A 280,208-nucleotide genomic window follows, 5' to 3' on the forward strand; every position below is an offset into this window, starting at 1 on the left:
GGGCAATGCTGCGTGTGCTCTGGGTGATGGTGCTTGGGGATCGGCGCCAAATCATATTAATAAGCCTCGCGTTAAAGGAAGTAGGTGCAGGCTAACCAACATATGCAGCAAGTAGATTAATGGGATTTGTCATTGCATGGGGTTTTGCTAATGGCTTTTGGGACAGAGCTCTCTGCCTCTTGCTGTCTCGGAATCAAGGCTGGAGAATATTTTTAGTTGAGATTCAGCGATGCGGCGGCTGGAAAACCCTCGTGTGTTTGTGCTGCCCAGGCTTTGCTCATAAATAGGGAACTGTGCACAAGGACCGGGGCAGGTGCGGTGCTGGGAGCCGTGGAGGAGCTGTTCTGCAGCGTGCGGGTGGCGGAGATCCCATAACGGTGCCTGGGGCCATGACTGGAAGGAGGGAACAGCTGGGGTGGGAGCAGAACAGGGCTGTCAGTACGGGACTGCTAATAAAGCACAAATAATAAGGAGCACTCAAACAATGTTCGCTAATCTTCGGCTTTGCTGGGATTTCTGGGGGTTGGGAGCAAGCATAACGGACCGCTTTGAGTCTAAAAATGGAAGCTCCCCATTTCCAGAAGCATTACTCTCATCAAAGGCAACTTAACTGGCCCGCGGCTTTTTAATGAGTTTTAATTGTGATTCAATGCAGCATTAATCTGGAGCTTTACTACTGCCCGGCTGCGGCCAGCAGGCTCGCTCGCTGTAATTCATACCATGCAGAATGCGACGCAGGGTCACCCCCACCCCCCTTCCTTTTCATGGAAATTTTATCAAATGATGAATAGTTCAATTCATTATCCAGCTAGCAGAGAGCTCAAAGTAGTCAGATCCTGGATTCCTATCTCCCAAGTCAGTGTGTAATTACCGAAATCTGGCAGCAGGCAAAACCTACGTGACGAGGCCAGCTGCTAGAGTCCCCCACAAATCTGTGAATCGAATCTTTCACCGTCTGGAAGGGAACCAGCTCGGAGCTCGGCTCCCAGAAATCTTTCTCTCCTTTGTTCCTCACCAAGCCGTTAGCAAAGCCACTTGGGCCCGCTCTGCAGGGCCTCGAGCATTGCTGGGACCCAGCAGCAAAACCTCGGGCAGAGGGCGGAGCGGCCCTGACACCACTTGTATTGCAGAAAATGGGGAATTAGGGCAAAACCCTGCAGGCCTGAGCCTGGATTTGGGCCCTGCTGTGGAAGACAGGTGATGAGCAGAGCAGGGACCATGCTGGAGGACAGGGACAGGCTCATCCCCGGGACATGAGGCCCCAGGCTGCCCTGTAGTGTGGTCCCAGCCTCATCCCAGCCACAGCCACGAGGATGTGGCTTTCTCCCCCTTCACGTGGCGGTTTTCCCCTGACACCCCCCTGTCCTGGTCCCTTCTCTGAGCTGTCGGGCCCTATGGAAACCCCTTCAACCCACTCTGCTGTGGCTGTTGACCCTGCAGGGGACAGGGGGACAGCAGCGCTGGGCATTGCGGAGTGAATGCGGTTTGGATTTGCTGATTTGGGTTTACACGCCTGGTGGTGCCCGGGGTGTTTGCGGAGTTGCCCATGCCAGGCAATCCGTATGGTTTTAGCTCTGTAGCAGGGGCAGAAGGCAATATTTAAACCAGCTTCTGCCATGGGGAATGGCTGCAGGCTCCAGCCCCGTGCTTCGCAGCGATTGCACTGCTGGTGGGAAACTGGGAGGGGGCCGGGGGCGGCGGGTGCTGCTCTAACGGGGCTGTCCCTTTCCTGCAGGGCCCAGGAGCCTCTCCCTGAGCCCCGAGCCAGAAGCTGGGTGTCAGGAGGTGCCCGGCGAGCCCGCGGAGCAGAGCTCAGGTGAGGAGCCCTCGCTGTGCCCGCGCCGAGCCAGGCCCCGGGGGGGCATTGAGGATGGAAACAGCTCGATTTTGTTAAAAAGGTCCTGCTGAGGGCTTGTTCCTGCCCGAACAAGGAGGCTCCGTGTGGTTCCCGTGGCTGGTTCCCCCCCCAGAGCCGTGCACAAGGCCGGGTCTGTGAGCAGCGCGCTTGCCCCCGGCGCGAGCTGGCAGCAGGGGGGCCACGGGACACGGCCTTGGTGCCTCCCACGTCCCTGCCCTGGCGCTGGCACTTCCCAGCTGGCCAGGAAATTTCTGAGGCCTGAAATATTTAGAAGATAGCGTTTGTTTGCCTTTCTTTCTTTCTTTCTTTCTTTTTTTTTTTTTTTATCCTTTTCTCTTCTGGAAAACTTTTGGCCCCTCGCTGGGACAAACTTCCAACAAACTCTTGCAGCCTTACAAGCTGTCCAGGACCACGGCACAAATGCCCGGGGACACAGGGGGAGCCAGGGGGCTGTGTGGGGAACCCTTCGGTGTCCTCAGGCAGGAAATACCACGTGGCAGCGACGTGCCCGACCTGCTCGCTGCCGCGGCATCTTCCTGCTTTAGAAAACCATCATTTCCCTTCATGAATAAGTTTCTGTGGTTCATTTCCCATACAAAGCTGGGGCTTAGCAAGGACTTTTTCAGGCTGCTGCATATGTAGAAATGTCAGTGCTCCTGTGGTCCTTTTTCCACCCCAGTCCTTTAACATCTTCCCAGGTGGTTTCTCACCTGCACGGCCCAGCAGCCGCCCTTCTCCCCCTTTTCCCCAGTTATTTCATACCCATCCGTGTGATGTTTCACCTCTTTATAATAAAAATCTGGTGAGTTTAGGGGGGTTGGATTTATGGCATCCTCCCATCGGAGGCTTTCTCTTGGCACATTGGTAGCCCCACTTACTCTTCCTAAATCTGGCTGGGAAGCCTGTTGTGACTGCGTCCCTGCCTCAGTCTTCCTGGGGACGTGTGGCACGGTTTGCTGATGCCGATGTGAGGTCTGCTTTGTTACCCGCTCATCTAAACACATGAAAAAGAGATTTCAGACTCCCCAAGTTTCTTTAAAAGCTCTCAAGCTGAGAACGAGCGTGCAATATTCTTGCCCAAAGGAAATACTGTTCCAAGGAGCTGCAAGCTCTGCAAAAGGAGGGCGAAATCCCATGCTCAGCGCGGGTGACCTGGGGCAGCTCCGGGGGCCCAGAGGTGCTGGCCCGGGAGCTCAGCCCCCCCCCCCGGCCCTTTGTTCTCCATCAAAATGTTTCCGCTGGCTTTGCAGGGTGGGAAGGAGTTGGGAAACAGAGTGGGAGGAAAAGCGGGCTTGTTTACATGATTTATCGGCGAGCATGAGCCTTGCATTTCTTCTCAGCACGTGGGCCCGGGAGACGCGGCGAGGTTTGTTTTGCCTCCCCCAGAAAGCTTCCTGGGGGAAAAACAGCCCCAAACGGGGCCCCTGCTGATAGGGAAGCAGCTGCAGCCGCTGCCTTGAGCCCCGGCACCGAGCTTTTTGTGGTCTGGGATGTGGGGGGGACCGCCTGAAGTGCCCCGAGCTTTGCAGCCCCATTGCCACCAGGATGCTTTGGGGCTGACCCTGTTGCACGGAGTGTCCCTTTGTCTTGTCCCCCTCCCATGGCATCCTTGGGCTCACGCCTGTGATGTGGGGACCTCAGGGGAGATGGGGTGCCAAGAGCACCAGAGGGGCTTGATCCAGGATTGAGTGCACAGCACCAAACATCATCCAGCCCCGAGGAGGGACGGGGACAGGGAGTGACAGCCCGGCTGGGGGGGTCTGGCCTCGCCTGGGGCTTGTTTCCCCCAGCGTGGGGGGCAGAGGGGCTCTTCCCCTGCAGCCAGTGGGCTCTGGGAAGGAGAAATCTTTGACAAGTTGAACTCAGGGGAAAACCCAGGCACTTCCTTCCAGACTGGAAAAACCTCAGCTGGCAGATACTGCCTCAGAAATGGTCATCTGTCTTTTGTCCTTTGTTTAGACCCCGTTAATGGGATAAATCCTTAATATTTGTCAGATGGGCCTCCCCAGCCTCTCCTCTGCCTGCCTGTTGCACCAGTACTGATACCATCGCAGCACCTAGAAATGGGATGCGCGGATGCTGATGTGTGTGGGGATGTACACGGGGATGCTGACGTGCACGGGAACTCGGTACCCGTGGTGCCAGCCTGCCTGGGAATGAGGCAGCCAGGCCACATCAGCGCTGGCACTCGTGCTTTGCAAGGCAATTCCATCCATAACCTCATCTTTGGCTACAGCAAATGCAAAACCCTGCAATAAGGGCACTGCAAATTCAGCACCAAACCCCATTTTTATTTATTTATTTTAATGCAACATTAAGCCAAGGCGTGCCCTGTGGATACAGCTGCTGCTGCAAGCCTGTTTTATAGGAGACTGCTCTTTCTCGAGGCGCTGTTCGGTGCATTTATTCCGGTGTTTCTCGGAGCCCCCAGGTGTTTCCTGAGGCTGGACGCAGAGCTGAATCCCCCCAGCTGCTCCCTGCTGCTCCAGGTGCTCGTGCTGTCAGCCAGATGGGTCCATGAGGAGGAAACAAGGATCTCTGCTGGCTCCTGTAGGATTTGGGGTCCCCAAAGTGTCACGAGTGGGTCGGTGGGCTGTCCCCTGCTCCATGGACTGTGTATGTGTGGGGACAGGGAAAATGGTGCCTGTCCTCAGTGGGATAAACATGCACGAGCCTGTGGCTGGCTGGGACAGCTTCTTCCCAAGGAGGAGACTCTTTCCTTGAACATTTATTACTAATTTGGGATGCAAATAACGGCGTGGTGGGGGCTCGGTGGGATCCTGCTGCCAGGGGCTGCTCCGAGGGGCGAGCAGTGAGCTGTGGCCACCAGCCCGTGCTGGCCTTCCCGCAACCCGCCTCGTCAGCGCCTTCATCCAAAGGTCAAGTGCTTCTTGTGCTGAGCACTCCCAGCGCAAATCCTAGGACCAAGACCTTTGAAATTGTGCAATTTTAGAAATTTGCTTCGCGGCAGCACGCTAACCAGCTTTTCCCTTGGTGAGACCTGCCTTTTGTGGCGCCAGCTGCACCGGATTTTTGCATACACCCCAAAACGTTCCTCTTTTTGCATTTTCCCCGTTAAGGGGCATGTCCTGGCGCAGGGCTCGTGGCCGGGGCTGGCGGTGCTCCGGGGGTATGGGGCACGAGCAGCTGGGTCTGTAGCGGGGTTTTTGGGGAGGTTCACAAGCACCTTGACGGGCTGTGAGTCAGGGAGTGCACCTACCGGCTGCCACGTGCACGTGGCAGGGATGGAAACTCTTTGTGCTGGAATCGCTTTGTTCTCCAAGGGAGCGTAGGCGGCACCGTGCGCTTCTCCTCAAAGGTGGCGGGGGGCTGCCGGCCCCGGGGGGGTCAGCACAGCACCAGCGCTGGTGGGGCTGGGCACGAATTGCCCGAGAGCATCCCCCCGGGGGCGGAGGGGCCGGATCCTGCCACATGCTGGACCCCTGTGCAGGGTGGCTTCACCTCTGGGTGAGCAGCCTGGGGGGGTCTGGGATGCTCGCTGACACCCAAAGCCCCCCCGGCTCTGCCCCCAGGGGCGGGCAGGGTTTGTGTGTTTGCTTGTCTGCGCCCCCCCGGGGCCGGTGAATTGAATGTTTTTGCTTTCCCTCTCTGCACAGAGCTCTTGTCGAGTCAATGAGAGACCTCCACAAGTCTAGCGTGCTGGGAAGCAAGCACGGCAGCCTGGTGAGTGTCCCGCGCGGGGCATTTGGATAAGGCTGTGATGGATGCAGCGGGGCCAAACCGAGCCCTGGGCCCTCGGCACAAAAGAGAAATCATTTAATTTACACCCGAGGCTCGGCATTGCTCAGCCCGGCTGATTTTACACCGCATAGGGGCTGCAGTCGTGCCTCGGTCCAAGCGTGGCTCTGCGATGATCCCGAGCCCGGATTTTGGGCCGTGGTGGGGCAGCCCCGCGGACGCGTGCTGCTCTCGGTGGCGGAGGTGTTACTGCAGCGAGGAACGGGATGTGCCTAAACCTTAAATCTCGCTGAGCCTCGTTAGCATGAAAGCCATTAATGTGAACAAAAGCTGCTCTCAAGGTTGAATTGAGCAGCATCGGAGCACTGAAGAGATTAAAACCAGCGTTTGTTTGGCTCTAATCTAACGTGCATGGAACAATCAGCGTTTGATGACTAATTTTGGCAATGCCGGGGATCTTATCGAAATAGTGCTGCTTAATTTCAAGCTTTTCCTTAGGGAACGGATTCCAGCACCACAGATCCCACCTGTACGCTTTGCCCTCATGCTGCTCGGGCACCCAGCAGGTCCCATCCTCCAGGTCCGGAGGAGCCTGGGCCGGCACCTGCCCTGCCCTGATCCACATCCTGCCCAGGCTCCTCCTGCTTGTGCATTTCCCCCTCCCCAAAGGGTAAAAATACCGTTTTTTATTTTTTTTTTTATTTTTCCATTTGCCACCACTAATTTATTGGTCTTGGGTCTTGGGGGCCACAGCAGGGTTGTGCCCAACCCACAGGGTCTAGGGGGACGATGGCTGTGTCCAGAAAGGCACATGCTGATGTGCTTGGGCGCTGACACAGCGTCTTTCCCCTCCAAATTAAGCCCCGATGAGCAGTTTTGCTATTTCCTTCCCTGCTCCCCACATGCGAGCAGTGAGGAGTGTCCCCGGGCAGGGGACGGGGACCCGGCAGCTGCGTGCTGCCTGGAAATGAAGCCATCTCCAGAAAGCAGCTCTTTACTTGCCTGGTAACACTTCATTGCTGCAGCGGCCGATCGATACTCCAAATGTCAAACCCCAGCTCCGCCGACCTTCCCGATGGAAAACAACCCTGCCCTGTGACTGCCAGGGACGTGCAGGCAGCGGGTCCGCGCTGCCTGGGAGAGCAGGGGGGGAAGGCAGCCCCCGGGGAGCCCTCTCCTGCCAGAGCTCTCCCCAGTAGCTGGGTGAGAGGCGAGCCCCAGTTTGCTCTCCTGCCCCTGGGGAACACGGTGGGGACACAGGAGCACCAGGAGGAGGCGCGGAAAGTGGGACTAATGGGCTTTTGGAAAGGCACCGTCTCCTGGAGCGCCACAAAGCCCCTCGTGAAAGCCCCAGGTACTCTAGGCACAAGGTGGTTGCCAGGCTTTCTTTTTCCCAGCACAATTCCTTCATGCGACGATTTTCTTGGGGACTGAAAAGGTTTTCCTCGGGAGCTGAAAGCAGCGCTCTCCCTTCAAAAACCTCTCCGAGCGCACACAGACGCTACGTGCCGTTGCAAAAACCCTCGTGGCTGCTCGGAGCCCCCCGGCCCCTTCCCACCCACAGCAGCCAGAGGGAAGGGGCTCGGGGGGCATCGCCACGGCCCCCGCTCCCTGCAGGTGAAAGCAGAACTTCATTTCCCTGAAAGCTCCCATCACGGAGGCCGATTAAGCAGTACTATATAAAGGAAGCGGAGATTTTTAAGGGATTACAGCACCCTTTGCTGGGTGGCTGCCTATTGCAGTGTCAGGGGCTCTTTGCGCAAGCTCTCCTTCCCCGGCTGCTGTTGCCAGGACTCCCGATGCTTGAAAAGATGCATTTAAAAATAAACACATTGAGACAAGAGCTGTGTCCTGCTGCTGCTGGTAGGCAAAGGCTGGAGCTGCCAGGAGATCAGAAATGCGGCCAAGCAGGGGCTGGGCTTTTGCTGCTTGTTTCCTTTCCCCAGGCGAGCCGCAGTTGCCGTTCCCAGGGTGACCGAGGGGTTTTGTGCGCCGCCAGCCGCGGCGCCCACGGCTTGGATCCACTCTGCCAGCTGACGTGGGGCTGGAGGGGGCACCCCTGGCACATCACCTCCAGAACGGCTTTTCATCCTAGAGAAAAGCCTGGAAAACAGGGGGAAAAAAATAGTTCTTTGTGTGTTGGTTTTTCTTTTTCTTTTTCTTTTTTTTTTTTTTTTCTTTTCAATGCAACTGCTTCTGAAGCCGCCCTCTTCCATCAAACTGGAGGAGGGCCTGAGACCAGCACCCGAATAAATGCCCATTTCCCACCCTGGCATTCGCCCCCCTGCAGCCGCAGGATTTCTCTGGGCTTTGCACCCCGGGGAGCCCCCTGCGCCCCTCGCCCCCCGGGCAGCTGCAGCCATCCCTTGCTCCCCTGCCAGCCCTGTGGTACGTGGTACCACTCCTGGGATAGATGTGGGGAGGAGAAGCAGGGCAGCTCCCTAAATCCTCAATGCGAGGACCAGACGATGCTGTCCGAGAGGAAAACCTGCCTGTCCTTCACCAGAGCCACGTGCTGGCAGGGGCTGCAGCCACCGACAGCTCCCCGGTGTCCGTGCCCTCATCCAGCACCGCCCTGTATGGAAAATCTCTCCCTAACCGACCTACATTTCATGCTCCCGTTCATCTGCTGCACGTATCTGCTGTTGCTGTGGGGCAGTGTCAGGGTGAGGAACTCATGGGAGCCTGCAGAGGTGCCAGGGAATGTTGTAGGCTTCCCCTGAGGCTGCGAACGTGGGGCTCTCTGACTGCACTATTGCCCTGGGTGTCTTTCCTGACCCTCTGCTTTTCCTCTGCTTTTGAAGAACAGCACAAAAGCGATGCACTGACAAATGCCCTGAAACAAGCCAGCTCTCCTCTGGTTTTCTTCTAAAGGTGCATCTTCAATGACATCCTTTTTGCTAGAGGAAGGATGTGCGGAACAGTTTCCCTTGGCGCAGCAAGGAGCCACCTCTTTGCTGGGCACCGTGAGCAAAAACCTCCCCAAATCTGCTCCAGCCCGGCCTGGGCAGCCTCCCTCGGGAGGCAGAGCTGGGATGGAGGCTGCCCTCACTGCAGCTCCGTGGCTGCAGGGAAAGAACTGAGTTGGCCTGGCACAAACGCCCCGCGCTGCGGATGCCGTGCCCTGACTCCGAAAAGGCTCCGTGTCGCTGCTTGGAGCTCCCCAGCATGCCTATTTTCTGCTCTAGCTCCTGCTGTGAAAGAGGTTTCCCCCTTCCAGTGAGGGATTTGGGGACACGCTCTTCCCCTCAAGCACTTAAACAAGTAAAACATTGCAGCCATCCCAAAAACGCTGGGGCAGAGAGGAGAATTTCTCTGCTGCTGCCTGTTCCGTGAGGTTCAGTGTTGATGCTGAACGTTGTGGTTGGGGAGGTGATTTATTTTATTGCCGTGCTTCAAAGTGCTGTATAGCGTTCTCATTTTTCTTGTAAGCTCTGCTCAACCTAAAACAAGGGAGGAGTTTTGCAATTACAGGAAGAGTCAGAGTCCAAGAATAACGCAGGGCTGCAGTGAGCACTGGAAGCGCATCAGTCTGATTCTGGGGGATGGATGGAAATGGCTCCGATAAATCGATAGTTTTGGTTTTTTAATGTCTCCAAGCCATTGAGAGTGAGGTGATGGAAAAATAAAACGCCATTAGCATCAGCAGAAAGTAGAGAAGTACTCAGAGAGCAAGTTTCATAATAAAACATGCCTCGTAGGGTGGTTGATGTTGCCGCTCGCTCGGCGCTGCGCGGTGACGGGAGCTGCTTGCTTGTGGCCGGAGCTGAGCAGGAGCCGACCGGGGGCTCTGGGGCTGCCTGCGGCTTACAGCGAGCACGCAGGTGGATGGCCGGGGTTTGCTGCACGTGGGAGCTAAATTTAGCAGGGCTTTTCTGGTTCCCAGCATCCTCCGTCGCCTGGAGAGCAGCCGGCAGCAGCGCTCCCATCGGCTGCCTGAAATGAGATCAAGCAAGGGCTTAAATTCAGGGGGAAGGAAGCAAATGCCGTGTTTCAATCTAAGTTTTGAGGGAATTTCCCCATCCCCTGGCACATGGGGGGCTCTGCGCATTGATGCCAGAGTGTCCATGTTGTGGCCACCTCTCCCCATGCCCCAGGGGACACGAGGTGCTTCGCTCCCCGCAGGCACGATCCTGAGCAAAGCCCCCGGGAGGAAGCAGAAGGCAGCGGGGCCGGGGGGCTGCGGCGTGGGACAGCAGCGTGGCTGCAAGGTTTTTCCAGCGTTTCCTCTCCCCTTTGTCTCCACCGAGCTGAATTCCTTCGGGGCAGGGGCTGCTTTCCTCCCCGGCTGGATTGCACAGCCCATGGGACAGGAGATTGTCCTCCTGCCGGCTAGAAACCTGCACTTGTTTGCAGCCGTTTTCCGTAGTAAAATGGCGTTTCTGGTGAAATCACAAATTTTGACTTCCCCACTTGCAAACTCTCAGCATCCCGTGCTTGCAGCGTGAGCTGTGTGACCAAAAGCCCTCGGTGGGCTGTGCTTGTGCCCTGCAGCATCCACGAAATGCACAGGCCTGCAGGCAGGGGCCTCACGGAGAAGGTCTGAATGTGTGTCCTGGGGAAAAACAAACGGAGGAATAAATATTGGAATGAAATGGGAGAATAAAGCAGGTGCCTGCGTGAAGACTCGGAGTTTTCATCCGTCCAGAACTGACGCATCGCTCACAAAAATATCCAAATGGGACGACACAATGGGAAGCCAGCTCTTTTTGCTCAGCCAGAATTTTTTTCCATTTTATTTCTGCAGGAAAATCCTCTTGCATGGCTGCGTGCTCCCTGGGGAAGGGGTTCAGGGACCCCCCAAAGGGCAGATCCCACCAGTGCCAGGAGCACCCTCGCAGACCAAGGCCAGAGGCAGCTTCCCCTGGATGCTCTCTCCCATCCATCCACGTCCCCAAATCAGCAGCGGGGGGGACCTCGGGATCTCCCCCGTGGCACCAGGAGCTATTCCTGCCCCGGGAAAGCCTTGCCGGCTGCCAGAACAATAAATCTGCAGGAAATGGGGGCTCTGGGCAGCCCCCAGACGTTTCCCGAGATTCTGCTGGCGTTTCCGGGCTGCCTGCGGCCCCGGGGCTGCTGGCCGCTGTTTGCAGGAAATGCTCACGGAGGGCAAAGGAAAGAAACTGGGGAATCTCTCCAGCCAAACCCGCACTCGAGCCTATTGCTTCCTTCCGCTGCGGCGGGGGTGGGATGGAGGCTTGCCCAGTTTTTGGTGAAAGAACAAAGGGAAGAGAGAAATGGAGAAATGCTGAAATCCCCAAAGCAGCACCGCTGCCGGGGCGGGCGGCGTGGAGGGCGCATCCACAGCTCGCCTGCAGGGCCCTGTGTTAGGGGTGAGGGATTTCTGCAGGCTCCTCGGAGCTCGTTTGCTGTGATGCTTCGTTTGGCAGCGACTGATTAGGCTCCGTTTCTGAATGCACGAAATATCAGGGGCCCCTTTTTCCACGTGGGGCATCCTCCTGCGTGGGGATACCCTGCAAGTCATCTGAGAATCAGCTCAGTGTGGAAGTATGGAAAGAACGGCCCTTCTGGTAAATTTGGGGCTTTTTTAAAAATAGGTCTGGAGCAGAGCGGCATGGGCAGCAGGAATGGGAGCAAAGCTTCACCCAGGGACAGGGGAGCAAACTGAGAGCTTAAAAAAATATTAAAAGATATTTTCGTGCTTTTTTAACTTCATAAATGAGTTAATTTCGTAATGAAAACTGGTCTGTGCAGCAAAAGGAAAATGCAAAAAGCAGTGAAACTCTTGAAAGAAGCAGCCTGGGTTGTGGTCGGGGCTTTTTCTTGCCCTGCCTCGCTCTGACCGCTCGGGTAGGTTTGGCAAAGCTTCGCAGCGCTTTGTTGGACGTGAGTCTGCATTTTTCAGAGCAGAATTGTTTCCATGCAAAAAAAGTCTCTCTGCTCCCATTTTGGGTTAAATCCTCAAGGATCCGCGTCCTCTTTTCTTGTGACCCAAGGACAGCCTCTGATGCAGGGGGTGCAAACCCGGCACCCTGGGCAGAGCAGGGTCCGTGCACCCACCTCCCCCTGGTGCCTTTGCACAAGGAGAAGGGCTGAGATGCGGCCCCAGCACGGCCTCCGAAGGATGCTGCCGGTGTGTGAGCTGCTGGGGGGGCTGCAAAATGTGGCCGTGCTCCCAGAGTGATGCCTGGGTGCGGGGCCAAGGCAAAGCACCGGGGCTCAGGGCTGGGCTCTGCCCAGCAGGATGCGGCCCTGCTGGCGGGCAGCTTGCTGCAGCAGGGCGCAGGATGCAGCGAGGGACGTCGGCACAGCGGGGCTCTGCTGCTGAGGTCGGTGCTGAATCCCTCGTGTGGCTGGCCCTGCGATGCACGGGACAGGCAGGCAGAGATTTGCTGCTCAGGACTGTGACCAGTGCCCCGGACCAGGAGCTGAGCCTGCTGATGAGCTGCTCGTAGGAGTCAAGGATGGAAATGGCACAGTTTGCAGTCCTCTTTCCTCCCGGGGAGACGCTGCAGATGATGTGCCTGTGGCCTTGGGTTTGGAGGAGTCGCTGGGTTCCTGGGCATCAGAGCAGCCCGCGGGGATGCTTCCCTGGTGGTGCCCCTCGCTGAGAGCTGCTCTCAGCAGCTGGCCCAGCGCTCGAGTGCGCATTGCACGCTTTTGTCAATGGCTGTGAAGACAGGAGCTGCGCCGAGTCCTCCAGCAGGCAATTAGCAGGGTTTGGACAGAGCCGAGTACTTGTGTTGCTCTGAGGTGGCCTGGACGCTTGTGCTCTTCTGCACACTCAACGTGCATTAAATCTTCATAGGTTTTATCCGTGACACTAATGCTGCCATGAGGACTGTTCAAAAAATAAAAATAAAAAAGGACTGAAAATGATGAAAACAGCCTTCCTTTTACTTAGAAAAAGCAAAGCAGGCAGTACAAGCAGTAGTGCCCTCGTTTCTGTGCATGCACGGAGGGCTCGGCTTGCTGCGGGGAAGCAGGAGGGGTTGGTGCAGCCCCCGTGAGCAGCGCCCTGCTGCAAGGGGAGACCTGTGCAAAAAGAGCCGGGCCAGCTGGACGCAGTGCTACCGCGATCTGATGCTCGCTCCCTGTCTGAGTGCTCTTATTCTGCACCGGTGCATGCTTTCATGTGGCTCAGACTAATCCATTTCCAAGTCATCGCATTAAAAGCCTTAATTCCTTTGTCATATGCGCATGAAGTAGTGGTGCTGCGTGTTCTAGATAAGCAGTGCATGCTGAAAGGGCCATCGGCTTAAATTTTGCAACAGCACGGAGGCTTTTAATGCCTTCTCTGGGTTGCATCTTGCACCGGGGACACCTCTGGTATCTTTTCGGGGGGAGGGGGTTGTACTTGCAGATCTGCCCTGCCACGCTTCCTCAGGCAGGAGCTGTCCTGTGTCCGGGGCTGCCCTGAACAGGCTGGGGGTGGAAAATCCCTGGGGACGGCCAAGGGGGGACGTGCTGGCGGTGGGTGAGCGGGATGCTGAGCGTGCTCTTTGCCCCGCAGATGTCATGGCGCCCGCAGTACCGCAGCTCCAAGTTCCGCAACGTCTACGGGAAGGTGGCGAGCCGGGAGCACTGCTTTGACGGCATCCCCATCACCAAGAACGTCCACGACAACCACTTCTGCGCCGTCAACGCCCGCTTCCTCGCCATCGTCACCGAGAGCGCCGGCGGCGGCTCCTTCCTCGTCATCCCGCTCGAGCAGGTGAGTGGCGCGGTCCCCGCTCAGAGCGCCCCAGGCACTCCCTGCGGCGTGGCGTGGCCCCCTCTGCTCTCCCTTAGCGGGGTGTCCTCGTGCTGGGGAGCTGGCTTGGGGAGTTGGGTTTATATTTTTTAGGAAGAAATTGCAACATTTGGATTCCACGACGTTTGCAGGGCAACAAATTTTCCAACTGGAAATATTCTGTTCTGTTCTATCCCATCCCATCCCATCCCATCCCACCCTACCCTACACATATCCATATCCATATTTATATCCATATCCATATTTATATCCATTTCCATATCCATATCCATATTTATATCCATATCCTATCCTATCCTATCCTATCCTATCCCATCCCATCCCATCCCATCCCATCCCATCCCATCCCATTCTTTCTGGTTCCGAAAGGCTTCTCCTGTTTTTGGCCTCTCCATGAGCACGTGCCCGCAGGCCGATGGCAGGCTGGGTGCTGGGCACGTCCCCACCTGACCTCGTGCAGCAGCAGAGGCCACACAGGTTTTCCACCCCCGTGTTTCACCAGCATGGCTTCCAAAAAGCCGGGGGGTCCCTGGGAGCCCCCGTCCTGCCCAGCAGGTCGCAGGTCCCTGCCCTGTACGTGAGCTGGGCCCCGTGGGCTCACCCATCAGATGTGGTGCTGCGGGCAGCCTGGGAGTGAGCGCACAGCTCTGCACCCAGATTTTCCACTGCAAAATCCCCGTCCCAGCCCCTTTAAGGCCAGGCTGTGCCCGCCGTGGTCCAGATGAGCTCTGCATCCTCGGCTGGCACAGCACAGCTCAGCACAGCTCAGCTCAGCACAGCTCAGTACAGCTCGGCACAGCTCGGCACAGCCTGCGGCTGCCCGGGTCCCGGCTGTGACTCATCTGCAGCAGCTCCAGAAGATAAGGAGGAACAAAACCACACCCGATCCGTCTCTTTCATTTCCATGTCCTCTCATGTGCTCTCTGTCCTGCCTCAGGGCTGGGGCGGCGGAACGCCTGGCCCCAGGGACGTCACCGGCCCCAAAGCCTTTCTAGCAGGGCTTTTGCTCCGTGCGCTGCAGCAGTGCCACCTCGAGCAGAATTTATTTTTAGGACTTCATCACCAAGCCGCAGCCCCTCACGAGCAGCTGATGTTTGGGAGCCACGTCCCGTGCCGTGCTGGGGGTTGGTTTGCAGCTGCACCAGCCCGGAGCACTGCACACAGGCACCGAGCACACTTCAGTGCTATTAATGCTCTTTGGAGCACGTACTCCTTCCCCTGCAGCATCGGGCTTTCTCTTCCCCACGAAGGCTTCCCTCAGCCCTTTGCAGGAGTGTCCACACGGATCTGGGCATCTCTCCTTGATGCAGCTTTAACCCCCCCCCGAAACAATTCAGCTAGCTCTGCAGAAGCCGCCCTGTCAGGAGCGGCCGCTTCTCCCCACGTAAAGTCCGCATCCCTTCTGCATTTTTATTTAATTTCTCGAGTAGCATCGGCTACAGATGGAAGAAATTATAATCAGCGTTTTAATTGCAGCGCACAGCTTGACTCTCATTAATATTCTGCAAACAAGGAGCTTTTCCTCAGCCGTCGGAGCGCTGCCGCCTGCATCTCTGCCTCCTGCCCCGTGCTGCGGCGTTGCCGGCACCGAGCCCCGGGCTGTGAGTGCGCCCATGCACACTCTGCTTGTTCGAGGCCCCAAATCCCAAGCTGCTAACCCAGGATTGCCAGAAAATCACCATTTTTTCCTGGCAAACAGACCGCAGTCCCAGCGGGATGAGAGCAGAGGGAGCGTGGTGCTGCTCGCAACCTGTTCACATGGGACCGTCGGCCCCCGTCGGAGCAGACCTTGGCTCTCCGTGTCAAGTGACTGCACGCTCCTTTGTACAACCTAATAATTTCATTATTTTTTTTTTAAATAGGAACTGATTAGCTCATTAAGAGTAAACTAATTTTCTTTGGAAATCGGCAGCCATCTAATTAATTGGCATCCATATTTAGCTGAACATAATTAAGGTAACCTAGATACCGCAGATCTGCTCAGGGTTTGATTTGCTGCCATCTTTCCTCTTTTTTTTTATTTTTTTTTATTTTATGCCCTCTGTCCTCGCCAGAAATCTTCCCCAGAAAACCCCTCTGCTTTGTGCTGGGAGTGACAATGCATTTGCATATGCCGGGCCATATGTTCCTCTGCACATCAGAAGCGCTGGGCCCTCAGCTGCGAGCCTGCCTTCGGGTGCTCAGCAGGAGCCAAACCCTGCTCCTTGGGAAGAAAGAGCTCGTGCAGGAGGCCTGGGATGTCCCCGAGCACGAACGTGGGGCTACCCAGGTCTGGTTTTGGGGAAGAAACCCCCTTTTGCAGTACCCTGTGAATGAGAGTGTGAGGGCAAAGGTGCTGAGCAAGAAGGAGCCGTGGGGTTATGGGAAAGCGAGGTTTTGGCCCATTTTTTTTTAAAATATCCTCACAAAAATCCTAAGAATACCAGAAGTGCTGTGTCCACATTTTAAATACTTTATTAATTGGATGATTGATTGGCACAGAATGGGCGTAACTGTGCTGTGCAAGTCACAGAGCGGAGCCTTTGCATCTTTGGGTTTCTGGATCACACCTCCCCAGGACCTGGAGGTGTCGGGGTGGTGGGGGTTTGGTCAGCTTCACATTAACGGGGCAGGGCTGGGGGCAGCCCCCAGGGAGGTGCAGCGTGCTGGGGGATGCTGCGGGGGGGCCCTGGGGAAGCCTCTGCAGAAGCGTGGCTCCTGGCGCTGCAGATTTCTGCTTCTGCAGGGGTAAAAAAAAAAATAAAAAGCGGCTTATTGTCCTCGGCTGGACAATGTTGTCTGGCTGTGCCGGGAAGAAGGGGAGAGGCAGGAGGAGGAGGAGGCTTTGTTTACCCACGGGAAGCTGCAGGCCAGGGCTGGTGCTCGTACCGGGCCGCTCTTGGAGCTGGGCTCGTGTGGGGCTGAGCCGCCGTGCCCGTGGGGTGGGCATGGAGACACCCCCGCCGTGTCCCCGCTGTCCTCGGGGGAGAGCTGTGGGGCAAAGCCCGAACCCCGCAGCAAGGAGCTGCCCGCAATTAGCGCTCGTCCCTTCGTTAACCGGGGCCGGCACAAAAGGACATGGCTTGGTGGCGGGGACCGACGGCGTGGCAGCCCCAAAATCTGCCCCCCCCCCCCCAAAATCTGCGCGGTCTGCCTGGCCCCGTAGCACCGCGGGATGCTTCTGTGGGTTTTTCTGTGCCTGATTTTGGATGGAGGGAGACATCTCCTTTTAGTCTAGAGATGAGCAGGGGGAAAAAATAAAGAAGACCTGAGGCTTACAGAATAAAGTCAGCACTTCAGTGCTTCGCCGTGCTCTGTCCTGGGGCGCAGACGTCCCAGCAGCTCTCAGGGAGGTGACGGGGAGCAGCGGGGGGGGGGGGGGTCAGGCCGGGTGCTGACCCCCTGCAGCCCCATATGGCCGTGAGGTGCCCACCACGGACAGGGGACAGCGCGGGGGGGCCCCGCTGTAGGCTCTCGGTGCAGCCCTGCGGCCACTGCCTGCACCCTCTGCCGGCTAAAGCGGAGAGAAGGCCCGGCCTCGCTGTTACCAGCGGGCAGGGGGTTATTTTTAGTGTCCATAATCCCATTTAACGGGAGCATTATGAGGGCTTTTGTCTTTTTAATTAACAAGCTTGATCCCAGCTGCTGCTTTTATGGTGTGGATAAATACCTCTGCAGCGAGGCTTCAGCTCCTAATTGGAGCACATCGCTGTCTGTGCGCGCGGCTTTGGTGTTCGGTGTTTGGGTCTGGCGTGGCTGGAGAAGTTTCTGTTACCCAAAATTCGGATAACAGACGTGCCGCAGTGTGGCTGGGCAGAAGATGGATGTTTTTAGCCCACCGGAGTATTTATATTGCATGAGGGGAGCGGCTGCCATTTCAGCCTCCATCCTGGCCAAAGCAACGACGTGGATTTCTTTCCCTGCTCTGCCTCGCACGGTTGCCTTGTGCCTAAAGGAGACGGGGTCCTTGTGCAGCGCTGGGGAGCGCCCGCTGGAGGAGACTGGAGGAGGCTGGTGGAGGCTGGTGGAAGATGGAGGAGGCTGGTGGAAGATGGAGGAGGCTGGAGGAGGCTCTCTCACACCTCTCTGCGGTGGCACCGGTGCTGCTCTCCGGCCGTGCACCAGCTGAGCGCGGTGGGAGGTGGCGGCGTGCATGTTCTCAGTGCCACCTCCTCCTCCGAGGCTGGCTCTGGCCACGGGCGTCCTGGCAGAAGGGAGGCGGGGAGAGGCTTGGGGCATCTCTTTATTCACTTGTTGGGCAGGAACATCTCCTTCCGTCTGCACGTGGGAATTTCCTTTGGTGTTTTCCCCCAAAATATTTTTATTTTTTTTTGCCGTCTCTCAGTGCACCGCCTCCGCTGGCCGAGCTGCTCAGGAACTTGCCCGCTCCTTGCTCAAACAACTCCCCGTGCAGACGCGGTGCCCGGCTGTGCCTGCAGCTCTCTGAACCCCTGGGTCTTGTGCCGGCAGTGCATCACTTGCCATGGCTTTTTTGGGTCCCTGCCAAGGATTTGTCCAATTTCTCTCCTGCCTGTGCTGGTTCAGTTGGAATTGGCTCCTGATGAAAACCGAGTCACCTGCGGTGACCTCTCTGTGTGCCCAAATCAGCGGGGGCCTCCCCCAGGCCAGCGAAATCTGTGTGATTTTCTCCTCTTTTGGTTCTTGAGGAAGAGAGACCTCCTTTAAAGAAGACAGCTGCAAATATATTTACTCTCAATCTCAGCCACTAGAGACCTGTGTGTACTCGAGGATTTCCGAGGAAACCCTGCAAATCCCGGGCAGCTCGGGCAGACCTCCCCTGATCCCTGCAAAACCAGCAGGAGGTCGGGGAGCTGCGGGGGGAGACGAGGAAGAGAAGGACCTGGAAGGGCCCTTGGGGCTGTGCTGGGCTGGACTCGGGCATCAGAATCGCTTCCAGCAGGGCCTGGACAATTCACAGGGCTTGCAAGGAAAGCCTCAAGGAGGAAGAAGGCTTTTCCCATCCCAGTGGTGGTGGTGTCTGTCCTGGGGCCATGTGTCTGCCCATCCTGGGGCTCTGCATGCTGCTGGTGCATCTGAGCCGTTCCCGGGGGAAGCTTCCTTAGCCATCGCGCAGCAAGGTGACCGAATTAAGCCACCTGCACAATTCCCTGCCCTTTATTTCCCCTTCTCCCTGCAGGCACAGTACAAAGCCCTTCTCCATCCAAAGCCCTCTGCTGCAGCGGCCGTGCGAGGGCAGGCCCTGGGCGGCTGCAGTTGCAGGAAGCATCGCTCCTTCCAGCCCTTGCCCTGAAAATGCCAGAGCTGCCATTGCCTGGGGGCAAAGCCCGTCTGTCCCTCTAAGGAGCTGGTATTTGGGTCACGGAGCTTCGGGCAGCCCGAGGCAAGGACCCGGCCTCGGTGTGGGATTAGGATTCACTGCAGCTCACCGTGCTGCTGCCAAGGTGCCTCTGGGAATGGCAGCCCGGGAGGCTGGGGCCTGAACCCCTGTTTTTTTTAATTTTTTTCTTCCCTTTTTGCTGCTATTCTCACTGCTTCCACTCAGCCTGAGGCTCCTTCTCCTCTCGGAGGTGAACCTGGGCATGGGAACAAGCCCACCGCTGCCCCGGGCTGTGTTTGCCTCGTTTTAATCAGAACTCCTGGCTTCTTGGGCAGGAACTACTACTAGTAACCAAACCCCGCTTTGTCCTCCTGAAAGCCTAATGAATTTTGACAAAAAACATCAAATCTACTTTGCAAAGAAAATTACTCAGCTGGTTGCCCAGAATTAAAGTGATTGCACATTAGCTCGTGCAGTTAAAAGGTCTGTCCTCCCGGAATTCGGCAGCTGCTGCGCGCATCCCTGCTCCAGACAGTGTGCTAGTAATGTGCTAATGCAAATGGGAAAATAGAGGGAAAGCCAGATAATCCGCGCTGTTCGGGTAGGTGATGGCTGCTGTCATACTTAATATAATAGCCTGTAAAGCCGTGCTTGGCATCCCATTAATTCCCGGGAGGTGGCAGGAGGGAGGGGGATGCTGGCTGCGACCAGGCGGCCGAGCTCAGCAGTAACATGGCGAGGTGGCTGCTTCATTCCCCTCCACTTCCAGGGGTTCACCTCGGCGTTCCCCTTCCCAACCTGGCCTGCTGGGCCCTGAGCTCCATCCCTGCAGCTTGCACGTGCTGGGCCTTGCCCCTGCTGATGCTTGTGTGCAGGATGAGGCCCTAAGTGCACCAGCTCCAGGGATGGGGGTGCAGGACTGAGCGCTCCCCAGCTCCTCCCTGGCTGTGCAGAACTTTATTATTATTATTTATTATTTTATTATTATTATTATTTTCCATTGGAAAACATGAAGACCGTGATAACGGCAGCGGCTGACCCAGGGGCTCTGCAGCTCTCGCTGCCATATCGTTGCAGACGGGCAGAATTATAAACGTTTAGGTGCTCAGAGCACACCGAAATGATGCTTTCGGCACCTGGAGGAGGATGCGGCGCATCCTTAGGTGCTCGTCACGGGGCCGCCCTAACCCAGCCTGGCATCAGTGGCTGTCGGGAAGGGACCAGGGGCAGCGGTGCGGTGACCCTGCCATGGGCATGGAGAACGTGTCGGTGTGTTCACACCGAAGGGAACAGCAGCAGGCACCTGATTTTTCCCTTTTCCCCAATAAGTGAACTGCTCACACATCCGCATCCCTGGTGCTGTAAGGCCAGGCTGGTTCTCATCTCATACCCGGGCTGTGTCTGAGGGATGCCTTAGAGCTGCTCTATCAATCTGAGCAAGATCTGGCTCCTTGCTGTACAAATAACCCCAGTTTACGAGACAAACAGCCCCCAGGGGGTGAGATTTCCCCGGGCACGGCAGCAGCAGCAGCCTGGTGCACATCCCTGAGCGAGCGGCCGCCTGGAGCTGCCGGCATTTTGCAGGATGGATCCTACACAAAAACTGCAGACCGCAGGGATTGCTGTGTGCAAAGCCCGCTGCTTTTCTTCTCTGGTTAGCTTTGCACTTCCAGTTGAAATGCTCATTTCTGTGCGTGCCAAGGGAAGCTGCGGGGCTGGGTTTTGCTCTGGGGGCATTTGGGGAAGCGCCTGCTGGACGCGGGCCATTTTTCCTTGTGTTTCCCAGTGCCTCGCGTGATGGCTTTCTGCACTGTCATGCTACAAGTGAGCCGTCCAAAAGCAGCATCACCGGTTGATGGAAAGCAGGCTCCGGGATCTGCGACCGGCCCCGCTTCACCGTGCAATTAGCAAGCTGCGTCTCCCCGGGAGCAAATTAATTCAGATAAATCCTCCCAGCAGCAATGGTGCAAGGGCGAGCTGCTGGGCCTGATCCGGCTGCGCAGAGCACTCCTGGCCATTGCCCTTGGCTGCGGACACGTAAAATGCAGCTCGGTGTCCTCCCCGCGTTGCTTTACTTGTGTTAAAGGAAGCCAGGGGCTCGATACTCCGAAAGGTCAGAGCTGGAAGGACTATGAAATATTCAGCGGCTGTGTCGCGCTGACCTACTTTGCACGCTCCGAAGCTTGCCACCCCCTCCTGGCGGGCGCTGCAGGGGTGCCTGGGGGTGCAGAAAGGACCAGGGAAAGGAAACAGGGGGGGCTGTGGGGTCCCGGCTGTGGCACGAGGAGCTTTTGTGCTGGTACAGCAGGATGCTGAGCATTGGGCTGTGCCGTGCGCCCTCGTCTGCTGCCGCTGCCCTCGCCCTGCTGGCGAGACTGGACCGTCCTAAAGGTCTTGCCAGGGTTTCCATCCCTGTGAAAGGATCGCCTCAAATGGCCTGGTGTAGCTGGTGCGTTATTAGCATCGTTAAGCAAGAGCATTTGTGGTCCCAAAGTCACGGGGGATTTGTTAAGTGGAGTACATTTAGCCTTGTTCGACATTGCTTGCGAAGTTCAGGAGGAAAGTACCAACTGATTCCTAACTGACCTAGTGGCTGATCCTCCCAGGGACGAGTTCGGTGCCTCTCAAGTCAGTTCCAGCCCTTTTTTCATGTGTTTTTGGGTGGTCATACAGAGATTTCTTACTAAAATCCCCAGCTGGTGGTGTCTCCCCCTGCAGATGCCTGGGGGCTCATGCGGAGCAGTCCTGTTTGCAAAAACCTCTTCTCCTGCGGGGTTCAGCTGAGCCACACCGGGGAAAAACCATCCTGGGGTGAACTACGGAGCCTGCTCTCCTAAGGGATCCAGCCTTAAAAAGATCACCTTTATCGCTAAATTCTGTATATTTTATTTTTAATTGCAGACAGGCCGGATTGAGCCAAACTACCCCAAAGTGTGCGGTCACCAGGGCAATGTGCTCGACATCAAGTGGAACCCCTTCATCGAGAACATCATCGCGTCCTGCTCCGAGGACACCTCGGTGAGTGGAGACATTTGTTTGGGGCTGGCTCCGCGCATCCTCCCGCGGCTCTGCTCATCCTCCCGCTGGTGGCACGGCGAGCTCACCGAGGGGGAGCAGAGATGGGCACAGAAAAATGGGCAAATCGTGCAAAAAGCAGGCAAAAACCTATGGGGTGTCATCGGCGCGGCGGCTGATGCGTCGAGTAGCGAACGTGGATCAGGCCGTCCGTGTTTGGCTGATGCTCGCCTCCTCTTTATTTTCGGGGTGCAAACACGTCCGTCCCAAAGGGGGTCTCACAAGGAGAAAAGCCTCGTGCAAGGGAGACAGCCCCAACCCCTCGCCTGTTCTGCACGGCTCGGGGTGACCCAGTTCCGACAGCTCACAAATCTGCCGCGCCTGCTCCGAGCCTTGCAGTGCACGAGACCTCCTCGTGCCTCACCCTCCCCTTCAGCTCGGTGTGTCGGCGTTTTTTATTAGCCCAAAGCCTGTCAAGGAAGATTTTGAGTGGGGGAAAAAAATTCAGAGCATGGCCGTGAATCACGGAGAGCTGTCTCCCACCTTAGGTTACATCTTCTACACACAGCTGTGGGGGAAGAGGAGGTGCTGGGAGGGATGGTGCTGGGAAGGCCTCCTGAGCCATCGCCGCTGCGTCGTTAAACCTGGGAAATCCAATTAATTGGCCCTGGGGCTGTCCCGTGGTGGGGCGTTCCCCTGATGGGGATGTGCTGGAGGGGACGGTCCCCACGGGCTCGCTGCTCCTGATGCCACCCCATGCCTGGGGTGCTGCGATGGGCACGCTGTCAAACTCCCATCCACAAATACCTCGAGGTCCCTGCTCGGTAACGGCTCCCCCCTGGGGACAAGGCCCGTTAATTAATTATCAGGGGACAATTAGCACAGCAGCGCCTCCAGCCCCTGGTTCCCTCTGCAGTGCTGCCGTGCTGCTGAAATGCTGGGGGCTGCAGCGCGGTGCCGTCTTTGCAGCACACGTCTCCCTGAAGAAAGGGGCATTTCGGGGCAAATCACACCCAGTTTTATCCCGTTCCCTGACACCCAGTTTGTAACCAGCCGCTCTCACAAGCTGCCCCTCGAGCATCCAGCCACCGGGGTTGGCTGTTCCTCGTGTGATGCCCTGTTTGAAAGCCTCTGACATCCTCAATCATCTGATTCAGCCCGACCGACCTCTTAACTGCACCTCTTGTAACTCCGTTTGCTCTGCATGCCGTGCAACCCCCAACCCATGCAACCCCAAACTCCTGCTTGCTGGTGGGAGCGACGGGGCCAAGAGGCTGGTGGGGCTCAGCTCCATCCCAGTGGCCTGCAATGGCAACGAGAGCATTATAAATGCTTTTTGATGGCTTTATCTGGAGCTGTTTAATCGAGGAGATGCTGAAAAAGCCTTATTTTGCCCCAGCACCTTGCCTCCTGTTGTCCAACAAAAGCTTGCTGTGCCAAAGCTTTTGCGGTTAGTTTTAACCCCACGGCACCAGCTGCCCGTGAGGAGCAGCCCAAAGCCCCTCTGGGTGGGGGACGGGGGCCTCGGGGGGTCTCCAAAGCCCCCCCTGACACGCGCCCCGTCCCGCAGGTGCGGATATGGGAGATCCCCGAGGGCGGCCTGAAGAGGAACATGACGGAGGCCGTCCTGGAGCTGTACGGGCACAGCCGGCGCGTCGGCCTGGTCGAGTGGCACCCCACCACCAACAACATCCTCTTCAGCGCGGGCTACGACTATAAGGTGAGCCCCAGCCCTGCACCGTGGCACCAGTGGGAAGCACCTGCATGCGCCAGGGCAGGACCTCAGTGTCCGAAATCCACCCCCGGTGATGGCCAAATGCCCGTGTGCGTGGTGCCTGGCACCCCCTGGCAGGGGCTGCGTGGGTTTGGCACAAACGCCAGCCCCAGAAGGGTGGGTGAGGAGCTCTGGAGGGGCTGAGCGAGCGGTTTCAGCTGCGAAATAGATCTTGGGATGGCCAAAATGCAGCCTCGCCCCGCCTCCGCAGGTCCTCATCTGGAACCTGGACATCGGGGAGCCCGTCAAGATGATCGACTGCCACACGGACGTCATCCTCTGCATGTCCTTCAACACGGACGGCAGCCTGCTGGCCACCTCCTGCAAGGACAAGAAGCTGCGGGTGGTGGAGCCGCGCTCCGGCAGGGTGCTGCAGGTGCGGGGTCCCCGGTGAGGGTTTGGGGTTGGGGGCATGGGGAGGAATCTCACCGAGACACGGAGTGACGTCCTCGGGGTACCGCTGGTACTCACAGCGCGACTTGGTGGGATGCGATGGAAATCAGGGGGGAGAAAATGGGTTGTTTAGGGGAAGGCGGTGGTTTCTCGGTGATGTCCGACACCTGTCCTGTCCTGTCCTGCAGGAGGCCAGCTGCAAGAACCACCGCGTCAACCGCGTGGTCTTCCTGGGCAGCACGAAGCGGCTGCTCACCACGGGGGTCTCGCGCTGGAACACGCGGCAGATCGCCCTGTGGGACCAGGTAAGGGCCAGGCCCCATCCCAGCCCCGCATCCTCTAGCCCTTCGGGCTGCCCTCACCCCACAATGGGGTGCCCCAACCCCCAAAATCCCATACTGGGGGGCCGGGAGGGCCCCATCCAGGACAAAGCCTCACTGGGGACCCCCTGCTCTGCAGCCCCTGGCTGGGGACCAGGACATCTCCTGCCATGGTGCCGCGGGGCAAGGCAGTGGGTTTGTCTCCGGACATTTTCGTTGCCAGGCTATTAACTGCAGTTTTCCCCTTGCGCAGGAGGATCTGTCCATGCCCCTCATCGAGGAGGAGATCGACGGGCTCTCGGGGCTGCTCTTCCCTTTCTACGACGCGGACACCCACATGCTGTACCTGGCTGGCAAGGTGCGCTTGGCGAGGCCGGGGGGCCGGGGGCTGTTATCGGGGTCTTTGTCCAGCCCCGTACCCAACAAAGCCCTAAACCTGCCCTCCTCCCGCGCTCGCTCCAGGGTGACGGCAACATTCGGTACTACGAAATCGGCTCGGAGAAGCCCTACCTGAGCTATCTCATGGAGTTTCGCTCTCCGGCCCCGCAGAAAGGACTGGGTAAGGATTGCTGTGCCGCTCGCCCTCCGCTGCTGAACCTGAACGTGCAAAAGGTAGCTGGCAGAAAGTGCCTAATTAAACGGTGCAGGTAATTGTGTTCTGCCATCAGCTGGTGCTGTGGCTGCCGCGGGGCTGCAGAAATGTCACATTTCCGTGCTGTCCTTCCCGAGATGCGCCGAGCCGTGGTCCCTGCCAGCAGCACGCCCGGTGACTCCCCCTGCGTGCTGTCACACGGCTGCAGCAAGGGACCTCAGCCGCCGCTTGCTGGGATTTTTTCCTCACTAAAAGCTGCTCGTCCCTGTCCCACTTCCCCCTGCAAATGCCCCCGGTGTGGCCCTGCCTGCACCCCAGGCCCCCGGGATGCCTTCGGTGAGGGTTTGGGTCTTGTGGTGAAGAACCGTGGCTTTTGGGGTCCTGCACGCCGTGGAGCTGGCCGGGTCCCAGCGTTTGCAGCACTTGGGGGGGTTATTGCCCGGGGGGGGGGGGGTCATTTTCCATGCCTCGTCTGCAGGGGTGATGCCAAAGCACGGGCTGGATGTGTCGGCCTGCGAGGTCTTCCGCTTCTACAAGCTCGTCACCCTCAAGGGGCTTATCGAGCCCATCTCCATGATCGTGCCAAGGAGGGTGAGTCCCCGGGGAGCGTGCAGGCGGGGGGAGGACACGGCTGGGGCTGAGCAGCACCCCTGGGTGCCCAAAACTGGCCCGGCTTCACCCTTGGCTGCCTGCTGGAGTCCCCCTGCTGCCTCTCCCTGCCTTGTCGCTTCAGTTCCCAGCCAGATGGGCAGCCCCTGGCTTTCTGCCCGTAGACCAAACGCCCCCTATGAACCCCACGGTGCAGTGCTCGGCAGGGACAAAGCCCTTGAAGGTCCCGTATAGCCCCGTGCAGCCCTGGTATCATTTTCTTGCGGAGCATGAGCTAAACGGGCATCACTCGGATGCTTTATTTCTGAGTTGACTTAATGGGGTAAACACCAGCTCGTTATTTGTAACCAGCCTGTGCGGCTGCCTTCCTGCACGCCGAGGGAGGGAGGGAGGGAGCTGCTGCTCGCAGCGCTTTGGGTGGGTTTGGGAGCACGTTTATGGAGGCCGCTGCTTTTATTTCCCCACATCTGTAGTCGGAGACGTACCAAGAGGACATCTACCCCATGACTCCAGGCACGGAGCCGGCCCTGACGCCGGACGAGTGGCTGAGCGGGGTGAACAGAGGTAAAACCATGACGGTGCCGGGGGTGTCCGTGGGTCTGTCTGTGCGGGGATGCACTGGGGTCGCGGGTGATTGTCCTGGTTTGGGGGAAAGCCCCAAAAGCGGCCCCTGCTCACCCCTCCTCCACCCCCCCAGATCCCATCCTGATGTCGCTGAAGGAGGGCTACAAGAAGACGTCCAAAATCGTCTTTAAGGCGCCGGTGAGAGAGAAGAGGGGCGTCGTGGTGAACGGCATCGACCTGCTGGAGAACGTGCCGCCCCGCACGGAGAACGAGGTAGGGCAGCGCCGCGCGGCCGCATCCAGCCCAGCGCTGCGCCCCAGGAGCAGCCCCACTACCATTAGCACAGCCACAGGATGGATGGGTTTGGGGAACGAGGTGTCCCCCATTTTTACCCCCATTTGCAGCATTTTACCCCCGTTGCAGCACAGTGCCGGCAGCTCAGGGCAGCCCACTTTACCCGCGGAGCACCCCGGCGGAGCGGCGTTACGCTCCTGAAAGCTTTGCCTGAAATCCTCCCCTGGAAAAACACGGGGAGGTGCTGGGGGAGCGTGGCTGGGTGCATTTCCAGAGGGCTCTGCTCTTTTCGTGCCTGCAAAACTCATGTGTGCTGGCTGCCGCTGGGCAGGGAGGGGAAAATTCCTCTGCAGCGCTGTGGCTGCGGCGCCTTGGAAAAGCCGCGGGGGCACGGAGCCGGATCCGTCCCTCCAGCTCCTGCCCCCCTTCTCCTTCCAGCTCCTTCGGATGTTCTTCCGGCAGCAGGACGAGATCCGGCGGCTGAAGGACGAGCTCTCGCAGAAAGACATACGGATCCGACAGCTACAGCTGGAGCTGAAAAACTTGCGCAACAGCCCGAAGAATAATTAACTTCCAGGGACGTTTTATAAATAAACTTTCTTTGTTTATACTCGCTCTTTAATTTTATTGTATCCACTTACACAGAATATGAGCCAGAAGCTGAGTGACCTGCCAAGAGCCCAGACGCTAACTGGAAAAACGTCCTTGTAGCCTCGTCTAGCACTAAAAACGGCCACGGGTTTTAAGCGACAGCTACTGCATGAAGGGAAGCCGGGCAGTGCTTGCACCCCCTTGCTTCTCGGAGTCGGTAGGCGAGCAGCGTCTTCTCCGTCGGGGCCGGACCGAGTGCGAGGGCAAGGCTGCACGTCCCTAGGAAAGCACCCCGGGGTGCCTCGCCATTGATTTTCTCCTATGCAAGGTGTGACAGCGATGCTCATCGCTGCGGGGCTGGGGTCGGGTCCGCGGGGCTGGCACGGGGCGGGCAGGGCTGCGTCCCCAGCCCACGGCTGCGAACCCGCCCGGCTGCACGCAGCCCTCTCCTCTGAAACCAATAAAAATTTAAAAAGGAAAAAAAAAAAAGAGAAAAGAAAAAAAAAGAGAGAAATGAAAAAAAAAAAAAAAAAGAAAAAAGAGGCTGGGTTTCCTAGACAGAGAGGGATTTTTTGCTCCTTAGCCCTCTGCAAAGCGGGACTTAACCGCCTCCTTTCCCCCGGGACGCGTGCCAGTGCCCTGGGGAGGGACTTGACGGGTGCAGCACATGCGTACAGTCACAGTGGTTGTGAACTAGGCCTCTAGCACAGGGAAAGAACCAAATACTGCTCGTTTTTCTCTCTCTCTTCTCACTGAGTCCAGTTGCTGAACTGCCAGTGCGACGGTTTCTCCTCCCTGTTCATTTACTTGTGCCCTGTACCCGACGCTTCCCTGTCTTTACGTTACATGTGCTGTCATCGCCTATTATTTATGCTACTACGGAATAGTGACAAAATAAAAGGTTTTCAAGATACCAAAACCTTGCTTGTCTTTTCTTTCTTCAAATTAAAAACAACCAAAAGCCCTGGGCACCCTGGAGGGTCCCAAAGGGCATTTTTGGGTGTTCACGAGGCTGTTCTCGGCCAGCACCGCAGCTCTTCCCCAGCTGGGGCAGTGCCTGTGGGGCTGGGTGATGTGGCCGGTGGCACAGCTCGATGTGGTGAGATGGGGGCACTTTGCTGGATGGGGAAGCAGCCAAGGATGCCAGGACCAGCCCCAGATTTGCAGGTCAAATGCTCAGGACAGCGGCCCTGGATCTTCCCTGGGCTCCATGGTGCAAGGTGTGCAGCCAGCACGTGCGAGCAAGAGGGCAGCACGGGGACACTGCACCACCAGGGCTGTGTTTCCCCGTGTACCCCTTCCCCTGGCCTTGTACCAACCCCGGCAGTCTCAGTGGTAAAAATGCTTGGTTGGAAAGAGAGTTTTAAGCTTTTTTTTTATTTTATTTTATTTTATTTATTTTATTTTATTTTATTTTATTTTTATTCTATTTCATTTTTCCTGGAGTTGAGAAGTGTGTTATAATTTGGCGACCGGAATGGAGTTTCCTGCTTTTATCACTCCTCATATTTAGAAGGAGGTGCGTCCCTAGGAAATTAACTCTATTTGAGGATTATTAAAGTCTTGGCTGCTTCCTTACTTCCAAAAGCCCTGCCTGCTCCCGGAGCTCAGCCACGCGTTCAGAGCAGCGATGTCCTGGTCCTGCTTGGGGTTATTTATGGCCGTGGCCTTATTCAGAGGCGGTGTGCTGGGACTGATTTCACTAAATTATCCTTCATAAGGGAAGAGCGAACGTGTCTCCGTGTCTCCGAAGCTCCCGGAATCCACACAAAGCGAGCCCAATTACAGCTGCGGGCGGTGATGATTAATGAGGCCATTAGCATACCTGCAAGCATCAGCACAAATCGGGAGCCCTGGGCCTGTGCTGCAGGTGAGGGGGACGCGGGTGCCCGTCCCCATCCCCTGCTCCCCAGCTCGTCCTCTCGGCTCCACCAAACCCCTGCCAGCAGCCCTGGAGGCTGCGCACCCCTGGGTGCCTGCAGGGGGTGGCTGCAGGGGGGACATTTGCAGAAGGGGCTCCCGAAGCGTCCCCGCTGTGCTCGGGCTTTGCCAAAACCTCCGGAAGAAGCCACGGTGCTGCGGGTCGTAGGGCGAGCCCCGGCCGGGTATCGCTGCTCTTGCACCTTTTCTCCCCAGCTCTCTCGGGAACAGCTCGGGTTTTTTCCTGCCGCTTCCTCTCGCGCCATCTGGGCGCTATTTAAAGCAGCCAGGCCCGTTTTGGGGCACTCGATACAGCCAATTTTAGCGCTGAATTCCCCGTGCCGCTGCAACCCCGTGGCTCGCCATAAAGACCTGACAAATCACCCCGATTTGGGGGTGATTCGGGGCCACTTGGGGTGTGCTGGGGACCACGGGACCGGCTCCAGCGCTGCCCCGAGCCCCGGCCACTGCTCGGGGTGAGCCTGTGTTGCTGCGGGGGGCTCCGGTGCTTTCGGGTCATCTGCAGCATTTTACCGGGGTTTTTAATTAGACCCACGAGTCTGTAACCTCCCAGCTTTTCTTTTCCACCCCTCTTGAAGACAAATAAACATCACGGTGTGCTTAAAGGCCAGCAGATGCTCACCCGGCCCGCAGTGCTGGCAGGGATGGTGCCTTGCTCTCCGGGGTGCAGAGCACCTCCAGGACCCCCCGGAGAACTGAAGCAATGCCCAAATATCCTATACACCCACAGGATCCTCCAGCCTCTCCCCTCCCAGATCCAGGCTGAGGGCTTGCCCTTCCCATACGCTGCTCACCGCAATTACCTCTTGATCCGACATCGTTAGGGGCAGCAGGTTTTAAGGAGAAAGGATTAAAGACCTCGGCTGCCCGCAGCAGACAGCCCCTTACCCGTGCGGCTGTGGCCATGGGACGGGTTCCCTCCTGCTCTGCTTTCCCCCTCCCTGTTAACACCATCCCTCCGTGCTCAGCCTTATCGCCCTGACCTACTTTCTGCTTCCTGGAGGGTTGGCTCTGCTGGAGGCGAACACTTTTAGCTTGGCCTCCTGGTGCTGCCCGTCCTCAGCACCAATGGTTCCCGGCATCTTCCGAGCGCCTACCAGAAGGGATCGCTGGTGATTAAACCCCCTGTTAATTTATTGACAACAATATAAGGCCTGCTTTTTGAAAGCTAAAAATTAAGCAAATTTAGAGAAGCCACTATGTGTTGTTTTTTGTTTGTTTTTTTTTCTTGTTTGCTGTTGGTGCTTGGTTTTTTTTTGTTGTTATTGTTGTTTTTTTTTAATTAAATGGAGTTTCCCATCACCTCGCTGAGGATGCTGCGTGCTGGCAGAGCCTGGCCCTGCTGGGTTCAGCAGCTCCGCTATGTCCTTGGGGCCCCCCCTTGGGACCTCGACTTTCTCACAGCAAAAAGATTGTGGTTTTAAAAATTTTGCCCCAAAAGGTGATCTCCAGATGCAAATTTCCCATCCTTTCCTGGAAGGAGGCTTTCAAACACCCAAGGGCTCAGTGTAGTAACACCCCATCCATCCCCTGCGCTATTGCCCTGCAGCATCGGGCTTCTGAAGACAGCTGGAAAATATCAGAGTGAATCAGCAATTCTAGTGAAGGTGCTCTAGGAAGGTGTTTGAAGTAAAGGCGGGTGGTTTTCTCACCAGGGAGGACGTTCGGGTTGAAGTGCTCGGCTGAAGTCTCAGATTTTAAGTTATCTGCAAGACATTTCTTCCCTTCACGTTGTGAACTGAAAACCCCCAGTGTCTCCTTCCCAGGGCTGAGTTTCTTCCCACCATGAAGCCTGCAGTCATGAGACTTCTAAATTTCAGCACGGGATGATTCATTCTGAGACGTAAGACATCTTTAAAGGCAACCCTAAGAGATGCTTGGTCAGAGCAGGCGCTGTCCTGCAGAGAACCGGGGGGGGGAGATTTAATGCTTCCTACCCTACATCACAGCGCAGGGTAGGACCATGGACTCACTGCTTTAGGAATCCACTTTTGGCAAGGATTGTCATGTCACATCTGGCTACAGAACAGGGGATTTACCTCTGTGTGTATCCAAACACCCACTCAAAGCGATCTGGATACTAAGTGTGGCCAAGCACGGCAGCAACCCTACAGTGGGCAACGGGATGAACCCTTCCCTCGCTGCCACAAGGTCCTAAGGATGAAGGAAAAAAAACATTTAAACTCCTGGGGGCAGGGGCTGCAGCAGAGTCCAGCACCTGCAGCCACCCTCCTCCCACCCAGCTGGGTAACGCTGGCGGCTCTGTGGCCTTGAGGACCCTTCCCGACCTTCACTGGAAGCCTGTGCTCTTGCCTTAAACTCTGCAAGTAGTTCGGGTACAAGCAGCATGATCAAATCAAGCAAGGAGAAGCTGTCCTCGAGTGCCAGAAATGCAAACCACCAGGCCATTACGTTATTAAGGCAGCACAGGGATCGCAGTCCCCATCGGTCAGTTGGGTGCATAACAAGCGTGAGCAAGAGCATCTCCTCCTGAGCATCCCCTCCCTGCCTGGCATGCATCCTTACAGGCACTGCGCAGCCCCGGGGAACGGGGCAGAAATGCCTCGTACTGAGCAGAGCATCGGCCTGCGGCTGGGAGAGCAGAGGCAGAGCCCTTCGTCCACTGCTTGCTGGCCAGGTGAGCAGCAGCTTCGCCCACGAATGCAAAAATGTGTATTTCGGAAAGCTGAGCCTGAAAAGAAGGGTCATTTCCACAGCCCCAGCAGCATGTTTTAAGCAGTCTGAGCTTTAGAGCAGGTTCAGGACAGCAAGGCAAAGAAAAACACCCCAGAAGCAAACTCTTGAGACGTCTCTGAAAAAGGAACCAAGGGAGGGCTCCACGTTGCCTTAAGGCTTCCCACAGCCCCTAACGTGCTCCAGGTAAAGCAAGACTCATATTACATGTATGCATGGCTGTGCAAAAATGAATATTTTGGGCACCTGGAAAATCCCAGGTTCTGTGCTCCATGGTTCTTGTCCCCGAAGGCTGCCGCAGGATGAGGGCTCCTCGGTGACAGCATGGTTAGCAGGAGAACTGACAGCAGGGAGAGCTCGGTGACACCGAAACGGGCGTGCGAATGAGCTGAACGCTCCCCTTATTCATTCCTGACTATTTCCACGTGGGCCTTCCCGCTGAACTGTTATAAAATACCGGGGTTTGTGGGTTTTTGTTTGTTTGCTTTCCAAGAGGAGGCTGCAAGTTGGTAAATATCTTTATCCAGCATACACACACACACACACACACGGCACTCGGGGAAACAAGCCCTGGGTTTGAAGGGTGACAGTTGTGTGCTTCAAGAAAAAAAAAAGTGAAGTTATCCATCTTGGGCAAACCTCCTTTCTGTTTTCCATGAAGCCTGAAAACTGCCCCCGCCCGGCACCCAGCCTGGCCTCCAGCTCCCGGCCTCCCCCCTGAGGTCCCTGGAGGATCGGTGCGGGTTTGGGCAGGGCTGAACAGGGAACGGGGCCCTGCTTCAGTGGGAACGCAGCAAATTCCACCCCTGGGCAGCAAGGGGCTTACTGCTGCAGTTTTCTTTGAAACCTAATTAATTCCAAAGCAAGCTTCGAAACAATTAGCAGCACAAAGAAGTGTCACTTCAGTGACACCTGGGCCATTCGCTGCTTATAAAAATGACTTAAGGGTTTCTGAATGCTTCCAAGATAAGCCAGCGGTGGCTTGCTGGAGCCCACGGGTGACACAGGCTAAACCAAATGTCCCTTCAGCATCACCTCGTGAAGCTGCACCTTCGGCATGCAGAGGGGGGCACGGACCTGGGGCGCTCAGTTCCAAGTCTCCGGCCTGTGCTGCAGGAAAGGTCAGGGCCAGCTGCTGCTGAGTCCTTTGAACAGCTCGAGCAGAAACGTGCACCTTCGGAAAAACACTTAGAAGTCAAGTTTCCCAGCACAAAGCCGAGCTGAAGCCTTTGAGTCCAAGCTGGTTTAGCGTGACCCAAGGGCTCTTTTTGGGTCGTGGCTTTGTTGCTCCTGGGCTTGCCTCTGTGCTGCTATTTGTGACCTGCCCTGCCCGTTTCAGGGCTCGGTTTCACAGCAGCAGACCCCGACTGGGGAGGGAGCACCAGTTTGCTTGGTTCTCAAAAAAATAAAAAATAAAAATAAAAAAATAAAATATCAAACCAAACAAACCAACCCACAAACCAGCAGCACACCTGCAAAAAGACATATCTTTGCAAAGCGATGCAAGGACGGAGCAGCAGTATGCGACCTTCCGCAGCGTCTCACCCTCCGGCACAGCACGTAGGCAGGACTTTAATGCCCACTACACCCCTCACCCCTAACGCACTGCTCATTGACAAGAGGAAAACGCACAGACTTAGCTCAGACCTGGCAGCAACTGCCCCAGATGGTGGCGGGTGACGTAGCCCAGGTCCCAGCCACACGCCCTGGGGCTCGCAGGAACCGTGGGATCTCGCTCGCAATCAAGGGTTTTCTTCTGGGCCTGGGTAAACAGGGACAGGATTAAACAGGCAGCAGAAACGAACACGCCAAGTGTAATATTCATGGTGGTAATGCAGGGAAAAAAAACGCTCCTTCTGAAAGAAAAACGGCACGCTGTTATTTACATTAAAGTCGTAACCTCTCCCTTGGTTTCACCCAACCGTGGCTAAGGATAGTTTTGCAGAGCAAAACATATGATCAAGCTACTAAAAATATCGGGGAATTTACCAGGATAACTTACTGAATGCCTTCTTAAAAAGCTATGCAATTCATTCCCAGTGGCCCATTTTACTCAAATAAGCCACAGAAAAAATTGTATAAAAAGATTTATTGAAATTCATCAATGACAAACAGACATAAAACTCAAAGTTTGGCTCTTCTGGGAAAAAAAAAAAAAAAAACTGTTGCAAATGTATTTATACAGATGAAATATTGACTAGGAAATACAAGTCACTTCTAAAGCTATTTTAAAGAGGGATATGAAAGTAAAACTGTACATTCACTAGGTATTTTCAGTCATTTTACTGACTTCCACTAGGTAAGAAAATACAATTTTGTATTAGTATCTCGTGCTTGAGTGTATGAAAAGAAACCTCCTACCCTACATGCTGAACTGCCTCCTGTATTTAGGTTTGTAAAAATTTTCAAAGTATATAGCACAAGTGGAAGTAGTTTCTCATCACTTAAAATTGACTAGGTGTTATATATTACAGACCAAAATAGTACACACCTTATTTAAAAGGGTTGAAACATTTTTTTATTACAATTGTCAAATTCATTTCACTAGTAACTCAGGAATTAGGAACACTTTTTATATATATTTATATATATATTTAAATGCCTGCCATTTTCAGTGTATTGGCTATACCCTAGCCAAAAAAAAAAAAAAAAAGCAACAAAACAAACAAAGGAAAAAACACAACACATGGGGAAGGAGGGGATTGCAAATTCACCCCACAAACCAGATCCAAAGGAACACCCCAAAACAAAACAAAACAAAAAAACAAAACAAAAAAAACATTTGGTCACTATTTACAAACAGCAAAAGAAAAGGTACCTACAAAAGCAGGGAAAGCATTGGCTGAAAATGGCAGTCATTCACGGACAGGCAACAAAGAAATCACTTTATCAATATGCCATTCTCACACCTGTTGCTGTGGAGGGACGCTTTGCCTAGATTTGAAGCATCCCCCAAAAATGCTTACAACGTATTTAGTGACTGGCAGCGGTGGAAAATCCCAACAACCAAGGATATTCGGCTGTCTCAGAACAGAATATGTGTATTTGGGGTATCATCCACTGATCTTAACTTTTTTTTTTTCTTTTGAAAGATGTCAAACTATCCACTCCAATAATAAGAAACAAATTACCACTTGGTTTATACTTACTATTGCAGTTACAGGGACTAAGAGAGGGACAAAAAGAAAAAATTTAAAATGAATAGGAGGAGGAGTGGCAGTAAAAATAGTATTTTATTCCCTTGCCCACCCAGTCTGCTTCTCCCTCTCGTTCCCACAGCAACATTACAATCAGAAAAAAAAAAAAGAAAAAAAAAGGTTGGGGGTGTGGGGAGGGGAAATACAGGGTAAAAACAGTCAAATCACAATAGGAAATTTTCAAAATAGGTTATTCAGTTTAGTCATCCTCATCCCCTTCGTCTTCAGGTTCTCGTTTTCTCTTCTGTCCCCGTTCTTCATCTGAAAAATAAAACGCAACTTGAATTATACGGGTGCTCCCACATGTTGCTGAGAAGCTGAACAAGTTCAACAAGCTTCTACTTTGGCAACTGGCTTGCTATCAAAGGAGCAGGAATAAAAACATGAGCCTGCTTTATATATATATACATATATATATTTAATCTCTAGGAAAAAAATGGATTACTGCCATACCGGGCTCTTCTTCATCTTCGTCATCATCTACCTCACCATCGTTATAGCCTTCTTCATCCTCCTAGATTAAAGAAAAAAAAAAAGGATATTTAAAAAGTTGGTTTCAGCTCAGAACCTTTCACAATTTGGCAATACCCAACAGCATTTTACAACAGAGAGAAAAAGTCCTTGAAGCATCTTAAACAAAAAGCAAACAAGAAGGCAGACACTTCCCACACACTTATATAAGTGTAGTTGCTGGAGTTTTTTGCAGCAGCATAACTGGACTCTGGCCCATGTTTCATTGCAGAAAGCTGTAGCAGCCACTTCTAGCTTCAACTCCTCAGCAAGTAAATGGTTTCATAGTTCAGCTGCCATGAAGCTGCAAATTTTGTTATGACGTCCTGAGCTTAGCAAAACGCGGTGATTGCTACGGGTGATTGCTCAGTGGGAGCAGGCACGTGTTCTGGGGGTAAGGAGAGGTGCAAGATGAACAGACAGCTCCAGGTTCTGAGCAGCTGGCCTTCAACAGATATTTTAGCCCCATTCCCAGTGGTTCTGCTAGGGGTGAAGTCCCAGCAGAATGTGAGCAGCTCACACACAGCAGCTGGACTCCACTACGAATTCAAGCATCCCGAAGAACCACAAGATACAGGTACAGGAGGAACCTCGGTCTCGGAGCACGGGGTCAGTAATTCGGGTACCACTCTGTGTGTGTAAATCCAGCCCTCCAGAGGCCCCCACGCTAGGCCTGCGGACGTTCCTGGCGGTACTGACACCAGCCCAGGCAGCAGAATGATTTCATGTCAGCGGTCACTAGATGGCAGCTGGCTCATAGACAGGCGTGCCTCAAAGCCCCCCCCTGTGATGCTTCTCAGGTTAAAAAAGCAAGCACGCGCATCCCGTACCAAAACCCTCCAGTCTTTGATCCGTTTCTTGCCCAACTATTCCCTGTTAGTGTTCACTCCACACCCATTATTAACTGCATAAAGTCCTTACCTCCTCTTCTCCGCTTACGTCCTCCTCTTCTCCTTCCTCCTCTTCCTCCTCATCTTCTTCGTCTTCTACTACCTGAGCGTCATCATCATACTCCTCTTCTACACAGTCAAACAAGATTAACCACTCAGACACTTAAAGTTTATTTTTTTTCCCAACATTGCCGTCTGACATGGAACCTCCTACCAACACGGGGAGCGAACTGAGAGCATTGCTTTGAGGCAGCGCAGAATTAAAGGCAGCTCTCCAGCTGCTAGGCAGGGCCGGACGAAGCCCTGTGCCTCTTCAGCCAAGTGACAGGGCAATGTGGCAGCCGTGCCCGTGGTCAGAGCTGCTGCAGGGCCCTGACAGAAAGTCACAGCAGCCTCAGGAGTGCTTCAGCTGCTCCAGCTCCCACCACTGATGTGCATTTTAGAACCCGTGGGACATCTGCAGCTCTTCGTCTGCAAGTGTCCATCTGCTCCCAGCAGAGACAGGGCACAACTTTACAAGCCAACCATGCACTGGGAGCCCTCCCCAGGGGATGCTCCTTGCCTTTATGCTACCAGAGCAATACAGAAGGGTCACACACGATCCACCACACGCATTTAAGCACTTTCCTCTTGGTTGCAAACTCAACGAGCCCAAGCAACAAACCAGGAATGTTTTCCATGCTGTGGGAATGGCGTTTTGGAGCTTTTTCATGCATTGCAACACAGGCTCAGACTTGTGCTCTGAGGAAAAGAACCCATCCCTGCTGAATTTCTGCGCTGCTGGATGACAGCACCCCTCTGCCTGGCACCGCTGCGGCACTCGCCCCTTTCACCAGGGCTCGCATTCAGCACTCGAGGGAAAAGTGCAAGTCCAGCTATTCTGCTTTTGCTGCGCAGCTGGGTTTGAAGAGTCTAGCAAATTCCCCAAACTCAGCCCGACACTCATCCAGCCAGTACACTGATGCCTCTGAGTGCAGCCTGCCAGGGAGGCAGAACGGCACCTACATGCAGTGGGACACAGAGTTCACTTTCCTAGCATTAAAAAGTTGCTCGCTGCTTCATTACTGCCTTTCACAGCTTGCCCCAGGAAAACGTCAGCACTCACCCTCTCCTCTCTTCCACCCAATTCCAACCGGTTCCCTTTCTCTTCATGGATAAGCCATACCCTCCCAGTAATGCCTTGGCTCCTCTACTCGATTCCTTCACTCAACCACTTTGTCCTATGCCCACTCTGCTTCTCCACTCTGCCCTTCTCCATCAGGATCTACACAACCACACGTGGCTTCCCTGATCGTATGGTTCCTGGAAAACTGCGGCGTTTGTTTGCATCTCATCTTCTCTTACCCATTTCTCCCGTTTGTACTCATCCCCTGATGTTTACTGTTCCCTGAACATTTCCAGCATCTCACTGCTCATCTTACTCCTCCTCCTGGCCCCTTTCTCCTACCACCCTTTCTCTCCCCATTGTTCACTAGAAGTAAGACTCAGAAGCTCTCTCAAGCCCTGCCCATCTCCTTTCCCCTCGTTCCCTCAGAGGACACGGAGGTATTTCTCCTTTACACCGGTCAGGAACGAGCTGCTGAAGGCCCTTCTGCTGCCAACAAGCCAGAGCTGGACACAAAACGCAGCACGCAGCATGTCAGTCCTTCCACTTACGCACACCAAGCAGCACAAGTCACGTACCGTCTTCATCTTCCTCCTCGTCGTCTAGGCCCTCCACGTAGCCCTCTGCGTCAGAGTCCGGCGCTTCTTTGTCGTCCCGATCTTTCACTAGAGATAAGACTGAGAAAGTAGTTCTTTCAGGCCCTGCCCCTCTCCTTTCCCCTCGTTCCTTCAGAGGACACTGAGGTACGTCTCCTTTACATCATCAGGAGCTGCTGAGAACACCCTTCTCTTGCCAACAAGTCAGAGCTGGAAGCAAAATGCACTAGGCAGCACATCGCTCTTTTAACTTACGCACACCAAGCAGCACAAGTCACATACCATCTTCATCCTCCTCCTCGTCGTCTAGGCCCTCCACGTAGCCCTCTGCGTCAGAGTCCGGCGCTTCTTTGTCGTCCCGATCGTAGCCATCGAGGTATGTGAGTTGCGGGAGGAGCTTGAATACGTTTTCTCTATAATCGTTCAAGTTGGTTACCTCGCAATTGAAAAGATCTAAACTCTTCAGGTTTTCTAACTTTTTCTGCAAAGGAAAGAAAAGTCTCTGAAGCCCAGTGTCGCAATAAACCACTAAGAACAGACAATTCGACAAAGTTAACGTGTTCAAGAGCTTCCAGGACAAAAGGGGTCATTTCGTTCTCTGCCTCCTAAGTTGGGGCGGGACAGAAATCTGCAATGCCTGGCCACTGCTTCTGTGCTATCTGAGTGGAAAATGCCCTTAAGTTCAGCATCTTGCAAGTGGAAGACTGAGGTTTGGAAAGAGATAAGGGCACAAAATCACACGTGCTGTGAGGGACCGAGCTAAGAATAAACAGCGGTCCAGTGAATTACCCCAAAGGGCAAGGCAAAATATTGGGGCCAGATACATACAGAGTACTATTTTCAGTGGAAAAAGAAACAGCCCGTTCTTTAGACACAAGATTTTTACTAGAAGAGATTCTAAAATTTTTGATGATGGCACCTTTGATCCTAGATGAAAAAAAGGCTTAGAACAGGGAAAAATATTTAATTTATTAAATTTCTAATAAATAAATTCTAATATATTAAATATAAATATTTTATAAATATTTAATTAATTTATTTTTTGGAGGAAGTGGGCTGCATTGCCAGCAGCACTTCCAAGTATTAACAATAAAAGCACAAGCAGAGCGGTTAAGGATTTGTGTCGGGTCTTATGAACTATCTTCCTTTTGGAGTTTAGCACACAGAGCAATGGTGATGTCAAGAAAACAAGTCTGAAAGTGGGAGCAGTTACAATCCTCTCAGTTTAACTGCCCTACTCTCCTCTTCTCCTGGAGGAAAGGCGAGCCAAGATGGGCTCATTGAAAACTGCTCCTTGAGACACTTAGGAGCAAGTATTTGGGAAGTAGGCATGAGCTGAAACTCTTTGTTCCTAGAAAACCAAGGACACGCAAACCAAAAATTAGGAAGTAGTACTAAGAACCACTCCTAGAACTGACAGTTGAAGGTTTTTGGAACGCCAACCTGACAAACCTGACCTGTGCACTTGAAATAAGGAGAATAACGGCATTGTAAAACAATGGAGTGTAATGGCAGCGAGCAGGAGAGGTGCTGGGAAGCTGCAGGAAGGAACTGGAGGCTCAGCGACCGCTGCTCCGCTGGGACAAGCAGGCTGAGCACGGTGCTGCGGCTGGTCCTACCGACACCCGCACACCCCACACCCCGAGCAGAAGCGCTGCCTGTTATTTTAGGCTGAATATTTTGGGGACGGTGCATCCAGTCCAAGCAGGGACCCTGGCTATGGGAGACAGACCCACAACACGAGCCAGCCGCCAAGAGCCAACTCTCGGTCATTCCCTTCCCTTGAATTACCGGGGTGCAAAGCTGCTGCGCTTCCAAAAGGCACTGCTGGGTGAGAGCAGCCTGGGGGCTGTCCCCACTTTGCCTGGGGCCAGGACAGGTCCCCGGGCTGCTCCTGGCAGAGGGCTGGCCGCTAGAGGGAAGCAGCAGCTTGCACTCCCCACCGGGATGCTGCACCCTCGGACGGGTGTCAGCCCCACGGCACGGGCACCAGGCTGTGGGATAAGCACCAGAGCTGAAGACATTCAGCTGCAAGCTCGTTTGGAATTTCAAAGCCCAAAATATCGTCCCCACCACGCCAGCACGTTGCCCCTTCTCATCACAAAATTAAGTTTTTGTTTCGCTCCACGCCGCACTGACTTACCAGAGGTTCTATTGTACCGAGATCTTTTATTTTGTTGCCACTTAGATTTAGATGCGTGAGGTTTGGACACTTTTCTGCCAACACTTCCAGTCCTCCTGAGATTCTGTTGTCACTTAGCTCGAGCTGAAAGGCACATAAACATCTTGAGTTTTTAGTGCAAGCATGCATCACAAAGCAGTTTGGTCAGTCATTAATTAAGTTAGGCAAACAACTATTTTACATGCAGACTATTGCAAAGAGGGAGAGAGAGGGCATGTTGTTTACCTTCTTAAGTTTGTTTAACTTTGGTAAGTTTGCAACTGAGGTTAAGCCTACGTTGATTGTACTTAAGAATTCCAGCTCTTCGAACTCATCTGTAAGGCCTTCGATTTTGCCTTCGTATGACCTGCAGTTGTCAAGAACGAGCTCTTTAACCTGGAAAAAAGAGCAGTGCAAAAACGTGCGTGAGAACCTCTGCGCGGGGAATAAAGATTTCAACTCCCAAGCAAAGGACGACACAGCTCAGGCAAAAATGAAAGGTATTCCATCAAGTTGGCAAGTATGCAAAAGGTTATCTCCCGGGTCTGAGCCCTCATTTTGCCAGCATGCCAGGTTAGCAGCGTTTCAAGAACACGGTTATTTGGCTTTGCTTCAACCGCTCACCTTTGTATTGTGCTATAAATGGTGGAACCAAGTCAGAAACATTAATCCTGGCTTGAGTTATTTGGTTGTTAGGAGTAGGCCTGTCTTTGGTAAATGCGGGCAAAAAGCACTCTAAAAAAATACGAAAACAGGATTTTTAAACTAACCTACCACTCCGACACCGTAGAAGCAGCGTGCTGTTACACCGTGTCACCGCTCGTTAAAATAGCTTCCTGCTCCATGCAAGAACTGTTCAGGCTTTTCAGGCGTGCAGAGACCAGTGGCTGCTCAGGCAGCCCCGAAACCCAAAGCTGGGCACTGGAGAACCCAATCCAGGCCCTCCAGAGTCTGCCCCAGCCCTTCTTGCTAGGGCTGCCCCACTGCACTTCAGGTGAAGACACGCTCCAAGGAGGTGACTGCTTTCCTGGGGAATTACAAGGTGCGATCCACACGATGCTGGCAGGGGAAGGTTAGGCACTGTAGCTGCTGCTGGGGAAGCATACCCCCTTTCTTATCTCCCCTGCCCCATTGCAGCCAGGAGGTCCAACAGGAGGGGTGAGATAATGTCCTGCGGGCCTGAGCAGCAAAGGACCTGCCAGGCAGGGCTTTTTCTTTAAAAAAAAAAAAAAAGAAAGAGAAAAAGGAAAAAAAAAAAACCATCACTGCCCTTTTTTGCAGGTGCTATCTTTAACGGACACAGAACAACAGCATCGATGCAAAAGAAGCCGCACGGGCCCCACCCCGAGCAGAACTGCGGGTTTCACCCCAGGGCCGGGGCAGCCCCGCAGGACTCGAGGCCGCGAGCAGCAGAGGTTGGATGGGCTTTTTTGGGCTCTCTGTCAGCTCTGCCCCGAGCGCTGTGACTCCACAGGAAGGCCTCACCCACGGGAGGATATTCAGACGTTTTTATACCAATGAGGAATTTCTGGGGGTTACTTTCTGCCCGGCACACAAATAAATACCCAGAGCACCACGTCCCGCTGCGTGCACCGCAGCCCCCTCCTGCCACAGGCAGCCGGAGCAGCCCTGAGCACCGGGCTTTGTTTAGAGGCCTGGAGGAGGAAGAGGATGCTGCTGTTTGCAAAGAGGACGGGATAAAAGGAAGTTTGCAAAAAAGGGTGTATGTAGAAACATGAAGCAACTATTCAGTTCGCACCAAGGACAGTTAATATGCAAATATTTAATTTTCTTAATTTTTTGTTATTACTGTAGTGCTGCTGCACAGAGGAGAATCCTGTGTAGTTTTACAGCTCCAAATAACATCCCTAGATTTCTAATTAAATCCCAAGCGCTGAAGTCAATAGGGAAGTCAGCCCAAAGCAACACGAGAGCACAAGTGATTCATTGAGAGTAGGAGGATCAGAGTTAGACAGGAAATACGTTTTCCAAGACTCTACAATTTTCCTAGAAGAATTATGGTAGGGAATGGCTACACAAAAGTCTCCCAGCAGAATTTTAGGCTGGTTAGAAGAAACCAAGGAACGAGTCAGATGCTCCAGCTCCCACATACATCTATTCCACTGAAAGGCGAAACAAACCAAAAAAAAAATATTGAAATTTAGATGGCAGGAAAGCTGATTAAAGGCAAATATGCCTATCTTCCTGCTCTAACAGTATTTAAGTATCAGGGTCCTCCAGCGAGATCAGCTCAGGGGCAGACACACTCAGCTGTCTCAAACATCTGCTTCACACACACACACAGAGCTCCCACCAAAAAAAAAAAAAAAAAAAAGAAAGGAAAAAAATTTTAAAAACGAAATAAAAGAAGCCCCACCCCGGAGCCAAGCCTCCCAGCAGCACATCTGCGCCTATCTGCCCCCGTCCTCGCCCCGTTATCTGCGGGGGCAGCGCGGGGCCAGCGCCCACCTCCTGGGGGGGGGGTGCAGGGAGGGGGGCTCGAGGAGCGGCTCCCCTCCATCCCCACGGCCCCGTGCAAAGGCCCGAGAAGGAAATTTGTGACAGCACGGTGGCAGAAAAGCCAACTGGCTTCTACTTCTAGGTTGCTCCTTTTAGGGCAGGACCGCTGTTTCCTTTCTGCCCCTCAGGATCTCCGGTTCTGACACAGAAGCGCACCGCTCTCTTCTTTGCTGTGCCCAGAACCGAGACACCAGGCACGAGTTCAGCCAAAGCAGCCCCACGGGGAAGCTCCCATGGAATAAAACTGGTTTGCGAGAGGTCGACGGCTCGCTCGCATCCAAGGGCTCCATCAGGGAACAGCAGCGTGGGCTGCGAGCGCTCCAGCAGCCGGGGCTCGAGGGCCAGAGGTGCCCCAGCGCACCGAGTCGCTCCTGACAGCATGGCACACAGAGCAGAGCTCACGGCAGAACCAAAGTGGCCTTATATTTATTCCAAGGGTCAGGAATCCTATGGCAAGCACCCACGTGAGAATAAGGATGAAGGGAAGCACAGCTTCTCCCGACTTCACTGTGACGTGCGCTCCCCGTGCCATCGCAGCCAGTCCTTCTCCCCGCAGTGACGACTGCCACCAGCTCAGACGGTTTTCGTAAGTATTAAAGACACCTTCAGCAACTCGCCCATGTCTCCTTAGGACTCGTTATTTGGTGACTGACGAGTATTTGGCGATTAACGGGAGCCCGTCAGGCAGTGAGATCCCGTCAGTGAGCGGGCACGGCTCTTGGAGGCCCCTCGGGTTATCAGCGGGACACTTTTCCAGCTTGCTGGCTGCCAGGCAGCTCTGCCCCCAAACTTTGCCCCCTTCTGAGGATGCTGGGCCCTATCTGAGTACGGCCCAGGACAGCCTCAACAGAGAAACAAGCATGGATGTAACTGGGAGCGTAGGGAGGAGAAGCCAAAAGTGACCTTAGTGAGGCCACATTCCATCTGAAGCAGCTCACCACCACAGAAGTATGACACAGGGACTGCAAACCTATTCCTCCTCCGTATTCAGACATCTGCATAATTTTAAGGAAAATCCCGGCCCCTGAATCACTCCCTGAACATCCACTGAACTTCGCATGAACACCCTGTCAACGCGCAGCACGGCTGTGACTTCCGTACGTGTCTTTCCTCATATTCTGTCACCAAATCCCAGAACAAGCCTCTGCCCGATGCAAGCCAGCGCCCTTTCCGAGTCCTCTCACAAACTGGAGCAAGACAAGCGGTCCTCAGCAGGTCCGAGGCGACGCGGCTGTGTCCCGCTGCAGCCCGTGTAATGTGGGGTACGGGTGTGCAGAGGGAACCCAGGACAGCAGCCGACCTCGCGGGGAGAGGCAGGCGGAGGCGCTGGGGTCCTGATCCGACGCGCGGCAGCTGCACGCGGCCAGCCCCAGCGCTACCTACGCCACAACGCGTAAGCTACTCGAAGCACTAATGGGAGCGGGCACTAATTTAGGAGCAAGACGGACCACACAACCCGTGCTCGTCTTTCCTCTCTCCTCTCCAAAACTGCTAGGTAGCGGGAAAGAGCAGAAGAGCACCACGCCACAGGCAGCCAGCCACTGCAAATAACACTGCCACACTCACCTCAGCAGCCAAGGGGGCACCCGCAGGCGTCTAGCAGAAAACCTAATGCAGGTGCAGCTTGGCTGGGTCCTGCCGTAACAGCCGTGTCTTCAGCAGCACCGGTGGCAAACGAGGCACCGTCACTGCCCTGGGTAGGGACACCCTGCATTGTCCAGCTGGCAGCGCTGCCTCGGCCTCGCCGCCCTCGCAGGTGCTTCCTGGATGTCTGCGCCTTTCTGCCGGAGCGTTGCTTTGCGGTTTGCTGGTATCGGGCCTCAGCACTCAGCGGCAACAGGCGTGCTTCTTCAGCAGAGCCTTCAGATGGCGAGCCTCGGGCTTCTTGTCCCGTGGTCATCCTGGTTGCTGTTTCCCGATGGTCTCAGACGCCTTCAGATCGTGATATCGGGCTGCTGGTAACGCGCTGTGCTGCCAGCTGCGGACTGCAGCATCCCCTGTGCCTCTCCAGGACTTCCCTGCCATCACACCGCCTTGCTGCCTGCTCGGTAACCGGGGGCTGTCTCCCAGCACGGGTACCGCATTGAGCTGTATTCCCAACCGCACACAGAGTATCCTTAATAGAGCCCCGGTGCGTACTGCGAGGCTCCAGCTTATTCCTAGGGCAAGCACAGGCAGCCACGTGGAAGCAGCCACTGGATTCCATGGGAGCCTCAGCAAGGAGATCACAGCCCACTGCACATGTAGGTACGACGCAGACCCTCCTTCCCCTGCCTGCCTCCTCCACGCTCCGGGAGCGACCGTACTCCTGAGATATCACCGCACGCGCGCGGTGGAATTCAGTTACACACGGACAGCCACCATGCAGCGCAAGTTATCGCCTTAACCTTTAGTCTACATTCCCACAGCAGCACGTAAAACAGAAGAGTCTCTGCTTCAGAAAGCCTGCAGCCCATGGGCTGGGAGATCCAGGGAAGCGGGACTTGGGTCCTGAACCCAGGTCTGTGGCTGAAGGCTGTGCGGCGGGATGGAAGGACACAGCTGTGAATACAACTTTTCAACAATAAAAGGCTAATTTCCAAGTACTGTTCTGCTGGCTTTACAAGCAGGAACAGCAAAGGCTGTAACATCTCATTTCCAGCACAATGGATGGGATGCTTTTGAAGTGCAGGTTGTGTGTGGTACCTCAAGGACAGGGATATCCCACTATGCAGCATTTTTACCCAAACAACTGGTAAAGAGGGCGTGAACTCTGTTTTGCACTGCTTCCAACCAAATGAGCTGGGGAACGTTGAGAGAAGCCCTTTGTACTTCTTAACCCAATGGAAACTTCATCTGGAGGAGGGCAGAGCTGTGGAAAGCAGGGAGGGAAGAAGAAGGGAAGCCTGCTGTGCCAAGTGGAAGCCAAGTCCAAAGGACTTTTGAAAGCAGAGTTTTGTTTTCTCCCAGTTGTACAAACGTTTCTTCAAGACACTTGGGTTTCTGTCTTTGAGTGTTTTGTTGTTTTTTTTTTTTTTGTCTCAGAAGCGTACGTAGTGTGTGCAAAGCCCTGCATCGCTCCATGGTAAAGACCGAGCACGACCTTTGCTGCCTGTTGTAACCAGAGTGCCAAAAACTGGGCTCCTCCTGTGCTTACGCTGTGTTCTGGATCTGTTCTCACGCAGAGCTGGGGATCCTCGAGCAGAAACTGATCTCCTTAGGTTTCTAGTCCACTCGGTTTGTGCCTCAAAGTTCCAGAGAAGCCAACCATCCATGGTCACGACGTTCTCATTTGCTGGGGGCAGAATGGGTTTGACAAGGCTCAAGACACTGCCCAAGCCTTGCAAGGAGCCCAATGTTCATGCGGAGCTGCCCAGGGATGGCAGGATGTTTTCCGTGCTCGACTTTTACAAGCTTCTCCCAAAGTTACTTCTGGAAGAAGTTAAACGTTGCAAAAATGTTCATTTCAGGTACTACCTGCAATGCGATCAGGCCAAAAATGCTTGAACAAAACATTTCATTCAGTACCTTGTGCTAACGGAACTGCTCTGAAGGCTCAAAGACATGATAACTTCTGCTCTCAGATGGTCACCAAAAGGCAACCAACCTAAAAGACCCGACTTTATTTTTTATTTAGATAAAGACAGCACGTAAACACGCCATTTGCCAGCTGCATGGAGGACAGATCCTCAGCCACCTGAGAGCACCCCGTGGTACCAGCACGCAGCAGAGCCTGGCCACACAAAGCTCATCTCCTGGTGGAACACGGCGGGAGATGGAGGAACGCGGAACAACCTCTAACCCAACGTGGAGCACGCCGATGAAGGCGTACCCGAATTGCTGCTCGGCCTCCCCAGGCTGGCTGCAGGACCGTGCGCCCCGGCTGTGCACCCCCCCCCGCCCCTGGCACGCTGCCTGTGTGCAAGGAGGGAGGGAAGCAGGTGGCAGGGCACCCGCTGCCTCCTGGCGTCCTGCCACCGGGATTCCCCATCGGCAGCTCGGGATCGCCCGGCGGAGACGCTCAGGGTGAGGACTGAGCCACACGTAGGGTATTTCCTACCATGAATTTAACAGGGAAGGGAAAATTCGATAGTGTTGGCGTCCTCTGACCTGCCTGCCAACGAACACGTGGCAGAATGAAACTCACGGGCACCAGCTACAGGTGACAGCAGTAAAGGTTGATTTTGTTTGTTTTTTTTTTTTTTTCCCCTTTACCAAACCAATGTTTTACCTTGGATTTTGATATGTCCCCTCAAGGTTTTATTACGAGCAGCTGAGATGCGATAAATAGATTTTACTCACTTGCAGTACGTCTTAAACTCTGAAAGCCACCTAGCCAGCTACCAGGTACCTTGCACAGGCTCTGGTCAATCTGCAAATCCTGGGGCAGGGAGAAATGCTGCTCGAAGCATGGCCACAAAACACAAACCATCCCCCTTTTGGTACTACACGATTCACTGACGCTGAGCAGAGCCCTTTCCACTGCAGCCTGGTCCAATGGCAACCCACTCCATGTCCAGTTATCTTGCCTATTTTGCATGAGATCACGTGAATTTACCGCTGGGCTTCAAAATTCATCCAGGGTTTCTCCAAATGATGTAACCCCAAACTTTCGTATTTGAATTCCTCTTCTGCATATCTTTCCCAGGAATTCCCTCAGATTTTAGAAAACAAAAGAACTTCCAGTATCACACCAACGCGGTTTAGGTAACTGGCATTTTTCAACGACAGCATCAATATGCACAGACGTTTTTCGCCAGAAGCAGCAGCGTGCATTAACAACCACACGATGAAGAAACTCCGAACATTTTCTAGATTACAGTTCTGCAGTTTTCCAACCTTACCCTTCCAGCGCTAAGCTCTGCTGGCAAAGAGTGCCCATGGGGATGAGGGGCTGTGCACCAGCCCCAACACCAGAAGCAGCATGCGGCCATCAACACGGCACCGCACTTGGGACAAGTGACCGGGGAGCAGAGGCTAACAACAGGCCTTGCTCTGGACGAGGGTGCAACCAAGGACCAGCAAAAAAAACATTTGCCCAGGGACCAAGAACAACCCAGTGACCACGCGGGCACCTCTGCGGGCTGCTGGCCCAGCCCTGGCTCTAGCAGTTTGCTGAATATTGCTGTACACAAACGCGACGTGACGCAACAAGAGCAGCTGAAAGCCACCTTTTAAGCTCCCAGGCTGAAGACAGCGCCATGCTAGGGATCCCCACCTGAAAGCCGGGCTTCATTTACGCCTGCTCCCACGAGGCTGGGCACAGGAGGACCTCCTCCTGGCCACACCACAGTGCCAGGGCCCCTGCCTCTCCTCTGCCCCAGCAAAAGGGAGGGAGCAGGGCAAGAGCGATGGGGAAACGCGTGCCTTTTCTTTTCAATGTCTTTGTAACTGAAGCTACTCGCTCTTCAGAGCCAGCATAAGGCTACTTGCATAGCTCAGAAAAATCTGGCTGAATAGCGATGCATTTACTTCTTCTACCCTCTAATGTTTTATACACCAGAGCCATAAGCCCTGAGAGCAACTAACACAGCTCCAACGCCCCTTCACTCTGCTCCTGCCAGAACCCTCCTGCTCCAAGTCAAACACATAAGCAGCAGAAGGGTTAAGAGTCGTCGCAGTTCTGAATGCACCTTACACTCGTATCTAATTATGAAGCCTTTCCAGTACTACAAAACTTCCAGAGCAGATAACCTACTGCTGCCTTCCTCAAGGAACAGCCCCCCCAGCCAAGAAACCCCATGAGTCACATAAACACACTTCCACACGTTTACAAGGGTCACTATAGGCATATGCATAAGCAGCACGCTAATTAATAAATCAGGAACAGACTTTGGGGACACAGAAAGCTGTTCCGTTCAAAAGCAAGTCACTAGCTTCCATTTGGGTTTCTACTGCTAGCAGCAAAACTCTGAAAAGACCCCAAATATTTATTTAGACAGAGGCTCGTAAGTGATTAAATTGCTCGATCTTCACATTAAATGCTTTTTAAATTTAACAGTGGTGCTGGTTTCTTCTTCTTTTTCAATGGATAGTGTCACCTATCAGCTGAGCTCTGCCCCTGGCTGGGGTGGCTGCACGCGGGTCACTGCAGCTCCACGTCTGGGTTTGTTCGAGTGCCTGACAGCACATCCAGCCGTTAGCCAACAGACCAGGACCAAAAGAGATGGCATTGCACCTCCACTTGGAAAATCCTTCGGTTAGAAGCGATAAGTACTGAGCTGAACCACTTCGCCTTGTTCAGCCGCGTGTGCTCCACGCTGCCCTCAGATGATGTAGGGACACGCATAAAGAAGGACCGCTGGCTTAAATTAACACCGGCTTCGAGAGCCGAACAGTTAATACAGAAAGCAGGCTCTGAAGATGTCAGCTGCTACAGAATGCATTAGCAAATCATGCCAGCAAAAGATAAGCTTTCCCTAGCTCTTTTACGGCTTTGGAGGGAAAGTGTTTGATAGACCAAGCCAATGGACAAGTGAGTGCTGCAATAGAGAGGACAACTTTTACTCGGGGCTGTGAAGGCAAACCACTGAGGCTTTTTTTTTTTTTCTTTAATATTTCAAAGGTCATCCTTACATATGCAAGGCCTTCACAACCGATTCTACCAACTTAGTCAAAAAGTACAGGTGACGTATTTACTGACTGTATTTCTGACTGATAGCTGAGCAAGAGGCCAGGACCACCTCCTTAGGGCACCATCCCTACCCCTGCCACGTGTCTCATTCATTCATTCAAGCATCCACTTGTATTTTGCAGGTCCAGCTCTTCTCTGGCTTCTCCAGCTCTGCAACTCCTGTACCTGTAAGGCGGGAGGACATGGGGGAGGAAGGAGTAATCCATGGAAAGAATGAAGTGGGAAGAACTACTCGACATCAGCCTTCTGGGCCGTAAACATTTAAGAAAACCACTAATAATTATACCACCCTTTAAATGAACAATTAAAGATGAATCACTGGCATAGATAATATGGTCTTTTAAATACAGTGGAAATTAAGGTGAAGCCCTCAATCCCTGCGTGTAAGTAATGTTACTTTAAAACTCTCAGAAGTTCTGGGTGTAGGTTTTGAGGAAGGTATATCCTATCCATTGATACATAATGCACAAATCCTGCTGCAAGGATAGTTACGCTTGACTCAGCCACATCACCTATACCGTAGGAGGTTTGGACTAAGCAGCTTTTTTTCCCCTCAAGTCAACCTTGTTTGTTCAGAAGATGCATTTCCTGATGGCTTACAATACAATTACATCCTTTAAAATCCAGCTATTTCTCTTCTTAATTAATTTTTATTAAGCCAGTTACAAAATAAATAAAATTTTTAAAAAGTTCCGGATACAAAGTCATTTGTATGGTTCAGGTGTGTAACTGTGACTGCACCTCAGATATTGCTGATATTACATGTTAGATAAAAGCTACCTCTTTGCTGTATTTACGCCCTGCTGTCAGCTACCTAAGTGGTTAAGTGATTGAAGTCTACAAAAATCCACGATAACCTGCAGGTGCCGTGTACTTTGTATGTGCTGATCCCGTGGCACCCTAGACACTACCAGGCAACCCACTTGTCCCACTTTGTATCACACCTAGAGTAGATCCCCTTTCCACCTGTAGGTGGTTCAGCTGGGGGAAGAATAAGAATGTATCTGTACCCATTTACAGTACCCAAGCTTTTTTAAAATGCAGGTCTTTAAAGGGATGTGTATCACTTTAAACTCTTCACTGTTATTATGAGCATCACACCAAGGAACTAGCTTGGGGAAAGAGCTTTTTATTTATATTCTTCATATGCGAGCACACTTTGCATAGATGCTTGCACTGTATTTCCCTTCAGCGTTAAAACCTACAGATAACCAGTGAGAAATCAGAATTCAAATAAGCTTTAAAGTGCAACAAAGAGTTGGAAGAACTGTAAGAAATACCCAGTGCTGCAGTCAGTATTTTATCACTGTCGCAATTTTGAGCTGATAAAGCTCCTTTCAAAAGCAGCATTCAATCCTCAGATTAAAGGAACCGGCATGGTAGCTCTAAACCACCGGAGTTTTGTGCATCATTTCAAAAACGTACCTCTGCATCCCGCAGCCAAGGAGTCCCCCTCAGTACTGACCTTGTTTTACTGTCTCTGCATGGTACTGATCGAGCTACGTACACTGGGAATGAACCTGAACACCCTCGAGTGTGCCCAGGTGAGCATCCTCTCTGTGGAGGTCAGTGGTTATTCCACTCCTGGCTGATGGTCTGGAGGAAACCCCCCTGAAAAAGTTGTATCTGGCCAATTTCTGGCAGGCAGTTACATGTAACAGGAGACTACAGTGATATGATCAGCAAAGTGCCAAAGGCTATGGCGAGTGCACTACCGTAAGTGACCATGTAATATAAGGGGTTAAAGAAATTGAAATAACCTGGCTGAGAGTAGATGTGAAAGCTCAATTGCGGCTGTACAGCACAAATTTCATGCGCCCAAACCAGAGATTTCTCACCAACATACACAAAACCACAACCAAATTTCTGATGCTATGTAACCCCAGACCTCTCACCAACGATGAATTCATCTAAAAGCGAAGTGAGGAAAAAAAACACAACCCAGCAAAAAAAGAGTCTGAGGAAGAAATAGCTACTATACAATCCACTTTGAGACACTTATATTACATTTTATTAGCTAACATGTAACCTTACAGGGTTATATGACTTAACAGCTGAAGTATTACATAGTATTCTACATGAGGACTGTATTAGCTAACCCAAGGCATAAAATAGTCTGGTAAGATCAGAAAGAACCCCAACACCTGATCGACATCCTCTTACCTAACCTTGATTTACAAAAAGTTCTGATCCTGCAAGCTCTGATAATGGATTAAACAGGAGATGTATAGCAAAAGTTGAGCACGTATAGGGCAGAAGCTCCAAAAGAAGTAAATACACTTCTACTTGTGCAGTTATTTTCACCAAAATTTATATATATTACATTTAAAACTTTGAAAAGGATGACCTTTCACAGATCACACAAGAAACACTGTGCATTTATCAAAACAAAGACTAACACAAGCAATTTACAGAACCGTCCTGTTCATGCCCAAAGACTTATAGAAATCCGTAAATAAATGACACCTGGCACTAGACCTGCTTCTAAACTCAGTTTCAAACATTTCATCTAAAGCATGAGATGGATTCAGCTGAGTTATTTTAACGGGGACTTTAGAGAAACAGACTTCAAACTGCACCCTTAGCTCTCCACAGCACAGCAGCACGTGCAGGCGTCTGTAATCAATGCTTTTACAAAACTGATCGTAAACAGAGCGGCGTTCCCAAACGGCATCGCCCCCCTGTAGGAAACCAGAAGTATTTACTCTTGTAATGGACGTGATGGACCAACGGACCTTGGGAGGACTGATGTGCACAACTCAGTGACCGAACTAAAGGCTGACAGGTTAAAAAAACAAAACAAAACAGGTCAACCAAGCACTGTTTTACAACCCACTGGCGGATGTTTCTCAGCTGCAGGGGAACAGAGAAACACCACCAAACCGGGGCTCTCTCCGCTTGCTTTTGCGTAAGTCCGAACTGAACAAAACCCAGATGTGTGTTTGGGGGGGCACTGTCCAGAGAGCATTAAGGAAAAGGATTAAATCTTTGGACTGTGGGTCTGCTTAAAATGGTGAACAAGCCTCCGGCATCACACGCGTGAGGCAGCGAGATGCAAAAAGTTAAACCAAAAATAATAATAATTAAAAAAAAGATAAAAAAACTGCCTTAAAAAGATTTAAAAATATATTAAAAGGGTGGGGGGGAAAAAAAAAAAAAAAAAAAGCAAAGCGGAGACCTACCTTCCCGCCGGGCCCTGCCCAGAAGAAGGCGTTTTCCCGGCTCACGGCCGCAGTGCCCCCCGCCCCAGCGCCCCCCCGGGCGGGCGGGCCTTGCGGCCCCCCCCGAGCCCGGGGGGGGGGGGGGGGGGGGTGTCAAAAAAATAACGCTAAAGGGTTCGGGGAAGGCGGCACGGGGGTGATTTTACCCCTCGGGGCTCGTCCCGCCGCCGCCGCGGCTCGTTGTCAGAGCCCGGCGACAGCGGCGACAAAATGGCAGGCGCGGCGGCCGCCCGTCATGTCGGAGCCGCCGCCCGGCCGCCCCCCGCCGCCCTCCGGTCGCTGAGGGGAGAAGCCCGGCCCCGCTCCGCCGCTGCCACCCGGCCCGGCCCGGCCTCGCCGCCTTCCTCCTCCTCCTCCTCAGCGGCGGCGGCTCGGGAGGGGAGGACACAACATGGCGCCGCGTCCTACTTGCGCTGCGCCGTGGCGCTGCCGACGCCAGGAGCCGCGGCCGGGAGCGGCTCGGCCGGGAAGGGGGGCGCAGGGGGGCCCGGCACCGGCGCGGTTGGGGCGGCGGAGGGCGGGCGGCTCCCCCCCCCCCCGGCCCCCCAACAATGAGCCCCGAGGGCCGGGCAGGGCCGCACCTCGCCGGGGCCGGCGGCGTGTGCCGCTACGGCGGGCGGGCGGGCGGGCGCCCTCCTCCTCCTCCTCCTCCCGCCGCCGCTCGCCCAGGACTTTTTAAAGTTTAAAGAGCAGGTTACATAAATCTGCCCGCCTTTGTCCCCTCAGACGTCGCGCTGGCCACCGAAAAGCCGCGGGGCCGCGTTCCAGCCGCCTGCCTCCGCCCTCCCCCGGGCGCCTCCCGGAGAGGTACGTTCCCCTCCCCGGCCCCGGCCCCGGCTCCAGCCCCGGGCCCCGCTCCGGGGCACCCCCGCGGCCCCTTCTCTAGCCGCCCCGCGGCGTGTGTCCCCCCTCCGGGACACCGAGGGGCCGGGGCAGCCCCCGCCGCCCTCAACCCCCCCCCCCCGCCCCGGGCTGAGGAACGGGGGCTGGGGGGGGGGGGGGAAGGGTGCCGGGACCCCCGCTCCGCGCCCCGGGTTCGAGCCCCGCCGCCGCCGCCGCCCGCCGGAGCGGGGCCCGGGGCCCGGCCGCATCTGGGCACCCCCCCCGGCCGCGGACTATTTTCGTCCTGACAAAGTTTCTCGCCGCCGTTTATTCGGGGAAGGCGCCGAACAACAAGCCCTGAAGTCCAGCCCCGAGGGAAAAAAAAAAAAAAAAAAAAGGAGGGTGGGGGGGGCAAAATGGGGAGGGGAGGGAGAAAATTAAAAAAGGGGGAAAAAATAAAAAAGAAAAACACGCACACACACACATCCAGCCTTTTTGTGCGTGTGTGTGTGTGTGCGGGGATGGAGGGGGTGGAGAGTGCATTTATTTCTTGCAATATTTTTTATTCCACGCTCACACTACGGGCAGCGATACCAGACCTCTAAAAACGCTAAGTATTTGCTTAAAATTCTTTTCTTTTATCTTCTCAGCATCTGGAGAGAGGGAGAGAGAGAGAAAGGGCGCGTTCATGAGGACTACAAAGTTACAAATATGGCTCCCCAGTCTCTCCTGCCTGATCACTGCACAGAAACGAAGACGCACTTTAAACTAAAACCATTCGCAACTCACTCGCAGCCTCTGCCTGCTCTCCCTGCCCAGCACCCAGTACAAATATTTGCGAACTAAACACGCCGGAGAGGAGCACCAACTTATTTTTATTTCATGCACCGCGAGCCCCCGTTAATGCGTCTCACGCCGGCGGGGCGAGGAGCAGCCCCGCAGGTCCCCGTGTCCGTGTGTCCCCCCCCCCCCCTCCATAAAGCACAAGGCGGGCGCCCCCCGGGCCCCCTCCCGAACCGGGCACGGCCACGCACAGGTAGGCACCTCAAGGGCAGCAGCGGCCCTGCCGCCTTCCCCCCCGCCGCCCCCTCCCCGATCGCACCGCACGTTTTCGATGCTTTTTTTTTTTTTTCCTTTCTCAAAAAAAAAAAAAAATCATCATCATCATCAAATAAAATGTGGGATGGATTTTTTTTTTTTTTTTTTTTTTGGCATTGCTTACATCTGAGGGCGTCCTGTTCCGCAGCTCTAAGTGGATCCTTTTCTTCATGTCCATGGCCGCGGCTGGCGGGAGGCGCTCGCTGTGCCCGGCTCCGCTGGCGTGGTGACCCCGCTGCAGACCCCCCCCTCCCGAGGCCGGTGCCGGGAGGACTCGGAGGGCTCCACCAGCTCCGCTCGGAACCCCGAGCCCAGCGCCGCGGCGAACACTAACCTGATAACTGCGGAGGCGGGCGCTCCCGGGGGCTCCGGCTTGACCGACGCCTCCCTCCGCCAATCGCCGCCCAGCGCCGAGAGGCTCGAGCCAATAGGGGAGGACGAGGGGAGGTGGGAGCCAATAGGGGAACGGCGCAGCCGGCCAGGGGGACAGCCCGGCTGGGAGCGGAGCCTCATTCCGCGCTGGGGGCTGATGGGGAAGGAGCGGCGGCGGCGGCGGCTCGGTGGCGGCGGGCACGGGGCGCGCTGCTTCCCCCCCCCCCCCCCCCCCCCCCCTCGGCCCCCTCCGCTCCCCGCCTGCCGGCTCCGGAGGGAGGCGCCGCGCTGTGGGGCGGGGATCGGAGCGGAGCGGAGCCGGAGCTGGAGCCGGAGCCGGAGCCGCCCGGGCAGGGGCGCGCAGCCAGGAGGGAGGGAAAGGTGCGGAGCGGGGCGGTGGGGGGGGGGGGCGCTGTTCTCCTCAGCGGTCGCCATGAGGGGAGGGAGAGGAGGAGAAGGGGGCTGGGGTGTGAGGGGGGGGGTTGGAGGGTGCCGGTGGTCGGGTGAGGAGCGGGGGGGGGGGGGGTCTGAGGGGGATTAGAGGGGGCCTGGGGGGGGGTTCTGAGGGGGCTATAGGGGCTGAGGGAGCCCTGAGGGGGATGTGGGGGTGCTGAGGGGGCTGCGGGGAGCCTGAGGAGGCGCTGAGGGGACCAGGGAAGGGGCCCCGGCGGTGTTCGCAGCCGCCCTGGGTGACGGCGGCACCTGCGGCCTCGCCGCCAGGCCCCCGTTATGCGGGCGGCGGTGGCGGCCCCGCGGCCGGGCGGGCTCGCAGCGAGGTGCCAGGCCCGCCCCGGCAGGGCTCGCTGCCCGCCCCCGGCCTTGGATCCGCTGGCTCCTGGCGCTGCCGAAGCCCCAGGCTTGCTTGCTGCCGTGGAGGTGAGGCCGGCTTCCTCAGGCACAGGGGCTGCTGGCAGAGAGAGGTGAAATCGCCTCGTGCCCCCGCCGGGCCCTGCGTGCGGTCACTGATGTTTCGGTGGGCTTGCCAGGTGGTTGGGAATGACAGAGGGCTGCAAAAACCCTTCACGATTCTTTGAAACGCTTGATACTTGTTATCAACAAAAGATGACAAGATTGTCGTATCAAAATATTCCAGGGTGTAGGATGGAAACTCATATATACATAACTACCTACGTCGTCTGTGGAGGAGCTGGAATGGATGCACTGGACAGCTAAGCGCAAATTCTGCGGGAGTGTGAGCTGGCAGAAAGGCCAAGATGGATCCAGCTTCAGGTAAGAAATATAACTTCTTGTTCACTAGTGTTTTGCAGCAGGTTAATATTTTTGTGTGGCAGTTTAGAGCCTCTTTATGGTTTAGCTGTTAGAGCCATTGGATTTCTGCTTTGTCTGTGGCATGGAAAAGTCGTCGTTTTATTTATTGTTCTGTGGTGCTGTCTTCAACATACTAAAAGGTACTGCAGTGGTTTTAGGATGTAAACTTTACAAAGCTTTAGGACCTCTGCATCAGAGTGAATTGTATTTTAGCTCTGTTTTAAATTCTTTACAGGTGGGAACAAAGGTGGCCCCTGGGCTGAGGCTTCACAAAGGAAGGTCTGATCTGGAGCTTGGTTTAAAGGCACAGGTGAAGATCTTTGGAAAAGAACTTTCATCATGGAAACAGTGCCTATAAGTATTAACTAAATCTTTATCATGGGGGGGGGAAAATGAGTTTGAGAGTCAAGAGATGATTCTTTTTTTTTTCCTTTTACTTCCTCACAAGTAAAAATGTTTTCTTTATAAACTGCCCCCCTCCAATGTATCAGGGGAGACTTATTCAAAGTTCAAAACCAAAGAGATGTTTACAGCTGTTGTTTTTTCCCCTCTGCCCCGTGCATGCATACCTTGCTTGTATTGCATAGGTTTTAAAAGTCTTGAAAACTGCTGGAAGAACTAAAAATGCATGGGAAATATTCCAAAGGTCAAATATCAAAGTGTTCTCTTACAGTGGTACATGTGTTGTAACTAATATCTTTGCAGAGCATAGATCTTATTTTCTTAAAAACAAACAGTTTTAATGCCCGGTCAATTTGGGGTTTTTGCTTCTGGGATATGAGGAAAAAGTAAATCTGCTTCAAAATTGTTATGATTGTGCCATAAGGATTCAGTTTTGTTCTCTCTGTAATAGAGGAAGAATGTGTTACATCTTGATGAAGCAATGCTAAGTCTTACTTGGGGAATTCTTATTGTCTGTTTCTATGAATAAAGCAATCAACTCTATCTGTTCTAGATGCCGTTGATTAGAAATACTGCCTACTGACAAAATGTGTGAAATCCTGTCTTGTCAGAGTCCTTGTCAGAGCTGAGCAGCAAAAGTGATCTGAGCTCTGTTTACGATGGTGGGAAACTAGTCTTGAGGATCCCTGGTCAGTCTCCTGTTGGAAGATGAAAATATTCTCTGTTCTTATCTGTATCTTCTGGCTTTTAAAGTTTGGGTACAAAAAAGTTAGTATTTTGACCAATCACCATAATCGTTACAGTTAATATTTGATAATATTTGTCTGTGGTTCACATGTTTTTCCAACTCCTTCATGGCTCAAAGTAATGTGTTGTTAATTACATGACCAGCAAATTCTAAATACAGGTTTACATGTAAAAGCTGATCACGTGTCAGAATCCTGGGCCAAAATCTAAAATGCTAAAGATGTTTGCTCTAGGAGAAGCTGTTCAGTTGTTGCTGAGCCTGAGTTAAGTCTTCGTGAACTTCTGTATGATTATCTTCTAGGTATTTTCTGATCTAGCATTAAAAACTCTTTAGTGTAACTAGATTTGTCCAGTTAGGCGATTTCATCCAGATTTTCTGTTTGCTGTGGATGGTTTCCCCCTCCCCCTTTTTTTTAAAGCATGAAATACCGTTATATCCATCCTATTTTAACAAAAGTTTTGTATGAAGGGCTACTGTACATTAAGTGTATGCATTACGCAGAACCCAGAAGGATTTCCCATGTCTGTAATATCGTTGGGTAGTTGAGCATTTGCTAAAATGAGCTGCTGATTGTTCTTTTGCCTCTTATAATACTCCTTTGTATATCTGCTGGTATCTTGTTTGTTCCTGTTGCATCTACACAATACATTCCTTCATGCTTTGTGTAACATCTTCAGTCCTTTTTTTGTACGTAGATACAGCAACGTGAAAGAGAAAATTCTGTTCTTAAATTCTCCCTCTTCCTGCCCTTACTTCTCCACCCCCAACCCCTCCAGTGTAGCTGGAAAATGGGTCACTAAGGGGAATTGAGAGCAATAGTGATCACCGGTATCCGGAGTTCTGGGGTAAAGGGACAAAAGTGAGCATAGGGAAACGATACGTGTGTTCTGACAACATAAATTTATGCTTTGAGACTCTTTAAATCAATATGGGAGTGCTATAGGTAGGAAAATAAATGAAGACCTCAAGTTGTTGGCTAAAAAAGCACCAAAGCTTGCTGCCATTGTAAGAGGCTTGGATGTTGGTGTTGAGCCTTTTGTCTCTTGGTTGTTTAAATTTCTCCTAACAGCGGTTAGCAACGTGCAAGCAGAGCGCTCAAGTCTAAACCAGAAGGGTTTTTGTCTAATATTATTTGCTCTCTTTTTTCTTAATGTAATCAGTCTTTTGAGTTAGGCAAGTTCAAAACAATATATCTTTCAGTGCTGACTGCTGGGACTGTTGTATAACTCCTCTGGCATATGAGTGATTCCCATTGATTTCTGTGCTAATTGTTTGCAAATGTTACGTTTTTTTGTCACAATATTCTGTTTTCTAGCAATCTTTCAAGTAAGAGATAAGAACTGAAGAAAGGTAATTTAAAGCCAAGTATTTAATGGGAAGTAGTTGTTTTAAGTTACCAGATTGAGAAGAGATGAGTACTTGTTGCATCTCAAAACTGGCTTTGTTCCCCGCCCCCCCCCCCCCCCCCAGCTGAGCGTAGACTGTTCCCTCTCATTTTGTTTGCACAATATCAGGCATACCAGTGGAGCCTAGAAATTCATAATGTTTAGCAGGACGAGGAAAGAAATCAAGTTTCACGCACTTTTGCTGATTTACAGTCATAGGCAGATCAATATATACCCATAAACCTTCTGTAACTTGTACACCATTTTTTAGAACAGTTTTCTGCAGGTCTTTCTGCAACCATTTTTTCTCCAGTTTCTGGCTGCCAAATATGTTTTTTATTTATTGTCAAAGCCAGTTGTTGGGCTTGTGCTAATAGGGGAGGGTTTAGATGAGTTTCACAGGTGCATTTAGCAGCAAGTACATCGCATATTTTCTCTTTTTGTGGAAAGAACGCTTAATGAATACTCTTAAGTTTATCCTTCAGTGTTCGACAGGTGATCAAGCTATTTATTCCTCGTGTAAACTGGTGTATTTCTCTGCATTTCTTTTCTGAAGCATTAAGCATTTTATTCTGCAGGTAGGCTGACATCATTACAAATATGAGCTTTATGTCTTTGATACTTCGTATTACTGCAAGAAAGATTCCTGTACAGAGCTTAACAAATGTTGTTCAGTTTGCGAAGAGCAATGGTTCCAATTTTTGTATACTTATTACTTGTTTTGTACATAAATGTTCAGCCATTCCAATTGGTGTTGGTCTTCCTTTTCCAGGCTGTCCTGTCCATAACCAACTTCAAAAGTCTTGTAAAATCTCATGAGTTAGACATTTATAAGCTAAAAATACTAGACTTTCAGGATAATTTGGGAGGGAAAGATGTGTATAATATGAAGATGTAGCATAGCTTTGTAGTCGAATGAGTAGGCCGTGCAGCTTCCCTGGGTCATTTGTGGAGAATCAAAGTGTAATAATTTGTTAGTTGTGATGTGAGGGGTTAAAAATAAAATCATTATATTTTTAAGCTGTCGTAAATCTGTGTGTTGGTCAGCAGAGAAGCAAGAAAAGAACTCGAGAGATTCTCGCACCATCCCAATAAAACTCCTTTGCAAAAGTTGGTGAACTCGGCTGTGATATGGTAGAATAAAACACAAAATCAGGTCGGAAAGAAAAGTGTCACTTTTTGGTACAAAAAATTCGAGAACGTGATTATCAAAATTCAAAGCTAAAAATGTGTTAACGTATTTTGGAACTAGTGGAAAACTAGGTGAATGATGATGTCCAAATGAAACAGTATAAAACAAAGCTCATTGAAGAGAGCTTGCAGGAGTGATTTAGCAGTTCCTGAAGATGACGAGACATTTGGAGAACTCTGAAAATACAAAATTCAGAGATTCTTGTCAAAGCCTGTATCTGTGTGTGTTGGGATAAGAGGAAAGTTTTTGTTCAGCTTTTTTAAAAAAGCAGTTCGAGTTATTTAGAGCAACAAGAACGTCATGTCAGGTGTTTATAAGGCCTGCACACCAAGAGTGTGAATGCAGTTGAAGGTAAAGGAGTCTTGATCCACTAGGACTTACCATAGATAAGTTCAGGAGCATTTGACCAGTTCTACTCTATTCATGGGGAGGAAAAAAGGAAATGTACTTGCAGTTTTTATACTTTGCTGAATGATTAGGTTTTGATTTAGCAGAAGTACCTCAGAAGAACAGTGTCTTATTTTTTTTCTTGCACTCAAAATTAGAAACACCTACTGTAGAAAGAGCGTATTGTATGAAATTTGCTGCAGTGGATGTGAGGGCTTTCAAGTCTGACAGTTTAAGTAGTGAAGATGAAAGTGAGGACAGTTCTTGGGCAGGGGACTTCAAGAGGAATGTGATTCATGGGACACAGTGACTAGCGTAATTACCAGTGCAGCTGCCGTAGTAACTTCTGCCAGTACTAAAAAAAAACAAAACCTGTCATGCCCAGTGCTCTATTGGTCGTAGTGTAAATGATAAAGATGGGAGCAGCGGCGTAATGCCTTGTTCCACTTGCCAACTTCAGATCGCCGCACACAGATGGAGCTATTTCTGCTGGGTTTCAAATTGGCGTAAAACCTTCACAGGATTTCCTAAAGTGCTTAGGCTGGGGAAGTCTTTTGGAACTGGAGGTAGTGAGATTTTCTTTCCTTTTCTGTAAAGAATAGTGAAAGGGTAGAGATTCAGAGGGGTTGAATGAATCTGATAATGGGTAATACCTGGCAAATTCAGGCAAGAAAAAACAAAACACTTAAACACTTTTAATTTCAATGTTTTCAATACATAAGGTTTTACTTCAGTAATTAATTCATTTCTTTTGATATTGTATTAGGTAGGGCTTTTCAACTTTTCTCTGTGATAGCACTTCCTTTTAGTTATTATTTAATATTTGAAAGGTCTGACCTGTAGTTCAATATTTGCTTCCAATTTAGCTGAATGAAATATTTCAGACTTAATCCAAAATAGAATTTGGGGTGAAGAGCTCTTGAAAAATTTGGAGAGAAGAACGGGAAGGAATGTTCTGCTAGACCCAGGCTTCCTTTTCATTTAAATTTCTAGATCAAGTGAGGAAAAAGATGTTACTGGAGAGTGAGGGAATTCTGTTATATTAACCACAGAACATTTTCTCTCGCTAACACAAGTTGTCAAAACTCACTTCTCCAGCACTCAAAGAATTTCTTTAAGTGCGATTTCCATTTTAAAATGTTGAAGTGGATTGCTAAAGGTCATGGATCAGTCTAGCGTCAAAGGTGGGTCTAGAATTCTGGGATGCTGATTTTTTGTAGTCAGGGCAGTCTGTTTAGCTGCCCGGCCCCAATGTTGCGTTAGCAGATCATAAAATTTCACCTGTGCAGTATAAATAATCATTGTCCTGTTTAAGAGAACACTTAGCTTCCTAAGCTGTTCTTAGAGCACGTAGCTGTTCTGAGCATCAACTATAACACAGGTAAACTTCATGATTTCATTCAGTCTTCATTATCCTTGTCAAAGAATTTCTAGATCTTGTTTTTTTTCCTGCCTTTAATTTGCCTATCATTCCATTTTTGTCATTTCCACCTTCTGTTTCTTAAAAACTTGCCTCGTTCAGCTTGTTTGGCATTCTTGAGCAAAGGTATTTGTGGCTTGATTCAAGAAAGAGGTGAAAAGGGAATCACAAGTTCCTGTACACAAAATTATTACACAAAATTATCACACGCTTGTTTCTTAATTCATGAAAATGTTCTGGAAAGATTCCTCACTGTTGTCCTTGTTGACTGATGGTACCAGTTCTACGGACTTAAATCCAGGCACAAGGGGAGTCCTACAGTAACGCTGCAGGGCAGAGCTCTGTACAGCAAGAGGAGACCCTTGTACCTAAGCACCTCCTGTCTGCAAGCAGAGTGATGGTAAGTGGTGTAGTTCTGTAGCTTATACATCCAGCACGCGTATGTATGCCCTGGGGTTCAGCCCTAATAAAGTGACCTTTTTATGGAAGTTGTATTGCATATGTTCTTTGTCATAGGTTGCTGTCGGTTTATGGAGAGTCACATGGCGGTTGTGAAAATGCCATTAAAAATTCAGATTCTCATTTTGTCTGAAGGTTGTGGTTGTTTTTTATTTCTAACGTTGAAAACACCAAGCCTGAAAATGGTAGTTTAGACTTTCCCATGCGTTCTTTGAGTCTTTTTCCAGTATGGAAAGCAAGGCTAAAACAGACTTTTTATTTAATTAAAATCCCCTTTCAAAGCCTATGAAGTACGATTTCTGATGGTGTAAAAGGAGATTAGCTCGTCCCAGAGCTGATTTTGTTTTCCTCCCCGATTAGGCCTTTGTAGTCCCCAAAGGCAGATAACAAGTAGACTAGAGTAATTCAGTTGGAAGGGACCTACAAAGATGCTCAAGTCCAACTGCCTGACCACCTCAGCGCTGGCCGAAAGGTAGAACATCCTACTGACTTTAATAGTAAGTTGTTCTGCTTCTTTTACATTAGGGGAAAAAAAACAAAAGTCAAGATATATAATGTTGCATGCCCACTTTTTTGCCCAATTAAATAAATAATTCAACCGTTCAACTCCCAGGTCAATCACAGGTGGTGACAGGATATGAAACTTGTTTTATATGTCTATATGTTTTACCATATAGATGTATAAAAAGCCCTCTGAAAGAGGATTTTGCAATTCTTCTAATGGCTCAAAACGTCACTGAGGGAGAGAGAAATCTGACCAGTGGACTGATAACTGCAAATAATACCCATGAAATGTACAAACTAGGAGGAAGACTTGAATCTTTCTTGTAGATGGGTAAATTGAGGTGAAGTAAGTGACGTGCTCATCATGTGGTAAACCTAAATACATCAGAACTTGCAGATCCGAATTGACTGTAAAGTTCCTATACAGCCAAAAGTACTCGGTGCTTCTTGGACACGCAGGCTGGTCTTTGTATGCTGTGTCTCCTGCCAGGTCTATGCCCAGTTAAAAGTAGCTGCATCTATTTTTATAAGACTTGCATGAAGAAAATGAAAAGTTAATTTAACAAATCGAAGACTTGTGCTAGAATATGTGGGTGTTTTCTTTGTTCAGAGACAGAGTAAAAGGGGAGGAAGCAAATTCTGTAGCCTGGAAGTTATCAAAACCAAGCTAATTCTAAAGATGAAGTAGAAGGGCCCCTTTAGAAACCTATGAAGGAAGATTCTTGTGTAGCTACACCATCAATGCCTTTAAGGTGGAAGTGATCCACTGGAGTAAGTGGAATGAATTGGTGCAGAAGAGGAGGCTGAATACAGTGTGGATGTGGTGGCCTGGCTCATCTTGTTGGTGGAATTGCTGCCATAGACTTCACGACACTTTGGTTTTGGCTCGTAAGCCACTTCCAGCTCCACTTCTGCAGTGAGGATAAAGAACAATCAGCAAGTTTGTACAGAAGCTGCTGGTAGACATCAGCAATGAGATCTAGACTAGCATTTAATTAAAACTTAAATAGATTTTTTTTTTCTGGAAGTATTTGAGAGTCCTAATCCTCTGGTGGTCACATTGTGGTGTTTTCCCTCCTAGGTGGGCATGAAGCTTCTGGGCAGCGAAAGCAGGAGTTTTACAAGTACTCTGTGTACTTTGTGTCCTCTAAGGCTGTAATTCAGCTGTGTTTCATGTCTGCTGAAACAATGGGAGCTACAGGGGTGAAGTGGGACTTGGATAAGTGATGCTCAGCTTCTCTTCAGTAGAGGATGGGGTGAGGGTCCCTACCTCCGTCCTCATGGGAAGAGGATGCTAATGGGGTGCTCCATCCACCGCTGTGGTAAGTGGAGGCCTCCGCAGGAAGATAAGGCTTAGTATGCTTTTCCAGTGAAACATATTACACATTTGTTACTTTCTGGGTAACAGCCAAATCATTTGTTGTCCCTCCCCACACACACTTCCATTTATAAATGAAGTCTTCAGTCTTTTGAATGTCATACAGAACTGTTCAAAACCAGACTTGAGCAATTGAAATTCAATTAGTTCAATCAGAGCAATTCAATTGACACAGCTGAGTTCTGTGATCTGAACAAAAGATTTTGCTTTAATTGTGTAGGAATATATAAATGCTGATATGATTGTCTTGTCCCCAGCCCTCCAGAAGGACTAATGCATTTTCAAGTTTACTGGCACACACCACATTTTGCTACTTGAGGTTTATGTGGTGCCTTAGCCTTTCGTGAAATTGGAGGTCCACTGGAAAACAAAAGAAGTGTGTTTGTTTCGTGTGGGCAAACCCGCTGAATGCTGGGGTTTAACATGTAACACTGCTAAATTTGGAAAGTGGCTCGGTCGTCCGTTCTGTCTTGAGACAGATGATCTTGTAATAGCCATTTGCAGATGATATTTCTGATGAATCATTTGAGGTTGTGATTCACAGCTCAACTGAAGTGATGTTACATTACAAGTTAATTTTTTAACTTTATCTCGGAGCCTAGAATGTTATGATGGCTGTTTTCCTGCATCTACACTTGTCAGTCTACAACATACGGTGGGGTACAAAGGCAGCGCAAACATGTTTATTCCTTGACCAAGATTCTCCACTACTCGAAGCAGAGGTTTCTTTACTCATCTTGCTTCTCCCACAAACAACCACATTCTTAAACCTCTGTTTTCCTGTGGTATTTGTGACTGGTGGCCACCAGTGGTGTTTTTTTTCTCACCTTCCTAGATGTTTCTTTACCATGTCATATTTGTCCCTCTTTGGGTCTTTGTAGGCGATTAAAGACCAGAGTAAGTCATCTTGATTCCTGTTTTTTGCATGAGCATGAAACTAGTGGTCGTACCAGCAGTTCTGGTGTTACCTAGTTCTGTTTTCTGTCAGAAGTTAAAATCTCATGTTGTTTTTCTGAAATTGTCTGTGTAAATGAAGCATCAGCTTATGCATCACGTAATTAAAGTGGAGATTCTCATCTTCCTCTGCCAGTCCTCCTTCATCACTGTCTCAGGCACAGCAGATGAAACAGCCTTATTTGCTTATCATGCAAATTCAAATCAGGCATCGTCTTTGAAATAAGATTCTCTCTAATCCTCAATAGTGTTGTCTCAACTTCCATATTTCTTCCTATGTGAGATTTTAGAGATGAGGTCCTTGGCCATCTGCACATGTAAAACTTCTGCAATATTTCACCAGCTATTTAATCACTCCTTCCAATAGTGTTTTCTCTACCTTGACAGATTTCATCGTGTGTTGCATCCTTACCGAGTGGCGTTGCAGAGGGTGTTGCGCAGGGTGGTGGTTTGATATTGCATCCCTTTCTTGTGCTCTGCTCTATTGCTTCAAAAAGGAAGTATTTTTCCTTGCATCAGATCCCAGACTGCTTGACACAGTGTGTCAGCCTCCGTTGTCTGCCTGTTGCTTTTAGATCGTTACTTTCATACAAGGAGTATCGCCTAAACAACCCATAACTTTTCTCTACAATAACGAATTGCAAAGGTCCTCAGTTATTTGTTGACGTGTCGTTGGGACCATCAGTGCTGTCTTGATTTATCTTTGGGTCTCCCTACCTGCCTGTTCTGCTGTTGACTCTCATGTCACATTTTTGTGCCCGTTATGGAATTTCTCTTGCATGTTTATCCTGTCCCAGGACTTGACGTGAGTCAGTGGCTAGACTTTATAGACATGATAGTAAAACAAATAATGATGGAATATGAAATAATCAGACATAATAATTGACTCACAAGTATGGAAGGTGATCTAGTTCGTAATTCCATTCAGGGCAGGGACAGCCACACTTAATGTTCTTCCTCCTAACAGATGTTTATGTGGGCTGCTTTGGAGGTACGTGGTATTGAAATGGCTGCTCCCCAATAATTTGCTCCATTACCTTGCCATCCTTGCTAGTCATGATGTCTGACCTGAATCTTCCTTGCTGCAGTGTAAGCCCATTATTTTTCATGTGGGCCATGAAAGGAAAAAAGGTATTTCCTTTTGTTGTTGTTGGCATTTCGTTTAAAGTACTTACAAGCTTCATGGTCTTTTTGTTAGGGCAACTACCTCCGTTTCTCCAGTCTTCCTCGTACTTGTTTCCAGTTTTCTGTAGCCTCTGTTAGGCAGACCTTCGTAGGGCTCAGCATTCCAAAGCTGGGTGCTGTACTCCGAGTGAGACCTGGGTTATATTCGTCTTTGATCACCATAAAGTGCAGCGCTGCTGTCAAACTGAATAAATAACCGCTGTTGACTCACGCTCACCTTGTAATTTCACTCTAACCATTAGATTTTTTTTTCCTGTGGAGTTTCTGCACGATGTTTGTGGTTGAAGTGGCAGTAATAGTAAGTAGCTGCAGGTTTTTCCTCAACAAGGATCCAGGTCTGGATGGTCAATATGTTAATGCAAAACTATTACTAGAGGGACGTGTGATCGGCATGAGGAAGCTGTATGACTTCGAACTGGAAACGCAACTGGAAAAGATGCTGAGGCTGTTCGGAAGTCCCTGGTGGGTATCAGGCATGTATTTTTTTTTTCGTGGTGCTTTGGATTTACCCTTGCAGTAACAGTATCTGTTACATCAAATAGCATTACGTCTGACGTTTATCCCCTCGGTATGTAAAGGGAGGAATTTTATCCCTTTTCAGCCTTTGCTTTTGTGAATGTGAACAAGTGAAGTACCTGTGTACTTGATGAGATCCATTACAAAGATAATCTTAGTTGTTGTTCTCTTGACTTGTTCCTTTCTAACAAGAATAATTAGATTTTTTACTCACTTTTCTTAACTGTTTCATCCTGGGTGTCGCTTACAATGTGAGGTATCCCATTTCACTGCTGAATCTGAACTTTAGAGGCAACATAAAGAAGTGTAAGTGTTTCAGATGATGCTTTGAAGAGTGACTCTTCAGGCCAAGTGGCTGAAATCTGTCCGCAAGATCCCAGAGTGCTGTGATGGATGAGGAGCAGCCTATGCCAACGCTGGGCCATGCAAAATCTCCCAAGGATTCTCAGACTGAAAACAATGCCAGAGGGGATAGAAAAAGTTCTGGACAGAGAAAGGGGGTTTCTTATTATTAATCACTATCCACGTTGAGTGCAATACTACTATTCTGGGCCTCGGAAAATGACACGCTATTTTCCTTTCATTTTAAATATGACAAAAGCAAAGCCTAGGACTAAGTGGTGGATATTAAATATTGAATATTCCAAAAAGATTTGTCATCTGCTAAGCATAAGATGACTTTCCTCCAAAAAGAAGCAAGCTGGCTAGGCACTATATATTTGTTTTGTTTTTTTTTTTCCACATAGGTCGTGTATTCCCATTTCTGCTTAAGCTAAATTAACAGTTGGGTAAATGGAAGCACTTCCCCTTAACACAAATGCCCTTACAAAAACCAGTAAGTGATTTAATCAAGTGAGTTTCACTGAGTATTCACAGTTCACCCTCTTGTGTGCTAGAGTTCAGCGTTGTACAAACAGGATCAGAAATTCTTTGCTTACCTAGCAGCAAATTGGCTGCTTAGTCAGATATGCAAAGCACAGTGGTGAGCATACAATGCTGAAAGAAAGTTTTGATAATCTAGCTTTCTTTTATAGTGCCATTCGTTGCGGGGTCAGACTTTTCAGATAATAGCTGTACAAAGTGCCTCAGCATGCTGTGTGTCTTCTGAATGAGGCTCAGAACACAGATCTTTGCGCTGGAATGTGTGGTTGGAGATGAGCTAGGGAAATATTCAGAGGCTTTGAATGTTATTACTGCTTATGTGCTGTGTTATTCTTTTTGAAAATTCCCAGAGCTTGCAATATGTTGTGTGTATATACATAAAAGCCCCATGAGGGGAGGAATAAAATCCATTTTTCTTTCTTCCCTCCATACCTCATGAATAGCTTCGTTCCTGAAAACCGAAAGTGATATAACCTTGTTTATTTTCTTACATCCACTTGTGCTGTTTTTACAGTCATCTTAAAAATGTTCAGTTTCTGTCACTGTTCTTTAAATATTTGCTTTCCTATCTCTGATAGCCTTATGAGTGGAAATCCATAGGAAATGGATGTTTCTGGTTTATTAACATTTTAAGTTCTAGTAGCTGAAAGATGTAGAAATTACAGCAGTATGATCAAAACGAGTAGAGTTGTATTTTCAAATACTGTATCTGTGCATGCAAATGCTGTGGCCACCATCTATTTTCTCTAAGGTCAATCAGGCAACCAAAACTTGAGATTGAATTTGTGTGAAAACTGATACAAAAAAAAAAAAGTTATGTTTGCAGTTGTGGGATATCTTACAACAGGCATCAGAAAGCTAGTGTGAGTGCGTGTTCATAAGAAGGGTGGGTGTTACCCGGACAGGATCTGTTCCCAAAACACAAAAAGCCTGAATTAGCATGTGCAGGTATGTGGAGCTGCATTCCGAGTGCGTGTCCTCATCGGCAGTGACCATGCAAATCGAGCTGTTGTGCATGCAGATGAGCTCTGCTTGTTCCACTGTGCCTGCACCTAGCTCACACACCAGTTCCGGATAAATGATTATACAAAGGAGAAGTCAAGTGGCCCGAGTGTTTTGTATTTGGTAAAACGTTTCTGAACTTAAAAAACAAACCCGCTCAGATATGTGGTTGTGCTTCAAAAGACACATCTCTGCATGCAGGTTACCGAATGTATGGTCTAGTATCAGAAGTTAGTGCAAGGGAAGTCCTGGTTTTTGTGATCTAAGTTAATCAACTTTGTTCTGTGAGGTGAAAAGAGGGATTCTGGTATACAATTTACTATGTAGGGTGTGTGTTAGAAGTGGCTTTTTGTTCTCTAAAATGAAGACAGTGACTCACCAACTTCTGGTTTTCAGAAACACCAGCAAAATATCTCCCCCTTGACTTAATCTGCAGCTTGTTCCATCTTTCTACCTTCCTTCTGTAAATAGCCACGTCTTTTTCAACGTCTTTCTCAGCATCTCTGAATGCAAAGGAAACATGGGTGGGACTTCGAGCTGGAAGTAGGAAATAAACTTAAGCCAAGGGAGGTACTCTGTGAAAATACATACAGATATACATGTATTTCTGTGAAGGGCTGCTTCTATCACAAATCCACTTTATAATCATAATGTTGTATTCTCCAGGAATATATGAACCCCACCAAAGAGGGGGAAGGCAATAAAGGAGGCACAGAAGGATTTGAATTAACCAGGCCGTCCCATTCCGAACCTGAAACAGCAACAAAAGGACTGCTCTGGAATTCTGCGTCTGGATTTCTAGAAACCAGTTTTGTTGATCTTCCATGAATTTAGTAAATACACACCCCAAAACAGACTTGACTTTGTATTTTGCCCGGGGACTATGTGCATAGAGCACAGCATAAGTTTGGCTAGCTATATGTGATTTTAAGAAGTTGAAGGAATTAAGAATAGGGTAAAATTTTTAGTGTACACCAGCTTGGGCCAGGAAGAATTCATATACTGTGGAATTTGCATGAAAGAAAGGTGGTTTTGGTTCTTATAATTATATAGAAGTTATAATTTAGCTCCTAGGACTTTCGCACTGCAGTTTCTCTTTACCCCAGTGCTCCATGATTCGCAAAAGTGTTCTTCAGCAGAAATAACGAGCTTGACTGTTTTGTAATGCTACTGCTAGAAAATGCAGAGGTAGTGTTATTTAGCAGCAGTATCACCTTGTACAAAGTTTACCATTCCTCTGATAGTGATCTCTGGCACGTACTAGATGCAAAAGACCTGAGAACGACAGGAGCACTAGCCATAGCCCTCGCGTATGAGCAGAAAGAAGGAACAGAGAGAAGGAACAGAGCGATGGAGCAATCTGAGAGCATCAAGAGTCCTGCGGGTGTGACTGGTGGCCTCTGGTCCCAGAAGGGGGGACAGGTCTAGATCAGGCATATGTAGTACCTGAGGAAGCACCGATCAGTCCTCAGCAGGCTGTGCAATGCTCTCGGGAACCTTCTGCCAGTGTATGTGCTGCTGATCAAGTGTTTTTTAACTTGGGTTTCATTGGGGAAAGGTGGTGTCAGTCAGCATCCTGCCAGGCAGGTTTAATGAGGTGGAGGTTCTGGGAAAACTGGTGGGACTGGAAGCTGTACTCTCCTAATAGGAAAATGGAGCTAGGCTTCTGAATAAAAAGGGGTTATTTGCCTAATTTCCCTTCAGATGTTCTAATATACACAGGGGTCCAAAGCTAATTCTCTATTTAATTGCTTTTAGTTGGCTAAGACTCAGACCTCAGAGATGGGGGGGATAGGGGGGAGGGAGCAAACAGTGACCTGTGGGTGGGAAACCAGGTAAGGAATAAACTTTGGATTTTTTTCAATTCCTTCTAAAATCTTTTTTTCTGTTGTTGTTGATGGTCTGCATTTATTTTTCTGCCAGTTCTCTCATTCCTTTGTGATCTATTTATCTGTATGGATATTTCTCAGAAAGCAGCTGTTCTGCTTGTGACATAAAACAGAATGGGAGGAAGAACTTCGTGACATTACCTCTTACAAATCCTTTCCTCCATGCCTTAAAAACAAGATGAAAATTGCCCAGGTTTACAGAAATATGACTCTTATTTATTTGTTCATTTACTCTGTTGGGAGACTGGGCGGGGGTGCTGTCAGCTCTGGAAATTCTTGCTTGAGAGGGCAGGGATTTAAGTCTCAGCCAACATTACTTCTCCCTAGGTATTTGAGTTAATGAACATAAATAGAAACCAGATAATTTTAAGACACCTGTGGTAAAGCAATTTCCTTTTGCAGATCAAATTTTGCTACCATCTCTCTGATTTTTCCCTACGTGTACCCCAGAGGAAAGTAAACCTCGGTGTCCAATGCGAGATCTCAGCAAGCAGGAGAATACTGCTCCTTTTAACGAACTGTAACTGGTTATACCCTGAAAACAAAAGAAAAAGTGTATGAGGAACATTCACAGCCTTAATTTAAAAAAAAAATCTTTTCTGAAATAAATGAATTTGGAATGTTTTCTCTGAGCAGCCTGATTTTTCCTTTAGCTGTGCATGTCTGATACCTGTTCCTTAGGCTGTTTTTGTCCCAAACCTTCTAGATATTTATTGTCCAAAGCCTTCTAGATATTTAAGATCTCATTCTTGAAGGTACCACGTGCAAGATGCTTCACCCAGCAGTTCTGAGGGTACATCTGAACCTGAAACTCGATGCAGGTCTCGGCATTTGCATTAAGAAACCTTCAGCTGCTGTTGAGAGCGGAGTGCCCGCGGTCTGCAGGTACCTTATGGTTAAGCTGTTGCAGGTCATGCTGTAGCCAAACAGCCTGGTGATGCTTTGACACAGGTAGTTGTCGTTCTGGTAAGCTGCTTGTGGCTGTGAGTGCTGTGTTTTCAGGCAATTATTGTGCTTGTCTTGTCTTTCTATAGGCCATGTCTGCCAGGTAGTATTGGCTGTTTCTCCTCTTTTTTTGTCACTGTATGGACCTTTACTCCACTCCTCCACTTTTAACTTTGGTTTGGTTAAAGCCCCAAGACTGTATTTTTGTAACTCAGCAGTTAACCGACTTTATGAACTGTCAATGTTTATACAAATGTAATTACACTGACACTGGTAAGCTTTATCAATTAATGATATTTCTTTCCAAACAGTTGTTTCAGTATAAAATCTGTGCGTAGCCATACCTTCACTTTTGCTAGTTATACTGTATTAGGAAGGTGGGATGTGTTTTGTAAGGTGCATCATTATATTACTTTCCTTCCTCAAGAATGAAAACTGAGGAGTTGGTGTGAGATACTTTAGGGAAAAAGTGGGTGTAAAGAGACTTATTTACTTTCTTGGTTGGGGGAGTAGGGGGCTACAGATTTCAAGGAAGAAGCATGCTTGGCAGGCCATTCAAAGAGAGTTTTAAGCGTACTGTAATCAGAAAAACAAAGTTAAAGCAATGTGCAGAGTGAGTGTTTTCGTTTGGTTAGTTCTGCAATATCAACTTTTCATCCTGATTCCTTTTTTCTTTAAATACCTAGCATTTGCCCGGAACAGAAGTCCTGTTTTAACATATGTGCATTTCCATTGATTTTTCATGGGACTGCTCACATAAAGTTAAATAGCTACACTGCTATTGAAATCAGCTATAAATTTTGTAATAGGTTAAAAGTATCCAGTCAAACTGTGGATAGTAACTTTTGAGTATAGTGAAATTGTTCATAACTTTTTGGGGGGAACGAGCATGACTACGTTTCCCCGGTGATTTACAAGGGCCACAATTTTTAAGGGGCCTAAATTCCCTTTCCAGTTCAAAATTATTTAGAACACTTCTATAAACAAGCCGTGGTGTTATGCTGGCCATACTGCGATCTAATTAAATATTTACTGTACTTGTATATCTGGTGGCTGAGCCGGGCCCGTGGAAGTGCTGATGCACGCAGCCCTGCGGCGGCGCAGCTGACGGTCCTGAGCTGGCGACCCGACCCCGCGCCGCCCTGGCAGTGGCACTGCACGTCTTTCATCCCCAATGCTCTTCTGGCTTGCCTGGGTTTTATTTCCAAGAATCTCTTGACAGGTGAAGATGTCTGCCTTTGAAGTTCCTCGCAGAGGCAGATTCCCCGTTGGCCCGCAGTTTGCTGCAACAGCACCCGCCTTTGTGTGTTTGGTGCTGTGTCTTTTGCTTCTACTGTGCTCTAAATATTCCTCATTTAATGAAGTGAAGCTCTTTAATTACTATTTTTCTTCGTGGAATGGCTCGTGGTCCCTTGGTCTTTTGATACTATCAGACTGAAAGGGAGAGGAAAATCCTTTAAACAATTTTCCAACTCCCTCTAGAGGATTTCTTTCCAGGCCCAGAAATAGCTCCACAGTGGGAGAAGTGGAGCGCTCAGTCACCGTGCCTGCACAGCCAGGTTTCAGTCCAGATTATATCTTTTTCCAGTATCCACAGACTGCTTTTTTTTTTTCTGTCAGTTCCTGCTAATGTCTCCCTGATTTTATCCTGCCTGTTCTTTAAATATGAATGCTCATGGTCCATTTTTGCTTAGGCAACGCAAGCCTGGCATTCTCTGCCAAGGGATCCCGCTGCAGTCGTCGCTACCTGGAGAATGGCTGTTCTCGTGGTGTGCTAATTTCCCCCAGACCAAACCTTCTGAGACTGTCCAAGTAGAAAGCTGAATTTTAACACCTCTTAGCTGCCTTCTCTCCCATCACGATATTGACATTTTAATGTCTGTTGCGCATAGCAACTTGTTTTCATGACGGTGTCTTTTCCCCTTTCGTGCCTGTAAGTTGCTTGCGTTTCTGTAGCAGTCCTCTGCTGCCCGTTGTGTTGTGCCACAACTGCTGAAAAGCGCTGTTCAAGTTGAACAGACCGATGGGGCTGCTTTGCAAAGGTCGCAGGAAAAGGGGAGACCTTTTTATTAGGGCATACTGATGTGGTCCCTCTCAGAAAGGTGCTCATGTTGGGTCTGGTCTGTAAAGAAAAATGTTCCAGGGTACTCCGTGAGTGTTTCTGTTGGGCGTTTAAATGATGCGGAGCTCGTTCCTCCTGTTTCAGGTGCAGTATCGTATTTAACCATTCAATACCTTTCCCCTGTCGTCAGGGAAATCTCTTAGGGCAGTATTGCTAGGGGTAGGAAGAAGCCAGCCCAGGCTTTCTTGGTTCCAGACTCTTTCAGCCTCTTCTTACCAAGCGGCTGTGGGTAAGGACTGAGGGCACTAAATCCTTCTCAATCAGATACAGGCTGCAGCCACCTCTTGTTCACCGTCTCGTTTCCTAAAGGAAACGCTAACCGGACCCATCACCCCAAAAGCAGCAGCTGATGATGCCCAGCACCATCTGCTCCGTTTCCCCTGCTTACAGTCCCGGGGGAGCGAATCCCCGTGTGCCCACCTACCGGTGCCATCCGTCCATCCTTCAGCCAGGGGTAGGTTTGGGGCCGTCCCGGCTCTAAGGGGGTTTTTCCTCCGGGGCCGGGTGCCGGCCCCGGGGGTGCGCGAAGCCCCAGCGGGTCCCGGCCGTTACCGGCGCCATGGCCGGGCTGCTGCCGGTGCTGGGGCTGCTGTCGGTGCTGCCGCCCCGCGGTGAGTGGGGCCGGGGCCGGGGGGAGCCCGTTGGGAGCCTTAACTGCACACCCAGCCCCCGAGTGCCCCTGGTAAAGGCAGGGCGAGGCTGGGCAGAGCGGTCCTCACCCCGCTGAAACCGTGCGCGTTAGGTGGATGAGCGCCTGGGAGCGACGGTGCTCCTGTGCGCTTACACAGATTTGCGTCCTGCCTGTTGCAGGGTGAGGGTTGGCCCTCCGGTACGTCACGGGGGCCCTGAAGGAACACAACGTGCACGAATTTAGGGAATTGGCAAGCCAAAACAGCTCTTGTGCAGCGCGCAGCGGTGGCAGCGCGGTGGGGAGCCTTGGGCTGCTCTGCCACCACGCGAGGCAGAGCGCGAGGTGATGGGAGCCCGGCCCGGCTTCTCCCGCTACTCACATCTGTAAATTTCATTTTCTTCGTCTCACTTCCTACCCGTTTCTTTGAGTTACTCTCATCTCAAAGCGTGCCCTCTGTTTCGCTGGATTTGGTTACGTCCCAAACCCCGGGCACTCACTCTATGACAGCACGCTGCCTGCTGCTGCTGCTCACGACGACGACTTCCATCCAGGCTTTGCCCAGGGTGCTGTGGTCAAATGAAAAGTGGGTGCGCAGCCCCACGGCTGGAGGTTGAGGGCAGGACAGGAGCCAGGAGGATGAGACAGTGCTGGGACAGCGCAGGGACAGGAGCGTGCCCCAGGAGAGCCACGAATCTATGCCGAGCTGAGCGCGAGCTCTTCCACGGCGTATCGCTTTGTAACCTTCGAAAGGAAGAGATGTGATGTTCCTGCCTGTACCCACGGCTCTGGCTGGTGGTTAATTGTATGCGGGCCTGCGTGAAGCTGTCGCTTATATTAGTCATGCTGCATAAACCACCTTTGTCCCTTGGAGAGTTTCCTCAGCAACGACTTGTTAGAGAAGCCCCAAAAAATTTATGTCCTTGCTATGAATGAACTAGGTTGAATCTCTGGCACGTGCACAGAGTCTTCTCTGCACCTTTCTGCAGAATGCGTATTTTTAGTAGAGAATATTTTGCAGAAATAAAAATAATAACAGGCTTTCCCTCCTCTATAGTAATAACATCTTAAAGTCTCTCTGCAAATTTCTGCCTGAACGAACTGTTAAAACGTTGTCCGCAGCAGGATCCAGCATCAAGTCCCTGTTTGCTGTTCTGGGGAGGCCTGGAGGAAATTCTAAAGAAGACAGCTGAGTGCAGATCAATATTTTTCTTGACAGTCCTGGTCCTCTTCCCCTCTTTCCAATTTACATCTGTCCTCCAGAGATGACAAATCTCTGGTAGTCACCAAAGAGACCTGCCATCTTCTGGAGTGCAGGGCTTTGGGGGATTTTTATTTATTTATTTTTTAATTTACAGACAAAATGGGTTAATCGGTATACTTTCTCCTCTGTAAACCCTTTGAGATCCCATAGTTTTTCACATTCTTCCGTTGCTTGAGTAGGGATCTAGCAGTAATTCTTTCCCTGTTCTCAGGTTAATTGTTGGTCATTAAGGTTTTTATCTCAGTTATGAAATTAGGTAGAAGTCTCCGTGCGATTGAAGGCACTGCGTGGAAGTCTCTATAAAACCTGACTTGCTAGAGAACTGATCGGGTGAGGAAAGCTCTTTGACACCAAAGGTCAAACTCGTTTTCTGCTCAGCCTTTGCTCCAAACGTGGTTTCTTGTGTGGATGCTGTTCTGAAAACAAGTTCTGGCTGAAAGAGTTACAGAATCTGAGTTGTTATGTACGCGTTAAGGTATTGTGAAGCCTCGTGAAAGACAGAAGTTTATTTGCAGTCTTTCAGAAAAAATTGCACAACGTTTTTTAGCCAAAAAAAAAAGTATAACATTTAAATTTGATTTTATAACAGTTTTGTTTGCAGCTCTCTTTACTAGCTTTTGGTTCCTGATGCAACTGAAACTGTTGGTATTTTACATTGTTGGTATCTCAGGAAAGCACAGATTTAGGAAATAATTTGAAGTATTTTAGGTTGAGCGGTTTCTGTAACACAACCTTACTATTAAGGTTCGTTATAGTCTTTGTCATTTTTCCTTTGCGTGTCTTTTTAATTCTGGAGCCTTACTGAAGGACAGTTCTTAAATTAATATATTAAAATAAAAGTTCTTGGCAGTAACATGGCTGTTGTCATGATCCCATCACAGCACCAGCTGGCCACTAGGCTGGCTCTGCCACACATCCAGTAGCCCAGGTGGCAACTTGCACAGCTCCTTTATCCAGCAGTAGCCGATCAGATCTCATTTTTATATTAGCTTTCATGTATTTTTCCAAAGCTGCTCTTTTGTGTGGCTCAGGAGGGACCAGCAAGGTTTTCTGTGCTCACGTAGCCTCATGTAGGCACGTTGCTACCAGCTTTATTCCTGCTCGCTCTGAAGTCGTTCGGGTGAGTGGATTATGCAAGGCTGAAGTCAGTCCCCCCAAATAAAGCTCTACGTTTCTGTGAGTGCTTGAACACTTTAAAATATGTACCTGGGGAATTATGAGGGCAGCGTGGCGCTGGGAGAGGAAATCCATCACATTACCTAGAAGGTCGATAATAAGGCTCTGCAGGATTGCATTGTAGGTGCTTAACCACTAGATAGGGAACTTTGGTGTGGTGTCTTTGGTAAGAGGCTATGTGGGAAAATCATTTCATTTTCTCTTTGTTTTTAGAGGCCCTGATCCTCTGAAGCAAATTCTAGTTTCATGGGAGAATGCATGTTTCGGAAAAAATCTGTACGATTTCCAGAGGACTTGTTGAAAAAAAAAAAAAAGTACCCCATTCATTAAAAAAAAATAAAAAAAAAAAAGAGCCCGGCCTCTTCTGTGCTTTCACCGGAGAGCTGTGCAGCTTTCCTTTACCAGAGCTGCTTGTGACATGGCAACTCCTATTCAAAGCAGATTACAAACTACAGAGAACAGCAGATTCAAGCCTGTGTATCAAACCGACATCACATTGCTTGTGTTTGTGTTGAGTGACTGATTATGTCTCTAATTTTTTTTTCTTTTAGCATTGCAGCATAATTTCAGGAATGCGAAACACGTAAAGGTAATTTTAATGAGGGGGATTTGAAACATGAATGTCTTTGTGTATTTGTGCTCACAGAGTGGCAGAGATTCTTTGAAGAGAAGAATCTTTCTCATCCCACCTGGATAGACACAATTAGTGACATTCTGGGGTACTTTTCATCAGTGTAATGTGTCTCATTTCTTTTTCCCTTCTCTTAAAGCCAAAGGCTTTTCTCATTAGTTACTGACTGTTCTGATGCTGCTGAGTATGTGTGCCAAATTCTTCTGCTCTCAAAACTATCGGGGAGCTTTCCTGTTGATTTTTATGGGAGCAATGTCAAGGGAGACAAAGGGGAATCCTAATAGGTTCTCAGTGTGGAAAGACTTGGATGAATTTAGTTTTAAAATTTGCAAGGTGGGACCTTTCCTAAAGATGCTTATTTATTATTAGCAAAGAGCATCTTTTTCACCGAGTGACAAGTTATGAAAAATGTCACTCAGTTTTGATATGCCACACTATTCCAGTGCTAGGATTTTAGTGATAATGAAGGAACAATAGTCATACGTTTTCTGATTTCATGATTTTTCAAACTTAATAATGGGATTTCCATGGTTTTCAAAATTGTGCGATATGCTGAGAATTTTGTGACATTTTATTATAGTTGTCGGTGGTGATCTGCTCTGTCCAGGGTTTTAGAATAGCTCTGGGGAGAGAAACTTTGCTGCTTCTGAGATGCAAGTGATTTTAAATAATGCAGTGTGCATTCTTGCAGTTGGAGGTACTCTTCCAAAGTTGTATTTTCTTAGTTATGCTGTACTCTACAAAAATACTTAGTCTAACGATAAAAGAATATACGGTATACCTGTAGAGCCAACTAGCTTCATAAGAGGCTTTTAAGGCTCGACTATACATTAATTCATATTCAAAGTTTTGCATGTGTGGAAAACTGTATTTCTTGCATCTGGGTATGCAGACCAGATAGCCATTTAGAATCTGCCTGCTGTAATTTTGTCCAAAAAAAAAATAGGAAAGCAAAGTGCAAATTAAAATGTTCAGTTAAGTGTTCATTTTCAAGCTGGATGTAGACATTCTTAAACTTGAAAAAGCCTGTATTATCCCCCACGTAGTGCATGTAGAGGAGAAGCAAATTTATGAGTTGTGATCATGGTAAAGAACGTATTCACAAAAATCCCCTTGTCCTGGTTTGATTACTTTGTTACTAAAAATGGTAACCTTAACTTTGAGCTTCCAGGCCTTTCTAGGCACAGTATGATGATTAAAGATGTCTCCCTCCATCCCACATTTTTACAGTAGTTTGTCTTAATTTGAGCCTAAAAATTCAGTGGGATAATACAGCAATTAATACTATCGCTTGAATGAGCTGGAAATTCTGATGTGATTAAAGTTAGTTTTATATTTGACAGATGATGTTGCATCCGTACTCTTCTACTGAGGTTCCAGCTGAGGACGCAGTTGGTGCTACAGCCCGTGGTAAGAACTTTTCCCTTTCACAGCAACGATCCCCTAGAAAACCACGCAGTTCAGCTGCATGCTGAGCAGTAGGACTTACTTCAACCCAAAAGGACTTACTTCAACCCAAAAGTTCTTAAGGAGGGCTTCCTGTGCTCGTTGGGACATAAAAAGCTGCAGTTTTTGGGAGCAGCATGGAAAAAACTCCATTTCACTGCAGAGACAGTGTGAACTGGAGAATTCACTGCATTATTCATCCTTCAGGAAAGTAGGGTTACCATCTAGTATGGCAGCACTAATGGATTTTCTTTAAATATAAAGATTATGATTATTCTTGCAAAAGTGCACTTGTACTAAAGTTTATTTGTGACGTTGACTGAAGGGTGAGCAAAGCAAATATACATCTGACATTTGCACGAATGCGCAAGGTAAAAGCTAAGTAATTACCTTTTGCAGCACCTCAAGCAACCCTCTCTAGGACAGAGGCAGAAAAAGAAGGGGAAACCCTGAAGAACCTCGTGGACGTTCTGCATCACGTCATGCGAAACGATCCCTCGCAGGGCGCGCTGGCTCCGCGTTCAGCAGCAACACCCACTCGTAACGGTACCGTCGATGCTCTTTGGTTAAAACTATACAAGAAGAAGCATGCTGAGAAGCCGAAAAAAACGGGAAAGGTTGCAACGACAAGAAAACCTACTCCATCAACTATGCCATCAGTTTTGACACTCCAGGCTGACCCAGATTTTTCTGTTGCTTTTTGTGTTTTTGAATCTGCTCGGCTGACAGCAGCACTGGAAGAGCTGGCCTTCATATTGCAAACTGTTGTTCCAAAGGGGAAAGATAAGATTCTTGATCAGTTAATAAATGGATTTAGTGAAATCTTTAAAGAATGTTTTAAAAAAAGTGATGACAAAAATCACAACTAAGTTTGAAACCAAAACCTACTAGCAAAATGTTGAAAAAAGTCGCATTACTGTAAAAAGATGGAACATCGAGTTCTAGCCGAAGTCATCTCGGGAGCGATTAAAACGTTATAGATAGTGGTAGGGAATGCATCTGACAGTGTTAAACCCCACATCTCAATGGGCATGTTGAATTGGCTGGGATCCAGAGAGCAAAAGTTCAGGCACTAGAAGCAGAGAATTTGCAAAAACAATCATATAATTTTTCTAAAACTTCCTCTGCACCTCCCTCTCCATCTCTCTGTCCACTAGGTCTAGGGGAGAGCTCAGCAGAAACCAGCAAAGTAAGACCTTTGATTAACCTGCTTTAAGATTTTAGCCCTCAGTTAAAAACATATATCAATAAATTTAATAAATATATATATTGGTAATCATAATGAGAAAAAAATATCCTGGAGGAAATTACTGAAAAAGTTGCTGCTTTGTCTAAGGCTCCAGAAAAAGTGTTTTCAGTGGAAGTCAGAGCACTGCAAGAAAAGAAAATCTTGAGAAGATACTGATTTCTAGACCAGGCTTATAAGAGCTATGGAGGAATTCCATATATATATATATATATATATATATATATATATATATATAAAATTTTTTAATACTAATATCTGGAATATTGTCTTAGTCTTTATATGAGGATTTAAAATAAAAAAAAAAAAATCAGTCCTCCAAGCCAGATATAACTATTTATCCCCATAATTAAAAGTTATGATTTATAAATGTTCTGTCTCATGCCTGTTGTGTGACAATGATAAATTGGAAATAAAATATTGAAATAAAGAGAAATGCTCAGTGGGCTTTCCCAAATTTTTGGGTTTCATATGTTTGTACAGGAGATGACCACCAAAGTCAGTCGTATTTTTAATATTCGTCGATTATACTTGATGTTCTACACTAATGGCATGAAAATAAATTGTCTCCAACAATTTCTCCTTTTTTTTTCTTTTTTCTTTTTTGGTGCTCATATTTTCATTTCGATCATTGGAAAATATGTTGTTACTTAAAAACAGGACAATGCAACATTTACGTTTCCTGCTGCCAGTTGCCAGATTTTGGAGCCTTACATTATTTCTGTTTTCTTACTGTTTGGATTTTCTTCAAAATGTCAAAATTCACCAAAATACTCAGCGCGCTGAGGAGTGCTGGATAGAGGCTTGGGCGCTCGGAGCCTCGCGTGGTGCAGCCCTGTGCTGGCAAGGGTCCCATCGAGCACCTCCTACCGGGGGGGGGCAACATTATGAAAAATAAGTGGGGTTGCACATCCCTCTTACGTAAATATTTTGCCATCACGGATGTGAGTGAGCTGTGCCTCGTTGTGGGGCGGTTACATTTGGAGGGGTCGTAGCCGGGGTTTCTGCAGTGCCCTTCGAGCAGCGCCCGCTGCCCCCCGGAGCAGCTGGTGTTTGCTCAGCTGATGTTCGGTGGTGTTTTGGGGTGAATAACTTGATTACTTGCATTTGAAGAACCAAATGTGCTCTTTTATTTTCAGAGTCTTTAGATGGGGATCCGTAAGCCAGTTTCAAAGTAGTTCTGAAATAACGAGGTAATTATGGAGATGTCACAGCCAGATGCTCCTTAATGGTTCCGTTGAAATTTTTTTATTTTTTATTTTTTTAATTTGACATGAAAAGCTTTACCAGGACTAAATTAACTTAAACCTTTGAAAGAGTAGGCATCTCCATGGTAAAATCATTTAGATCTGAACTCACAGCTAACTGAAGAGCTCTGGATCTTTGAATGAAGAAGACTGAAAGCTGTAACATGTTTGATTTAAGGTGAGTTTAAGAATTAAGAGTGCTGAAGTATACGATTCTTCAAATAAAAAGTTTTGTCATTTTTGCAATTTTTCAGATAATTTAAACATCTTTAACTTTTTTGCTTTGTCAAAACATTTGTGTCAAATCAGAGCAGAGTCATAATAAAATATATGAATATATAGTTGCATAGTTTGTTAATATATGCATATGTGCATCATTTCTTGCCTTAATGCAAATATTCTAATGGATGGTAAATGCAAAATCAGCTAGATTTTTTTCTTAAAAAGGAAATCATATATTTTGGGGATAGTTCTTTAGACTGATATAGATTGATCTATAAAAATTGTGCCTTATTTTGCTTCATTTGAGTATTTAAAGCATCCATTATAGATAAGTTTGTGAAATTATAAAGTGATCAAGTGTGTTTTGCTTAGTTCTAAGAAAAGAAATGGAGCACAGCTCTTAAATCATCATGATTCTGTGCATATTTTTAACATGAAAGACTAAATTATACTGGTAAGCAATTATTTAAATCATATTTCCTCAGAAATTTTTGGATAGTATTTTTTCTTAAAAAAAACAAAAAACAAAAAACTAAAGTATTCTCTGACTGCTGAAGAATATTAATTTCTCACATCTAACACTTAAATTTGTGGTCAGTTTATTTGTGTATGCAGAAATTTCTTATTTTCATTTAATAAAATGATAGTTTGTTTTTTGTAAGAAGACACTTTCCTCTATTTCTTTTTTGACTGTCTTTCTGCACTCAGTGCTGAGTTCTAGGTAAACTGATAAATTGCATTATCTCCATCCTCCTTTCAAAAGCTGCCACCAAACTGAACTTTAGTTCATACCGTAATCAAGTACATGTGCATTGTATTAAATTTGAAATAGATCGGCGTATATTCAGGACAGGACAAATTTTACTTGGGCAAAACACACGAAACTCCTCCTTGTGCATTACCTCTATCTCCACTTGTTTGGAACACTTACAGCCAAACACCATCAAAATTCAACGGGGGATTTGCCAGAATTGCCAGCATCAGTCTGAAATCACAACCTGGGTCTTGTAAAAACTGGCGTTGCTTCGAAATTCTGATTCCTGAAAAATAATAGAGGCAAAACTTAAGCTGCTAATAAACGCAATGAAAAAGCACCTAAGTTGCGGCTCGTGACTCGGCTGTCTCCTGGCTGCGAGGAGCCAGGTAGGGCCGTGACCTCCATCCCCAAGCCGCGGGGACTCGAGCGCTGCCCCGGTCCCACGGGACGCTGTCTTCCCCCTGCCACCGAGCACAAGCAGGCAGCACAACGCGCCTCAGAGCCACGGCCCTGGCCTCAGAGCTGCCCTCACCGCGCTAAAAGCTGCACACCTTTAGGCGGTGAGCAGCTCTGAACGCTCTCAGTTGTGGAGACGTAACGTAGGTTTGTTCAGCCGTGCTTTTGGGGGTTTTCCAGGTGAGATGTGTCGATAGCAAAATGATTGAGTACTAGGATGCCAGGAAAAAAAGCAGCCAAATTTGGAGACAGTTTGGGGCACCGTCCTGTAAAGTTTTGCAGGTGTATAATTTGACTAGAAAGTAGCTTAAATGGGTAGTAAGAGAAATGGAAGCGGCCTGCACTGAGCTGTGCTCTGAGTGTCTGCAGTGCTGGGCTCCTGTCTGCTGGCAGCTCCCAGCGCTGCGAAGGCTTCGGGCTCAGGGTTGCTTGGAGAGCCTGAGAGGGGAACCTCTGCGGGCAGGGAGGACAGAAGGGCTTTTCTGGAAGGACTGACTCGTCAGACTTATTTTCATGAACTTATATGAGGAGTTTAGTAGAAGAACTGAAATAAAACGGACTTGGGCTGGAACATCTGCCAGCTTGAAGGGGAGCGGGTAATCCAGCATCCCACCCCGTGCAATGTCAGATGTCTGACTGTGGTATGTTAGGTTTTCTTCTTTATATTGAATTCTGTTCTTTTCCTAGCAGCCTGACCGTAAATTATTTTAGCACATTAGGTCTTTTCTAGTTGAGATGCCCACGGTAGGTTTGTTTAGGGGAAGCACTCTGGGTATAAAGGGGGACTTGTGTCCGTAAGACCCAGCACGTACTTGAGGATGATTTATGTTTTACTCTACCCGCTCCTAGTAAACAGTTTCATGACCTTGGATTGCTGTAGTTTTAAAGTGAATTTATCTGGGCTGTGAATTGACAGCTTCAGCTCGGTTCAGAACTTGCGCGTGGTTTCTGCTGGGGTCCCAGCAGGGAATGCTGCAAGTTCAAGCAAAATACACAGTGTGGGGGAAATACTGCTGTCCTGGGACAGCGGGAGAATAACCTCCTTGAAACGACACTACCTCACAGTGAAGCTCAGTAGCATGTTGTATGCACAGCACCTATTTGTCAGCTCTTAATAGGGTTAAAATATTTACACATATTTTTGTGTACTATTTAAAATCTGTTTACTGTAGTAGTGGTTCGGCATCATTGCAAATTAAAGTTTTATCGTGGTTAAGGAAATAAGCGTGTACATGAGGAATGATTCTGCCACATCCCAGGGAGATGCGTTTGGGGATGGCTTGGTACCTTGGAGGTGAGCTGAGCATTTAGATGACATCAAACAAAAGGGAGTTCCCAGGTCCTGGATCCGTTCACGACAAAATCAACCCAGACGTGCGCCTGGCACGGCCCCGCGCTCACAGTGAGCCAAGCAGGAGGAGGCAGTGGGAAGTGCCTGGGGCCAACCTGGGAGCAAACAAAATGTATTTTGGCCTGTTGGGGTGGAGGCCAATCCCTATGTTTTTTCAGACTGCTGGCTCCTCTGCATTTTTCTCTGTTCTTCGAACTCCAACACGTGGGGTGCACGCTCCCGTGCCACCAAATGGTGATGGAGGGGTGGCTCAGGGTGACTCGGGACTGTGGGGCTCCCTGCCCAAAATATTCCCTGCTCTCTGCCCAAAATATTCCCTGCTCCTTGCTCAAAATATTCCCTGCTCCCTGCCCCAAGCCCCCCCCACTTCCTCCGTGCCCGCTGGGCCCTGCCCCTCTCCCGGCAGCCGGAGGAGGGGAGCGCGAGTGCTTTACTACCTGGTCTCTGCTCCTGACATTCCCATGGCAACCTTCTCCCCAGTTTAGTCACAGTTTAATGCCTTACAAGTAGGATTTGTTCAGAAAGGAATAAGGGTGGCAGTATGAGAGAGACACTTCCCCGTGTGTTCCTGACGGCCGGTGAATGGGGACTGAAGCGCAGGGGGAGGACGAGATCCTCGTTGAATTGGGCAGGGTGCGTGCCTCCCAAGGTTAGGCTGCTCGATGGCACAAGGGATGTAAGATAAAGGAAATTAAAAGGAGAGCATCCGCCAGCTGTGATCGGCTGCGTTTAAATACCCTGCACACCAGAACAGCCGGGCTGCGGTCGCGGGCCTGGCGACAAAGCTGGCTGTGAGCGTAAAGCTGCGAGACGCGGAGAATTAAAACCGGGTGAGGCAGTGGGGAGCCCTTTCCGTGGGTCGTGGAAACGTAGCCACAACGACAAAAAAGCCTTTTTGGGAGGAGGTTTCCCAAAGCACCCAGTCCCCACTGCTCCTCCCGCAGGCTCCCAGCGCCATGAGCGCGGGCGAGGACGCGGCGTGGCTGCGGTGGGTGGCGAAGCAGTTCGAGAGCATCGCCGGGGAGGACAGGCAAATCGACTTGGAGGAGTTCAAAGCGGCTCTCAAGGTGAAGGAGGTGAGTGTCCCTCTGTGTCCAGGCAGGAAGACCCCCCCCCAGTTTAAAGGCATAAAAATAGGACGGCAGAGCTCATGGTGTGGTGTGAGACAGGGAGAGAGAAACCTCCAAGTACTTTGCAGCAAGCAGGAACAGCAAACATGCCCCCCCCAGCACCCCACATCTCAGCCTCCTCCCTCCCGGGGATGCTGCGGTGCCCACATCCCCCTGCAAAAAGCAGCCTCCGTTCCTGCCTCCTGCTTTCGGTCCGTTACCGTGACTTTCAGCGTTTGCTGGGCAATTCACACCGCTGGCAGAGAGAGCTGTGTTGGCAGCACCAGGATTCGGGCCACGCAGAGCATCCCGCAGCTTCCCGAGAGCATTTCTCCTCCCCGCAGTCCTTCTTCGCCGAGCGGCTCTTCGCGCTCTTCGACTCGGACGGGAGCGGGACCATCAGCCTGGAGGAGCTGCTGAGCGCCCTGAGCCTGCTGGTGCACGGCAGCGAGACGGACAAGCTGAGGTTCCTCTTCCAAGTGTACGATGTAGATGGTAAGATGAGGAAAAATAGAAAAAAAAAATCACATTTTCTGAACACTGTTATGATTTGCAGAGCAGCGCGGCTCTTTGGGCATCCGGGCATGGGCAGGGCTGCGGCTTTTTGGGAGATGCGGTGGGAGATGGTGCTGGTTGTGCTGCACACACTGCATTTAGTGCTGGTGTCCAGACCCCTCCTGGGTCAAGCACAACTTGAAAAAAGGGTAGCTGGGTCTGTGCAGCAGGAGCTGGCTCCTCGTTAAAGGTAAGCACGTAACTGGCATAACGCTGCTGCCTTTTTCCTGTGATGAAAGTATCAAAAATCCACCTGAAAGACAGCAATTAACCGGCTCACGTCAGGGTGTCCCTCAATACGCTTTTACCCCTGGCCACGGAGAGGTGCCAAGCGAGAGGTGGCAGCATCTGAATAGGAATGAATTTCAGGCTGGGATTTGCGCCGATTCCTTTTATCTGTGAGCGAGCTGGCCTGACCCAGGTGGGAGCATCCTCCCAAAACTGGAGCCGGGTGTCAGAGCACCCACCGCGCTCAGGCCATTCACTGCCCCCATCGTGGCCGTGCTGCTGGGGTCCCACAGAGACCCCGGGCACCGAGTACTGCCTCCCCGAGCCCTCTGCCCGCAGCTCCACGCTGAAATGCTAAAAACAATTTTAAGTCCAGCTCTTCTTGACTTCGCTCGGCTGCTTCCCCCGCTGTGACCTGCCTGGGCAGAAATGCCGGCTAAGAGCGAACCGAGCCCTTTGCCTGATTTGCCATCAGGCTGGCTGCCAGCCCAGCAGCTCCGCAGCGCTTCCTACCGCTGGACTTCGCCATCCGAGCACCCTGCTGCCGCAGGTGACTGCTGGCGAGGGCTCTTAATGAAACCAGCAGACCGAGGAGCGATGGCACGTTGCTGGCCAGTTGGCACAGCTTCCCCCGGGGAGCCCGCAGGCGAGGCAGGGGGGCGATTTCTGCAGTAGAGCTGGAGGGAGGTGAAGTCGGGGTGCTGTTGGGTGATGTGGCACCGGGGGCGGCCGCTCTCAACCCGCCGGGTGCCTGCAGGCAGCGGCGCCATCGACCCGGCCGAGCTGCGCCTGGTGCTGCAGGCGTGCCTGCGGGAGAGCGCCGTGTCGCTGCCGCCGCCGCGCCTGGACGACCTGGCCCTGGCGCTCTTCGAGGCCGCCGACAAGGACGGCAGCGGCTCCATCACCTTCGAGGAGCTGAGGGCGGAGCTGGAGGCTTTCCCGGGGGTGATGGAGAACCTGACCATCAGGTACCGCGGGGCTGTGCCCCCCCCACCTTGTGAGAGCCTTTTTCCTCCTGCTCCAGCGTGGGGTTATGCTCCCGGTGAGGCTCCTGCGGGGGTTCAGCCCCTGAGGTGCTCAGCCAGCACTGGGAGCAACTCAGGCATGTTACCCCAGCCTCACCACAGAGCCCCAGCCCTGCAGTGCTGCAGGGGGCATCCCGGTCCTGTCCCCTTTGCCCAGGAGCCTGCAGAGAGCCGAGCCTGGGCTCACTGCTGCAAGGGGATGGGAGGGTGCCGTGCCTGGGCTGCTCCTACCTGGGACGGGTGCTGGGATGGTGCCAGGATGGGTGCAGGGTTTGTATGCAGGACGGGTGCAGGGCTTGGATGCAGGATGGGTGCTGGGATGGGTGCAGGGTTTGGGTGCCAGGAGCAGTGCCAGGATGGTGCTAAGATGGGCAAAGGGCTTGGATGTAGGGATGTGTGCAGGCTGGTGCCTGGCTGGGTGCAGGGTTCAGACGCGGGGCTGGGGGCCAGCCTGGCCGCAGAGCTGCCCCTACTCCCCGCTCCCCATCACGGAGCAACGTGCCTCCTTTCCCCGCAGTGCCGCGAGCTGGCTGAAGCCCCCGCCACCCCCAGAGAGGAGCCGCCGGCCGCGCTGCCTGACCGCGGCGTACTGGCACAACCACGGCAGCCAGCTCGCCTTCCTGGGGGGCTACACCAGCCTCAACCTCCTGCTCTTCGCCCTGGCCGCCCAGCGGCACGTCGGCCTCGGCGGGTGGGTGGCGGTGGCCCGGGGCTGCGGGCAGTGCCTGAACTTCAACTGCGCCTTCACCGCGGTGAGTGCGGGGTGCTGGGTGGGGGTGCGAGGTCTTCGGGTGATGCTACCCGGTGGCTGGGCCCCCGCTGTCCCCCCAGCGCCCTGGGCATCCCCAGCTACCCCCCTGCAGGTGCTGATGCTGCGGAGGTGCCTGACCTGGCTGCGCGCCACCCCCGTGGCCCAGGTGCTGCCGCTGGACCACAGCGTGGGGCTCCACCAGCTCGTGGGCTACGTGGTGCTGGCGCTGGCTGCCCTCCACACGGGCGCACACGTGGCCAACTTCGGTAAGTCGCAGCTCCCGGGTTGTATCCAGCAAAGCCTGCTGCATCGCGCCCCGTTAGCCCTGGGGTGGGCTCCCCGTCCAGCCCAGAGCCTGCTGCTGCTGGGGCAGGGGTGTCGTGCACAACACAGTTTGGGGGGGGGGGGGGGGGGGGACGGACACGCAGCCCTGCCAAAAGCCACGGGACGGGGGGACCCCTGCCCAGATGCAGACAGCCTGAGAGGACTGAGCTAGGGGTGCCCTGCCCCTGCCGGCTCTGCGCCCTGCTCAGGTGGCGGCGTTGGGAATGGCTTTGGCGTTCCCCAGGGGAAGGAGAGGCGTCTGCCCGGGTCCCCGGGGGGTGCCTACGCCCCAGGGAGGGGTGCAAGGCCTGGGAGGGGGTGCCCATGCAGGCACCCGGAGCTGTGTCCGTGCGCTGGCTGCTGCCTCCCTCTAGCGGCTCTCCCAGCCGGGCAGCGCCGGAGCAGGGCTGGATCCCTCCCCGCATCCCTCCCCGCATCCCTCCCCGCATCCCTCCCTGCTCCCGGGGCCAGATTTTTGGGGCTGCGCTCTCCGCTCTGGGCTCGGCGGTGCCCAGCCCCGTACGCGTCCCACAGCCGACCCTCGGTGACTGCAGCCTGCCTGGGAAAATCGGCAGGAAGGGCCCAGAGTCAGGGTTTTACTCTGCGAGCGCAACGCCACAGGTGCCAAAACTCGCCCTTTGGGCAAAGCGCTGCCTTGTCCACGGGGCTTGGGCACCTCGGCTCCCTTCAGGCCCTTGCGGTGCCATTGCAGAGAGCGGGGGCTGGCGAGGCGAAATGTGACATTAAAAAATTCCCGAGCAAACCCACGGGGCTGTGCCTTAGCACAAAGCCACCCTCGTGTCCCGGTCGCTGTTGGGCTGGGTGTGTGGGTGCCCCGTGCCCCGTCCCAGCCCCGTGTCGCAGGCAGGCTGGCACAGCAGGACGGGCACCGTGCCCTCGCCGAGTTCCTCCTGACGGCGCGTCCCGACGGCGGGGGGCTCGGCGGCACGGCCTCGCAGACCGGGCTGGCGCTGCAGGGGCTGCTGGCCGCCATGCTCGCCTTCTCCAGCCCCTGCGTCCGCCGTGGCGGGCACTTCGAGGTGTGTACCCTGCGTGGGGAAACCCCAAAATGCTCCCACATGTGGCACGGGGTGGGACCGGGCTGGGGTCCCCCCGCCTGGTGTCACCCCCCCCCCCCCTCCCGGCACCGGTGACGCCGGCGCCCTGCCCGCAGGTCTTCTACTGGAGCCACCTCTCCTACGTCTCCGTCTGGGCCCTGCTCGTCCTGCACGCCCCCAATTTCTGGAAGTGGTTCGTGGTGCCCGGGGGCCTCTTCGTGCTGGAGAAGGCGGTGGGCCTGGCCACGTCCCGTGCCACGGGGCTGCGCATCGTGGAGGTCAACCTGCTGCCCTCCAAGGTCCGTGGCCCCCCGGCCCCTCCGCTGCTGCTGCTGCTGCTGGGGGAGATACCTGAGATACCCGTAGGGCACTTCACAGCCCGGGGACAGGCAGGGTGCAAGCAATGGCTGTGGTCGTTTGAAGCAGCAGGGAGAGGGGGGGATAAAAGATGAAGGGGGTGATGTGTCCGATGCGTTTGCGTGGCGACTGGAGGGGCCGTGCTCTTCCAGACATGCATGGGAAGGACAGCGCCCCGCGTCCCCTCCCTGCGTGCACAGCACTGCTCCTCTTCTGCCTTCAGCAGGGCTGGGTGAAATCCTCAGCTTTTATATGGAAAATAGATCTTTGGTTTGTATGGAAATGTCTTTTGGGGTTACTTGGTAGTGTTCAGGAATCCACGCCGCATTAGTGAGTGTTTGCGGCAAAAGGTGAGAGCAATTTCTTCATTTTCAACCTTTTTAAAAAAAAAAAAAAAAATTATTTGGCGAATAATCGCCAAGCCTTTGCCTGGGGGATAACGCCGGGCAGCTGATTTCCAGGCTTGACAGCTTTCTGCTCCCCGCACCGCAGGTGACGCACCTCGTGGTCCAGCGGCCACGCTCGTTCCACTTCAGGCCCGGGGACTACGTCTACCTGAACGTCCCGGCCATCGCCGCCTACGAGTGGCACCCCTTCACCATCAGCAGCGCCCCCGAGCAGCAAGGTGAGCCCAGGGGTGCTCGTTTGGCACCGCGGGGACGTCCTGCGCCCACCGGCCGGGTGGGTGACCCCCCCCCCCCCCAGGTGCCGGTGTGCGGTCGTGCCCGTGTGGCAGCAGGTGCTGCCGTCCCGCAGACACCATCTGGCTGCACGTACGGGCGCGGGGGCAGTGGACCAGCCGGCTGCACGAGTACTTCAGGCACCCCGAGGCGCCGCGGCTCAGCGGGAACCTCGGAGAGGCGAGGTGGTGGCGGCGGGCGCAGGTTGGTGAGGACGGGGCTCTGCTTCCCGCAGAAATGCCGGTTAGACCCCAAAGTCCTGCCCCCGCACATCCCCGCACCTGGTGCAGCCCCCAGGCACAGCAGGCTGAGCACCAGGTGCCCAGGGCATCACAGCCAGGGATGCCTTTTTCTTTTTTTCTTTTTTCTTTTTCCTTTTTCCTTTTTTCTTTTTTCTTTTTTCTTTTTTTTTTCTTTTTTCTTTTTTTCTTTTTTCTTTTTTCTTTTTTCTTTTTTCTTTTTTCTTTTTTCTTTTTTTTCTTTTTTCTTTTTTTCTTTTTTATTTCTCCTTTCTTTTATTTTTTCTCTTTTCTTTTCTCTTTTTTCTTTTTTCTTTTTCCTTTTTTTCTTTTTCCTTTCCTTTCATCTTTTTCTTTTTTCTTTTTTCTTTTCTTTTTTCTTTTCCTTTTTTCTTTTTTCTTTTTTCTTTTTCCTTTCTTCCTTTTTCCTTTTTCCTTTTTTCTTTCCTTTTTCCTTTTTCCTTTTTCTTTTTTTCCTTTTTCCTTTTTCCTTTTTCCTTTTTCCTTTTTTCCTTTTTCCTTTTTCCTTTTTTCCTTTTTCCTTTTTCCTTTTTCCTTTTTCCTTTTTCCTTTTTCTTTTTTCCTTTTTCCTTTTTCCTTTTTCTTTTTTTCCTTTTTCCTTTTTCCTTTTTCCTTTTTTCCTTTTTCCTTTTTCCTTTTTCCTTTTTCCTTTTTCCTTTTTCCTTTTTTCTTTTCTTTTCTTTTTTCTTTTTTCTTTTTTCTTTTTTCTTTTTTCTTTTTTCTTTTTTCTTTTTTCTGTTTTCTGTTTTCTTTTTTTCTTTTTTCTTTTTCCTTTTTTCTTTTTCCTTTTTCCTTTTTTTTCTTTCTCCCTTCTCCTTTCCCCTTTCCCCTTTCTCTTTTTTCCCTTTCCCTTTCCCCTTGCCGTTGCCTCGCAGACACGTCTCTGCACCAGGTCTGGCTCATCGGGGAGCTCCGTGGCCACCACTGGGGACGAAGCCGTTGAGCTGACATCGTACAGAACCACCGGGGCACCCGCTGCCCCCCAGGGGAGGACGGAGGAGGACCCATCGCCAGAGGTGGTAAGCACCGTCCCCGTCCTCACCAACACGTCCGAGACCCCTGATGCCCCCAAGGGGCAGGGCAGGGGGCCCTCGCTGTCACCTGGCACTCACAGCCCTACTGGCTTTGGGGTTTGGCCCGACCCTGGCGATGCTGAGCGAGAAAAGCTGCAGGGGCAGCGTCCCCTGCGTTCGTCCCCCATCGCCCCATGCCCGGGGGGCACTCAGCACCCCGTGCATTTGGTGCTGCCCCGGGTGCGCCCTGGCTCGTCCCTGCCGGGCCCCGCAGCCGAGGCGCTTCCCAGCAGACGGGAGGAGCAACCCGGAGAAAAGGGAGACAACCCCATTTCCTTCTGAAATCGGCCAAAACTTCTTAAAAGGCTGTTCTTAAGAGGGAAACTTCTCCCCGCCCCCAAGTGGGAAATAAATCGTGCGAACGCCGTGGCGCTGGGAGCCACGTTTAGCAGCTTTTATCACCCGATATGAAAAGCTCTCAGGATATTGATTCTGTCACAGCTGGAGGAACAGGCATTACAGATAACGAATTTATATGCACCAGTTTTAATGAGTTTCTCTCCCTGTTGCTGCTGGGCTGTTATCTGTCCGAGAGCGGGTTCTTCACCTCCCCTCCTGCCACCAGGGCGATCGCCACCACTGTAAACCAGTTGCTCGCTCCCTGCCTTTTGGGGGGATTTGGATAATTGCATTTTTAAGCAACGTTCAGAGAGATTGGGATCTGGATAATGTCTCACACCCATCTGGTGGGCCCCGGAGCGCCCTTTCCAGGCCTCTGCAAACCTCCAGCCCGGGGGCTGCGGGTGGTGTTGGGGGGCTGCCGGGGCCGCCCGTGCCGAGCTCGGCTCCCACGGGCCCTGGGAGCGATGTGCACAGCCCCAGTAAAGCAGAGCTCACCTAACCCACCAAGCTGGGAGGGGAAAACCCCAAAAGCAAGCCGAGGAGCCAAGCTGACGTAGCACAGGGCTCTGGGAGCAGGCAGGAGGGGATGGTCTCCGGCCCGCCGGTGACGCCAGACTCTGTACCCGCAGGTTTCCACGGGGCCGGGCGAGAGCCGTCGGCTCTGCAGCATCAAGGTGAGGGATGTCCCGGCCCGTCTGCGGCTCTGGGCGAGCAGAGATGTGCTTGGGACATGTGGCAGGGACCCCACGCGTGTGCCCAGCACCTCAAGTGCGTGCCCCCCGTGCAGGGAGGGTCCTGCCTGGGGCTGAGCGTGCACCCGCGCTGCCGGGGGCTTCGTGCCCCTCATTTAGTGCTCGTGGGCTCCCTGGGTTTCTGCACGCCCGGCCTCTTTTCTCTCCCAGTGCTACATTGACGGCCCCTACGGGACCCCGACGCGCAGGATCTTCACCTCGGAGCACGCCGTGCTCATCGGCGCCGGCATCGGCATCACCCCCTTCGCCTCCATCCTGCAGAGCATCATGCACAGGTCGGTGCTGTGCCGGGAGCTCAGGCTGCTTCGGGTTCCTCCCTCCCAAACTGTGGGCACAGGACCCAAAGCTGGGTCCTCCTTTGGTGTTAACCTTCACCCTGGGGGGGTTCAGGCCGGGCACCTGCTACGGGGCTGTGGAGTGGGGTGCTTGGGGTCTCTGTGCTCTTTGTGGGGTGCGAGGGATGCCAGGGGGGCTGCAGGGCTGGGCCACCCGTGCAGGTACCGCCTGAGAAAGCAGAGCCACGACTATAAACAGTGTGAGACCCTGCGGGACGAGGACATGACGCTCAGGAAGGTGGGAGCGGGCTGGGGGCACGCGGGAGGAGGGTTGGCACTGGGCATGGGGGCTGCGGTCGGCCCCCGTGCCGCCGGCGAGCCCCGAAGCGGGGTCCGCGTCCTTCCAGGTCGACTTCATCTGGATAAACCGGGACCAGAAGCACTTCGAGTGGTTCGTCAGCCTGCTGGCGAAGCTGGAGCTGGAGCAGGCCGAGCAGGAGCCGGGAGGTGAGCGGGAGGCGGGGGTCACCAGCACGGCCCCCTCTTCCCGGGGCGCTCGGCACTGCCCCGAGCCCCGGTTCCCCTGCGAGGCGCAGGGCGGTTCCTGGAGCTGCACCTCTACATGACGGCCGCCCTCGGCAAGAGCGACGTGAGGGCCGTGGGGCTGCAGCTGGCCCTGGACCTGCTGGCCGCCAAGGAGCACAAGGACTCCATCACGGGCCTGCGCACCAGGACGCAGCCCGGCCGCCCCGACTGGAGCAAGGCGAGGGCTGGCTCGGGGCGGCCGCTTCGTGCCGGGCAGCGGGCACCGAAGCCGGCACGGGTCCTGACGCCTTCCCCTTTGCCTTCCCCCTTCGCGCTAGGTGTTTCGCAAGGTGGCCGAGGAGAGGAAAGGGAAGGTGCAGGTCTTCTTCTGCGGCTCACCGGCGTTGGCCAAGGTCATCAAAGCGCACTGCGAGCGCTTCGGCTTCCGCTTCTTCAAGGAAAACTTCTGACGTGGGGGGGGGGGGGGGGGCTGGGGGCACCCGGTGCCACGCAGGACATCGCCCTGCGGCAGCTCCGCGTCCCCCCCCGGCCCTGCCACCCTGCAGCCCCCCAGGGAGCCGGGCGGGTGGGATGGACGGGCGAGGGACAGAGGGGCTGGGGCAGGGGGATTTGGGGTGGAGGGGACGGGGCCCCTGCAGCCCTGTGGGTGGAGGGGGGTGTCCCGCAGCACCTCGGTGGGTTTTTTTTTGGGGGGGGGGGGGGGGGGGGGTAGGGACCCGTGTCCCAGAGCGTTTGGGGATGGAGGAGCCGGGTTCGGGGCGGCAGGGCGCGCCGGAGGAGCGGTGCCCACAGGAGGGCACTGCAGCCTCGCCAACCGCACAGCTCGTCCCCGGCCCCCCCTCGGCCCCCCCCGGGCCTGGAGGCAGCGCAGGGTCCGAGGGGGGGGGGAGGTGGGCCTCAGCACCCACCGCCCCCTGCCCGCAGCACACGCCGGGCTTTGCCTCTTCGTGCCCTTTTGGGTGGAAAAGGAGCGATTTGAGGGGTGCCCAGTGCGGGCGGGTCACTTCCAAACCCCCCAGCACCGATCGTGGCCGGGGGCTGGCGAAGGCCCGGCAGCGCTGCCCACGGGGCCCCGCTGCGCCTCCAGACAACAACCCGCGTGTCCCCTGGCAGGTCTGGGCTTTTATGGCCCGCCTGTGCAATATGCTGGTGCTTCTGAGTTAAAAAATTAATATACAGTAATTTAGACGAAAGATTCATTTGTGGCAATGCCACCCGTGGGGGAGAGCTCCCTCTCTCCTGCCTTTTGGGGATGCTTTGGCCCGGATTCAGTGCCCCAGCCCCACGCCAGAGCCCATCCATCCCACCCCAGCCCTGGATCTGGGGCGGTGCAGGTTTGGCAGTCCGGTGCCCCTCGTCCTGCCCGTGAGCAGGACGTCCCCGCAGCACCCACAGGAGGCACCGGCCGTGCGAGGTGGGAGAAGCTTTTCCCTTCCCCGAGGTGTCCCCAGGGCCGTGCACAGGGCCGTGGCTCAGCACCGTCACTCCGCCAGCCTCGCCAGCAGTGGCCCTGGAAGCCAAGGCCGTGTGCGAGTGCTCGGCTTACACCCGCGCCGCCACTGCCGAGCTCCGTGTCTGCCTTTAGCCCATTGCCATGTCCAAATCACACTTGTAGAGGGGATTAGGGCAACCACATCCCTTCCTGGGTCGCTGTGCCCTAACCCTGGGTCACACCACAGGGGTGCAGGCACAGGGACCCCATCCCTGCCCTGCAGTCCGGAGCTGGTTCGGGGCGCGGCGAGGAGCTGGGCGATGCAGCTGGCTCCAGCCATAGCATGAAATCTGGAGCCAGAGAGGAGAAATCATTTGACGTGGGGCCATGACATAAACTTCATGGCTGAATCCGCTTCAGACAGCGTGATAAATGGGCTGGCTAACGATCCCCGTTGGGTTACAGCCAGCGCTGGCGCGTGATGGATGCAGGCAGCGGAGAGCTCTCGGCGCCCTGCGAAAGCGCAGCGCGAGGTGACGATCCCCAAGTCAAGAGTCAATTTTTCTTAACCTCGGCTAATGCAGGTTTCTTGCCTCCCTGATTAGCAGTGGGATGGAAATGTAATGAGCTCTCCTGCTGGTGCCAGCTCGGGGAAGGAGGCCCCTTCCCTCCCCAGCCCGCGGCGCCCCTCTGGCACCGCGCTGCGCAGCCCCGGCTCGCTCTGCAGGCTGCCTCCTCGGCGAGGTTTTTGCCACCCACCTCTCCCCGCTCTCTCCCCAGCCATGGCAGGGGAAACCAAAGCCCCACTGCCCCCAGCAGCGCTTCCCCAGCCGCATTTCCAGTGCTGTGCCCCCGTTACGTGCCCTGCAGTCCTGGGGATGCGCTGGGGTAGCGTGGCATCCCCCGGGATCTGCTTTGGGACCGTGGGCTTAACTCCAAGCACATCAGTGCGGTGAGCAAGCGCTGCTTTTTCTGCACTTTTACCATAATTAGGGACTTTGCTGGTGGTCCGTGCTGTGAAACAGAGCCTGGGTGTGACCCCAAGCCCGGGGGCTCTGCCTGTGCCTTGGCGCGGGCTGGGGCGCGTTTCGGCAGCACCCCGATGGCCCCGCGCCTCGCCGAGGGGGCTGCGTCAGCAGGGGGTGATGTCAGCTCCTGCTCCCAACGTCCAAGGGAAAATTAGGGCAGCTGCAGCCTCCTGGGGCTGGCGAGGGAAAAACAACCCTCTGCAGAGGGAGCTGGGGTCTTTCAGGGATGCCTTTCAGCTCGTCTCCCCGATTGAGTCCATTCATGTGCACGCAGCTCCGCTTCCACGCAGGCGTTTCCAAAGATGCCAGGAAAAAAAAAAAAACAAAAAAAAACCAGAAAAACGTGGCTGTACGTGGCAGCGTCACGTGGCTACGGAAAACATACTCATCTCAATCATAAAGAAGAGTTAATTACATCTCCCCGCTCTCCCGATGTATCGAAGCAATTATAAACAGAATGAATCATTACGCGTGTGCTGGTAACCATTTTCCTTCCCCATCCCCGCTGAATGGCAGGGCACTAAAGCGCAGCGCTCAAGCACGCCGGTGCTCGAAGCAGCTCACAAAAAGCAAGTTCAGCTCTCGTTGAAGACGGGGACACCCAGGGCGCCCCGAGCAGATCTCGGGGGCACGACGCAAAATGCACAGAAACCCCCGCGGGTGCAAAGCCGGCTGGCGCGCGCGCTCTGCGGCTGGCAGCCTTCCTGCAGGCCTTTTGCGGTTGTGCATGGGGCTCGTCGCAGGGAACCTGGGGGCTGCGCGACGGAGCTGGCAGCGTGCTTTGGGGCGACGTGCACCCCGAAAATCAGGCTGGCAGGGGGGACGCCGAGCAGATGGTGGGGATGCGCTCTCGGAGGGGGCTGGAGGCAGCATCAAGGTCACTGCTGACACGATGCCTGCTGAGCTGCTCCCGTCCCAGCCCCGGCGATGAAAAATTAATGAATTCCTTCCCCTCCATCCACAGGAGCTCTGCCAGCTGCCATTTTCCCCGCGTCTCCGGCTCATCAGATGTTTCCTTTGGAGCTGAGGGAGAAATGATTAAAAGATGTGCGAGGCGGGGAGGGGGGGCGGCTGCCACCCCAAATGCTGAGCGCTGCTGCCGCCGTGCCTTGGCGCTGCCGCTGCTCCGAGGCGGGGGCAGAGCTGGAGAAAGGGCCCTGTGCGATGGGTGCAGGTGGCTCCGGCTCCTTGGCCAAACCATCCCGGCTTTGGGATGGTTCCCAACGCCAGCGATGCTGCAGAAATGCTGAGCCCGGAGCTGCTCTGAGCCTGGGGTCTGCTTTGTTTTGTGGCTGTTTTTCGTGTTAAAGCAACAGGAGGCTCCGGATCGGGAGCTGGGGAGGCAGGGCGTGAGGTTAGCTAATCACACGCTGCCTGATTAATGCCTTCCCCTGGCTGCCTTCATTATTGTGATTACACTCTGGCGGTAGCATAGCAACAGCTAATTGTTGGTTGGATGCAAAGAGCATAATTCCCCGTATTAAAATTTTATTAAGATGTAATTGCATTCGTCTTGCAGCAGTGGATGCTTCAAAGGCGCCGGGACGCGGCAGCAGCGCTCCTCGCGTCTGGGCTGCCCCTTCGGAGCCTGGAGGACGTGGGGTCGGGGTGGGCACCAGGATTTGGGGGCAAAAACCCATGGGGAGGAAGGATTAGGGCTGCGTCTCCAATCCCCCGTGGCCGTTTGCATTTATTTGCCTGGGGATTTTGCACCCCAGCTCCTCGTGGGGAGACCGTGGCTCGGGGATGGCACGGAGAACTTCTGGTGCCAAACCTCCAGTACGAATCCTTGCACTTTGAGGGATAAAAATGGGATTTTGGGAGGGGATGAAGTGTTGTGGTACATCAGCAGGCAGCCGCTGTCAGCACAACCTGTTGGTAAAGGAACCACAGCAGGAGCTGGCGGCCACCAAAAGCCCTTCGCTGCCAGGGCCGTGCCCCCGCTCCTCGAAACCCAGGGAGGGAAACCTTAAAGGAACCGTGTTTATTAACAGTGTGATCACATTGGGCATATTCCATCACTAAGTGGCCCTGGTACATAGATATTATTCACTTAAGTAATCAATCACTGCCAACAAATTACAGGATACAGGGAATGAAATTAGCAAAATGAACTATGGATGTAAAATTCATTTGAAATTCAATTTAGGAGCAACATTAGCTTTCAATTAGTCTGCCCAACTGTTTGAGCATCATTTTGTCTATCAGATTTTTATATAAATGTAATTAACCTTTGCTGCTAAATTGTTGTTGATTTCATTGATATAATTATTATGCGGCTCCTAATATTTTGCTCGGCTGACATCTCGTTAGCTGGTGGCTTCCAATTAGGGAAACCGGGGCTGGTGGTGACTTCTGGGCCCACATGCGGGACGACGGCGCTCGAAACCGTTCTGGTGGCTGTGGCTTTGGTGGTAGTAGTGGTGGTGCTGGTGGTGGTTTTGGTGTTGTTTCTTTTGGTGGTGGCTCCGGGGGTGTTGGAACATTTCTTTTTCGTGCTGTCTCTTGCCGTTTCCAGCCCCACAGCCGGCTGGAAGCGAGCTGCAGCGAGCCCTCAGCAATCTGCCCCTCAGCACTGCGCTAAGATGAGGACATCTGGAGTTTTTCTTGCTCCCACCTTCCCCTACTGCTGATGCAAAACCAGTTTTGCCCTTGATGGGCAGCGTGGCAGGGTGAGACCCTGGCATGTGTGTGCCTGTCCCAGCCTGGCCTGTGTGTCCTTGCTCAGAATTAAACCAAGTTCTTCTTTTTTTCTTGTTCTTATTTTATTATTTCTTTATTTATATTAAACCAAGTTATTCTCTTCTTCACGACACCTGCTGTCGCTGGGACTTAGGACTGTCCCTTGCTATCAGGGACGCCAATAATGATCTCCCGTGCGCAGCGGTGACGATGCTTCTTCCCCTTCCCTTCTGCCCACACCCCAAAACCCCCAAACCCAAACGCTGTCCTCTGCGGCGCAGCTTGGGGGGCCGGGGGAGGTTACAGGTTTGCACCGAACGAGTTAATTAAGGGGTAATAACTCCTCACAGGCTCGTTATAAGCATTCACTGCCCCCGTAGCAAAGGCAGGGGGCACGGGGCGTCCTGCACCGCGCGGCGAGGAGGATGAGGAGGGACGGGCTGCGGCTCCCCGGAGAGCACCAGGACCGAGCCCAGCGCCCGTTCTTCCCCCCGGAAGAGAAACAGCGCTGACAGTCGCTTGATCCCCTCGAGTTATTTTTAACAGGCACAACTTTCCCCCTTCGGCCCCTATGGATTTTTGCACGGCTGTAAGTCAGGCGCGTACCTGCGGCATTCGCCTCGTTCCGCCCCCGTTGGAGCCGACGGAAATTTTTCCACTGACGTCAGCGGGAGCAGGATTGATCTCCGCGCGCGTACCATTTGTTCCTGAGGTTTTAAGAATTCATTTCCTTCCTCCATCGCCAAAGACAGATAGCGGCCGTGGAGGTAGAGGAGTCATCTAATAACCACATATTAATACATGAATCATCGGCTTAGGGCCCGGGCCGGGGGGGGAGGCTGAGCGGGGAACAACGGGGCCTGGCGTTGGGCTGTCTGAAATAAAGGATTTCGCGGGCGGAGCGCGGCAGCGAATCTGGAACCAGATGATAATTGCAATGTAAATTTTTGCACTGGCATCAGGACCACATCTTTTAAGCTCTATTTAAGTGCATCACGCTGTGGGGCCTCCGCCTAAATCCTTTATCTGGTATCGGAACAAGAGCATCCCTGGTATCTCTTTGCAACGCGCTTTGAGGACGCTGTTTACTGCTAGGTGGGCTGCCAACGCAGCCCTTAAACAATCAAGAGCAGTTCCTGGAAGAACGGGAGAGTGAAAACCACGCGTTTCCAACCCAAATCACCCCCTGGCACACAGGGAAAGCTCAGGGGGCCGGCGTGGTGCCTCGCCGCGCTCCCTCCTTGCACTGCCCTGCCCCAAGCAGAGCCCCCCCCGTCCCCCCCCATGGGTGCAAGGACCCCAAAAGTGGCGTTTCTTCGAAGGACGAGCATCTCCTTCAGAGGGCGAGCACCTGCACCAGGCTCAAAACCCTCCTGTGGGGCTCTGTGTGCGGGTCCCTGGCAGCAAGGGGCTGCTCCGCTCCACGGCCCCTCGCTGCTGCCGCTCGGTGAAGGGCCCTCCGGCCTTCCCGCGTAACGACACCGCCTGGGCAGCACCGCAGGGGCTTCTTCCGCGAAAGCGGCTCCATATAACGACGTGTCCGGGGTGAAAGCCGCGGCGAGATCCGGACTCGTTTGCGATGGGAAATCTGTGGCAGCGCCAGGCTGCCCTGGCACGGGTGCTGCGAGCCCTCCGCGCGCGCGGAGAGGAGAGGGGGGAAAAGCAATAACCTGCCATTATCCGAGCATCTCGCCGTGTCCCGCCCTGCGGTTTTGTTTTCCCAGCGTGTGACAAACAAGGCTAATGAATAACGCAGCTGAAGGAGGTGTTCGTGTCGCCATGGAGACAATTTTTGGGCCAGTCCTGGCGGGGGGGGTTCCTGCCTCGCACAGCCGCCAGCATCACAGCATTTGCGGGGTTCCCATAAACATGCAGTGCAGCAGGAGCTCAGCACCCCGTCCTGCACTTTTTCCTAGCCATTTTTGCTTGCTTACGTGCTGCTGGTGAGGTTCGGAGCGATGCACGGGCACCCCAGCCCCGGTGCTTGGTCCAGAAGCGGGGGGGATGCGTGCGGTGCCGTGCTGCTGGGGTTGTGTTTGTGCTACAGAAGGCAAGGCCCAAGGGATGTGCTTTGCAACCGCAGGGTAAGGCAGGGAAGGTCTCGTGGCAGCGCTGAGCTCGCACCTACTGCAAATACCTTCCCGGGTCTGAGTAACGAGGATGGTGCTCTCATTAGGACGCTTGCCGGGTTAATTTACCCGGTTAATGTGAAACCAGTGGAAGGGCAAGGCACCGTTTCCAGCCGGTTTCACTAACCTCTATGATTGCAGGGCCCTACGGGACCGTGCAGGAGCTGGGCTGGTGGGGTCGGTCCCAACGCGCGGCCCCGCGCTGCCAGCACGCCCAGTGCCACCAGTCCTAGGTCCTGCCCCAGGACATCACAGCCCCGGTGCTGGTTGATTTGGAGCCCGTGGTTGTGCTCGGAGGGAAGTCAGCAGCACGCAACGAGGGTTTTGCACGGCGCAGCCTTGGCCAAGAGGTCACAGCAGGGGCCGGGGCAGGGTCCAGCCCCTGGACGGCCGCGCGAGGCTGCGCAAAGCAGAACAAACTCCCAGGGGCTGCTGACAGCAGCCGAGAGGAGCCGGCGGGGAACTCAGCGTTCTGGCACAGTGGGTGCAGCCGGGTAACATCCAGGCCCCGTGGTACAGAAGCAGCGGGGAGAACGAGAAAATGAGAGACGAGCTGCAAAAGGCCGAGTTCGCAGCTCTGCAGGCGGCGGCACCGTGCCGAGGGCTACCCGGCCAGGTAGGGGTGGGAGACCCCCGCGGCACCGGGGTCTCCGCCAGCACCCCCTCCGCCGGCACCTGCCTCGCAGACCGCTCAAAATCCGCGCACGTCACTTTAATAAAAATTAAAAAAAAAAAAGAAAGAAAAAAAAAAGGCCAAAATCGAGCAAAATGCCGTCCGACGGGGCTGTGGGCACGCTGGGGGGGGCGGGGTGCGTGTGCTCAGCCCGCAGAGCTGAGCCCGGAGCCTCGCCCCCCTCCCCGGGCCGAGGCAGGGCACGGACCCCCCCGCCCCCCCCCCCCAAACCCCTCCGTGTCCCCCCCGGCTCCCTCCCGGGGCGCGCCGCCCCCGGCCCGGCAGCGCAGGGGTTAACCCCGCCCCGCCCCTCATTCTCCCGCGCCCGCGCCGCCACGTGCGCGCTGCGGGGCGGGGGGCGTGGCCGCGCGCAGCCAATGCGCAGCGCCCTTCTCCCGCCAAACCCCGCCCCCCTCCCCTTTCCCCCGCCGCGCTCCCCCATTGGCCGGCGGCAAGCCCCGCCCCCTCCCGCCGCTCTCGCGGGAAGCGTGGGCGGGGCCGCTCCCCCCCTCCCCGCCCCGGCGCAGGTAGCGCCGCGCCGCGCCGCGACCGGAAGGGCCGCGCGCTCCTATTGGCCGGCGGGCTCTCAGCGCCCCGCCCTCTGCCCTCCGATTGGCTGCGCGGGGGCGGGGCGCGGCGCTGATCCCTCCGTGCGGCCCCGCCTGCCCCGGCGCTGGGGTTCCGCCCGCCGGCAGGGCCCGCGCCCGCAGGTAGGGACCGGGACCGGGGCCGGGACCGGGAGGGCACCGGGGGGGGGGCTGGCGGGCACCGGGCGGGCACCGGGGCCGCTACCGGGGCCGCTACCGGGGCGGCTCCGCGGGGTCAGCGCAGGCTCGGGAGCCGCCTGCCGGAGGTCGCTGAGCACCGGCGGGGCGAGAGGAGCCGCCGGGGGGGGGTGGCCCGGGGCTGGCCCGGAGCTGGCGGGGCTGGGGCTGCCCTCGGGAGGGAGCCGCCGGTAGAGCCGCGGGGGGGGGGGGGGGGGGGGGGGACGGGGAGAGGGAGCGGGGCCGGTGCGCCCGGTGGGAAGGGGTCGGAGGGGCCCTGGGCACGGGGGGAGCACCGGGGCACCGCGGGTTGTACCGGGGGGTTGGGGGCAATGGGAGACGTTCGTGCCCGGGGGGTGGCGGCACCGTGGTCCTGAGCCCCCGGGGTCCTGAGCCCCCGGGGTCCCGGGGTCCTGAGCCCCCGGGGTCCTGAGCCCCCCAGCTGCCCCCGGTGCAGGGCAGCACCCGGGTGACAAGGACCCCCTGCGCCAGCACCACCTGCCCCGCGCTGCCTTCGGACACACGGCGCCCACGTGGCCCCCGCAGGCCTCGCACCCGAGGTTCTGAGCGATTCCCCCCCCCCTAACGGAAGGGATTTGGGGCGCCTGGTTGTAAGGCGAGGTCACGAAAACCCCAGTGAGCGTGCTTGGGATGCGTACAGACACAGCTCCGAGCGTCCCGGGGCCGTTTGGCCTCTGCCCGTTCTGAGGACGTGGGGCAGCGCCGCTGTGATGCGGTTTTAGCCGATTTGTTCCACCTTTAAGCCCGGTTTTAACGTTGCGAAGGCAAACGGCTGGGAGCCTCCCGGGCAGGGCAAGAGGCAAATCTCTGCTGTGCGCGTGCTAATCCACGCGGTGCCTGCTGGCTTCAGACACCGGGAAGTGTTGGTTGTGGTGTTGTTGGTAGGAGCTCGAGCATCTGGCTTGTTCCTTTAGGTGCGGGGCTTGCCGATAGGTGATGGCTCTCCTGGTCGGAGCCTTTGTACCTGTTAAAAAGTGAAAAGGGAAGCCTTTCCCTCCATCCAAGACGAGGCGTAACTCCCGCGGCTGCTCCGTGCCCCTGCTTTTCAGGTGCATCGGGGGAGTCTCGGCAACGCAGATGTCAGAATCCAGCAGTGTTTGTGGCGGGCATTTAAACTTTAAAAAAAAAAAAAAAAACACACGAAAGTCAGGTGAGAAGGACGAATCCGAAATGCACAGGGCCGGTTTGCAGTGCCACCTTCACCGGGCCTGGCCGCCCCAGCCGGTGGGGTGCCTTTGGTCGTGGTGCTCTGACAGCAGAGGAAAACTCTGATAAGGGAAATACCGGCGCTTATCTCTCCAGGGGGCGCGCGGGGGAGTTCCCGAACCTCCCAGCAGGTAACAACGGCGGTGTCTGCGCTGGGGCTGCCAACAATTTCTGTATTTTTTCCCCTAATCACTGGAAGCGTCCTGAAGCAGCGCCTGGGGGAGGCCGCCCCCTTTGTGTCACGCCGCGTGTTGCACAGCTAGAAATTAGGAGGGCCCTGAGATGATTAGCGGCTGGCTGCTGGCCCGGAAAGAGGGAAAGCTGGGCCTGGCAGCGTCTGACAGTAATTTTCTGTAAGACAAGCGTCCTCAGCTCCTTCATTGTCCGGCTGATTCCTTAACAATAGCGCTCCCGTCGGTAACGCCGCGGCTGAGGCAGGAGGAGCAAGAGGTGAGCCAGGCACCAGCTCGCGCACGTGCTGCGGTAAACAAGGGGTCCGGGGCGGCTGCTTTGGAGAAATGTACCCATTTTTCCCCATTTAGTATAAATATTCCACCGGGGCAGCCGTGGTTGCTGGTGGTACCCTCGTCACGTCAGCAGGTGATGGTCAAAGCGCTTTGCTCAGAGGTGGACCTGCTCTTTGGGGTGTTTTTGGCCTTCGGTGTTTTTCTTCTCTCTTCTCAGGATCTCTCCTGAAAAATAATAATAATAATGATGATGATGAGTTGGATTTCACTAAAGTTAGGTCTACGTAGCTCTCTTTCTGAACGCTTAATTGAGCCGGAAGATGAAAAGGCAGCTGCTCGTGGTGTGTCTTGAACTGGTTACTTTGCTGCTTGGCTGTGTTTTAATGAACCGCCTTTCATGTCCTAAGCAGCCAGAACTTCAAGGTCTAATTTCTGCCGGTTTCCAAAGCAAGTTGACTCATCGCTTCATCTCGTGCTGCAGACCCAAAATGTCGGCAGATGTTCCCCTTTTTACAGTGGTAGGATCTCATGATTTATTATTATTATTTTTTTTTCTCCTCCAACACCAAAACCCGTGTGCACCCAAATAAGATTTGGGAAGTTCTCAGACCTGTTGACGGATGAATTCCCGAGGCGCCTGCCACGTGTCCGGGTCCTTCTTCGCCTCCTGGCACCACGGTGGCTGGCAGCACGTGGTGGCAGTCGAGCTGATGTTTAACCAGGTCCTCTGGACGGCCAGGCATTGCTTCCTGGGTGGGTTTTAAACGGTAAATATCGAGTCTGAGACATTGGAGGCGGCAGACAAAATGCATGGTAATGAGATCCTGCTGAAGAAAGCTCGCTGCTGAGTCCAAAGGAAACGAGCTTTTAATTAGCGTCTTATCTCAAGTATGGCACCTTTTCTTTTTTTTTTTTCCTTGCTTACGTTGCTTGTACCGTTGGAGTTAGAGGTTGGCTGGTGTCCTCTGACACGTGAACCAGTTGGCTGGTGGCACTTTGTAGAGCCCAAGGTACAAATTCTTGTTTACGCACACCTTGCTGGTCTCGCAATGAATTGATCTGGTGATGTCTCCCAGGTCTGAGTTTACTGTTGCCCGAAGCCACACTTTGGACACCAGAGGTGGCTTTTCACGTGCTCTTCTTGTAAATGTGCCTGCAGTTGAAGGCAAATCTCGGTAAAAGTATCAAATCACCAGGTTGTGGCGCTGAGCTCTGCTCTCGGGGACAGCGCCAGGACCCGAGGGAACGGCACGGAGCTGGGACAGGGGAGGCTGAGGCTGGGTTTTTAGGGAAAGGTTCTGCACCCAGAGGTGGTCGGGCACTGGGACAGGCTGCCCTGCGGAAGAGCAAGGTGAGAAGGGAGCTGAAGTGAGGATAAAATGAGGCTGGCTCGAAAGGAGAGCTCTTCATCCCGCGTGTGGTGTGAGCTGGGACGGGCAATGCCTGGTTTGGCTCCTGAAGGGGAGGCTTTGCCCAGGCTTGGTGTTCTCTGTCCTGCTTCGTGCCTTGAAAAAACGAAGGCTGTCACAGGGGATTGCAGCCTTTTTGTCCCTTGCAGGGTGAGTTTAGTTGTTTGTGTGCTTCAGTGAGAAGCCCTTCTGAAAACGCAGATCTGGTGGGAGAGTCCCCGAACCGTTCCAGCGCAGGAAATGCGGCTGTTGCGTGGTTTTTTTTTTTGTCGCCTTAATTGCATTAAGGTACGCAGGAAATTCCAGAAAGCCTCAAAACAAAAGAATGGATTTATCAGAATCTCTTGGAGCCGCCGGAGCCTCATTTGGAGGTGAAAAATCAGGAGTTTTCCCTACTTCTCGATCATGTTGGAGATACCGAAGGGCAGCTTCACCTTTGGTAAGAGTGAGAGGAGACTGCAGAGGCAGCTTTGTTCCTCTTCGGTTTCCGTGTTCAAAGGGAAACAATTTCCCAGGTTTTTCCTGGGCGTGCTTTTCCCACAGAAGTGGTTTTGGTCTTTTCCTTCTTCTCCTGCCCCCAGGTGGGTGGGGATCCTCAGAGGAGTCCCGAAAGCATCCTACCCCGGGGCGCCGCGAGCAGAAGCCCCCCGTCAGATGGTTTCCATCAATTGAAGCAGGCGAGCGGAAGGCCAACCTTCAGCCCTGCTTCGTTAACAACACGCTAACGAGGTCACAGCCTTGAGTGATGTCCAGGTCAGGGTCTGGCACCCGCAGCTGCAGAGCCCGGCTCCTGTCGGGGCAGACCCGAAGGCTCCCGGTCGGGCTCCCCCAGCCCCGCGGCTGCCGTCTGCAGTAAGGCTTTGAGTTCTCCTGGGATTTCCCCTTTTTTTAAAGATGAAACGGGGCTGTTTCACGTAACCTTCACACAGTATTGGATTTTTACCTTTTTGGCGTTCCTATTTCTCCGTAGCGTTTGCAGCCGGTTGTCAGACACGGGCAGAGCACGGTGAATGAGCTGACGTGGACGTGTTTAATTGCCGAGCGTTTCACGACTTCAGAGATGTCTGAACAAGCATTTCTCACATCAACAGTCTGAAAGCAGGATTTAGCTAAACCAGGATTTTAGCTTGTGGTTTGAATGGAAGAATCACAGAATTGTGGGGGCTGGAAAGGACCTCAAGAGATCATCGGGTCCAAGGGGTCTTTAGTTTTTTTGCCTCTGTCAGTTTGATTTGTATTTTTGCTTTTTGGTAGGCAGAAAAAAAAAAATTATCTTTAGCATACGTTGTTAAAAACGTCAGCTTTGGTTTCTGGGAGGTAGACAAATAAACCAGCTTGAAGTCAGAGCTCAAGCTGTCCCGTTAAAAGGTGCGTGAGGATGAAGCTGTGTACAGAAGGCTGCGTGTTATGTTGCCTTATTTTTTTTTTTTTAAGTTCTTGCAAAAAAAAAAAAGCGTTAACTGTTGTGTGAATCTCGAGCCGAAGGACGGATGGGCTCCTGCCATCCCTGCTGTTTAATGTAGGCTTCCTTAAAAACCCTAAGAAGCTTTGCTCTCCTCGCGGGGCTTTCGGATGTCTCCTAATGAGAAATGTCAACAAGTGAACTCGGAGCATCTTCTGCTGCAGAAAGGGAGATGTAATTCTGTTTTTTTTTTTCTTTTGCTATACCATTTCTCCATGTACCTGAGGACCCAAAACAGGCCCTGTGCTTCACACCACAGGGGCGGTGCTTCGGCAGGTGAAGATGATGAAGGATGGGGCATCAGTGGAAGAAGAGGGAAGACAGCATCGTTTGTGTGGTTGTTTTTTTGTTTTGTTTTGTTTTTTAATCCATTTTTAAGTAGAGCTGTGCACCTCGATTCCATCCTGTTTCTGTGACGGGTTTTGAGTGCTTCTTTTTTTTTTTTTTTTCCCCGTGGAGCTGCCACACAGAAGGTGAATTTAGACGAAATCTTGGTTGCTCGCCAGCCCCAGAACTTAGGTGTCGCAGCCGTGCCTGCTCTCCCCGACAGCCAAGTTCCTCCCGGTATTAGTGGCTCCTTGCTCTGCTTTTCGTGCAGTCGGTGTTCTTCCAGACAAATTTGAATTTCCAAGGAAGTGAAACTGTAAAAAACCTGTCAGCGAAGCTCGTCGCTTTTGGGTGGGTGGCAGGAAGAGCTCCGTCGTGCTCTGCCATATGTTAGTGCTAACTTCAGGCTGGTTTTAGGATTACAAAGCGGTGATCCCCGTGGCCTGGCGTGACCGGGACCCCAGGAGGATGGTGTGGCGGTGGTACGGGTATACGGGACACCCCTTAATGTCCCCAGCCCCGAGGATGCTGCTGGGGCTGCCCCATGGATGGAGCCCACCCCAAGCCTCCTGGGGCTGCTCTCGCTTGTCTCCTGCAACAGTTTTTGGCTTTCAGATCGTGCCCAGCACCTCTCTGCACGTCCCCGCTGGACCACGGGCACCATAACCCGCAGCAGGGCACGCGGCGAGCCCTGGGTGGCCAAGGAGAGCAGGTCAGGTACTGCCAAGCACTGCAGGTAACTTATAAATGAATTTATAAACGCCATTACTTCGTGGAGGCGAGGGAGATCCCAATACCAGCAGCAGCAAACTGGTGCTTCGCAGTAAACAAAGCCTTTTGCAGGGAAGATCTGGGAGTAAGTAGAAAGGATTATTTTTAAGCTCCAAGCTTTGCATGTCTGGAGATTTTATTTTTTTTTCTTTAACATTAAATAGGTTTAGAACAGAAAATCTTGCCTGGTATGTAATGCTTCCCAAACCCTTGGCAGATGGGTAGCTGTGTTTCCAAACATCAAACGTTTCAGCTGTTTAATGCCTGTTTTTAAGCATGAACAGCGCACTCGGAGAATGTTCATATTAAAGCCTGCTGAGAATTAGGCTTTTAAAAGAGGCATTTTTAATATTTTATCATGCGAAGTGACGAATTACGGAAAACAATGCGAGGCTCGGGCTCCTTTGCGCAGCACGCAGAGCAGCAGCGCGTTGGGGACGGGGGGAGCTGAATTATGCAAAAATTGCCCTGCGCGCACGCGTGTGTAACCTCGAGTGTCAGAGCTGGAACATTTGGTGGTGGGAATGGGATCGACGCCTGGCTGGGAGGTGAGAAGAAGCAGGATTTTGTGTTGAATTCAGATGCTCTCTTCACTGGTCAGTGGGCTGTTTCCAGCAGGTGCCCCCACGGTGCTTTCCCGGTGCTGCCTGAGGTCTGTTAGAGCTCCGGGCAGGAGGGGACGGATCCCTGGTGGTGTGACGTGGGGCATGTTGGCCACAAGGCACGTCTGGTTCTTAAACTTGTATTTGAACTGTGCCTAGAAGTAAATATTTGGTGACTGATATCGTAGGGAAGCCTTACGGATACAGGAGGTGAGTTTGCTCTGAGACTTCTGAGGCAGGTGGGGCTTGGAGCTGAGAATCAAACACCAGCAGCGAACGCGATCTTGTGGCCAAAGGGTTCTGCAGAGCCCTGAGTTTTCTTAGAAAGCCGGCTCTTGGCATCGGTGTTCAGCAGCAGTGTTCTTGGGATACGTGGGCTGTAAAATTTATAGAGTAATAGATATGCAAATGTGCTGCCACGACTCTGAAGGCTGTGCAGTAATGCAGAATTGTGACATGTTTTCAGCTGTTTGCAAAAATTGGCTTTCTTGCAAGAGTGAGATTTATCAGGTTCTCACCTTTTAAAAAACAGAATTCTCAATCTCTTACCTAAAGACATTTTTTTTTTCTATTTTATGGTATTGGTGGCTTGGGAAAATGAAAGCTGAAAGCAGCATTTGGGGTTAGCTTACAGGTCACTCACAGCAGCAGCAGCTTCCCGAAGGCTGTTTCTGGTTTTCAGAAGACCCGAGGTGGTGCTGCACTTCTCTGACACTTAATTGCTTCGTCTCCTGCCCTGTGTGCATCGTATCAGGGGTCAGACGTTGGGCTGAGCAGTGCCTGGAAGCCCCAGGTGTCCGAGCCCTGGAACAACCCTCTTTGCTCTTGGTGTTTGCTGGGGCATGGCTCTGTGATGGCAGAGCAGAACGCCAGGGATCTTGACCTTAGGGACTCTCAGCCAAGCACTCTGGCCTTGCCTTAAATCCCACAGAACAGTTGTTAAACCTTTGTAAAGGAAAGAAATGGTACTATCAGTCCCCCCCTCTGTTTTTTTTATACATGTAAATATTTGCGTTTTCTCTGACACGGGTTATAGGGCTTGCGGTTTACACACAGTACAAAATACTTGGGGTGAAATCCCAGGTGCACAGCTCACCGAATTTATTTGGAGGCGTATGCTCTAACAGGTGAGCTTAATCCTCATTGGGACTGCTGCTTTAAAACGAGCACCCGTCGTAAATACCCTGTGGTAAAATGTTTTGCTCGAAAGAAAAAATACTGACCAGTGAAACTTAACTTTATCCAAGCAACTACAATTGAAGCTGCTCCTGCTGGTTTCGGCCTTGCATTCGGTTTCCATGAGTGTAAATGGAGGAGGTTATCTCGCTGAGGGGCGATACGTGGTGTTTTAATACACGTGGGGCTGGCACCAAGTTCTGCCTGCGTGCCAGGGAGTCGCGAGTCTTGGGTCTGTTATTGTTCTCCACTTCTCCTGTAAGATGCAAGCTTTCTTTATAAAATGTTGCAGTGTTTAAAATATATATATATATATATATATGTATTATATATATCTATACACATGTATGTGTGTGTGTATATATGTATATAATGTCACTTGGTGTGACTTCTGGCACTGCCCTCCTCCCGTTCCAGCAGCCTGACCAGCGCACTGCCCCCACACAGGCATTGCCCAAAGTGGCAGGGCTCCTCGCAGCCTGCAGCAGGCTTTCTTATTTTCCAGCCTTTGCTTTTAAAGCAAACAAACCCGAGTGTGGTGTGTGGGGCCGCAGACGGTGCTGGGTTTGCAGCCGGGTGCGGGCTGAGTGCTTCTGGCATCTTCAGCTGAGCCCCGCTGGGTGCTGCGGCTCCCACCCGGGTCCTCTCCCTGCCTCCGAGTGCCCTCTGCTGGAGCTCGCTCCCCTCTCTGTGGTGACAGGTTTGTCCCAGGGCTGCAGGGGTTCTGGCGTGAGGTTTGGCACAACTTGTGTGTTCCTTGCTGCTCGTCACAAAAAACAAACAAACAAACAAACAAAAAAAACAACAACAAAAAAAACCCTGGGGGTCCGAGTGCGGGTCAGTCTCCTGCTGTTGGTGATCATTTCTCTCGGGGCTCGCTGTAAAAACGTCCGCTGTAAAAAGCTGCAGGCCTGGTGTTTGCCTTGGGGTGGAGAGAGGGTCTGTACCGAGTCCCGGGCACGGCAGGTGAGCCTGCGGGGCATGGGAGCGGGATGCCGTGAATGCTGCATGGCTTTGAGCCCGAAGGGTGTCCTCTGTTTGCCAAACCAAGCTCGATCCTGCTGCGATTCCATGCCCAGGGACGGGCAGACCCGTCTGCGTTTCGCCAGCTTACTGGGGAACTGTCTCCAAAATCACTTAGTTTGCCCCCGTTTCTTGTGACCCTACCTATCGAGTGCCCGCCTTGTGGGACAGGAGCACCCCGAAATGGGGGCTTTGTTCTTGCTCTAAATATCTGCCTTGCGCTACGGGAGGAGTAAGTGTGGGGACTGAAGGCCAGCACCCCGCAGCGACCGCCTTGCTGGCGCACATCAGGGGCTTTGTGCAGCCTGCGGGTGTGCATGGGGTCTGTGCCGGGCTGCTTCCCCTTCCCGTGCAGCCAAAATTCCTGTCAGCAGGAGCCGAGTTGGGCAAGGCCAAACGTTGGGCAAAAATCCGGACGGAAAGGAAGCGTTGGTTTCCCCGAGTGGCAGGGCGTTCGTGCAGCTCGGTCGCGCGCGTTAGGAATTCCGTGTCCGCCGTGAGTATTTCCTGAATATCAACACCGTCCTCACGCTGAGCAGCTAACTGGGTGCTGTCGCTGTAGCCACCTGATTTAAATCGAAAAACACTCTTCGTGAAGGACAGGCGTCGGCTGTGCTCCCCTCTCCCCCTGCCTCTGTCCTGCCCCGAGCCCTGCTGCTGCCCTCAGGGGACGACCGAGGAACGGGGGCAGCGCCAGTGCCCAGCACCCGGTGCTGGGTCAGCACGGAACCAGGCAGCTCCTGGGATTTTAGTGGTGTTTTAGAGAGGGGTTGGTGTCGCTGGCTGGGCTCGGGGATAGCTCTGCTGGGTGTAGAGAACCAGGAGCGCGCAAATCCGAATCGCCCGTTTGGCTGCAGACCTTGGGCCTTTCGTTAAACGTCTCAGCTGTGCTGGTTGCTCCTTAAATGTTGCAGTGGGACACGAGGCAATGGATTTGTACAGGCAGAACCTTCCGAATGGCCACGACGTGGGCAGAAAGGTAACCTCTGCTGTGCTGCGGCCCTCCTTGCTCAAGCCATGGCTGCGGAGCGGCTCGGTTTGTGCCGTGGCAGAGTTTTGCTCAAGGAGAGCTGGGCGCCTCTTGCGTAGTTTGGATCGAAGAGAAGGAATCTGCATGCGAGGGAGCTGTGAGAAATGGACAAAAAATGAGGGAGGCAGGGAAGAACCAGCCTCCTTAGGAGAGGGGACTTTGGGGAGCGCTGGGTCGTATCCCCTGGGAGAGGCAGCATCTGCCTGCCCCATCCTCAGCAGTCTCCTGGACAGCCGTGTCAGTGCTTTCTCCTGGTAAAAACGTTTTTTTTTTTTCCTTATCTGAGAGTTGTTCCTCTATGCCGAGGATGCACGACCTGGGAGGTCTCGCCTCGCTTCTCGAAGGCGCTGCGGCGAGCGATTAAATAATAAAAATGAAGCTCTTGGGGAGACCGAGGGAAGGCTTTCTGGCGTGGAAGTGCCGGGCACTATTTAAACATCGATGTTGTGCGTGGAGTGCTGCTCGTCTGCTGTAACCTGGCTGTAGGGAAAATACACGTGGTGCTTTGCCTTTGTTTGCTGCAATTTGTAAATAAGTGCCAAGAAAATGAGGATTTGGTTGTAAAGATGTTTTCAAGGCCACGTATGTATTCTTTCTAAGGAGAATCGGGGCAGACAAGCTGACAATTTAATGGTGCATGATGCACTAATAAAAACGTCTGTGTGGTTGCCTTTAATCCTTTAAAGGAGAGAAAAGAAACACAGCGGTTATCAGCATTCAAAAGGCAAGATGCAGGCTTAAATGTATGCAAAGCCTTGGAGAGGGACTGGAGAAATGTACTGACTGTGTTGCAGAAAGCTTCTGACAGGCGCATCGTATCTTTGAAAGTAAGATTTGAATTATTAGAGCTGCCTTTGTTTATTAAATTGAGCCTCCAGTGAGAGGATTATAGGAAGAAACACTGAGCCAGCTCAAGTTGCATTGGCATAAATTTTAATGGGTGATAAAATTTACTTCATTGAGCTAATTCAGTGAGAAAATTCAAATAGATTTTTAAAAAATAATCCAGGTGTGCATTAGGTACCTTAAAAAAAAAAAAAAAAAAAGGACTTCAAATGCACAAATAAGCCTCCTTTTGTGGAATCCAGTGTGCTTTTAGCGGAGGGTAATCCTTTTAAGACAAGACTACTTCAAGGCGAGCTCCAACAGAAGAGGTTTTGTTTAATTTTAAATTGGGAATGCAAGGGAAGGAGGCAGGAGGGCTAATAGGAGCATAATTATACATGCTACTGCCAAGTTGAGGAAGGGCAGAGACCATTAAAATGCCATTTTAGGAGTTAATTATACGGTGGGTCAAGTTGATGCTGGCGTCCCGAGTTCTGTTTAATCCACGTGTATCTGGTGTGTTGAGGATGTTGCCTCCGCGCACCTAATTCCTATTTCGAGAAACTTTTGGTTACGAAACGCCGTCAGAAACCTTCCAGCCTCCGCAGGCTTTGTGCCCGTTGGCCTTGATTAGGAAATATGCAAAAGCAATAAGGGAGATGGAAAAACCTCGGCGAATATTTTGGGGCCGGCACACATGCCATAAATAAAGCGTTGCGGTGGAATTTGGTTAGTTAAATCTTTCCTGAAGCTCATTTAATAATTCCAGAGCCTCTGCTACTGCTCCGACGTAGCCGGCTGTAATTTGTTTCAAGGTTAGGCTTTGCCTTGTGCTTTATTAGCTTTTCAGTTTATGTTCTTCCACTCGTGCAGTTCCTCAAGTGAAACTACATAATGGGGTAGCTAAAAGTGAGCTCCTTTAAATATGGGCTTTAAATTGGAATTCTTCGGGAACGTCTAATGAAAGCTCTGCATGAGGCAGATGCCGGGATTTGCTCTTCAATTGGTGAGATTGTGGTGGGGAGAGCAGATTAGGCTCCTTCGCCGCTGCCTGGAGGAAGTGACATTTATGCTCTTGATCCTTCAGTGATTCTGCATGTCAAGAGCTGAGCCTTGAAATTCGTCAGCAGTGCTGTCTTAAGAGCAGACAGGACTGAGTAAGAGGATTTCTACAGATAGAGGGGAAGGAATTCAACTCCAGTGGCTGCTGCAGATCCTTAAGTACTCCAATTTTTTTTTTTTCCTCTCTCCACATCTCCCCTGTAGGAAATCGCAGAGGGAAATCTCGCTGGGTCGCCCGCCGATGTATTTTTGAAGCTGAAACACCCGAGCCGCGTTAGAATTCGGAGATCTCCCTTTGCTTAAGGTAAGCAAGGAGCAGATCCCCTGCTTCGAATACCCAAACTGGGGCTGAGTTTGGGGGGGCTGCGACGTGCTGGCGCTGCCCAAATAACGCTCGTCCAGCTGCGAGCTGAGCTGCCAGCCGTGTTCACAGAAGGTGCCGGCTGGAAAATCTCCTCTGCGGGGGCTTTTATCAGCCCTGTGTGGCCGGTAAGTGAGCCCGTGGTGAAAGGTGCCTGGCTCGGGGGGCCGTGGTGCTGGGGGGGCCGTGGGGAGCTGCGGTTCTGTTGCCAGGGGATGCGCGGAGCGTGCCAGTGTGCGCAGATAGCGCCGGGAGATCATTCCAGGGGAAGATTATTCCGGAGGAGGCGGCGTGTGAGACCAGGTCTGCGTGCTGTTAGCCTGGCTGCTTGCTTTTGCGTGAGAAAGCTGTTAATTGCTTGATTTTGGGTGCCATGCAATTAGCTGCCCCGTGAGCTCGAGGTCTGTGGCGTGGAAGAGGCAGGGGTTTAACCTGTTGTACGTGTGGGGAGGATTTAGGGTGCTGGATAAAGCACAGACGTTGAACTGGGGCTTGGCTTTCCACGACGCTCTGATTTTCCAGAAGCAAAAGTTTCTCCTCGTGGTAAATACAGTGATTTATTTCTTTTTGGTCTTCGACAGTTTCTCTGCTAGTCGTGGTACATCTCGCTGTGCACGAGTTTAGGAAATCTGATTCCAAAGGAGAGGAGCCCGAACTGGAGGCTCGCAAAGCTTCCCAGGGCTTCCAGCATGCCTCCTGTGTCACAGCTGAAAGATAAAAGCCCTTTCGGAGCTGCTACACCAGAAAAGTGGTTTCAAAGCATTTCAAGATGATTAAAGGAAACTTTAAACTTCTGCCCGATAATTAATACATGCTGCTCTCATGTGCTTAATCGGTGCTGGGTGAGTTCTGGTTTTCTGAGCCTTGCAGCTGAATTCAGCCTGGGGTGTGCTCGCCGGGATCCTGCTGGGGTTTGAGCCCGGTGTGTAAGCACCCAGCCCGTGCTGGCATACGGGATCTGCCCTTTGGGATATGTGGTGCAGCAGGACGGTCTCGAGCCCGGAGTGCTTTAAATTCTCCACTTACTTTTAAACGAGCGGAAAGGAGCATTTAGCAATTCAAATAGTCTGGAGTAGCAAATGAATTTTAACTGGGCAGACAGACTTGTGTGGAAATTAAGGCAGTGTTTGCAAAATAAAAAGCATCCATTTTGTGTTTCTGTGCTGTGCTTCTTTCTCCGTGCAGCTGGAGTGGAAAACAAATGCTCTGAATCCCTTGTGGAGGTTTTATCGGTTGCTCAGAACCTTCCCTCTTCCACCAGCTCGTGTATTCTGCAAGTATGCTCCTGAATTGTTTGACTTGTCAAACTCATCATCCTGCCCAGACTTTTTCAAGCTTAACTGATCGTAGAGTATGCTTTTTATTAACATCGAGGCAATAGAATCTGAGAGAATACTCCCATTGAGTTGGGGAGTGGAGTTTTGCTGCCAGGTTTTAAATATATGTTCTCTTAAACTTGCTTGGCAATCTGCTTATGCGAGCATCATGAGTCTTTATATTTGAAATGATTTTTTTTTTTTTTTGAAAAGTAGTGATGAAAGTAGTTGGAGATCTGAATTGCGGGGGATGGATGAAATTAAGCAGCAGGCGCAGTGATGACAATCTACAAAGCTTTAATGTGTTAATGTAGCCTAGGCATTATACATATTTAGAAGCAGACTAGATTGAATCCTGGAGAAAACGCCGAGGTATTCGGAGACTCCTGTCTTGATCGTGTTTTCCTGTAAGTGATGGATGGTACGAAACAGTGTTTTGAAGGAGATGCTAAAAATTATTTTGCTGCTGCTAGAACTGTATCGGATATTAATTGCCCCCAAGTTAGTTTTTTTTTTTTTTTTTTAAAAATACCGGGGAGGGCGGTGGATACAAGAACGATGTTTGTAAAATTTCCCAGCCCCGCGTAGACCTTATTTTGCTGTCATGAATTATTTAGTGTTTCAAGTCTGCTGTAGTGCTGTATTTAATATGTTTTAAATGACATTGAATCAGTTAATACGATGGAGGAGAAGATCTGGGCGGACTGATAATTAATCTGCCAGGGGGAACAGCAGAAGAGAAGCTGTTGACATAGACTGAACAGTTTATTTTATACAAACAAGGAGCATTTTAGCATCCACTAAAAGGGTATTTTGATCGACCCGGACGGAGCAGCTTCGTGGAGCCGGTGTCTCCACTCCGGCACGGTGCCGTGACCCTGGCTGGAGCCTCTGGATGCACAGCAATATAAAGTAATAATTTATAGGCTCTCAGTGGGGTTGTAAGTGAATAAAGAGTGAATGCATTGAATTTCTGGATGAAAAAAGAGTCCGTAGCATCCAGAAGAAAATAGCTCGGTATTGTAGACCTATTAATTATGTTCCAGTATCGAACAGCTGTTGGACAGAAGCACCGGGAGGAAATTCTGTTCCTGGCAGTCAGGCGCATGGGTGCATGCGGGTACAACTTGGAAAGGAAACTTCTTACAACGCTGCTGAAAGTGGAGTGTTCTGCCTGCACGTTTGCTCCCCTCCTTCGCTGCCAGAGGCACCTGGGGCAGGACTAGAAGCACAGAGCTGGAAGGGACCCACCAGGATCACCGAGTCCAACTCCTGGCTCCACGCAGGACCACCCAAAAATCAAACCGTGTGTCTGAGAGCGTTGCCCAAAGGCTCCTTGAGCTCCAGCAGCTCGGTGCCGTGACCACGTCCCTGGGGAGCCTGTCCAGTGCCCGACCACCTCTGGGTGCAGAACCTTTCCCTGACACCAGGCTGAGCCGCGTGCTGCCTGCCCCCTCCGTGCTGCTCCTGCCTTCTGCTTGGGCGTTAGTCTGCCTCGGAGCAGCTCCAGGTAAACCACGTCCTTTCGATGCAGCTGGGACTTCCTAGATGACTTTTGCAGGCAGATGCCCTTCAGTGAAGTCTTTTCTTCTTGATGGCCTCAGTTAATGTTTCCAGAGCTAGTTGTTAGATCGGCTTTTTCTGTAGTAGTTCTCTGACGGTCTCGTGCTCTACTTGCGCTTCGGTGGTAACCCCTTGGCTGTAGCCATTAGGATGAAGTCCTCCTGGTTTGTTTGATTTATCGTCCGTTTCAAATACCTGAGTCTGCGCGTCTGTAGCACGCCTACTGAAGTTTAAAACCAGCTCAGTGGGACGGCGATGGCCTTTAGATTATGGAGGAGATTTTGGCTTTCGTTTATTACTCCTGCCTTGTGTTAATTAAGACTTCAGCTGATTTTTAACAAGCAACACGTGCAAAAAAAACCGTTTCAGAAGGCTCTTCTGAGCTTTGCCACTCAACCAGCACATCAGTCCTGTGCCTGTCCCGGTGCTGCCCCTCGCCTGCTGGAAGGAGATGGCTGCAGCCCCGTGGCTGCTCCTCCAGTGACCCCGTTCCCTCGCTGGAAATTGATGCTTGAGCTGTCCCTTCCTCCTCCTCCCTCCACCATCGTGGTAGACACTGGGTTGGTTCATCGACAGGCACTTCCCCAGCGAGCTGTTTTTTGGGAAGGACCAGCTTCTGCCTGGAAGTCTCCTCGAGCTCGGTTTTGGGCTGTTTCCCTGCGGAGGTGAGGCAGGCAGAGTTTCAGGGGCCGTGTCCAAGCACACGTTTCTGTAGCTGCCCTGGAAATGTCACATCACCGTATTTTGTCATCCTAATGTGGGGATTTGTTTCTCCATGCAGATGGTAAAAAGGTGGTTTGGTTAACTTGTACCTACTTGAAATAAGCAACTAAACGTGTCTTAAACCACTCATTTGTGAGGCCAGAGCATGTTGCTGGTGGGTAAGTGGTGACGTCGAATAAACCCAAAACCACCAAGGACCCAGGGAGGTGTCTGCAACTAAGGCACAGCCAGACAAAATGTTGAACTGTCCTGCTCTTAGAGCCTGCAAGTAATCTGCCTTTGCACATCTCAAAACTAGGAAGCATGGAAAAGAAAGTGCTGACCAGTTGCTCCCTGGAAAACCTGCCTCAGGAAGGATTTTCTTGTAAATTCAGTGTTTCTCTTCTGAATTCTCCATTGTGCTTTTATCTTGCCAACTTGGCCCATAGGATAATACACACCTGACGGACACTGGCATGATGTCAGGCGCACGCTGGCCTTTCCCTACCCAGGTGGGCACGGTTACACGCTGCACCCAGAGTATTCTTTGTACCTGGTCATCAGAAAAAGGTCTGCCACTGCAGTCAAAACTGCCCTTTCACCCGCCAAGAGTATAGCTGATTTTTTAAATTTCTTTTTGGAGAAATGCAGCTGGCAGAAGAGGTAAAAACCCCTCAGTAGTGCAGTGCCACTAATTACTACTGCTGTGAAACCTGCAACAAAACAGCCTTTGGGCTGCCTGGCACTCGGGATTCATCAGCCCTTGGTTACCTTTGAGGCATCTCAGAGCTCTGTAAGCAGCATTTCCGTGGCAAGGGTTAGATTTAATGGAACAAAAGGAGCTAAGTGGAGTAGCAAAAGGGAAAATAAGTTTTGTTTGTGTGCAGTGACGATCCTATCAGAGCCAATTCCCTGCTGCCCCCCTCCAGCAGCACCCAAGGGTGAGCGAGCGGTGTTTTTTTGCCTGGGACTTTGTGGGCACCTTCACCTGGCTGTGAGGACCTTGGCACGTCCCCAGGTGCTGGTAATGGGGAAGGAGGGAGCTCATCCATCTGTCTTCTGGCCAAGTGCACATTAAAGTCGACAAGAGCGGTGGCCTGACTTCCTGGCACTCCGAGGAAATGCTCTTGACGGAGGGTATCTTAGTAATTTGTTGCGTTATGAGGTTTCCATTAGTGCCAACTAATTACACGGACCACGTTGGGTTGGAGTCGCAATTACATTGACCGACGTACAATAATTAGCTTTAATACATGTTTCCGTGTGTAGGAGACGTTTAATTGCTTGCCGTTTTTTGACGGAGATATTGCTGTTTTCTGTAATTGGGTTTCCCCTTTCTGCGAGTGCCCGTTTGGAGCTAGCAGCCCCTCCGGCAGGAAGACGCGGCCACCGCCGACTGCCTCACACGATGGATGTGGCATCAGCATTCTGGCAGCTTTGCTAATGGCACTCGGTACGTCTTGCAAGCAAACACTTTGTCTTTGTGTCCGTCTAACAACGTTAGGCCTTGAGCAGGTTTCCCGTAACGCAGCACTAGCTCCAGCCAAAACCGAAATGGTTTCGGATCAAACCCGTTGGTCTGTGGTTCTGCTGCTTGGTTTTTATGTGCAAGCGTGTGTACACGTGGGCAGCCCCACGACACGCCTCCCCGTTAACAGATTTGGTCTGGATGCCCGTGTTTTGCACGGCCGGCGTGCCCTCTGCCTCGTGCCGTGTCGGCGATGCCGCAGGCAGAGGTGAGCAGTGGTGGCAGCTTTTGTGCCTTGCTCTGAATCTTCCAGGCAGCAGCTTTTCCAAAAATCATCCCTGGTCCTAAGAAAGGGGCGAGTCAAACCCACTCTTTCCATTACTAGTAAATGCTTATCATGCTCCTGTGCATATGTCTGTATGCACAGATTAGTGAGAGCTTATTGTTTTGCTTAAAATGTTTACTTTGAAAATTCCTTTTATTTAAATTTTTAGTAAAGCCGCTCGCACACGAATGTGGTGAATCGTTTCAGCTCGTCTGTATGCAGCCTGTTCCCGCAGCGCATATTGCTGAATGCGTTCAGCATAAAAAGTATAATCAGCGAAACTATTGTTAAGGTCTAATTGCGAGCTGGATCGTTGCATGTTTGCAGATTTTTTTTTGGCAACGCCGTCGCCGGTTGCTCATTAAAAGAACACTTGTGCGAAGATTGTGCTTGCAGTGCTACATTTGTCAATGGCAATCTAGCATTAATAGTACGAACTTTTAAAAATAACTGATGCAACAATAAATCCCCGACAAATACCAAATACATACTAAGTAAGTGTTGTAAAGTTTCAGACAATGCTGCGAAGTGCTCTGCTAATAAACCGTTTTTACAGTGGCGTGGTGGGTTCTGTTCGTGGGGTGATTTAACAGTCTTCGTCTCCACAGCGCTTTTGCCTGCAGCAATGTTACATGGTCAGGATTAATGATTAGGGGTAGTATCGTCGTCAGTCTCAGCACATTTTTCTTAATTTATTTTCATTAGATTAATGGCCTCATCGTGGGATAGACATAACTTGTCTATAAAGCAATCGTATTTGTATATAGATGGATAAAGCTCTCCTCCCTCTGCGGCCGTTCTCCTTGCGGCTCCACGTGTCCAGCGTTACCACCTTGCACCTTGGCTAGCAGGGAACTGGGATAAACTGGTGTTAGGTGCGCTGACTTCCACTGTGTCCATCTTCCCAAGCACCAAAGTCTTCTGTTCTTTGGTAAGAGTAAGGCTTTGAGGCCAGCTCAGCCTGTTTCTAAATACTCTCCTCAGGTTCTCCTCATTTTGGAGCTCAGTTCAATGTCTGAACCACGAAGATGTTCATAAAAGCTCTAGGAGCGAACCTGTTGAGTGAATTTCCATTAAGTGGAGATTTCCTGAAGCTTGTTGAAAGCAGGTTTACCTAAAGTAAGCAGTTGTACTTTCTTATGTTTTTGTTAAGGATATTTTTATTTTGGCAAACGTTCTTCCTCCAAAGAGGCAGAGCTGTTCAAATCTCGAAACGCTTGCAATCTGTCTGCTACCTACCTGCAGAATAGGACTTGTAGGCTGCGTTTCTGTAACTTGCGGTGTTCTGGGAGGCAGCTAACAGTGCTGGTTGTTGCTGTGCATCGGGAGTCAGCATAAGAGGCGGTGTAGTTCAAGGGTTGATATCTTTCCTCAAATCTGTGCAGCAAAAACATATTTGTGCTAAAATAAGAATTGGTAGTAAGGGTGGAGTTTGTGTTTAGATGTGCAGTTCAGGAATTTCTGCTGCAAAGTGTGCTCCCTGCTTCAACAATAAAAAGTCTTCTGTGGAATCTAAAATCAAAATATTTCAGATTGATAGGTTTAATTCAGATTAAGGTTCAATTTCTGTCATTGTCTCTTCCTCCTTGCTTCCTCCCTTGTGACCTTGCATTTTTCATGGTGTAGAACAGACCGGGTAGAGAGGAGGAGAAAAGGTGAGGAAAGAGCTTGTTGCGTAACCCATTGCTTGTGCCTTTGCTTCAGTATGTTCTGCTCAGCTTAAGCACTTGTTTTAACTTGTGCTTTTGCTGTGGGAGTGAATGAGAGAGTCACTGGGAGGCTCTGGAGAATATCCTCTGCGTGGGTTTTAGTTTCTGCCTCAGGGTCCTGGACAGCACTTCTTGCCATTGGAAAATGTGTGTTTTTGGAAAAAGAAAGCATTGCTTTAGTCGTATCTGATTTGCTGCAAGTTGTACTTGAAAGGTCAAGTGTGCTGGTCTGTAGCTAAGCACGTGAGTGTCCTTGGGACTGGGTTCATTTTCGGATGATTGAGAAAGCATTCTGGGTTTGTGGTTTCTTGCGTGTAAATTTTTGCATGTGCTGATCGCTTTGGAGATGCTTTGTAATGAGGGAATTCTGAATTAAATTGGACTTTCTTAATTTTTAAGCTTGTTCTTAAAGCTTCTTTAAGCCTGCTTTGCTTCTCCTCAAAATAGCAAACCTGATTGCATCCTTCCTGTTTATTCCTTCTTTCTTTGAAATGTTCCTTGCTGTTAAACTTGCGGTAGCAGTGCTGCCTACCTTTGCGGGGGAGAGGAAGAATTGCTCTTGTTGATGTTTCACAGCAGTTTATTTAAAATAGAAAAAAATCAACTCCTACGTCTGCAGAGCTGAAGTTGCTTTGGAAAAAAAAAACAACAGGTAAACCACACAACAATTTCTTCTAGCAACAGGAACAAACGCACGGAGTGGTGATGACTTAACCTGTTTTGGAAGAGAGAATACTTTTCTACCAGTTCTGACTCATTGTCCAAGCGCACTGTGTGTTTATACAAATCCTCATTCATACATCATTTATTGACACATAGCTGGTGCATGGTCCACGAGGCTCGGTCTGAGTCATGATCAAAGAGCACGCATCTACTGCAGGTCTTACCTTTCACCTGAGGCACTGGGGAGACAGGTGCAATTGGGGCCTTTTTGGAGGAGAACAGCTGAATATGAGAGATGCCTTTATCTGGCTTGTGTCATGTAAATAATTATTTTTTCTTGAATGAAATAACATAAAAATGTGACTGCGCTACAGGCTTGTGGTAAGCGTGTGCAATCCAGCAGTAAAACTGCATTGCTCCTGGCATCTATAGCAAAGCTCCCATAGGTTAATTTGTGTAAAATGAGACACGAGAAGAGAGTTAGAAGGAAAAAAAAAAGAAAAGTGGGGTGGGGAGGAGGTGCAGTGAGAAGTCAGGAACAGCCCCTGCAAGGCTGAAGTTGTGCGCGGTGGTCTGCTCCCATCACCGCGTCTCGCCGCGATCCCACTGAGTTTGGATTAACTCGAACAACAGCTTGCAGGCCAAAGTGGAGTCTACAGTAAATGGAGCTGAAGAGTCAAAGATTATAAAAAACAGAACAAAACAACAACAACAAAAAAATGCCGATTTCCTTGAGGGTTTGTTCTGTAACACAGCTCTTAAACTTAGCTGCCTGCTTGCCTGGGAGAAAGGAGAGCGCGTCGCTCGGTGCCGAGCCGCTCCCAGGGAAGCGGTGTTCTTGGCTGGTGGAGCTGGTCGTTTTCTCCTCTGCTCCGCCTTTTAAAGATAATGGATTTTAAAAAGCAGAGGAAATCGATGCCAGGTTCCAAGTCCTGCAGTGACTTGCGTGCCAGGTGATAATAGTGGGGTGGCTGCAAGGGTTTGGATGAGCACAAACGTAACCCAGAAGCATTATGTGCAAGCCTGTCTGACAGCCAGGTCGTGGGCTCAGCTAGTCTGGGACACTCAAGTGTTTCAGGAGGAGAGTTAAGAGAATTTGTTGACAGCAGCTGCTCGTGTGCTAAAATAGTTCAAAACCACGGTCGGTGCTGCGGGTATGGAACAACACCATGGCCCAGTCCCACTCCTCTGTGCAAAAATCCAGCTGGGAGCATCACCGGAGGGCCTGCAGCTCAAGTTAATCCCATCAAATGATGAGCCTGGAGAGGAAATGGAAACCATCGTGTAGCCTCAGACAGAAATCAGTCTGTGCTTGTTAGGATCAAGGTTATTCCCCTGCCAATAATGTCCCTTAGGACACGTGAAGTCTCTGACAGCATCTTTTGCTTAATAATGCAGCTAGACACGAGGGTCAACTCCAGGGTTTTTTCATGGGACCGATCCCAAGCAGAAAATCGGGAAGATGATGTTGTCAAGAGCAGTAAGTTTGGGTTGCAGCTCTCTGTTCTGCAGGGTACTTGTTAACTAGAGTTCAAAGAAATTTGAGTGCAACTTCTTAAATACCGAGTGTCTTGTTACAAGATTTTAATTTGGTGTATCACAACAGGAAGAGCAGCTAAAATCTATTTTGAGAAGTGGAGCCAAAGGTCTTTGGAGGCTCCCTCTGGATTAGCATTGACCATAAACACAAATTTGGAGCCGAGCACTGTCTCTTTGTAAACCTTCTCCTCTCTTGAATATAAGAAATTGCAGTCGGGATGTCTTCACCTCCCTAATTACTGAGGTGGAAGTGGGGAGGAACCTTGGTCACAGAGGCTGATGGATAACAACTCTTGTAAGCAGAGCTGCTGCGTACAGCCGGGATATCTGTGTAAGTTTATAATTTCTGGGGGTTTAAGAGCTGTGTTTATTGGGATGACTCAGCTGGTCCAGCACTCGGTGCGGAGAGCGGTGGGGTAAGGGAGGGACCGCGGGGAAGCTGCTGATCCCGAAGGGCAGACCGGGGCTGTGCGTGCAGGCCGGGAACTGCTCTTCCAGTTCACTTTGTCAAAAGCCTTTTCCTTCTAACGTGAGAATTGTACAAGCCGTGTCCTCTGATGTGAGTGGTGATGGTTTGGAGTGATTTCACCTGCCTGCGAGAAGTCCTTCAGCGTGTGGAGGACCCCTCATGGGGGTCCTTTGGTGGATATCTTTGGTGTTCCAGGGAATCCAGATGAAGTCAATTTTCTCTTATATTTTTTGGGAAGCTAAGACTTGCACAGTTTTCAGGATTGAGCTAGGAAAGGAAAACCTCCTTTGGAGAAAATCACTCCTCCGTGGGTGCACTCAATTTAATGGATGTGACATGCAGCAGCGATGTTTTAAAGATCGATGCTCCTTCTGGTGAAGCCTCACGGTCTCGAGGGGGCTGCAGGCTGAAAACTTGTTGGCGAGGTGCAGAGAGTTGCTCCAAGAACACGATGGCACTCAGGAACGGACTCTTCAGGCTGTCCTTTTACTTTTCTGCTTGTGACTCTTCCCTGTTGGCTCCTTGAGCCGATTTCCTTCTGGGTGGGAGCATCCCATCTGTGGAGTGCTTTAGGGCACGCTCCTGCTGCTTGCTGGATTTTACTTTTACTTTTTTTTTTTTGCCAAAGTACAAAAAGCAACTTTACAAGCTCCTACTTGAAGCTGTTAGACAAACTGAATAGAGCCATTAGTGTAACATCTATCCTCCATTAGCTAAACGTTTCTAAATGTTGTAGAGCACAGTGAAATATTAATTTTTTCTCTTACTTCAGTCCAATTATTACCACTTTACTAGGGAATGACACTGGGAAAAGGGAGTTTTTGCAGGGGAGGCATGGACACGCTGTTATGCCGCCTCTCCTAAGGACAAACCACTTACACTTGCTGAAGTCCCATTAGACGGGGATGAAATTAAATCAACTGCTCCAGGAAATGAGACAAACGTTCCATCAAAAAAAAAAAAATCTGTCCAACTGTAACAACTGGTTTTGATATTCACGCAGTGAAGCAGAGAGCGCTTGCAGAGACGTCGGATAGAGGAGACTTGGCCTTGAAGGGGCTCTCACAGACAACTCGGTCTTGCTTCTGCCCCCTTACTTGTGCCCTAGTATTCGAACTTGCCCCATAAAAGGACTCTTGCCCTTTCTCCTGCCCCCCTAATTTCCATTCCCAGCGAGTATTTGGTGGCTGAGCGTCCTTGTTTCCTGGGGAAGCTCCCAGCACAGCCCTGCCTTCCCTCACCCTACTGCCACCCGCATCCTGCTGCTGCGGTCCTGGTGCTGGGGCTGCTCCGTGGCCTGCATCCCCTTGCCCTTTTTGTCAAAAATCGCCCTTCTGAAGTTTAATTTGCACTGCTGTGTGACCCCCAGGTACCTTCAAAGCTCAAAAATAAAAAAAAAACAACAACAACAAAGCCGTTCTGTTTAACAGGACAACTTCTGTAATTGTGTATTTTTTTTTGGTCTGGAATAATTTGCATTTGTTGAATTTTTTCCTTTTCTAGGCCTCCCTCGTGGTTTCTTAATCATGTTTTCCTCTGTCCTTGTGGTGCTTTGCAGATGTGCTGCGTGGCGGCGAGGCCCACCCCGGTTAGTGAAGGCCTCGAGGAGAGCCGAGGGGCCCGCTCGGTGCTGGGCCCGCTCCGTGCTGGGTCCCTTGGTCCCCGCGGATCGGCCATGGCCTCGCAGGCTCCTTTGTGTCCGGTTACAGGCGTTCAGATCGTGGATGAAATGTCTCGGGGTGTATGGGAAGACCTCACGCATCCCGGCCCTGAGAATGTCAGGGTAGAACGCCTATAAAATGCGTATTTATTTTTCCAGCAGGGATGGGTGTACAAAGGTCACAAAAATGAGGAATTTGAAACCGCAGAAGAATTCTAACGTTGATATTTCCTGCTGTCTGTACGAAAATGGAGCCGGTTGATTGCTCCAGTTGGCAAAAGCCCTTTAAAGCAAGGCGAGGCCTTCCGGCCCGAGCTGGAAGCAGCCGGGCACCCGCGCCCCAGGCCGGGTCTGCGATCCCCAAACACAAACCCCAAGGTTTTACAGTTTTATCTCTCGCGGAGGAAAGCCTTCTTGATGGGTAGACTTAAAATTCTAGCAACCCACGTGGAATTTGAAAGCTATAAATCCTGCCAAGCCCGCGTTACGTTCTGGGTTGCGTGTGGAAGTCTGTACTAATAATTGTAGGTATGCACCCCAGTCCTGCTGGAAGCACAAACTGGAGGAATCTCAGAAATGTGTGTGTGTGTCGGATGTTTAACAGTAATCACTTTCTGTATTAAAAACAGAAATAAGCAGTTCACTGTTGTGGCTGTACAGAATAATTTGCAGCTGATGCAGTTTGCTATCAGGTAGCTTTCGGCGTGCTTTTATATCGTTTCTGATTTTATTCTGCCCTGCTTTTTCATCAGCTCTTCTAAGGAGCTGGAGTAGAAAGGATTAAAAATAAATAAGTAAAAGGCCGTCTCCATCGTATGCCGTATTACCTGCCTGTATGTAGTTGTGGGCTCTATCCTAAAAACCAGAATTCAAGTTACTGTAAAAGCTAGCTCTGCCTTTGTTGTGAACTTCAATAAAAACAGGATTTGTGTGTTATCTTGGTCTCCCTCGTATCCAGCCCCGCTGCCTCCTCCTAATCTCTGGCTTGCCAAATACGAAAAAATGTAGAAACGGAAGGTTTCCAAACACATTTGCCAGGGTTAATGCCAGAGTCTAAACATAAACTCTGCCGGGACAGGTTGTTATTGGGAGCAGCACTGGGTGGAAGGGGTGGGCTGAAAGAAGCCCAGAACCTCCTCCTGAAGGTGCTGCCTAGGGTCCCCAGCGCATGGTACGTGTGCTTTTGTCTTTTGAAAGTGGGATTTTTGGGAACAGGGACGTGCTTGTGCTGTGTTGCTTCGGCTCCTGTCGGGTGCTTGTGCCTGCTTGTGCTGGGTTGTATGTCTGCCTTGTTTCTATGTGAAAACCGGGAAAGTAGCAGTAAGTGATTGTAATCCCAGCTTCTAAGGCTTCCTGGGAAAATCCCTTTAATGAAGTTTGTCAGTGGCATTGCTTGTTGTTGTGCAGGTTGTTTGCTCTGGAAATACTTGGGGAAGCAGCACAATTTTGCTGAAACCTTTAATTCAGCAATCGGGTAACTGCCACCAGTGAGCGACTCCTTCCCAAAGAACCATCTGCACACAGCATCGGGGTTTGCTGAGCAATAAAAATGAGGCACTTTTAGACAGTTTCTCTGACTTAAAGCAAATTTTATTTATCTGCTATAAGCTATGTTGCTTCCTTAACGTCTGCTTTTTGCATAGTGAAAGAAGGAAGAGGGAACCTACCTGCATAATACGTAGGAATGTAACAGAGTGGTTTATGCCGATAACGAGCCGCAAACATTAGTGAAGCAGCAGGGTTTTGGGCTTGACAGGTGTTGAAGCCTCCAGGAGAGCACTTTGGGGTGGCACAAGGGGGATGCCAGCACATTTGCTCCCTGAAACCGGTGCTGGTCATGCTGTGCTTTGCAGACCCTGCGTGGCTGTGCTCGCTGGGAGGTGAGATCCCCTACAGAAGCTGCATGAGGCTTGCTGGTGATTACCAAGCAAGGTTGTGCTCTGCTGAGGGCATTGGACGAAGCCTTGAAGGTTCATCCGCTTAATATGAATCTCGTGTGATTTTTAGGGTCAGCTGTGCATCCTCCAAAGCATCGCACTTGCTCGTTTTTAAATGGTGGCAGTGTTCGAACTAGAAAGGCTCTTCTATTTTTACTTGAAGGCTGCATGCAAGCAGGCTTGCCAAATACATGCCAGATGTCTGAGCTGTACTTTGGAGCGCGCTTTGTATGGGATTCTTGTAGGCATTGTCATGAATTGGCAGCAGGAGCGCCAGCATCGCTGCTCTGTGGCTCTCCTGTTGTCGGTGGAGCGCTGTCGGGAAGGAAAACATGGGGCCGTAGTTCCTGCTGAAACCCGCGCTGCCTGTCGGGCTTGGAATGGCTGGGAGAAAACGATCACGTATTGAATCATTGGGATTTTCTAGCCGAAGCTATAAGGGGATCCTGGTAGGAACAAGTGGAAAGCACAAAGCAACTTGGGGCTTCCTGGCGGCAAGAAGGGTCTCCGGGGCTCTGGCAGGAGCTTGGCACAGGAGCGGCAGGCTTTCCTCGTCTGTTCGCGTTGAAAGGTCTGTCAGAACAGAACGTAGGAGCACAGTTTTCTGCAGAGAAGGAAATCTGTGCTGCTCTGGCTGCTCGGAGCTTAGGGCCATGATTTCTCAGTTCCTAGGAAGGCGCAGGAGGAGGGAGCCTGGCTGGGCTCTGCGCCGGGGGCTGCGTCGTGCAACGGGGTGGAGGAACCAAGCAGCATGTCGTGGCTGCTAACGCGTATGGAACTGCGTGAGACAGCTCCAAACGTCTCTGATAAGCCAGGAAAATGTGAAGTGGTAGTGAAAAATCTCATTTTGGTCCGAAGTTACGTATTTTTCCATTAATTTACAGGGGAAACACATCTGCTGACGAAAGCAGCAGCGGCGATGCTCTCCAACAGCAGCCTGGCGGCTCTTCGGGTCTGTCAGAGAGCGATGTTTCTGATGTTGCCCTCACTCCTCAAAAATGAGGAAAACAAAGCTTCAGGCTCGTGTTTTAGTTCGCTCAGTGAGTGTTTTCAGTAGAGACAGGTAAACAAGCGAGAGATCCGGATGGCTTCCCCAGCCACATCAGGGCAGCCACGCGTGACGTGCAGAGCTTGTCCTGAAGCAGGCGATGCCAGACCCAAGGGAGACGTGGCTTTTGTGTTTTGGTAAAGCTGCATCGCTAAGCAAAGGGGGTTTGCTATTTTTTAAGCATCGCTATATTTCTGAGTATTACTCTAAGCCCCAGACATGCTAAGAAGTATAACCTGGTGATGTGTGGCCGGGAGCTTTCTCCTGCGTTGTTGTATTCTGCACACCTTAAACACAATTTTTTAGTACAGTTCCTGAATCTGACCTAGAATTATGTTGGAAATCCTGTATTTGTGGCTTGAAAAGCAAGGCTTCTTCCTCTCAAAGACCAGTGATTTCAAGTTTAGTAATGGTAAGTTTTTGGCGTGTTCATAATCCACATTAAGTCACTTTTCAGTGGCAGACCTTAGGTGAAGTTGGTTTAAACACTGTGTTTCAGATTAGCTCTTACTGCAGATAATAAAAATGGCTATAAAAATGTTAGTCTTGACCCTGCTGATATTGGAAGATCCTTATTTTTGTAATAAATTCCCGTTCTGGCCTCCCTCCATGCTTTCTCCAGGTGCATATGCTTTGCTATCATGCCGTCAGAAGCGGAGCAGGAGCAGGAACCTGGGCTTTTTTGTCTTACCAGCCTCTAAGATGTACACGCAGAGTGTTGAGCTGCAGGAAGGATTTCTGAAGTAGCTACGTTCCGACTTCTTGGAGCTAAATAGACCCTGACTTAGTGGTTTATCCTCTCTCCAGCGGCACGATCAAAATTTAAATTACTGCTGGTGTACTGGATCGGTCCTTGCATTAAAGAAATTTGGCCTCACATCCTCGCTGTCGGGAAATGAGGTTACGGGAGTTGTGCCCTCCAGCAGGGAGCTGGGATCCCGGCCACGAGCTTCCCATTGCACCGGGTGGCCGTGGGGCGGTGGCGATGCCCAGGTGTTAGAGACAGCGTGGCTAAAAACACTAGAAAACTCTTTATACATTAACACTTTTTCATAATAATTCTGCCTAACAGAGAGCTTGCACACGGGTGCTGGGGCTGTGATGTGCTGGGAGGATCGCAGCTGTTAAACGTTCTGTGCCACGCCGCTTCCAAACAGCGCTTAAAATAACTTCTGGACAAAAATCACTTTTGTGCTCAGATGCTTTTAGTTTGGGAAAGGCAAACGGTTGCAGTGAACGCCGCGCTGCTGCTCCGTGACAGCAGCCACCAGCACTTCCATGACACACAGACGTGAGAAGTGCTGCGGGAGCCGGGCGGGCACGGGGTTTTACGGGCATTTAAAATTTTGCCGCTCTCCGTCTTCGGGATGCAACGTGTCTCTTTCTTACAAAGGCGGTGACAAATAGGAGCTGACATGGTAATGGGGTAGTTGCCAGCGCTGGTGATTAAATGTGACCGGTGTTGAGACGGCGGGACGGGAGTGATGGCTGCGTTGGAGAAGCCGGCGGCAGAGTTACCACAGAGGCTGGCCTTGGGGACAAAAACTGTGCTAATCAAGCCAGACTTGGTGCTCAGGTAAAAACACGTGGCTTGTTGATGTAAATAACTGGTGGAATTACACCCTCGTGAACCCTCCTTGCTACTCTTGGGCTGCTTGCAGCTGCGGGTTGAAGCAGTCTGCAGGCGTGGGGTGCGAGCGGGGTGCTGCTGCTCGGCAAGGGGCTGCAGCGTCGCCCCTGAGGCCAGGGGGCGGCGGGAGGCAGAGCGAAGTGTGAGCAGGGATTTGTGGCGTCTGCTTTTCTCTGCTGTAGGGCTGTGGGATATGGAGCAGGTGCTGTCCCCGCGCACAAATCAGCGCCGCTGCCCGCAGCGGATTTATGGGGACGTTAACGGGGATGTTAACCCAGCAGTTAACAGGGTTAACTTCGCGGGCATCCCGCTCGTCGCATCTCACCAAGCAGCGCTGCAAGGGAAAAGGTGCGAGCAAGGGGCTTCACCTCCTTGTTTTGGGGTTGGGCTTTTATGTCACGAAGGCAGATGGTCGGGATGACACATTTTACTTGGAAGTGGGAAGCCAGGGATGTGCTGGGGAGCACATCAAAAAGGAGCAGCTGCAACCCCTGTGCCTGCGGTGCGGTCGGCACACATACCTGCACTAGCTCCTGTGAGTTCAGCACAGCTGGCAGTCGCAGGTCCCAGGCTCTCTGCAGAGACGACAGCTCGGGTGCTGCTTAAAAGTCACCTGGGGCTGTTGGTGGGAACTCCCCAGTCACCGGCACCAAAATAAGCGTGCTGAGAGCTGCTTCCCTCCAGCTGGCATCTCCTTGGTGCTGTGATCGGCTTCCAGGGGGGCACAGCTACTGGAGCGGACACGTGCTGAGGCTTTTTGGAAGGCGGTTTGAGCTGCGTTCGGCAGCAGCAGCATCCGGGACAAGCGGGTCCCGTCTGCAGCAGGCACAGCCACAGAAGGGGCTGGGGTGCAGCTGCCCCGGCTGCTCGCTTGTGGCAAGGAGGGAGCCCAGCTCCCTGCCACGGCACCAGCAGCTCCTCCGAGAGCCCCGTCCCTTGGTGCTGCTGCCTCGAGACTCGTTAGGGCATTTACGCGTCGCTTCCAGAGCCTAAATATAAGGAGACTGGTGAAAAGGTTTTGTCTTTCGCTTCGTTAATCTGTGTGGTAACACTGTAATACTTGATAGCTTGGAAGGAGGCATCGTAATGCCTCTGTGAGCAGCAGCTAGATTTCAGAGTTATTGTTTGTGCCGTTAGTGAGGGGTTTAATAGCTTAATCCGTCTGCAAAGTGAGTAGATTTATTGGACTGTACGACGAATGGGCTCGTAATTACAGCAGCAGTCCTACGAACTGGTCGTCCTGATAAGGCAGGGAAGTAGTATGGCATGCACAAGCAACTTCATCAAAGTTCTGTAGCGGTACCCTGTACTAAATTTACTGAAATTCAAAAGAAAGGCACCTTGGTAGTCCTTCCTGGGTGAGCGAGAGCTTCCTGAGCATTGGGACCGGCCGCCTGGGCTGGGGCACGCAGACCGAGTGGGTATGCGCAGAAACCCCGATAAGCTCATTGCTTGCACCGCGAGCCAAGTGGCTGCCTGCCCAGCGTCGTTGACACTTATTTATTTATTTTATGTGTAGCTGAGATTGCAATTACGCTCTGAGCCGTAGTAGATTTTCTTTTTAATTAGTGCAGCCTGATAAATACTTTACAAAGCACGCAGTATATTCTGGAAGTAAGAAAGAAGACCGATGCTCGCTCTATAGGACAAGAAACGTAAACAGTTTTGTTGCTTTGGGATTTTCCCGCAGTTAACTGTTATACGTAGCATGAGGGGAAACTCGAAATAAATTTCTGGATGAAGTTTCCTCCTCATGTTTTAGATCCTTTCTGTCCAGCAACCCACAGATGGAGAGTTGGAAGCAGCGAGGATTAGGCAGTAAATCTGCGCTAAAGAGCCGCGGCAGAGGCTGGTAATCTGTGCTCAATTACGGCAGATACGTTCATTTGTTTGTACTCTGCTGCAATTTCCTAGTGCTTAAGGAAGAAAGAAGCCACCCTGACAGCACGCCGGGTACTAGAATACCAGCTGAGTGTGGGCTCTGTACAAATCACGCGTACACGAAATGTTAGAAACAAGGCTTGGCTGTTCAGACCAGTCGGCCAGGGTCCTGATAAATTCTCATGTTGTCAGAATATTTCCAGCGGTTGTCCCCGGTGTGTAGCACTGTGCAAAACGCCGCCAGCCTGCCAGCAGCCTGGGGCAGCAGGCATGGGTTTTAGGCAGGGCATCGAGGAGCCAACACCGGCAGGTTTAGGACGCAGGCAAAACACATTTGGGAAGCGTGGAGCTGTCAGGAAGTTTCAATAATCCGTAAATGTCTCATTTTAAGGCATAAGTAAGCTTTGGCAAAGGATGAGGAGTTTTGATATTAAATTATCCAAAAGATTTAATTTTCTGCAGTTATTAAAAACAAGCCCCGAGTTCTTTTTTTTTTTTCTCTCTCTGTTACAAAACATTGGGCTAGTCTAATGACTGGACCGAACAGCATTTTGCTGCGTGTAATGAACGGGAAATGGGGGGAAAATTTGTGTGTAGCCGCGTATGACTTTTAGATCAGGCTATTATTGAAGTTCCAGTGTCTCTTCTTTAAATATTGGGTTAAACGTATCTCAGATTGGCAGTCGCTTCTCGGGTTTTTTTCTCCCTGCGCTAAACGGCTTAGCCCGGCGTAGAGGCTTCAAAGTAAATAGGTAGCTTATCGCTATTCGGCAGAAATCCCTGGTCTTAAGTAAAAATACTGCCCGTCCTCCTGCCGAGCAAACACAGAGCCGGTGCGTTCGGGTGCTCCGAGACCTCCCGGCTCTCAGCGGGCGGCTGCGTGCCGATTATTGGTTAAGCGCACCCAAGGTAAACGCGGGCGCTTTCGCTCGCTGCCGGCCTTGCTCCGGGAAGGGTGCTTTTGGGGTTGTGTTTTTTTATTTTGGGTCACTTGCTTAGGAAGGCACATGCGTTCAGGGCTGGTGGTGCTGGGGTTGCACCCAGATGGAGCTGCGGTGGTGGGTGCCAGGCTCACCGGGGCGGCACCGAGCGAAAATAAAGGCAGCGAGGCGAGCGGCCGCGGGGCGCGTGTGGCACCATCCTGCCCGGGCACCCAGCCTGCCCGCAGCTGGCCCTGCCTTCCTGCAGGAAAAGGGATTTTGCATTTTGCTCTTGCGTCGGGGCAGCGGAAAGGCAAGCTTCCGGATGGAAATAAGAAGTCAATTATTTTATCTCGTGTTTCGAAAGCGCGATGTGGGAATTGGCACGGACGGTGCGTCCTGCTGAGCCCGGCTCGCTGCGAAGTGAGCTGCAGAGGGCACTGCGTGGGGCGGGAGCACAACACACGGGAAGGGACCTCTTAAAGACGTTGGGAAGGGCTGGTCCTTCAATGAACACGAGTTACCTGGCGGTGGGGGGGTGTTTGACTTTCCAGGGGGCCACAGCGTTGCTCCGTGGGGCTGTGGGGAGCAGTCGTCTCCAGCCTGCGGTGCCCAGCGCCGTCCCGATCTCATAAGAGGGATTAACCAGAATGATCCCTTGAAGGAAACTGGGGGTTCTTGCAGAAACTCACTTTCTCATTTTTGTGCCAGTTTCCTTCTTCTGGTTCCAGATTTCGTTCTTCTGTTTGCTTTCCTTTCTTCTTCCAGGGATGCTCACGCTGATTCAAAGGCTCGTCCTGTTTACCGGGTGCTTTGTAGAGAGCGCGGTGACGGGGGAGGAAAGGCATCTGAGTTCCCGGGCTGGAAATTCTGCGCTGTCATCTTGGGATTTTCAAACAGAGAGAGTCCTCTTACTGGTTGTGACAGTAAATACAATAGTTGTTAGGTCTGCATTATAAGATCCTGCCTTTTGTTTAAAGGACATTTCGGTGTTGATAGTACCGACTTCCAAAAAAAACCCACAAACCCTCGAGGAAGGAATGAAATGCCGGTGAACAGCTAAAATCACAAGAGGCTCTGACATTCAGCTAGAATTAGGTTTGGCTGAAGATCTTTGATAGATGCAGGCGTTGTGTGTGTAGAAACAGCGCTACAGGAAAGTGGGGAGCGTTCAGTGGACACGTCTCTTTGGGAAGCATCGCATCAATCCCCGAACGTGCCGCAATGGAAAACTTAGGGGGAGGATGTGATGTGCATCTGCTGTAACTCAGTGTTTTCGGATTAACACCCCTGTGTAACTCCCACTGAGCTTAAAAAAAAAACTGGAACGGTTTATTGAAATAGTTTTCTTTTAATGGTTCCTGGAAAACCAAAGAAATGCTAAGTGTGGCGGGAGTTCTCCAGCTGGTTCCCGGACCCGGGAGCGAAGTGCTGAACTGCAGAAGGAGGCTCCTCAGCTGGTGCTGGTGCTGATCAAAGGGAAACGGCCGAGGCAGTGCTCGGGGAAAAGAGTAAGTGCAGAAACTGGTGTTAGCCATCGAGGAGTGAGGGCACACACGGCCAGCTGCTGTCAGGGAGGTGTCCCCAGATGTGTCCCTGCTTCCCGGGAAGTCTGACAATTCTAAATGCATTTATATATTGGCTACATATATATATAAATAAATGTGTGTATATATTAACAGTTTCCCCTTGAATACATGGAAATCTGACAATGATTTGGGCTTCAAAGAAATTCCTACTTTTAATACATTCAACACAGTTCTGCGGTTCAAAAAGCTGTCTTACAAAGAGGCTTCTTAATAAATATTGCAGCAAATAAGTTGCTTTTATTTAAGAAACACATACCGGAGCTGAACCTGTCACTCTCAGGTACGCAGCAGGGACTGCTGGTTCCTACCTCACAGCATGGAGCACCAAGGCTTGTCCTTTTTCCAGGTATGAGTAAGAAAGCAGCAGTAGCAAGGCTTTATTTTTATGTAGCTCCATTGCTCTTTATGCTAAAAGCGATGTTTCTGAGGCCTTGACACCTCAGTTGAGTTGACAAAATAAGTGTCTCTAAATGCATCCCTTCTGGGGGCTGCAAACCAGTTCGCTCTGTAAGAAATGTTATTTCCCTGCATTTTAATTAGTTTAATGATGGCTTGTAGAGCAAGTGCAGAAGCAGTGGAAAACTAAGGCAGTATTAATTTGTAGATTGCTTGGGCGCTTCTTGCAGGAGGAGCGTGAGCCCTGAGGCTGTGCCGCTTACAGCAACACACCGGGTCCTGCCGGCAGCTCCTGTAGCCCCGAGTCGTAATTCAGCAGAGGAATTGGAGGAATTTTTGCCAGGCTTCTGCACTGAAGCATTTGCACTTCAAAAATCGTGGTTCCAGCGTTACTGGGGAATAAGGACGGAGGCGATGAACAACCCACGCCTCGAGGTTCAGGCTAGGGGTGTTCGGGTGCGCAGCCTCAGCCTTTACACTGTCTAGCAAAAAGGGGAGAAAACAAACCTGGGTCTCATGGATTTGTTATTTCATACCTTAAAATACTTTCCCATCTCGCACTCCTTAAATCTTTTAAGTATTATGTGATGAAATCCTTTTCATGAGAGTAGCAAGGGAATAAAGCAATTTAACACAGTCCCTTTGCAGGTTTAAATTACTTCTTTCTGCTGTGGAAATTCTGAATTCTTTCTTCTGCAGTTGAATAAAAAAATCCATCTACTCATTTAACATGCAATAAGCCTCCCTCCTGCACTGATAGTTCTAGATTTTTCGGTGACTGGTGAGATTTAACGCGATGGGTCTCTGCAAATACTCCACTTTTCTTTCCGAGTCCTCTTTAGTTCGTTTTTGGTTGGTAAAAGCTAAATATTTCAGCAGCCTCACCATGGAGTGCTGGACGAGGCTGGGCTCCGGCCCTGGGGCCGGGCTGTAGCACCCAGTCAGTAGGGGCAGGAAGGGTGCCCCATCCCACCAGCTCTCCGAGGGTGAGGAATTGCATCTCTGCTTCCCAAGCACAACCCAAATAAAATCAGAGCTGATCGTAACAGCGTACCCAGGCACAGCTTTAAAAACACGGGGTAATGGGAGCATAAAAAGTGTGGTGCTGGTGTTCCCCCTTCCCTCTCGCTGTCCCCTGGTGATGCAGATGGTTTAATTAATTTGGAGTTTTATAGGTAGGGGTGAAGTGTGTCAGAAATGTTATTCTCTATTTAAAAGTGAATTATCCCTGTGTGTAAAAAGAGCAGAGCATATTTGTTGGGGTCATCCTGAAAGCATCATCACTAAAAATTATCTGCTGATGCGGAAAATTGGATTTATTCTTATGCTAGCATTTCCATAAAAATACAATTAGATATAAATTTATGTTCCCTAAAAGCTTGCAGTAAACTGGGCTTTCAGAAAATAAGACACTTATCTTTTAAAGTCCAGTTTTAAATGACCAGATGGTGCTTACGGTGTGGAAGCATAAAACTGGTGAGAGAGAATTGTTTCCATTTAAAAATAAAAAAAGGTGGGGGGGCAACTTGAGGTGAAACTCCTCTTCCTCGTGTGTGGTGAACTTGTGTGCGTGTCTGTCGGCCGGACTTGGATGGGTTCTGGAGTTCCTCATTTAACAGGACGGCACCAGGGGGACTTGTGCTTCAGAAGCTCCGTGGGTTTTGGTTCCCCTCTTCGGTTCTGGCTCCGGTGTGGGAAGCCCAAATGCACCTGGTGGTGAGCATCTTAAGATGGGCCTTGGAGCTGATAAAAGCTCAGGGCTTGGCTCTCCATAGCAGCTGATGCAGTTAGAAAACACAGAAAGGCAGAATATTTTTTTTAATCCTTTTTTTTTTTTGTCTTCTCATTCAGCAGTTGGCAGGTACAGCTGGTGGAGGGCATCTCGCAGCTTCTGCCATGCCCTCGGTCCTCCTCCTCGTCCCTCTCCCCAGGGTCAGTGGGGCTGTGCAAAATCACTCAAAAATCACTCAAACTTCTGGGTTTTGTCTTCGTGCTGCTCAGCCTTGCTCCTTGCTGGGGTGTGACAGCGGTGTTGGGGCACACTGCATGCAGCAGGAGATTCATCTCACAGCGAAAAATAAAGCACAGAGAGACTTTTTGTGGCTTCTGCCTCCTGCTCGGGGAGCAAGCACGGTGCGTCCCCAGCACGTCTGTGGAAGTCTGTCCGTCCCTGGGACAGCCTCGCGCTGTCTCGGTCTGTCCTCAGCCTCGGCAGGGGCTGTGGGAGCCGAGAGCACCGTAGATGCCTGGTGCCGGCACCGTGCTCCTCTCCACGTGCATTGCTGTTTTGGAAGTGCATCTGAGGTGTGTATCAATCCAGCACTGAGTTTCATCTCCAAAACTGTTTATAGCTTGCTGTTGTGCTGTTAAAAAATAATAAAGAGGGAAAACACACATCCCTTTTCGTGTCAGCGATTGCGGCTAGTTTTGGTTCAGGTTTTGATCGTAGGGCTGTTCTGTTGGGAGTCCTCTCTCGCTGTGCTGGAGGTGGTGGCTTTCTGCTGAGGGCCTGTCTTCCTCCTGTGCTGGTGAGGGTCTGCTCGCCAATTCCCCAGGGATTTCTCAGCCTCTTGTCAACGTCAAGCACTGTACCCAGCGCCGCGGCCGGCCATGGCTGCTGTTTCCGATGTGCCCTTTGTGTTTGACAAAGCGTGACATGCTGCTCTGTTGTCACAACCCAGGGTGAATTGTTGCTCGGTACGTTTGTCGTGGTTTGGAGAAAGAATGAAGGGGAGAGCTGGAAAAAAAATACTTCTCTCCTAGGTGCCCCTACCTGTCCACTTCTCACAAAATGCTGTCATGGGGTGCACATGGCAGCACCTTATGCTGAAGCAAGGCTCTGCTGGTGCTTTATTCGATGCTAAATTAGGAGGAGTCGTTGATTCCCTTGAGGGTAGAGAGGCCCTACAGGGAGATGGTGATGGATCAGGCCTTGGGGCGATGGCTGGCTGTATGAAACTTAGCAGGAACAAATGCTGGATCACAGTGTCAGGGGATGTAGAAATAGTAGGTCCAAAGGAGGGCAACAGATGGTGAAAGATCTAGAGGGTGAGGTGTACAAGGAATGGCTGAGGATACTTGGTGCTGCCTGGACATGGTCCTGGGTGGCCTGCTTGGGCACGGGGCTGGGCCAGGTGCCCAGAGGTGGCTCCAACCCCAGCCATTTTGTGGTTGTTTGCTCCGCTCAAAGCAGGCCGAGGGGAGGCCTCATGGCGGCCTGCAGCTCCCTCACGGGGAGTGGAGGGGCAGGTGCTGAGCTCTGCTCTCTGGGGACAGCGACAGGACCCGAGGGAACAGCGTGGAGGTGGTGGAGTCCCCATCCCTGGAGGTATTGAAGAAACATGTGGAAGTGGCACTGAGGGACGTGCTTTAGTGATGGGATTCAGGTCAGGTTGATGGTTGGCCATGATGATCTTGAAGTTCTTTTCCAACCTGAGTGATTCTGTGAACATCTCTGGTGTCAGGCCTGCTCAGCACCATTGCCTAACGACATTTTTCATTTATTTTTCAGGTATGGTGTGAACATGCGTTGCCTGGCAGCTCGGGTCAACTACAAGACTCTGATCATCATCTGCGCCCTCTTCACGCTGGTGACGGTGCTGCTGTGGAACAGATGCTCCTCGGACCGGGCCGGCCCGTTCCCCCGCAGCCCCGGCAGCCTCGAGCGCCGCGGGGCCGCCGCCAGCAAGGGTCCCGCGCGCGATGCGGCCCGGCAGAGCGAGGAGGCTTCGCCCCAGGAGCAGCAGAAGGCTCCCCCCGTCGTGGGAGGCTTCAACAAAGCCCCGGGGCTGAAGTATGAGGAGATTGACTGTCTGATCAACGACGAGCACACCATCAAAGGGAGGAGGGAAGGCAGCGAGGTCTTCCTGCCGTTCAGCTGGGTAGAGAAATACTTTGAGGTTTATGGGAAAATTGCTCAGTACGATGGTTATGACAGGTTTGAATTCTCTCATAGCTACTCCAAAGTATACACACAAAGAGCACCTTACCACCCGGACGGGGTCTTTATGTCCTTCGAGGGCTACAACGTAGAGGTTCGAGACAGAGTGAAGTGCATAAGTGGTGTTGAAGGTTTGTGTTCAGCATTTTTTTTTATAGTTGAAATGCTTCTTAAATTTACTGTTGTTACTTGAGATGCACAGTGCTCTTAATTTTGTCATGGTGGTCCAGATAAAAATCCATTTACTCAGAGAAGTCTTTTGGAAGTCCCAACGCCATACTGAGTTTTGAGATTTTACCAGCTTCCTTCCTGCCTCGCTGGTGTTACTGGTTGCAGCCATCTCCTGAGGGCCAGGACACTCCTCTTGCAGCGCTGCTGTCAGGTGTTGGCATGGTCATTGACGCTTACAGTATCTGTCAGGGAGCCAAAAGTATTTTTCAGACAAGCAAACAAAACCAAAAAAAACCCCCAGGCCTGGCCCTGGTTTCTGCGGAGACTACCACTTCCCTGCGGACACAGATGCAGCAGCAGGGCTGATGCTCACTGAGCCAAATGGCACCAGCGGCAGCTGTGACACCGCCCGGCTGCTCCACATTCGGGTTTTGTCTTTGTGCTCACGGTGCTTTAACAATATCCACTCTCCCTGTGTGGCCAGGGCGGTGCTCAAATTATACCGGTCAGACCATCCATCCGCTGTGGGCTGCTCCGGAAAAGCCGACGATGTTTTGCTCAGCGTGGGATTAGCTCTGTCAATGCCTGGCCCTGTGCAAGCTCTGAGTAATCATGGTACGGGCGCTGCTGCCCGGGGGCTGGGAAAGGCTGTGCTACCCTGAGCAATGCCGGGAGGTTTCGAAGAACTGCCCGTGGGCTGAAAAGTACTTAGAGCCTCCTCTCCTAAGTCCCCGCAGCAAATTAAAGCACCTCTCCAGTTGGTGCTTTTGCTAAACTGCGCCATCGGTAATTAGTAGGCAAGGTCTTCCTGTGTCTTGGCAAAGATTTAATCGCAGGAAATGCTTGTTGGGTTTCAAATTTAAAAGTTAATGGTTTAAAAAAAAACTATTATAGAATGTGATACTGTGACCCCTTGTAAATTGAAGACCAGGTTTCGCTTAAGGACTAAAACACATTAATTTTCACACATCTCAGTGATTGGTGTTACTCTGCTGTGTTGATGTGAGCTCTTCCCCTGGTACGGTCACTGCAGAGAGCTGCCATGTCGAGCAATTAATTTGTCTGTGAAGAGTTCACACAAACAAATGCACGGGGCACGCCAGTCTTTTTTAAGGTTTCTTTGTTTTCTTAGCTTGGGCATCACCCAAATGCATGTTTCTCGTTCAATATTTTTTGAATTTCAAATCTGTTTTGGAGAAAGGAAGCTCACGAACTTTTTGGTAGATGTGATACACTGTGACGATTAAATTAGGGTATTAAAAGGGGCGATTTAGTTCGACCTCTGAACCTTACCTACGCTTGTTTTTAAGAGCCTTACCGCAGTGTTTTCCGGCATTTCTGTTACTACTATTTTGGTGTCAGCAGAGAGGGAGAACACCATCACAGCTGTTTTCCCATGCTCCTGTAATAAAGGCAGGGTTTGAAGGAATTACTCTGAAAGCAGTCATAGAAAGGAGGTGCTGACAACATGCACCGCACCGTGAGAGCAGGATGAGCCTGCTCTGAGCAGGGACTTCCCCAGCCCATCTTTGTTACCGAAAGTGCAAACTTACCCTGATAGCTACAAATCCCCCCGGTGTGAGCGTTGTCCTGCTCAGGTTTGGGCTGCGAGAGGCTGAGGAGAGGGGTTTGCCTTGCTTATTGCTGGGGTAATTGCTGGTTAAATACAACTTGGGAATATAAATAATAGCTACGGGTGTTTCTTTTGTTGTTGGAGGGTAGGACGTGGGTCTTGAAGCACCACCAGTTTTTGTGTGAAATGGGGAAGATGTGTGGAGTGCCTCTTGCAACTGTGCTCTTTGCAGTGCTTCAGCAAAAAAACCTAAATCCAGTAAGAACTAATTCCGAGGCGGTGGATCCTGCAGCCTCTTGCCTTGCCAAATGTGCACGCTGGGGACCGCGAGGCTCAGTGCTTTGCTGCTTTACACTTAAGCCTCGAGAAACAAGCGGGGCTAACGCTGGACAATTTGGTTAGTCATTTATAAACCTTGCATTTTTGTAGCATGTGATTTAAGAGCTGTCATCGTGAAATGTGGTGCCAGAGCCTGGCTTTTGTAAAGGCAGGAGAGTTATTGGCATCCAGCAAATAGGTTTGAGAAATAGTTGTGTGTTGCAGAGAAGGAGATTTAATATTAAAACATTTTCTCAGGTAGTTTTAGGCTCTTGCCTTGCATCATTCCAGCCCTAGAAATTCTCATAGTGTTGCGTGATAAAAGCCTCGTGTTATGTTTTCACCTTCTCTCTTTTTGCAAGGTTAATGTGTTGTTATGTCCTATGACCTAGAGAATTTAATCTTGTCATCTTGTATAAATTTCAAGTAAAGCTCTTACGGCAGATTTCTTTTTTTGCATCTTTCAGTCTCAATGAATGCACTCTTTAACTGAAAATGCTTAATGTTAATGAGCGCGCTGGCTTTCAGGAGTTGAGATAATACACGGTATTTAAATATTTCCTGTGATGGCTTTCTCTTCAGGCAGTAGGCAACCATCACATCTCCATCAGTAATATCGATTAGCAACACGAGGCACAGAAATATGTATGAAAATCTATCTTTTTCCATTGAGTTTAAGCAATATTTTCATTGCACCAGGTTTCAGGCAAAATTAGTTCCTGAGCTTGACATTGCCAAAGGGGAAAATGGTGCAAATGCCAACTTGTTTATTTCCATCTTCCTTTTTCTTACGTGCGTGCAAAGGCTTACAGTGCTAAATACGCTTGGTTTCCTGCAAGAGGGCCGCGGTGATGGATTCCCACTTTCGATTTATATGCTGAGGTTGGGTATTTGTTCCAAATAAAACTCAAGACTTTGGGAGAGTCCTGTTTTTATCCATTTTATCCGGAGTATCGTGTGTTTGCTCGCTTGTGGAGGTGTGTGTGTAAACAAGTCTCTTCTGTGCGGCTTGTATTCGTTCCACACGCAGCACTGATGCAGCAGGCAGCTCGTGGCGCTGGGTTTTTTCCGCTGAAAATCTGAGGCTGGGCCTCCGGGGAGCTGGTGAAGGGCAGGCAGGAGAGGCTGGAGCTCGGCAGGGTTTCTGCAGGAGCATCTCTGCTAGCGATCCTCACGGGAGGCGGAGGTTTTAACCGAGCGTGGTGTGGGGCATCGGGTTCGTACGATGGGTTTTGTGTAGGGACAGCTCTGGGTGGCAGAATCGGGGTGTATTCTGCTGGTACTGCGTGGAGGGCCTGGCTCAAGCATCGTCTCCGACTGCCCTCTTAGGGATCAGGTAATTGGAGCAGTTTGTGGATGCTGGGTAGGCTGCTCTTCGAGCATCAAGTAGCTCTAACCGAAATCTAGTCGTAGCACATACACTTAATTTGAAAAGATTGATGCGGCGTTAAAGGGATTGCGTTATACGTAACGTCGTCTGGAGATTTAGTGGTCTCCAGGGTAGGGGGAAAAATCTATTAGGGCATTTTAAATGTATTTTAAAATAAGCATGATGCTTCAGTAAACAATTAAATGGGAATGCATGGAAGGCCATGATAAGGACTTCTCTGCCATTCCCCTCTGCTCAGTTTTGACTGGTCACGGATCCCAGTGTAAATGGGAGTAATTCGTTCCTTGAGATGGACTTTCCTTGAGCCTAAATAATAGTGACGCCTACAAATATCATCCGCCAGAAGTAAAGCAGTGATGGGGAATGGAGGAGGAGGAGTGTGCAGGGCTGCAAACGCTGTTTTTTGAGAATGCGCTGTTAAAATACTCATTTTCTCCCTCTCTCGTAGGTGTACCATTATCCACCCAGTGGGGACCTCAAGGCTATTTCTATCCCATCCAGATTGCACAGTATGGGTTAAGTCACTACAGCAAGAACCTGACGGAGAAGCCACCTCACATCGAAGTGTACGAAACAGCTGAAGACAAGGACAAGGCCGGCAGGTCCTGCGGAGTGGACAGTACCGAAAGGCTGTTCTCTTTCCACAGTGCCTGACAAAGCCAAGTTCACAAGCGTTAAGCAGTTTGTTGCTCCAGGTGGGTTATCGTAAATATATAGCAGCTCAGCCACGTTTGTTAATTTGCTCAGATGGTACTAAGGGAGCTTTAACTTTCCACGATTAATGTGGTTTTGTACATCCTAAGTGACTTTCCACCCTTAATACCTCTCCTGAAAACGCCATTGAGTTCCTATCCCTCTGGAGTTTTTCTTTTCTTCTGTTGTCTCTCCAGCACTGCTTTTTGCAATACCGTTATTTTAATGAAAAAATGCGTGGATGTACACATGGAGGGCAATGCAGCTTGACAGAGAAGCTGCGCTCGCATTTCCTGAGCCTTTTAGCTTCTGTTCCAAAATAGAAGCAAAAACATTTAACCAGTTGCGAAGGCTGGGAAATGGTGCTGACGCGTGGTAAGCCTCTGCTGAGAGATGACAGATAAAGGCTATTTTCAGCCTTGAGCAAATGTAGCACGTGTGACTGGCCGGTTGGACCCTGTGTCTCTCTTCTTTGGGATGCAATTATTTTAGCAAAATTGGAGCGCCGTGCAGCCCTCAGTTCTGGTTAACCCAGGTTAACACACGTACAGTGTCAGTATTTTCAGAGGGCAGGGGATGGGCTTTTCGTGCTTTCTGCCCTGAGCTGCTGGTTCAGGAAGGATCTGTCTCTCTAATTAGATCAGCTTTTATATTGGAGCGATCATGCATAGGCAACAAATATTTTTCTAAGGGTTTTTACACCACTCTTTAGGGGAGGAGAGCAACCCCTACGGCTAGACGGGCACCAAAAGCTCCTCCAGTGACTCCGGGCCAACACAGACGTGATGTTGGTGGGACTTTGCTCGCCGCCGTGAGGCCCCACTCCCCTGTGGCAGCTGCTGTGACTCGAGGTGCTGCTCAAAGCCGCCCCTACCACGTCCCGGCTGATCCTGGAGGTCTGGGGCTGCACACGGGCTCTCGTCGCCCATAGGGGCACGAGGTGCATTTTGTTGCTGCCTCTTGACTTCTAAAATATTCTGTTTTGTACTTAGCAGAGGTTTATTTTGAGAAATTCATTATTTCATGCAAGAGTTTCCTTTGTGCTAGGACAGGCTCATTAATAAGGACGTAATGTATTTTTCTTCAATCAATACCCATTAGAATTAATGAGTCCATTACTTAAAAAGACAATGAAGTAATTTTCAGTTGGCACCTTAGGCCTGGGTCTCTAGGGAAAAAATGTCGAACACTCTTGTGTCTTTGTAGTAGATAAATACAGGGAGAGGAAAGGCTAAAAGATCTGTTATGTATTCTCTCCTCATCCTTTATTGATGGCAGAGTAATCTGCGGGGCTTGAAGGCCACAGTATGCATCCACTCATCTTAGATGGCCTTAAGTAATGGATTTATGGGCGCTTAAGGCTGTACAGAGAACAGGCAGCCTTTGGTTTTCCTCTGCTTCTGAAAACTTTTCCTCTATTATAATTCACTTTGTTATCACACAAGCATTTATTTACAAGGAACCGTAAAGCTTGGTTGGCAGGAATTGTGTGATTTTTTTAATTAGATTCTTCATCGGAGCAAAATGTTGTGTAGCAAAGCGCTCTGCTTTTTTTTTCCAAAAGCAGATGCTGATCTCCAAAACTCGAAGGAGGGAAGCTTTTACTTTCAAAGATTTGAAAACATGACATTCAGTCAAAATAATAGGTACACTACAATAGCAGCCTACAATGCAAGATGTGGAAACGGTCGTGATGCAAAATGCAATAGATTAGTTGGGGAGATAGGGAAAAGCCTCTGTTATTCAGGGAAGGCTGACCATAACCCACTTTCTGCGCACAGAAATATTTATGGGATATTTCACACATCAAGAAGTAGCAAAAAAGAAAACAATTGCCTCACACAGGAGAGTTTTATTCCGTGAAAAGCCGTTAATTCAAAATGACTGTCTTCAAGTGTTTATCATCCCTCTGTGCCTTCAAAGCTATAGGATTTGCGCACAGCCTTACAAACTAATTAGCCCTTTGATCTTCTAGTGGAGGTTTTTTGGGGAGGAGTTGATTTTACATTTTAAAATCTAGCCTGAGCGAGAACACCGGGTTTCATTATGTGGTATTGCCTAGGAGCTTTATTTAATACATATATATATATTTTAATTAAACTGAGTTTTGCCAATGGAGAGGTTAATAAATAATTTTAACGTGTTAGTCTTTCTATATTATTTTCTTTTTCTTTCCGTTAAAATAATCAGAGCGCTGGTTTTTGGAACACCTTGGGAAAGAAAAAATCACAGATGTAAATGTTAGTCCCAGCAGGATCCTAAATACTTGCTTCTCAGCACTCCCAGCTTGTTTGCTGAAAGCAGAGCTTGATTCAGAAATGCGGCTCTACGAGTGACGCCCCGGTTTTGTTTTTCTTTCTGCCAAGTTAAACTTCCAGTTTGGAACAAAAGGGTGGTTGTTGGCTTATATTTTGAGCTACTGAAGAAGAGGCAGCGAGACACCAGCTTCAGGTGTCCGGCACGCTCAAAGGGGGGAATTTATTCTCCCCTTGTCTTTCTCTTGTCACCCTAATGCCTGGTTGGGGTTTATGTTCTTGCAACGTGGCTGCTGAGCCTCATCCTGTCCCTGTGCGCTGCAGAAGCCCAGCTCCTGTGTCCTCCGGGGACCAACTGAAGGCAGCAGTAAGATCCCGCCGTTCCTTAGCTTTCCTTTACCCCAAATTCTGCCAGTCCCTGCTGCACCCCTCCGTCGTTCACTTTTCAGATGTGTCGGATGAAGCAATTTGTGGAGCCCCTGGCGCTCCTGCTGCTCGGTGCGGTGCGGCAGCGCGTTAGCGTGGGATGCTCCCTGCTGCTGCTGGAGTCAGCCGTCGCGCACGGGTTTCCTTTTATGCTTAATTAAATAATATATGTACGGAAAGAAGAGACCGCTTGAATTATTGATCAGCTACCCTAAAAGCATTTGGATTTTGTCTGGTAGCTGGTTACCTCTGGAAGCTGCACTTGCTATCTTAAATAGTTTTGAAAAAATGAGGGCTTTACCACTGACAATTTTTTATTTGTTTGTTTTGCAGAAAATACCGAGGGGGTATCTCTGCAGCTTGGGAACAGCAGAGATTTTATTATCTCTTTCGATCTCAAATTCATAACGAACGGGAGCATTTCCGTGGTTCTGGAGACAACAGAGAAGAACCAGCTCTTCACCGTGCACTACGTCTCCAACACGCAGCTCATCGCTTTCAAGGACCGGGACATTTACTACGGCATCGGGCCCCGGACCAGCTGGAGCACCGTCACCAGAGACCTGGTGACCGACCTGCGGAAGGGAGTGGGCCTCTCCAACACGAAGGCCGTGAAGCAGACCAAAATCATGCCTAAGAAGGTGGTCAGGCTGGTAGCAAAGGGAAGGGGCTTCCTCGACAACGTCACCATATCGGCCACGGCTCACATGGCAGCTTTTTTCGCTGCGAGCAGCTGGCTGGTGAGGAACCAGGACGAGCGGGGCGGCTGGCCCATCATGGTGACGCGGAAGCTGGGGGAAGGCTTTAAGTCCTTGGACCCGGGCTGGTACTCGGCCATGGCCCAGGGCCAGGCCATCTCCACGCTGGTCCGGGCCTACCTGCTGACGAAGGACCACACGTTCCTCAGCTCGGCCCTGCGGGCCACGGCGCCTTACAAGCTGCCGTCGGAGCAGCACGGGGTGAAAGCCGTGTTCATGAACAGGCACGACTGGTACGAGGAGTACCCCACCTCGCCCAGCTCCTTCGTGCTCAACGGGTTCATGTACTCGCTGATCGGGCTCTATGACTTGAAGGAAACAGCCGGGGAGAAGCTGGGGAAGGAGGCGCGGGTGCTCTACGAGCGGGGCATGGAGTCCCTGAAGGCCATGCTGCCCCTCTACGACACCGGCTCAGGGACCATCTACGACCTCCGGCATTTCATGCTCGGCACCGCTCCCAACTTTGGCCCGCTGGGACTATCACACCACCCACATCAACCAGCTCCAGCTGCTCAGCACCATCGACGAGGCCCCGATTTTCAAAGAGTTCGTCAAGCGGTGGAAGAGCTACCTACGGGGCGGCAGGGCAAAGCACAACTAGAGCTGACGACCAAAACCCCCGTGCCTGCTGTCGGCGGGAAGGGTTGGCTCCTCGGAGCTCGGCGGAGGTACATTTCAAAAGGTTGCATACTAAATTTTTACAGACCGTTTCAAAGAAGTGATCCTTAGAACTGATCTCCTGAAATAATTGCATTCCAGTGTGAAAATATTTGGGTCTGATGGGTAGGATTCGGGAACTTCAGCTCGCTCACCTGTCCTTAGTGCTCCACCGTGAAGTTAGCCGCACGAAGCAAAACCCGTTTGTGCTCCTGAGCTGGGGGACGTCTTTGTTTTTCCGTTTTGCAGGAAAATATTTACAGAAGCCATACAGGTCTCTAAAGTCCAGCACTTGCCTGAAAAGTTAGTATGTGGCCTCTTTAAAAATGGAGTTCTATGTGTATATGTTGGAACAGCGTAACGGATCATGTGGTGTAATGCAGTAAATGTGTATTTACTTGTAGCCTGGGTAGTGGACAGCGTAGCTTTTTCAAGGTGTTTCTTTTTATATGGATTCTTTTCTTGGGGTGAGAAATACACAGGTTTTTTTAATTCTCTATATGGAGATCCTTTATCTGTATGGTTTCTTTAAAGATGTGTGGACAGAAAACCCACAGACAGCGTTCAGGCTTCAGAGTCACATCACGTTAAGCACAATTCGGTGGGGCACGTGGGCTGCGGAAAGCCTGCAACCATGGCACCCCCTTTTTTATGAAGCCAAATTTACAAGGTTTGCTGGTGTCACGTCCTCCCTGGTAGCTGGAATCTCGTGTCGTGGAGCCCAGTGTTTTGTACTGTATTTTTTAATTCCATCCGAGAGGTTTCTGCAAACATTGGCAACTACATTTGCTGGGAGACCTGTAGTAAATTCCTGAACGTGACGTGGAGCTCACTTTGAGTAGCGCACAGGAAATTTGATTTGAGATAGCTAACGTTGTCCTATGGTGATTTTCATTTTTAACCTGCTTAAGTATATCCAGCACTTTAAAAATGTAAATTACCCCATAGGGCTTTCCAGCTCCGTCTGTGCTTTAACATCAAGTTTCGCCTCTGCTGGCCGTCTCGCTCGTAACGTCAGGGGTCGTTACGTCCCCAGCCCTGGTTTACTCGGTGTGCTTTGTTGTCGTGGCTCTGCCGAGCGAGCAAGGGGACCTGTGCAATAACCAAACGCGTCAGAACCCAAACGCTTCTACTTTACTGTTGTAATGCAGGAGAAACCAGGCGGTTTCTTCCTCGTATTTATAAATCCTTTACACCCACCACGGGTCTGCCTTCTCAGCATGGAGGTTCCTGGTTGATCCAGAAGAGGAAAACCAACTGATTGCATCATTAGATCGGTATTGTTTAGTTTGGTAGCGTAGCAAATATCAGGTCATCAGCTCTGTTAAGGCATGCTGGTGTTTGCTTTCCGAGTCCCGGGCTCGAAAGCTCCCGACATGCACCAGCGTGGTAAGGACATGTACTAGCTTTGGGGTTTTTCCACTGATCCTATTACATGTTGTATGTGTAGGCGGGGGTTGAGCTTAAGATGTTTGTATGGAGAACAAAGCTGATTCAAATCACAAAAACGCTGGGCACAAGGACAATGTGCATCTTGATTTTTGGTTTGTTTTCTTTCTTTTATAATGCTTTTTTCTATTTCTTGCAGATATTTGAAGCAACTTTATAATTACTTGATCTCTGCAAACGCATGCTATATGATCATATCAATTAATGTGAAAAGTGGATGTCACAGGAGAAATTTCAATACCAAAGTTAGCAGAGGTGAATTTTTTTATATGTATTTTTTCTTTTACTTACATGTGTGCACACACACAGAAAACAACCCAGAAAAATGTGCTTCCTTTCCAAATGACTGGTCCTCACTACAGACAGAAACATCTTTCTCCTGCGTGTTTCCTCCATCTTTTGCCCATTTTGGATTTGGGGAAAATAGAGAGACTATTTGGGTACTGCTCAAGAGGCAGTACCGGTGCCTTACTGAGGCCACAATTTCCTCTTTTTTTTTTTTGTTCTGTTTTTCTTTCCCCTTTTTAATGCCAGTTTAAAAGTGCAGTGATGCTTCATTGGAATCAGCCCAGCAGGTAGATGAGCTCAGAAGCGGTAGCTGGCAATGCCAGCGCAGTCGGTCGTGTCAGACCACCTTATCCTTAATATCTCCACTGCATTTCTGTTGGCCTTTGCACATGTACAAATGGAACCACCCACCATCAGAGGTTGTAGAAGTGAAGAGAATTAGCGTGTGGGCTTCTCCTTTTTGTTTGCTTGGTTGGTTTTTTTTTGAATAGAGTTATGCAGTGGGAGAGGATTTTTGGACATCGGTGCCCATAATGTCATTGAATTCACTTAAATTTTTATTCCTGTGCTTTTTCAGTCTTCAAGCTGACAAAGGTCTTAGAGACTAAGATCTGTTTTACCTTTCCATGAGGCTTACTGTACATAGACTTCATTGGAAACATAGTACGCATGGGTATATGCAAACCAGTGACACAAGCACAACTGTACAAGTGTGGCAGTGCTGTTTTTCTCAGCCATTGTGCAAGACATTCACTGAAAGCTGCTATTTTCATTCACCTTGTAATTGTACTTTATTTTTTCTACATTTTTACATGTGGGATATACACCATGTGTTAAATATGCAATAAATTGTTTACAGGATGCTCTTGTAAAGGGTAGTCCTTTGTAAAGCTGTACAGACTTTGCAGTTTAAGCACAATGTGCACATGTTAGTTTTATATACGGCAAGACAAGACTTTTTGCAGAAGGAAAGGTTCTACTATGTTTATATACAAAGTAAACGGATCAACGTTTGTGCTTAATGTAAAGCTGCTTTATAAGATTGTAAAATAAATTTTTTATCTTAAGACAAACACGGAGTGTTTTCGTTATTTCGGTGTATACCTTCCCCCGACGTATGGCCACAGGTGAGTGCTGGTTAGCAATCGTCTTGGTGTCTTTTGAGATTTCTCCTTTTAGGGAATTCTGGAAGGTTTTTGATCCAAAATAGGATGAAAAATGTTTTTACTTCAGCAGTTAAGAGTTTCTGATTTGGGATAAGGGCCAGAGGTGTATATTCTCTGTCTGCTCAAGTAAAGTGCGCACAGTGTGTTGCTGACGTGAGTTACTTCTGCTAAATGCATCTCATTTGGAGTTCATGTCATTTTTGGGAAGTGAGTTTTAAATAACTGGTCATCGAAGAAATACCCTAACAGAGCTGAGATTTAGTAATGATCTGTGCAAGAGGAGCACCAGTCTCCTCCTGTTTTCAGCTAAAAGCGTGCAAGTCCTACTTTCTATCAAAATTCCCCCCCCGAAGGGGAGTTGAGGTCACCTGAGCCCATCTCCACCACTCCGTGCCGGACGCGCTGCATCCTCCCTCGATGTGTAAGTGCTGTTAAAAGTGCTGTTAAATTGCTGTTCCACCGGAGCTCGCTGGGCTGTGGCCAGTTGGCGCTGCCGTAGCCGCGGGCACGACCTGCCCGCGGGCCGTCACGTCTGACTTTGTCGTGGATAACTTTGCGTGGCTGAAATACGCAGAGCACATCTTCCCCGGCCGGGCAGAGCTTCCGAGGCTCTCTCCCAGCGGCGTGGGCGAAAATATTGATTTTCATTACTTAGCAGTTTAAAAACGTATGAATTGAAAATAGAAGAGGATTTAAATATGTTGTCTTGGTGATGAATTTGAATGTTTGCTGCTCAGTTTGTGGTGAAAGGAGATACATTTACCATCTGCCGGGAGTGATTGATAACTCCCCTGTATGCATTGCACTTGCTGAATGTTAAATAGCTGCTTCTATACTTTACTAATCTCTTCCCAAAATGGAAGGAGCTATTTAAGTGTCGAGCACTCAGCAGTTTAGTGTATTCAACAGGGCTGAGTCTTGCTACGGTGAAGTGCAAATGTTGAAAGACGTCCTGGCACTCGCTGCCTTCAGGGCGGTGAATATTTTAATAGCTCATCTCGTTGAATTTGTATCTCTGAGCGACTTGCTGAATAGCTCTCGGCTGGTTTAAGTGAAGAGGAACAGCTCTTCCTCGAACAGCGTGCGGCACCTGGCGCAGGGCAATAACGGGCTAAAGAGCACAGGGGTAGCCCTCTGCTCCTTCTCTTGTGTGTTTCACATCACAGAGGGAGGAGGAGCACATGCAGGCACTTATCTTGTCCAGAAGTGGTGGAACCCTGCCGTGCCCTGGCCTCCAGCGCAGGATCCGTCCCGCGAGCAGCACGTGCCTGGCAGGCACCCGTGCAGGAACCCGTGTTACGGTCCCGGGGGTGCGGCCCCAAGCGTGTGAGCTCTCACCCTTGCAGTGCTGCCAGCACGTCGTGTTCTTGGTGGTGGTGAAGGTGGGCTGCGTGTCCCCAAAGCAAGGCTTTTTTTAGTAGTGTTTTGCAGTAGGAAAGTGCCTCGCGTGCAGCCACCCGCCTGCGCCACCCCGTGCCGCCATCCCCACCTCCCCAAAGCCAGGCAGCGAGGCCAGCTTCGAAATGCACAGAGCACATCTCCCCCCCCACCGCCCCCGCCAGCCTCCTGGCCCTCTGTCAGCACAAACCCTGCTCTAAAGATGCTTGCAGACATCTGATCGCCTTCCTGAGCTGAAGCGATGCCGTGGCCTCGAGGCGCTCCCCTCTAAATGGATCCATCGCGGTTTAGTGGCGTGCTGCCACCCTGGCGGGGAGATGCGAGGCAGCCCTAATGCACGGAGCTTCCCCGGGCTGCCCCAGCCAGGGCTTCACCCTGCGAGGCCCCAGCCCCGGGGTTGGGCTTTTTAAGCACCTGGGGATTCGGAGCTGATTCCTAACGCTGTTGTGTCCTCAGCAGTCCTCCAGAGGAAGGCTGGGCATCTTTTGGGACCAAGAAACCAGAGAACCTGGAGGGGATGGCACTTCTCCGGGACAGGGCGGTGAGGAGTGTGCATTTTGCTGGAGGGGACGTAGCTGTGCCACAGGGGTAAGGCAGCCCAGGGGCGAGCTCGGGGGCTGCAGCTGCCCAAGCTGGGAGTGCTCCGTGAGCCCCTTCTGTGCTGTCCCGCAGGGCTGCTCAGCTCCCCTCCCGGCCGGGGTCGCCTCCGCATCGCTGGGGCTCAGGGAACTCCGGCACCGAGCAGGCACGCGTGGCCCCTTGTGTGCAGGAAGCATCGAAACAGATTTGCTGCTGCAAAGCCCATTACCGGGGAAAAAAAAAAAAAAAAAAAACACCGAATCCAAATGGCATTGCCTGGGTGGGGAATACTACCCCATTAATTTGATCATAAAGAGCCCTTCTGACTGAAATCCCTTCGGTATCCCAAGCGCTGGCAGGGCTTGGCGGGCTCTGACGGACGCTCCGCCCTGCCGCTGTGTCTTTTTGTTTTCCCCGGGCCTTGTTTGAACAATCAAATGTCAGCAGAAGCAGCTGGTGGTAAACTGCCATTTCCCTCTGTCCGGGGACCGCAGGGCTGGCTGCCGTGTGCTTAATCGAGGGATGAGCTGCTTAGGGCGCATTAAACATTGATGTGGTGCCCTAGCACGCGGCTCGGCAGAACCAGCTCTGCCCTTTTTCGGTGCCACGGGCACGCAGCAGCTACAGGAAAGCAAGGATGAGGAGGGTGTAAGGAGGCCTTTTCCATCGCAGCCTTGCATCCTTTGGCTCCGCAGGGTTTTTGCTCTGGGTTTCCGCAAGGGTTTGGCTCCCCCTCAGCACCCGCTCCCCGTGGGCAGCGCTTGTTCCCGGCCGGGCGCCAGCCCCCCTCCTCCTCCTCCCACAGCGCGGTGGCAGCGCCCGCGCTGGCACCGTCCTCCCTCTGCCATGCCCTGCGAGCAGAACCTGTCAGCGCATCCATTTTGTAATTAAAAATATTAATTAAGACAGGCCGGAGCCAGAAATCCATCGCAGGCGCTGCGTGGTGCCAGCAGCCGGGTCCAGCTGCGTGCCGGGTCGAGGGATGTGCCGCGGGGGGATTGGGGCTTTCCATATGGGCCCCCTGCAGCCCCACGGGGCCACCAGCTCCCACCGATGCCCCCTATTTCTTATTTAAGTAGCAGGCAGGCACGGGCCGGGCTCCGGGGCACAGGGACCCCCACGAGCCCCTTCCACCCTCGCTCCTCCTGCTGGTGGCCCCGGACGGGTTTGGGATGGTTTCCCACCAAATCCTCCGCTTTTGCTCCTGCTGTCCTCGCCTTTTCCTTGTCCCTGGCTTTTCCCACCCGACACGGAGTGGGGTGAGGCAGGATCCTGCTCGGCTGCTGCTTCGAGCCTCCTGCCTGCGATGGCTCTTGGGAACAGGGGCCGCAGCCCCCCTGCTTGGCAGGATCCGGCCCCGCGGGGCTGCGGCCCCAGCGCTGTGGACGCGGAGCTTGAGGCAGGCCACGAGTAAGGTGGAGAAGAATTAAACGTGCATAATTAAACATGCGGGCTCGGGGCTAAATTAAATATTAACCAGCTCTCCCTTTGCACCTCCGTGAGCGGCTCCGCTGTGGTGCCGCAGTGATTGGGAGCAGGCGAGGGATGCTCGGCTCTCCCCTGAGACCATTTTCTCTTGCTCGGAGGTTTTGGGGAGCTGCAAGCGCTGGGGAGAAAATTTCCCACACTTGGTCTTCGCCCCATCAACTGAAATTTTGGGAAAGCCCATGCCCAGACCCTCCAATTAATTTAAAGAAAATAATAGAAAAAAAAATATATATATGTGCTCAGAGCACGTTGCCATCACCAGCATCTGCGTCAGACCCGGATGGAGGGGGCGGTGGGACGGGGTCCCTGTGCGGGCCGGATTCTGCTCACCCTGACCGCTGTGATCCAGCAGGGAGCTGGGCTCAGCCGCGGTGTCCCCGGCTGGGGCTGCGTGGGGGCGTTTGGCAGCTCAGCGCCCTGACGTGGCCACGTCCCGAGCTGCTGGGAGCTCGGACACGGGTCCGAACGTGACCCCGGCCGCGTCCCCGCAGCTCCCAGCTGAGTCACGTTTGAGCAGCGGATGTCTGGCCGCAGCTCAGCAAACACGAGCCGTGTCCCGCGGTACCACGGGCTGCTAAAAGTCACCTCTGTGCTGCTGCTGCCTGCCTCTAAGCCACAGCTGGGAAGTGACCGAAACCAGAGCACGGCCCTGGTGAGCTCGGACACGTCCATGTGCCTGCTGTGACCGCTGCCCCGCGCTGTCCCCAGGCTGTGCAGGGGCTGCGCGGGGGTGCTGTGGGGTGCACATCCGCACAGGGTGCTGTCCGTGCACATCTGGGGGGTGATCTGCAGGGATGTGCGTGCCCGGTGCTCCCCAGGACGCACGGCGCTCCAGGGCTGGAGGGGAAGTGGCAGCAGAGCCGGCGCTGTCCCTGTCCCCGAGCCCCTGGATGTCTCCGCCGGCACCGCTCAGACCCCAGCTCCCAGCAGCCGCCTGCTGGCCCCAGCTGGGTCCCCAAAACCCGCCTGGTGCTTTCCCAGGGGTGCCCCTCGCCTGCAGCGCACCCCGAGATCAGCATCGCTCCCTGTGCCCAACCGCGTGGGGCTCTCGTGGGGCTCCAGCACCGACCGACCCGGGCAGCAGGGCCTGGCCAACACTCAAATACCGATTTTTCATTTTTCATCCTCTCTGGCATTTAGCAGCGCTCAGTAAAAGCGCAGCTCCCGGGGAGCTGGGCTCTGACAGCAGCTTTGAACTTCGCTTCTGGCTGGCGTGGAGCTGGATGCTGCTGCGGTGAATCCCGGCCAGCTCTGGAGCAACGCCTCGGGGCTGAGCTCAGTGGCTCCAGCTCCCCCGAGCGGGGCTGCTCGGGCATTTGCACCAACACAGGGACAGATGTGCCACTTGCATGTTCCCCCCATGAGATTTTGGGGTACACGGATCTTGGCAGAAGGCACCGGGTGCTCTGGCAGTGCCCCATCCCCATCCCATCCCCATCCCCATCCCCATCCCATCCCCATCCCATCCCCATCCCCATCCCCATCCCCATCCCATCTCCATCCCCATCCCCATCCCATCCCCATCCCCATCCCATCCCCATCCCCATCCCCATCCCCATCCCATCCCCATCCCCATCCCCATCCCCATCCCCATCCCCATCCCCAACCCCATCCCCATCCCCATCCCATCCCCATCCCATCCCCATCCCATCTCCATCCCCATCCCCATCCCATCCCCATCCCCATCCCATCCCCATCCCCATCCCCATCCCCATCCCATCCCCATCCCCATCCCCATCCCCATCCCCATCCCCAACCCCATCCCCATCCCCATCCCATCCCCATCCCCATCCCCATCCCATCCCCATCCCATCCCCAACCCCATCCCATCCCCATCCCATCCCATCCCATCCCCATCCCCATCCCATCCCCATCCCCAACCCCATCCCCATCCCCATCCCCAACCCCATCCCCATCCCCATCCCATCCCCATCCCATCCCCATCCCCAACCCCATCCCCATCCCCATCCCATCCCCATCCCCAACCCCATCCCCATCCCCATCCCATCCCCATCCCATCCCCATCCCCATCCCATCCCCATCCCCATCCCATCCCCATCCCATCCCCATCCCATCCCCAACCCCATCCCATCCCCATCCCCATCCCCATCCCCATCCCATCCCCATTCCCTGCTTTGTGGCCTGACTGCATGATGTGTATCCTGTAACTTTCCCCCTGCAAACGCCTTGTCCTGCTGGTCTGACCCCAGGAACACGGGAAAGCAGAAGCTGATTTGTGCTTGCGGATGTTTTTGCAGATCCCCAGGCCGCCCTGCTAGCACAGTTGTGTTCCAGCTCCGTTCCTATCTAAAAAAAATTACAGCCGGGTTCTGCCCGAAACTCGTAAAACACCTTTTACAGCTGGGAAGTTTCCACTGGTTTCCAACTGGCCGCACCAGTTGCCGGAAGGCTTCGCTGTGTTGCCGCAGCCCTGCTGAGCAGGGCAGGGCGAAACCCACCGGATTTGGGGCCACGAGGCTGGGCTGCAGGGCGGGCACGGGGCTGGGGCCGACGTCCTGAGCGGGGCTGGGAAGCAGGGAGCCTGCGGGGCCGGTGCCATCGCCGTGCGGGTGCGCGCTGCCCGGCGCGGGGTCAAAGTTCCCGACTGAAACCTCCCCTGGCACCGCCGTTAAGGCAGAGCTGCGAGGTGGAAGGGCTGGCAGCGAGCAGCTCCTCGCTGCCAGCGCTAATAAGCAGAGCGCCGGACTGAACGGCTGGATAGGTTCGTGTCGGCGATCGTTTAAAAAAAAAAAAAACAGGAGTCGTTTTCAAGTTTTTTCCTGGGTTTATCACGGCGCAGCAGCGGACTTCATCCTTTCCGGCTCATTTGACCGGCTCCGGCTTAGCCCCGGGCAGGCAGGGGGTGAGTAGAAGAAATCTTCACCTCGGTCCTTGTGGGGCAGCACGGTGCCACCCAGGAGAAGCTGGGTTTGGGCACCCGGGGAGTACGGGGGCACTGCGAGATGGAGGCATTCCCCCCCCCCCCCCCCCGAGATGTCCCAAATCCTGCGTGCCCCATGGGCTGCCCCTGAAGGCGGCGTGGGCGCAGGGTCCCAGCGGGCTGGGGACGCCTCGGAGAAACATCCAGGAAATTGTTTGGAGGAGAAAAGAGGCAGAAGCACAGGAAATGGTTTAAAACGCACGCTAAATGCCAAAAGCGGGAGGCGGACGGGGGGCGGCTGCGCGCCGCTGCGCTGGGCCCCTTGGGGACGGTGGCCCCAGGCGGTGCGGGGCAGTGACGGTGTCCCCGGTGTCCCCCGGGGGCTCCGCAGCTGGAGGCAGACGTGCCTGCGCCCAGCCCGGCCACGGCCGCATCCTCCCCATGCTCCCAAAGCAGATCCAAATGTTGTGCTGCTTCGCCAGAAAGGGTGGAAAAACACCTCACGGGCTTCGCCATCCCCGCTCCAGCCTCCCCTCGGCGCTGCGCTGTGATGAAACCTTCCCTGCGCTGTTTGGGGACGGCGTTACTCTGTTCATCTGGGTGAAGGGGTGTTCCTAAACCCAGAGCTGCCTAAGTCCAGCTCCCCAGCGCCGGTTTCTGCTGGCACAGACTCACCTCCACGGGAGGAATTCCTTGCCCAGGTTTGGGAAGGGCTGGTGTGAAACGACCCGATTTAAGCCACCATTAGCCCTTCTCCCCGGGCTCTCGGACTGATGCGTTCCGCCTGGATGCGGTTCTGCTGGCTGCTTCCAGGAATGGCCGCGCATCGCTCGGCAGCAATTCACAGCCCTTAACCCACCCTCCACTCACCGTGAAACATCGCTCACGGCTGCCCAGGATGCAGAAAAAAAAAAAAAAAAAAAAAAAGAAAAGAGGCTTTATGGAGGGGAAGGGGAAACGCGCCGGGTTTCGCATGCGGCTGCGGGAGCGGCCCCATGCAGCGCGGGGACGGAGCCGTCAGGGCAGCGACGCTGCGCGGCGTGGGCCGAGGATCCTCTCCTTGGTAGCACCTCCCTCCCCATCCCCGTGACGGTTTTAACTTTTACAGTCTCCCTGGAGACAGTTAAGCAACTTTCTGGTGTTTTCCGGTGCTAAAGGGCCCTGGGAGCCGAAGATGCATGGAGAAGCCTGTGAGTTAATATTTTTTCCTGCCCTTATTCTGCTTCCTCACAGCCTCACTGAAGCCGATCCAGAGCGCGATCCGACAGAGTTTGGCCGCAGCAATTTCCGGTTTTGTTTTGTTGTTTCTTTCTTTCTTTTTTTTTTTTCCTTTTTTTTTTTTTTTTTTTTTTCCTGTTCCACCAAGACACGAGCCAGAATTAATCCGCTCCTAATCGCGGCGTGCAGCCGGCCGGGCTGACCTCCGCACGTCCTTCCCTGCGCCCAGCGGGGACCGTCCCCGGGTGGGACCCTCCCGTCCCCGTCCCCGTCCCCGTCCCCGTCCCCGTCCCCGTCCCCGTCCCCGTCCTGCCGGTGCCTGCTGCGAGCCCGGCTCTTGGCAGAGCTCCCCAGCCCTTCCTGCCTCGCCTCCCTCGCCGCGAGCCTGCCCGGCCCCGGCCCAGCCATGCGGGCTGTGTTTGTACACAGATGAGTAACAGCTCCGGCGCTCGCACAGCGCCCAGCCCGCTGCCGGCAGCAGCGCCGTAAGTACGGGCACGCTCGCTCCTCTTTCCTTGCCTCCAGCAGCTTTTGGCAGCTCCTTGCTGCCGGCTGTGCTCCTGTGCTCAGGCTCTGGGGGGGGTTTCCAGCCGGGGGAAGACGGGATTTGTGTGATGCGGGGTGCGCGGGGCGGCCGGGAGCTTTTCACGCGTGCCGTGGGCAGCTGGAGGTGGGAAGGAGCGGCGAGCGGTGGTGCCGCCGGGGAGGCGCCTTGTCGCTGCCGCTCGTGGCCGCAGTTCGTACAAGTTGCATCCCGAAGCCTTTTACGAGCTGGACGAGGAGGGATGGGAGCGCCAGGGCTGCAAGGAGCTCACGCACGTGCCCGAGTCTCAGCTGTTTGGGAAAGCCTTGAGCTTGTGCGCGTACTTGAACTTGCTCGCTTGTCTCCGTGCCGGAGCAGCTGACGGCCTGCCAGCAGCGGCACGTCCCGCGATGCTCACCCCGGGGAGCAGCACCCCAAGGAGCCCGGGCGCTTGTTTTGCAGCTCAACCGGTCCCTCTCCCGTGCGGCCATAAGAAAGCCGTAAAAGTTAATAATTAACAGCTAAAATATTTTTCCCTCCACTGAAATACACGGCTGCATCCTGCCGGGCTCACGCGTGTGCAGAGCGGATGCGGTGACAGGGACGGGTACAGGGCTCGTGCGTGGCTGTGGGGACGAGGAGGAAGAGCAGGAGGAAGACAAGCAGGAGGAGGAGGAGGAGGAGGAGGAGGAGGGTGTGTTTGCAGCGAGCTGGGTGAGCCTCCAGGGTTCGTAACCCGCTGCTTGGAAAGCCGCCACTCGCAGAGGTCGCGGCTCGACGCGCGGCCGTCCCGCCAGCCGCTGCCATGCCCCTGCCCGCGGCTGCAGGGGCGATGCTGCCCACATCGAAAAAAGCCAGCCGAGGCAGCAGGAAGAAATGGGACTGCAGGGTGTGCCCGGGCTGCTCACGCAGCCTGGATTTTGGGTGACTCATTTTGCTCTTAAAAACACAGGCTCGTGGTTGGGGCTGGCACGGGAGCTGCGGGCGGAGGGCGAGGGCCCCCGCGGGGACAGCAGGGAGCAGCCCGGCTGCCAGGGGCCAAGTCCCCGTCCTGGGGACCCGCGTTCCTCCATCACTTCCTCGGTTTGCCGAGGTCACTGTCGCCCCGCAGGCCTGTCTGCAGCACCCCGTGCTGCTCCCAGCTTGGAGAACTTGTGAACGTGGTGGGTGCTGCCCCGTGCGCTGAGAGGAAGGCTCTCAGGCACCTTGCGCTCATCTCCCGACCTCTGGTGTGCCGCCACGCCTGCACTGGGCTTCTCCTTCCACCTGGGGCGCAGACGCTTTGGGCACCCCTCTCCCTGTCCCTGCCCCTGTCCCTGTCCCCCGGTTTGCACCCTGCGACCCCGCTGGTCCGCAGAGCGGCGGCGTGCCTGGGCGCCGACCTCGCCGCATAGCTCGCACGGCTCCCGCGCCTTCGCCCAGATAAGAGAAAGTATTTTTGTTCCGTCCCATTGTCGCCCTCATTTGTGTTTATATCAGACGTGCCTCGGGGACAGGAACAGGCAGAGCTCTGTGCCAGACCGGCCTTTACTGGTGGGGAATGCAAACAAGCAGCGAGGGCCCTGCTTCTCCGAGCCCCTGGCGGCCCGGGGGGGTCCCTGGGGGCTGCGCGGGGCGAGGAGCCACTGGGGGCACTGGGGGACGGGTGGGCTGCTTTGGGGCACTGCTGGTACTGCAGCAGCCGAGGAGAAGGTCTTAAAGATTGAAGTCTAATCTTTAACTAAAGGCATTTCCAACTTTATTCTGTGTCAGGTTTATTGCTCTCTTGCCTCGTTAATTTTTTCCCTTCTGTTAACCACCTCCCAGCCGCTGCCCTCCCCGGGCACCACCCCCCCCCCCACGCCACGGTGTTCCCCATGCCCGTGGGATGCACAGAGGCAGGGCACGGGCAGGTGAAGCTGATGGGCAGTGCCAGGGGTGGGGAAGGGCAGTGCCAGGGGTGGAGAAGGGCAGCAAGGGGCTTGGGCCAGGACCCCGCAGTGGCTCTGTGCCGAAGCTGCCACCAGCTCCGTTTGGTGAAGCTGAAGTTACGTGGAGGGAGCGGAGGCACGGGCACAAGTGGGGCAAACAGCAGGGGTGTTGCTTGCGGCCTCGGTGCTGCTCTTTGCCCAAAATGGACCTTTTTTCACCTTGGTTTTACAGCCCAGGGGTGGAGGCGGAGAGGGGAGCGGCGGCGCTGCCAGGGCCATCAGTGGGTAAGTGCTGGAGACGTCGTGGCTGCTCCGTGCCCCTGCGGTGTTCGGTGGCGAGCAGGTGGGGGCACCAGTCTGGGCGTCCCCCCACATCCCCCCACATCCCCGGGGTGATCTGTCCCTGCCCTCTTCCCCCCTGCTCCTCCCAGGTACGGGTGGCAACGGGGGGGTCCCCACACAAAGCCCCAGGCTGGCTGCCAGGCCACCCCTGCAGGGATGGATGCCATCTCCCAGCCCCAGTATCCACACCATGGGACCCCCCCCCAAAGAAGTGTTTGGCACCGTCGGGTTTGGGACCGCGTCCCTGTGAACACTTGTCTCCCCCAGGCCACCTGTCCGGAGCACAGGGACATCACCTTGGCCGTCACGGGGCAGCCACGTCCCCATCCTTTTACCTCCCCAGTGCCACTTGGTGCCTGGCCAGGCAGCGATGTGTCCAGGCAGGGTGTGAGGCACCGCCGGGGCTCGTCCCCAAGGACGCTGAGCCGACGTCGTCCCTCGGAGCCGCCGTCCCGACCGCGCGATGCTGAGCCTCAAGCTACCCCGGCTGCTCAGCATCAACCAAGTGCCTAAGGTCAGAGCGGAGCTCCTCGTCCCTAAGCCCGAGGCAGGGTGGGATTTGGGGAGGTGACAAGTGGCAGCAGCGTGCCAGGGTGGCCGTCGGTCCCGGATCCTGAACCCTGGCACCTTGACGGCCCGTCCGGCTCTTTGGGGAGGATTCGCCACCGCTCCTTGCCTTGCAGGGCTACCAGGAGCAGGGCATCCTCTGCGGGTACCGCCCCCCGCGGAGCTCGGCGGCCGACTGCCTCCTCAGCGTCTTCCAAATGACCAACGAAACGCTCAACATCTGGACGCATTTCGTGCCCGCCTGGTACGTGCCGCCGGGGGAGGTCGGGCGGGGATGCGCCGGGCGCGATGCTCACCACCTCCGCCCGCAGGTACTTCGTGTGGACCCTGGTGGGGCGGCTGCGGGGGCCGGGGGGCCCGGAGGACCCCCACGCCTGGCCCCTCCTCGCCTACCTGCTGACCTGCTGCATCTACCCCCTGGCCTCCAGCTGCGCCCACACCTTCAGCCCCATGTCCACCCGCGCCAGGCACATCTGCTACTTCTTCGATTACGCGGCGCTCAGCATGTACAGCTTGGGTAAGGGCGGGTGGCATCACCGTGGGGCAGCAAGCCCGTGAGGATTTCGGCGGGGTGCGGGTGGTTTTGGAGAGCACATCCGGCCCGAAAGCCAAAGAAATGGGGTTTGGGGTTTGGCGCCAGGTGGAGCCGGGGCTGGCGATGGGATGGAGATGGTGCAGCGCCGCTCGCCCCCGTGCCCGGGCTTTTGCTGTGCCGGCGAGGGAGGGCGCTCGGTGGGACGTGGCGGCTCCAGCTGCGATGGCACGGCGCCTTCCTGCGCTCAGTGAGACGTTTCAGATATGGATCCGTGTGACACAAAATGCTGCGGTGATCACAGAGCACGGGGGGGGGGGGGGGCGTGAAGCACGCGTGCCACCGCCGCAAATAACGATTTGGGGCTGGGTTTAATCCCCGGCTGTCCTCGGGGCAGAGCCCTGGTGGTGTGGCCCTCTGCGGTGCTCCAGGTAAATAGAATAAGGGAAAAAAGAAACACGTCAAAGACAAACGATGGCAGGGAAGCCGGTAACCTGTGGGAGCGGGGGGAGCAGCAGCAGCAGCACCCTCCCGGTACGTTTTCCCTTTCCAGGTTCTGCGCTGGCGTATTCAGCGTACGTTTTCCCAGACGAGTGGGTCAGCAGCACCTTCCACCACTGTTACGTCCCCATCGCCGTGTTCAACACCGTGGTGAGCACCAGCCTGTCCTGCTATTCCAGGTACGGTGCCTTCTGCTTTATCTGCCGCGATCGCTACAGCGTAATCGTTAATTAGCGCTATTAATGAAGCTTTTGAACTGCTGGCTCTATTGTAACAACTTGAGCCTTGCGCTCAGGAAGGGGAAGAAGAGGATTTTTGCTCCGTGTGGCTGGCACTGGGGCAGGTTGGCAAACAGAAATGAAAACAACTGGAGCAGCTTTAATTTTGGGAAGTGCCAAAGGTGTTTTCGTGGTGTGGCAGGAGGAGGCACAGCTCCAGCCCTGCTTGGGCTGCAGCTTCTCTGCCATCACCTGCGAGCGGGGCGGCTCTGAGCCACGAGCACGTGCCGCATTTTGAGGATGAGCTCCGTGTGTGCACGGATGTGTCTGTGTGCCACCGACCTGCAGAGGAGGAACCTCAACCTCCCGCAGCCAGCTGCGTTATTTTTGAAGCAGGGGCAGCGTTACGTGTGTGGTATTTTGCTCCTGAGCCGGCTTGGACAATTTGTTTTGAATAACTCTTAAAAAATATTTAAAGTACTCAGAGGGCTTCCAGCTGTACTTGCTGTGCGAGGTCTCTGGCTGCAGTTTGGTTCCAGTTCATTCATGGTCGGTACCCCCTTGAAGGCTTGGGTGTGCAAAGCACTCGTACCTCCTGGTGTTCCCTGTGGGTCCTGCGATTTTGGCTGCTGTTGTGCTGGGAACAGAAGGATTTGCTCGCCCTTTGGGCTGCGGGTTACCTGGGTAGCCCCGCGGGACAGAGGGTTTGGAGCTGTGGCGGTAGTACCGAGCAGTACTGCAAAACCAAGGGTCGCTCCTGGGTCACTTTGTGGATCGTGCCAGCTGAGGCTGGGTATTTCGTCCTCATTTCTTTCTCCTTCTTTTCCTCTCTTTCCCCCCCTCTTATTTTTGTGCGTCTCTTAATGGTCTCATTAGAGGGGCTTAGCAAAGGAAGCTCGCTGACCATGTGCTAACCCTCGTACTTACCACCAGGAAATATCAGCAACCTGAGATCAGCTCCAGATTAACCAGGATTTATTTTAATTCTTCATCCTCAAATGTAATTGTCAGCATCCTTCAGCTACAAAACTTTAAGTACAGTTCTGTCGAAACCACACAACTATTGATACATGACAGAACTGCAGATCCTAGGGACTCGGGAATTTTTGTTAGAGAAGGAGAAAAGCCGTCAAATGTCAGCTCAAAAAAAATCAGCAAAAGGCAACAGTGGCAGCGCTGGGGCCACCCCGAGGCGGGGTGTCAGCAGGGAACAGACCCGAAATCGAGCCCCTAACCTCTGCCCTAAGAACACGGAGTCACCAAGCAGGGAAACCCACGCAGACGGAGTGAAATAAGGGTGCCTGCCCTTTGCATGACGCTACCTCCCCTCGCAGCGCTGAAACAGAGCGCGCCCGCCCGCGTTCCCCGCCCTGCGGGATGAGCAGCCCCACAAAAGGTTCCTTTCATGCCTGTGGGCTTGGCATTTCCCCGCCGACTTGTGCAGGAAAGCAGAAAAACCTGCATGGGCTTTTCATGGGGAGAACAGAGCCCGCCTGAGCCGCGCCGTGCCGGCTGAATGGGGCAGTGTCCCCCCGCCGCCTGGCCCTGCGCCCGGGGGCTCCGCTGGCGCCCGCGGCCCCCTCGGACCCGGACCTGGCCGAAGGAGAGGGCATGGAAGCGGGCGAGCAGAGAGCAGTGCCAGGCAGGGAAACCACAGCAGGAAAACACGGCGGGGGGAGTGCAGAAATGGGTGAAAATAGAGCAGGAGGCGTCTTGACATCGGCAGGACGCCTCCCTCCGAGGGCTGAGCGAGCCACCAGCCGTGGCAGAAGGCCAAGAGGGAGAGGATTGAGATGAAAGCCCGTGTGCAGTTGGCAGCTGTTGAGCATTTATTGTCTTTGATGAGCTTTCAACACATTTTTGGGGTCATACCAATAGATCCGGTGGCTCTGGCAGGCGGGCAGGGGCTGGGCTCGAGCTGCCCATGGGTCGTGGTCAGGAGCATCCCGGTGCCTGCCCTGTGCCTCTCCGTGGGCTTTTTGCCTCCAGATTGCATCCGAGTTGTGCTCCTCGGGTGGCGAGAGCAGGCTGGGGACTCGGCACCTGGCTTGCGACCCTGCTGCTCTTCCTCCAGTTTTAATAATGTTGTTTTTTTTTGTGGGGGATCTAAGTCTTCAATTATTTCATGATTTCAGCTATTCCAACATTTCAACAGCATTAATTTCCTGTGGAACACAATGCAGAATATTATTCCCCACCCAGACATATGCTTTCCTCCTCATATGCACTATGAATATGACCAACAGGCTTCTTGCTCCATTATAACCATGATTTCATAAAAAAGTAACTTGTTAAATTAATTTACTTTCTGGTTTCAGTAACTTTCTCCGTGCATTCTCTGAAATGACGCTTGCAAAGTCTTGTCAGGATGTAAAAAAGAAGCATGCAGAGACATTTCATGCATCTCAGACACACGCTGCAACACAGCTTCATGAGCAAACATCCACGAATGCAGCCGGAATGCTGCAGTACCTGCGACGCCTTCCAAAGCAAAGAGGGAATTTCTGCACCCTGAAAGCTTGGATTAAAAACCGAGAGTAAAAACTCAGTTAGAAAGTGCAGGGGCAGCAGCTGTTTAACAACAAGCCCTGTTCTCAGCGGCTGGTGGGCAACAGTGAGCGAGCAGTGGTAAAAGAAGCAAAACCAGGCACGAAAAGATGGTGCAAAAACGATTGTTTTCCAAGCTGCTTCCTGGTACATCCTAAACCATACCTACAGGTGGAGGCAGGCAGGCAGAGCGGTCGTTTCCCTCCGGTTTGTGATTTTTTAATAACAGGCAAGGGCACCGTGCGCCCCGCCGCAAACCAGGTGCGATTCGGTAATGGGAATAGGGGCAAACAGCGCCTGCAGTAGCCGGCTCTGCCCTGCTGTGTGGTGCGAAATGCCTGCTCTGCTCTCCCGCAGGTTCCTGGAGGTGGAGCGGCCGCGGCTCAGCAAGGCGTCCCGCACCCTGGCCTTCGTGTACCCCTACCTCTTCGACAGCATTCCCCTCTTCTACAGGGTACGTAGAACGCTCCTGCGGGCGGCGTTTGCGGCACCCGCACCTTTGCTTGCTGCAGGGTTGGAAAGATCAGCTGCTCCGTCTCGCTCTGAGAATACTCGGGAAAATACGTCCGCCTTTATTTATTTAAAAAAAAAAAAAAGGGAAAACAAAGTCCTGCAGGAAAAGAGATTTGGTTATTTTTTCCTGCACCGGTCAAAGGGCGGCATTCTTTGAAGGCTGCGAGTCGCCGGGTCACCGGCGCGGGGTGGGCATTTTGCTGGGGGGGGGGGACGGGAGGTGTGGGGCGGGGGCAGCCGATGGGATGTTTGGGAACGTGGTGCTCTCCCTTCTTCCCCCGCCGCTGCCCTCCTGCTCAGTTCTACCTGTGCGCCGTGCGGAGCTGCGCCGAGCCCGCGGTCGCGCTGCACTACAAGCACACCGCCTTCGCCTTCCTCACCTGCTTCATCTTCGCCACTCACCTGCCGGAGAGGCTCGCGCCAGGACACTTCGACTACATCGGTGAGTGCCGGCAGGCCGAGCTGGCGCTGCTTGCTCATTAAGCGGAATAAATATTTAAGAATGTGACGCCAGGAGGCGAGGGCTCCCACGCAGGAGGCCTGCTGAGCCCGTGGTTGTGTTTGAGTGAAACCTGGGGAGTTTCTCCAGTGCTTCTGGCTTCCTTGCAGGGCACAGCCACCAGGTTTTCCACGTGTGCGGGATCCTGGGCACGCACTTCCAGATGGAAGCCATCATGATGGACATGAGCGAGCGCCACGAGCGGCTGCTGGCCACCTCGCTGCTGCCCTCCGCCCTGCAGACCCTGGTGCCCATGGGCACCTGCATGGCCATCGGCCTGGCCGTCATCGGGCTCAGCTCCGCGTCCCTCTGCTTCATGCCCGAGCCTGGGCACAAAGACAAGCCACACGGGCACTAGGCTTCGGGTCTAGGTGGCACCCGTGCTGCTCTGCAAGCCAGAGCCTAAACAGCACGTGGATGGGATGAGTTTATCTGCATACGCTCTAGGAGAAAATGTTTATTTACGGTTTCTCGAGAGCGGAACATATTGCACTGGTTTTTGTACATATAGCTTTAAAGCTGGGAACAGATTATGCAATGCTTTTAATCAAGTTGGTCTTTCACCACCAGAAATATTTAAAATAATCTTAACGTTTCCTGCAAAAGGGAGATAAGTGCTAATACTTTCCAAAGCAATAGGCATTCATCGGTTCTGCCTTATGGAGGACGTGGGGAAGCAAGGGCAGGGGGGAGCACTGGGGGTACGAATGTCCCTGCTGGTGGCTTGGTCCTGAAGCAGGCCCCGATGGCAGGGAAGGGAACGCGCTGTGCGCCACGTCCCGAGCTCTGAGCCCAGGGCCCTCACCTTGCAGGTCCTGTCATCTGGGGGGCCAAAACTCAGATATCAGAGTCCTTGCACTAAACCCAAGTGCCTACCCGATATGGGACTGAGGGAGACCAGGGCGTGCCTACACTTTAAATTTTACTGAAATAGCTATTTTTGATAATTATCCGGAAAGTGTTACTCCAAGGGATCTCTCCATGTGGATGCTCCTCCAGAATAGCCCTTTTTGCCCAATTGCAGTGCATAGATGAGTCCTGGGGAGTGAATTTCTGTGCAAGAACTCAGCTCTCACCCTACGGCTGGGGGCACCTCTGCCCCTCCTTGCCTTCTGGTCCCTCTTGCACAGAAAAGTGTTTGTGGCTCCCCTAGGGCTGGTGGCTCCAGCGACGGAGCCGTGCCCGTGCCTGGCTGGGCTCCACGGCGCAAGCAGCCCGCCAAAGGGGATCGCTTCTCCTCCAAGAGAGGTCCTGAGGGCTTTGGGGACGCTTCCGATGAGGCTGTCACGTTGGTTTTACCCGATACCTTACAGGAGGTGCATGTGATGCAGATGACTGCTATGGAATGTTATCAAGCTCCTTGATAATCATACGGGTGTATAACTTGTTTCGCGTATAATTACCTCTCTCAAGGTATACTAGATGCACTTTTGAGTGACAACACAATGGCTCGTTAAAGATATTATGGGACAACTAAGTCTTTTGAAAGCAAACTTTCTTTTGAAAACTGACCAAGATTTATATTAATATTTATAAGCACTGGAACATAATTGTTTATTCAACAGTTTTATTTCATTAAAAGAGGAAACTAATATAACTATGGCACTGATGTATTCTAACCTGATTTGGATAGTTCCGTTTCTGTCTGTGAAAATAATCACTTCAGAGATAATTGCTAATAATTGCAAAGCTTATTTACCTTGTGTATATGTGTAACTGGAAAGGAATCTGGCTCTATCTGCAAGACATGATTTAAGCTCTGTAAACTTTACATTAATTACTCTAATTTTTTTCTTAGTTGTTTGTTTAACTTCTGAATTTGGGAAGTTCTCTGGTGCTCTTGAGGTGAACTTACTTGCAGGAAAACTACACTGAAAATATAGCACTACATTCTATACTGCCACAATCCCTCCGGATCCTGCAGCCCTTTGCACAGACCCTCTGCCCAGTGCACACCTTACACAACAAGTGAGTGAATGTGGTTTGATCTTGGAGCAGCATAGCCAAGCCAGATTTCTTATTCAGTTGGAGACAGGCCTTCAAAAAGCTGTTCAATGTACTTCATTTTATTCACATAAAGAAATAAAAGCTTTGTGTCAAGCTGCAAACAATACAGGATATTTATCTGTTGGAACATGCTGTTCTGTTGCGGCTGCACTCCCTGTACATTGTGCAAACCCTGCTCTACTGGGGCCTTGCACCAGCTGCACGCCGGCCTGAAGCCACAAACGCCACTGTTACCACTAGGAACAAAGCTAAGAGAGCATCACTACCCTGCTCTTCACCTGAGGTTTTACTGCCCTGATGAACAGTGCAGATATTGCAGATATGAAGGAGGGTCAGACTCAATAGGTACGTGATGTACATGATATGACTCTCCCTGGAAAAGGTTTTCAGGGCGATTTTTGGCTGGAATACCTCTTTGGTTTTCACCTCTGAACTCCGTGCCCAACCTGAGCCTGTTTGCTGTGTAAACTCTTCAATTTAATCTTAATTTATGTTGAACTCTAGTATTCCACACCAACCACCATAATGGTATTCAAAGTGTGCTTTACCACACTTGCAGTCTGCTGATCTAACTTTTACACCTTAGGCAGAAGTTACAGAAAACTGCGACTTGCCTATTCAGCAGGGCAGTTGGCTGGATTTTAGGTCTATCAAATTCCTTTGGGTTAATGTAAAATGTGATTCTGAATATTTCTGAAAAATGCTTAATCCAACAGGCACACATTTGCTCCCATAACAGTATAACACACAGCAGGGATTTAAGTCAGTTGGAATAAAGGTGTAAGTGTCTGCAGCGGGAGGTGTGGGGCTATCTTCTGGAAGTCCTCCCTGGGTGAAGCAGCCATCAGTGAGGTGAGGATGGAGGCATGGATGAGGATCAGTGTGCAGGAGACTGCTGGTGCCTGGCTGGACAGCAGGGAAGTTATTCCTTCCCTAGTGACTGAGACTGCATCGCTACCTCCACTCGCTGAGGTTTGTGATCTCTAAGGCTGATTAGACTCCTGGCTCCTGCCACTTGATCGGGTAACCAGCACAGAGCTATTTTAGCCTTTTTTTCCACCTACAGAGACAGAGGAACTTGTGCACATCTGAAAACAAACACACACTCGGTTGCAGACCTTCTGTCTTGCACGTCTTTATCGCCCTGGCATCTGACATTGCAGCACTCTCTGCACAGCTTAATTTTAACTGCTTATATTGTTGATATGTTTTATGGGAACATTACAAAAATTGTCTGATATATTGTAAAACACCATTTAAGAACTGAAGGTTACCCAGGACACCAAACAGCTTATTGGCATGATTCCTTTGGATTTTTTTTTTCTCTTAAAATGGGCAAGCTAATGTTATTTAGTTAATTTACACTAAAACGAAGAACTTGGTTGGAGTCAGTGGTTTAAGTGAGACTGAATTCAGCCCACTGGAGGATTTCTGAGCTGCAAATCAGGGTTAAAATCCAAGCTACTTCATCCCTTGCCCCAGTTCCCCAGTTGATTTAGAAGTGTGTTTCCTTCTCAGGAAATTGGTCTTTCAATGGGCTCATTTGGCCGGGCTCTTTACCCTTGCCTCCTTTTCCACCACTAAGCATTTCCTAAGGGCTAGGAATTAACTGAGTGACCTGCAGGCAGGTAGCAGCTCAGACACCGGGTACGAAGAGAGGCCCTGGCATGTAGAACTTTGCTGGATTAGACCTGCCTTCCTGATCCCAAACCTTTATTTGAACTAAGCACATGAACAAACACAAGGTAAGAACAGCCCACGCAGCCTTCCAGGAGAGGTTCCCATGCATAGGGGAGCCCAGGCCCTGCGCTGCAGCAATGTTTTTTTTATCTGGGCTCAAGGAAATGTTTGTTGGCTGTTGAAGAGCCCCCACAGGGGTGTAAGGCAAGGTGTGTAGGGGCCGCTTCCCACCCCGTGCCGGGCGCCCCCATCTTTGAGGCACCCACAGGAGGCTGCGGGGCGGGGGGCTGGTGGCTCAGGAAGTGCTTGGGCAACGCTCTCAGACACAGGGGCTGATTTTGGGGTGGCGCTGTGTGGAATCAGGGCTTGGACTGGGGGGCTGCTGGCGGCTCCCTTCCAGCTGGGGACATTCCGTGATTGTGTGACCACAACCCCGCGCTCCTCACAGCCGGGCCCGCAGGCCCCGAGGGCCCAGCGGGGGGCGCCCGCGCTTGCAGGCCGCGCCCCGGGGGCCCGTCACCACGGCAACGCCCGGGGGCCGGGGCGGGCGGCGTCCCCCCGTGACGCAACGGCGCTACGCGGCGGCGCGCGCGCTGATTGGCTGCATTTGAATCCGAGCGGGCGCGCGGGCGGAGGCAGCGCCGAGAGCGGCTCCGGGGAGGCCCCGGCCCCGACCCCCCCCCCCCCCCCCCCGACCCCGATCCCGCACCGCGACCCCCGGCCCCGGCCCCCCGCGCCATGAAGGCGGCGTAAGTCGGCCCCCGGCCCCTCAGCCCCTCGCCTCGGCCCGGTTCGCCCCCCCCCCCACCCCCCCGGGCCTCCCCTCACGCCTCGCTCCTTCTCCCAGTAGGGCCAAGACGCCGCGGAGGCCGGCGCTGAAGAAGCCGCCCGCCCCCGGGCCCAAGGATCCCGTGGGGGTGAGTGCGGGGGGGGGGGGGACCGGGGGGCGGGGGAGGGCTGCTCGGAGCGGGGTCGGGCCCCAGAACTCGCCCCCCCCCCCCGGCCCCCCAGATACCTCCCTCCCCCCCAGACGCCCCCCTCCCCCCGGCCCCGGTCACCCCTTCCCGGTTCCCGGTCCGTTCGTGCGTCCCCCCGGTCCCCCTTTCCCGGTGCCCCCCCGGTCCCCTTCTCCCTGTTCCCGGTCCGTCCCTTCCCCCCGCCCCACTACGGTCCCCCTCTCCCGGTTCCCGGTCAGCCTCAGCCCCCCCGGTCCCCATCTCCCGGTTCCCTGTCCATCTGTCCCCCGATCTCCGTCCCCCCCCCCCCCCCCCCGGTTCCCGGTCCCCTCCCCCGGTCCCACTCTGAGCGCCCCGCCGGGCCCTGTCCCCCCCCCGTCCCGTCCCGTCCCCCCCAGGTGTACTGCAGGGTGCGGCCGCTCAGCCGCCAGGACCAGGAGTGCTGCATCGAGGTGATCAACGAGACCACGGTGCAGATCCACCCGCCCGACGGGTACAGGGTGTTCCGCAACGGGGAGTACCGGGAGGTAAGGGCCCGGGGCAGCCGGGGCTGGGCGGGAGCCCCTTCCCCACTGTCGGGGTTCCCTGCTGGCTCACGGGGTCCGCCACAGCTTGCAGAGCAGCTCCCATATGGTTTGTGTGCTCAGGGGAGCCGGTTTCCGAATTCAGAAGCCTGCCTAGAGTAAAAAGGCACGATTTCCTTGGCCATCGGGTGTATCCCCTGCGCACATAAGGATCCTTTTGTGGGGTGGAGGGGTGAGCGTGAAAGGACAAAAGTAAAGCTGTCAAATCCGTGGGCTGCTGGAAGGACTTGTTTGCAAAGGGCTGGTTCACAGAAACCAGCTCTATGCAAAACCAGGCATAAATGAAATTAACGGGTGATTTATCCTTAACTGAAGTTGGGCGAAGAGCAGCGCTTCCACGCCTGTGCGTGTACTGGGTTTGGGGAAGCTGTAGGTTATGTACACGAAGATGGAAGGGAGGTGCCAATATCTTCCTTGGGAACTGATGAGGGGACACCAGGAACAGAAGTCACACCGGGGGAGGCTCAGACTGGACGTTAGGAAAAATTTCTTTACCGTGAGGGTGGTCAAACTGTGCAACAGGCTTCCCGGAGAGGTGGCTGATGCCCCGTGCCTGCCGGTGTTCAAGAAGCATTTGGACAATGCCCTCGTTAACGAGCTCTAACTTCTGGTTAGCCCTGAAGCGGTCAGGCAGTTGGGCCTAATCTTTGCAGGTCCCTTTCAATAAAATACAGAATAAAATAAATAATTTTACTTATGTATGTAATAATAATTTTATTTATATTTTATTTTATACCAATTATAATTTATATAAATATATTATATATAATTTATATAAATTATAATTTATATATTTATATATATTTCGATATATTTATTTTATTTATTTATATAATTTAAAATAAAATAATTTTATTGAAATAAAATATTTCAATAAAATACAGTGCACTTTGTTTCCGATTTCAGTATGGAAGAACCTTGAAGTATATAAAGTTATCTTCAGAGTCTTAAATAAAATTGGCAAAGGTTTAATCAAAAGTTCCGTAAACAAACCTTTGTTCAAGAACTCCTCGTTCAACTATTTATGTGAATAAGCGTTTTGATGAAAAGTGGCCAGACTGATCAGGAATGCATTGAAAACCCATCCTGGAACTGGCTGGAAAAAGACATGAACTTAAAAGAAGATGGCTAAAACCTGGAACAATCTGGCTTTGGCCATTGTGGGTGTTGCTTTGCTCAGTGCCTGCATAGATGACGACTGCAGCTCACACAGAAATTTGGCACTGAAAACTGTTGGCGCGGGAGGTCAGGCTTTGCGATCGTTCCAGTTACTGGGGGCCTTAAGTTCTATAAAAACTGGACGGTTGCTGTGCTTTGTTTTGCAAATCGTAGCTTATTCCTGGAATAGTCGTGGTGGAGCAGCTGCGTGTGTTCGAACGCTGGCGTGATCCTAACGTAGATTTTGTCGTTGTGTTAAGCTGACGGAAAGCTGTTCTAAAGAGTGAAGCATTTTGAAGCAATGACTTCTGGACGGGGAAGCGGAAGGTTTAGGGCGCTGTATTTTCTTTGCTTCAGACGCAGTATTCGTTCAAAGAGGTGTTTGGCACCCTCGTTGTTCAGAAGGACGTTTTTGATGTGGTGGCTAAACCTCTAGTGGAAGATCTCATTCGTGGGAAAAATGGTAAGGAAGTAGTTGTTCTCTACCGCTTCTGTGTGTCTACCCTGCACCTTTCTGGTATTGCTATGATTTTGCATGTCTTAAGGTTTCTTAGCTTGTCTAGGTAAAAACGTACACACCTTGTTTGCAGTGAAACTGTTGTGGTTCAGCTCCTCTGTACGACTTCCCTGGGAGCTGCTCTTGTTTTTCATTACTTGTAAACTTATTTACCTGCGTTATGGAGCGCATGTTATGTGCGTCAAGGAGTGACCTTGTACACTGTTAACAGAAGAAGCATTTTTTCTGCAGAAAGGGATGACTTATTCACCTGAAGACTGACCACAGAGACAAATCAATCTGTCCTGGGCACAGTTTGATGTCTCGGTGTTGGTCCTTGAGGTATCTGGCTAATGTCAATCTCCTCAGTAATGTCCAAAATAAATTAGATCTCTACACCTGGGGCTTAGTGGCTTCCTTCCGTTTTCACTTCCAAATACAGGCTAAGTACTGTGACTTGTAGTTGAAGTGTGCCTCAATGAGAGATGCACGCGTTGGTATTGACTAGGAATGGCTTTTGGTGGGCTGGGATAGCTTACTGGTAGCTGCTCCAAGGGAGTCATCGTTTTTCCCAAGTATGTTTTACCCAAGACAGACGGAGTGTGAATATAATCAAGCTTTTCTGAGACTCTTCCGTCTCTCCTAGGTCTCCTTTTTACCTACGGGGTGACAGGCAGTGGGAAAACGCACACCATGACAGGATCTCCTGGTGACGGAGGACTTCTCCCACGGTGTTTGGATATGATCTTCAACAGCATAGGACCCTTCCAGGCCAAGCGATTTGTGAGTAGTTTTGCATTTTAAAAAGTTTAAAATGTTTAACTCCTGTCTTAAAAAACCAAACCGTGATATTTGAGGAAGGCGGCCGAAGAGGCAGGCCTGGTATCTAGGACAGACATTTCAAGAAGGCCTATGGTCTGGCTGTCCTTGTAATTGTCACTTATTCTTTAATTACTTGGTTTCCTGTGGCTTTTGTATCTTGTGACTAGGTTTCATTCCGTGTCTGAAATAATATAGGAGATGCTGTTAAGTTTTTCTTGTGGTAAGGCCTCTCTGATTTTTTGCTACTTAAATATATTTGAAGCAGTACTGGAAGCATTTTCCTTGGTAGTATTCTAGCTTGGAAGCTTCTGTGAAAATTTTGTATTTTGGAAATACCTGTTAAATCTGCTTGGAATTAGCCAGCACTTTGAGTGTTAGTGAGGGGGCGTTAGTCAGGTATCTGCTGGTTGCCAGACAGCCTGATCAAATAGCTCGTCTTCTGCTGGCCAGCACCTCGTGTTCTCTAGTGTTTATCATTGTGTTGTCTAAACGTGTTCCCTCTTCAGGTTTTTAAGCTTGATGACAAGAATGGTGTGGATGTTCAGTGCGAAGTAGATGCTCTATTAGAGCGACAGAAAAGAGATGCCATGCCTGTTCCCAAAACTCCATCTGGCAAGTGAGTAACTATTGTAACGTGCAGAACAAATTACTTAACGTAAATGTTAATCTGGAATTGCGATTTTAAATTACCTTGGTGTCTTTTTAGCCTTCCTTTGAAAGAAGAAAAATATCTTAATGAAAAGTTAGTATATTACTTTTCATGTGGTTTGAGCAATTGCATAATGACACATTTAGATTCTAAAACTTAGAATCAGGCAGAATAAGGCTATTTTTTGTACCCATTTTCCGATAAATAAAATGCTGTGATTTGATAAAGTAGTGATACCGTGAACTTCAGGGTGTTTTGCAAAAAGTGATGTTGCTGAATGGTGGGTGATCCAAATGCTAAACGTCCAGGATTTTTGCAAGGCAAAAATTCTTACTGCAACCAAGTACAGCACTGCTGGATGAAAATCTATCTACTTTAACTTTTTTAATCTGATGGGACTGCAAAGTGATGTGTTGGTTTTAGTTTCTAGGGTGAGCTTTTCTGTTCTCGGATCGTGCCACCTGTCAGTAGACTTGCTTTTTGACTGTAGTCGCTGTCTGCCAAGTTAACTGTCTGTGGATGCTCCATTGCAATCACTTGTTGTGTGTTATCAGCAGGCGACAAATGGACCCGGAATTTGCTGATATGATAAACGTGCAAGATCACTGCAAAGTGGACGAAGTTGATGAAGACAATGTCTACAGTGTTTTTGTTTCTTATATCGAGATCTACAACAACTACATATATGACCTCCTGGAGGAAGCTCCCTTTGAGCTGATAAAACCAAAGTCAGTATGAATATTTGTAAGCTTTGGTTACGCTTTTGAGAGAGCTATGTTGTCTTTGTGGCTGTTGTCAAGTCTGGCTCTATTCATTCATGTGAATCGCTTCAAAAAGTCACATAGGAAAAGGTGATGTGTAAGGAGTCCAGACGACAGTATTTAAGTGTGCCAAGTGCTGGTGGTTGTTCTGTTGATGCTAAGACTTAGCGCTCCCTTTACTTGCCTCCCACTATGCTAAGAAATATTTGTTAGGCAGCGATGTATCCTGCTGAGGTTCTAAGTCTATTCATACCGCTCTGCAAGTACTATTCCTGGCTGGTGAGTGCAACTTGAAGAGTAAGCCATTCCATAGCTGACATTTTTCTCTGGATAACTGTATTGGGCAAAAGTTGCTATTGTTGCTTTACAGTTGATGTACGCTTGCGTATCTCTTCGCTCAATGCCAGTCATTTCCATAGAAACAGAAATGAGTAGTCTCATAAGCGAATTACTGATTTTTTTTGGGGGGGGAAGGTGTGTACTTGGCTGCTGTCTAAAATCAGTGAATCTTGTGACTTTTGGGAAAAGAATCTGCAAATCAAACTTAGTTGAACATATTTTTTAATTCTAAGTCCATTGAAGAAAACACTATGCATATCTACTGGTACATGTGTTAATTAAAGAATTGGCTGATCTATAAAGACCGGCTAGAGCAAAACAAGTTATTGCACCAAAACATTGAGAGCAGTCTCCAGGGTACTGCTTTTCAAATGAGTTTGAATGTCCGAATGCTTTTTAAAAAAGAATTAAAATTGGGTTTAGTGTCTTGCTTATGTCCAGAAATCAGCCTAGGAAAAATCTTGGATTATTTCCACTTAGGGAAGCTACAGTGCATTAAATATGAAATGATTTCAGACAAGCTGAATGACTTAATATTTTTAACGCTGTTTTTTTGCTAGGTGGAACAATTGCAACACTCCTGTGCGAAATGGTGACTTTATGTATGTGCATAAGCATATTCCCACTATTGAAAAGTGACGTTTACTTTCAGTAGAAGCAGAAAATAGACTGACTCTCTATCTCTTCTTGCTTAACTAGCAAATATAGACTGCTCTTGAAGCCATCTTGCTTCTGTATGAGCATATGCATGTAGAAGAACAATAGCTGCCGTTCAAACCAATGATTTCTAGTAAGAATTGCAATTAAACGTGGCTTCTAAATTAAAGCAGTAGCTGAAGTGTAACTAATCCTTGCTGAATGTGTGTCCCTGTACTTGTACTTCCTCTTACATCTGCTGTATGGATGATTGATGTATTCAGTCTGAATTTTGTACTTAAAAGAAAACTTGCTTGACATAACGTGCTGCTGTATATACACCTCCACTCAGTTTTATTGTTCTTTCCTTCCTTGCCCTTAAGACCTCCACAATCCAAAATACTTCGTGAGGACCAGAATCACAATATGTATGTCACAGGATGCACAGAAGTAGAGGTGAAATCTACAGAAGAAGCTTTTGAAGTGTTTTGGAAAGGTAAATAATCTTGAAAAGTAACTTATTACATCTAGTACAGACTCGTAATCTTTTACGCTGCCATGCTGATAACAGAACTGGCTTTGCTAGGTGACAAGTCTGTTAAATGAAACAGACTTCTGGAGGGAATGTGTTTGTTTTTTAACAGGTCAAAAGAAGAGGCGTATTGCAAACACTCAGCTGAATCGAGAATCTAGCCGATCTCACAGTGTTTTTATAATAAAGTTGGCTCAGGCACCCCTGGATGCAGACGGAGATAATGTGCTACAGGTGAATTCTGGGGCAGGTTGTTAAAGAAGAGCTGTGTGCGTATGTATGTATAGGTAAATTAGAAAAAGAGAATCTTGTAATATGGCCTTCTGAAACAGTTACCTTGTCTCAGGAATATGCATCTTGATCGTTAGAAGTTTCGTTCTGAAGTGAATCAAAATTATGAAATTTCTGAAGTCTTTAACGAAGTTAGTCTCCTATTTATAATTAAAGTAGAGCATTAAAATGGTCAACAAAGCTGCCCGTTCCTTTGTTCTTCACCTCTGTTTTGAACAAAATACATTAAGAATGTAAGAATATAAGACTTTGAGGCTTTGAGTGAGCACACTTGTTACAATCTGTCCTGTGGCCTAAGACAGAAAGGATTTGATAAAACTTATTCACACACAAAGAAGTGGTGCGTAGTTGGATTGTGAGGTGTGCGTGTTTTCTTCCAGTGCCCCCTTAGAAGGCAGGGAATAGAATGCTAATAATTTGTCTTACTTTTTGTCTGTAACAGGAGAAAGAACAAATCACTTTAAGCCAGCTGTCCTTAGTTGATCTCGCTGGAAGTGAAAGGACTAATAGAACAAAAGCTGAAGGGAACAGGTTGCGAGAAGCAGGTATGTGCCGTGTTTAGAAAGCCTGTTAGTTTTAGATGCTGGGATATGTTTACATTAGTGTTGTCTCCTAGTAAAGAAATTGTAGGAACAGTGAACGTTCTGTTATGATGTTCAGTTATCTGGTTTGACAGTCTTAATCCTCCAGTTTGGAAACTAGAAGCTTCTTTATAGAAGCTATTAAATTCATGAATGCTTCAGATTATTTGGAATGATTATCTAACAAATATGACTTAAGGGTCCAGGGGCTTTATCTTTAAGTAAACTGCTAAATAATTCGAGAACGTGATCCAAATAGCTTCTTACAGAGCTCTTTTTCATTATTTTAAGGTAATATTAATCAGTCACTAATGACATTAAGAACATGTATTGAAGTTCTACGGGAAAACCAGATGTATGGAACAAATAAGGTATGCAACCCATCATCTAACTATCTTTTGATCTGATGAAGAGCTGGTGTAACGTAACCTTACTAGACCTTTCTTCTGCTTTGCTTTAAGATGGTTCCATACAGAGATTCCAAGCTGACTCATCTCTTCAAGAACTATTTTGATGGTGAAGGAAAAGTGCGTATGATTGTATGCGTTAATCCTAAAGCTGAGGACTACGAAGAAAGCTTGGTAACTTTCTTGCAGTTCTTATCTCATCCTCACCTCCTCTTGTCTCGTGTTTATGACTGAATTACTGTACTTGTTTAGTAGGTGGCAGGAGTGATAACTTGTTGCTTGGACACTTCAGGTAATCAGGTATAATACTCTAGGGCAAATGTGTCCTCTAAATCTTACTTGTCCACTTAAAAAGTACAACTCTTACTTGCATGTAAGATAGGTAGGAAGCTTCTCTTATTTATAGCTGTCTAAATAGTCATATTTAGGTGTTTCATCCCCACTATGACAGTACTTGCAGGAACTTAAGGCACCTGCACAGTCAGGTTCATGATTCCTTGGGGGCTGAAGTAGGGAAGATCTTACTGGTAAGATTTTTAGACACTCAGCTTTGGATTGGCAAGCTATCTGGCTGGGAAATAGTTGAGATTATAGCTTGATAATGTCTCTGCTAAAACTTTTATTGATCTAAAATATCACTTTCAAATTTAATTTGGACTGCTTTAGTTCAATTGTTGAGCTTGCTTCTGTTCTTTTGCAGCAAGTCATGCGTTTTGCAGAAATGACTCAGGAAGTTGAAGTGGCAAGACCTGTTGATAGACCTCTGTGCGGCCTAACACCAGGGCGGCGCTTTAGGAATCAGGCCTTCAGAGAAGAACTCGCGCGGAAGTTGGAGATGCGGGGTGGCCCAGTCAATGGAGGTAAATACAAGAACACTGGGTCTTTACAGCACTGGCTTGTGCTGTTCTTAGGGGATGAAGATGTCTTTAAAACAAATTATTTGAGTCGTAAAGGCACACAAGGAACTGCATCAAACTGTTAGTTGTGAGCTTTCTCTGTAACAGTTACACCTGAGCTGCTCTTTTCGTACAGTGGTACTACTTAAGCAGTAATTGGGCTTACACTACAAATCTCAGAGTAATTCTTTATTGGTGATGAGTTGAATTCATGGTCCATTACTGCAGCTCTGGAAAGGAAATTGTGCTGAAGATGAAACTTCGATTTATTTTATTTTTGAATACTCTGGACCCACCTTAGAAATCAAGAGTTGCCTGAAGGTGTTATAAGGGAGTGAATCAAAAATATCACACTTAGTCTTTTCTCAATACTGTCATCTATTCTGAAAAACATGTAGTTTTAATTATCCTAAGTTCTGTCTGCTGTAGAATATTGTGGAATGATCTGTGGCTATGCATTGTCAAATAGAAACTGTCTGCTCTGTAGCTTGCTGACTGACTTTCTTGGCTTTAAATCTTACAGAAACAGAAGAGCAATCTGCTTCTGAGATATTTTTGCAGAACTTTCCTCCATTGCCTTCATGTGAGCTATTGGATCCTAATGATGATCAAACACTTCCAAAGCTTATTGAAGTCCTGGAAAAACGCCATAAACTACGACAAATGTTGTCAGAAGAATTTGCCAAAAATGGTAAGAATTTTAACATCGATGTGGAGTTAGATTTTTTTGATGCCCTTATTACTACTACAGCTTCTCTTCTCTTGTCTAGATTGATAGCTTAAAAAGAAAACTTGAAGGTAATGGAGTAGCTGGTAGCGTTAAGTTGGTAGGAGAAGAGAAGAACTCATTTTGATGCTATGGGGATAGGGAGAGAAGGTAAAGTGTGTTGTCTCTCTTGCAGTGCTTGCGTTTAAGACTACGCTGCAAGAATTTGATTCCAGTGTTATATCCAAGGAAAACTATATTCAAGGAAAATTGTCTGAAAAAGAGAAAACAATAGCAGGACAGAAAATGGAGCTAGAACGTCTGGAGAAGAAAATTAAAACTTTGGAATACAAGGTTAGTTTTTATATTGCTCTAAGCTGTACAACACCTAAGCACAGCATGCATTTTCTGTCTCTTGTTTGGCAAACTTCTTGACATCAGAAGTGCTTGTAAGATGGATATTAGAGGCAAGGTTAAAAGTACTTCGTGGGAAACTTCTAATGAACACTTCTAGCATTCTGGTTTTCCTACTAGAATCCTAGAATCATCTAGGTTGGAAAAGACACTTAAGATCGTCAAGTCCAATCATCAACCTAACACTAGCAAGTCCACCACTAAACCATGTCCCTGTGTGCCAAAGGCCTTTCCTAATACATTAAGAAGGGCAACTTTCTTAAAAGTTGTAAAATCTGAAACTTTCTGGAATCTGGACTTCTTATCTTATATATTGGTACAACAGCTAATATATTCTAGTGTATCTTAACCTGGTGTTCTGGGCTTAGATGGTTGTGCGTAGCTAAGTTTGTCCTTTCTTCCTCCAGATTGAAATTTTAGAGAAAACTGCTACAATTTATGAAGAAGACAAGCGTAATCTTCAACAAGAACTAGAAAGCAAGAGCCAGAAACTGCAGCGTCAGGCTTCCGACAAGCGTAGGTTGGAGGCACGACTGCAAGGCATGGTGGCAGAAACGACCATGAAATGGGAGAAGGAGTGTGTAAGTACACTGCCATAAATATTAGAGCTGTCTAACGGAGCCATGCTGGGGGGAGCTGGGGAGCTTGTTTTTGTGAGGGCTTTGAGTGTTTTTTTTTCTTTTGTAATAGCGTTAAGATTGAAGATGAGTTTGTCTTTTAATTACAGACTTGAACAGACATTTCCATCTTAACTTTTATAAACGTGGTATGATAGGATAAATTCCTCAGGGGCTTGTGATACAGCTAGAGTAGCTCTCCTGCGTACTTCCATTTTACTTCAATATCTAGAACTTGTTCTTCTGGGTTTGTGGCTCTCTGGGGAGTGATTCTTTCATTCTGCCAATTGTCAGTAGAAGCCCAATATTGGACTTTCCTCTTTATCCTCATGTAAACTCTTGCTCAGATATGCCCTTGATGAGCAATAAGCAAAGGAATTCCGAAGGATTACCTTAAACTACTGTAGGACTGCTTTCTGCTTCAGGACCACTGATGGAACTATAGTTAGACAATGCTTCAATTTGCCACTAATTTAGGAAGCAAAATGGTACTGGTTTATAATAAGGCTTATAAACTGGTTTATAAACATGGTACTGGTTTATAATCTGAGAAGTCTATCTTTTTAGCTTGATATATAATTATTTTCCGTAGCTCGTATCTAAATGGGGAAAAACTGTGTTTCCTGTTCAAAATTTCAGCACTACTTGTGCTTTTGTATAATGTACTTCATGCTTTTCCTCTCTCCTCTCTGTAGGAGCGTCGTGTAGCAGCAAAGCAGCTGGAAATGCAGAACAAACTTTGGGTCAAAGATGAAAAACTGAAGCAACTGAAGGCCATTGTTACTGAACCAAAGAATGAAAAGCCAGAGAGGCCTTCACGGGAGAGAGACAGAGAGAAGCCTGTCCAGAGATCAGTGTCTCCTTCACCAGTACCTGTAAGTTACCTTTAAAATGCTCCTTCATATGGGGACAAGCTTATTTATAAGAATGAACTAAAATGCAGACTGCTTTTCTTTAGTGGCTAGAAAATAGTTCCCGAGCACAGAACTTGGATGACTAAGCTTTCTTTGAATTCTTCCTTCTCCTCTTGTATTTATCAGTGTTCTTTATTTGTGCTCCTGTCTCCTAATGCTCCTAGAACTGGAAGAACACCCGATTCTTAATGCTGTCCCTGCAACACAGGAGCTCCCCAAAGCCCTAAGCTCAAATAGCCGAATTGAATACTGACAATATGCAGTGACACTGTTTGATTGCCTTACAAGTTGACAGTTCTGTATGTTCACTAACTTCTTTCCCATTCTCTCTAGCCTTCTAGTAATTTAAATACTCAAGTCCCTAGCAGCCAGCGGCTCGTGAGCAACCCCCAGGTGCACAGACGTTCTAATTCTTGTAGCAGCATTTCTGTGGCTTCCTGTGTTATGGAATGGGAGCAGAAAACCCCTTCGCACAAGCATACCGGTGGCACTTCTAATGCAAGGAGTAGACAACAAGAACCAGAACAAAGTAGAGACTATAACACCTCAGACAGAAGGCGAGGGATGTGCTGGACTGGAGTCATTGAGGTTCCCAGGCGTAGAGATGAGCTAGAAATAGAAGAGGATCAATGCTGCAGGGTTAGTGCTGATCCCGTCAAAAGCTAAATGTAGCATTGCTTAGTCTGGCTCAAAAGTTCATCACAACTGCTCTCTTACATTGAGCACACCTAAAACAGATTCGATTTTTTTCCCTAAATTTATTTCTTATAGCACAGTACTATTTCCTGGTCTCGTTGTTATTCTATTTAAGTTCTTAATTTGGCATTTAAATTTTTTTAAAAGCAGTGAGTCTATTTCCTGTTAGTGTGTAGATAGCTCTTGTAAGGAACTCTGAACTAGCTAGACCTTTTTCCTAGCTATGAGTGTCTTTGTTTTAATTTGTCTGTCTCCTCGAGTCTGTCTTGCAGCCTGCAGTTTACCATAGTCTGGGCAGCTTAATTGGTGGTCTTATGAGCCATATATGCAAATGTCTACTGGAAATAGAGCTTGGGCAAATATCTCACTTTAACTGTTAAATTTAGCTCTCTTAGAATAGTTCTCCCAAATTTTCATGTCTGCGTTAAAAGCGGGGGGCTTTGCTTATTTTTCATTAAATCGATGTGTGCAAATTATTTGTATCGGTGCTGTCTCTATCACGTTATAGCTCTGTCGCAGTGGCTCAGGTAAATCCAAGAGAATTGTACAACACCCTGCCCCCTCAAATCAGCCTTCTTGAGAGAGCTTCTCAGGAGGGGGGAAACTTATGGTAAACTCTTTTTTTTTTTTGACAGCGTTTTCGAAGTTTGTTACTTGCCAGCCCTTTGAAATATGAAATGGGTGTTTAAGCAGATGCTATTCCAATTAACCAGTAAACGAACCATCAGGGATGTGGCCTCTCCCACAGTAACGTGTGACTGGTAGCAGTGTCCTCTCTTTAGAACAGAACTTTTAAGGCACCCTGGCAGAACTATTTCCCCAAAGTGTTAACAATAAGTACTTGCCCAATAAAAGGGGGAGGAGGGGATCTTGAGTGTTTTCTCCAATTTTAATTTAAACTTTTTCTGAAAGCCACATGTCTCTGTGCACATTTAATTTTTAAGAGCTGCTTTATATTTGTAAAGGGCACGGCCCGTCTCAAGTCTATTGCTAAAAGAAATCCCAATTGCTGCTCATAATCTAAAAGTACAGTGGATGGGATTTGCTTTCATAGCTTTGGGTTATCTAACCTCACTATGACTTACAGAGGTCTGCAAAATTTAGTGTATAAATAAGTCTGCAGTACTTTTTCAAATGCTTGCTCAAAGGCCTTGAAGAGACCCAATTTTTTTTAAACAAGTTTCCTGAATTTTCTGGCTTTCCTGAGCAACTGAAAATGTTCATGACCATAAGATTAAAAATGTACAAACTTCAATCACTTCTCATGGATTTCCAGCAGCTTAGCTTAGAAGCAATAACACTAGCACAGGGGACGCTTCCTTTTTCTCTGCTCTGTTTACTCAGAAGTATTATGAGACCTAGCATCCTTTAGAGACGTTGGAAATCCATACTTGGTCTGCTTCCTTTGCTACCTCAAAACTCCTTCCTTGATCCATGACTGAATCTACGGAAACATTTCCAAATGTCTTTCTTCAGGTTGGTTAATATGTTTATAGCAATCAGACTTAACCTGGAAATTTAGGAGAAGCGTTACCAAAGATAAAGATGTTCTCCTTGTGGAAACGTTACTATGTAGGGAATGCAACTGATTGGATAACACCTAAAATTTACAAGAAACAAGAGTTGGCACAGAAATAAACCAGTAAGAATCCTTTACAGGGCTCTTTGTAATGCTGCCTTTCAGGATGGATTCTGAAAGCAGTTTGGGAACGAAGCTTTGAACTTCAGATAAACGCATCTTAACCAGACCTGGGAAATTCACTCTGCTAATGATATCCTTTGAGATGTTTCCTGCGTGCTGATTTCTTCTGATTCTCTTCCACTCTGATCAGAACGCACCTCCGGTTCGTCTCAGACACAGACGGTCGCGCTCAGCTGGGGAGAGATGGGTAGATCATAAGCCACCTTCTAATCTGCCCACTGACACGGTCATGCAGCCGCACGTCCCTCATGCCATCACGGTAGCGGCTGCAAGCGAAAAGGCACTAGCTAAGTGTGACAAGTATATGCTGACGCACCAGGAGCTAGCCTCTGATGGGGAGATTGAAACAAAACTAATTAAGGTAACGCAAACACCTTTGTGGTGAACTTGTGATAACCCTGTCAAATCCCATGTCTGGCAATGTATTTGTGCTGCAGGCTTGCAGGAGGGTAGGTTTAACTCGCTGTGCTAAGAGATCGGATTTTTGTGCAGTTGGATTCAAGGGAGCTTTTAGAGTCTGAAAATGCTGTTCTTGAACTTTGTTGTTACTTTATATTTACCGTTATAAGCTTGTTTCTCAGTCACCAGTTTTCCTGAAAGTAATTAAGTGGTGTATCGTGTGTCCATGTCGTTCCCTCCCCCCAGTAAAACACAATAATCCATTTATAGTGAGAATTTCTTAGACTTGTGGCTGCAGCTGATCTTGTGGAGTCAGTCTTGTTGGAACATTATTTGATTTCCATTAGTGGAATAAGTAAGCTTGCAGCAGTGATGGATGCTCAAATGCTCCGGAATGTAATTCCTAACAGTCAACTAACAAGCAAATTGGTGAGGTCACCTAAGCTTTGAACACTAACAATGGTTGTGTCCCAAAATGCTGACTGTGCTTACCGAAGGCAAACTGAGAGCTCTTTATAATTCATAGCAAGAAGCTTCTGGTTCATTTTTCCTTTGGTCACAGGCCTTTCGATATTGCATTTTTTCTTTTGAGTTTTATTAAAAAAAAATGAAAAATAAAAAAACCTCACTCCTGTAAGGTAATCTTGTAGGTCCGAGCAGCCTCACATAGGTAACATACCTGTTTGTGCTGTTGAGTGGAAGCACTGAAACTGAGCCTGTGACATGATTTCTGCATATCTTATAGCAATAACTAGGTGTTGAACAGACAGAAGCCCGTCATAGTGACTGTTCTCTGTGTATCTTGCATGATAATCAGGGTAGATGTTCGTTGTGCCTTATCTTACGTATAACGGGGGAGAATGTATTTGTGCATGTATGCTTACTGGCTACTGAAAGGAAATTATTGTTCTAAGCACTTAAGATTTTGTGTGGAAACTGGCGCTGTTGCTGGCGTAATGATTTAGTAACTGTAACTTGTTAAATGATTTTGGCTTCCAGGGTGATGTCTTCAAAACCAGGGGTGGTGGACAGGCTGTGCAGTTCACAGAGATAGAGACTCTGAAGCAGGAATCTCCAACAGGGTGAGTTGTTCTGAACTTTAGGTTCTGACACTACTTCAGTAGTGCACAAGTAGCTGATTCTTGTCCTAATGATTAAATAGCAGAATGTTGTGTCTAACCTGAAATCATATAAAAGTAACCTGGAGGAGCTTTCAGGTACTGGAGCTGCTGGTAAGGCTGATCTGTCGCTGAGAGACACGTATTTCATTGGAAAGTATAAAATGTATTCTCTTGCGTACGGGAATCTATCAAAATACATGACGCTCTAGTAACATTTTTTTCCCTCCATGCTCATCCTTCAGTCGAAAGCGGAGATCATCACCTTCCAATCCTGATCCACCAGAGGATGCTGCAGACTCTGAATGGACTGATGTGGAAACCAGAGTAAGCTACAAAGGAAGAGGGGGGGGGAAGGATGGAACGTGTCATGTTTGATCTGGATGAGGATTTTTAATGTTGAGAGCTAGGGTGGGGTTAGCAAGAGAACTAACTGCCTCTGTGTCTTCTCAGTGTTCCGTCGCAGTGGAGATGAGGGCAGGGTCTGCCCTTGGACCTGGGTATCAGCATCATGCTCAGCCCAAGTAAGTGTCTCTCCTCTCTAGTTTGGGTATTGTGTTCTTTCCTGGCAACATCTAAAGTGAGACAACACTTTTTCCCCCATGATATTGCTGCCCTTCCTGCTTTAGGTTTGGGATGCGTACACCTTTAATGCTTTAAGATGAACAGGCTTGTTCAGTTCTTGGAAACCCTGACTGTATGAATCTGTAGGGGACTGTCACCCAGAAGACATGGTCTTGCGTGGTCTCTGTATTCATTGCAGTGAGCAGAATGTCAGGGTTTGATCTTGTCCTTCTGCAGCAAATCAGAGTTGACTAATGGGACTGCAGCATGCCTGACAGGCCAAAATTGGTACAGGGTTGGCGATGGCAGTGGCAGAATTCTAAGCTGTATCCTTCTCTAGTCTCTCTAGCCTGTATCAGATGCTGCTGTAGCAAAATGTACTCCATTTGCACCTTCAGATATATTGAAATTAAAGGTTACGAATACGCTAGCATTCATTTTGAAGGAACAGAGGGAGCTGAGGCAATCCTGGGATATACCCAACAGTGTGTTTGAAAGTAGCTAATATTTCAGCTGCTACCTGCTGTGCAACTGCCAAGGCATCTGCTAAGGAAGCACAGGTTTTAGTCATGCTAGAAGAAATCTTCCTCTTCGAATGCGTAGATAACACTGAATTTTTCAGGGCTCTCTTATCATTCCCTAACGTGGTGGGGTCAGAGTGGCAATCACGCAGCAAGTGTACCAAATCGGAAGCCTCAGTTTCTAGTAAAAGTTGAAATGATCTTGCAGTTTGTAAAGCTAGTGCCCAACATTTGAGCCCCACATCTAATAAAATCTTTCACTTATAAAAGAAATGCTTCGGATATGATAGTTTTGCTAAACTAGGTGTTGCAGAACAGAATTCGATATCCAGACTTGGCCTCTTGCAGATAGGTGCTGGCAGTGCTGTGGAAGCCACCTATTCAACTCAGGGGAAGAAAACTTGCAGTTTTGCAAGACGTGTACAGGCAGGAGAGAGGGCTGGAGAGGCGAAGAGGTATTTGTGAGGCCAAAATGAACCAAACTGATCGCATTTAGAATTGAAATAGTAAAACTTACACTCACTTTGTGCGGTGTGTGTTGTTTGGATATAGAGTTTAAGGTTTTAAACTCTATAGTGGAAAGGTATTTCAAGGAGTATCCTGAAATGAGAGTAGTCTCTGAGCTAAGGTCATGAATGTCTGTCACCGTGTTAGTATACGCTCTATTCCACTTCTCACTGGAAACTGGACCCGTTCAGGTTGGCTGCTACTACTTGCAGCCTTGCTACAGCTTTGTAAAATGGTAGTAAATCATTTAGTTGGCCTGCATATTGATTTGAAGCTTGTGTTTATTTAAACAAAGCTTTATTTCAGTTCAATGAGTTTTAAGCTCATGGCTATTTTGGGGGGGTGGGAAAAACAACTGCTTCTTGATAAATAAGTTGTTGGCTTGTAGCATTTGTTAGCGTAGGAAGTCTGTGATATGTATACGTTCAACAGGATAGGTAAATAGGCTGCTGTTTTGGAAAACTGCTGCCGTGGAAAATCTGAAAGTTACTTGACTTTATTTTCTTTTAGGCGAAGAAAGCCATGAACGTAACGTACTGCTGCGTTGGAGTCCTGTTGATTTTATCAGACTGATGCTATCTGCTGCCAGTGATAAACTAACCGGTTTGTTATCACTGCAGGCTTCTATTTTTATAATGGCCTGTGCTAGGCGGTAGCTAAATGGGAAATACTGTCTGCAATCCCAAAGAAGCATATGAATGGGTGCATATATCTTCAGTAGACGGGGGTGGGTGGGAGGGCTCCTGCCGTTATGTGCTGTGGACTTCTGAGGAACACCTTCTGTCTTGTACGTATGATGCTTTTGTTATTAAGACGTATCTTTATAGAGTAATGACACAAGGCTTTTGCCTTTGGTATTTTTTCAGCTTTTTATATAATATACTTCTTTTCTGGTCACTACCCCTTCCTTGTCAGGTCCTCTGTTTTGAAGAGGCATAAACGCTGCTATTTATTTAGATGCAGTAATGCACTTTAAGAGTGTTCCTATGCCATTTCATATTTTATTAGTTAGCAACAGCTCGGTAATATGAATCTCTTCTTGGAAGAGCTACCTTTGATTATTTAATATGCAAATCAGCTTGTGAAAACAATTTCAATTTTCCTGCCTTTGTAGTAACAGAGCAAGAATACTGAGATGATGAGTAATGATGTCTTGACATCATAGCTACTTTATTTTGTAGTGCAAGTTAGTAATTAAATATTTTACATCTGTAGACGTGGGGTAAAAGGGTAGTGTGCTCACTGACATGGTGAGAACTTTGTATGTGTGGCTCTGCAAGCATATTAAAATAAATACTTTTATTCAATGGCTCTTACCAACCATGTCCTTGTTACGTAGGAGTACACTAAGCTACAGAAACGAAGGTAAGCTCTGCAGCATCATGACAGTCTTATGCAAAGACCTATGAATGAACGCAGCTTTTGGGAAGCTTCTGGAATTTAAACCAAGGAATCTGCTTGGATCCCAAGATGTGTTTTGGACAAGCTTATGTTCGAGTCTGCAAACTGCTTTTAAGGGCAGTTGGTTGTTTTGAGTGAATGACTGCCTGGTTAAAAAGATCTCGAAACTTTGAGCTTTATGTTCAGGTGGTCTGTGAAATGCTTTATCCTGGAAAGATAAAAGAAGCCTTTCCGCGGGTCTTTTTGACCCACAGCTAGAGCAGAAAGCTGTACGGCACTGGTAGTGGTTTAGAGCTAATGCTGTCCTCTATGGTAGTATTAATGTTCAAGTAGCTAAGAGCAGGCTTGATCGTATTTGTTCTAACAATGTGTAGCAGAGTTGTTGTGCCGTCTGTTGTCTGGAGCAGGCAGTGCTGTGCAATGGTTTCAGAGGGTTTCCACCTTGGTCTGGGAAACGAGAAGTCTTAGCTGGAAGAGCTACAAGCAGAGATAACTGCATGCCTGAGACACACAGCTATTAAATGCATGTTCAGGATGCTGGCTGAAGTACAGCCCTGCTTTGATTTAATTTGTAACTAGTTAATAGCGCTATCTGAAGACGTGTCATTTAAGTCATAAATGACATAAGGAAAAAGGGGGAAAAGCAGCTTGGAGAAACGTGGGTTTGTTTTAGAGGTTTCTGTGAGTTTTAACAGGCGAATCCCACCTTGCAGCAGGAAGGGAGCAGTGGGGAGCTCTGCAGCTGTAATGGTTAGCTGGTGCCACTAGGTGGTATGAAATAACCGCTGTCGGGTGCTGGTGTCTGAATCCTGTGCCCCGCAGGGAGGGAGGTTTTTGCCTGGGCTGCGTGGCAACAAATTCCTCCTTTTGGCACTGGTGGGTTTTTGGGATACTGCTAACCTGTGCAGTGCGTCCTTGCTACCACCCATCTCCTGCCTTATCCACTGCAACCCGGTGGGAGGATGGGGAGGGCAGCCAACAGCAGTAACAATGAAAGAAACTTAAATAAGGCCCGTGCTCCTATTTCTGGTGTTTAAATTAACTCCTTTGCAAGCACTAAAATAATTAATCTACTATTAATGATGAGCAAGCTGTCAAAGACATTATCTCTTTGATTTAGATTGAATCATTCTGTCATCTTCATAAATCATTGAAGTGTTACTGGGGAAACCCGAGAGGGAGACGTGAGAAATGAATATTCAGAACTTTGTAAAAGAAAATATTTAGCTGCAGAACGTGGCTTCTTTTAGGTTGCTTCAAAAGCAATGTGAATGAGGCATTCAGAATTAGCTCTCCAAATGCTATCTTTTGTATCTGGTGGCAAAGGATGTGTGGCTGGAGTGTGTGAGTCCTTCCCGAGTTCTGTATCTTGACACACAATGTACTGAGAAAAGCTCTTGTAAAGCAAAAGTTCTTGTTTTGAATGAGGGTGCTGTTAAGCACGAAGAAATAGTTGCTGCAGCCACCTTGTCCCTATTATAAAGGTTAATCAAAAGCAAATATAAGACCTTGCAAAGGAGGATGTGTGTCCTTGACAGTGCTGAGGCCGGTGGTGGCATGGGAACAAGTAGTGTCAAGCCTGTGACTTGTTCTTCATGTACCTAAGCTGCCTGTGAGGTCTGAGCCAACAGCGCTGCGTTGTGCCTCTGAGCAGAATTCAAAGGCAAGGCGAAGGCTGGGCTGTGCTACTTGAAGTCTTGACAAGTCACACCCCTGTGCAGCCAACAACCACGCTACATCCCTCCTATCTTAAATAGTGGCATCGTTAATTACCTGAAGGCTGGTATTACATCCTGTGCTGGGCAGAGTGGGCAACTTGAAAGAGCAAAACCTGACGATGTGTGAGGACTGTCTCTGCAAGCTGCTCTGGGTTCCGTTTCTTCCCAAACATGAACTTCGCAGAGCCCAGAGCACTCCTCTGGATGGAACTCAAGGCTTGTCAGCTTGGGGGAAGGAGAAGACACAGGGGCTCATCCACTCGCAACGACGGTAGGATTTCATTGCATATCAAGCTGTTTCCTGGCCCAGTTCTAGCAACACTTTTCCATCAGAGGAATCGCATTCAGTGCCACTCAATTGCATTCCTCTGAAGTCGTTCTTCATGTCTTTGCGTCTTCTTCACATATTTACTCTAGTACATAGCACTGGCGGTGTTTACTCTGCAAAGATTCCTCTAAGACTCAGCTAAGCACACAATTTACTCAGCTAACAAGGGCTGGCATTTATTGTGGGTATCTTTGTGTACTTGTCATTCTTTAGTCTCCGTTGACATTCAGTGGGAAGCGTTAAAACAAACAGCAGCACGCAGTAGGAGGGTTGCCTGTACCAATGCTCCTCTGTGAAATAGCTGAATGAGGCCTTCTGCTTGATGTTGGCCAGAGCCAGCTTCTACCAGTTACTGTCAGCGAGGCTGGAGAAGCCTTTGTGTAGGAAGTGGGCTTCTGGGAAAAAATTTAATCTTTTGGAAATCCGGGTTTTTGTTCAGTTTTGCTGCGTACTTATGCCTGCCTTTACTTTTCCCCTAAGCTTTGCACTGATTGCATCTAATATTACCCAAAGCAGGTAAGAAAGTAGCCCTATGGAGTGAGACTTGAAGCCCAAGTTCCTGTTGGGTGAGATTTGGAGGGGGTAGCCCTGAATTTGTTGCCCAAGCAGGGGCTCCAAAGCTGAGGACATCTTTTAGGGTGCCGCTAACTGTAGGCAGCAGGAATATTTGCCTGGAGGGTGGTGGGCTCTGGCTCCATTTGCTGTGTGCGTGCAGGAGTCAGCTGCCCCACTAGCCTCAGTGTTAGGAGACTTGAACCTGCTGCGAGCAGAGCTCAGTTGTACATGGAAACAAAGCAGCCAGTGTGATGCAAAAACATGATAAATTGAGGTTCCTTTTTTTTTGTAATTTAAATGGAAAATCTGTAACTTATTTTCCCCAGGATCTTCCTCTTAGAGCTCTCGGTTTTATTGCAGGCTCTTATTTCTGCCAGCCCTTCCACTGGCAAGCAGGATCAGAGCGTGTTCCAGTGGGATGCATCACTCCGTTTCGCAGAGGCTTGTAGCCTGCTGGTGAAAGCAGCTCTTCGATGCTTTTGTTCCGAGTCTTGTTTCTGTGATTTCTGTTTTGTGCAGCTAGAAGCTAGTGGGATTTCAGTACTTCAAGTCAGCTTCTCTTTGGGAGAGAACTGATGAGCAGCGGATGCCCTGTGCTTTGTGTGAGCAAGCCTGGAGTCAGAGAAGAATCTTGGTCAGTTTGCGTGTAGTTAAGTTCCTTGGAATTACTGACAAATGCTGTTTTAAATGCAGTTCGCTCAACTGAATTCGTGTTTACCTTTTGAGGTAACAAATTGCTCCCACAATAAGCTGAAGTCTGCAGTTAATGCTGCCCGTTCTGCCTGCCAGTTCTGAAACATCAGAGTTTCCTATTGGCAAAAGGTGAAGGCTCTGGGCTCTGTTGCCTGTGTTGCTTGGATGTTCTTGGCATTAATTGGCTGCAGCCTCTGCTGAGTAATGAAAAGCAGAAGAATAATATGCAGGCTCAGCCCTGAAATCATAGACTTCTCACAGCGAGCTGGAGTAGGTCTGTTCTTGAACCGGGGCTGGCCTGAAATCTGCTGTCTCAAAACAGGTCAAGATACGGTATGAAAGTTCAGGACACCAATCTCATTCCAGGTCATGTTCTGCCCCTTTGCGTCTGTGGCAGTGAATCACGGCTAAGCATGTAAGTACCAGAAGCCTGTAGGATTAGCTGAACTCTTCCCAGTGAAGTTAACAGGATTTTACTGCCTACCTCACTAGCCTGCCGGCTCTTCTTGCCAAGTGCTCTGCAAAAAAAAAAAAAAAAAAAAAGGTGCCTGCACTCTGCTCCTGTGAAAAGCGTTCTGGCTGAACTCAGCCTGTGCGCGCTAGGCAGCCTGCCAGCGAGCAGGGGATGAAAAAGCTGATACGGAGGAGCCTGTCTGCTTTTGGACCTGGCAGCTCCTGTGCGTGCTTCACACTTGCATGCTAACATGCTCCAACCCTGACCCGAGCGGCTACAGCTGTTCTCAGGCTGGCCCCTCAATCAGGGCCTGTCATTCCGCAGATCTGGTGTGCTGCCTGGTGGAAGCTATTTGCAGACAGGGATCAAAGGTATGGCCAACAAAACTGACTGCTTGGGGACTAATGGGGGTTGTCTGAGGTGGAAATCTTCCTTTGCTTGGAAGTCAGCGCAGAACATTTGCGCTGAGGCAGCGTCTGACAAGCACTGCGGCCTGAGCAGCGGGCGCTGGGTGCTGCCGCCTCGTCCTTGCGGTGCTGGGCAGGCAGGATGGGCTGCGGGGACAGGCGCCGAGCTGAGACATCACCCCGGAGTTGTGCTCTGTTCCCATCAGACCTCCCTGCTGTTCCTCCGTGTGTTACAACAGGGATGCAGGCGCCTGGCTCCGAGCAGCGCATCCCCGGAACAGAGGCTGGGAGCAGGGAACGGCCACTGCTGGGTGCCCAAGACACAGCCACTTTTAGTGATTATTTTTGCTTGTAACATGCTTTTTCAGTGAACTGTTCTCTTTTTTCCGCTGTTTTCCACTCCCTTTTGTGGTCTCCTCTGTCGCGTCTAACTCAGATGACTGCAGAGCGTGTGTGGCCTCTATTGTTTTTTTGGTGGGGCAGGCAGTGCTTGGTGCCCGGCGGTGGCCCACGGCCGAGGGGCAGCCTCCAGCTCCCCAGCTTGCCCCTGGCAGCGAGGGTGTGCGAGTGGTACCTAGGGGCTGGGTATGAAGGTGGAAAGCTGCCTCTTCAGAGTCTGCAGCAATAAGCTGTAGATTGCCCAAAGGAATGGGGCTTGGAGTTGCTATTCTTCTGAGAGAAGGCTTGCTGTTCGTAGCACAGCATGAATAATTATAAGCAATAATCCTGGCAGGCACGAGCAACCCTCTTGAAATTGTAGAAGGAGATGAACTGCTGGCAAACGGCAGTGCCTGTGCTGGTAAAGCAGGGTGGTGTTGGACGGGGGCAGCGCTGGGAACAGCGCCCGAGGGCTTGCTGTGCTCCCCTCCCGGGGCAGGTGATGAAAACCACCTTTGACCTTACCGCTGCAGGCAAAAACGTTCCTCTTCTGGGGAGGGCAGCGGGCTTGAAAGACGGCTGGTGCCTGTGTCCGCTGGTGTCTGGGACTGCTTGGCAGTGCCTGCCTCCGAAGGACGGGGCTTTATCCCTTGCAAACAGGACAGATGCTAACACGCAGACACCCCCCGTGGAACCTTCCCTCCCCGCAGCAGCCTCGGTGGCGATCCTCGATCCCCGTCGGGGCAGGAGCTGCCCCGCAGGCAGCCGTGGGGCCCGGGGCTCTGCTCCGCCACCCCGAATGGCACATAAGTAACGAGCTTTTTCCACCGAGCTGCTCCCTGCTTCCCAGAAATAGCATTTGCCTCCAGTGTCTCTCTTGATTTATGGGGAGTTCAGATGCTGTTAAAAATAATCCTCCCGCGTGCTAAAATTATATCGTCTCTGATTATATTCAGCTTTGTGGACGGAGCGCCTATAAAAAGATGAGCAGAACGGAGCGCGTGGTGGGGTGGCGGGAGAACGTCGGCTGTTTGCTGGAGGAAAGAAGCTTGTCCTTTCCTTTGGCCGGAGCCGCTCTCCCCTGCCCCAGAGGCAGGCAGCCTGCGCCCAGGAGAAGGCAGCAGATCAATTCCTAGCCGTGCCAGCCCCCTGCAAAGAGTTCGGCTCAGTTCCTCAAGACGAAATACAGGAGTTAAACGCACAGCTTAATCTGCAAGTCAGATGAAAACTCTTTAATTAGTTAGCAGGAGTTTTGTTTTAGACAGCAGTGAAGAAGCCTCTCCTTCCTGCTCCAACAGCTTGCTTATTCTGTAGCTTTGGATACTTGGATTTATTTTGAAAATGCCATGAGCTGTTCTTGTTGTTTTATTAGGAAAAACCTAGAGTCCATAAAATACAATTCCCTAGGATAGAAGGCTAATCCTCTTATTTCTACACATTTCTGGATGATTAAATGGCTGGATTATTTAAGTAGTGATTTGTTACTGGATTGCATCATCAAGGAGATCTAAGGCATAAATATTAGCTTTGGGCTTTTGGCTCTCTGCTGTTGAAAGGGGTAGAAGGTGTTCTGCAGACAAAAGCCAGAGAAATTAAATTAAATGAGCATGTGGAGTAGTGGGTCGTGGCGAAGTCCCTAAACCCTCATTGGCTCGAAGAGCTTTAACCTTTACAAAGAACACGCACGGTAAGTAACGTCAGCTTTGCCTAGTAAATCTCGAATCCTGCGGCGTTTCTAAGCGAAGTGGCCCTTCTGCTGTACTTGGAAGTGGTTCTGCAGCTTCTGGGGCTCGGATTTGTCTTTCCCTTGCACACAGCCAAGTCCTGGCAGCCGTTTGTGCCACATCACCCAGCAAACGGGTGCGTGGGGGGCTCGGGGCACGGCGGGAGCCCCCCGCTGCTGCTCCATCCTTCAGGGCTGCCGGGGCAGGAGCAGCCCCGCAGGGGTGAGCGCTGCCCGGGGGCTGCCTCCTGCCTGGCTCCAGGGTTTCCAGGGAAGCAGCAAGAGCTCGAGAACAAACCGGGGCTGTTCGGGGCAGGAGGCCGTGGGGTGACCCTGGTGGCTTCCATCAGCACCGGCGTGACCGGCGGCGCGGGGCCCGTGCGGGGCAGCAGATGGTGCTCTTGGCCCGGGCTGTGCTGCCACCAGCAGCTGGGGACTCGGCCTTCAAAAACCGACAGGAAAAATGCCAGGAGCTGCTAACGAGGACGCTGGGAGATCCTGAGGGGAAAGGGGGGCTGCGGGGAGCACCCTGCCTGCTCCTGGCACGCCGTGTCCTCGTGCCGCGCCGGGGAAGACCCGCACGATGGAGACCTTCCATGTGCTTCTTCACGTGCTGGCGGTGCTCTCAGCACGTGAATTCCCCAGGGCCTGGATGTAGGAGGGATGGGTCGTGCCTCTGTTCTGTGCTGCTGGAAACGCACAGCTGTTGCAGGTTAAATGTTTGCGTTCGACCCTCCTGCCTGGCTGGCGCAAGAAGAGAAGAAGCTGCTCTTGTAGAAGCCGCTGACAGCCAAAGGTGTCCAAAGTAAAACGCATCTCCTCGGTGGAGCGCCCTGCTCGTGGGGTCTGACAGCCTTGGCAGCACGTAGGGACAAACGGGAGGGAAGGCAGGCGGCTCCCAATGCTGAGCTAGCTGGCTTCTGTCCTGATCTGACTCGTGGGACGTTGGTGGGGTTTGTGCCTGCCCAGAGGCTGCCCGAATCCAGCCCTCCCTGGCGTGCTGAGGCTCCTACGCACAGAGCACCTTTGCTGACAGCACGCGTGCATCGAGGCTGATGCACCTCGGGGGGAGGACGTGGAAAAAGGGGAGAAACGGGAAAACTTCTGTCGTGGGCAGCTGGAAGAGAAGCACGGGGGTCCCAGATGAGCATCCTCCTCCCCTGGGTTCCTTTCTAGGCGCTGATGGTGAGCCCGATGCTGTGAAATGTCTCGGCGTCCCCATGGACGCTTGCACCTTTCCTCGCGACCAGCTCAGGCTCCCTCTCGGAGCTTGTTGCGATGCTACCAGCACCGATTGCAGCGTGCCGAATTAACCGCGGCTGTTGTGCACTAACTGGTGCTTAGCTTTGTGCCTGCGGGGTTGGGCAGCGTTTGTCCGAACGCCGGTTACCTGCTTAGCTCCCACCGGGCTCTGGGTGCTCCAGCACAATGCAGGCTTGAAGGCTACGAGGTGAAGGGATCCTGGCCATGGAGAAGTGATGAAGGGACTGCTCCTGCCTCCAAGCCACGAGGAAAATCCCATTCCATCCTAGTGAGTTACGCAGGCGTTAACCTCTCCTGCCTGGGCCTGCAAACCGAGGGCGATTCTCTTTTTCTGCCCTGTTTCCGGACTTTTTCTAGCGTGGAATCTTCCAAATCGTTCAGACAGCTGTGTAAGGAGAGATGGGTGTCTGCTAAGGAAGTGTTCTGTTGGATGTGCTGCTGGCCGTGGTTTAGTAACGGCATCTGATCAGCACGGAGGGTTTAGGGAGAACACGTGCTCGCTAGGAAACGCGTTGTGCCTAGATCTGGAGGGGAAGGAGAGCAGGGTGCCTCTGGCTCTGGGCTAGGGACTGGGCTTGGCATTTGTGCTTGAATCCTGCTTCAGGGCCACCGGGGTGGATGCCTTCAGGCACCTCCGTCTGCGACTTCTCTCTGAGGAAGGAAGGCTGAAAGGTGCAACGGGACCAGCTCCCGGGTGCCCGCTGTGGAAAGGGACGGGCACGGCAGGAGGGGCCGAGCGCAGCCCTCGTGCGGAGGGGAGGGCACAGGCCCAGCCCTGCGCTGCTGTGGGAGATGTCGCCACAGCCCCTGGACTTGTGCTGGGGATGCTGCTGGACGTGTGCTTTCTTGTGTGATAAACGTGTGGTGTATGCTAAGTATAGGGGCTCAAATCATCTGAGGGCTGTTGGATGGGGTGGGCGAGAGGAGGCTGAAAATTGAGGAATGCAGCTGGCAGCGTGAGTGTTCCCCAAGGCTTTGGGTTTCCAGGCGTTAGAAGAAATACGGTTAGAATGAACCCATACAAAAAAAACAATAGCAAAAGTGTTGCAATAATAAAACTACTTAAACGATACAGATATGAAAATGGGTGCAGGCAGGAAGGGGGCTTTGCTGTGGACTCGGAACGAGCAGCGTTGGAGAGCGTAATTCCTCAGCCACTTTAAGAAATTCAGTTGAAAAATAAGACAAAGTAAATATTTACTTGAGCTTGGACTAGCTGAATGCATTATTGCATTGGGAATTCTTAGCTCTAGTACGTTAATACTTTCATCTGTTGTGGTAATAAACTCTGGCAGAGGGGCTGGAGCGCGGCGCGGGGAGCTGGGCTGGCGGTGCTGGGCTCGCGCGCTCCCGCAGCCCCTCCAGGTGCTTTCCAACCCTCTTGTTTAAACACAGGTTGGGCTCTTTTAATGAATCCAACCTTCAATGCAAATGAGATTCCAAATAATAAGTAATTAACTTTATCAAATTGACATTACCATTTATAACAAAATGTCAACACTGCCTTTATAAACAAGGCAGAGCTGCTCTTTACAGAGGCAGGGGGGGAGGCTGGAGGAAAGGAGGAAAATGCAGCGAGGCCCGGACAAAGAACAAACGCTCGGCTTCTCGGGCTCTCGTTTCTCCTCCCGTGTCTCTCGAAGCAGCTCCCTGGCATCTCGGCGCCCTTCGCTGCGGTGCCCAGAGCACGGAGAAGGAGGTGAGACGTGCTCGGGGTGCTGAGCACCCTCGGGCAGGGCAGGTACTGGAAAAGCCTTGGTGTTGTTCTAGGCGCCGCTTACAGCCAGCGTCATCTCCAAATGATGCGTGCAGGGGAAGGCAGCCTCTGGCTGATGGCGTTTCCAGAGGTGCAGAATGCAGGAGAGGTCAGGGGGTGGTGCTCGCTTTCAAGCCTGGCTTTCCACCTTCCTCGCAGGCTCTGCCTGTGACACCTCCAGTTTTATAATGAGAGCAAACTTACCAATTAAAACATGTGCCTCCGCTTTGGGGCGGGTGCCAAGCCCCTGATGGATATACGTACCTAATAAAAATGTGAAAATTTGCAAACTGGGGAGACTGCTTAAAAAAATAACCAGGGTGTTTAAAAGAAGGAAAAAAGTGTTTACCCTCACACATGGAAATAAAATCACTTCTCAGTGTGCATTGGCGACAGTATTGTGTATTTTCTTGTTACCCAAGAAATGAAAAGTTACTCATTTACCTCTGGTGTCCTCGCAAGCAGAGGTTAATAGCTGCAATAAGGATAAAGTTTATCCTCCCTCCTGGAAGCACAAAGCTGGGACTGCAGCAGCAGAGCAGAATTTAAGTGTACACAGCTCAAAGGGCCCTGCCACGGGGGTTTCCATGAAGGAAGCAGGAACTGAGGGCTGTGCTTTTTTGTTCTCGGGTGCTGCGTGATGGCTTCGGGACCCCGCAGTCCCTCACGGAGCTGCTGGTTGCAGAGCAGAGGAGCCCTGCCCGGGGTGCTCGAAGGCAAGGAAAGCTTCCTTCTACGTGATTGGAGTCACAATCCCGTAACGAATTTTCATAGTGGAAAAATATTCATTTTATTGGCATGGGTGTTTCTGCAAGTTTCGCTTTATTGCAACCCTACATTTCTGGCAAAGGCCACCGAAAGTTTGGCAATCCAAAGGGAAGTGTTAAAATAAAACTCGAGGTGGGTTAGTGACTTGGAAGATTCCTGCCCTAGGGCCTGGAGTCGCAGGCGAGTAGAGGCTTTAAGGCCCTAATGGTCCAGCTGTAAAAAAAAAAAAATAGTTTTTCTCTTATTTTCTCCTAGGGTTGCTATTTAGTGGCCAGTCATCCAAGGAGATGCCAATGGGATTTGTGGCCTTTTTTTTTTTTTCAGTTCACCTCTTGGCAGTGATGAACAGGATGAATTTCATCTTAAAGGATAATTTCTTGGGGTTGGGATGAAATGGAAGGGGGGCAGAGCAGCTCCGTGCCTGGTGCAGGGCTGGGCTCCAAGGCAGCAACTTGTGCTGTTTGAACGTGAATCAATCCAAAAATCCACCTTCTGTTTAAGATTTTTAAAAAGAAAAAAACAACAACAGAAAAAGCCACATTAATCTCATCAGTGGAAATAATCACGTTGGGTCTATGATCCTAATCTTTTATGTCGTACACATCTGGAAAAGTAATTCGGGGGAATAATATAAACTTCAGCTAAGCTGTATAAACGCAATGAGAAAGTGATTTCATTTAACTGCAGCTCGGTGGACCTTTGTCACACGCCTTCCTGTAACAATATTGACTTTATAACACCTACACTTTGTTCTCTTCCTTAACAGGACAGCTGCTAAGTGCTGGTAAAACAAACATCACATGTTCTGTGGGGCTCCTACAAGGTTTGCAATCAAGCGCTCTCTAATAACTGCTTAAATACTCTCATCAAGCTTGTCCTTGCTGTTTGCTTTAGGACACGGTGTTTTTCTCTCCCCTCTGTATTTATTCTGCACGAGCGATAGACGGAGCTAGAGGTCACACAAAGTAAATGCAGGTGGCGCTTTGGTTTTGTTTTTTTTCTCCCCCCCCCCCCCCCTTTTTTTTTTCCGGGTTGACTCTCATCACTGAGCTTGCCTTTCTGAATCAGCAGAGCGGATGTCACTCTAAAAGCATTGCCTTGTTCGTCGAGGCTGGGTAATCTCTCCTGAATGCAGGTCCCTATTCTCTCTTGGCACGTTTTCAAAGCCAAGCCGAGCAAATGCAAGGTGACAAGAGAAATAAGAGCTTGTTTAGCAGGAAGAAGAGAACCGAGCCTGATCCGGGGGTGGCTGTCCCTTCAGCGCGGTGAAATATCGCAGAATTACGTTCCCCTTTACACGGCCTTCAAGGTCAGCAGAAATCAGAGAGGAGCTCGGGGGGTGCCTTAAAACCTCACACGCGGCTCCACCTCTCCCCGGCGCCACGATATGGGGGCTCAAAGCCCTGCTGGGGCACCCCAGGATAAAGCCTCCCCTCTGCTCCGACGTGATCAAGGGTGACTTTGTCTGATGGGGAAGCTGCCACGTTAGGGGGGACAAATTATGGGCCCCCCGCTCTGTCTCCTGCCATCGGGTGCGTGCGCTCTGCCCGTCGGAGCCGGGGATCGATACCGGCCCTGGGTGAGGACGTGGTGTTTAAATCACCGCAGAGACAGCCTGCTGGGGAAGCGGCGAGGGGAGCACGCGAGATTGATCTCAGATAATTTTCGTGGCTAGGGACTTGAAGCTGTTGTCGATATTTCTGCATAAATAACGAGAAGCAGCGAGGGGGGGGAAGCCGTCAGTGGCAGCGTGCGCGGGTGGTGCCGGGGCGTGGGGCGCGGTGCGGGTTGCCCTTCCCAAGGGGCAAACGGGGATTTTGGCACCGTCTGTGGGCTCTGCCGCTGTGCCAGGGCCGGTTTTGAAGTCAGCCGGGCCCTAATGTAGACGTCTTCCCCCTTCCATCCTCCTGGCCGGGACAATGCCCGCTCTCACCTCGCCCTTGGTCCTGTCGCAACGCCTCCGAACAATAACCAGGAGGTAGCTGGCGCTCGCTGGCGTAACATCTATTACCTTGGTCTCTGCAATCAAAAGCCATTTATAGTAAATGTGTTTGCTTTGTGCTGAATTACTCACAATGCTGCCAAGTACAACCACACCAGCTGTTAATTAGAGTTTAGCTTTTATTACCAAAAAGTCTGCTCTGTTGATATGGAAAATGGGAATAAAAAGTCATTTAACCTATTGTGATGTGAAAATAAACGATGACTTGTTGGTTTAATTAAATAGTCTATTTATCTAGCCGTTGACTTGTTTGAACATACACAGGATTACGAGCAGCATTACCCTGGCTTGTCTCCTGTTGTCTGCATAATCCGCGGTGTTTGAAGTGACAGTTACCTGCTAAATGGCCCATTGAACTCCACGGGAATCTTTCAGCAGAGAAGTCCGATGCATTTCCCTTCCCTTCCCTTCCCTTCCCTTCCCTTCCCTTCCCTTCCCTTCCCTTCCCTTCCCTTCCCTTCCCTTCCCTTCCCTTCCCTTCCCTTCCCTTCCCTTCCCTTCCCTTCCCTTCCCTTCCCTTCGCTTCCCTCTCCACAATTACTCCTGGGCACAGTGAAGGGCATCGGTGTCAGCCCCTTTCATCACACCTCTGTGCACACACGTTCGTCACTTCCCCAAAACATCCCTGCTGGGCTTGTTTGGGGATTTTGCTGTGTGTTACACGGCAGAAGTAATGCTAGGGTTTCCAGAAACCTGCAGCTCTTCCAAGCCTTCGTCTCTTGCGTGATGCTCTTTGTGATAAAGCTGGTAAAGGAGATTCCCCACGCTCAGATCTGATGTTCATCATCTCTTGTGCCGTTTGTTTGTCTCCAGCAGCTCTGTCTTGAGTGGCGCGTGGTTTTCCAGGATAAATACGGCAAACCAGAGAGCCTGGGTCTGGGTCGTGGTGAGCCCAGCAGAGTGGGAGTCTCCGACGCGTGGACTTCCACATGGAGGGGTTTGGAGAGAATGGGCTTAGGGAGCAGATCTGGTTAAATGGAGCAGCTTTAGTGCTTCTCCTGGGGAAAAACAGAGGGTGAGGAGTACTTATATTGAGGGGAGAAATTGATTTCAAGCCCCACAGGGAGATCCAGCGCTCACAAGGTCGCTGAGGATTGCTTTGTGCAGCCGGAGAGCGAGCAGCCCGGCACGGCAGCTCCAGGGACAGCGTGGCATCGCTGTGCCGGGGTATTTACAACACCCGAATGTAAATCCTGGTGTTTCCAGGGCACAGCTCTCAATTACGGAACGAGATGGGCGGCAAGGCAGCTCGTGCTAATGGCAGTCGGATGCTTCAGAAGTGGGCTCCGCGCTCAGCTGCCAGGCGGAGCACTGCGAGCCTCCCTGGGGGACGCGGTGCCTGGTTCTGGAGGGAGTTCAAGGATCTTTACTCATCTGTGGCAGAAACGGCTTTGTCATTGCTGCTTTTCCTTCCTCCTCTTACAGAGTGTTTCACCACCTGCCAAGGCTGGAGGAACGCGTTCCTGATCGCCAGGCTGGGGAGCAGAGCAGCGTGGTCCTGCCAGGGGGGCGGAAGACGCTCAGGTCCTTCTGTCCCCGCTGCATTTTTAATACGGAAGAGGCCGACCGGTGCCTCGGGTTTTGTGTTTTGGGCATGTGGGCATTTCCTGGCATGGGTCACGGGTGTCCGCCTGTCCCTCTTACCACCCCTTCTCCCATACCAAACATCACACTCCTGTGATGCTGTTGAGGATGGGCTCCATGCACTCTAAGGACACGATCCTCACGGGCGTGTGCTGTCGTGCAAAAAGTGCCGATGCTCTGGCATGCTTTGTTCGCTCCCCGAAGGGGCTGAGCAGGGGCCGGTGGCCACCTTTGTGGGTGCCGCGGTGGCACCAGGTGCCAGCCGCAGGGTGGGCAGGGCTGGGGCAGGCAGCGTTTGGATTTGCGTTGAGGAGCTGGTGGCTGTCAGCAATTACTCTTCGGGCAGAAATTTGTCTCAGCATCGCGACATCGCCCTGTCCTGGGCGGCGGGAGAGGAACCGGCGCCGCGCCTCTCCGAGCAGCGGGGGCACTTTGTGCCAGCCCTGCGCAATAACCATCGGCGTGTCCAGCGGGTGTAGGTGGTGGTGCTCTCTGCTTCTTGCTTGGAGCCGTGCCTGGCTGCCCTGCTGCTCCAGCCCCGGTGTCCGGGTGCTCCTGGACGGCGGCGGGGCCGCGCGATGCTCGTGTCGGCGTCTGCCTGCGGCTCCCTCTCGCCGTGCCCCGGCGGTCGCGGTGGCACGAAGCACACGCGCTCTGTGCAGAACTCCGTCGCCACGAGAGTGCTAAACTTGTCATGGCTGTTTACTTACGCTTTCGCACTGTTTGTGTAGTCAGAAGTCTTGATCTCATATTTATCTCCTCTTAAAACAGCTACAGTTTATAGTTTAAACACATTAATCATTTCCAAGCCTTTAAAGGGCTTTTAAGTGGAGACACTGCTTTTGTTTGCCTTTTAATTTTTATTTAAAGTCTCCCTTCCGAATCAGAAGGCAAGTGCTTTAAAGGACGTTGAAGGAGCACGCTCTCAAATAAACTGCGACTCGGCGAGCCTTCCCCGCGCTAGGCAGAGCTGCAGCAACTCGGGCACCTCCGTGCTGGGGCTGCTCCCGTTCTGCCTCCTCTGCACCTTTCGGGAGGCGTTGTGCTGCAGGCTGCCCTCGGCCGTGGGACCCCTTTGGAGGGTGTGGGGTCCGCAGGGTGCCCCCGCACTTGGCGGCGTCGTGGGCCTTGCACAGGGAGGGATTTGTGCCCTGCAGCCATCCACGGCCCTTGGGGTTATCGGCCGGGGAGATGCGGCGGCCTGGGTTTGTGTGGTCTGGCTGCGAGCGAGGTGCTAATGCAGTCAGTGGCTGCCTTGGCCAAGCCGCTCCAGGGCTTGCCTTTGGGTTTCTATGGTCCCCGGGTCTCGTAAATCAATCTTGTGGTCTTCCAGCTCCAGCTTAGACGATCAGAAATGCTGGCAAAGCACAAGCCATCCGAGGAGAGAGACCTGTTGCTGTTTGGGGTCTGCCTTGCTGCTTGGGATATAACTCACCCCTGCTGCTCTTGCCCTGTCCGTGGTGCAGAGGCAGCAGGCACCGGGACCCGCTGCACCAGCACTGCTCACAGCTGTGGGGTTTTGAGCTCCAAACCTGTCCCCGGGTTTCTGGGAGGAGGCACGAGCCGTGCCGGTCAGCCGGAGCGAGCGAGCGGCGCTGGCTCTCATTCAAGGCGCTGCGGCCAGCCCTGCTGGGGACACGGTGCTCAGGACACTTTTGGTAAATACTGGCACGCTTGTTTGTTTTACAGGGAGGAAATTCTGCCAAAACTAAGAAAACTCACGCAGCGTTTCATATAGAAATAACAACCATTGCGTGGGACTAAGTGCTGTGGGGCATCGGTCAGGCGAGCAAAGCTGTCGAGAGATAGCAAGGGGCCGTGCCCCTAAATCTGTGTCCTGCTAAAATACCTGGAATAAGGCCGAGGGGGTTGGGTCCCTGCCTGGCAGCCAGGTGCCAAAGGATGGGAATTACCGGGTGGAGATGCAGGATTTGGGCAGGTGCCCTGGGCTGTGCCGGGGGCAGGACGCTGGGGCAGGGCACTGCGCTTTGTCACCCGTCCTCGCTGGCGCTGGGTGCCCGGAGCTCGGGGAGCAGCAGCCCCCTGCACCTGCGCTCGGGCCAAGCGGTTTCGGGCCGGCTGCGGCGGCGCCCGCGGAAGGATTGCTTTGGCACTCTTTGCTTTCCTTTCCGGGCCACTGCAGGAATTCAGACTCAGGGCTCTTAATCCAGCACCTTGTGCAAGCAAAAGCCGCAAAAACCAAGCCGAGAGAACGGGCTGCTTGTCCTGCGCCTCCTGGAGCGTGGCGGCGGGCGCTCGTCCAGCCAGGACGTTCTGCATCATCCTGCACATCGCATCCCCTGTCCCGTTAGGCACCCGGGCTCTCTGGTGCTGTGGGTCTGTGCGTGTATCAGGATGCATTTTCTACAAGTCCCATGCTGCAGCCGGGGGGGGCGAGAGGCTCCTGCCTGCTCTGGGCATGAGCACAGGACCCTCCTCGCAGAGCTGCCTGCCCCGGCTGTTGAAGGTGGTGGTGCTGGAGCCTGTCTCTGTGCCACGCTGAATTATCGTTGTTTTCCTTGGAGTCCCATCGAGGTGCTGCAAATGGATCCAGATGTGTAAACACTGAGCCCAGCTGGACCTGCCAAGAAGCCCGGATGAAGCAAAGTTGCTGTAAAAGGATCCGCACTGGCAGGGGCCAAGATGTGCCTTCACATAACACCGTGGAAATCTGGTTTTATTTTATTTTTCTCTTCTGAGATGGACGAGAGCCTGCATGCCACATCGCCAGGGCTGGAGCGGAGATCCGAGGGAGCTTGCCAGGAGAGGCTGGGTGAACTCACGGTTACCCATCAGTGACTTGGAAAAGGTGACCGAGCTGCGCCGGAGGGGCTGCGGGCGTGCGAGCAGCAGCGCGGAGCTTCGCTGGCTGTGCCCAGGTGCAGCTTTCCAGAAAACCTCCGTGAGGGTGCACTCGGACACGTGGGATGTGCAGGCTGCAGCGAGCCGGCGTCCTGCCTGCGCTGCAGCTGGGGGGGAGCAGGAGAGCAGCCCCCTGGCCCTGGGGGCTTTTGGGGAGCTGCGTCCCCGCACAGCTGGCAGCCGGACGCGCCGAGTGCGTCTCGGTGCCAAGCGGCACGTGAGGAGCTGATCGCGTCAAGAGGCCATCCCAAAGTTAGCAAAAATAAATAAATAAAGCCCACAGACGTCTCGCGCGAGACCTGGAAGCGATAGCTGGGAATTGGCCTCGCACAACCCGCGCCGAGCCCGGGGGCAGGCCGGGGGCGCGGGGCGGAGGCGAGCGCAGGAACCTGCAGCTGCGCAGCCCCGGGACGCGGCGGGGATCCAGCGCGAGGTCTGGCGGTGGGGCGGATCATGCGGCTCTGACAAGCTCCCTCGAGGGCTGCGGGTTCCCAAACCAGCGCATAAATTACAGCCAGGCTTCAGTCATCCAGCGCGCACATCTGCGGGCGGCAGCCCTGCTCCAGTGCTGCGCGTTACGTAAAACCAAAACCAGACCCGCTTGCTTCAGCGCTCTGAAATTTCCAGAGAGAACCAGATCCTGCTGAACCCAGGGCAAAAACCCAGCAGAAACCCGCGGCGAGGTTTGGCACTGCTCCTTCCACCTCGGATAGCCGCGAGCAAGTTTGGTTTAATTTCTTATTAAAAACATGATTGCCTGATTACGCTTTCGCAAGAGCTTTTCTGCGATCGCTCGGTGCTCCGCAGGCGTCACGAGCCAGGCTCTGGAGTGACTCACGTGCGCCCTGGAGCTGCTCGTGGCTGAGAGGTGGGAGCAGGCGCTGCTCCCGGCGGCCGTCACTCTGTCGAGGAGGCAAACCGAGACCGGCGAGTCCCTCCCAGGCATTCCTTTTGGACCAACGCAGAGGAAAATTCAGGATTTTTCACCGTCCTGTTTCACACCTGAATTGTGTGATTAATTAAACCAGGGCCCTCCTTGCTCAGCCCATGGGACATCCTCCGTGGTGCATCTCCTCTTGTTGCAGGTGCCCCAGGGAGTTCTCCAGTTCACAATTTTCTGCACCAACCAAGAGGTCGCAGGTGGGGGTCATCACCTTGGATCTGCTGCCTTCCCTGCGATTTGGGTAACGCCGCGGATACCTTTAATAAGTGCCTCCCTGGGAGCAGCTCTTCTCCAACGTGCTTGCAGTCTCCCCAAGTTTCGACCCGCAGTGGTGTAAGGGAAGGCATGGAGTGGTTTGGGGATTAAGCCCATGGCTGCTGGGAGCAGCGGGGTGGGAAGGACAAGCGGGGGGTGAGCGTGTCCAGCCTCCCTCCTCCCTCCCCACGCTGTCCGTGTCTCTAAGCCAGAGCCCGGGAGGTGTCTTGGGAAATGCACCGGGTGCCTGAGCAGGTGGAAGTGGCTTCGTGTGCCTGTGTTTTATCTCCCCTTGCACCCTTTGTCCTTTCTGCTCGGGGACAGGAGAAGCCCCTGGGGATGGCAGCGGTGACTTTCTGCGGGGGTCCCCTGGCTCTGCGCCTCCCGGGCCATGCCGTGGGCACTTGCTCTGTTGCTGCTACCCAGCCAGGGACAGATCATTGCCTAATAGCATCGCTTAGCGCCGAGGAAGCTGTCTACATCTTCCTACCGCTGTGCAAATATTAGCTAATTAAGTGGCAGCAACCTTATCTAGACGACACTTGTGATGGAGTTGCTCGTGGCCACAGCAGGTAACAGGGAGGATTAATTCCCAGCCGTCGTTTCCAAAAAGAAAAGAAAAAAGAAAAAAAAAAAAAAAAGGGAGCGGTGTTTGAGCTGGTGAAGGCTTTTTAACAAAGGTTTTATTGCCAGCTTTTGTCTGAAGGAGTTTTGGCTCCCAGGGCACCTCCGTGCCTGGCTGGTGGGATGGGGCTTCCAGGTGGCAGGCGTTAAAGCCCGGGGGGCTGGCAGTGGCTGGCTGGGTGAGCGGCAGCAGGGCTCCCCCGGGGCTGACGCATCCCTGTTTTATCTGCTCGCTGGATGTCTGCTCGCTGTGATGTTTGTTACCAGTGATCTGGCTAAACATCGGGGATTATTGCTGTTTACTCACAAGCGGTGACCTTGCGAGCGAGCCAAGAGGTTCAGATGCGCTTCCCAAAAATTTGCAGTGAGATTACTTCCTGGAGAGGGAAAAAAAAAACAAAAAGGAAAAAAAAAAAAAAAGAAAAAGAGAAGACTCCAGGCTGCGCAGTTTGCTGGGGAAGCTGGCAGCCCAGCGGTGCTCAGCACCCTCAGCACCCTTCTGCACGATGTACGTCCTCCTATCCATGCCGATCGCCAGCAGGCTGCAGTGCGCCAGCGGTCCCTGTGCTCCTCGTTAGCCGTGCCTGGAGATTCATTAGTCCCTCTTGCTTCCCTCATTAATTTGTAACAAATCCATTTTGTGCCTTGCTGTAGAGATCAGTCCACCAAAGGCCTTTTTTTTTTCATAAAACCATCGGAAACGGGTGAGGCCGGAGGTTAAACGCCAGATTTGCAGCTACAAGTCCTCCTCCAGGTTGTGCGAGGATGTGACCGTTCCTGGGGCCTCACGTTGCTGTAACCGCAGAGAAAATGCTCTGGTTTTGAACAGCTTGTGCTATGGTAACCGGAAACGGTTTTCTTAGGAGAAAAATTTGGTCTTTTTTTGAAATTCCCCTCGGCACTTTGTGCTGAACCTGGGGCATCAAGGAGAGCCCGGTCGGGTGCCGCTCCTGCTCCTCCAGCCCTGCAATTGTAACAAATGCTTTTTCCATCAGATGTCAGTGTGGCACAGGAGTTTAGATGCTTGTTTGTTGCTTGTGCAAGTAATCCATCACGGGGAAATGATGGAAAGCCATCTTCTGGACCGTCACCAAGTTTCAGCTCATTTACGGCTCGCAGCATTAATTTTTCCACTGGTGGAGAGGCGGGGGAATGGCTGCGCTGATCCGGTACCGTGGAAAGATGATCGCTCGCTTTCAGTGGGGTAAGGAAGAGCTGAGGGACCAGAAAATGGGTGTGAGATGTGCCTGGCCGGCCGAGGTCTCCTCTCCCTGCCTCTGCCTGTTCAGCGCTTTCATCCGACTGATTCACACCCCAAAAAATCGAGCCCCAAATGCTTTCTCCTCCTTTCTGTACCTATGAAACAATAAGCTGGAAAAAAATGTTGGTATTTTAACAGTATTCTGCATATCTCTCGTACAGCAGAGACAATCAAAATTAGGAGCAATTAATGCCCATTACACTAGTGATGCTTTTGGCTACCGTATGCCTTTACTGGTCCAAGAGGAAAAGAATGCCATAAGGGTGCCGTAAATGTGGGCGAATGAGGGCATTTGGGCGAAGTTTTCTGTGGCTTTTGCAGGGGCTGTGTGGGGAAAGCAGGATCTGGCCTCGCGTGGGCCAGTGCCTGCTCCCAGCCCCGTGCTCGGAGCCAGGTGCTTTGCTGGCGGAGCCGCTGCTGACCCCGGAGGAAGAAGTCAGGGTGATTATGAGAAATATCCCTCGCTCTGGCAAAGGGAGGAAAGGCAGAGCTGAGAAAAACAGCCAGGGCTCAGAGCCACGAGCCGTAAGGAGCCACCACACCAGGCTGCGGCTGCAGCGCGGCGGGGAGCTTTATTGAGCGCGGGGCTGCGTCGCTGCCGCTGCACGAGGAGGTTTTCAGGGTTCGGCTCCAGACGTGGGACCGAGCTGGGGAACAGGGCCCGGCACCAGCAGCCCCCGTGCCCCAACCCCTTGCGCTCCCGCTGCCCGCTGTGGGCTTGGTCGCAGCGCGTGGCCGAGCCCGGAGCACTCCTCGGGGCTGCGGTTGCTATTAAGGGCCAGGTCCAAAGGCTGCTGAAGCCGTGGAGAGGCTCCTGTTGACCTCATTAAGAGCTGGATCGATGCCTAATGGCAGACAAAGGGCTGGGAGCAGCGCGCCCCGGCCCCGCTCTCCCAACGGCTCCGGGGGCCCAGGGTATTTATTTCCTCCCCCGGTAATGGGCATGCTTGGATGGCTCGGATATTGCGCAGTCCTCTTCCTTCTCTAGTTTCAAGTCGGTATTTAAATCCACTAATACACGCAATAATCTGCGTGTCTGGGATTAATATAATGTTATATGTTTCTTGAAAGCCTTTCTGATCCCATAGTTAATTTAATCTTTTATTAACATTAACTAGCTCATGTGGTGTCCAGCAAGCCTGGGGAGTATGCTTTCCAATACCAACAGATGACAAAGAGATGAAAATATAATAGCAGATGAATTCCTCCTTTACCACAAAAGCAGCAACAACGAGGCTCCAGCAAAGAGCCTTCTCCTGCTCGGAGCGCATTGTCTCCCAGGCAGAGCACGTACTGCTTTGCTAACGTGAATTGCCAGGAAGCAATACTTATTGTCGAGGCTTTGAAATGGTAAAGGAAGAGATTATTGAAAGGCGTATCTCTGGCCTAGGAGCAGCCTGCACTTAACAGCTATCAATGCACAAGTGCCAAAAGGGAAATGTTAACCTCCCTGGTGCCAAAGAGACTCCGCGGATCCATTCTTTGGCCTCCGTACAACATTATAAAATAGAAATAATGGCATTCTGGAAAATGGCCACTTCGCTGCTAGAAACGCTGCTCTTGTGCAAATGCCAAGTTCCTACCTCTGGCAGAGGCTCGGCTCTGCCCGGATCACGAATGTCACGGCGCGGTGCACAGCGGCCGCGTGCCCGTCCCTGCTGCCATGCGGGGGGCCCGCGTCCCCCCCTGCTGCAGCTGGGCTGACTCCAGCAGGCAGCGACACCCGTCCTGCTCCAGGCAGCCCCTTCGGGTGCCGTTCGGCACCGACCTCAGCACCTCCAGAGCGGCCACGGGCTCTGCCGAGGTGGGCGCCGGGGGAGCGGAGGCAGCGGGGAGTCTCCGTGGCTGCGGTCCCACTGCTGCACGGGCTCGGCTGCGTTGGGACGTCAGCCCGAAAGCTGCAGTTACACAGGGAGGGATCCAGGAGCTTCATTAATTTCCAGTTGAGCTTGTGTTAGTGCGGTTCACTTCTCTTTGCTAGAACAAAGTGGTTTAGCACCGTTTGCTGCCTCTGGCACCCCCGCGCTGCGATAGCACCGGCATTGGATCCAGATGGGGAGAGGCTGCGCTCCGGCGGGGCAGAGGGAACCCATTAGGAGCACGCTCCATTCCAAGGAATTCCTCTCCAATTTCCTCCCTCATTATCCCGCTTATCCACATGCGTGAACCCTCCTTGCTCTCACGTTGGTTTCTCTCCTGCACTTGGGTATTTTCTTTTCACTTCGTCCAGCTGTGGTGGTGCTGCTTGTGGAGCTGGCAGCCGGGTGCCTCACGGCGTGCGCTCGAAGATGGGATGATGGGCGCAAGGACCAGGGCTGCTCTCTGGGGCTGATTTATCTTTAATACGGAGCCTTACAAAACTACAGCCCAGTAGAAAGGAAGAGCTAGCCCTCATGGTGCTTGCTGTTAACGAGAGGCTCTTGAGTTGCCGCTTCTCCAAGCCATGTCAGATGGCACGAGAGGGATGTGCTCTCCAGTCTGCCATGGAAAGTCCTTAGTTTCCATTCACACCAAGCCCCTGAAGACCCCTGTGCTGCTTTTGTGTGGTTCGGTATGGCAGTGACTAGCCTTGGAGGCAGCATGTGGAGTTTTTCTGACGTTGGGAGCATGGGGACAGGCTCGGGACGGGCTGCCCCTGCATGGAGCGGGGCACCTGGAGGTGGCTGCCTTCGGCGAGCTCCCCAGCACGGGTGCACGGAGACCAGGACTGGCTGCGAATTTGGCTGTGGGTATCTAACATGGAGATTTCTTTTTCCGTGCCACCAGCCTTGTTTTTGCACGCTACCCAGCAATGAGCACTGTAAGTAATGTGCCGGGGCTGGGTTTGGTAACAGCTGGAGACCTGCAAGATGCTGGTTACGCACCAGCGTCCCCAGAAAAACGCGGCACTTTGCACACTGTGAAGCCAGGCCAGTGCAGGCTGTAAATGCAGGAAAGGAGCATAAAAACAAAGTTGTTATAAAACAGGAGGGAAAACAGGGTTTGACTGGTTTAGTGAGGAGAAATTAGTAATCAAGTTGGAGTTTTCTGAGCCGCAAGCTACAGTTAAAAGTAAACTTTAGGAAAGTGCGGTCTCCTCTGAGGTCTGTGCCATGGTGAACACAGTGGTGCTTTCCAAGCCTCAATGGTTTCTGCTGAGCTAATAAAAGTTGTTAAGAAGAGAGGGAAAAGATATAGTGGAATCAGGGCACGGGAGAGCCAGGACCTGAGCTGAAACTTCAGACCTGTTCAGCTCCAAATAAAGCAGACTGACGCCCAGCCGGGGAGTCAAGGCATGGGCAAGGTGCAGTGCTGCAAGCGCTGCTCCAAGCCGTGCAGTCCAGGGTGGGCGTTGAGGCTGGCAGGCCCTGGGTAGCTCGGTCCCCAGCTGATTTCCTGCAAGGTCTTTACAGTTTTTTGGCTATGGGTCTAGTTTTAATCTTTTTTTTTTTTTTTTGCTTTGAGAGAAGGTGCACCAGTGTGTGCTTGGGGACGTGCAAGGGGAGGGTGAGCTGTGGTGGAGAGACGAAGGCAGAGGAGGTGGAAAAATCACAGCCTGGGGAAAAACAAAAAAAAAAAAAGGGCTTTTGCATATATTTGGGAAGGTTGCTAATTAGTGCAGAGACACCACACCAGGGAACACTGCATGAAAGGTAAAACTCAGCTGTGCTCAGGATCGAGTTGGCAAGGGAATTTTAATGAGAGCTGCTAAACTTCATCTTAACACAAACCCATGCAGAAATTCAGGATTTAGTGCTGCAAAGCATCCGTGAGCAGGCAGGTCGGGGAGGCTGAAGGAACAGAGGGCTTGCTGGAGACCTCGAGCAGGGCTTTCTGCTGGGCCTGGCTCGCCCCCAAAGTCCCTATCTGGACATCGGATGGGTGCTGAGCTGGGCAGAGAGAGCCCAAGCACTGGTGGGGACAGGCTGGTTCTGCTCGCAGGGGAGGGATCTGCTGAGCACCCTGCACCTGCTGAGCACCCTCATGCCGGGAGCAGCATCTCCTGCATGCCTCAGGGTGGAGGGGTAGGTGTGTGGGTGGATGGATGGGTGGGTGGATGGATGGATGGATGGATGGATGGATGGATGGATGGATGGGTAGGTGGGTGGGTGGATGGGTGGATGAGTGGATGGATGGGGAGAGCGGGTTGTGGTGGGCAGGGTGGTCCCTCAGGGGAGCCTCGTGTGCATGCCAGCATGGTGCGTGGAGCCTCTGAGCTGCTCATGGTCTGTGCAAAAAGCCGTGCACCTTCAGGTGATGGGTCACGGCGGCACGTTTAAGTTTGGGTTTTAAAATAAGTCCCAGCCCTGAACTCCTCACGTGCTCAGCGCTTACGTTGGCTGTTGGGTTTTGTGCACCTTCGCTGTGTGCACTCAAGAGATCTTGCGAGCACTTGGGGTGGAGCTGGTGCCTTTTCCGCTCTCGTTTTGGAGGAGCTGAAGACGGCGGCACCGAGCTGTGCTGGCAGGTCTCGTTGCAGGAGCTGTTACTGTAAATAAGAGATTTGGTGCCTACAGAAAAGGGGTTTGGGGAAATCTTTTTTGTATCCATGCAGGAGCAACCCTCCTCCCCCAAGCCCATCTTCAGCGTAAAACTGCTTGAAAGGAGCCTTTCTCATCAGCAGTGTAATCGCTCTTGCCCAGCTAGGTGTGTCTTCATTGCCCTCCAACACGTGCCCTGTTATGTCTTATTGTTTAATGGGTACTTGGCACATCCCTGGTACGAGTCTGTCTGGGGCCCGTTGGAGATAAACTCTTTCTCCATTAACATCAACTGGAAGTTTTTATGGGGTTGATGAAAAATATACCTGGGACAAATCATTGTTTTATGTCTTAGAGAAGTAAGACCTAAGAGGCCTCTAGACACGCCGTAAGAGAACCATCAGCCATTAACATGAAGGAATAATTTGTCTCTCATCCTCTTTAACACAGGGCTGAGGGATACTTTCTAGGTAAATAAAACGTTCAGCTGTCTTCTTGGCACAGCGGATAAGGGCAAATCCACTTCCTTGGCAGATTATAATGATATACATTAGCCACCCAATTTAGTGAAAAATATTGTTTTCTCCTAATTAAGCAAATTGTTGCAAGCTAGGTCGCTGACTCCTGGGGAAGTTACAGTTTCTGCCTTCTGGGCTTGCTGACAAGAGAATAGATTTATCTCCAATTCAGATCACTGGAGATGGCTTTTCGTATTTTATTACCACATACAACTTTCTGGATGTTACTAAGAGATTAATGAAGAAGAGAGGGTGGGGGTGAGGGGAGTTCAGCAACAGTCTATGCATGACAAATATTAATTATATTTCATTTCATATGCAGATAATGCAATCAACTGCACAACACTGGAGATAACACTTTTGTCTAGGTTTGTTTTTTGACCTTGAGAGGCCGTGTCCCCCCCCGCCTTCTTCCCGCAAATCAGAATTCATATCTTAATTACGCTCTGTGATTCGAGTTCCCTTTCGTATGTGCAGATTAGCGGATGTTAACACGCGGGATAGACACGATAACACCTGCGGGTCGGGGTACCTCTGCCCTGCTCAGATCCCCCCCTGCCCCAGGAGAAGGCACCACCACCAGCTCCTCCTGCTCCGTGCCATCAGCCCTGTGGCATCCCAGCGCCACCCCACCGCCGTCCCAGGGATGGTGGCACCTCATCCTCCTTCTCCGAAGCCTCTGGATTCGGAGGCTCCAGGATTTAGTGGGGTCAGCTGGAGTGCTGCGGGGTAACGTTCAGATAGGGATCGGGTGGATAGGGAATAAAACTCTCCCCTCATCTCCATCTCTGTCTCTGTCCATCTGTATAGATACACATATCTATATGTATGCATTTATGTAGTTGGAAGTGTCTTTAAGTGTCCCACAGCAAAAATAGAGCTAGTAGAGGGCGTGAATTTTCTTAATATTCCAGCTGAGCAGCTCTTGGCCAGAATTCCAGCTTTTTATTAAAATTTGATTCAAAGCTTTCACCCATGGTAGTATTTTTTCTGTCTTTAAGATCTTTGTGTTTATAAATGTCATCACCCCTGGCTTTTATTTTGTTCCGTGAACTCTCTGGGGCTGGAAAACGCGGTGGTTTATTGGGATGGGGAGCAGCTCCGGGCCGCGAGCGCCGTGTCTGCCGGCCCCAGGTAGCGCCCTGCGAAGCCGCCTGTGCCCGATGAATAATCATAATGGAAAGAGACGCTGTCAGCCCAAATACATCAGGCCTGTTCTCTCACAGAGTGGCAATTTGCTCTGCTAATAGCTTACGAGCGGCTTGTCGAGGGGAACGGCTGCACAGGGGTGCGGGAGAGGTGGATCAGGAGCAGGGAGCCTGAAAACGCCCAAGGCCTGGCAGCCTGGGCTCTGAAAGTGAACCGAGGTTTAAGACTTCTCCACTTGGGCGTATTTCCTTTCTTCTTGTATTTCTCAGCCTTGGCAATGAACGTCTTTCATTTGTTTTTCCAGTCCTTTGCACCCTGAGCTCCTCGTTTTTCTTACGCTCTTAAGCGAAGTTAGCATTTCGAGGGATACTTTTACACTGAAGCTTGCTGAAGCTGCTGTGCTTTAGCAGCTATTTTGTCTACAAGCTGTTGGAAGCCCTCCTTCTGTTGTGGAAAAGCTGCTCGCATGGGGGGGGAGAGGTAAGGGAGGGCTTTCTGGAGCAGCAAAGGCTGGAGCCGCAGCAGCCCCTGCGCTACCTGCCTGGGCAGCAGCATCCTGCCCTGCTGAGCACCGCCCTGGGGAAGTGGCTGGTGAAGTATCAAGGATTTTGCTCCCCGTGGTGGAGGTGCCCACCCTCAGCTCTGCCTTGCCTTGCTCCTGGGCTCAGCCCCAAGGCCGGGATCTCCAAAACCTGCAGCGGGTGCCGGCCGCGGGCGCAGCGTGGCGCGGCGCCGCACCAGTGGGTCGTTGGAAGCCGCTTCCCATGGAAAGCAGGGCAAGGACCTACGGACTTCCATCCGACTTAAATCCATCGGGTATTTAATTGATTCATCGTTTTCTGCCTTCCCCTTGTAGGTACGAGTGCTTTCCTAACCCTTCTGATTTGTGCGGGCTTGTTTTTTCCATCGTGGTTCTTTCCCCCCTCCGCTGTGCACAAACAGACAAGATAGCTTAAGAGCTCTTATCTGCAAAGGAAAAAAAATAGTCTTAATCCCCATTTAATAACATAATATCAGCAGGTAACATGTTCAATATGGCAAAAGAACTCCAGCACCAGGTCAATAGGGTAGCTATAATTTTTAGCAATAAACAAAGCCTGCTTTTAATTACTTCTGTGAAATTGCTTGATCCATGCATGATTAAATATTCATTCTGTGTAACTAGACAGTTTCTTTGTATATAGATCCATATTAAATTTAGCTGGCATCCTGCCCACACAACACATCTAATAAATTCCTTTTAATGTGCTGCAGCTTTGAAGACGTTTTCCCCTCCCCTCCTCCCCACATCTAATCTGTATAAATAGCTGATGTCTCTGCCTTACCTGGGCAACCACGCGCTCGGGATACACATGGAATCTTTTAGGAAGGGAAATGATGGAATCTGGGGGGAGACATGGGAAAAATAAACCTCCTGATCGCTCCGTGATGGATCTGCAAGGGGAAAAAGTGACTCTCAGACCTTGTTTTTTCACAGGCTTGCCAGCTAACTACTTTGGCAGCATGTGCAAGGGGAAAAAAAATCCCTCCTTTTAAAGTAAAGCCAGGGCTGATGTAAATATTTATGTAATATTTTATTACAATCTGAATTTACTTCTTGATTGAAAACATTTCCTAGAAACCCTGTGGAAAATCAAATTAATATGTAATTTAAGTGTCTTGGTTTTTTTTTAGTAGTGGCTTTACCAGGAATGCCAATGGCTGGAGGTAGGGCAGCCCAGCTCGTCTCAAGGTGCAGACCTGCAGCTAAAGCCCTGCTCAGGCAAGCACTGCATTTTTGGGTAGGATGCCTCTTTTTGGCTCCCTTTAATTGCATGAATGCCCATTGATCGATGCAGCATGATGATGGCCTGAGCCAAAGACAAGCAGGCAGGAGCACGCGATGCATTTATGGGCTGGGACGTCCACCTGAGCACAATGAGCACGGGATCCTAACTTCATGGCCATGGGGACTGGGCTCCTGGCTCACACCAGGGATGTTTCTTTCCCCTTCCAGAAACATCTCCAGCCCCCTCTGACATGTGGCTTTTGCCTTTTGAGCACGCTCCGTTTACACCCTGCTGCCAAAGCCCGTTCAAGAGGTGTAAATAGTTGTAGAAGAGAAGTGGGTGGGCTGCAACTGGTGGAAATGTGGCAGTGGGCTGCCAAGAGTGCACTGGGCTGTTTGCATGTGCGTGTGCAGCCAGCACACAGCAGCACCCGGAGCTTCATGGCATCTCTTGGTGTTCAAGGCTTCTGGGGCTGAGCCTGGAGCCCCTTGGGAAAGCCCTCGCCTGCGCCCTCCACCCTCTGCTCTCTGGTCCTTCTTGAGCGGTGCCTTCTCGGACACCTCGAGCCCTGATGGCAAGTGCTCTTGGGGCTTTATGGAAGCGCTGGGCTTTGTGTTGGTGCTGCGCCTGCTCACAGCGATGTGCACAGCTGCAGGGTTTGGGACAGGAGGGCTCTGCTGGCTGAGCCAGCTCTAGGGCCAGCAACGCCTCCGAGATGCAGACCAGCATCCCCCAGAAGTGCCCGGTGGCCATGGCACATCTGGGGTCTGGGTGTCACCTGCGTGCGACGTCCCACAGCTCCTGGCTGGGCCAAGTCTCCGTCTGTGCACGTCTGTGGTTGGTTTTCCACTGCAACCCTCGGTATTGATGCTGCAAATTGAAAGAAATAGCTACCAGATTATGAAATTAATAATGTATTTGTTTCTGTCATCACGACTGCATTGTTTAATGAAATCTAATTCAGCAGAACATAATTACTCAATGAAAAAAAAAATCTCTTAAATAATCAAATCTGCACTGATAAAGCTAAAGCCAATTATGCCTCCAAACACGGCAGCCAGTGTGATGATCTGGCTCGTGCTGCCAGAGCTCTCCATGGGGATCTGGGGGCACGGCCGGAGGAGGTGTGGGGGCACAGCGCATGGCCCCACACACACCAAACCCAGCTCTGCCCCAAACCCCCTCCGGTTTCTGCCCGAATTCGCGATATTAATTAGCGAGCCCGCGTTTCAGGCGAGAACGTGTTCCGTGTTATCTTCTGCGGCAGCAGCATCTATAAAGGACTTTCTCTGCTCTCCTCCCCTGTTACTTTTAATCCCGTGTCCAGGGTTTTCCAATCAAAGCAGAAGGATATTTTGTTTAACGAAGAACTGATGCCACTAGTGTTTAGGAAGCATTATTTTTACTGCACGGTACAAAAAAGCTCTGAATTCCTTGGAGGCCCAATACTTAAAGCTGGCGTACCAGGCTGCTTTTAAATTTACTTATAAGGAAATATTGAAGTTGTAACGAGCAGGCAACTGAACTAAATGACTGGCAAGCCAATTAGCTTGCTTTAAAACATTGTCTTTATTAGCATGAAAATAAAGCCAAACTTTTTAAAGATAATTGCGTCTTTCAAATATCAGTATTCTTGATCCATGGTTGTCTCATAAATATGCATTTTTGTAAAATCCTTTAAAAAACATGCTCCGTTAATAAGGAGCACAAAAAGTATGCTAAATGTTTGAAATTATGACGTGAAATGAAACAACAAAAAAAAAAACGTAACAAAGACAAAGAGGCTCCACTTTAAAAGCTCAGCCTGGTGCTTAGCGGTGCCCTGGTGTGCGGGGCTGGGCGAAACGAGCCCGGGGAGCTGAGGTCCCGTGGGGCTGGCGGTGGAAGGGCCGCATCCTGCACTGCTGAGCCTGCTGGACCCATTTGGCACCCAGGACCTGGACCAGTGCTGGACCCCATCCCAGCAGGAAGGCGGGTGGCTGCTTGGCTGGGGATGGGGGAGATGGGGCTGGACGTGGATGGAGCCTTTTCACCTCCTAAAGCAGTTCCACCTTGCAGAGCCCGTAGTGTTTTGTCAGCAGGATATTCTTCCATACAAACGCAATTCGTGGCAGCAGAGCCTCTCCCGAGGGAGGTGTGGGATGGCAGCGGGGTGTGCGCTGTGCCCTGATCCCATCCCACGGGGCAGGGATGCCTCCAGCCCACGGCCCCGCGAGCAGCAGCAGCAGGAGCAAAGCCTCTCCTGCACCCGAGGCAGCGCCTGCTGCTGCCCATGTCCCTGCACCCCGGCTGGGAATTCCCTTCTGGCTCCAATGGGATACCCCGAAGCAGAAATCCATTGCAAATTTGGGCCGAAGTCATGCTGAACCCAGCTATACAAAGATGAATATTGGCCAATGCTTGGAAGCCCAGCAGCAGGTGGAAGCAGGGCTGGGTTTACCTAGGGCAGCAGAGCCATGGGGCGACCGCTGCGGTCCCCGACCCTGGGGAGCACCGAGGGAGCAACGGCTTCCTGCTCGCTCAGACAACTTCCTGATTTTACAACCCAACGGAGAGCGCACGATAAATTACATAAGGTGGGAAAGTTTGAGACCGTCTGAATTTTGCAATCGCGCCAAGTTTGCCGTGGCTGGCACGACTGCAAAATTAAGGTGGTCCCAAACCTGCTCTAAAGCATCCCCGTGTGACGATTGGGATGCGAAGGAACTAATCAGAGGTTGGTGTTGTGTTTTGTTTTGTTTCGTTTTTTTTTTTCATGAGAAAATATAAAGGGGGTTATATTCCTGGCAAGAGAGTGCAGGCTGTGCGTGCAGCGGTGGTGGGGCGTCCTCTATTGAAACAGGGCGGCTGTTGTGGAAGGGAAATGATTTTAGGGGGGAATTTCATGTTACCCTGCAGCCGGAGGGGCCAATGCTGCATCCATCAGAGCTGCTGAACGTGGAAGTGTTCGGGAGGTGAATAGAGACAGCAAGGTAAATTTAGCTCCTCTCCCCCCCTCGAGGTGCTAAGTGCCACTCGCGCTGCAAGCTTTGCTGGAACGCTGCACTTTAAGACTAAACTAATAGAAGTTGCTGGCGTGTGCAATTTGGAGCTTACGCTGTAAAAACGTAACTTAGCTGTCCCCTGTGGCTTTATTTATGGCTCCGGGAGAATTAGCCTGTCAAACGAGGAGTTTCTCTGAAGAACGTGAGCTGTGTTTTGCACCGGGCCTGGCTCCTGGTGGAGCCCCGATGGGGGCTCCGGGGGGCAGCCGCCTGCTGGCCCCGGCACCGCTACCACGTTCAGGGGTCTCCCCCTGACAGCCCCTGGGGCTTTGGGGTGGTGTCTGGGGCTGTCTGCTCCCCCGTGGCCTTCTGGCAGAGCTGGGGGGGGGGGAATAACAGCCCCCCTGTTTGCATTGGGGTGCGCTGGAGGGAGGCACCCCGCAGGAGATTTGCGCCCCATGAGCTGCAGACTCCTCCTGCTGCTGCATCACGACACAGAGACGTGGCTGGGGATGGCTACGAATGTCTCCAGCCCCCATGCTGCTGCTGGCTGTCTTTGTGGGGTTAGTCCTGGTGATCCTAAGGATCAGTGGGGTTCGCTGCACCAGGAGGCTGCTTCCCTCCGGCTCTCTTTCCCTACCTGCAAAATCAAGGGTTAAGAGACGTCTGCCCCTGCCAGACGAGATGAGACACGAGTTAATCAATGTATGCATGATATTTTGAGAACATAAAGTGCATGCATTAATAAATTATTGTTCTATTATAACTGAAGTGCTGCAGGCTCAGAATGACAGGGCTGCGGGATGCCGACCGAGCGTGACGTGACGTGGGAACAGCAGAGTGCTCCTGCCACTTGTTTGCACCCGTCATTCCAGTAATCACTTGTTGTTGTATGATAAAACAGGATAATTGCCAGCTACTTTTTGGGAGGCAGCTATAAGCAACAATTACAGACTATCCAGCGGAGTGAATTCATTTTCTGCCATTTTGCTTTCTTTTCCGGTCTCTCTCAGGGTAAATAGGTTCCCGTGGCTCCTGCCATTTTCTATTCATTCCGGTCTTTGTTAGGAAAATGAAGCCGCAGAACTGAACACCCCTTCTGTTCTGTGGCTCGCAGCAGCTGCTTGTGGACGCTGGGTGCATGGCTGGTGACGAGCCACCTTCGGTGCAAAGACGGCGCTCATCAGCCTTCACTGGCCACCAGCTCTGGCAGCTGGAGAAGTTTCCTCTTCTCCCTCTTATTTTGGGGTCTCCAAAGGCACGGGCTTCTGGCAGCGGTGGGGCAGGCGGCGGGCACTGGCACGGCATGGTTGCAGTGCGAGCCGAGGCTGGCGGAGGTGCTTGCGGGTGGCAGCAGCAGTGGAAGTGGCCCGAACTTTCTGGAGGCTTTGGTGCTCCGAGTGAGCTTGGAAGTAATCTTATCTCTTTTGTTTTTGTGGTATCGCTGCTCCAGGAAGGGCCAGAGAGAGATTTAGAATTGCTCCAGATGAGGAAACATTAGAGCATCATCCAGGGCAGCACGTATTTTATTTCTGCCTTAGTTATACACTAAATCCATGGAAACTGGATGTATAGCAGAAGTGCTAGGACAACCTCACTCCTGTGCTGCTGCTGGCTGCTGCTGCAGTGCATTAGCAATGCATCTTTTCTTCCTTCCTTCCTTCCTTCCCCGCTTGTGCCTCTCTCAGCAGGAATGGGTGCTTCACGCGGCATCTCCCCTAAGGCGAGTGGCTGCTGTGCTAAAAACCCAGCAGCCCTGTGTTAAAGCACGCCCTGCCCTGGAATGCACCCCAGGCTCCCGGCCTCCCTGCCCGTGCTTTGAGGAATGTCCGTAACGTCCACGCTGGGTCTGCTGAGGGGAATGAGGTGAAGCACTGGGGAAAGCTCCTTTCAGCAGAGCTTTTGTGCAAGAAGCAAAGAAAAGCCCGGCAGAGCCGAGGCCCTTGCCCCTTGTCTCCACCCAGATCACTTCCGCTGGCTCCGGCCTTCTTGCACTCCAACTGACGGAGCGATCGCTCCACGTTTTCCCTCCCAGCTTTGCAAAACGCTCGACTTTGGCCCAAAACTTTTGTCATCGATCTGAAACCCTCCAAAATCAGTTTCCTGATAGGAACAAAACTTGGTGGTTTAGGTCTCAGGTGATGGGAGGCCTTCACCCAGGCAGAGCAGAGCAGTGCATGGGGACCCCGAGGCAGCCTGCGGCCCCATGCTGGCCCGGGCAGCCCCCCAAGGGTTAGCACACACCAAAACACCTCGGTGAGGCTTGCAGTAAGCAGGTCGGCTTGTTCCTAGCTCCTGCTGCTGCAGGAGGCGGTGGGGGAGATGCGTTATCGGCTCCCTTCCAGCAGCAGTTTGTTTTATGGTTGGTTGCGCAAGCGGCTGCGACTGGAGCCATCGAGACACTCGCGGGGTCCTACCTAAGTAGTGCCAGGCATTAAAGAATAATGCTAATTTTTCTTAAGAGATGGCAGTGCTAATGGCTTTTTTGATTGCACTGTGTACTTCTGCTTGGCTAGCAAAGAGCAGGCAATTCCTAAGCGAGAAGGGGACATTTTGATGCCGGGGGGGAAAGGGGGTAGGGACTCCTCGTGCCCCCGCTAGGTGCCTGTTAATTGTTCTGTGCCAGGGGTGACATTTTAAGGTGGCAAGGACGGGCTGCCCGCAGCCCAGCAGAGACATAAATCTCACTCGTGCTGGTCCCATTTTGCCCCTGGAGCCCCACAGAAGTGCCCCGGTGATTTGAGGGAGCAGGCTGCGACCCACAGCAGGGCTGGAGGTGTGTGCATGGCACGGGTGGGCACAGCCCCAGGTGTGGAAACCCCCCCAAAACACGAGGGCTTGGCACACCGCCGTCCCCGCCTGCTCTTCACAGGTTTTGTGCGACTGCGAACGTGGTTTAATAATTAATCGGGGCTTTATTTAAGTCCATCACTTCACTGCAGTAATGATTCATCAGATAACTTCTTATAATGTGTACAGTGTAATTTTTATTAGGAGGTACTTCTGAAGCGAAAGCTGGTTGTTACCTGGTTGTAGTCAAACACGTCATTAGTTACTAGGTATCGTGGGTCAACACACAGGCATAAAACAATCCCTTTTCTTCTCTTGCAATGATTAACCCACCTATCAACAGTGTCTGTTTAATATATACCACTATAAACAGTCATTATTTGCAAGAATAGCCAGATGGGCAGATAATTTAAAACATAACTCGGAATCTATTTTAGTTTTTAGAGGCCTAACTTAACAAAAAAATCATAGAAATGCCCATGCAATCACACGCCCAATTTGTGTGCGTAATTACCTTGATTACATGTGTGCTTGTGGTAATTGTCACTGCAGATGGCATTGGGATGCATGAATGGTCACTTGTGCATGCAGAGCCGCTCCACATACCACACCAGGGTAATTGCAGATGCAAATTGAGTGCACACCTCGTGCACCCCCCCGCTGCAGAGCACAGCACGGGGCGCTGCATGGCCACCCCACCCGGCTGCCCGCCCGTGGATGCGTGGTGCAGGGACTAGGGTGCAAAAACGGGGAGGTGGGAGGAAGCTGCGGGTTCCTGCACAAGGCTGTGCTGCTCGGGTGTGTGCCCTTGCTGTGAGATGCCTCCTGCGTCTGGCAGCGAGCTGGCTACCGGGGCTCGGTGGTGGTGATGGGGTGCCACCACGTCGGCACTTTGCTTGAGACAGGGCTGCCTCCGAACGCTTTTTTCAAGGCAGTTTCCTCAGCAGAGCGTGCAGGAGCCCAGCGAGAAGACATGGCCTCATCCTGCCCCGAAGAGCACCGCCAAACTGGGGTTGTACCACCCCATTAGCACCCGAGTGCTGCCCTGCTGGCACATCGCCGTGCGCCCCGTTGATGCACCCCCATGCTGGCACACCCCAGTGCTCCCCATTTATGCACCCCCATGCTGGCACACCCCAGTGCTCCCCATTTGTGCACCCCCATGCAGCTCCACCAGCGCGGCCACGTGCCGCCCCAGCAGCCTGGCCACCCGCCAGCAGCCCTCGAGGCCGCGGCTCCTGCTCGCCGCAAGCCCCTGTCCTCGGCTTAGAAGAATTAAAGATGCCTGATGCTGTGCTTATCAGGGGAGGAGAGAGAGACTTAGGAGGCAGTCTATCTAAAAGTTATTATTAATTTTTATTGCTGCATGGATTTAGAGATTTGGCAGAAGATAAATTCCAAACAGACATCCATTACCAAAGCGACAGTGTAGCTTAAAGATAACATTTACATTCTTACGGTGTTTATATATATCTGATCCCACTCAATCTGCTCCCTGTTCAAACTTTTTGCCACCTTCAGAAGGATCAATACCTACATCAAAGGTTATATGAAGGTGGCCAGATTCTTTTAAGCTGTTTGCATAGCCCTCAGTTTGCTGTGCTAACACAGGCTGGTACTTCTTCCAATAACTCTGTTTGCCTTGTATTAGGACTGTTTGCTGAAACACCTAGCAGAATCCAATAGAGGACAGACTTTCTAAACATTTGGTCACATCTGTCAATCAATAACACCAATCGGTTTCCTGATACAAACAGCAAACTCTGCCAAATCTAATATTTGCCCAAACTTTTACTGACTCTTGCTGGTTTAAAACAGTAAAAGGCAACTGAGCAGACATTAGTGCAGAAAGGTTCTCGCTAATATTTAACTCTAGGCAAACAAAGAATAATTCCAGCAATGAAAGGAGCAAAAACAAACAGTGTAATTATTGTCCTCTTTTTATTTGAGATAATTTGCTTAAATGTACAGCTATTATCTGTTAATATGGTGAGGTATAATTAGAAGGGACAAAATACAGGTTTGGCTGACATAGGCACGCTCACACACAGGCACACAATGGTGCAGATTTCAACTCTTGAACCTTGCCCCTTGCGCTGAGATCATGTTTATGCAGGTGATCTTGGAACAAACACGGTGATGTTATCAGTGAATGGAAAACACCTGACTCGAAAACAAACAACAACAAAAAAAAAAGGAAAAAGTACTCAGAGGACTCCAGGCAAATCTGGATTCCAGATTAAAACAAAGAGGAACAATAGAGGCCAAATGTTTTTCTGGAGTGGCTGCCAGGCTGGGGTAGGCGGCTGAAAATTGGCTCAAGTCTCTTCCATAAAACCGGGACATGCTTTTAATCTGCATCTGAAAGAAAGCAGAGCAGGGCCAGAATCAGCACCCAAGAGGTGTGCTGGGACCGAGCGTCGGGTCCCATCCTGCAGGGGCACCCAGCACCCTTGGAGCACCTCACTCCAGCCCCCAGGGGGGCACCGCGGCTCGGACCAGGGTGTCTGCCTGGGTGGCGGCTTGTGGCAGTGCAGATCGTCTTTAATTCATCGTGTTGTGGAAGGAGGATAAGTGGGACAGATAATGATCTGCACAGTTTTCATTTTTGGTAACCAAATGTATCTTTGTGCTAAGTGACAATTATTCTAAAAGCTTCTTTTTTTGCAGCTAAGGTGCTCAGCTCCCGTGCCTCAAAGAGTCGTTTTTCCCTCGGAAAGGAATCTAATTGGGCTCTGATCGAGAGCAGAAAATACCTAAAAGCTGCACGGAACAATATTTCATCCAGCTAACAGCCTTTTCATTTCGAATGCGCAGCCTAACAATAAGTGCGACGTGTAGTCTCATCTCTAACACTTTGTTTATTACAGTGCGCTGCTAAATATTAGATAATGGTGGTTAGAGAACGCTTTCTGCAGGGGAAAACAAGTGAAGCAGAAAGCAGGCTTGCTGCCCGGCGTGCAAAGGAGATTACGCTGCAGATGATGGGGGCGATGCTGGGGGATGAGCAGTAAATGAGCACGAGCCGGCGCTGGTGGCCTCGGCCGGCCACTCGGGTTGAGCAGTGCTGCTCCTCTGCCCCAGTTTTGCTTGGTGGGCGGCTGTCAGCACTCGTGCCCGGCGTCCCGGGGCAGCTCAGCCCACGCAGTGCCCGCCAGCAGGGGTGAGAGGGTGCAGACGCCGTGTCCTGAGTCACCGCTGTTGCACCACCAGCCCTGGGCGCTGCGTTGGAATGGCCTCGGCGCATTCACGTGGCTGAGCCTGACCCTTCCTCCCTGGGAAAAATCGCCTAGGTTCAAGTTGGAGCTTCCTTGCCTTCAGAGCAGCCCTTCTGGTGGCATTTAGGGTGTTGTCTGCCTGTCCTGATGGTAATTCGGGAGAGCTGCGGGTCACAGCAGCCTCTTCGCGCAGGACTTGCTAAGCAGGCATAAGCGAAAGGAAAGTCTGCAGGTTATTCAGGGAGTAAAACCCCCGGCACAGAACCTTTCAGAGCACTGCAGACACGTGCATGCGGCGTGCGTGGGCAAAGTGCACCGATAGGGACTCAAAGCTGCTGAGGTTTTGGGGAGCCCAAGGCCCGGGGCAGTGGCGGCTGCGAGCGCGGTGCGCGGCAGCAGATGGCAGTGGCAGCGTGCCGCCGCCCGCGCAGGCAGCCCTCGGTGCTGATTAACACGGCGAGCGCTCGGAGAGTGGCACGATTTGGGGCTGTGGGACCTGAAATGAACTCTCTCCTCCCTTGCTGAATGCCAGGTGGAAGTGTCTGCGTGGAACGGCACAGCCTGGGGCTCTGACATTCAGCCTGAGCGGAGAGGATGAGAGGTGGGGATTGCCTTGACGGCGGCAGAGCCCACCCTGAGCTGGCGTGCGGATGCCATCGAGGGGGTTTGGCTCCATGGGGATACCTGGGCTGGCTCCAGCACTGCTGGTACTGCTGCTGTAGGGGCCTGCGGGCTGTTAGGACCTGGCTTCAGCCGCTTGGAAAGCCAAGCATAAGGGGTTTTGGGGTCCCAGGAGGAGCAGGAGGTCACACACAGCCACCGCTGTGCTGCTGGGGACATCTGGGCGGCCAAGGCAGAACCATCAGGATGAGATCTGACACCACAGCCTGCCTGGGAGCTCGGTGCAGAGGCTGCAGGGTGGCATCTCCTGCAACCCTGGGACCCCAAAAGTGGCACTGACAGCCCCGACATGCCAGCACGGTGCCATCCAGCCGCTCCTGCGTGGGCACAGTGCCCTGGAGCGCAGCCCAGAGGCTCCCGCAGGTGGGTCTGGAAGAATCACAGAAGCACAGAACGTCCCGAGCTGGAAGGGACCCACCAGGATCACCGAGTCCAACTCCTGGCTCCACGCAGGACCACCCAAAAATCAAACCGTGTGTCTGAGAGCGTTGCCCAAAGGCTCCTTGAACTCTGGCAGCTCGGTGCCGTGACCACGTCCCTGGGGAGCCTGTCCCAGTGCCCGACCACTTCTGGGTGCAGAACCTTTCCCTGACACCAGCCTGACCCTCCTCTGTCCCAGCTCTGTGCCATTCCCTCGGGTCCTGTCGCTGTCACCTGCAGAGGAACGGGATGGGACGCCTGCCCTGAGGCACACCAGTGGGAACTTTGTCATAATTCCTACCCAGACTGTTCTAATTACCGGTTGAAAATGAGCTGCATTGGGCCTGTTCTTCCTTATCAGCTTATTGCTCTGATATTTTCCTAGACACTGAGATGAATCAGAGCGTTGCATCACATTCCGTGCTGGCTGGAGTGTGTTTCCGGAAGAATGCTAAGGGTGTTTTGCTGCTATTACTGAGTAATTAACCCGGGTGCTCTGGGCTGGAAGCTGCTTGGCGTTCCCTGATCATGAGAAAGCGCAGCACGCGGAAGTTGGGAGGCGGCCGGGCTCGGCACCTGTGAGAACAAAGCAGGTTTCCTCGCTGTGACAGCAGCAGCGGGGGGGAAGGCCTTGGGGAAGAAAGCCACGCGTTGGTTTGTTCCCCAGGGATCTGGAAATGTTTTGGCTGGGTGCGACTTGTGCGACGGGACGAGAGGCGAGCGTGATTCGGCTCGCCTGCGGAGCTGCATCCCCTTGAGCATCCCCCCCGGGCACACAGGACAGAGCAGCTTTGCTTGGACCATGCACCCAGGTGGCTCTCAGCAGGCGAGGGGCAGCAGCGTTGCACAAACGTGCCCTTTCGGGGCGTTGCACAAGCGAGCGGCCGGTGACGAGCTCCTGCAGCTGAAGCTCTGGAGATGAACGCCAGCCGCTGCCCGGCCGCCTGCCGTGGCGAAACCCCGGCCCCATTGAAGTCGGTTGCAAAACTCCTGGATGGAGAAGGCTGGGCCGAGGTCTCGCCCTGCCCGCTGCTCCCTGCCGTGCCCGGCGAGCCGGTTCATGTGCTGGAACCGAGCTCCTGCTGCTGCTGCCGCCGGCTGCGGGGCTGGGAGCGGCTCGGGAGGACGGTAGTGCAAACGCCAGGGTATGAAACGAGCTCGTTTGTTCTTTTATCTTTGAAATTATAGCTCGGAAAGGTCCAGAGATGATGGGAAAAAAGTCTGAATTATTCATTGAAGTGACTTTTTTTTCTGCTTTAATTCTTCAAAAATCTTCAAAAGTGCACAATTTGGGAATATCGGTTATAGATGTGACAGCTCCCACCAAATAGGCCTTTTTTTTTTCCAGCCCTTGAGAGGTTTTATTCCTCCAGAGCTCTTCCCCACCCTGAATCCAAAGCAGTTCGCTGAGAAATAAAGTCAGCACGAAACATTTTGGGTAGTGCATCTAAGAGGAGCCGGGGCTGTGTGCCCTTCCCGGCTCCAGAGACGGTCTGTTGGTCCCCCCCAGCAGCCCCCACCACGCTGCAGGTGCTGTGCGGGTGCAGTGCGGGTGCAGGACAAGGTGCAGGACAGGCCCTGGTGCCTGCAAGCCAGCTGATGGGCGTCAGAAGGACAGAAAACACCCAGGGAGGGATGAGTGCGCGCATCGTGGCACCGCGGAGGCCCTGCACGGGGTGACAGGGAGGAAGGCGAGGAGGGACCGGAGGGAAGTCAGAATGCTGCGGGGCCGAAGGATGGGAATGGGGCTGAGGGTAAATGTTGGGTGTTTGGTAAGGGGAGAACAAGTGCCAGATGTGGACGCAGCCTGGGTGTGAGGCTGTTGCAGAGCTGCTGTGCTGGGTGCCCTCGAGGCATCGCCACACTTGCCCCTGGCTGAAATCCCCTCCAGGGCTGAAATCCCCTCCAATTCCCTCCAGCCCCCGGACCTGCAAGCCATCGCCCTGCGCCCCCCCCGTGTGCACGCCAAGCTGATCCACAAGTGGTGCAGCTGCGTGTGTCCGTGATATCATCGGAGTGAACTGGGAGAGAGAGCTGACAGCAGCGCTGCTCCGCTGGCAGAGGAGACGGCTCTGAAGCTTTACAGTGCTTCGAGAGTAAGTGCCACGTGTGATAGCAAGCGTCTCTTTGCTGGCACCGCTTAGAGCATCGGTCCTCCTGGGGCAGGGAGCTGGAGAGCTGCTGCACAGCACGAGCCTCGTGGCCTGCCTCTGCCGGGGGGCTCCTCCGCAGAGCAGCCCCATCCCCGTGGCCACTGCTCCTGACAGCGGGGCCACTGCCTGGCTTGTTGGTGGCTTGCACCCTCAGCTCCTGCTGCATCCAGCTGGGGACATCTGCCCCCATCGCCTTGGGCTGTGCTCCAGGAGTGCTCAAGCAGCCGTGAGGTTTAGGAGCCTGTGTGCGCCTGCAGCGCTGTTTATTTAGGAGTCCGACCCAGACCTCAGAGGGGCTTCCCATTGGATCCAGCCCTTGGTGGCCAGAGAGCAAAGGTAGCCAAAAGGGAAAGCCATCAGGAACGGGGTGAGGCTGGGAAACCCCACCGTAAGTCACCGACAGGAGCTGATTATTTTTCTGCAGGTGATTTGACCTCGGAAATGGGGAAGACACGAGGCAGGAGGTGGCAGAGGGGACATGCAGGAGGTGGCACGCAGCCGGGGCAGGGACCGACAGCCCCCAGCCGAAGGGGAAGGCTGCGCAGCCTCTCCCGTTGCAGCACCGCCAGCATTCTCGTGGATAAAACCCTTGCTGAGGCTTCCAAACCACAGCAGGCTAATTGTAACTAATTACGGAAGGTAATTGTGTGAACATGGCGTGGCGCTTTGACCTGGATAAGGAGGAGGGACTCAGCACCTCCCCTGCGCCAGGAGGGGCAGGACCCGGGTCCCAGAGCTGCAACGGGAGTCCGGGAGTGAACCCCATGGGAGCACTCGGTGCTTTCATCTTTCAGAGGAATAAAAACCTGCAGCAGGCACTGGAAATTTCCCCTGTGACGGTGCAGAGAGAAAACACTCGGGGCTGGGAGTGGGAGAGTTTAATTGCCCTGCTCATTAAAGGCGCTGATGCACGACGCGCTGGGTGCCGGCACGCCCAGGGCTCGAGGAATCCCCGGCAGCCGCTCGAGGCCATGGAGCCTCCCAGCTCCCTGCAGCCCCACGGGGGCCGCATCCAGCCCCAGCACCAGGCACAGCCCCGACACCAGTCCCTCGCACACCAAAATTAGATGTTTTGTATATTTTCCTGCATACAATCCCTGTCGTTGTGAGTGAGCGAGGCAGGCGGAGACTGGAGGCATCAACGCTGGGATTTCCTCCCCACCCCCCCTTCTTTTTTTTATTTTTTTTTTGCCTTTGGCAAAAATTCCAACATTGGTTTAATGTTTGTAAAGCAGCATGGGACCTGAAGGGAAAGGTGCTACATAAGCACAAAGCGTAATTGAGAGCCTGCGTGATGGGCTCTATAGAAATGTGTAATAGTAATGACATTAATAACAGGCTGTTATTTGTCAGCGAGCAGACCCGAGGCCCAGGCACGCCCAGAGCAGGCTAATAAAGAGCAGAGAGCTCCAGTCTGCACACCGTTTTGGGAGTAATGTCATATAATAACACCAAAATTGCTCCCCCAAACCTGACATCGTCCCGCTCAGGGCTCCTCCGTGGCCGGCTACATTTCCCTGGGCCTTTTCCTGGGACACAAACAGCCGAAAACGGGGTTTCGTGGAAACCTGATACCTGCTATTCTGCTGCCTTCATGAGTGAGCTGCTGCTTTTATGAGTCATTTGCTGCCTGAATGCATTTTCTCCATTTTTCTACCAAAAAAAAAGGGGGGCACCCGTCATCTCCCCTGACACTTGCGGACATCGGGAGCAGAAGGTCGTTCCGGTGTCCAGCCCCCATTGTGGGCTGGGGGAATACGCCGCCCTCCCGCTCCGTGATTCCCAGCTGCAGCACTGCCGGCTCCCTAAAACAGAGTGCCAACTTCGTTAACAATCATTAACTTATTGCGGCAACGTCCTGCCATCAGCGTGTCTGCCTTCCACCTTTGCATTCGGCCGCGTTTTGCTCATCAGCAGGTCTGTGCGCACAGAAATGCGGCTTGTGCCCCATCTACACGTGGCTGTGCTGCCCCGTCCCGGCGCCCTCCTGCCCCAGTGGGGCAGGAAAGCAGAGCTGGAGACACGGCAGAGTGCAGTGGGGGTGAGCCGGCGCACCGAGGGTCCCGGTGGGCACGGACCAGGGCACAGCCCTCCCTCCTGAGCTTGTCTGAGTGGCCCTGGCTGGGCTGGGAAGTTCTGTGCACACCGACCTGGCCAATTTGGCTGCCCAGGAGAAGCGCAAAAGGCAGTGTGAGAGTAAAGGAGCATGCAGACACCTTACTTTTTCTGCAGCATCCAAAGGGGCTTGTGCGTAGGAATGACCTCCCCTGGCCCGACTGGCGCTGGTGTTCCCACCACCCAGCTCCCACAGCTCCCACAGCCACACAGGCAGGGGGATGCTGGGGCCCTGTGTCAGGCACTGGCAGCAGAGGGACCCCAAGGGATCGTCCCCTGAGCCCTGCCCTGGTCCCCTGCGAGGGGTGGCGGTCCCTGCGTGCACGCGGCGCAGGTGCTGGGTGCCTCTCGGTGGTGATGATTCAGCCAAAGCAAACAGCCAGCTCCTGCCCTGCCTCCCAGCCCCGCCGAGCAGCTGACTAATGATAATTGCCTCTTTGTTTCGTTATTTTGGAGATGCTTGCGGTGGGAAGCAATGTTTGCCTTTTTGTGTTTATCCGCGTGGTCAGTTCTCAAGTGCTTGCTCTCCGTGCCTCCGCGGCTTTGGCTGATGGGCGGAGAAGGAGGAAGAGGAGGCTGTGCTGGGTGGGGTGCTGCAAGGCTGGAGGTCAGGACATGAAAATGCTGTCACAGAAACAAGGAATTAATGCTCCCAAGCTGGCTCGCCCTCTCTTACCCACCAGGGCGGACGGACTTTGCCCAGGATGGGGCAGAGAGGCAGGGGTTGAACCCAGCTGCCCCAGCCAGCATCACCTGCCCTGTCCCCATCCTGCACCCCAGAGCTGCTGTCCCAGTGATGCTGCGTGTCCGGGGGCTCTCCAGGATCCAGGGAAAGGCAGGAAAGGAGCTGGGGCAGCAGCTCCAAAGCATCTCCGGGCTGCACACCTCTGGCTCCTGCCCCAGGGGGGACAGCTTCCTGATGGCAGAAGAGCCTCTAAAAGCTAAACCCGGGGCTTGCGTCGATAACGTGGGAGTTGGAGGGCATGCAGGTCCTGTGGCAGGGCTGCGTGTCCCCGGCCAGCCGCTCCGCTCACATCGCACCAGGCAGGGAGCAGGCTGATCAGCGCACTAGACAAGGGCTGCTCCCTGCCTCTGTGTGTACGTCTGATCCGCACGCGCATCTATTTTCTATAAACTAGTGGACGCACGTGGGAGGCAAACAAGGCAATCAGTCTGGCTCGGCAATCTGGAAGGGAAACAAAATCTGTCTGTAAAGTTGAGTGTTAGCAGGGAAGAGTGACAAACGCAGCCACTTGGGAAGGGGAGCACGGCGAGCGCAGCCGCGGCAGGCACTGCTGCGGGGACGGGCTGCCCGCCCAGCCCCGGGTTTTTAGGGCAGCAAAGCGGCGGCGTGGGACGCCCACGGCACCGACCTCCACGTCGGGGTGCCGTGCTGAAGCTCCTGTATAAGCCAAAATCCTCAGGCAACCTTCCTTGCCCTTTCCATGGCTGCTCTTGGCACCGACCCGACCAGAGACCAACCCCTCGCGGTCCCACCCGAGGTGACGAGCAGAAATGCAGCCTTTCTGTAGTGCTTGCTCTGCTCCAGTACACAATAACACTGTAACCTTGGGTTGTTTGCACTAGCCAGGAGTGTCATTGCCAGCATTATATTCAACAGTTGTACTTGACTGAATAAGCAGACAGGTTTTTCCCCCCCCCCCGTCATAATGGCACTATCCCACGGAGGGGTGATGGATTGCTTTTTCGGTTGCACATGCTGTTATCACTGCGCTGTTCTAATGCTCGTCAAACATTATTGTGAATAGCCAAACTCAATAGCAGCAGTGTTAGGCTGGAAAGTCAATATTAGCTGAGCAAACAAAGCAAATAAAGAGTTGCTATTTGCGTAGCTATGAGTATTTGTATGCTCTGCTGCTGAACAGGGTACTTTGAAATAATAAAAAAAAAAATGTTGTTCTTCAAGGCAGGGAATGTTTTTTTATTTAGGGTAGAGGAGTTGGCTTTTATTACAGCTCACGCTCGCTTCCCAAAGAGCTGGGCAGGCCCCGCGGCACGGCCGCCCCTCGTGCCACCCCGGTGGGCACCGCGCGGCCGCCGACCTTTCGCGCCACGAGTGATGGGTGGGGACCTGCCGGGTGCTGAAGCAGCACACGATATTAAGTTATCCATTAAGAGACAGGCCTGCTGCTGCAGGAGCTGCTCTGTGGCTTCTCGGTGCCTCCTGATGGAGCTGTAATTGCTCCTGAGCAGCACCTCGCTGCCCCCAGGGTGCTGCTGCGCGGAGGGGACGGGGGGGCCACGAGTGTGGGAGCGCGTTTCCCTCTGATTTCGTCTGCATTTCGCTGTTCCCTGTTAAGTTTCTGGCTCTTTTCGAGGTTCGCTGCGTGACCTTCTAAATGACACTTGCCTATTTATAAGCAGCTGTCTGTGGCCCGGTGCCACTTTAAGAAGCCTTGGGAACGAAATGCAATAAACCCTTCCCTCATTAATATTGTATAGCTCGACGCATGCACCCAGCGTGCATGTTAAAGAGGGGATGCCACAGCCCGGCTTCATCCCAGGCCTGTTCCTTTGCAGGAAACGCTGCTAAAGGCACGTGCAGAGGGGGCTGGCTGGGGGGCACGAGGTCCTGCCCCCCCGTGCCCTGCACTGGGTGTTCTCCGCAGGGTGCCCAGCACCTCGGGACGTGCTGCGTCGCTGGTTCCATCTGCAGGGAATTGTTCATGCAATCTCCAGCCCAGGATGCTTCAGAGAGCTAAATAATACAGCTAGGGGATTAAATAATTAATTCCAAAGGAGAGTAGCTGTGAGGCATAGGCAAGGGATTAAATATACACGGTGGTTTTGGCCGAGCTGGAAGGAAATGCAGTGTCAGGGGGTGGTGGAGTGCAGGCTGCCTCTTCCTGGGAGGTGCGGGAAAGAGGGCTCGTGCTGGGAAGGGTAAAAAGCTGAAAGAGATGAGATGGGGATAAGGGCAGGGAGAGATGTTCCTGCAGGTACTAACAGCCGAGAGCATGCTCATGGCCACGCAGGGTGCCTGAAACTCCTGCAGGCTTAGCTGGGAGAGAGGGCAGGTGGTCCTGGAGTACGCCACTGCAGATGGTAAATAAAGAAGTCTGGGAGATGTCTGAAATCTGGAGGCTGTGCCGTCCTGCTGGCTTTTGGGGCAGTTCCCAGGAGCCCTGCGGCAGAGGCACTCAGCCCTGGGCAGCGGGGTGAGCCCTGCTGGTGGTGCCAGGCTGCTGCGGGGCAAACCGTGTCACCCTGTCCCTGCTGCACGTGTCCCTGCAGCGGGACGCACCGGGCGAGGCGGCCGAGCAATTCCCAGGGGAAGGGCAAACCAAGCACCTGCTGTGCCTGCAGTGCTCCTGTGTCCTGGGAGCTGCTGGGAGATGGGCACAAGCAGCGTTCCAACACAGAGAAGACCAGGAAAGTGCTGGGAAGATTTTTTTTTTTACTTATTTCTGAAACGAGCAGGCTGGGGGCAAAGGGAAGGAGGATCCAGGAGCCCCATGCTGGTGGGGTGCTCTTGGAGGAGGCTGGTGGTGGAATGGGATGGGGACGGGGACGGGGATAGGGATGGGATGGGGATGGGGATGGGGATGGGGATGGGGACGGGGACGGGGATAGGGATGGGGATGGGGATGGGGATGGGAATGGGGATGGGGATGGGGACGGCACTTTTTTTTTTTTTGGCAACAGCCATCCCAGCTGCCTGCAGCACATCAGGCCTCGCAGCACCTAATGCCAGTGCAAAGCTTTGATCTCAGCCTTCAAAGCACTGAGTGGCTCAAGCCCCATTGAAGACTGAGCTTTGATCCTCGCCCTGCTGTGACAGCTGGGCTCCTCGGGGACAGCCGGGGCATCGCCCGCTGGGGCAGGATCGTGCCCACAGCTCCCCTGTGCTGCTGCCCCCCACCTTTCAGGCCCAGCACCCACCTGCTCTGGTGCCCACTTTGCTCCTCTGTCTGCATGGCAGGGGCTGCAAAGAGCCTGCCCCGCGCTGGGCTCATGCACCCAGCAAGAGGAGGAGAAACAGCTCTTGGGGCAACCACGTGCACCTCCCAGATTTGCTCCACGCTGGATGAAAGCCCTCTTTTCCCGAGACAGACACGAAGCAGTTGGGTTTCTCCACCAGAGCAGCCTGAAATGGCTGAACTGCATTCAGCTCTACGGTCCCACGTCCCGTGCTGCAGTTAGAGGCTGAATTCAGTGTGTGCCTGCTGTCATCTCCTGCAAGCATCCCGGCTCTGGCTGGTGGCATCGCTGGCTGCTTGTGTCACTCCTGTTGTGACAGCAGCCTCCTCTCCCTCCCCAGCTTTGGCATCGTGCTTCCGTGGGGCTTTTGGAAATGTAAAAATGCCCGCTACTCCATTCCACTTGGTGAGCCTTGATATCATGAAGCACATTTACTGTACAATTATAGGCCAGGCTAATGCTGTTTGGAATAATTAAATTCACATGACAAATGTAGTTGCATTAATTTTATTTATCTTGAGTGGGTTAGCAGGAACTAGCAATGGAAAAAGTAATTATTTTGCTTCTAGGGCACTGGGATTGCTGATTTGGAAATCTCTCCAAGACATATTCCTTAAATGTGGAATAGCAGCATGTGAAATGCATGAGGAGCTAATACAGTGCATAAAAATGAACATAATTTCTGAAAAATGGAATTAATGAGGCAATGAGACTGTTTTAATGAGCGTAAGGTCTGCAGTAAATGTCACTGTTCCCATGTCTTTATTGTAAATTATAATGTGCGTTTTAGGCAACACCGCCTGGATGCCGGCCGCGCAGGCTGCTGGAGGGCCGAGCTCAGCCCCGGGAGCGCCGGCCGGATCCGGGCTCACAGAACTGCTCCTCTTCCTGGCCCTGGTGTGCTGCCCTCAGCGAGACCACGCTTGGGTGACTTCCCCTCCTGGGGGAATTTTTGTTATTCCCTCCCATCCCTGGAGAGCTCGTGCCACTGCTTGGCTTCTCTCGTTAAATAAGGTGGGTGAGCGGCAGGGGAAACGCCAGCTCTGGGCTGAGCTGCCCTGCTCCGAGAGGAGGCTGTGCTTTGGTGCTGCACCAGGTCCCGTGCACGCCAAGCCAGGAATAAACCAAATCCTCTTTAAACTGAGCCATCACCCAAAGTTACAGCATGTTGCCTTTGTAGCTTGACTCCTGAGCATCAGCACTGGTGAGGTTTGCAGGAGTGGCTTCTCCTGGGCTGATGGTTTGGTCCGGGCGGTGACTCCTGGGGCCGGGATGTGCAGCAAGAGAAGAGATTGCCTGTCAGCCAGCCCAGGGCTGTTTTGGGTTAGGGCATGCTGGCCTCTGCTGCAGGGCAGGGTGACAGCGGCGTGTCCCCGCAGCCCCAGCACATCGAGCCGCCTTCACTGCCCTTGTTATCAGTGCTCCTTTGCTGCCTCGTCCTCGGAGGTGTCTTTGGGGAACTTGGGCAGGTTTTGCTGCGAAGCCGCCGGCTGTCGAGCAGTTTCCATGGCAATTCTCACAAATGTGCACAGCCCCGGGGTCCCTGCACGGAGCCCCTCTTGCCCCTCCTGTGCTGAGGCACGGCCCTGCCTCGTGTCCTGCCCTGCTGCGGGGCTGCCTGGCTGCTGGCTGGGATGGACACGGCCTTGCAGAGGTGTCACCTGTCCGGGAACTGCATGAATTGGTGATTTCAGAGGAGCCTTCCACATCCACATCATCTACGGATGCTCTACTGCTCATAAACCCGCCGTAATTTTCTGGAGAACAAACCCCCCGTGTCTCAGATGCATGTCTTTCCAATGAAAACAAGAAGTCATCATGGCTTTTCTCAAGAAAAGCAGAAAAATAATCAGCAGAGACACATGTGCTGGCTTCCAGCTAGCCTGGGGCAATGTTCAGGCTCCCCCACACACCAAATCCCTGCTGTGAGCGGCTGCGCTGCCTGCGCCCAGGAACTCATCGGGAAGCTCCCGAGCTCTCCACCATCCAAGGAGGTGGCTGCTTGTGATGCCCGGGATGGCACGAGCTGTGCTGCACCTCGGGAAGTGCTCCGCTACTGGCACCGGCACCAGCACCTGCCTCAGAGATGACCTGGTTCCTCGGAAGATAAATCCCATTGGGGCAGCAAGGTGCCTTTCTCCCCAGTGCCCTGATATTTCAGCCAGGGCTTGCAGGGCTGCACCCATCCTGCAGGTGAGAGCGTTTCGGGTGCTGTTCCTCCTCTGGAAATGCCGGAGGGAGAAGCTGGGGTCTGTCTGCTCCTCCCTGCCGTGTCCCCTTTGCGATGCCCAGCGGGGCTCCGTGGGCGCATGGGGGGCACCAGCACTCGCCATCGACAGCCCCAGCCACTGCACCTGGGGAATAAGCAAAATCCTCTGGGGTAACAACCTTTCCTGTTCGCTTCTCTGCCTGTTCGTGTCGTGATACAGCAGGGATTTCCGTGCACTGGCCCAATTAGGAAGAAACAAAAAGGAAAAGCACTTGCACAGCGGTGGGCAAGAGCGCGTGGCAGCCGGTAATGAGCTGCTGGGACCGCAGCCAGCAGCCGCTACTTGGATGCGCTGCGAGAAACAGGGTGCGTGTCTCTCCCAAGCACCTGGCTGCCGAAATCAGCCCCTAGTCCTTGGGCTCAGATGCAAGGTTTCTGGTAGCAGTGACTAATGTGGTTGTAAATTGCTGTTTAAGACTGCTGGGCTCCAAGGCCCCGCACAGTCCCCTCCTGGCTCCTGCAGGATGGGGAGCGTGGGGCTGCAGGGCTGCGTGGTGCTCTGCTGCTTGGAGGTCAGTAACCCGGGCAGAAAATACCAAGAGAAATGCAGTTCTGACCGAAAATTTAGAAACATTTTGAAGCCTTTCCTTCTTTTGTACTTGGGTTTCCCTTCACTTTGGAAAGCAGGAAAGGAAAACAAAATAAATGCAAAGAAGAGCTCCAGGAGAACTTTTTACCCCACTTGTTTTCCCTGCCACTATTCGTCCATGGAAGAAAGAGGAGAAAAAGGATTCAAACGGGAGGGAATACTTTCATTTCCTTGCAAGGTGCCCAGGAGGTGGTGTGGGTGGCATGGTGCTGTGTGGCGACAGCGGGGCACAGACCTGCAGCATCGCAGCAGGATGAGGCCGGTGTGACCAGAGCGAGAGCATCACAGCAAAGCTGGGCGCTGGCTTCATCACCAAACCGGTGCCCGTTCCCAAATTTCCTGGGCTCCCTCGGTGCTGAGCTGGCAAATCTGGAAATAGCTTTTCAAAACCAGGCTTTTTTAAACTCAGAAGAGGTAAGAGTTCTGTGACCACTGTCTTCTGGCAAACAGCTGCCTGTTTACACACATGTAAATACAACTTCACAATTGCCATAAATCCTATTGTGCAATATTCTCTAGAACCAATTAGATTCTGACATCTGCTTAATGTTAATTACTTTTTGACGAAGGAAATGGAAAAATTGACAAATAGTTTAATCCATCAAATGTCGGCCTTTTGTGAGTGTGTTTATATAAAGCTTACATGCCAACGTCTCTTAATTTTTCTTGCTGCTCTGGCAAGGATAAGGACAAATATTTATATTCCAGGCACACAAGATGGCTTTCATATTGTTTTCATGTTTAACTGATTTCAAATGAACTAAGATGGCTCTTAATGTGGTTACAAGAATTTGCCATTAATTTTCACTTAAAATTGGATCCAGCTTGCTACATGTCTGCAATATATTAAAGTTAATAACGATTTGTTTAGAAAATGCGGTGCTTACTGCTGGCTGATTGGCACACGCTCGCTTGGTGGAAACATCAGATTCCTATTATATTTAAATGATAATTAAGCTTAGAATATTACTCCTATTTTGGAGTGCTTAATGCAGGATAGTTTTGCTAATGCGGTGGGGACGTACAGCACGGTATCTCAACAGTGGGCACAGCGCACCTGGGCTGAGCTCCTCCATCCGCCTCTACTTGCTGCTAAAATGCTGCTTTAACGCCGTAGTCACTGGCTGGAGCGGGTGAGAGGGGAGGTGGATTTATATTTCCAGGAAAAATCTGGCAGTGGTTTTGCTCAGCATCTTCACCCACAGGACACGGCCAGCTGGGATGCACCCCCTGCGGGGCAGGGGGGCACCTTTGGGTGGGGGTGAAGGTGGCGCTGGAGGCAGTGGTGGAGATAATAGATGAAGGTGATGGTGGAGGTGGTGGTGGAGGTGGTGGTGGAGATGAGAGATGAAGCTGATGGGGACCCTTGTGCTGCAGCAGCTCCCCCCCCAGTGCTGCGGCACCGCAGGGGCTCCCAGCCGTGCAGCCACCAAGTCCTGGGATTTCTCCCCAAGCAGCTCTGCGGAGAGCTGGGGGAGCTGCAGCTCCTGCAGCCACCCCCGGACCCTTCTGGCAGCACGTGGTGATGCAAAATCACCCAGCCCTTGTTCTGTGCCTGATGGTAAGGGCTTGAAGCTCAGCTCACTGACGGAAAGGGGAGCTGGCGAGGAAGCGCCGCTCCCCCGCAGCCTCGCCCCCTTTTGCAGTGTTTGGCCATATCAAGGATTTTTTTAGAAACCCTTGAAAAGTCTGTCTGGTGGGAGATGATTGCTGCTGCTCAGGCCGCCTTTGCTCTGCATGGCTTTGCTCCCATCTGCTTTATTCATCCTTTCGTTTATTTCAAGCAGTCCTGTGCCAGAAAGACCCCGGCCATCAGCTCCAGCCCTCAGACCCCAACTGTGAGCAGACCGCAGGAGATGTTCCCGATGCTCCTGCAGCTCCTGCAGCCCTTTGCCGTGGGACGCTTGCGTTCCTTCACCCGAAACTCGGCCCTGTCTCCTCTGCCTGTGGGCCTTGGGCTGCCGCAGCAACCCAGCCCTTGTTACACAGCCAGAAGCTGGTGCCGCAGCAGGCACCGGGCTGGATTTGGCTCTCCCTCCCCTCCACCACTTTTGGGAAAGGCGTGGGAGAAGGCAGGCAGCCCAGCTCTGTGATACTTCACTTACACATTTAATAAAAGGAATAAAATATCAGAAATGCAGGGGAACCTTTAATAATTCAGCATCTTCTAGTTGTTTCATTACCTTAATATTTGCAAAAATTGCCAGCAGCTCTTGACATCTTTTCTTGCTCACTATATAATCCAAAAAAAGCCAAAAGGAAGTACAATATATTCACCTGCCCTCATTATGCTAATCACAGCATTGTGAGGTTTGCTTGTAAGTGTCCTCGCTCCGTGTGGTGGAAAACGAAACGCAGCACAATGAATTTGACCTAGAATAGTTGTTGGGAAGAGAAGAATGCGTAAAGCATGAGAAACCCACTGATCTTACTCATAGCATCTTTGAAAATGCTGTTATTAACTGACAATAAATCTAACAAACTTTATAATTAGGTTACTTCTTTCCTTTGAACTCCCATTGCCGGAGCCATTAGCTGGCACAGCGCTCTGATTTAAAAGCGAGGAGCAGCACTAACTTCGGCAGTTTATCGGCTTTTATTTTAAAAGGCATTCGTTTCCCAGCCTCGCCGGGAAGCCTGCTGCTCCCCGAAGCTTTGCCGCGAGCAGCACGTGCCAGCTGCGTGCTGCAGCTCCCTGCCCTTGCTGCCAGCCCCTGCACCGAGCCCGGTGCGACGAGGGGAGATGTCTGCAGGAGCAGCCGGAGCGGGGGCAGGCTCGCTGTGCCCGAGCTGTCCCACGGGAGCAGGTGGCAGAAACCCGTGGTTGTGCTGGCATCCGAGTGGGGCGAGCAGCGCCGCCGGGCGAGCTGGTGCACCGAGCCGGAGCCGGCTGGGAACCCGGGAGGAGTCAGCAGAAAGCGCTGCCAAGATGTTCTCGCCTTTAGCCCCTGGATTTGGAGCGTGCCTTGCAGCTCTCAAGTCCTTGAGTGACGGCCCCGCGGGCAGTGGGGATGGCAGGTCGCTGTGGCCCGGACACAGCTCACGTATTCATCCCCAGGCGCGGGGACGGAGACGCCACCAGCACCCCACGTACCCCCTGCACGCAATAACACTGCTTTCCTCGGGGCTGCCAGCACCTTCATATTACCCCACGCTAATTACGGCTGCTATTTGTGCTGCAGGGGAGCGAGGAGCACGGCACTTGCTGCAGCTCGGCCGGGCCACGGCGGGCGTCGTGCGTGGGCCAGGTTGGCGCGGGCGCTTTTGTCTGTTAACAACCTCTTGAAACCAGCCATTTCCCTGCGGGCCTTCTTCTGTCAGGTCATTGCTTTAAAAAAAAAAAAAAAAAACAAAAAAAAAACAAAAAAAACACCCCTACGTGAAAAGGGTTTGATTTCCACAGCCACTCGGCGGGTTTTCCCACTGCCTGTGCTGACAGAAAGGGGTTTTTATTGTGCATCAATTACTTTCAAGTGAATGGGAGACATTATGTTATTAAATCCCACCCTGCCTCTCGAGGTGCTTTTAATTTGTATGTTTAGGTTTAAATTTCTTCAGGAGTGCCAAACCTTGTATTTGTTTTCCTTGGGCTATTTTCATTTAGGGTTTCGGTAACTGTCAAAGCCTGCGAGTTAATTGTAGCTCACAAGGTTATCTTTCAGAGCTAACTTATATTTCTGTCATGTGCTGGAGCCAGTCCTTGGCTGCCTATCTTTATGATACTGTAGATTCTGACTCTTGTAATTATGCTTTGAGTTTAAGCTGATTATGTAGACTTTATAACCGGTGTTTGTTTAATTTACCCACAGTGTGTTGTTTGTACAGTGGCTCCGAAAGTAAACACAAACCTGATTAAACATCGCTGCCTGCCACCAATGGCCATTTTCCCAAAGATACACTAAAATAAACAGCGGGAGGGTCTGCAGGAGGGAAGCGGGAGCCTCCCCTGCATCCTCGCACTCCTGTGCTGACGAGCCTCGTCACCCCAGCCCTACCAGAAAGATCTGCTTCTAAAAGTGACATTTTTTTGTAAGCCGAGCAAAGCCAGCCTGAAGCCCGGTGCAGTTTGCAGGGCTGATGCTGCAGCCGTGTCACCAAGGAGGGGACACCGCTTTAGTAAGGAACGACTCAATTAAAAAATAATAATAATTTTAAAAAGTCTAAAAAAAAGGCCTGGAGGATGCAGAAAAATCCGCAGCTGGGTCTTGGATCCGCTGCCGCCCGTGGAATAAAAGCGCGCTGGTTTCTCGTTAGAGGTAATTAGCGCTCGGGGTGGCACGGCGCGCTCCGCGGGCGTCTGAAGGCGAGGTGCTGCAGCCGCTGCCAGCCCTGGGGCGGCTCGGACGTGACGCTGCCGGTCAGATCCTGCCCGCTCACCCTGTGGGGGCAGCCGTGGGCGCAGGTCCCAGCAGAGCAGGCTGGGGACACGGTGCCAGGGACGCTCTGCAGGTGACACGGTGCTGGGGAGTATTTTTCTTTTCATTAATCAACAAGCCCTAAGCTGACTCTTGAGCAACTTTGTTGTGCTATCACTGCAATGGACGGGTTAAAACGTGTGCATCTTATCTCGCTTTTGGTTTGCTCTCCCAGCTGTGCCAGAGCATCTTCCCCTGCTCGTCCCAAGCCGTGGTCGGTCCGGGCACCGATGCTATGGAGGAAGGGCACCTGGAGGGGCAAAGAGGGGTACAGGAGGCTGAACACCTCTGCTGAGAACCTGAGGGACAACAAACTGCAAAAAGCTACCTGTGAGCCAGGCAGGAGAGCCGCAGGGTACGACCTTGGGCCAGATCCTGCACTGGGGCCGACCTGCAGAGGTGTCGTTGCAGGTGTGGGTCTGCAAACTGGGTCGTGGGCACTGGGGTGCAGGCGGTGGCTGCTGCGCTAATGATGCCCGCGGGTGCTGCTGCCCTGGGGAAAACAAACACGCAAACAAAAAGCACGAAAGAAAAAAACAAAAAAAAACAAAAAAAAAGGAAATTGCTTCTTTTCTCCTCAGACTGGGATGGAAGATGGAAGGTGCAGCTGCCGTGGGGACGGGAGCAGGGACCCTGGCACACCACGCAGGAGGCTCCTGCTGTTCAGCATCGCTCCTGACGAACGCGTGGGCTCCACAAAGTGCCCCCCTCCGGTGCCAGCTGCTCCGAGGGATGTTTTGGTTTGCGAAAGGTGCGAAGCGGGATGGAAGGCATCCAGCATTCCTGTGGTTTCTTTTTAATATCGGTTTTAGACAGATTGGAAAAACTCCTCGTTCACAGCACCGCTGTGGGTGGTTTCCTCCCCGCTCCTCGCAGCGCCGAAAGCCCTGTGCTGGATGCTGCTCTTGTTCCTGCCTGGTGTCCCCACCCTGGTGTCCCCACCTCCGTGGCACAGCCAAACCACCGGGGTTTGGCCCCTTCCCTCTCACCCTCCTTCTCTCAAAGCGGGGACTTGGCCATTGGGTGGAAAGGAAAAGCCTCCTCCTTTCACCCTCCCCGGTGCTCTATGCCCAATTCCCTGTCCCTGAGCAATTTTTGGGATGCTAGAAATTATTTTCCCGTTTCAGCACCTCCTTGCAGCCTGCTGGACCTGCCTGTTGGCCTCACGCTGCCTGACAGCCAGGAGCACCTGAGGACAGACGGGCACACAGATCCATCACTGGGCATGGGTTGTGCTGTCGGGGAGCAGGGGGGGACCGGAGCCCTCTGGATATGGGCAGGGCAGGAGGGGCAAAGGCACCGCTGCCGTGCCTGGGTCGTGAAGGAAGGGCTGATTGCCTGCTCCAGAGAGAGGGGAAAACTAGTGGGAAACGCAAAGGGGGCAAAGGCAAACGCCATGGGAAGAGAACAGCTTTTGCTCTTCTGCCGAAAATGCCCCCGCCATGGGGGGCTGGCAGCCTGCCCCACTGCTCTCCCTTCTGCCCTGCCCACCTCTTCTGAGCGCTGTTATCTCTGCAGATGCGAGTGCTTGAGGAGCCCCGGGGAGGCAGCCAGGATGACCCCGGGCTGTCCCACGGCTCTTATCGGTCTCCTCTCCTCCCCGGCAGACACCTCCCTTCGCCACCTGCCTCTGCAGCTCCGAATTGCTCTGCCCCCCCACGAAACCAGGCTGCCCCACTCCTCCTACCCGGGCAGGTGCTCCTCAGCTGCAGCCTCGCTCGAAGTCAAGCTCCAGTGCCATAAGGGGAGGGCTTTTATCTTGTTTTTTATCCCCCCCGAGGCGTTTGTAGAGGTTTCCCAGAGCCAAGGCAAAATCCCTCTGCCAGGTCTCCTTGCTCAGCACCCGGGGAAATTCCTCCAGCCCTCGTTAGAACAGCACCTCTGGGCAACCCTAATTACAGGGAGGGAGCTGGAAAGCGCGCAGATGTCATTAACCACCCTCTGGTTTGTTCGGGAGCCAAATCAAACAGCGAGGGTGGCGAGAGCTTCCCCGAGGCGCAGCGCAGCCTGAGCCGGGGTGGCCCCGAGTGCTGGGGCTCCGTGAGCACGGGGGTCTCAGCTGGGCTGGGGTCCTCACCCCGCTGTGGGCTTAGGCTGGGGAAGGGCGAGAAGACCTCTCAGCCCCAGGCTGGAGCTGCAGAAAGCATTGCACGTGTCCATCCCCATCACCCCGGGTCGCTGGCACATCACCCCTGCATTGGCCTCGTGCAGCGCTGTTCCTTAAGCAAAGGTGGGGTGGGAGCAATGAGGTTTCAGCTTAAAAACGTGCCCCGTGTCTTTCTGCGTCTGTGCTTCTCTTCTCAGGAAAATATCAAAAGAAAGATGCACTTGGGCTTCTCAAAAAGGCCCGATGCCTGTTGGTTGTAAGGGCTTGGCTGGGCTTTCAGCTCCCCTTCTGCACCCGCAGCAGCACGGGGAGTGCAGCGCTTGTGAAGCCACAGACCGCGCGGATGCTTTGCAAAATTCAGGGGTGCGTGTGGCTGCAGAGCAGAGGAGGGCTTGTTCTTCCCTTTCTGGCTGGCATTGCAGACCCACAAGCTCAAAATAAAAAAATAAAAATAAAAAATCAAGCTCTCCTTGCATTTTAAAAGCTCTAAAACACATGAAGGCTTATCAGTCAGCCCCCTAACTTATGGCATATATATGCAGTTCCCAATGCATTCTAAATCAATATCTCTCCACAGATGGATAGAGAGATAAATTTTAAAGAATAAGCTTAATTTTATTACCGTCTTCTGAGTGGCCATTGCGTGACAGCGCAGCGTCAGACTGACAGGAGTTTGATGTTGGGTAATAGCACATCAGCAGGCCCCGGCCCTTTGATGTATGATAATAGTGCATCATCAGAACAATGGCGTTTTGATATATTGTATTAGAACATAATCAGGATGATGGGGCTTTGATATATTATGTAAGTACATCACCAGAGTGGTGCTGCCGTGACACATTACCGCCGAGCGCTGTCAGAGCCGCCGCGCCGTAATGGATTTCAATAATACATCACGGGGGCCGGGGACCGAGAAGAGGAGCTGCTGGCAGCCGGACGCTGCTGCCTCCTCCCTGCTTTTCTGCAGGAAATACGGGAGGGAATGGGGGAACGGGGGGGTTTTGGGTGCTGGACTGTCTTGGCTTCCCTCCGAGAGCGGTTTGATGGCAGCAGAGCCAGTCCCTTCCTATGGCAGGGGGTGGCCGTGGGTCTGTGGTTGCACCACGGTCCCGATGCCACCCTCACCTCACACGGTAAAACTTCAGGTTTCATCCTATGAGCCGTGAGACGGGGTGGGTGTTTACCCTTTGGAGTAAACATCCCAGCAGGATACCCCTGGGGACACCCCGCAGCCCCTCAACCTCTGTCTGGGTGGAGGGAGGGAAGTCCAGGAGCTTAACGTGCGGAGATTTCATGGAAGTGTTCATCAGTGCTAGGGCTGCGATGAATGTTTTCTTGTTTTAGGGCGGCTACTCAGGGGTTTTTGGATGTTTCATTGTTGGTTTTCCTTGCTTTGGGGCCAGGCAGCCATTTGCACTGACCCGAGCACATCTTGTTTTCCTCTCCTCTTCACTTCAACAAAAAAAGCCATCAAAAATGTGTCTCAGGTGAAACCTTTTTCTTCACTGACATGATCATATTTCATCACTCTGGAATAGCACCTTTTCACCATGGTTGGGATTTTTATTTCTCTTTAAATTACATTGGCTGCATCTAAACATACCTCAAAAAAAGAGAAGCATCATTCTCTTTACAAAAAAAAAAAATCCAAATAAACATTTTCAGCCTTCCAAACTCCTTTCTTTTCCCAAAACCATTTGCTGGGTTCATAACTGGTTGTCCTCAACCTGGGTATCTGTGGTGAAGAACCCATTTGCACAAAAGCAGTTGCCACCCCCCTGTGTGCATGGATGTGATGTGGATGGGGCTGCGTGGTGCTGATGGGCTTCCCAAGACCATTTTCCATTTCCAGGTCTGGGAAATGTCTGTCTACCCTAGAAATGAATTTGGAAGCAGGGGAGGAGGAGGCAACGCAGGAGGCTGCCAAAAGGGATCTCTTGGAAGTGGAGAATAGCACTAATATTTGGAGAAATTGAAATTCCGACCATGAAATTGCCTATCATTTATCATCCCCAACCACCTTACGAAGTAAGAAAAACAGGCATTAAGCCTTATTGCTTTTTAAATACTTATGATCTCAGGGAAAAGCCATCTAATCTACTTCCCTTAATACGTATTCTACAGAAATGTCCATGAGCGTAACAGCAACGTTTGTGGTTGTTGTGCAGTCACACCTATCAACCCACCGGGCAGGCTGCCTTTGGGGTGGTCAGGCAATTAAACTCCACCTCTCCACATCCCTGGGCTCCTTTTCCACCTGTAAGCACTGGTGCTGGGGACAGTGGTGCCAGAGAAAGGGTCTGTCCGAGTGCCAGGGCAGACCTCGGAGGGGTCAGTGGGTTTCCATGGTGTGGAGTTGGGTTTTCCAAGCAACGAGGTTTTGCTGCCGCTGGAGCACGTCGCTGAACAGCCCCTGCCTGAGGTGAAGGCTGGGCAAATTCCTGAGCACCGCTCCCCATCCCTGCGCCTCTGTCACTCCCCACAGCGAGACGGCAGATCCCGCCCTGAAAATGCGTGTTTTCAATGGTCATACCCCAAAACTTGCTTGTGTTACTCCCGGGAGCAATGTTTGTGCTCATCACCCCTGCATGCTTGGGGGGTTCCCTCCCTGGTGCCGAGGCCTGTGGGCAGTGATGCTCTTTCCTGTCCACCCTGGTGATAATTTTGAGAGGAGGGTCACCGGGGGCTGTTGAGCGCTGCAGATGTTCACAGCAGCACGGTGCAGAGCTGCTTCACTCAGGTGCTTCCTTAATGGTGATGCATTGGAAAAATCGGGAGCTCGATGGCCCTTGCAGTTTCACAGCCGCCTGCGCCGCGCGCTGGCCCTGGCCGTGTCCCTCCGGCTCTGGTGGGGGCAGCGGCAGCAGTCCTGGCTGCCGACATCTCTGTAACTCTGGTCAGGAACCACATGCCTCGGCATCTGCCTTTTAATTTGCTTAAAATGGAACCAGAAAGAGTGAGAGTGCAGGGCTGGGTGTGGGGACTGCTTGGGTGCGCACAGCGCCAGAGCTGCCCCCAGGCACCGGCCGTAGCGGGGGCTCTGCCGGCTGCAGCAGTGGCTCTGCAAGGCGGCTGCCGCCCTCCCCAGCCCCTCTGGGAGCAGGCAGCGATGGAGCTGAAGCTTCCCAAACAGCATCTGCCCAGGTTGCACCACTTTCTGATGTTGTCCCGGCGCTGCTCAGGCTGCCCCCGCTGCGAGCCCCCCAGCCCCCTGCCCAGAGCGTGCAGCAGCTCCGCGTGCGGCTCCCACGCTGCAGAGGAACCGCTGGAGCTTACCTGCTGCTGGTCAACCACAAGGCAAAGAAAAAAAAAAAAAAGGAAAAAAAAAAAAAAGGAAAAAAAAAAAAAAAAGAAGGAAACAAGCAAACAGAAAACCCCTTGAATGATAGGGGAACATAAATTATCTAGAACTGGCAAGAAATGAAAGTGTTGCATGGTCCCCTGACAGCAATGGGATGAATAACTGATGATGATTAGTTAAATCATAACATTGCTCTTGCCATGCATAAATGATGAGCCAACTGCTTGCGATGCCCTGATGAGATGCAGCGTTCTTCGCTTTCTATCATTCCCACTTTGTAGCCCCAAAGAAACTACCACATTTCTGCATTTTTGTGTTATCTGGCACATCAAGCAATGCGACAATGAATATATATTGACCTTATTATAGCAGCCGGCTGCTTGTGCCAGAAGCAACCAGGCATACTTTGCACAAATTAAAGCTGTCAGCATGTAATTTATGGTTCATTGCAAAAGAGGAACAGAACTCTGAGGGGAACATTGTGGTTTGGGAAGCAGGTAGGTAGGCAGATGAATTGCATGATAAAATATCTTGCTAATGATGTGATGTTAAAGCTGAAGTGTCATTTTCATTCTGTTTTGCACATTTTTTAGTTATTTCTTGCTCGAGATGATATTCCCCTTTTCACGTTTTTTTTTTTTTTTCCTTTCCAAAAGCTAAATTACTGGTTACACCTGAAAAGGATGAAGTAGGTGTGATAATTTATGAGTAGACAGCCGTTGTCTGAAGACAATGTGGTGGCACCATGAGCGATGTGAGAGCCCGTAACAGGGGCTCGTCTTACAAGCACAGCCAGCAGGCTTGACATCTGGGGCGTGTGTGCATGATTAAAGTTTTGCTCTTTTTCAGAGGAGAGAACAGTCTCGAGGAAAAATAAAATAAAGGGATCTCTCCGTGTGCGTTCGCTCCTGTTGACACACACGGTGGCAAAACCGTACATCAAGAACGAGCTCCGCCTCGCAAATAGCAGCCTCGGCGCCTGCCGCCCGCTCCTGCCTCTGGTTTCGTAGGTGCTGGGTCTTCCGCAGCGGTTTGTTTCCAAATCGCTCAGCATCTGAGGGAAGAGGAAGGATGGAAACAAAGGGAAGAAAATATGGTTCAGAGAAATGTGTTGGAGAGACCCGTTCACATGGCATTAGGTCATCCTGGATAACGCACGGAAGCGCATGCGCCTGGGTGTGCTGGTGCCGGCGAAGGCAGCCCCGAGGCTCGACCACGGAGAGGCAAGAGGAGGGTGGAGGAAACGGGGATTTACAGCCTGCCGAGCAAGAGAGCCCTCCTTAGTCCGATAAATAAATGATAAAATAATTAAATTCTGAAATAAAACCTCACTGAATTATTTAACTGCTCACCTAGGAACGGCTCTGACTCACCCGGCCCAGCACTGTTGTTGTGCTGCGGGTGACTCCGCGCTGCCAAGAGAAACATATGACAAAGCAAAGCGCTGCTCGCGTCACCCCGCGAGCTGGCGAGGGGCCCGCCGCTCCGCTTCGTGACAACACCGGGGGGTTGGAAATCTGTTTTTTGTTCCACCTTGGAACCGGCCCAAGGCGTTGGGAGCGTTTCAGCGCATCAGGGTGGCGAGGCGGCGGCCTTTCCCAGACGGAGCGGGTTGCGTGGGGGCTCGGGGAGCAGAGGAGGTCCCCAGGGTGGGGACCCCGCTGCGAAGTCACGACCGGTCCCCGAGCCCCTGGTTCACATCACCAAGGGGTGCAAGCTCCAGGGCACTACGGTCCTTGCTGCAGCGGCGGCTGTCACAAATTTGGGGTGTCTGTCTCCTTAGAAAGGCATAAAATTATTCTGCTGGTGTTTTGGAAAGTGTGAGCATGTGAATGAGTGTTACAGAGCGAGGCCTGTCCCTTCCCAGCACGTCCCCTCCCCGGCTGGACTCTGTCCTGGCCCTGTCCCCGTGGAGATTGGGGGCTGCTCGGCAGGGTGTCCCCAAGAGCGACACGATCCGAAATGCCTACGTTATTTCCCCTGATCTTGTCGATTTACTCGCTGCCACGCTCTCCCAGCTGCACTCCAGACATTTGTCTGATGCAGCCTGGAAACGCGGCCGCTGTCAAGGCACGTCCCACCCGGGGTGCTGCAGAGGCAGCGACAGGGACAACGTTTCGGCGTCGATCTGCGGTGACGGGGCTGTGATACGGGGGCGAGCAGGACACTGTCACTGTGTGCTGAGAGCGGTGACACCGTGCTGGGAGGGCAGAAGAAGGAGGCAGTGGTTGGGGCACCTGCAGCAGGGCAGGGGACGGCAGGAGGGGATGCGCCCTGCACCCCGCATCCACAACCCCAGGGCATCATTGAGCACAGAGCTACGAGCGCTCGTTTGCCAACATCGATTTCCCTCTTTGGACACTCCAGCATTGATTTGCCTCTTTGCACACTTTTGTTACTGTGTCTGGGTCTGCAGCTCATCAGTTCAGCTCCTTTGCCTGCGCCAGGACGTGGCACCCGGCGGTGCGCAGCTCCCCGCAGCGATGCCTGCGCTCACCTCTCTGAGCTGCTGCAGGAGATCCGTGCAACATCAACTCATGCACAGACAAGACTGGAGCTGCCAACCCCACCAGATGACAAGAGAAAGGGGAAAAACAAGTTTTTTTTTTAATAAATGAGTCCAAATTCATTCTGTGCTGGCACTGCCTTTGAACCAAATGTCTCGCTGCAGCCAGTGACAGCTCAGCAGCAAGAGCGGTGGCAGCATTCGTGAACTATTAGTGTTAAATTATTCCAACAAAAGCAGGCCTTGATGTTGTGTTGAAGTTGATAACTTGAGGACGTGTTTGAAAAGGATAAAAGCTCTGCCTTCAAAGGATGGCTCCTCTTTTGTATGAGACACACTGCCACTGCCGAGCGAATTAACCATTTTGGTAATGAACACGCCAATCTAGAAGCTAATTAGCGAGTGTTGGGGCTTGTGATTTGGTATCTGCATTAAAAAACAAGACAGGACGAGCTGTTTTCTTGCAGTCTGCTGGCACATCTCATGCATCCCTGTGCCCCCTGTGGGAGGAGCAGGCGCAGGTTGGGACCTTGGTGGGAGCTTTGGGGTGTCAGGAGCAGGGGCACACACGTCTGATAACTCACCTCCTCTGTCTCCAGACCAAAGGCACAATCCCTTCCAAGATCATCGTCCATCCCAGAGGCTTTTCTCCACCACCAGCTGTGTGTCCTGGCTGTGGTGTGACAGCCGGGCTGGCCCAGGTGGGCATAGCAGCTAACGAAGAGCTAATTAAGCCGTCCGTGTGCTCACGGGCAGCAAGAGGCTGAGCTCCTGGGCAGCAATAACGAGCGGGCAGAGACGGGGGAGGAGGGAGCTGAATCATCAAATCTACAGCTCCAGCCCCAAAATGAGACCTGGGTTAGCAATGTCACCGTGTGCTGTGCTGGCGGAGGGATGGAGGTGGGTGGCACCGGGACCCCGTGCCCAGCACTGGCACCCGCACAATCGGGCACAGGGCTGTGTTTCCCCACGGACAGGAGTGCTTTAGCGCACGCTTCTACCCCAGTGCTGCAGCTTGGCTTACGGGGTTGGAGCAAAAGCAAAAAAAAAAAAAAAAAAAACAACACTTTTTCCCAGGCTCAAGATGTTGGGTGGGAGCTCAGGGTGGGGCCACCTTCTTGGTGTTTCATCCCCCTGCTCCCCTGCCCTGGCGTGGTGAGAGCTGAACACCAACAAGGACAGAGCGGTACGTCCCCAGACAGCCCTATTCCTGCTCGGTCACACGTTTCCCACCCTGAACTGTGGGCACAGCAGGAGCTGAGCTGGGTCGTGTTCACTGGGGCGAGCGACGGCACTGGGGACAGCGGTTTGGGGTGGCCCAGGGAAGGGTCCAGGGGCTGTCACGCAGTGCCCGCAGCAGGGCAGCGGTGCCGGGGCTGCCTCTGAGCCCTCCGAGGCCGAAGCAGGGCTATATTTGTCCGGTTTGCACTCGGGAGGAGTGACAGCCGCGAGGGGAGAGAAGTGCCTTCCATTTTCAGCGCAATACAGATAGGGTGGAAAAAAGGTTTCATGGAGGATTAGCACCCTTGAGGTACTTTAAGCTGTCACTTACAATATGCACGATCCACTGCTTGACCTCTGCTGCGTGTCAGGGGAGGGGAAAAAAAAAAAAGGGAAGAAAAAAGCCTTTTATAGGATCCCTTCTGCAAGCACGTGACAGTCCACAAATCAAGCCCGCAACACGCAGGACGTACCCGCTAATTAGTTTTATAAACACGCAATTGGGCTGATGTAACAAAAGCTGTAATTTAAAATTTGACACCATCTCCTTTTCCCAGGGGACGAGGGTGGGGGGGGGGGGTGGAGAGGAGGGTTATTAATAGCAGGAGTAAGAGTTTGTTGTATTTTTCTTGTCTGTGGCACTTGGGAGGGGGGCAAATGACCTCAGTGTGAAGAAACTTTATTTTCTACTGCCTCTTGATTTATGTGGGGAATCTGTTGCATGATTAGCGCCTATCATCAATAACCACGCGGCGCGGGCTGACAGCTGCTGAGTGGAATGAAGAAACCCTGTGAAGCAAATAGCTACAAATTTCCCTGACAGCCCCGGTTCGATTACACGGCGTCAGCTGCCAAAACACCAGTTATTACAGGCATGGAGCGCCACGAATAGCGGAGCGCGGAGGAGCGCGGGCAGCGGTAACGTGGGGGGTGATGTTAACACCCCCAGAGCTCCTTCCCCTCCGCGGGGGCATTCGGGGATCATTTATTTACAGCAGCCGGGGCTTCGTGTGTGCAAGAGCCTCCTCTTGCTGCCTGTGCTGGTGCTGGCAGCATCACCTCCCGGAGGCTTGTTGGCCAGAGGAAGGGCGGCAGCGCTTTCCCCCTCCTGGCCCGGAGACATCAACACCAGAAGTAATTTTATAACACCCCCCCCCCCCACCCGCCTTGGTTTTCCAGGGAAATCCTTTCTGAGCACTGGCCAATACGCATATTTTTAGGAAAAGCATGGAGGCGATACGGAGATGGAGGTGGGACCCTCCTACCCACCTCAGGATGGGTGGCATGGGGGGAGCGGGGCGGGTGCATGCGGGGGGAGCCCCACACTGTGCCCCCCCGGCACACGCCAGGCTCCACCTGAGAACCGGGCAAAGCTGGCTTGGGAAATAACGATAAATTCTAAGCAAACACTGGCAAACCCTCGTGAAAAGAAGCAGGTGTATGAATCGAAGCACAAGACTTGATTGCAGCACTGCGGGCACCTAGTGAGGGAGCCGTGGTGCTCCCCCAGACCGATCCGGCCCTTCCAAGCTGAGCAAACACAGCCCGGGCTCCACGTGCCCGGCGCTCGCAGGGAGCTCTTTGCAAACAATCAGACGCACCAAGCATCATTCACGGAAATTATATAGGAAACAGTTTTGAATGACTGATAAATCTAAGAAGCAGCATTAGTCTGCAGGCAGCCTTTCCGTGTGGGAGCAGAGGTAACGCTGAGTAAATTGCTTACTGTAAATTATTCAGCCCACACCACTTAATGTATGTGCCCCAGTGGACTGGGGATCTCTCCTCCGTGCTGTAACAACGAGCTCTGTCTGAGCAGGGTGAGAGCTGCTCCTGGCCATTCCCAGGGCCTGGAGGCAGGGCAGGGCAGAAGGAAATTTTGGGTCAATCAAGGTGATCTGGGCATTTTTCAAGGGATGTTTGTCGGCAAACACTCGGAGGTTCAGCCTGATGGGCACCCACAACATCTCGCCCGTCCTGGTGCTGGGGCCTCCTCCTGCACCCAGGGTTTGCCATCCCCGGCTCCTTTCTACTCTTTTCTGCCTTATTCACTCTCAAAAACATCACCCTTGAAGGTGGCTGCCCTTTGCTTTCTGCTAGGTTGCAATGGGAAAAAGATGGGAAAAAGGCAGAGCTCTGAGACGTGGCTGGCTGAAAGAAACCCTGCCTGATGTTTCTTGTAGGAAAAGAAGTTTTTTTTTTCCAACGGAGGGAATGTTTTGCATTAAGTCTTTCGTGTCATGTTTTGTGCCAGTGTTAGTATTTAATTTTGTTTTGATGTTTATTTATTTTTTTTTAAGGCCGCATAGCACGTCCTGGCCCGAGCACTTCTGGTGAAATCTGGTTTTCATCTGCGCGTGGCATCTGGAAGCAGAGACGCTTTGAGGAGATGCCCCTGGGGGCCAGGCAGTGGCAGGTCGGCCCCGCAGCCCCCCGAGCCCCCGCCAGCCCCCAGACCACCTGAAAACAAACTTTTGTTTTCTAAATGGAGATGAGAAAACGCTTTTTTCTTTGTTTCCTAAAGTTCAGAATTATGAGTTTCTTTGCTATTTGTTATAAAAACACCTCCCACATAGATGCAAGCTGCTGTTTTCTGACTGGCATTTTTTCTTCTTTTCCAGGACTTGTCAGGGCTGCCGTGCACCAGCACCAAGGTGAGGCTGGGCAAGGCTGGATGGGGAGCCTGTCCTGGGGCTCCGTGCCCTGTGCTGCATGCTGCAAGGATGGCCAGGATGTGCTGGCCATGCTCCCTGCTGCATGACGTGCGACCCACTGCGAGCTCAGCACCCTGCTGCATTGCATGCATCTTGCTGCAAGGCGTGCACCCTGCTGCACGGCATGCATCCTGCTGCAAGTCATGCGTCCTGCTGCACAGCATGCATCTTGCTGCAAGGCGTGCCCCCCACTGCAGGCAGCACACCCCGTGTCAGCAACACTCGTGCGTTACTGCGCCCAGCCTGTGTCCATGCAACGCCCCGGCAATCTGGAGACCCAAATCACATCGCTCTCTGCTGGAAAGTCTCCAGGTGCTAATGAAATATTTATGAGTCAAGGCATACAAGGACTCAGATGCAAGGAAAGGAACTGTTTTTATCGTGAAGATGAACTTGAGGGGAACATTTTATTAGAGAGCATGCTGTTGTAAAACATTGCGTTCAGGAGAGGCCGGCGCGTGATTTCGCTCCCGTGGAGCAAGGCTCCGGCACCAAGCTGGAAAGCGAAGCATTTCCTCACCTGTCCTCACGGTGCTGTGCACGGGGCTGAGATCCTCCTGAGGACGGGGTCTGCTCTGAAACACAGCTGACGGGGAAGAGCACGTGCTGTCCAAGCCAGCATCCTTGCCCTTCCAGTGGTGTTTTCTCACCCTTGCAACCTCCTGGCTTCGGTAGGAGACGCAAAGTGCCACCTGCAAGAAGGGAGAAGTGCTGCCAATGCATCAAGGAGGGCTCGGGGAAGGCTTCCCAGAACCCAGCAGGAAAACAGCTCATCCGGGATGGAAAAACTTCCCCTGGAGGTGCGGGATGGAGCCTGCAGCCACATTCAGAAGGGCACCAGGCGCCGGAGCTGCCTCTAAGCCTGCTCCAAGGGCAGGGAGCTCCACGGCAGGTCCTGCTCTCCAGCACCAGGTTATTTGTCAGGTTTGAGTTTCTCTCAGCTTTCCTTTTAAAATAATTAAAGTGTCAGCGCCGGTTCACAGGCTGGTCAACGTTTTAATTCCGCCCTAACTTTATAAGGCAATTTCATGAATTATACAGTGTGGTAACAGAAGGAGCTAAATAAAGATGCAACACTAGCTGTGTTTAATAAATACACCCTCGCTATCCATGGAAGCTATTTGCAAGTCAAAAATACGGCACATGATGATATAGCTGTCGATTGCAAATTTTTTAGATTACAGCTAGGTCAGCACTATTTTATGCTAAATCTCATCAACTAAAAATAAAAGGAGGCGGCTGCGCAGGGGGAGCTGCGACGCAGAGGCAGCCTCGCCGTGGGTCCCTGGCGCTGGGGACCTACCGGGCTGGTGGCCACGTGTGGATGCACAGATTGGGGTTTTGTCCCCAGACAGGCACCAAATGGCCTCTGGGCAGCCGCTAGGGGCAAGACAGGAGAAGGTGCTCAGGGGGTGCTGATTTTGTGGAGGGTCGAGCTGCTGAACCCCACCGGAGGGGACAACCTGGCCCAGGAGATGCCCTTGCTCTCAGGGATGGCTTCTCCTTCCTCTGCCTCCCCTGTGCACCTCTATGATAGAGGCAAGAAAAGAGAGGGAGAGGTGAGGATTCCTCCCTTGGTGTTTGCAAATAGCTCTGAAAATGGGCAGCTGTGTGTATGGGGCAGGGATGTGCTCACATCAGGGAAACGTCTGGCTGTGAGAACATTTTTGCAGTTTTTTTGCGCCTCCTGGGGGGCGCAGAGCTGCCTGGGGTCCCCGCAGGAACTCTGCAGAAATGCCCGAGGTGGGTCGGGGTGCTGGGCCACGTCGCTTGGAGAAGGCTTTCCATGTGGCTGCGAGCCTGGTCTGTTTTTTTAAAAAGAAAGAAGCGACAATGGAAATACCAGGTGATTGATAAACTTAATTAAGTACTCCATGCTGGACTCTGTGGCCAAGTGGCTAATAACTCCTGTGGGACACATCTCACGGACCATGGAGGGTGGGAAGCTGCCGTGGGGTGGGGTGGATGCCCCAGGCCCCCTCTGCAAGCGATGGCACCCATGGGGAGCCTGCAGCACCCTGCGCCCAGAGGTGGCTCCCCACACCCTGCATGGGTTCCCTGCACCGTGTGAAGCCCTTGGGGCATTCAGTGGTCTGCAGATCCCAGCGTGATGTCCTCGTGGTCATGGCATGAAGGCAAATGTGGCCCCAGAGCTGCAGGACTCGGGCTGGATTCACGACTCGGCCGACCTCGTTCCTGCAGCAGCCACGGGCCAAGGGAGATAAAGCAGTAATTCCCCTGCTCGTCCCTCTCTGCATGCCCCATAAATCGACCACCAGTTACCAGACTGGCTGTAAGACAGACTGAGGTTTGTTCCGGACGTCACAGAAATTAGCGGGATTTAATTAAGCTTGACTCATCGCAACCGAAGGGCGAGGTGTTTGCAGCTGCTGCACTCCAAGGAGCAGCAGCGCGGGGGACGGGCACGCTGCGGTGCTGAAAGCGATGTGTTTGGGGTCGTTTCATGGGGAGGGAGCTCAGACCTGCTTACAGCAGTCCCTTATCCTGCTGCCGTGCTCTGTCCTCAGCGCCTGAGCAGCAGCATTACCTGGCCGTGCGTTAGGGCTGCTCCTAAATAAGTGACATCAGCCTTGGCCCCGAATCAGGCAGACCCACCTCTCCCCTCCCACGCACACCAAAGATATCCCAGTCTCTTTCCCAACGTGCGAGCAGAACACAACTGGAACTGTGTTCTGGGAGGAAACTAGCATGAAATAGCCTTCGGTCATAGATTGGGAGCGTGTCATATGTTTCATTACCTGCTGAAAGACAGTTGCTGTGCGATGGGGAACATTTATAATTCCAAATTATTTGCAGCTCTCTGTCTTTTCCTTGCGAGCATGAAGCCAGAAGGGCGTTGATAAAGTAGCCTTGATGATCTGAATGATTTATGGAGTGGCAATTCTGTAAATAGGGTTTAAATTTTTAAAGATTTATTTGTTTTCCAACTGAAAGTCATCCTAGTGGTACGCAATGTATATACCATGTAGGTTAATTATGCTATTTATATATAAGATAAATTGTTCTGTGGGCAACATGCCAGTGCACCAGTTTAGCCTGATGCTAATGTTTTCTAAGAGATTTTTTTATCCCCCTGGAAGTTTTGTAACGAGTTCCTGAGCCAGACATCACACCACTTGTGTGCCCCTCACGGCTGGGCCATAGTTCTGATTTCTTATTACAAATTCTCTTTGTTCCCCTCTGCCTGCTGTCGGTCCTTCTTGAGCTGAAGCACGCGAGAAGCAGAGCGATACGTCGGATTTTGAAGTGCAGGCAGCTTTCTTTTCAAATGCCTCCTTTAAAAAACCCCTTCAATATTGCAGCCTTCAGAAGTCCTCCCTTCTGCCAAGCCTTTACATTACTTTTGTCCTTTGTTCTGCTTCCTTTAAGCCCGGTCCCCTTTCCATTATGCCTGCCAGAGGAATCCCAAGTACAAAGATTTCTACCAGTGCCTCGCTCCCTCCCTCCCTCCCCGCCTCTCTCCCTCCAGCATCCTCCGTGATTACATCCTCGCTGTTGCTCTACAGCTGTTCCCAAACTCCCCTCCAGCGTCTGAGGCTGCAAATCACTGCTGCCCCACATACGCACAGAGGGTTTGAATTTGCGCAGCACTTGAATCCCAGGGCCTGGAAGGTTTTTGCTCTCACTTTCAGCTCCAGCCTGGATGTGGTGGATAAGGCTGACTCCCAGTGGCTCGTGCTCATTGACTCGGCTGATACTCGCTCTGCTTCCTATTCAGGCGATGAATTGTAGAAGCACTCTGCTCTTGGAAAGTCTGCCGGTGCACATAAGTAGACTTTTATCCTTTTCCTTCCAGATGCTGCAGTTATAAGTGCCCGTGTACATTTTGTTATGGTTCCCCAGATAACAGCATTTGGAGTATCACTCCTTCAGAAAATCCATGCAAAACCATCTGTGATTTTCTGCTCTTGGACGGATAATTGGATTGTAGTGGAGGGTGAGCTTGGGGCTTGGTTTTGTTTCCTCGCCTCGAAACTCAACAGTCCTTACCATCGGGCGACAAGAGACTTTCAGACAATGCAGACCCAGCGCACATCCCTGCCTGGAGGTGGGCAGCTTCGTGCCCCCAGCCCCAGCTCAGCCCCCTGCGCATCTCAGGGCCGTTCCCCTGCAGGAACCTCAATTTTTCTACTCTGGGTTCAGTCCCTTGTTTTAAAGCACCCTTTGAAAAGCCACAGAATTTCTGTGATATCATTTTAATATCTGTGATAAGTTCCTTCAGGGCAACCCAGCTGTATTTCTGTAGATTAATTAAGCACTGGGTAACGGTGACATTTTGAGGATAAAATCTATAGACAGGGCAGCGCTGCGGCTCGTGTTGCATTGCTCCAGGCTGTTAGGGACTTCTGGGCAACCTGCTGGGCTGTCAGTGCTGCGCCATCACCGTCGGTCTGGTCAACTGGATGGGCATTTATCCGTGGGGCACTGAGCATCTGCTGCCACTTCGGTCCAGTGGATGTGCTCGTGGAGGGCTGAGACAAATGAGCAGCAAGGGTCGGGGCTTGGAAGCAACGGCCTTGCTTCCTTGGGGTGGCAGGATGCAGGCAGCTAAACCAGGATGGCATAAAATAAAATAAATATAACGAAATGAAATGAAATGAAATGAAATGAAATGAAATAATAAAATAAAATAAAATAAAATAAAATAAAATAAAATAAAATAAAATAATAAAATAAATAAAATGAAAAACCAAAGCAAAATGCAGCAAACAACTAGTGGAAATGTGGATGGGGAAGCAGGCTGAGGGGCACTGGTAATGCTGCAGCTTGGACAAGGCTGGCCCAGGCGGCTGCCTGGCTGCAGGCTGGTGATGATCCGGCCACACTGTGCATGGCCTGGACGTGGCAGGATGCGGCCAGCAAGCTCCAGGGCTGCACAAACATCACGGCGGGGTGCGGGTGAGCACGGGGCCAGCTGTGGCCATGCTCAAACCCGAGCCCCTGCAGCACTTCTGCAGGCAAGCCCTGGCCGAGCCGGTGGCTGTGGCTCCAGGGAGAAGCCTTCAGCTCCCGTCCAGCCAGCAGGGATGGAGGCACGGTTATAAATGCACTTGACATTTGTTGGGTTTGCTGTTTTGCCTTTTTTTTTTTCTTTTCTTTTTTTTTAAAGGAAAATCAGCCCATTTCCCATCTGCCAGCTCAAGTGCAGCCAGTGCCATGGAGTGTGTCTGCAAAGTGGACAGGCAGCTGCAGAATAAATCTCTTGGTCTTTTCCCCCTCTGGTGCATGGAGTCACCCAGAGCCGCTTGCTGTGCTGGCCAGGGGGACGGCAGCGTTCCTGCTCACCTGATTTATTATCTCTGTTCAGCACACAGAGAAGGGGATTCTTCACGGGGAGGAAAGTTGGCAGCTCAGAGCAGTCCCCTGGAAGCAGCCAGTGCTTGGTGTGAGCATTCATTCAAAGGAGCAGGGAGAGAAAGGAAAAAGCTGTAGTAGGGAAAGAGGAAGATTAAAAAAAGCAGACACCTCCGAGGCACTTGCGAAGCTGGAATGCAGCAAGGCAGTTGGTATTTCTGGTCTGAGGCTGGGACAGAGACCCACGGAGCTGATGCGAGGAGAATTTTGCATATTCCGAAAAGTAAACAGAAGAGTCAGCCTTGTTTTTTTGCAGAATTACAGGAACCAGAGATGGAAAAGACCTATTAACTCATCTTTCCGTTCCCCTCCAGGGTAGAACAGGATTGCTCCCTGGAGGAGATTATTTTTAGCACTCCGTTGAGCACAGTTTTTGATGTCTCATGAGATGGGGGTTTCTTTTCCAGGGATTTAGATGTAAGAATGATAAACCAGGTTCCGCCAAAGGAAGGCTTGACCCAGAGATGAAACGAGGATCAAAGCTTTGCTGTGAGGTTCAAAAAAGTTTGCCTGCATGTTTTCCTCTCTCTGTAACGTGTTTCTGCATCTCTCTACAGCATGCTTTGCCTGGGAAGGAAGCAGAGGCAACGAAGCCCCGGCTCTCCAGGGATTTTTGCTCCTACAGAAATGGAGAAACGCGACGATTTCTCTGGAAGAAGCTTCACACGGGCATCCTGGGGACACTCGGTTGGGCCATTGCATTGGTGGGGAGAAAAAGAGGAATGTCACATTTGCTAGGTGACCGACACATGTCCCCGGTGCCCTATAGGCTCAGTAGGAGGAGGTAAGCTGTGCCAGGGGTGATTTCTGGCCCCGATTTTGGGTGAACGCGCTCCCTCGCTGGCTTTGCCGGGGGTTTTGGTGACCCAGCACCCACCGGCTCCAACAGCAGGGCTGGCACGTCTGTTGCTGGAATTTCAGGGAGGCTTTGGTCTCTCAGACCCACGGCAAATCTCAGACACAGCCCAAATTAATGCCTCAGCCTTGGGGTCTCCTCGCTTGCAGCAGCACAGCTCTCTTTGCGTTAGGGAGGAGAGACACGGCGGGACCCGCTGCCTCCCGGCCGCCTCCCTGCCTCCTTCCTGCAGCTCGCTTTGATCTTAAAATTAAAATTGTTTTCAGCCTGCACGTATATTTTCACTCCGTGTGCGCTGGAACACGCCAGCCGAGGGGCTCTGGCTCCCCAGCAGCTCGCAGGGAGCCGCTGAAACCTCCTGCTTTTGCCCAGAGCAATCGCAAACAGTTTGCAAATGGTTTCGGTGGTTGCTTCAGCACAGGACGGGGGGGGGGGGGAAGGGAGAAAAGGAGAGGAACTGGCCTCGGATGCCGACTCCGAAATGATTGTTTGCAGGCCAGTAATTCAGGTTGCAGACAAGGCCCCATTGACTCTCCTCCGAGCACAGAGCGGTTCAGTTGTTGGCGCTGGAAAATCGGCCGCTGCCCGCTGGCTGGGGCAGCGTCGGGGCAGCCCCTGCAGCCGGGGGGGGGGGGAAGAAATCGAGGACCACGCGTGGCCACCCGGCTGTCCCCCCGGGTGATGGGGTCCTGGAGGGCTCAGCCCAGGGGGTTTGGACTATGGGGTTTGGGCCAGGGGGGCTGTAGCAGCAGCCGCAGTCACAAGCAGGTTTAATTCACGCCAGCAAATGACGGAGGCGTCCCCTGGACCTTTTGTGCCTCGCGGCTCCAAGGAGGAGGAAACTCGTCTGCGAGCAGCAGGTCTCTGGCTGGAATCCCCCCTCCAGCCGGGGAACCTGCGCTGGGGACTTTTAATTTTACGTGGCTCTGCTTAAGCCCAAAAACATTAGCTTAACATTATCACGGGGTAAGTCAACAAATACGGAAAAATCTACCAAGGTTACATTTTGCCCACTTTTCTTGCACCTTTGGAGATGAAACTGGAGCTAGGCTGCTAAGTTACAGTGATTTATTGGTGGGCTGAGGAGCTGGGTTTTAAATACTGCATCTTTGGGATGCTGGCAACCTCTCTTCCTATAAATCTTAACCAGTATTTCTGAGCCCTTTTATGCCAGCTGCTTTCATGTATTCAGAACCTTTTCCGTGCAGTAGCCTATGAAAATATTGAAACGATGCCCAGAGCAACACCAGGATATGAAGGGGAAAACTTTAAGATGTTTTGTAACTATTTTTTAACAGAACCTGCCAAATCTTAATTTTTCCAGTTTACAAGTAAGAGCCTCTAACCATCTGTTTGCTGTCAACCGATGTTTGTTTGGAAAGGAATTTTATTATTTTTTTCCATCTCGCACTCCTGTTCTTACAACTAGTTTACTGAACTTCATAAATGTCAGCTTTCACAGTTGTTTTGTAAGCCAGTTATGATTTAGGATTTAATCAAAATTGAGCAGTCAGTGTCTTTAATCAATCTGAATGGAGATCAAAAACAAAAGAAATGGAGACTGAAAAATGAAACATTTAATGTATCCCAACAGTCTTTGAAAGAGCCTTATTTCCAGCATAATAGCTACCAGGAATCATTATAACAAACTTTAAAAAAAAAAAATACCCTCCGAAATTGCTTGTTGTGTTTTTAAAGATAAAAAGGGCTAAGGCAATTTAAGGCTTAAAAGCAATTCCAACCTTTTATCTCATTAAGTATTAAAAATAAACCAGCGTCAGCCACTCGGCGGCTGTGATGGGCGGCGGTGCGGGCAGCTCTCGGCATTCAGCACCTGGCTGCTGGTGCCCAAAGTTCGCTTTGCTCTTCCCTTATTTTTTCCGTCCCGGTGCCGGGGTCACCCCATGTTCTCTGCGGAGATTTCGGCTCTCCCCTTGCACCCCAGCCGTGCACAGGCGCCCTGCAGCCCCGGCGTGTGGATGAAATCCATCCATGCACGTGGGCAGGAGATGCATCGCCTTCCCCAGGCAATCAGGACTTGGTCTGGGTGCACGCATCCGGACCTAACGAGGCACTGCGTGGTGCTGCTGTGGGAACCCAGTGCTTTGGCACCCAAAGGCTCCTCTCCAGTGTCCCATCACAGAGGATTATTTAATGCTTTGCTTGTACCAAGCTCAGGGGAGCTCCTTGTGGCATCCCAACAGGCTCGAAACAGCCGTGTCCCTTATTAGGGTGGGATCCCCCATTAGCTGGAGTGATCGTTAATGATGCACGGGGTGCAGCAGAGCTGCTGCGGGTCAGGAAATCCGAATTAAATGGGGTGGCGAATGCAGCAATGCCCTGCTGGCCAGTTTAGGAGTCACCCAGAACTTGGGTGGCTCGGTGCCTCCCAGCCTGGTCACACCACGGAGCCTACCAGGGTGTCACCTCTGGCAGGACCATGGGGAACTGGGGAGCAGTGGAGAGGTCGGGGCTTTATTGGGGTGTGGGGCAGTGAGGTCAGGAACTGGGAATAGGTCAAATGGGTGTGGGAGCGAAGGGGCACCTCGCACCACGACCCAGGCATGGCTCGGCACAGCCTGGCACGGCTCGGCACGGCACCAGCAGTCCTGTGTGCTCCCTGCCTCGTGTGGGGGCCACGTGGGGAAAAGCAGAGCAGTGCCTGCAAGCAGTGGGTTGTGCAGCCAGCAGCGCAGCTCCGTCAAGTGATTCGTTTTGCTCTTCAGCAGCAAGCTGCCCTTTTCCCCAACAGCACTCTGTGAGCACCGCGAACACCACCAGGAGCCAAGCAAAGCTTTCCGATGACCCCCAGAGCGCTGCTTTGGGTTTAACTTATGAACCAGCCCCTGACCTCTGAGTTCGAATCTCCAAGTTCTGCCTCATTTTGCGGGGCTTTGATTTGTCTCTTTTTTTTTTTTTTTTCCTGGCAAAGGCCCACCTCTGATCAGCTCGTCTCCCTGAGCTGCAATGTGGGTACTGGGCTCTGGGTTTCAGGGTGCCCACGTGGGTGCTCACAGGGCTGGAGGTGCTCAGCATCCAGAGCAGAGCAAACCCCCACCGAAGGGACGAGCTGCTCCTGAGCCCCACGGGGGACTTCGGAGGGCTGCTGGGCTTCGTGGGGCACTTGGCGAGCAACTGGGCTGGGGCTGCAGGGGGCACGGGGAGGAATCTTCGATCCAGGGGTGCCGCGGCACGAGGGGATGCAGTTTTTCAACCCTGGTGCATTGAGCAACCGTTCGGCGCAGAGACAAAACAAAACCTGCGATGCTTTAACGTGCTGCTCCGCTGTTGTTTACGCAGTCTGGCGGAGTCGGAAGAAAGCCCTTGGAACAGGAGGCTGTCACCGAACAGACGTCTCCTGGTTTTCACAAGAACATCCCACTTTTGCTGCAGCGTCTACTTCCGATAAATGTTTTGATTTAGCCTCAGCGTTCGTGTAGCAACAGGAAAACATCATCCCGGGGTGATGTTCTATTCCATTTGAAATTATCACTTGGATGAGGCACAGGAAAGAGTGGATTCGAGCTGTAAACAAAATCCCATTTGTCTCCTTAAATGCATTTGTTTGCCTGCCTTGGGGAAGGGGAGGATGAGGCGCATGGGGGCAGTGGGGCTGAGGGGCATCCTGCAGCCCCCTGGAGGCTCACAAGGCCACGGCGAGGTGATGTGGGTGAACCTCTGCCTGCCAAGGTGCAGCCTTTGCATCAAAGGTGCCCAAGAGACAGCGTGGGACAGTGCCAGCCTGCATGGCTTTGGGGAGAGGACCCGGGCTGCTGGAGCAGGGGGCAAGGCGGTGGCCCTACAGCTCCACCATTCGGGGCCCCATCCTCTCCCATCACCCTGGGTCCTGCTCATGTTGCCGAAGCAGCACCCACATTTGCTTTTTCACCCCATGGTTCTAAGGAATTGCTTTGCCTAAATTAAACTCTTTCACCCTTAAACTCTACCGGTGAACCACAAGGTTTCAGGCACATGGGAATCACTCAGGAAAACATCGCATTAGCTTCTGAAAGATGCTAGCAGCTGGAATTGCAGGCACTCCTAGGACATTCAAAGGCCGAGACTGCTTTTGTGGCCTGTCTGAGCTTGTCTGAAGGGCTGCAGTAAGAAGGGAGGAGAGGCACGCCAGGTACGAAGGCGTGGGCACCTCGGGCACCTCGGTCCTGCTGTGGCCCCTCCGAGGCCGTGCCAGGCAGAAGTGCCCACGCACGACCAGGGCTTTTCTAATTACCTTGATGACAAGGGACTTCTTGCCCCCAGCTCCCTCCTGTGCTGGAGACTGCCACTGCTGGTGACCTCTAAGTGATGGGCCTGCTCTGCGGTTTCCCATAATCCTGCAATTTTTGTCCCAATTAAAACTAGGCTTAATTTTATTTCCTCCTGCACGCAGTTCTCGGTGGCACGGGGAGGGCGCAAAGTGCTCTGACGGAGCCGGAGCAGGGCTGTGCAGGAACCCGGGCGGTGTGAGCACCACCACCCCCTGCACGAGGGCTGATTTGTGGCAGGGGGGGCTTCAGGAAATGGGACCGAGCCCGGCGGCTGCCCTTGGGTTAGGGTTAGGGTTAGGGTTAGGGTTAGGGTTAGGGTTAGGGTTAGATTTTGGGTTTGGGTTAGGGTTAGGGTTCGGGTTAGATTTAGGATTAGGTTTAGGGTTAGGGTTAGGTTTAGGGCTGGGGTAGGGTTAGGGCTGGGGTAGGGTTAGGGTCAGAGTTAGGGTTAGGTTTAGGGTTAGGGTTAGGGTTAGAGTTAGGGTTAGGGTTAGGCTCCCCATGGGCTTCTGGTGGGGTTGGAGCTGCAGGAGGGAGTGATCCATCCTTCCCAAAAGCTGCTGTGAAAAAGGAGATATGAGGAGATGCCTTGCTGGTTGCAATCTCCCTTGTTGCCTGCAAGTGGGTAAATCCTTGCCCTGCTGCCGTCCATCATCTGGGGTCCAGCAGCACCCCAGCCCCACTGGAGGTGTATGCTGGCCATGGGCGCAGCACCTGGAGCCTGCTCCCACCAGTCTGGGTCCTGGCGAACGTTATCCGCTGCAGGAAACAGGGGGTTTATTCCTGCCTGAAGCCCCGGCTCCGTGTCGCCTGGCCTGGCAACAAACAGCCCGCGTTATGCTGGTTCTACTCTATAAAATTCCCTCTGAATCCAGGGAAATGGGTTTTTAAAATCAGTTTTAAAGGCCTCCAGGGGCTCCACATATTCTCACAGGCCTTCCTCTTTATTTGTCCCCTTATTGTAATCCACTCCACTTATGATGTATGGCTAGAGCCGAACATCTGGCTCTCATCACACCTTCTGTTGACTCACTGCTCAACAAAGGGGCTGAGATGAGTCCCAGATGTTGCAGTGTGTCAGCGCTCCCTCGGCCGCATACTTTTATGGAGGGGAATAAACAGAGGTGGGTTTTAAAGTCGGAGGGCTGAACACGCGTTACCTCTGGGTTAGGGGTACGCAGGGGCTTGCACGAGTGCACTTCACGTGGCCTCCTCGGAGGTGCCAGGTTTCTGCAGAAAAACTGCACGAGGCAGGGCTTCCTTGGGGGTTGTTGCAGGGCTGGAAGAGGCACGTGCGGGAGGTATGGGGCTGATGCTGGGCCGGCTGCGGTGGTGGAGGTGGGTCTGTGCTGCTCCCCTCGCTGGTGTCACCCCCTGCATGTCCTTGGGGTGTTTGGTAGGGGTGAGCGCGGTGGGAGCGGGCAGGGCTCGGCACGAGCTGGTGCTCACAGGGTCTGGATGCTCTGGCTGTGCTCACATGCTCCCAAATGCCTCGCCGTCCTCACCAGGTTTGGCATCACCGATGGGTGCAACCTCCTATGCACTCAGTAGGGCTGTGCAGCCCCCTAACCCCCGTGGCATTGCAAGGGTGACAGCCACCGGGAGTTTGGTGAGGGGTCCTGGAGACATCTGAGCAGGTCTGGTGCTCATGCAGCCCGCCAAGCAGCAGCAGGCAGCGGATGGCATCGTTAGCAGGTCTGAAGCCTGATTTTGAGCTCTTTGATGCTCTGAGCATTGATGTAGCTTTGGTTCATCTTTTCGTCATTGATATAACGTGTTTATCTAAAAGGGAATCTAGTTTTCATTATTGTGGATTTGGGGGCTTTTTGCTCTGCATAACAATGAAGTGGGAAGCAGCTATTGTGGGCTGCTGGAGCCTCTCTGGAGAGGCTTCTCTTTAAAATGCCCTCTGCAAATACGTGTGTTAGACAAAACAGCTCTCCTGCCCGAAGGCATTTCAATCCACAGCGAGCAGAGTGCGAGGAAGGCAGCATATCAGAGAGCCAGGATTTCTCCAAGGCAAATGAATCTGTTCTCATCTGGTTTTCCTCTTTGATGCATTTTTATGTTAAGGGCTCTAAGTGCTCCTTTAATGGTTCTGGCCCCCCGTCAGAGAAGCTGAGGTTTCTTCGCTTTCTTGTTTCTTCCAAACTTCCCTCCACAAGGCTCCCTGACAGTTCTTTCCCTGCAAAGAAACTTTCCAAGCCCGTGTGCTTCACTGAACTTGAGCTAGGAATACCCATAGCATCCAACGTAGCATCCAACGGTGACGCTCAAAAATGTCAAATCATTTGCCCCGATGACTGGGGGCTCCCAGGAGAAGCCCAGCCTCTTCGTGACAACAACCCAAATCAAGAAAATCTGTCTGCTGTCGGTTGCGGGGTGCTGGGACCCGCAGGCTCGTGCCTGGCCCCAGGGCGGTGTGGGGCTGAGCAGAGCCCTCCTGGGGCGCCTCCTGCTCCGCGCCAGCCTCTCTGCTCTGCCCCACCGCTGCTGCTGCTCCGGGCCCGACCAGCTCCAGGCGTGGGGTTTGCAGCACTGGAGAGCTTCTCCTCTCTTCTCCTGCACACACGACTGCTCTGTAACAACACGGTCAGTACCAAGAACCCGACTGTCCTGCTGCTGGAGGGCTTGTGGCTGCGGTCTTCAAGATAAGAAGAGGGAGCAGGAAAAGCAGGTGACAGCTAGTGACAGCAGAGCCCACGGGAAGGGCTATGGCAGATGTTTTAGGGCAGTAACCTCAGGCATGGGTTTTAGTTAGGGGCGACCTTCCCTGCGAAGCGTGCTTGCCTCTGCCAGCCCCTGGTGCCCCGTGGGAGGAGGCGTCGTGCACTGCTCCATGCTGCCTGCAGCCGTCTGGTGATTCCCTGCCCAAGCACACAGGAGGCAGCTCTGGGCACTGCTGTGTCACCACCCGGTCCCTCCCGTCTGCCTTGGTCCCTCTGAACACCACTTTTCTGCTGCCACCCAGCCGAGCCCCCCCCGCAGCGCGCCGTGCCTGCGCGCCCACGGAGAGGGCAGCTCGCCCAGAGGGAGAAACAGAGACTTGGAAACCTGTGGCTTTGGTTGCTTTAAAGAACAGTTTCCCTGGCCTCTTTCTTTCATGTGGGCTGGGCTTTTCATTAGCTTTTTTAAATATAATTTTAAACTTTTTTTTTTTTTCTCTTATGGAGTCTGCTCGCATTTTTATCTCAATTTAGGATGCACAAAGCTTGCCTATTTTGTTCTCAGAGTCGGCTGGATGATCAAGGTTTTTAAAGTCTACTAAATTATTAAAGGAAACTCAGTTACTCACTAAATATTATTGCTTCTATACTGTCAGAGAGAAGATCACAGTAATATTTTGTTAATTCAAACATCTTTATCTTTCTCTGAGGCCGCTGATGACAGGCAAAGAGCTCGCATAATATACAAAGGTGCTTGTTACAGAAAGAGGACATAATTAATTTTAGCAGGAGCAATAAGTCTTTGCTCCATGGTAGGCAGCCCGAGGACCGTGCAGCTGGCTGGGAGCAGCCTCGCAGCTCGGTTGGCATTTCGGATGAACCCGTGGGATGTTCACTCGTGGGATGTGGCACTGGTGTCCCCGTCAGATGGGAGGATGCTGGTCCCTGGAGGTGTGTGCCCAGCGCTGGCAGCTCATAGCAAGGCTACAAGATGTTAGCTGGGGACCTGCTGATGCCTTGGGGATGCAATGAGCCCCATGAGGTGATGGGGAAGGTGATGTGTGGCTCACGCCGGCTCTGCCCAATGGGGATGGAGCCCCTCAAGGTGCTGTGGGGTGTCCTTGAGTACTGGGAGAAGTCCGGTGCCCTCCACGGGCAGCTCCCATCAGATGTTCGGCAACCAGCTGCGGCAGCCGCTGGTGCAAAATGGGAGCACAGCCCTGCTGCAGCCGGAGGGTTTATCAGCACCAGCAACACCGAGCCCAGCTCCTGCCTGGCACGGCTGGTCCCACCAACACCGCCAGCCCTGCAGGTGGGAACGGGGACCCGCAGGGACCGTGGCGGTGACGGGTGGCTTGTCCTGTGCCATGGCCAGGGAGCAGGGACCCGGGTTGTGCCTGCTGGGGCTGAGGCTGCTCGGCAGAGAAAGCCCCCAGCGAGACGCTGCCACGCTCAGCCTGGGGCTCGTGTGGCTGTGTGGCAAGTTGTATTTTCACACCAATGTTTTTGGTTTTTTTTTTTCAAGTCATTACAAGCTAAACAGCTCAAATAGTCTTCAAGGTGAAATCTGCTTTTCATTACTCTGTAAGGGCACTGCGGCTTCATTTTCATAAGTTACATTACCATATGCAGCATTATAGTGCTTTGCTCTGCTACATATTGTCAACATTAAATAACCTCTTTTTGTGGTTACATCATAAAAATTCTTTAGATCTTGGAAGCAGACTGTGAATATTTGCATATGTATATCTTTAATTTTCACAGAACAGGCTGGCTACCAGATGGGTGAACCAAATAAGCCTCCAACATTTATCTGAAAGTTAGACGTTTTCCTGTGTTGTTAACCGCAAAGGAAACTAGGTGGTTTTCAGCCATGCTGAGCCGCTGCCAGTCCCTAACCTTCGAATATTTTCACAGGGAGGGGGAAGAGGGAGGGAGCCTTTTCCTTCAAACCAGATGGCCGTATGGAATCAATAAAAGGCAGTTTCAAAAGTTTGTTTACTTAACATTGAATATAATATGCCTTTGTGGTCCCTTTGCACAGCAGAAAAATGTGATCCAGCACCAAGCTAATGAGTCCGAGCACCGCGGCTCAGGCCCGAGGACACGGCTGCTCCGCTCGTTGCCTCTTGCATCCATCCCTGGCGCGGCCTGCAGGCTTTCAAAGGGGCTGCGGGGCTCTTAGGGTGAAGGCCCCCCCCCCTCTCCTGGGGACGTGGGACAGCGAGTTCCTTTTTTCTGGCTATAACTGCGGATTTTGTCATTCAGGGTGTAACGATGCTGGTGGGGGTGTAGGGGTGCTGCCCCTGTTCCCAGCCACGTCCCTAAACCTGTGCAAAAGGAAGGCTCGGCTTTCCGCCGCGTGTGAGAAATATCTGCAAACTTGTAAGGTATTAATCTTGCGCCGTAATTATTTTTAAACATCCCAAATTATATGAGTAGTACAGCAAAAACAATGTAGCCTTGTCTTTAAAACATAGGCTCTCATTACGGAAATCTGTCATCTGTTAATTCATTAGAGCCCTGACAGAAAGAGCTTAGATCAAAACTATTTTAAATGATTCCTGATGACACACAATGGCAAATTTCAGCCATTATTCCGGAAATGTAGCCATCATTCTTTCTGCTGGATTCAACAAGGGTCCTTCCTCTGATATTAATTGACTTCTAAGTAGTTGCACATGTTGTTGTTGTGTTATTGCTCGGGTCCCTCGTTCGAAACGCGCAGCTCTTTGATCGAGAAGCGAGCAGCCCTGTGCTGGCTCCGTCCCTCCGTCGGGCCCCGAGCAGCAGAGAGCAGCACTGGGGCAGGGGCAGCACAAAGCCACGGCTCTCACGGTGCAGAGCTGGGCTCCACCAGCTCTCCCTGGGCTAGCGACCACGAAGCATCGTGCTCTTTTGTCTCCGTGAGAGAAAGAGTGAAGAAAAAAAAAAAAAAAAAAAAGCTAGACATATTTTGTCTTTTATTTATTTATTTATTTATTTATACAGATCCGAGCCGGGATTTTAAAGGCAGATCCAAGTTTTAATTCGCCCTCTTCGTTTCCGTGATGTCTCGTGGCGTCTTTGCTCATTGCAGATCCCTGCACTGCTGATGAAGCCGTCCGAGAGTCGGCAGCTGCTAATGTGGAAACACGAGGCGTTTGGACAGGTTCTGTACAGCGGTTGTTAATGAGTTTATTTATAAAATGGCTTCATTGTTGTTCAAAGCAAGAGGTGAAAACTGGAATGTTTGTCGCTCGCACATTTTTCTTCTTGCATTTCAGTTTTGTTCAGGCCCTGAGCCCGTGCTGCTGAGGCTGGGCAGGTTGCTGTTTGGATGTTGCCCCAGACTCAAGCTGTGCACGGGACAGCATGGTCCTGGGAACCTAAAAAAGCTGGAAGAAAACCAAGTCCTGTTCTTAACGCAGCTTCTGTCCTGAGGCTAGAAGAGCCAAGCAGTGTGCAATCTCCAGCAGATGCTCTTCATGTGACTCAAATACGGTCCCCGGGACCATCCCAGTGGACAAGGAGCGAGAGCTCTTTGCATGTTTGGATGTTCCTGGTGCCTTTCTGCAGATCACAGCTGATTTACCTTCAGCTGAGCCTGGCTGGCCCAAGCTGCATCCCTGCTGGGTGCTGCTTTAAGCCTGCATCCCCAAGCAGGAGGGCATTTCGGGTGGTTCCCGAGTCTGTCCCATCACACAGCACCCTGAAACCTTCATTGCCTTTCATTTTTGGGTGGCCAGCCCAGGTGCAGATGTTAGCTGTGCTGTCAGACTCTGCTGTTAGAGAAAGGGAGATGTATTCCTGCAAAACTTAATAACCTGGACTTTTCCTAAGGCTTCTGCTGGTGTGCCACAGAACATCTTTATTCTTGTTGAGTGATCCAGGACAAGACTGTGTTGTAGGGCTTCTTCATGCTGCTGTGGACATGCACAGGAGGTGCAGTGCTTGCTGATGGCTGCTCTGGTGACGTTTTGCTCCTGTGCATGGAGAACCTGCTGCTGCCTTCGCTGCAGCTGTGCTCCGCGGCTTTCCCGGCCGTATCAGGTAGCCCCCGGGCAGCTAACGGGGAGGCAGCAACGTGCTTGTGAGGGAGGAAAAGTGGTTTTGTGCTTTGCCAGAAAAATGTATTTTGTTCCGTTAAAGTTGGCTCTGCACTTTTTCCAAGTAAAGTATATGAAAATGCTGCTCAAATGATGCGTGAGTTTCTTATGAGTTGGGCTGAGAGCCGGTAAATTGCTGTGTTTAATTAAATACCTCGATTTACTGAACTTGAGGTGAAGCCAAGTATAGCAAGCAGGCCATTTTTATAAATTATGAGAAGATGAGAAAACCGACAATGATCCATAAAATACTGTAGGAAGAAAAAAAAAAAAGTGGTGGTAGGGGGACGGATTTGAGTGCTCTTTTTGTAATAGTACAGTCCCAAGGCATTTCTGGGCACTTCTCAAAGGGCTGTTGGGAATGTGGCAGTGGTCAAACTTTGAGCAAACCCCTTCCTTGAAACATTTTATATTTGCTGTGCATTGTGCTGCCATCGGCTGCGCCCGCCCCGTGCCCAGTGCCTGGCTTTCTGGGGGCAGATGAAGAGGTTTGGGAGAGAAACGTCCCCCAGCCAGGCAGCCGGGCTGTGCAAAACTTCGTGGGCCGCATCCTGTGTTTGGTTTTGCAAGCCCAGGTACTTTTCCGAGAGGCTCAGGGGGTTTGGAGGGAAGGACGTTGTGCCGGGCGTGTGTCACGGCCGGAGCCGAGGTGCTGAGCCCCGTGGGCTCTGAGTGCTCGTGCGTGGCCACGCCAATGCCCCTGCACCGCTGCAGTTGGATTTGTCTGCTTTGCACATGGGTAAGAGGGACTCTCCAGCTGTGCTGACCCAGACAGAGGGATCATATTGATAGAGGGATCATATTGATTGGGTAATATTGATGTGAGAAACGGCTCTGGGGCTGAGGCCTGGGGAGGGTGAAGGCATTGAGAGCACTTCTCACCGGCGTCCTGACTTGTCACCAGGGGTTAAAGCAGGGACAGGAGCAGCCCTGCTCTCTGGCATGAACCTGCAGCTCCAGAGGTGCAAGGACCCATCCCTGTGCTGCAGGGATGTGCGAGGGCAGGGCTATTCCTGGTACTAAAAGCCTTCAGGGGGCCAGAATCGAGCATCCTCATGCTGAGGCCAGTCCTACACTTGTCACCGCAGCCGCACTGCCTGCCCACGTCCCACGTCCCCGGCAGCGAGGGGATGCCAGGAGCAGGGTCAGGGCCCTGCCCCGTCTGGGCTTTGCTTTCTGCACCACCCGGCCAAAGTCCTTGGGGAGAGCAGGGCCGGGCACAGGAGTGCTTACCTCCAGCCTATTTATCATCGGGGGCTGCTACCTTGCGGCGCGTGAGCATAACTCTTCTGTGCATAATTCAGCGTCTTTGTACTTCATCAGACTTTAAATAGCACAGCGGAGCAGAGAAATAATTATTCTCTTTGGTTGGCTAGGGTTGATGCTAAATCTGCGCGAGCAGCGGCTGTTCGGGGACTTTCAGTGCTTGAGTCAGCGATCTTCTGACTTTGTAACTTCAGAAGGGGACAAGCAGCTTTCCTTTTTTATTTATTTTTTTTTTTACAATATACAGTGACAAAGATATAAGCCTGTGGCAGCCCCGAAGCATAAATAGCTGTAATGCAGCTAGCTTGCTCTGCTGCCCATGACCCACGAGAGGTTTCACAGCTTTCTTTTCATCTGTAAAATTGCTCCAGTCGCCTGGGACCGGCTTTGGCAGGATGCAAACCGGCGCCTGCTCCCCATCCCTCACTGGGGTGCGGCGGTGGCAGCTTCTGGGGGCAGCCAGTCCCGATGCTGGTTATTTTTTCTGGGTGTGCAGACCATGAAGTCCCTGATATACTGAGGGCTGAAAACCTCTGTCTCGGCACAGCACCTCCTGTGCAGCCCTCACCATCGCTGTGTTTGCCTGGGGGATGCAGCACGTGGAACCCCCAGCCCCAGGAGGTGCGGGGACTGCCCTGCAAACAGGGGGCTGTGGGTATGGGGAAATCTGGGGGAGAGGAGGAGGAGGAAGAGGAGGAGTGCCAGAGAAAGCATATGGATGGTGCGGGAGTAGGAGGGAAAATAACCACCCCATGTTGCGCGGCTCAGCCTGGGTAAACAGCAAACATCTTTAGGGCTGTGCCCTTTCTGGATGGGCAGAGCGGGAAGGGGGCAGCCAGCTGGTGGCTGCCGAGCCCTTGGAAGGAAGGAGACGCACGGCGCTAATGAGTTAATGTTGAGTTAATTTGCTGGGGCCTGCCCATGCGGGCGGCGGGGCTGCACGGCTCCGGAGGGAGCAGATCCTGCCGGCGCCAGCAGAAAGCAGCGAAAACGTCGAGTGGAGTGTTTACAGATTTTTATTTTATTTTTTTTTATTTTTTTATTTTATTTTTTTGAGATGCTTTGATTACGAGCCAGACTTTTAAAGATAGGAACTGCCCAGCAGATGAGCATATCAATCACTGCTTTTATAAGCGTTTGAAGATTTTGCAAATCATTTTATTACTTTGATAGCAGGCTTCCTGTGAAGGCAATAAACCTGGCACCGAATCAGGCAAGAGGACGTGTGCATGGTGTGAGGAGCCGTGCCCAGGGCTGTGCTGGAGGAGCGGGCTGGCTGCGGGGAGGGTTTGTGGCCGGACCCTAGGGATCCACAGCCCCATCCTGGCTGTGCTCCTCCAGGATGGGAGAGCTGAGTGGGTCCTGTGTACAGGGAGGATGCACGGAATTAAATAAGCAGTGTAAGAGGGGCGAATACAAGCAGGATGCAAAGCGCGAGCAGAAACCTTTGGGAACTGAACGCCGTGCAGCAGGTCATGGAGAGCTGGTTCTGCCTCCTGCTTCTGCTGCAGGGCTGTCTGTGCGTGTATCTGAGGTCCAGTGAAAACAGGAGGCCGGGGCAGAAGCTCTCAGCAATGCTGTGTCCACGCCTTTGAGCCGTAAATTGCCTGCAGTGGGAATCAAGGGGCAGGGATATGTGAAACCGCCCCACAGCGCCAGGCTCCAGCACTTCCCAGGGTAACCCAGCCCACAGCTGCAAGTGAAACCCATCTGGAGATAAAATGCAAATGCCTGGAGACTTTGGCATCTGAACCCACCGTGTCCTCCCCTGGGACAGCTCCATGCCCACCTGGCTATAACTCATCTCAGTGGGGGCTGCACTGTGATCCGTCACCTCGGCCCCATGAGCATCAGGAAGAAGGCACAGGAGCCTGGCTTTCCTTGTCAGGCTGAGGACGGAGATGGCTTTGGGTATAATTATCCTATGACCACGCACTCAGTGATTTCCCATACAGCATAAAAGCCTTTCCATTTGCAAAGAGGAGTTCAGGGAGCGGGATCCAGCACTGCGGGACGTGGCATGGCCAGGTGCGGCTGAAGAAGCAGCAGCCCTGGTTCGGAGCCCTGCTTCCAGAGCAGGGAGCAAGCAGGGGGTGAGGTGGGTCTGATTTGGAGAGGTCTGTGCTTTATTTTCACAGATAAACTCTGACCTGAGCTGCTGGTTTTGCATAGGAAATTCCACAGCTAGACTCAGTCTAGGCCAGTGAATAACACAGCTCTTTTAACACATATTTTCAAAGCATGTTTTATTTTTGAAGACAGCGAATGTGTCTGGGAGTGGCGTTCAGTGATTTTTTCCTGCATTTTCCTGTGCAAGGAGATCATGGGTCCCATCCGGCAGGGCAGGGCGGGGGCCACCGGCGCAGCCGTCACCTCCCCGGGGACAGGGCGCCTGGCAGAGGCACCAGCCACGCACTGGAAATCTTTGCCCTGGCTGCAATTCATCTTAATTTGGGCAAAGCAAATAAGTTTAGCTGCTGACTTGGCGCAGCTGCTCCTGAGCTCCGAGGAGGAGCGATAAGGGAACAACAAACCCGACCCGGTGTTTGGAAAGCCCAAGACTCGGGGCCAGGCTCATCGGCCGTATTTATAGCCGATGCAAAATTGATCCGTGCAGTTTCCAGACTGTGCAGCCAATTAAACCTCTCGCTCACTCGCTGTTGCTGGTGCAATTACCATTGCGCGCCCTGTAACTTGCAGCTATGAGTAAGCCAAATTCAATTTTATATAGAGTGTGCAAAGTGAACTGTAACTGGGGAACAGTTTCGTGCGTGCCGTCCCTCCCCAGCCTGACAACCAGCTTTACTACCCAGCAGGGAATAGACTGATCGCTCATTTACGGCTGCAATCATCTCCCTGTTACAGCATTAGGAAGGAATGAGCACCAAAAGCCATTATAATTAAGATCTCTCTGGAGCTGACAGTAGAAATAGATGGCATGTGGAGCTGGAGCTCTGTGGCTCAGCTGTTTCTTTTTGAGCTGTCACTGGAAAATTACAGAGGCTGACAATCATATTTTTAACGCAGCAGTGCTAAGTAATATATATCCACCTTGCGCCGTGGAAACGCGGGTTGGTGCACCGCGAGCGCCATGCTGGGCACCGCCGTGGGCAGGGCCCTCGTGCTGGGGCTGAGCTGTCCCTGCTGCTTCCTTCGCCTCCGAAGACCCAACCCCAACCCACCTCCGCAGCATTCACCCTGTTTCTTGTGCTGTGCCAATGCGCCGCAGCATCAGAGGCTGGGTCAGTGCCGCACACAGCTCTCCTGCCAGGCTGCCGTGACACCGAAGCGCAGCAGGTACGTGCCCTCGTGCTTCACCTGGGAGGGAACATCGGGGCCTGATCTTGTCCATCTCTGAACTTGGGCAGCTATTTGTTGCTGGAGGAGCTGACAACCCGCAGCCGCTGGTGGCCTCTCCCCACTGGGAAGACGTGCGCAGAGCCTGAAATATTCCAAGCAGCAGCCAAGGAGCAGTGCCCGGCCGTTCGGAGACGGCGCGCTGTGTTGAGACCTGTGGGTCTTCATACCTGAGAAACACTGTTGCTCAACAGAGATGCCTGGTTTGAGACAGCAGACGATGGTTTCCCAATTATTTCATAATAATTGTGCCTCCTCCCCTGCCTCTGGACAGCAAACACCACGCGGTGAGCCGCCTTTCCCCCGCAGCCACCGGTGCCTTTTGCAGGGCTGGGCTCTTGCGGGATGCTTTGTGAGCGTAATACGGTGGGAAAACTCCCGCTGGTGCCTCCGGGGTGTCATTAAAGTGGCAGAAAGGCGGCTCGGGTGCTGCCGAGCTCCAGTGCTGCTGCTTTTGGGTGGCTCTGCTCATGAGCCGTGGCATCGCACTCCTTCCTGTTGCAGGAGAGGGGTGTCCGCAGCATCCCCCCTGTTTTTCTCCTACTAGGCCGGCTGGGAAGATCCCCACTGCTCCAACAGTTTTGCATTTCAGTCCGTCTCTGCCCATTGCCAAAGGCCTTTCATGTTCACATAGGAATTTGATGGCGAGGCCGGGCGGCTTATCGGGCTCAGGGCTGTCTGCACCCACCGGCAGGCCGGCGTTCGCCCGCGCCGCTCCTTCCCCTTTGCAGCAACTGAAGTCACACACTTGCTATCTACATTTTTCACTGACAGCCGGCATTAAAGCTATTTCTATTAAATGTTTGATGCTGCGTCTTGTTGCAGAAGGCTGTGTTGGGTTACTTCTTGCCACATACCTCCGTGACAGCGTGCGTTATTTAAAGAAGCAGCGCTTAGCAAATTATACTTCCTTGCCCCATCATGTAATACGCTGTAAACACGGGTGGGCTTGCTTTTCTTTCAAATGCCTTGTTTTTTTATAAGATCCAGATTAAAATGTAATTTGTAGGCAAGGGATGCATCAGCCCCTGGGTTGTTTTGACGTGCTGGTCTTTCCCAATCCTGCTCAGGCAGTGGGTGCTGGCGGGGCTTTCTGCTGCAGGGAGCAGAGGCTGCTGTGCCGTGACTCACGGCGCTCACTCTCCCCTGCGGGCAGGCAGCGAAGTGATGGCAGGCAGGCGGAGGACACACACTTTAGCTGGCATACTGTTACGAGGATCCTCTTCTAATCACTTTTCAAATAACCTCATCAAGGCACGCACCGCCCTGTGGCACAGCAAGTCCCCGGCTGTCACGAGCGAGCGAGCGGTGATTTTGCTAGGGGAAAGGCGGGCGGAATGGCACGGCTGCCTTCGTGCCCCAAAATGTCTCAGAGACGGGAGCTGACATCAAGTGCAGCCGCCTTGCAGGGCCCGGCAGGCTCCGTGGGAGGCAAGCTGTGGGTCCAGCTCCATTTTTTCTGTGTGCGTGTAAATACAGCACCTTTACCATGCACTGCTGTGAGTCACTGCACCGTGCTGCTCTGAGGTCCCCCGGTTGAAAGCCAGGTGGATTTAACCCGACGGTGCGTGGGCATTGACCAGCTGGCCGTGCATTTGGATCTGTGTAGATGGATCGGGGCAGGCTGGGGATCCGTCTGCCTTTGGGTCTACAGGGACCAGCAAGGATTTTGGAGAACCTTCCTCCACCACAACGCGGAAAAGATCCAGAGCCAAAGTGCCCTGTTCCCACTGGGTAACGTTGTGCAAAAGTTTCTTTCTAAGCTGCAAATGAATTATTGATGCAATTATTCATTCTCATTTAAATATCTATTTAATGGCATTTAAATAACAGTGTTCAGAATATGTCAACAGTTTACACAATAATTTGGATTCCGATCTTTATACCTCTGTTTTCTCCCACACAAATAATTGAAACTCATCCATTCTGAGTGACAATTGTAGATAAGTATCACTTTTTTTTTTCTGTTGCACATGTGCGTTATCTAAATATATTAAATCACTCAATTTCAATTTCATTTGAATGATTAATCAGTTACTCGGCTGTAATTGTTTGTGTTAAGACATCTCAGATTAGAAAACAGAGCTGAGAGACAATTAGGAGAGCAAGGGCTTTGAAAACATCGCTGGCTGCGTCTGAGCGGTTGGAAAAGCGTCTTTGTGCTTCGTCAGGCAGTGCCGGTGCTGCTGGCAGCTCGGGGATGCTCCTCTGATGGTACCAGCTCTTCCCATCCAGAACCGTGTGGGGGTATGGGATGAGAAGCCCCCCCAGCACCAGGCTCGGTGTGGGCTCTCCCCGGCTGCCACCCGCTCGCCTCGTGCTTTGAGGACTTTTTCCATCTTGCCGCTTGTGCAGGGGGAGCCTCGAGGAACTGGAGAGCCTCGAGCCACAGCCACGGTGCCTCACGTGGAAAATACGGGGAATGCGGAGGTGCTGAAAGCCATCCGGGGGCTGCTTCTGCCTTCAGGAGCAGCATTCAGCTGGGTGCCCCCTGGGGCTGTGCACCCCCTTGGGAGTGGGTCGGTGCCCAGCACTCGCTGCTGGGACCTCGGCGGTTTCAGCTGGCATCAGGCGCCCTGCACGTGAGCGGGGCGCGGGGCGCAATTCCCAGGTCGGGATTAAAGCCTCTGCTTGGAAACCACGCTCCTGCCTTTGATCTTGTTTCCACACACGTGTAACTTTATGGCCTCCGCAGAAATGACTCCTGATGCACCTCTCCCCAACGTCTGCATCGGGTCCCTTAAGGTGGCGAGGCAACCCGGGGCTGTGACTGCGTTTCCTTTTTGGTGGTGGCAGGGATTTGGCAGGTTTTGATGAGCGTTGGGCGCAGAGAGGACCTCAAAAGCCAGGGCTTTCCCGGTGAACGGGGTGGGGGCTTTGCTGGGACCCCAGGGAGCAGGGTGCTGTGGGGGGCTGCGTAAACTTGCTGAATTTAGGGTAGTTTCTCTTCGAAAAGGTTTTTACCGGTGACGGACGCATGGTCGGTGATTCACCAGCCCGTTCCTTCCACGCCGCCCCACCTTCCTTTATTTTATCCCAGGGGTGTATCCCAGATGTCAGCTTTCTGTAATCAGTTTTCCCAGGAAAATTTTTCTCATTCCTGAGGAGCCCAGGAAGGGGAATGTGGAGGTGATATAGGAGGGGCCTCTCTTCCACAGCACTAATGGGGAGCTGGCCCTGATTAGAGGGGTCCTCCCCATCCTCCCTCTGTGTCCAGCACACGGCAGGGCTGTGAATGAAGCCATCGGTATCCTGGCCACCCGCCTGTCCCATGGCCCACGACTGGAGGAGCTGGAAGGCTGATTCAAGCCCAGAGATGCATGGAGAGCAGGATTATGTGCTCCTACTCCCTGTTTTCTGAGCCCATATTTGCTCCAGCCACGCTGTGCCGTGCACTGCAGCCGCCTCTCAGGCCTCTCTGCAGCTTTCGGGGCATTAAATCACCTTATTATTTTCTTTTGCTGTTTTCTGGAGGGCTGCGAGGCTGGGGAGGCAGCGAGCACGAGTGCTGAAGTGCAGCTGGAGCGGGGATCCTATGTTATATACATCCGGGCCGAGGCGTTGAGCAGAGCCAGATGTTTCTCCCCTCCCGCAGCTTGTCAGCGTGCGGCGGCTGCCGGGTGCGGCGGTAGTCGTGTCGGCAGCAGGAGGAAGCAGACACACGTTGGGGTCACGGTGAGCCCCGGCAGATCCGCAGGAGATTGATGGCTGCGCCTTCCCGCGGGGCTGTGCCGGGCACGGCGGGGGCCCTGCAGTTACCTGGCTCCATCCCGAGAACCGTGGGAGCTGCTAAAAAGGGGAAACACCGGAGAAGTCCCTGCCAGGAGAGGGGAATAAAGGGGCTCAGAGAGAGGGCTGCGCATGGTCCTGCTCTGCAGTGGACCAGCACGTTTCCCCCTGCAGCACCAGGGCCGAAGCGAGCAGCTGCAGCAGGATGCGCCCATCCCTGCAGGCAGCCCATGTCCGTCCCCACGCACTGCCTCCAGGGCTCCTGTGAGCACCCCACACCTTTAATTACCCCTGGGGACTCCCTGCTTACCCCAAGCAGCTGCAGCTCCGCTTGTCTGGAGGTTTTTGGTCTGGTTCATGCTCCAGGTGGGAGGGAACCGGGCTCCTCTAACGTCACAGCTCGTGCAGTGACAGCCCCACGCCCGAACCTCGCTGGCAGCATCCCCGCGCACCGTGGCAGCGACGACAAGGGTGGCTGACCCCAGCTGGCATCCCCCAGGCCCCGGCTGGCCCCCCAGCCCGGCCGAGCCCCCCCAACCCACCAGGGCAGAGGCTTGCACAGTCTGCGCCTTTCCCATCGCGGAGGATTGTTTTGGCACTGCCCTGGGTGAAAATGCGGCGTAATGAGCCAAAAACGCGTGCTTACTGGCGCTGGCCGGGCCGGAGCTGGGCGTCAGCCAGGGGTTTGGCCCCGTCTCCAGCAGCAGGAGACCTTCCCTTAAACATGTCATTTAAGGAGAAAGCGTTTTGGACTGCCTGCACCGGGCTGTCAGACCTCGGACACCCAGGCTGGGGAGCTGGGCTTGGGCTTCCCCCGGTGCCCCGGTGGTGCCACGCCACAGCTCCCGCACACCCTCAGACACGCAGCCCTGCCGGGGTTTATAATTTTATTTTTGGCTACTAGGAGGAATGCTGGAACTGCCCCAACACTTCTTGTTGTTAAAGTGCCTCAGCACTTTCCAGGCTCCTCTGGCTCGGTAGAAAAATCAGGTTTTTATTTTGCTGATCGTTACCAGAAGCAAAGCAATCGGGATTTCTGCTCTGAGCAAAGTGGCTGCTGGGTGTTCGGGACTGCACGCTGCCGCTCCCACACCTGCACCGTTGCTGCATTGGTGCAGCCACAAAGACAGAGGCATCATGGTTTGAAGGCAGCCCCGAGACAAAGCTCTGTGCATCCTCACGCAAAACCTGTGCAGACCTTTGGGAGCAGCGCTGGCTCTGGGCGTAGCAGCAGCCCCCACTGCAGAGAGCAGCAGCAAAGCCCAGGGGGCTGCTGATGTACAAGCAGGGATTGGGCTTCGCCTGCTGTCACCTCGTCATGATGGTGGGACAGCCCCGTGTGCCCCCCCCGGGCTGAAGACATGCTGTGTCAGCTCCAACATGCACATGGGGCTCCTCGACCACTAAAGTGGGGCGCGTGCCCGTGCGCTGGCACTCGTCCTGCAGCTGGACAATGGCATGATATATGGATCGTGTTTCTCAAACACCATGAGTTCGAAAAAAAGTCTCGGCTGTAATGAAAAACCAATATTTCCCACAGTTCCCTCCTAAAGTAATGACTTTAGCACATTGATGAGATCAGCCCGGGCTGGCTGGAAGCAGCACGCCCCGTGGTGCTGGGCTGTGCTGCAGAGGGGGTGCAGCGAGCGCCGACATAGGCGACCCCAAATTTGTCTGTTTGCTAATAGGGATTTTGGCAGAGCAAGTGATACGCTGGCCTAACATATACGTTTCTTGAAGTCCTACAGCATCCTTCAGTATTGCAATGCAAAAAGCCAACGCCATCTATCACCACCAAGTTCAGCAAAAAGGAGCAACACGCTGAAGGCTTCTTGAGCAAAGTCACCCCCGATAACAGTTTGCCCCATTGTTCCCAAACCAGCTGAATTAGAGGATGTGTGCAGCTTGTAGAAAGAAGCAGCTTTTGTTTTGCTTCTGGATAGCTGCTCCAGCCCATTCCAAGCCACTTGTTCGCCTTTTTTTTTTTTTTTGTAAGGGAAAAAATATCTTTCATTTGTCCTAATTTAATGCTGTTAATGAGATTGATGTCAGAGGCTGCCCAGAACATCAGCAAGAATTGGGGGGTCGAGCTTCCTCCATTAACAGCAGCATCCAGCCTGTGGCTGTGACCCGGTGTATTTGGGTGCAGGCACTTTGGCAGCATCACAACATTTTACCAGCTCTGTTCTCACCCAGTTTTCATTTTCTTTCTTATTTTTGCAGCTCTGCTCCATTAATCTTCTTCCTGGCACCAGTTTTCTGACGCCTCAGTATGTAATGTGTTCAGCAGTGCTATGTGTTTGCTTTTTATTTCTTCTTCTCCCACAGGTCTCATTGGCTTTATAACAAGGCACAAAATGACCTGCTGATAGGAAGGATGCGCAGCTGGATGCCCGGGCTCCGCACGCTCGCTTGCGCTTCTGGAGCTGCTGCTGCTGCCCCTGGGTGC

The 280,208-nt window shown here is 51.9% G+C and overlaps 6 protein-coding genes and 1 long non-coding RNA gene across 15 annotated transcripts; 6 read left to right on the forward strand and 1 right to left on the reverse strand.

Moving 5' to 3' along the window:
• The first annotated feature begins 13,022 nt into the window (after positions 1-13,022).
• Positions 13,023-27,282, forward strand: CORO2B (coronin 2B). Its single transcript, XM_035569427.1, has 11 exons — positions 13,023-13,232; positions 21,451-21,567; positions 23,135-23,284; positions 23,550-23,714; positions 23,920-24,036; positions 24,305-24,409; positions 24,514-24,610; positions 25,122-25,234; positions 25,726-25,816; positions 25,950-26,089; positions 26,549-27,282. Exons 1-11 carry the CDS (start codon positions 13,032-13,034, stop codon positions 26,678-26,680), a joined length of 1,428 nt encoding a protein of 475 aa, XP_035425320.1. The 5' UTR covers positions 13,023-13,031; the 3' UTR covers positions 26,681-27,282.
• A 6,673-nt stretch (positions 27,283-33,955) lies between these two features.
• On the reverse strand, positions 33,956-54,458 carry ANP32A (acidic nuclear phosphoprotein 32 family member A). Of its 2 annotated transcripts, none has more exons than XM_035569416.2 (8): positions 54,194-54,458; positions 40,042-40,191; positions 39,778-39,900; positions 37,917-38,115; positions 37,617-37,715; positions 35,965-36,062; positions 34,987-35,047; positions 33,956-34,794 (listed from the first exon to the last, which is right to left on the reverse strand). In XM_035569416.2, exons 1-8 carry the CDS (start codon positions 54,245-54,247, stop codon positions 34,733-34,735), a joined length of 846 nt encoding a protein of 281 aa, XP_035425309.1. In that variant the 5' UTR covers positions 54,248-54,458; the 3' UTR covers positions 33,956-34,732. The 2 variants fall into 2 exon arrangements, with proteins under 2 accessions (XP_035425309.1, XP_035425310.1); XM_035569417.2 differs by having other exon boundaries at positions 37,617-37,703; positions 54,194-54,432.
• A 228-nt stretch (positions 54,459-54,686) lies between these two features.
• LOC118259685 (uncharacterized) lies at positions 54,687-56,655 on the forward strand. Its single transcript, XR_004782087.2, has 3 exons — positions 54,687-54,822; positions 55,535-55,671; positions 55,946-56,655. It is a non-coding gene; the product is annotated as an uncharacterized LOC118259685 (long non-coding RNA).
• Positions 56,656-84,460: 27,805 nt separating this feature from the next.
• NOX5 (NADPH oxidase 5) lies at positions 84,461-93,288 on the forward strand. Its single transcript, XM_050713049.1, has 15 exons — positions 84,461-84,580; positions 84,958-85,108; positions 86,154-86,364; positions 86,939-87,173; positions 87,285-87,438; positions 88,361-88,536; positions 88,671-88,853; positions 89,404-89,536; positions 89,668-89,830; positions 91,919-91,940; positions 92,169-92,293; positions 92,516-92,591; positions 92,701-92,800; positions 92,890-93,056; positions 93,157-93,288. Exons 1-15 carry the CDS (start codon positions 84,461-84,463, stop codon positions 93,286-93,288), a joined length of 2,148 nt encoding a protein of 715 aa, XP_050569006.1.
• Positions 93,289-101,397: 8,109 nt separating this feature from the next.
• GLCE (glucuronic acid epimerase) lies at positions 101,398-149,378 on the forward strand. The gene is given in 7 exon segments (XM_050713010.1): positions 101,398-101,493; positions 113,133-113,232; positions 137,616-138,175; positions 141,945-142,102; positions 142,104-142,191; positions 145,204-146,090; positions 146,092-149,378. Coding segments are annotated over 5 exon segments (1,818 nt in total). The 5' UTR covers positions 101,398-101,493; positions 113,133-113,232; positions 137,616-137,628; the 3' UTR covers positions 146,230-149,378.
• A 5,789-nt stretch (positions 149,379-155,167) lies between these two features.
• Positions 155,168-167,015, forward strand: PAQR5 (progestin and adipoQ receptor family member 5). Of its 8 annotated transcripts, none has more exons than XM_035569433.1 (9): positions 156,660-156,724; positions 159,418-159,470; positions 159,871-160,041; positions 160,211-160,338; positions 160,406-160,611; positions 161,180-161,306; positions 164,250-164,346; positions 164,706-164,847; positions 165,015-167,015. In XM_035569433.1, the coding sequence occupies exons 3-9, from the start codon at positions 159,991-159,993 to the stop codon at positions 165,260-165,262; spliced, it is 999 nt and encodes a 332-aa protein (XP_035425326.1). In that variant the 5' UTR covers positions 156,660-156,724; positions 159,418-159,470; positions 159,871-159,990; the 3' UTR covers positions 165,263-167,015. The 8 variants fall into 8 exon arrangements, with proteins under 8 accessions (XP_050568958.1, XP_035425326.1, XP_035425323.1 ...); XM_035569430.2 differs by having other exon boundaries at positions 156,680-156,724; positions 159,795-160,041; XM_035569429.1 differs by having other exon boundaries at positions 156,701-157,237; positions 159,795-160,041.
• A 2,314-nt stretch (positions 167,016-169,329) lies between these two features.
• On the forward strand, positions 169,330-186,487 carry KIF23 (kinesin family member 23). The gene is given in 24 exon segments (XM_035569428.1): positions 169,330-169,340; positions 169,439-169,508; positions 169,946-170,074; positions 171,647-171,752; positions 172,432-172,568; positions 173,114-173,223; positions 173,814-173,984; positions 174,917-174,958; positions 175,376-175,488; positions 175,637-175,758; positions 176,258-176,360; positions 176,688-176,767; positions 176,858-176,977; positions 177,504-177,663; positions 178,232-178,390; positions 178,602-178,759; positions 179,227-179,400; positions 180,132-180,311; positions 180,684-180,989; positions 182,831-183,109; positions 184,147-184,229; positions 184,511-184,592; positions 184,719-184,789; positions 186,368-186,487. Coding segments are annotated over 24 exon segments (2,982 nt in total). The 3' UTR covers positions 186,384-186,487.
• Positions 186,488-280,208: the final 93,721 nt, after the last annotated feature.

This window comes from Cygnus atratus, chromosome 11 (genome assembly GCF_013377495.2).
Source record: "Cygnus atratus isolate AKBS03 ecotype Queensland, Australia chromosome 11, CAtr_DNAZoo_HiC_assembly, whole genome shotgun sequence".
Classification (NCBI taxonomy): domain Eukaryota; kingdom Metazoa; phylum Chordata; class Aves; order Anseriformes; family Anatidae; genus Cygnus; species Cygnus atratus.

Excerpts from the sequence above, each read along its gene's own strand:
- PAQR5 (XM_050712999.1), top strand. The coding sequence starts at position 159,991 with ATGCTGAGCCTCAAGCTACCCCGGCTGCTCAGCATCAACCAAGTGCCT. Across the intron at positions 161,307-164,249 it reads AGCCTGTCCTGCTATTCCAG|GTTCCTGGAGGTGGAGCGGC; the intron begins GTACGGTGCCTT and ends GCTCTCCCGCAG. Across the intron at positions 164,347-164,705 it reads GCATTCCCCTCTTCTACAGG|TTCTACCTGTGCGCCGTGCG; the intron begins GTACGTAGAACG and ends CCTCCTGCTCAG.
- NOX5 (XM_050713049.1), top strand. The coding sequence starts at position 84,461 with ATGAGCGCGGGCGAGGACGCGGCGTGGCTGCGGTGGGTGGCGAAGCAG. Across the intron at positions 89,831-91,918 it reads GCTCTGCTTCCCGCAGAAAT|CCGTCGGCTCTGCAGCATCA; the intron begins GCCGGTTAGACC and ends GCCGGGCGAGAG. Across the intron at positions 92,592-92,700 it reads AGGACATGACGCTCAGGAAG|GTCGACTTCATCTGGATAAA; the intron begins GTGGGAGCGGGC and ends GCGTCCTTCCAG.
- ANP32A (XM_035569416.2), bottom strand. The coding sequence starts at position 54,247 with ATGGACATGAAGAAAAGGATCCACTTAGAGCTGCGGAACAGGACGCCC. Across the intron at positions 40,192-54,193 it reads GGAACAGGACGCCCTCAGAT|GTTAAAGAGCTCGTTCTTGA; the intron begins GTAAGCAATGCC and ends TCTTTTTTCCAG. Across the intron at positions 34,795-34,986 it reads CGAAGATGAAGAAGAGCCCG|ATGAAGAACGGGGACAGAAG; the intron begins GTATGGCAGTAA and ends TTTATTTTTCAG.
- CORO2B (XM_035569427.1), top strand. The coding sequence starts at position 13,032 with ATGTCATGGCGCCCGCAGTACCGCAGCTCCAAGTTCCGCAACGTCTAC. Across the intron at positions 23,285-23,549 it reads GCGCGGGCTACGACTATAAG|GTCCTCATCTGGAACCTGGA; the intron begins GTGAGCCCCAGC and ends CCGCCTCCGCAG. Across the intron at positions 25,817-25,949 it reads GCTGAGCGGGGTGAACAGAG|ATCCCATCCTGATGTCGCTG; the intron begins GTAAAACCATGA and ends CCACCCCCCCAG.